The 288,358-nt window shown below is 37.5% G+C and overlaps 12 protein-coding genes and 1 pseudogene across 31 annotated transcripts in view; 10 read left to right on the top strand and 3 right to left on the bottom strand.

Annotated features, from left to right (window-relative positions):
• Positions 1-234, top strand: part of LOC129242329 (pupal cuticle protein Edg-78E-like) — a 612-nt gene extending 378 nt beyond the window's left edge. The window contains exon 2 of the mRNA XM_054878911.1: positions 1-234. This exon is cut by the window's left edge and continues 232 nt beyond it. Within this exon, the coding sequence (XP_054734886.1) occupies positions 1-203 (203 nt within the window). The 3' untranslated portion in view covers positions 204-234.
• An 8,625-nt stretch (positions 235-8,859) lies between these two features.
• Positions 8,860-9,419, top strand: LOC129241895 (pupal cuticle protein Edg-78E-like). The gene is made up of 2 exons (XM_054878443.1): positions 8,860-8,871; positions 8,955-9,419. The coding sequence occupies exons 1-2, from the start codon at positions 8,860-8,862 to the stop codon at positions 9,417-9,419; spliced, it is 477 nt and encodes a 158-aa protein (XP_054734418.1).
• Positions 9,420-21,558: 12,139 nt separating this feature from the next.
• Positions 21,559-22,231, top strand: LOC129241257 (pupal cuticle protein Edg-78E-like). The gene is made up of 2 exons (XM_054877501.1): positions 21,559-21,649; positions 21,731-22,231. The coding sequence occupies exons 1-2, from the start codon at positions 21,638-21,640 to the stop codon at positions 22,097-22,099; spliced, it is 381 nt and encodes a 126-aa protein (XP_054733476.1). The 5' UTR covers positions 21,559-21,637; the 3' UTR covers positions 22,100-22,231.
• A 9,940-nt stretch (positions 22,232-32,171) lies between these two features.
• On the top strand, positions 32,172-77,093 carry LOC129240965 (probable protein phosphatase 2C T23F11.1). Of its 3 annotated transcripts, none has more exons than XM_054877047.1 (4): positions 32,172-32,746; positions 63,931-64,369; positions 64,460-64,793; positions 75,854-77,093. In XM_054877047.1, exons 2-4 carry the CDS (start codon positions 64,088-64,090, stop codon positions 76,210-76,212), a joined length of 975 nt encoding a protein of 324 aa, XP_054733022.1. In that variant the 5' UTR covers positions 32,172-32,746; positions 63,931-64,087; the 3' UTR covers positions 76,213-77,093. The 3 variants fall into 3 exon arrangements, with proteins under 3 accessions (XP_054733022.1, XP_054733023.1, XP_054733024.1); XM_054877048.1 differs by lacking the exon at positions 32,172-32,746 and adding an exon at positions 63,683-63,790; XM_054877049.1 differs by lacking the exon at positions 32,172-32,746 and adding an exon at positions 63,698-63,862.
• Positions 77,094-124,551: 47,458 nt separating this feature from the next.
• LOC129241645 (la-related protein Larp4B) lies at positions 124,552-167,446 on the bottom strand. Of its 7 annotated transcripts, none has more exons than XM_054878088.1 (12): positions 166,268-167,446; positions 146,503-147,385; positions 146,135-146,384; positions 145,909-146,049; positions 144,455-144,694; positions 143,751-144,369; positions 143,020-143,687; positions 141,606-142,227; positions 140,538-141,416; positions 135,453-136,463; positions 134,329-135,325; positions 124,552-130,009 (listed from the first exon to the last, which is right to left on the bottom strand). In XM_054878088.1, the coding sequence occupies exons 2-11, from the start codon at positions 147,366-147,368 to the stop codon at positions 135,111-135,113; spliced, it is 5,511 nt and encodes a 1,836-aa protein (XP_054734063.1). In that variant the 5' UTR covers positions 147,369-147,385; positions 166,268-167,446; the 3' UTR covers positions 124,552-130,009; positions 134,329-135,110. The 7 variants fall into 7 exon arrangements, with proteins under 7 accessions (XP_054734063.1, XP_054734064.1, XP_054734060.1 ...); XM_054878089.1 differs by having other exon boundaries at positions 146,503-147,382; XM_054878085.1 differs by lacking the exon at positions 166,268-167,446 and adding an exon at positions 162,775-162,928.
• A 3,212-nt stretch (positions 167,447-170,658) lies between these two features.
• LOC129241894 (uncharacterized) lies at positions 170,659-171,102 on the top strand (annotated as a pseudogene).
• Positions 171,103-171,901: 799 nt separating this feature from the next.
• LOC129242853 (chitooligosaccharidolytic beta-N-acetylglucosaminidase-like) lies at positions 171,902-175,252 on the top strand. The gene is made up of 3 exons (XM_054879735.1): positions 171,902-172,054; positions 172,228-172,862; positions 173,971-175,252. Exons 1-3 carry the CDS (start codon positions 171,972-171,974, stop codon positions 175,065-175,067), a joined length of 1,815 nt encoding a protein of 604 aa, XP_054735710.1. The 5' UTR covers positions 171,902-171,971; the 3' UTR covers positions 175,068-175,252.
• Positions 175,253-178,209: 2,957 nt separating this feature from the next.
• On the top strand, positions 178,210-212,909 carry LOC129242851 (tyrosine-protein phosphatase non-receptor type 4). Of its 6 annotated transcripts, none has more exons than XM_054879729.1 (14): positions 178,210-178,471; positions 178,748-179,024; positions 190,097-190,547; positions 202,061-202,168; positions 202,249-202,341; positions 202,409-202,550; positions 205,172-205,380; positions 206,767-206,919; positions 207,021-207,172; positions 207,222-207,596; positions 207,668-208,365; positions 208,438-209,062; positions 211,915-212,092; positions 212,177-212,909. In XM_054879729.1, exons 3-14 carry the CDS (start codon positions 190,404-190,406, stop codon positions 212,270-212,272), a joined length of 2,973 nt encoding a protein of 990 aa, XP_054735704.1. In that variant the 5' UTR covers positions 178,210-178,471; positions 178,748-179,024; positions 190,097-190,403; the 3' UTR covers positions 212,273-212,909. The 6 variants fall into 6 exon arrangements, with proteins under 6 accessions (XP_054735704.1, XP_054735705.1, XP_054735706.1 ...); XM_054879730.1 differs by having other exon boundaries at positions 178,210-178,475; XM_054879731.1 differs by having other exon boundaries at positions 178,210-178,501.
• Positions 212,910-213,986: 1,077 nt separating this feature from the next.
• LOC129242850 (cell division cycle 5-like protein) lies at positions 213,987-219,978 on the bottom strand. The gene is made up of 6 exons (XM_054879728.1): positions 219,786-219,978; positions 219,453-219,718; positions 219,261-219,391; positions 218,420-219,197; positions 217,296-218,352; positions 213,987-214,267 (listed from the first exon to the last, which is right to left on the bottom strand). Exons 1-6 carry the CDS (start codon positions 219,828-219,830, stop codon positions 214,121-214,123), a joined length of 2,424 nt encoding a protein of 807 aa, XP_054735703.1. The 5' UTR covers positions 219,831-219,978; the 3' UTR covers positions 213,987-214,120.
• Positions 219,979-220,690: 712 nt separating this feature from the next.
• On the top strand, positions 220,691-232,362 carry LOC129240758 (uncharacterized). 2 transcript variants are annotated; one of them, XM_054876736.1, is made up of 5 exons: positions 220,691-220,805; positions 220,874-221,588; positions 221,806-224,419; positions 227,050-227,755; positions 231,470-232,362. In XM_054876736.1, exons 1-5 carry the CDS (start codon positions 220,752-220,754, stop codon positions 231,794-231,796), a joined length of 4,416 nt encoding a protein of 1,471 aa, XP_054732711.1. In that variant the 5' UTR covers positions 220,691-220,751; the 3' UTR covers positions 231,797-232,362. The 2 variants fall into 2 exon arrangements, with proteins under 2 accessions (XP_054732711.1, XP_054732712.1); XM_054876737.1 differs by having other exon boundaries at positions 220,767-220,800.
• LOC129240759 (uncharacterized) lies at positions 231,858-238,167 on the bottom strand. The gene is made up of 3 exons (XM_054876738.1): positions 237,955-238,167; positions 237,597-237,863; positions 231,858-234,511 (listed from the first exon to the last, which is right to left on the bottom strand). Exons 2-3 carry the CDS (start codon positions 237,856-237,858, stop codon positions 232,455-232,457), a joined length of 2,319 nt encoding a protein of 772 aa, XP_054732713.1. The 5' UTR covers positions 237,859-237,863; positions 237,955-238,167; the 3' UTR covers positions 231,858-232,454.
• A 2,080-nt stretch (positions 238,168-240,247) lies between these two features.
• Positions 240,248-242,236, top strand: LOC129242715 (innexin inx5). Its single transcript, XM_054879512.1, has 3 exons — positions 240,248-240,988; positions 241,072-241,211; positions 241,289-242,236. Exons 1-3 carry the CDS (start codon positions 240,511-240,513, stop codon positions 241,802-241,804), a joined length of 1,134 nt encoding a protein of 377 aa, XP_054735487.1. The 5' UTR covers positions 240,248-240,510; the 3' UTR covers positions 241,805-242,236.
• A 7,763-nt stretch (positions 242,237-249,999) lies between these two features.
• Positions 250,000-285,719, top strand: LOC129240283 (serine protease nudel). Of its 6 annotated transcripts, none has more exons than XM_054875988.1 (19): positions 250,000-250,185; positions 250,473-250,583; positions 259,253-259,390; positions 262,897-264,597; positions 264,986-265,388; positions 265,464-266,103; positions 266,173-266,679; positions 268,949-269,282; positions 269,346-270,240; positions 274,028-274,197; positions 274,258-274,371; positions 274,442-275,204; positions 275,260-275,451; positions 275,515-276,005; positions 276,074-276,232; positions 279,419-279,551; positions 279,635-279,742; positions 284,911-285,057; positions 285,158-285,719. In XM_054875988.1, exons 2-19 carry the CDS (start codon positions 250,553-250,555, stop codon positions 285,582-285,584), a joined length of 7,353 nt encoding a protein of 2,450 aa, XP_054731963.1. In that variant the 5' UTR covers positions 250,000-250,185; positions 250,473-250,552; the 3' UTR covers positions 285,585-285,719. The 6 variants fall into 6 exon arrangements, with proteins under 6 accessions (XP_054731963.1, XP_054731962.1, XP_054731961.1 ...); XM_054875987.1 differs by having other exon boundaries at positions 265,461-266,103; XM_054875986.1 differs by having other exon boundaries at positions 259,250-259,390.
• The last annotated feature ends 2,639 nt before the right edge of the window (positions 285,720-288,358 follow it).

The following is a 288,358-nucleotide window of genomic DNA, read 5'->3' as shown; positions in this document are numbered from 1 at the left end:
CAGATGGTAAATTAATTCAATTGAGCTACACCGCCGATGAGCATGGCTTCCATCCGACTGGGGAACACTTACCAACACCACCACCTGTACCAGAAGCTATTCTAAAATCACTTGAACATAATCGCGCTCATCCCCACGAAGATGAATACAAAGGTGCCAGCGGACAAGCTCACTCTTCATATCACGGCAATAAAAAATTCTAAGCCAGTCGGTTGATAAGTTTTTACATATGTACATGCACGCATACATATGTATTATATATTGCATATGAGTTTTTTATATTCCTTGTATGTGCGTATAAGTTATTTTTTTATGGTTATGTTTTTTGTAAAATTTGTTCATTAAGAAGATTTGAGTGAAAAACTAGAAATATGTAAATAAGCTTTGCTAAAAAATTCCTCAGAAGAACGAAATAAAGCGTCAAATTCGTAAAAACTCTATTTCTTTCATCAGACGTAAAAAAAACTTCGCTATTTGAAGAAGCAGTTCACGCAAAAGCTCATAAAATTCACACTTTGATTAACGCCTCTAAAGCAACGTAATTGGGCGAGTTGGTCAGGTGTGTTAGATTAAGTAAAATTCAACCGGCTGTGATAAAAAATTCTTAGTAGAAGGTAAGAAACAGTTTGTTGCGATCTCAGAAGAAAAAGCTTTGCTTCAGCCCTACATGCACTGTTACCACTTTGGTAAGTGATTAACCAATTAATAACTTTTTTCGGAAATTTTTTTTTTTGTTTATTCCGGGAACTTTTTGATGAAGGATGTAAGTTAATTCCGTTCATACTATTTTTAAACATTTTCATGCAAACCTTTTAAGCTTAAACTCTTCTATTATCTAAAGCAATTAAAAAAAATTTTGAGAAACTAATCTTGTTTATAAAAAAACATGATTTTTGGAGGTATTTTGAAATCGTTCCAGCTCACGTAAAACTAATCATCTTAAATTACAACACATTTTATCTTCTACTTCCTCAGCAATACAGTCCTGAGTGGTTCACTGTTTCCGCAAGTTCATCTTCAAGCTCTGCCATTTTTCCAGGTTGTAACATTGCCCTTATATTCCATTTAGAAAGTATGTAATCATGGTCTTTAACTTTTGTGTTGGGTTCGATTATCAATCCGAGGTTGTTGGTGCGGTTTCGCAACAATTAGTTTCGAGTAGGAGATTGCTGGCCTCGAGACCCTATTCCATCTGTGGACGGTGTTCACCTTGCTTTATTTCTTCCCTTAATCTCCACTAGGATTTTCCATGCAATGATGGCCTACCCAATCTCAAGTAGAGGTTAACAACACCACCAACGTCAAGGAAAGGCAACGAAATTGATAGTGAGAGGGGAGAAGCATCATATCATAAGATCAGCTATCAAGCTGCCCATCACTACTCTTTCACATTTTATTATTGCGGCGGGAAACTCCGAATTTTTTTTTAATGTCGCATGAATTTTTGGTAATTTTCTTCTTTTTTATTAATTTTTTTTTTTTAACTTTTTTAAGCGAGTGGAAGCCATCCCTACATACTCTAAAAGCCACAAGTAAAACCAAGTTCTTATTAACTGTCTACTGCAGCAGATAACGCACCGATTACCTTTCTTACTGGGACATAAGATTCTATTCGGATGTTGTTATACTATTTTTCAAGCTTCTGAGAATCTTATAGGTTAAGTTAAGTTAAGATATGTAATACTAGGTTATTAAAGCTCAAAATGGTTGCATTAAAAAATAAAAGGGTTGGTTTAATAAACTCAGTTATGATTCCCATACCGTACTCAGAGAAAAGCTTTATAACTTAATCCACCGAAAATTTGAAGCCAAACTTAATCCTTAACCACTTGGCCTTTTCTCTGTAGAAGATGACAAATATGTTTAGAACTAGAAAATATGGTTGATGTAATGCTTGAACAATAAACTTATAGATTAAGTAACTATCAGAAGAAAGAATCTTTCCTTCATATCCCCATCCAACAGAAACCCTACGTCACTTAACATTTCATTGAGAGAAGATAGCGCATCGAGCAGTATACAAAAAACGTGAGCATTCCTTTACGGATTTCTCTGATCCGTTTCCTCTGAGTAACGCCCATTCGTATGAATCAAGATTTGTTCTAGCATGGAGGTAACTTAGCTAAGATCCTCAGCAACATGTTTTGGAAAATTTGTATCAAAACAATTATTGACAAGACAGCGCTTCTAATCTATTTTAGATATTTTTTCCACATTCTCAACTTAGTAAGTTTAGCGGAAGCTACACCAAAATGGAAAAATGGAAAATCCTTTGGGTAAAAAGCTGTCCAGTACGAAGTGATAGGTTGTGGCGGCCATTTTGTGAGCATGCGTAAATGATAAAACTTTACTCTTAAAATGAATTTAATTTCGTTTCGTTCATTGCGCCCATTTTACACAACTCGCCTTTTCAATGTTTACTGGACAACTTCGAGACGACTGGATAATGTCTGACAAGCAGATAATGTGAAAAAAATTTAGAAGGTGTGGCCAATATCAGACCGCTAACCGGATCTCAGCGAATTCGACTGCTGATAGTCTAACGTAGCCGAGGTTATGAATCAGTTGAATAAGAATGTGTTAGTGATATACAAAAAAAAATAAACACGATGTCACTTCGTTGCCGTCTGAACAATGACTGATTCGACGAGTATGTGAATACGTGTAAAATGAGTGGGCAGAACTCTGCTGCCGAATACACGATGTCGTGGCAGCTGAAGTTGCTCACTCAATTTCGTTTTTCACCATAGATAATGGCTAAACCTGGTAAACCTATCATCCTTGCAGTCAAAGCCAGTTCAACTGAGAACATCGCCACTGTTCGTGAAAATGTGCAGGAGAACCTAAACTAGTCTATTCATCGTCGTGCACAAGAAATCGATATTTCGTAAACTTTCATTGGAATTTATTCCTGCACCCGTACAAGATCCAACTGACAGAAGAATTTCAAGTTGATGAATACAGACAACGTCGTTTGTTCGCTAATTAAGCCTCAGGCCGAAAAATAATCTTTAGCGTTAAGGTGCATTTCTGGCTAAACAGTTGGCAAACCTATCCATGTCAAGGGTGAGCGATACAGATCGAAAGTGAACGTGGGCAACAAGTGCTGCCTATAGAACGGAATTGTTAGCCACACAACAAACGAACGAATGATAAATGAACGTTTAACGATACGGATTTTCCTTGTAGGGTTTTTTGTAGTTGCAGGTCTATGCCAATAACCTGGAATCGATCGATGCCCTTAAAGTCAGCAAAACCCATAACATAACCATAACTTAAATTAAGACGAATCTATGGAGCAGAGTCCTTGAAAGTTAGATCTGTGGGAATCGTGCCAGCGTTCGAGACCGCGGTGGACATTTTAATGATGTCGCATTACATACAAAATGGCACACTTGGACCTTTTAAATAAAAATTATACAAATTTCAAACACAGCTTGCTTTACTCCGTTCCAATATCAAATCTACTCCATAATTTTGTACTATTTCATGGAGTGTATTTTGCTCCGAAAGCACTAGTACGCACAGTTATATAAGTATGTACGTATGTATATGTTGTTCATCTTCAATTTTCATGAACAGGTTCAATCCTCAGGATAGCCTCTATCTATGCAAATAAATGTCATTGCGAGTGCACTGTGCTTTGGGTCTAATGGAAGAAAATTGGGAGAAACCATAAATTTAAATAAATGAATGCGAATGTTCACAAATTATTTCGTAATTTATGAAGTCGAATTATTTGACATTTGTGTATGAATAATTTAAAATGCGAAAATAGCGGTAACAAAGAAACGCAACCACACCTTCAGCAACGCTGCTCCACAAAGCGTTAATGCTGCATGATGTTTTCGCACTGTTTCTGCATCTATTACTTAAACGTACGTACATGTGGATGTTCATATGTTTATATGCATGATTATAGTTATGATGATTATTTTCATACATATAATTAAGCGTAGGATTTTATTCACACCCATACACAACGATATGTGCACACATACATATACATGTGTATGGCTCGATTTGTATGTGAGGTGCATATGAAGGTAGGTCATTTTACTTTTTATTTTAATTTGAAATTATAAATCGATTTTTAAGCATCTAATCATGTTAGCACTTGTCTATGTAGCACTTTTGAATTATCTACACTATGCTACAGAAGTAAGGGCGGAAACCGGTTTAGATCGATTAAAAAATCGTTTTTCTTTATTGCATAAATCGTTAGTATAACTACTCCAGAATATGTGGTAGAAACTTTAAAGTTAAATTAGTATTATTCCCGATGCTATGAGCACTTAAGTGAGCGCCCGTCGGTTCGGCCCCGTAGCGCTTACGATACGATGCTTTATTTCAAACGCGTTTTTCTCGAAACGAGTTTTTTTCAACTGGTGGGCATTCTAGCGTAAAAAGTTTTCGACCCATCGTTCTAAAATTTTTCGGGATTTTTCTTTATTCAATTCTAATTTATATGAACCTAATTCTGGGATTATATTATTATTTAAAATATGGTTATTTAAGCAAAATAGATGAAAAATATGGTATAAAAAAACTACTTTGTATTCAAGCGGCTCAAAAGCATGCAATTTTTAATATTTTTTACCACAATTAGGTTCATATTCTAAGGAAATATGTTGTTAATAAAAAAAAAATTCTGTTGATTTCAGAGAAAAATTGCAACTTCAGGAATTCCCACTAGCAAGACACTCGGATGGCGATCGTCCATGGACAGCACGCTCTAACGCCACTATTACCGGCGAAAATGGCTTGAAAGAATTTTAAAGTTTAAGTACACACAATATGTGTAAAATACCCTCCAAGTTTAAACAATTTCTGATTATTCCTTCTTTGTTCAAAAATTCTCGAAAAACACCAACATTTTGGCCTCCTAAACGGGTTTCCCCCTTAACATTAATAATGGCGACGCGTGTTTCGAAGACTTTTTACTGGCAAGTAATAATTAGAAATTTTCCACATATAGATAGCATTTTAAATAAAAGATAGTTAATACATTTAATAGCAAAAACAACAATAATTTTCTAGGAATATTTAGTATATTCCGAGAGCGTTTCATTCAAAAAGAAACATTTTTTATAAAATCTATCAGCGTCCAGGGGCGACCACTGTTTGAAAAGAAACTTGATGTTTGATATTCACAGTGGAGGCAGATCCAAAGATCTACCAGCAAAAGGCAAACACAAATGAGGAGACATCCATTTGATAAGCTTATCCAATGGTATAAGATTTTCGAATTGCCTCCCGACCATTGCCATCTGTTACATCATTCGGCAAACCTGCCCAAAAATATTTTATATAAATGTGCGTATTACAACTTTCATTAGAACTTGGTTAAGGAAATTTTATGAAATTCAACCCTACGTGGCTAAAAGCAAAACCATTTGCGTTATTTTGATTTAAAGATTTTTATAAACAAAAATATCAGGACCCCAATGTTACAACAAATATTTCCCATTTTCTATAATTTTGCAGTATTCCTGTTAAAATCTACAGAATTTGTTAAAAATATGGGGTAACACTGCCAAATATATACACAAGTATTTACAAGAGTGAATTCCTACAAAAGCCACTAATTTCCATTAAATATCCTACCTTTCATTATTAGAGAAACTCAAAAATCCGATCATTTATTACGCTCGAGTGTTTTTTAAGCTGAGATCTATGGCATTGGCGACTTGCAGAACATGGTAAAAAGAATCCATAAGGTGTGGGCGATATAAGACCGTTAACCGGCTCACAGCAAATTTGACAGAATCAGCTGAGCGACTGACGTAACTGGGGTCACGAAGCGGTTTGTTTACGAAAAACCTAAGAATGTGTTAGTGGTATACGAAAAATTTTAACACGATGTCACTTCGTTGCCCTCTGAACATCAGCCATTGTTGGACGAGTGTGTGAATTTGTGTGAAATTATTGTACAGATTTCAGCTGGCCAATCACCGCTGTGACGTGGCAACCGAAACTCCCCTCACAATTTTGTTTTTCACCATAATTATTGGCCAAACGTCGTAAACCTACCATCTTCAGTTGCAGAGCTGTGGTAATCATTATTGTACTCGCACTATCAGTACTACACGTTTTTTGTAAAGAAACAGGCAGCGACAAGGCTGTCTAGCTCGAACTCTATTTAACTCTATTTATATGTTGAAAATTCTTACGACATCTTCCGTACGGAGTCCCAATAGAAGGTTTCGAAATATAATGAAAGGAATGATTGTGAAACGAGAGCGATTTGTCAAGTCTAAGTTTCGAGGCTTGGTAAGTTTTTTTTATTTTCAAAAATTGTAGCGAAAACTAAGTGGGGGAATAAGTTCGTAGCGTTTTAACCGAAGACTTTTATTTAAACAAAAAACAATAATTATATCATTAAGTTAATCCATTATACCTATATTCGCCGTTGCTGTTCACAACCTCCTCCCACCTCTCGACCAATTGGACGATACTCTTCCGCCAAAAATTGCCTGGCCAAGGAACTTGTTGATCCAGTTTTTAAGAACCTCTTTGTTATCGACAGTAAGGCCCTTCATATGGTTTGACAGAGAGCGGAAAAGATGGTAAATGGTCGGAGCAAGGTCCGGAGTATACGGCGGATGCTGAAGAACCTCCCATTTGAGCTATTAGAGTGCGGCTTTGACGACTTGTGCGACATGGGGCTTGGCGTTGTCGTGAAGGAGTAGAATTGACCATGTCGACCAGGTCTTTTCAGTCGAATAGCCTCATTCACGCGATGTAGCTGGACAATGTAGAGCTCCTTGTTGACCGCGGCATTCTTTTCGAGTATTTCCCAGTGCACCATGCCCTCTCAGTCACACCAAACACATATCATAACCTTCTTTGGATGAAGATCCGGTTTGACGCTCGGCTTTGGCGCATCTCCTGAAGCCACTCACTCCTGTCTTTATTTCATACTGATGTATAGACACCATTTCTCATCTCCCGTGATGATGCGGTACAAAAAACGCTGTTTACGACCGCGTGTTGCTCGATGGCGGGCGAGATGCTGAGAGCAAATTGAAGGCGACATTCTTTGTTTGTTTTGTTTTTTAGTTGTGCTCGTGAGGCACCCACGCTCCCAAATTTTCGGTAAATCCTTCATTGAATGAAGGCGATTAAGAATCGTGTTTTGATCGCAGTTCATTATTTCGGCAATTCATGACTGTTTTGGCGACCATTCTCCTTTAAAAGTGATTTGAGACGTTCCTCATCGAATTCAGAAGGTCTTCCGCTGCGGGACGTGTCCTCGACATCAAAGGCGCCATTTTTGAACTTCGCAAACCATTACCGTGCTGTAGACTCCCCTATGACACCTTCTGCATACACGTCGCAAATTTCTCGGCTGGCTTCGGTAGCTGTTTGGCCTCGATGAAAAATAAAAAAAATGCGGATGTCTTAAACATTGATTTTTGCCTCCCGGCGATTTCATTTCTAAACTTCAAAAAATTAAGTAATCAAAAAATTAAGTAATTAAAAAATGTAGAGCAGAAAGAGATCTATCATCCATTGCTTACCCTTTGCCAAACAACAACCAAATCGTTGTAAAATAATAGAAAATATAAAAACGCTATGAACTTATTCCCCAACCTGGTGAAAGAATTTGAACACCTGCAGCGTATAAAGTTCATTTTGGCCAACACTCGTTGAACGAAGTACGGCAAACTTCCTGCGGCGTCCAAAAACGAATATGCAGCTTCTCAATGAAATACCAGTGGTGCACTCGATTATTGGCTATATGACCGCCAGATTCAAAGCCACTCATTCCTGTAGGAGTTGAAAGAGGAAGAACTCGTTTAACGCTTTTTATGCGAATGCTCGGTTTTTTCAAGAGTTTTAGATTTCGAAAGAACCACTTTACAGTATCAACAAGTTGATATTCAATCGAATATCCAATGCGACAATTTTTGCTTAATAGAATTCTTGTTGCACAGTGCCAAGTTGCCAAGCACATTTCATTCAAAAAATTCAAAATGCTTAACAAGACAAGACCGCCTCTCTTCTGTTATTTTAATTAGTTTCATATTTCTTACATTTGCTGATTTTTTTTGCTATCAATGAACTCGCTTAAAAACATTTATATGTATATGTAGGAATTTGCATTTGGATTGTACGCGTATTCATGATGTTGTCCAAACTTGTTAATCATTTGACCGCATTTGTTTTCATGCCATACGTTGATGCACTAACCTTATACAGGGGCTTACAAGTTCCAGTTTCTCTTTTAGGTTTAAATGAAATATATTTTCATACATACATATACATGTACATGCATACATATGTAATAGAGCGTCAATGCCCAAGTACGATAATTTTGTTCGCTCAAATGGAAATGAACTGCGTCTAAGCAGATGGTTTTTTCAGCAAAAACATAGTGGATTTGGATTATTTTCATACGATTGTCGCGCAAGTTCGAGCACATTTTAATCAATTTTAGATTTTCTACTTAGCACCAATCAAATGAGACGCCTTCGAACTTTGACAGCTGGAAAAACGAGATACTATTAAAAAAGAAACACAAACTTGAAAGGCCCTGTAGTAGACGTGCTCCGCACCTATCTAAGTATTCAACCAAAATGTAGATGCGTTCACTAGGTCAATCGAATAAGCCCAATTTTGGGGTACCATACCTCAAAGCCAAATTTGTTGATTGTTGATTAACGTCTTAATGACTGATATACATAACAAAAGCCAAACTTGGCTGCATTTTGGATTGTATTATTGGTTGACAAGTGATTTTTCGTATAAAACTTGTGCAATTTCTGCTAATCAGCATCAAATCAATCCCGCATTTTCGACAGCTAACAACTCCAGTGGAGAATTAAAGCAAACAAGACAAAAAAAACCGTGAAAATGAACAAATTCGTAAGTGATAATTAATTTTACTGAACTTCGTTGCTTTAAAAATTACTTTAATTACTTAATTCATATTATTTAATTTTTTGTAGATCCTTGTCGCTATCGCTTCGTTGGCCTGCGTCGCTCATGCCGCCCATCCTCAAAGCGCCCCTGCAGAAACTCTCAAACACGACAGCCAATTAAACGCAGATGGCAGCTATAAACTTGACTTTGCCACATCGAATGGCATCAGCGCTCAAGAGGAAGGCCATGGTGGTCATCATGCCAGCGGTGGTTACTCATACTACTCTCCAGAAGGTGAACTAATCCAACTGTCGTATTTGGCCGATGAAAACGGATTCCAACCGCAGGGTAATCACTTGCCAACTCCACCACCAATTCCACCACAAATCCTCAAGTCATTAGAGTACATTCGTGCTCATCCATACGATGAGAATGCCGCCCGTCAACAACAGCCACAACGCCTACAACAAAAACCAGCATTCCATCATGTAGCAGCGCCCAGCCATCAAGTGAATAGCTTCCGTCGTCCTGCGCAACGTAGACACTTTTAAGTACCACGCATCGAAATATTATAGTAAATAAGTTCCTTCAGCAAATCTTAACAATATACGAGTATTATGTTTATCAAACATTTTCACACATACAAGTAAATCAGTTTAAATGGTTACTCATTCTGTGCGGCAGGCAGGTAAAAAGGGTATTCGCAAAGCCATTCCTTTCAGTGGAAGATCCGATGAAAAAAACTTAAAAGCATTAAATTTTTCCAGTCCTACAGATTAGCGACGCCAGGACTGGGCATTCGCATAGGAAAACGTATTCTGTTTCCTCGCTAACGACAAGGCAATAACTGCTGCAGATTCTTTTGCAGGGTAGTCCTATTCCAAGGTGAAACGATTTTTTAGAGATGGTATATGTAGCAGACCGTTATTCGGCTCTGAGCGAATTTGACAGACTTGGCTGATAGGCTGACGTCACTTGGGATGTGTTTAACAAAATGTAACTTGTATTAGTGATATACGAATGCCATGCATGAGCATTGGCTGTGTTGATTTTTTCGTATATCACTAACACATGCTAAATTTTGTTCAACATACCCCAAGGGTGCCAAAGTTCCCCTCATTTTTTTTTTACCATAGCTAACAAGCAAACCATGAAATCTATTATCTTTAATCCTATTCACATTTGCTGCAATTTTAAACAATTCTGTTCTTGGTCAAGGTGTTGAAGGAAATGTGATTGGATGCCTCTTTGGATTTGTCAGGGTGTTCGTTTCATTGCTCTTGCTGCTGGTTTCTCCTTATTTAATACGATTGCGCTCTCGTTTCCGCTGATATTTCTATGATCGGAGAGTTTTCCATTAACGGAGGTACTGAATCTAATTCCAATTCGAGCTGCTCGACTAGTTTGCATCTAATAATTCGTGATGCGAACATAAATTACGTCACCTGCCATAGCAACTGAGCTAAGCGAAGTTTTCCGAAATAGGGTTGCTATACTGCTCCACGCCATCACCAACGCTCTCTTTAGGTCATGAATGCATTGAATGGTTGCTTTGGATGGCTGGAATAGAGCTTTGTGTATTTGGAAAGTGTTATCACAGTCAAATGCGGCGCTGACGAAGACGTATATACAAAGATTAAAAAACCAAATTCAGTGTTTGCCATGCTAAGAAACATATGGAATTCGTGCCAGACCTCAAGAGAAATAAAGCTGTGTACCTTTGAGTCCAATGTTAAATCAATACTAATTTATGCGAAGCATGGAAAGGTTCCTCCCGCATCAAATCGAAACTTGTATTAACAAATGTTGGCGAAGAATACTTATGTCTAGAAAAAAAGAAGCAAATTATGGCACCCCACCCAACAAAAAACTGTACCGATAGAGTTTGGTAGGCATAAGTGGGGCTTAATAGATCACACACTCCGCAAACCCGTGAACAATATTATAAGGCAGGAGGAATACAATGGAATTTCCAGAGTTCTAAACGATCTGGAGGGAACATTTGGTGGAGAACCATCGACAGGAACTCGATGCCGCAAACTACGACAGGAATGACATTTGCAGTGTAACACCTAATAGAGTGCGATTTAGATCCATTGTATAAGCCGGCGGCCGCCATAGCCGAATGGGTTGGTGAGTGATTACCATTCGGAATTCACAGAGAGGTCGTTGGTTCGAATCTCAGTGAACTCAAAATTAATAAAAACATTTTTCTAATAGCGGTCGCCCCTCGCCAGGCAATGGCAAACCTCCGAGTGTATTTCTGCCATGAAAAAGCTCCTCATAAAAATATCTGCCGTTCGGAGTCGGCTTGAAACTGTAGGTCCCTCCATTTGTGGAACAACATCAACACGCACACCACAAATAGAAGGAGGAGCTCGGCCAAGCACCTAACAGAAGTGTACGCGCCAATTATTTTTTTTTTTTATAAGCCCAATGCTCCACGAGGAAATCGGCATAGCAGTAAATAAGTAAAGTCAATGGAAGTCAGGTTCAGGATAAGGCTGAATGCTGCAGATGGGCATGATCCCAGCTCATCTTTTATACCCAATGTGCGGATAGATTGACGAGGAGTTTGCCTAATAATGCCGGGTACATCCACATCACTGTTTTGGCTTCCAATCCCAAAGTCCTTCTGAATATCCTCTTTCAAGTATAACAGATTATACATTCTGTCAAAAAAGTTATGGGAATTGTTCAATAAAACGCGAAACAATTGTTTAACAATCAATATTTATTTTGTCGCCTTCAACATAGGCTTCATTCGAAGCAATACCCATATGCCAACGATTAGTCCAGTCATCAAAGCACCTTTCAAACTCGTTTGAAGAGATCTTCTTCAGCTCCTTTAGCGAATTCTCCTTAATGGCCTCTATCGACGTGGCGATCAAAGCGGCGCCCGTGGTTGCCATTCCATTAAGTTTTGGGAAAAGGAAAATGTCACAGGGGAATAAATCCGATGAATACGGTGGTTATGCATTGATATTTGTCGAGTTTTGGTCAAAAATAGTCTTCACAATATGAGCCTTGTGACACGGTGCGTTATTGTGGTGGAAGGTTCATGAGCTTTCTTTTCACAAATTAGGCCGTTTCCTACGCACATTCACTCTCAAACGTCGCATAACTTCCAAATAATATTCTTTATTTACAGTAGAACCATTTGGAACGAATTCCGAGTACACAACACTATGAAAATCAAAGAAAACGAGTAGCATTACTTTCACTTTTGACCTACTTTGACGTGGTTTTTTGGGTTTCGGCTCATGTGGATAGCGCCATTCAGCCGCCTGTTGACTGGTTTGCATGCCGAACTCATATACCCACCGGCATGTCAAACTCATCACCTGTTGTGATGCGCTGGATGAACGTTGGGTCCGAATTTACTTGGTCAAGCATGTCTTCAGCCACCTTCTTCCGATGGATTTTTTGAAAGAAATTCAACTCTCTTGGAACAAGTCGAGCATGCATGCGTCTCATGCCCAATTGATGGTGTAAAATATTGCGAATTGATTCATCAGTCACGAGCTGCCTCCCTCAAACTTAAATGATGGTTTGATTGTTTTTCAGCACCATTTCCTTGACTTTGTCAACTGTTTCATCCGTTGAAGACGGTGATGGGCGACCAGATCGGGGCAAATCTTCAACGACTTCTCGGTCCTCTGCAAAAGCCTTATAACACTCGGCCTCCTGCAACATTTTCAACGATTCGGCACTCGAAATTCCGTTCAAAACATAAAATTTAAGACAAATTCTTTGTTCGATATTTTTATCGATAGTGAAAACCGCAGATAACAACTGCGGTTGACTGATATAGTCAAATACCAAAAACTAGCCACTTTGCGATGCTATAGAGGAAAGTTGTACCAATATTCCAGCAACAAAAATTTAGATTTTGGTGTTTAGCACGACTCCCAAATACTTGGCATTAGAAGAGACAAAAGCCTCATTTGCCAGTTTTGTTAAGTGCCTGAATGATACCGAAGGTCCCTTCTATGCCTAAGAATACCGTTAATGTGTTCTACCGTGGAAAGTAACGTGTGAGCTGCAGCCGAGTGTGGACATATTAGCGGTATGAGCGGACTACTCATCACGGCGATCGGGCTTCTGACATAAATAACTATTTCGGCACTTACCAGAACAGTTTCCACTGGTACACTTGCGCCAAAAGACTCCTTTGAGGCAAAATATAGTATCAGTCTGCCTTCTGGAGAGCTATGAACAGTTCCAAAATATCCATAATATATTTTCGAATAATAAATTTTTTTTTGGAAGGTATTTTGAGGAAAACTTCGGATTCTTTTACACACTGTGGTTAAAACTAATTGTCGGGACAAGTTTAGTTCAGAAACCGTTTGCTGAATTCCTAACCTCGTGTACAAAAGAAACAAGAATCATCAACATCTGCGAAGCAATTCTTAAAAAACTTAGACTGAAAATTAGTGAAATACCTTATCACATTGAAAAGGAAGGAGCTTGGAAGTGCTGCTCTCTTTGATCACATGGAAGTGAAAAGAGGAATTAACGATGTCCCCCTCCCCCGTTTTTCCATTCCCTATTGAGAATTGGTCAGCTGCTTTATCGACAGACTTTAAAGATCCAGAGAAGTTTGATGAGGACATAACATTGTAATAACATCCCTCTTTTCTCTTATACCACATATAGAATATGGCAGTGCTTTGCCAGTGAACAACAATAAAGAATGTAGCATCTCGTAACTTGCCTTCCTCTCACTTTTCTGCACTGCAAGCTATTCGCGTTACATATGGACATTAGCATCTTCACAATCTAATACACAAATTAATAGCAGAATAGTTTTAAGGAAGAATAGTAGAGTAATGCTAACGAGGAGCTTAATATTGCAGTTCAGAAGAAGTGGATTCACGCATCGCCGTTTATGCACTCGGTATCTACTGAAAATATAATGACATATCTGCTAGCATACTAATATCAATAAGTGTCCTTTAGCATGCTGCAGACTTGTCAAGAGAGGCTCCCTAACAGAAGCTATAAAACGCACTCACTTTAAATTGGGACTATCTGCAAATTTAGTCGGAAAGCTGATGAATGCTTAGAAATGAGATGCTAACGTTTTTTTTTCAACGGAAAGAAAAATCATCAAAGAAAACATCGTGAACCAAATTCTTCCACTCTTAATTTGGCAGTATCCATTTGGAATCAAGCATGCGCAAAGAAAATGTAAGATCTACTTCTAAAACATCCCTGAGAAAGTGAAGAGAATTGTTATGGAGAATCGTCCAATCACAATCAGAGAAGTTGCTGAGGATGTCGGCATATCGGTTGGCTCATGTCATGGCAATCTTTTCGGAGATTTTGGGCATGAAGCGTGTGGCCGCGAAGTTCGTTCCAAATTTGCTGAATTTTTACTAAAAATAACATCGCTTAGGAATTGTTGAATGACGTCAACGATAATAAAGATTTGCTTAAAAGGTTCGTAACTGATGACGAATCATGGATATATGGGTATGACATCGAAACCAAAGCCCAATCGTCCCAATAGAAAAGTCCAGGACAGCCAAGACCAAAAAAGCACGCCAAGTTCCATCAAATGTCAAGATTTTGCTCACTGTTTTCTGCGATTACCACGGCGTAGTGCATCAGTAATTCTTACCATAAGGTCTTACAGTAAATAAAGAGTAATGCCTTGAAGTTATGCGTCGTTTGTGTGACGCAATACGAAAAAACGCCCGGAATTGTGGAAAAAATGCATGGCTTTTGCATCATGATAATGCACCTGCTCACTCTCTTTTGCTTGGGAGAGTTTATTTGGCCAAAAACAACACCGTTATCATGCCTCAGCCCCCGTATTCACCAGTTCCCAAGATTGAAGGGACCCGTATTTCCTATCCCCAAGATTTAAGAGACGGCTGGCGGCCGCCGTAGCCGAATGAGTTGGTACGTGATTACCATTCGGAATTCACAGAGAGATCGTTGGTTCGAATCTCGGTGAAAGCAAAATTAACAAAAACATTTTTCTAGTAGCGGTCGCCCCTCGCCAGGCAATGGCAAACCTCCGAGTGTATTTCTGCCATGAAAAAGCTCCTCATAAAAATATCTGCCGTTCGGAGTCGGCTTGAAACTGTAGGTCCCTCCATTTTGTGGAACAACATCAACACGCACACCACAAATAGAAGGTGGAGCTCGGCCAAGCACCTAACAGTCTACGCGCCAATTATTTATTTATTTTTAAGATTTAAGAGACCCATGAAAGGAGTCGAATCGCTGGGAGAACTCAAGGATCTACCAAAAAGTACATTGCAACCTTATAAGCATTACGGATGAAATTTTTCTTCGCATTTCTAATGTTGGCAATACTAATAAAAATCATCTGTAAATACTTTTATATGCAAGCAAACTACAAGGGCAACGAGTGAAATGAATGGCAAATCTAGTGAAATGTTTCTGAACCTTCTCAATTCTTATAGATTAAGCCATATAGAATGGATCCCAGATAATCCTACAATATTCGAGTTTTAATCTAACAAGAGAAAATGCAAATCCTTCAGCGTAGAAAGATTCTGAAATTCCTTTGAATTCGTTACTACAAAGCCGAGCATAAGCCTGGACATTATGGCAATCGTAAGGTCGTATGTTTAGAAAAAGACATTTTCATTGTAGATATGACCGCCAAGTCTTTCTTATACATATATGTATATGTACACATGAATAGAAGAAGTCCGTCCATCCATCCGTCTATGTATGTTTTTACTCGCACAAAAGTTGGTCATCTTTATTGGCATTCATGCCATTTGTCTGCTATTTTGCTACTAGCATTGTTTCTTTCAAGGGTTCAGCGACATTTCCAATAAACTTGTGCACTATTGTTGATTAAAAAATCATAAACAGTATGCAAATACAACAAAAACAATGCATAATTATTGCATAAGATGCACATCTTTAAAATATTTTATGCGTAACACTTCTGTAGACTCATACGTGTTTATATATGCAGATGTATGTATGGACGTATGGAAGTATACCCCACTTATGTAGTAGCATGTGTGAGTATTAGATCTTAAACATAACGGACAATATTTGAATTTTAATAATCAATTCTTTTGTGATTGTTAGTTGAAGTTTGTTGTTGAAAAGCTGTTTGAGACAATGGAATCCTGTGTAATTAAGTCCGATTAATAAATTTGAAAAAATCTGACGTTTATATGTTTATTTGTGTGTCGGTAATTAAATTTGATTTTCATTTCAAATATTTCGCTTCTGCTAAATTTTTTTGTACTTGCAAATATTGACATTAGGGCGAGTAAATCTGTTCTCAAAAATATAAATGGCCTTGTTTCGAAAGCCGAGGTGTTTTACAGACCATTCTGACAAACAGGTCCATGATCCAAGCATAGTTCTAAAATAGATTTCGAGTCTTCTTATTTATAATTTTGTTTATTAATCCGACAAATCGACAATCTGTGAAAAGTGTTCAACGCGCGCTCAGGCTCACTTATGGCTATCAGCGATGAGGCGAATTTTTTACTTAATGGCTACGTCAATGAGCAAAATTGCCATATTTGGGCTGAAGAGCAGCTCGAAGCCATTTATGAACAGCCATTACATCCAGTGAAAACAACCATTTAATGCGGCCTATGGGCTGAAGGAATCATCGGTCCTTATCTCTTATGACGAGACTGGAGCCAATGTAAAAACTTTTTGTTACCGGAAAGTGAAGCCCGTGACCTTCACAACATTTGGTGCCAACAAGACGGCGCTATTTGTCATACAGGCCGTGAAACAATGAATTTACTGCGTTGTCGTTTCAGTGAGCAATTTATCTTTCATCTCGGACCAGTCGATTAGCCACCAAAACCGTGTGATATCACACCTTTGGACTTTTATTTTTGGGGGTATGTAAGTCTAAATGCTTTGTGGATAAACCAGCTTTGATTGAGGCATCGGAAGCCAACATTGCTAAAGTTATTCACGAGATACCGACCGAAGTTCTCCAGCGGGTCATTCAAAATTTGTGTTTAGGGATGACCGAATACAGGCGCAGTTACGGTCAACATTTGAAAGGGATTATCATTAAGAAATAAATGTCATGAATGGTTTCACAAAAAAATAATCTGAATTGATCCCCCTTTACATATCTGCGCACAAAAATAAACCTCAGCAATTAACTGCAGAGAATATCGACGATCGAAGAGCAAAGTTCATCTCCTCATTTTTCTTCTTGAACGGCCAACGGCATACTATCTTCAAGATCGTCATTGTTTCCCGTAAAATGTAAATTGTTATTCCAGCACCCAGCTCCAATTCGGCCATGTTAGTTTTTGTTTAAACGGGCTTACTAAAGGAGACTGCGCAGAACTGAAGAAGTCAAACGTCGCACCTTTTTATAAACCTTGAAGCCATCCGTTATTAGTATGGAAATCAACATCGCACACTGCTGAAAAAGGGCATTTGATATCTATTGTGAATGCAAAATAATAAAACTTTTAAGAGGAAAACAAGAAGGACTGGATGCAATAATAGGCCTCTTCTATTCGCCACTTCCTTGCTCGCTATCTTTATGCTCGATTAAGGGGTAACACCACTGTAGAAATTTCAAAAAATTGATTTTTTTTTATAACCTTAAAAAATTCTTTGAACCTTTTAAAATACAGAACAAAAAGTTTTATACGTTACCGAAGTTTATTTCATAAATATTTTAAGCTTTTAAACAAGCGTTAGTGACTGCTACCTAACGACTTCTCCAAATTTCCAAACTTTAAACGCGTTTTTCTCAAAACATGTTCTCTGAAATTGGCACGCAGCATAACTCAAACAATTTTAAATATTTTTAATCAGGTTTTTCACTACGTCTGTATAATAACCTTCTTAAGAGAAGAGCGTAGGGGATTTTCGATAGATTAATTTAAACGATTGTTATAATTATTTAAGTGCCGTTTTTTTAGTCCAAAATAGAGTTTTTTCCTTCAAATGCTTGCTAATTCCACAAAAATAAATATTTTTTAAATCCCGTACGTGTTTCTCTAGCTATTCTTATCTAGATTAAGAAAAAAAATGTTTCTTTCTTCCAGATTAAAATGTGCACCCTCTGTGCTGCGTGCCGCGGAGCTCCTTCAAGAGAAACCACATTACAAAAATATCTCCAATGCCGCCATTTTGTAAAATTTTTCGATCAAACTTTGTAGTTTTGTATTTTAGTATATAAGTAATAACTTCCCAAATCAGAGTGATTGTTTTCCCTTTCCTTCTATACAAAAAAATTCTTTAAAAATCGTGTTTATTTTACGCGTGTACATTGGTGTTACCCCTTAACATAACGAAAAATTGGCATACGAAAGCTCGAGTAAGATTCCCCGCTAGTGAGTATAACTATAGCTCATTAGGCCGCACTGCCTTACCAGTACATGTAATTTGAAGCAGATCTCTATCCGCATTGCTGACATATGTTCATTTGCTTCATCTATTCGCCACTTGCTAAGTCTTGGCGAAAAAGAGGCCTAATAGTTTGCACTAATACGTTCGAAATTCCATTAATTGTTTTGATATTTCGGAGTAGTTTGAGAAATTGCAATTTAAGATTTTTTTGTAATAAATATTTATTTCTTAATATCTAGGCAGCTAATGCCCGTATTTGTTGGGTTTTCAGGTGTTCACTTATCCGCATAACAACTGCCTGTCACACTATAATTTTAATCAGAATTAACTGCGCCGGTAATCTCGATTAACGATGCCGTCTGTATAGGGTATTAGATGATTCTAAATCATAAAAATTGTACTTGTTTACTACCATACATCCTCCAGTTTTTCAGGAACATTTTAAGAATCCTACAGGGTCCGGCACTCGAAGTGTAACCTACTTCAGACCGCTCGAGCAGCTGATGCACGGAAATCAGTTGTCTGTTAGTTGGCTAAATGGCAGTCCAGTCCAGTGTGATTGCATTATATTTGGCTGGAAAATCACAACCAGCGATTGTTCGTGAGCTTGAGCACCTTAAAGTAAATAAAGTTTTTGTTTATCGCACTATTACTCGTTACAATGATACTGGTAGCATCGCAAAACGTCATGGAGGTGGTCATCAAAAAACTGCAACGTCACGTGAAATGGTTCAAAAAGTAAAAAAGCGACTTGAGCGAAATCCCCGACGAAGTGCCAATCAAATGGCGAAAGAACTGAAAATATCTGACCGTAACATCCACCGCATACTGAAAAATGATCTCAAAGTTAAGCGTTACAAGATCCACAAGGTTTATTTGACCGACCCTTCATCCGAGAATTTGATTCATCGATTGGCCACCAGGAGGCAGCACCCGCCACAGGTAATGGTTTGGGCAGCTGTAACCGCAGATAGGTGCTCTTCAATCGTTTTCATGGCGCCAAGGTAAATGCGAAATATTAGCGGGAAAGTATTCTGGAGGTGCCTTTAAAGCCGTGAACGTTTCAACAGGACTCGGCATCATCTCACAATGCTCGAGTGAACCAAGAATGAATAAAAAACAACGTTTCGAACTTCATAACGTCCCCACAATGGCTCTCCACCAGACGTGAATCCGATGGATTATTCTCTTTGGACCATTTTGGAGAGCAAGGTCCGAACTAAAAGATTCACCAGCCTCGAGGCGCGGAAAAAAAGTCATTGTCCGCGAGTGGGCCAAAATACCTCAAAGTCTCATTCGGGCAGCTTGCGATTCGTTTCTGGACCGTCTCAAGGCCATAGTCAAGGCAAAAGGTGGTCGTATCGAGCAAAAGTAAATTGATTCTTAATTTTGTATTATTTTCACACATTTTTTACTTTGAATTGAATAAAAGTAATTTTTCAAATTAAATTTATGGCCTTTTTAATTGATTACACTTCGAGTACCGGACCCTGTATTCATAATGAATTTCCATTGGACGGCACAAAGGACGCAGAAGAAAATTGTAGAAGCCCGAGCGTTCAATAATAGAGCAAGAGGAAGACCGAGAAAAGGATGGGCCGACGAACTAGAGGAGGAACCTATGATAATGAATTGGAAAAAAGTAGCTAGCGATCGAGATGTATGGGTTTCCCATGTGCAGCAGGCCAAAACTCACAAAGAGCTGTAGTGCCAAAAGATGATGATGAATAAATTACGGTTAATCAAGACTAGTAAAATTCTAAATAAAAGGTTCGCTAATGTAAAACTATTTTTTAATTTATTCAAATGCAATTCATTAAATATCTCGAAACAGGAAATATATGGCTTAGACCACTTTCATAATTATGGGCACATACATACATTTTCTGCAAAAAAACAAAATTAGCAAAATAAGACAAACTTTTATTCGGGACTTAAGGGGTTAGGGGAGGTCAGTATTTTCAAAAAAATGGATTTTTGTTTTTGCTTTTTCTTAAAGTATAATATCTTAAAAATACTGTGTGAAAATGTGACGGCAATCCCACAAATACTGTTCGAGTTATTCAACAATTAACAAAAGGCGCTCGAAACTAATCGGGAGGAATGTCCGGCATTTCTTCCCACCGAATCTGAATACTTTGAAGTTAGAATGATGTGAGCTGTCACCAGATGCTTTGCGGAAAACTGTTGGGCTCTTAAGCTAGCTTGGTACGGGCCTTGTGAGGAGGTTTCCCCATGGGATGATAAGGATTTCCTTGATTTAAATGCGTTTTTCTCAAAACTGTGTTTTTTGAACTGGTGATCACTGTAACTTAAAAACAGTTTTGTAGATTTCAATAAAATGTATACTGCTTTTGAAAAACATAAAAACTCGTGCCTGATTGAAGGATTTTTTTTTTAAATTTCGTTTGTTTTTAAACAATTAATTGTCGGTTTTTTTTCGAAAATCTGAAAGTTATTTCCTGAGGCCACCTTATTGTTATCTATTAATCTATTAATAAAACTACTCGTAATTGTCTGTTGTCCGATAGATTTTAGATTACTTAGATGGACTTCTGGAGAAACGGGCTCCACACAAACAGCGATAACTTTTACAATTATTAACTCTTTTTTTAAATTATGCCAAAGTCAAGTCGAAAGATGATGTATTAATGCTATGTCTTTATTGTTGTAAAATATAGCAATTGACTAGTAAAAAAAAATCATTGAAAATCATCATTTTTTCGGGCCTCTGACTACCTCTAACGCTTTAAGTAAGGAGACTTGAAATCCTATTTAGAAGTTTTCTTCCAATTTTAGTTTAGAATTGCCAGCAGAACACTTCAGTCGTCGAAACATAGTAGATGAAAATTGAACCCGCCCTAATGTACCCACATCCATTTTTTTTTTTTTTTGGTTTTGACTACCGTCCGTGAACCAAAAGCGTCAGCAAAATATTTCTATAAATCTATACAATTATAATCTACCAAAAAATCATAAATCTCGATCAAATTGGCAAGCTGATAAGCGCTTTAAGCGAAACTAAAATATACAAAAATTTACTCTAAAAAATTATACTAATCGGCTTAAGTTGTGTACTAAATATTTGCTTATGATTGTCTATATCTCATTTTTTCGACTGATTGGCTGTAACGCCTCGGCGATGCAAAAATATGTACATATATATATATATACGTGTGCGTGTGTGTGCATTTAAACTATTCGCACTATGACACACACATAGAAAGGTGCAGCTGTCGAAACAATCAAAGTTGTGCTTGAAAAGCACACCAGCGGGCTACACTTGCGAAACATATAAAAATGTTTTGAAGCTCTCAACAAATCAGTACCAAAGCCACTTCCATCCAGAACACAAGCAGCCAAAGCTGATAATCAAAGAAAAATATATATAGCGTTAGTTAATTTAATTTCAACAAGGACAATGTTCAAAGCAGTAAGTTTAGTATAAATTTTGTTAATTATATTTATTTACTTATAACTACATTCGAAAACTCTGTATATCTCTTACGCGCAGCTTCTCATTGTCACAACTCTGTTCGCACTCGCCTACGCTGGCGGCGATCCTGCTGACGTGCATGCCACAATACTCAGATATGACAATGAAGTGCGACCCGATGGCAGCTACAACTATGCCTATGAAACTTCGAATAGGATTCAGGCTGAGGAGAGCGGTGTTGGCGCTGCCTATGCAACAGGCTCCTATTCATACATTTCGCCTGAGGGGCAACCGATACAAGTATCATACACAGCCGATGAGAATGGATATCAACCTAAGGGCGCTCACCTGCCGACACCACCACCAATTCCGGATTATATCCTCAGATCATTGGCTTATATTGAAGCCCATCCCTTCGAAAAAGTCCAATTGAAAAATGGAAAGTAACGGATCAATAGCAGCTCAGTTAGAAAATTTATTAGTTTTAAGAAATTTAGAAAATTTTCAACAGTTTCATAAGTTATATAATATAATAGGTATGTAAATCACAGACACCCTCATGTGCATATGTATATATGTAAGTACATAAATAAATTTTATTCTGCACGACTATTAACAAAATTGTAGAGAATTGAAGAAGAACTAGAGCAGCCAACAAACATGCGAAGGCGACTGGTAACAGACTCGACCTACGCCACAGTTAGAGTCATGTTTCTGGCTATGAGTGTAGCAGATAGTAATCGAGCAAAGTATTTTAGGAACTTAGAGTAAAATCCATGTGACTGGCCTTACTTGTTTCCGTATCTTTTAAAATGCTAAGCGGACCGAATGGCGAGAACACCAAAAGCAGCCATCAGCAAACAGATTTTCCTCCGTTTATCAGCTCTTGACGACTAGCTGCTGACTAGCTCTTGAAGAAAAATTCCAAAATCAGGACCATCCAAAACATTTAATGAACGGGACATGAGAAGAATATCATCGCACCTTACGACGAATAATACAACTAAAGGGTTTTCCAATAAGAGGTGTTATTCCCGTAAAAGATCAATGGTTTCGTTACTTGTGTGGCTCTTCTTGTCTTGATGAAAATAAACATTGTCCAGTTCAATACCATACAATTCCGGCCATAAAAAATTGGTAATCATCTCTCGATAGCGCAATCCATTCCAATCCATAACCATAAACCACACCAAACAGCCACACGTTGAGGATAGAGAGGCTTTTCCACAATAACTCTTGGATTTTCTGAGCCCCAGATCCGACAATTTTGCTTGTTGACGAAGCCACCAAGGTGTAAATGGGCCTCATCACTCAAGATGATTTTTCGATGGAATTCCGGATCATTTTTATGCATTTCAATGACCCAATCAGCAAAGACCCGACGTTGTTGATGATGGCCCGGCTTGAGTTCTTGTGTTAACTGGACTTTACACGCCTTAAAAGCTAAATCTTTATGCAAAATATGGTGTAATGACGTTTGTGGAATGCCTAATTCCAAAGAACGACGAGGAATGGGCAAACTTGGGTTTTCTTCAACACTTTCGGCTACAACAGCATTATTTTCGATTTTCGGCTGTTCTTGAGCGACGTGCACTGGTTTTATTCTTCACATCACTAACTTGTCCCAACAGCTCGAATTTTTTCACCAATTTCAGTATTACGGTCCGGCAAGGTGCTTCACGATGGCCCAAAAATGTTCGAGTTTTACCAACCGTCTCTGCCAAATTTTCACCATTTTCATAGTGAATTTTTAAAATTTCAGTGCATTGTTTAAGCGAGTATCGTTCCATTTTTATTAATGGCGTAGTTTCTACTTGGCAAATATCAAAAAAAGCTTTAAAAGTGACATCTACCGAAATAGCGGGCTATTCAAAATAACACCTGTTATTGGAAAACCCTTTATCATGTAAAGTACAGCAAATTCTATATCAAACTCGAGTTGAGATAAAAAGTCGCCATCAAGTTATTTTATTCAACAGTGATGGACCAGCGTATCGCCATAATCCACATGAGAGCGAGATAATTCAACATGCGAGCTTTACCCCTGTCGCGATATACAAATCATACTTGGCTACTACAACACTAAGGATGGCAAAAAAGAAATAGTTCATCCTCTACTACGAAGCCTTTTTAAAGGACTGAGACTGAAGATAGCGCCCCAAAACATGAGTCATTAGATTGATTCTGAGAGATCAAAAATGTGTACCTTTTTTATTTCACGTCAGTTTAAATTTGCAATTTTTAGTTTTTAAAGAAGATATTTTACTAATATTTGTATTAAAAATTTTTTTCATAAAGTATCATATAGCGACAGTTTTCGTGAGTTATCTCTTATACATATAAAAACAGCATTTAAAAAAAGTGAGCTGAAGTATTACGATAGCGGTTCAATAAGTACCTGTGTTTGCTGACAGAGGGCGTTACTGAGGGAAGGTGGTGTTAGCATCGTGTGCTGCAATGTATCAAACGACTGCAAAACAAATTTCAAACTGATTGATAGGTTAGTTTGGATTTGGCAGCTATTCGAGTAAGACGTGTTTCGTGATTTTCGCTAAGAAGGAAAAGAAGAGTATCGTTCGGTAATTCGCTTTTTGTTTTCGGACGGAAAAAAATGCAACGAGTAAAAGCAAAGTTGGATGCTGTTTATGGGGATGCTTCGCCAACTATGACCACAGTTAGATCTTGGTTCAACGAATTTAAACGCGGGCGAACATCCATTTTTGATGAGGAGCAACCAGGACGCCCGTCAGACGTGGTTACCGACGAAATCATTCAAAAAATCCATGACATGATTCTCGCTGATTGACGAACGAAAATGCGAAAAGTAACAGAGGTCATAGGTGTTTCGAGTGGAACGGCAATTAATATCTTACATGATAAGTTGGCGATGAAAAAATTGTTGGCTCAATTGGTGCCGTGATTGCTCACGGGGGACAACAAACGGATGTGGCTGTTAACTTCGAAGCAGTGTTTGGCGCAATTTAAGTGAGAAGCGATAGAATTTTTGCGTCGAGTTGTCACCGTTAATTAAACCTGGATTCAACATTACACACCAGAAACTCAGTAATAATCAAAACAATGGATTTCTTCCGGTCAATCTGCTCCAAAGAAGAAGAAGACAGTCCCATCAACCGGAAAGGTCATGGCAACGATTTTTTGGATGCGTCATGGAAGTCATGCTCATGGACTTTTTAGAAAAAGGAAGAACGATCACTGGACAATACTACAGTGAGTTATTGGAACGATTTCACAAAAAATTGAAGGAGATACAACTGCACTTGGCGAAAATGAAAGATACTGTTTCACCACGATAACGCACCAGCACATTCATCCGGAGTTGTCGCCGCCAAACTGCATAAATCGCGTTATGAATTGCTGCCGTATCCCCCGTATTCACCCGGTCTAGCTCGTTGCGACTTTTTCTTGTCCCCTAACATGAAGAAATGGCTCGAGGGATAGAAATGTAGTTGAAACGAGAAAGTCATCGCGGTGACAGAGGCTTATTTTGGAGAGTTCAACAAATCCTATTTTTTGCAGGGGTTACAAAAATGGCGGGAGCGATGGGAGAAGTGTATCTTTCTAAAAGGTGATTATGTTGAAAAAAAAAATTGTTTGAAAAAATGGTGTCTTCGTTTCTAATGCGGGTATCTCAGTTCTGCCTTTATACTGTATAAGTAGTTCTTACCACAGGAAGCACCTTGTTGCACGTAAAGATCCACAACGTGTGGACTTCGGCCAATCCTTCTGGGCATTTGGTGATTGGAAAGCCCCTTTGAAGTCAAGATATCGATTTGTCCTTTTTCGCGATCTGTCAAACCTTTCTGCTTTTCCATTTTATTAGAAGTTTTCTTTTTATAAGAAGTTTTCGATCAAACGCAATGAACGCTTAAACCTACTATTCCTTTTCACAGCTTTAATGCGCAAATAAGGCCGGCAAGCTGAGGCCTCTATTCAAGTGAACCAATAAATCAAGCAACTTAAAACTACTGCGAAATACCGTTAAATGGAATAAAAATTGCATGCATATTTATTTTCGAGCAAATTACAGTCTTCATTTGGCTTATCATGAACCCTTGTGGTACTAGAACAAATGCGGTTGCTTTGATAATAACCATTTTCTTCCATAAAAATTATTGCCTCTAATCAAGTGAAAAAGCTTCGTTTCTTTGAGGTTTCAATCGCTTCAGAAACTGGAGTCAATTCACTTACTTTCAACAGTTCCAGAACTTCTTCGCAACTTCTTTTATTGACTGATGTTGCCTAAATTTTTTTTGCCAATTCAGGTAGCCTGTTTCATGCTAAATACGGCCGTCAACTAGGGTTTCGAATTACTTTTCGACTTTACTTTGATTTTGGTTTCTGTAATCAGTTTCCTTCGAAAACATGGTGGATTAGCACAGGTTTTCTAGTTCATTAGTAAAGTTGCTACCCTTAATTGCACGCTGCAACTGCCAGGCATATTGGAACTCGCCAAACATAAAACCGAGGTCATCCTTATGACACGAGGTCACATTCCACTCAAGGTCAGCATGCAAATAGGCGACACGTCCTTAGTGACTCAAAAAGTAGTAAAATACTTAGATATTCAACTTGACTGCAGGCTTACTTTCTGGGCCCAGATACAGCATGCAGCTACCAAAGCAGCAAAGGTCACGGGTATGCTAAGTAGATTAATGGCAGGCATCGGTGGGCCAACACAGAGCAAAAGAAAGCTAATTATGGCGGCCACAAGCTCAATTCTCCTGTACAGCAGCGAAGTATATATGAGGAATTGTGCTAAACTGCAAAGCCAAGCGCAAAGCACTGAAAGCTGTGCAACGAACAGCGGCACTTAGAGTTGCCTAAGCCTACCACACTGTCTCAGGTGCAGCAATTTTCGTGTACAGTGGGCAGATACCCATCGACTTCATGGTCCGGGAACGAATGGATGCATGGGACTCCAAGAAGAAGCACGTCATCACTAGCTTCTCAGAACAGAGATGCCAAACCATGCTGCGGTGGCAAAGCCGATAGGACACTGAACCGAGTGGCAGATGGACTGCCAAACTTATTACATCAATTGACAAATGGGTACAAAGGAACTTCGGAGAAGTGGACTACTTCTTAACTCAGTTCCTCTCGGGGCACGGAGGGCAAGGTAACCGATTCCAAGTGCATATACTGCGAAGCGCTGAGCGATGATGCAGAACACACGGTTTTTAGTTGTAACAGATGGCTCGCGGAAAGAAATGCTCTGAGGGAGCAGATTGGCGACATCGCACCGAGCAACATAATCAGCAAAATGCTCGAACGCGAGGACAACTGGACAACTGGAACGCGGCAAAGAAATACATCGAGAACATACTACGGAAAAAAATATTGACCTCGACACTGTGCAACAAAGCGAAGCCGCACAGATAGATGCACAAGAAGACAAGCCTATAGCATGAAAGCTGGCTACAAATATGGTGGACCCAGACGTGGGTGAATAGAATGGGTCCTTTATGGATGCCATTCTGGGCCCTTCCGAAGTAATATAGAAAGCAGTTCCGGGAAGGGTGTCTCCCCAGAAGGAGAGGAGGGATCGTTTTAGTGGTCACACCACACGACGCAGTAGACGACGGTCGCTATAAGTGTGAAAGCATTTTTAACCCTACCTCACCCACCAAAAAAAAAAAACAAAAAAAAAATTGCCAGGCATATGGACGTACCCTAGTAATACGTTTATATTCCGAGCCTCACGACGGACGAATGCAAGACGGACACCTGCTGTAACCTGTTGTCAGATGCAACTATGTGGATTGTTTTCAAGACCAATAGTTTAGGAAGCCCTACCAGTAGTTACGCTACCGCCGGCTTCGCTCTGAGGAATATTGTATTTACTAAGCCTCCTCATCGCGGCAAAACAATAATCCCTCAGGGAGGATTTTTTTTCCTACGGTCCACTCGAAGTTAAAAGATAATAAATACATATACTCGTATGTGTGTATGTGTACCAGTTCTTCATCAGGCCACTTATTTCGACAGTACAAGTGGCATTGGAAAAAAAGTCTTCTTGCTGGTTTTGCCATCGTTAGAGTTACCGCTTACTTGCCTTTATTTATCTATAATTAGTCCTTACTCTTGAACCCCTTTTTTTAATTTTTTTATTTTATTTCTGAAGTGAAACTTCTTAGGCGTCGATGGACGAGCGAGAATGGAGAGTAAAATTTCAAGGTTATGCAACGTTTCAGACATTTTCGTTCCGCGAGAGAGAAAAAAGATATAACATAGAGGAAAAGGAGAGAGAGCTATACCTTATATATATCTTAGATACACTTTAGGCTATTCACGTCTCCCTTTTGTGCGGTCCCTCGCCTTTTCTCCTACTCCTACGCTAAGGCTCTAGCCTAAGTCGTATGACGTTACTCGTATTGTAGGAGCAAGAGAGAACCACGTATACATTATATACAAGGCGTCAGAATATAACTAATAGCACTAACGCCATATTACTATAGTAGAGCGAAAGAGAGCAACATATTATTAGAGCAGGATAGATAGTATTGTGCATGCGCGTGGCTTGTCTATGCACGTTATAGTGTTAGACGCTATATGTGCGTACGGCTCGGAGCGAGAGAGAGTATATGTGCGCACGGCTCCAACGCCACGCTAATACATCGGAGCGAGAGAGAGCAACGTATAGGTAGAATACGACAGATCGTATTGAGCGTGCTGTGGCAGTATGCGTTGGCGACAGACGCTATTTTTGTAAATTTTGTCTATTTGTATTCTCTGCAAACGTTGTGAATTTATTTAGATACATATTCTTTTCTCCCTCTCTCACTCTCATTCTCTCTCGGGTTTCTCCCTCTCTCTCTCTCATTCTCTCTCGGGTCTCCCCCTCTTTCTTTGTCTGCCTTGAAAGTTTCACTATTGTTATGTGTACTGTACTACACGCACTTTTTTTTCGTCTGCCATTTTGTGATCTACATTTGTAACAGGCTATTTTTAAAAAGAAAGGTAAGCCAAATTGGGCTTTGCTTGGAATCTATATATATAAAATTCAAATTATGTATGTATCTATAGATCGACTTGCGTCCTAAACGCATAAACCGATCGTAACCAAATTTGAAACACGAACTGGATACCTTACCGGGATGGTCATAGGCTAAAAAATATTTTGATATATATAGGGGGCGTGGCACCTCCCATACAAATGGAGTTTTTAACAGTCCGTATTTCTGAAAGTATTTACGTTAGACCACTGAAATTTGGTAAGGGGTTATATGACATTAATCCTTACCACATCCACAAAAACTGCGTATAACGAAAAAGGGGGTGTGGCACCTCCCATACAACTCAAATTTTTAACAGTCCGTATTTCTGGAAGTATTTACGTTAGACTACTGGAATTTGGTAAGGGGTTATATGACATTAATCCTTACCACATACACAAAAACTGTGTATAACTAAAGAGGGGGCGTGGCACCTCCCATGCAAATGGATTTTTTAACAGTCCGTATTTCTGGAAGGGGTTATATGACATTAATCCTTACCACATACACAAAAACTGCGTATAACTAAAAAGGGGGAGTGGCACCTCCCATACAAATGGAATTTTTACCAGTCCGTATTTCCGTAAATACTACGTTAGACAACTGAAATTTGGTAAGAGATTATATAAGGTTAATACCTGCAGGTGCAGATGAAAACTGATGATAGCTAGAAATGGGGCGTGACACCTCCTATACAAATGGGATTTTTCATACTGCATATTACTGGACGCATTTATGGTAGAATACCAAAAATTGGTAAAAAGTTTAATGAAGTTAGTGTTTAGTACTCCTAGAAAAAATATAAGCTTAGAGAAAACTGGGGGTTAGATCATTTGATATAGAAACGAATTTATATTATCAACGATAGAGGTTACGGATCAAAAAGTCGCGTACGAAACTATTCAAGGAATGATTATTGAAAATAAGGGAGGATTAATTTTTTTGATGCGCCTGGAGGAACCGGCAAAACATTTCTGCTTAATTTGATATTGGCTGGTGTAAGAGAAAAGAAAGAAATCGCTGTGGCAGTTGCTTCTTCAGGAATAGCGGCTACCCTTTTGTGTGGCGGACGAACAGTTCACTCAGCTTTTAAGTTACCACTGTCTATGCACCGATGTGCAATATAAGCAAAAACTCAGGTCAAGGTAGGGTTCTAAAGACATGTAAGCTAATCATGTGGGATGAGTGCACAATGGCCCATAAAAAGTCGCTGGAAGCTTTAAATTATGCTGCGTAATTTGGATCCTCCACGTTTATGCAATGGCACAAGGCGAAACTTTTACCGAATGTTATGGAAGCTATGGTTTTATCAGGAAATTTTGAAAACCACAAAGTTTTCATACCAAGAATTCCAATGATACCGACGGATAACCTTTCAATTTTAAACGCCTCCAATTTCCTATTAGACTGGCTTTCGCAATGTCCATAAATAAAGCTCAGGGACAATCATTAGCTGTAGTAGGAGTCAAACCAACCAACTCATGTTTTACCCATGGCCAATTATATGTAGCCTGCTCCCGAGTTGGCGCACCGAAAAACCTTTTTATTTATACTCAAAATAATATAACAAAAAATGTCGAATATACGATCGTTTTAAATAATACCTAAACTGACTTAAAAAAGCTAAAGTTGTTTTATTTACATTGCATACTTTTTGATAGAAATGTGGGGTGAAACCCACGGGTATAAGCTAGTAAATTTATAAATTTAGGTATAGAACTTCGTTCGCTTGGAAGTCAACATTAATACTATTTATAATGTTAGTCTGGCTAAAAAATGCTACTTTAGACTAATTGGGCGATCTAGACATAAATTTCTGTATAGACAAACCAGAACCAAACTTTTAAGTCCCTTATCGTGCCCCATATTGCGGCGTAGAAGGCAATACTCGGCTCATATAGGGCGCATGTATTAGACTCGAAAATGAAAACTGATATACATATATGTACATACATAAGTACATACTTGAGCAAAAAGTTACGGAATATTCAAAATACAAGTTTATTCTGATATTATCGCTTTCGAAGTACTCTCCATCAACTACAACGCATTTATGCCAGCGTTTGATCCAGCTCCGACACATTTATCCAACTCTATTTCCAAGAGAGTCGTCTTCTATTTTTCCTTTACTTCCTTTTTGCTGCTGAAACGTGTTTCCCAAAGTGATTTTGTGACTTTATCAATACTGTCCATAATAATCTGGAGCATCGCTTTCTTGTTTCGCTGAAAACAATGCCGGATGTCTGGATTGCGTGTCGTACTCATAAACCCACTTCTCGTCTCGTCTCCAGTAATCATGTGTTTGATGAATGTTGGGATAGATTTAGCCTTGGAGATCTTCAACGCCGTGCCTTTCTTGCATGAAATTCATTACCTTTGGGGCCAATTTTGCAGCAGCACAACGCAGCTCAAGTCATTAACTACAATTCCGTATTCCGGATTCATAAGCAATGCTCAAGTCCTCTGTCAGCTCTCTGACGGTTAATTTGCCTTTATTGATGACCTTTTCTTTTACTTTGTTAATGTTTTCATCAGTTTTTCATGTCGACGGCCTGCCACTACGTTCGTCATCCGAACAATCGAGGAACTCACCATCTTTTCTGAAGTGTGCATGCCACTCATAAACGGCTGTCGGCTGTTTTCTTTAGAGTATCCTTAACGAAACATTTTCTCAACATTTTCAAGTTTTTCGCTCCGTTTAATCCATTTTTAACCCAAAATTTATTACTAACTCCGATGGAACAGTGAGCTGTTTGAGCTTTACGGCGACATAAACATTGCGCAGCGAAAAAAGATCCAGCACCTCCGCTGGCTAGGTCAAGTCATCTGAATGAACGGTCCGGCTCTGAAAGAACTCTATGTGGCACATGCTAGTGGTAGTAGAGGAAGAGGAAGACCTGCTCTGATGGTTAACGATCTGAATTTTTTTTCACCATGGGTTCTCTGCTAGCGAATCTTCATTTGAGAATTCAAAGAAATTGTATTTAACATTTGCGTTAGCTCATCTCATTAACATTCTCTGCCAGCCGATCTTCAATTTAAATATGTTATTTAACATTTCCGCCTTCACATTTCATGAACATTTCTGAAAACCCAATGCGGAAACTGAAATTGTGCACCCTACGTTAGCTTCATTTCACAACAGGGTGCATATACTGTTCTTCACAGATTTCTTGCGACACTCTGTTTTGTTTACTTAACCACGGTGCCTGTAAATAAACGTCATTTAAATTATGCCGTCCAGTAACAGTGTTGCAGTACTTAATCTATCCACTGGGTAAAACAATTAAAACAGCAATTAATTATCTTCCCATCTGATAGTCGCTGCGGGATTAAATTTTTATTGCATGATTTTTAAATTTAAATTGCTTCTGTTATCGGAATAGTAATTCCACTTAAGTCAAGTTCTTACTATAAAATTTAATTTCCCTCTTTTCTATGATTCAGTAAATTTGCGTGAAGTTTTATCACAAAGCTAAGGCAACACTTGGCAGTTCTGAGCATTTTTATTTTCATGTGGAGAATCAATGCGGAACGAACTGAAACAGTTTTTGTTGTGCTTTTTGTGTTGGAAGAAATTATTACAGGAAAAACAAATAAATTAAAAATTAACGTGAAAGGGATAAATATAAAGATAAAGTGCGGAAGTAAAAAAATAAAGAGCATTGGCGACATCAAGAACTGTAGATTTTTCCGGTCAAGGGGTGCTCTAGACAAGTGCTCGCCAAAACGACAAAATCGCAAGCGATAGCGGCTAGCACACATTGAAATCGGAATCAGTTTGCTTGGATATCGTGTATTTCTCGTACGACTAAATATTGGTCATTTACAATAGTGAATCACGCAGTAACAATAACAGTGAGCAAAAAACCAACCGCCATAAATAACAACAACAACCGTACTGTTTTATTGGCAATTCGGCATAGCGGCTGTCGATTCAGGACTGTCATCCTCGGGTGAAGTACCACAAGGAAGTAGATTTAAGTGTAAATAGCGCATTTAGCGCCAACAAAATCTCCAGCTACTGGTGTGCCATAGGGCTCTAAGTCCAATAATCGCGATCACATAGCAAGACAGACAGGTGAGTAAGCGTTTTAGTTTTATTGCGCTTAGCCAGATAGCTGCCTAATTTAAGGTGTTAATGTGAGCTAATGGGTGCTCTGCATTTTGAAGTATTGCTACAAAATGCAATTTAAATATACACATATTTCCAGTTTTGTTAATAAATAATATTGTTTTATTTTTCTTTCTTAAATTTACCAATTGATGCGAGGAAGCACGTGCATACCAATAGGTGTCTTTCATCCCCAAATTACGAATAGAAGAAATAGGGATAAACAGACAAATGGTACCATCTTAGCTTGGGCTCAATTGGCGCACTTTTTCTTCAATATTCGATAATCAGATACCAGCAAAATGTGTGCGAATACCTATGCGTATATACATAGATCCTATTATGTTGTTTATTAATGAAGTTGTTATACTAAAAATCGCTACTAACAGGAAAAATACTCTTCAAATGCTGTCTGTCTGTCTCAATGCGCTTTTTTTTAAATGTTTGTTTTAATGTTCCATTATATATAATACATATACACATATATAATATATATACATATATATGTATAATTGGCGCTTACACCCTTTGGCCGAGCTCCTCCTCCTATTTGTGCTGTGCGTCTTGATATTTTTCCACAAACGAAGGAATACACTGTGTTATTTCGTCTCCGAACGATGGATGGTTTTTTTTGAGGAGCTTTTTCACGATAGCAATACTCTCGGAGGTTCGCCATGGCCTTCAGAGGGGAGACCGCTATCAAAAAAAACTTTCTATCATTTGGTGTTTTGTGCTCGGGTTTTGCATTAGCAGGCTAGATATTCTTCACATGCCGCTGGAGTTAAAAGGCAAAGGCATATTTCAAAATATAATTATTAAAACCTTACTGCTATAAAAAAAAGAGGTAATCTGTAAAGTCGGTTTACTGACGATAGTTTAACGTGACAACGTCATAAGAAAATATTCATGGAATGGTTGCAATTTTCAAAACAAAATTTTAATTTTATTTGTTTGATAGATATTTTGTATGGATTTAGAGGAGGAGGTAAATGGAATCGCAATGGAATAGGTCAAGTTACATTTACACAAACGTGAAAAATGACGAAACATTTATCAAATTCATGAAAGATTTCTTCAATTTCGATTGTGCATCAGACGTTAATAAGTCAACAACACTAAGAGGCACCATCATCGATTTGCCTTTTTCAAGACACTTTACACTCGAAACACTCCCTTTCATTTCCTACTTTTTCTATCATCGTCCTATTCTCAACAGAGAAATGGTTCATTACCATGCACACAGGAAGAAGGCATATGCAAATATATACAAGTATGTGAATTTATATACAAATGCGTATATACATACATATACATACATATACATACATATATATGCTCACTCAAGTAGGACAGAGCCAGATGTCGAACGTTGCCGAACGCGGGGGCCGATTGTGCTCTTTGTCGTTCGTTCCGCGCTCTCTCTTGCAGTTCAAGCACATTAGCTTACATTTGCTTGCGTACGGAATAGATTCGTATATTTGATATGTCCATATGACTTGTATGCATCTTTACATATAGATTTGTTCTTTTTGAAAATTGCGCGAAATTGTATATGTATATGCATGTTTATATACATATATTAGTATACAACTTATCTTATAAGGTATATGATAAATATTACCATACATTTTTTCCTTCATATATAATAAAAAAATTAATAATAATAACATTAAAACAACAGGTATTATTAACAAACTTGGTTTTATTTTAAATTCTTCAAGTAAATCAAATATGCAAATACAAATACGTGAATTTATATATGTACATATGCGCATATACATACATATGTATATACGCTAACTTAAGTAGGAGAGAGCACGGTATCGAACGTTGCCGTTCGTTTGCTTTGTTCGTTCCGCGCTTTCGCTTGCAGTTCATTCAAGGTAACGGCAATGAGCAAGGTAACGACAAATGAGCAAGGTAACGAGACATTTTTTCGTGCGTGCAGCCAGCTGAATCGAATTATAAGACGTTATCACGTCAATAAGCTCTGGGGTTATATAATACCAGATAACATGAAACACCTGTCACTAAGTAAAAAGGTCAGAAAATAATCTAATTGAAATAAAGCCGTAAATCCTACAATCGGTGCATGCATAGAAATACTGAATTAATATTCATATATGTACATATGTGTGTACACATGTGTTCACAATAATAGCAGCGTAACATAAGAGTGTAAAGTTAGAACATTCCTACGATAGTTCTACGTTACCGAAACGACCGGATTTATATCTGCCACTGCCACTCCAGCAGCATTTCACAAAAATTTATGGGATAATTTTCTGATATTACAACGACGTCATTCCAAGAAGTTTCATCAAAATCGGTTCCGTCCATAGGGAAGAGCCAAACATACTTCTTCTTTTACACTGTGTTAAGTTTTTTAATTTTTTTTGTCATTGACTTTGTTTAAATTTTAGGATTTTGAAGGTTTATATTTATTCCCCTATTGAAATTTTCATCTATGCAATAAAAATTAACATTTCTTTAATTCAATTATTTACTTCCGATTTTAATTATGAGTTAAGAGTAGGGACTTAAATAGCAAAATTTTTAGATTTCCATGCGATTTGAAGCTTGAGTTATTTTTTCGCTTCATTATTCTAGATAAATCTAAAGTTAAAGTGATTGAAATTAAAGCTGGCTTCCTAAACGTCGCTTTGCAATTTAGCACTGAGATGCGAGAACCAATGCGATGCAATTTTTTCATACCACTGCGGTGCTTTGCATCATACAATTCTGTGATGAGTAATTTGCGTTTGTGGTGCGTATCAATGACTGGATTTATACATTTAGGAGCTTTAAATCATTCTCTTTTTGTTCAGAAACATCTGACTTTGTACTTATGCAGCGCAACTGATCTTAGGAGGCCAGCCTAACTTTTTTGTATTCAAAAGTCAAGTGTGCTATTTATGTGTCCATGACTGTAGTTCTATACACCTACCATATTTCTCAATAGCAGCAGCGCGACGCATTGTAAATTTTTGGTTATTTATATAATTTTTTTTATTTATTTATATATATTTTTTATATTTTATATATAAATTTGTATTTTTAATTTAATTTATTTTTTCATAAAAATATATAAATTACGAAATATAATTAAACCTCCAAAAACCATATAAATAAAAGCTTCAAGTTTTGGGCAAGATTAAAAAAATGTTCACCAAACTTCAAAGTTTTGCAGAGTCAGTCAGAATTTTTCCAATTTAATTTTGGTATAAATTGTGCTAGTTTAAAATGGCTCAAAACTCGGCTTAATTATTTTATATTTTATTTGTTTTTGAATTTTTTTTATATGGAAAAAATGCATTGCCTGCAAACTAAGTTTCAAAAATTAACGCATTTTTTCAGCGCGACAGTATAAAGTTCAACGACGTTCACGTAGCCACGTAGGTTTGTGCGTGACTAACACTCGGAAGCGCACAGATTCGAAACATCAATTGAAAAAGGGCCCATTAGGGGTCCTCGGCAGACAATGGCAAACCTACGGGTGTATTTTTGCCATGAAAAAGTTTCTCATAAGGTTCCCGTAAGTCCTCGATTTGTGGAAAAACGTAAAGACACACCCCACAAATAGGAGGAGGAGATCGGCCAAGCACCCGAAAGGCTGTAGCGCCAACTATTATTTTTATATATATGTATCTAAATATGTATATATATATAAAGTTCAGTCCGCACCGAATCTAGCACTTCTCTAATGATTTTTTACTTTATTTATTGAGGTGTATACGCCTGCCGGGTATTAACAACTTTAACATATACATACATATGTATGTATATGTATTCTTTAAATAAGTCACCCTGTATAAGCTTTATTTCTTATCAGTTGTAATATAATTTATAGTAAAATGAAATGTTAGCACCGAATATAAACAAAAGTAGGTATTTTAATCTTCTCATTAGTCGCATCTATTTTAAAAATTTTATTATTATATTTAATATTTATTTTAAAATAGCTTTCAAGTACTAAATATAAACATATTTCTAATCATATTTTCTTACGAATATTGTGGTAAAAATTACGCGCAATATAAAAGCAAACATTCTGCAAAATCTCAGGGTAATAAAGCTCAATTGCAATTAATTTGCATTTATCCCCCACTCACTTTACACAAAATGTAGCATTTCTTTGATTCATACACTTATCGCACACATTTTAATGCGCAGCATTTTTACGCTCGTTCCCTCTCCCCTCTCCCCTCTACACCCTCTTTGCTTGTTTATTATCTAAAAAATATTTAACAATTATTTGTTTTGCTTTTGAGGCTTCATACAATTATTTTTCTCTTCTTCTTCATTTACTTGCGGTGTTGTTGTTTATTTCTTATGCTCGTCATTTATCGCACTCACATTCAGTACACATGACAGTCATTCAAGAACGTGTATATATGTATGTATATGTATGCATGCAAGGTATCCTTCACTCGATGAGGAATAGTGGTGTGATTGGTGGTAGTAATTCGGTGTTAATTTCTTTAGTTTCTCACTGATTTGAAACTCTTCACAATTCATGATTTCTTGTAAAGTAAGAAGTGCAAAAATGGAGATCATCTACATATATTTATATTCTCTCACTGCATATGTACATATGTAAATACATATGTAGCCTTCCATAATACGGTCGGCTTAAAGCCATCTGACATATTTCTTTTCGTTATGTTTGTTGCTATGACTTTTTATTCACAGTGGTTTATCTTCTTACATATGTATGTATAGTATATTTTTAAACTGATATCGCTATCTGGAAAGTGATAAATTCACTAGGCCTAAGTTGTTATCGCTTTTGTTTCATTCAATTTGTCTCTAAAAGTTACATAAAAAATTAAATTTTAAGATATTAACTTTTAGCAAATTTAATTGTCACACATATTCATATATACATAGGACTGGGGTTAGATTAAATTTGCTGGAATGGCACATTTTTTTTGGCACGTACTTATATTCAGGCAAGAACAATAACAACCTCTGACTACCACTTACATTAATCAATGCCAAAAACCTTGTCGGGACGACTTCTGACGAAACAAATTATCTGTTTTGATATCTTAAAACAACAGATTTTTAAGCTATAGCTGTGAACAGTTTGAATCATAAATAGTTTAAATAAAATTCAAATCCAGCAAGCAGAAAGTGCCGGTGGTGGTTGGTCTCTGAATTTGGCATTCCCAGGAGAAAATTTTGTGAATTCGTCAGTAGTTTCTCGCTTAATGTCAGATGGTTCGCCGTGCTCAGGAGTTTGGCTGCGATTTAAGGGAGGAGCCTGCTTTAAAGGCTTCAAAAAAATCGATTTTTCGTGGTTTTTTGGGAAGGAAAGAAATATTCGATTGAAACAAAACTTTCAGGTTTTATTGTTACATATTTCAACAGTCTTCTCAAATTTTTTCATTAAAATATATGTCATATTATGCCTGGTACAAGCATTTTGCCGAGGCTCCTCGAGTGTGCATGTGTCGTGCAGCGGGAAAGAAGCAGGTCGTAATTTTCATCTGAAACCAAAAACCCAAATTTTATTTTAGTATAGTGTAGCTTCTAGTTAAACCAAGAAAATTAAACAAAAACGAGAAATTCAACAATTTTTCGCTAATTAAAAAAAATTCATTTTTTTGGAAAAACAAATTCACTTTAGATTGTTTAAAAAGTGGGTTAATCATAACTTTTTTAAGGTTTTTTAGGTTCAACTAGAAGAGAATTTAATTCCGAATACAATCAATGTAATCTCGTTTCGATAGGACGTTTAACTTTTTCCCTATCTTTTCCGCCAATTAGGAAAAATCGTAAAAATAAAAAACCGAGAAATCGCACTTCGAGCGATCCGGCCGCTCGTATGCCTGCTCGACGCTTGCTCACAATTTCTTCTGTAACTCCGAAAATATTTTTAATTTGCTTCTGAAATTTTGAGGACACATTCTTGGATATGAGTAATTTGGGAAGACATTTATGCCAAAAAAAAGTTGATTTTTTGAAGCCTCTAACGCAGGCTCCCCCCTTAATAATTACGTTTTTGAGCTTACAGAGTATTCTAATTTTTCTTGGGGGTTGGGCTTGGTGGCCAGAGTGGTACCTGCGTTAGCACACTTTGTTGGATCCCTGGCCACTCTGGACTGGAGGGAAGGGAAAAAGCGGATGAGTGTGCTAGGAAAGACTGAGCTTAACCTTCGGCGTGTGGTAGAGAACACAAACATGAACGTCATTGCCGAAACCAATAGAAGGTGGTCTCTGTCTAATAACTGCAGGGTCTGTAAAGCGCTCTGGCCAAAAAAGAAATCTTAAAAGGTTAAAATATCTGCTTGGATTCAACGGATCAATTATTAGCGCCCTCACAGGTGTTACAACGGGTCACTGCCATATTGGCACCCTAGTCAGTGGAATGGGTGTAACTCGCAATGAATTCTGCAAGAGTTGTGGAGATGAAGAAGAAATTGAATGCTCTGCACTTCAAAGAAGCCATGCTAAATATAATATCTTGGCGATTATTTCTTTGAAGACCTGACAAATTTGAAAGAAAATGTCTCACTGGAGGAACTAGTTACCTTCTTAAAAATATGCAAATAGTTTAAGCAGGGGTTTAGTCAGGGGATGGAAACCAAATACTGGTGTAACAATGGGCCTTAGGGCCACCGAGTGTCTTGTCTTAGACAAGCAACCTGGCTCTAACTTAAGCTTCCTAACTTGAAACAGATGGTATGCTCGAACGATGTTTTATTGAACTGTGACACCTAAATTAAGTATGCAAAAAATTTTAACTTGCTTTTAAATAAATTCAATTTAAAGAAGAAGAATTTAAAAATCGATAAAAGTATACATTTGTTTGATCGGTATGCGGGCGGCTTCCTAAGTAGCACCTCCGGCACGAAATGAAGCAGGCCATTCCTCAGTAAAGCCTGTCGCCGAGTGCGGAAATTCGTCATTAAGTTTTTGAGATATCGCCAAATAACTCATTTGGATTTAAGAAAAAAGGTAGATGATATAAATTTCTAATATCTAAAAAATCAGTTAGCCGCACATTCGGGGTAGATACGAGCTATCCATGTTTGAATATATTTGATAAAGAAATATGATACAAAATACATCAATATTAATACATCAATCCATATTCAATTAAATTATTAGCGATTTGAATCGTTTCTGAAATTAGCGCTAACTGTTTAAATATTATTGTTTGAATATAACATTCTGTACTAAAAATACTGAGAACGGTTTTTAGTGTTTTTAATATAGAATTTCGCAAAGCAGAATATCGCAGTACAGGCTTTTGAGTACCGATTATTGTGCCATAAACATTTCCTACCCAACCCATCTCGCCACCTACGTAACTTCGAAAAAATCAAAAACAAGTGCACCTTTTTTTTAGAATTCATTAGATTTTATAAAATACATACGAGTATAAGAGCAATGAAGTCCTGGAAAGTCCAGCATAAAAAAAATGCAATGTTAAATTATCAATAAAATAACGGTTCTATTTCAAAAATCAGAAAAAGGAACCGCGATTATTCATGAAGTATAAAAGAAATATATTTTAAAAAAATGTTACATGAAAGTATGCACAAAACTACGAGTCGCAATTACTCAATAAGCCGTGTAGTCTTCATCGTTGTCGAGAATAGCCTGGTATCTTCTCGGCATGCTTGAACCAGCTTTTCTGCGTAGTTCGTCGACAAATAAGCCTAGATTTTGAGAACTTGACGCACGAGTTCCTTTAAATCATAGACTAGTCTTCCGGCAAGATGCGTTTTCATAGTTCCCCACACATTTACAATGGAGTTGGCGTCTGGGGACTGGGAAAGCCATTCCAAATACTGCGACGCCATTTTCTTGTTGTGGTTTTGATGATGTAGGACGGTAGGATATCTTCGCCTCCTTCAGTCGTAGTTCGATGGTGTTGATACTCACATTTATTCCCTTTTTAGGAAGAACTGATCGTGCTTGGCGTAGTCACAAAGAAGGGTCGCGCTTAAAAAGTTGGGCGATCACTTTATTCTGCTTTTTTGTCGTCACTCGCTTCAAGCCGCGCTCGGAAAAGTCATCAACATTTTTGTACACCTAATACCACTGATTCTACATGACAACAAATTTTTTTGACTAATTTCGGTCCTTTCGATTGCGTGCGTAAAGATACCACCTCAAAACGCTTCGCGTACTTCTCACTCATTTCTGTTTGGTTGCGTTTACGGGAAAGTCTCGAACGACACTAACCTGAGTTAGCACTGGCGTCGTAGCCCTTGAGTGGGACTATTATGCAGCAAAAAGCAGAACGAAATATATCTAGAAGTTACAAGAAAAAAATCGGTTATTTTCTTCTGACTCAGACTGTAAGTTGCATTAACCTTTCCGCAGTTAACATATTTGAATCCAAAGTAAACAAAAATTAAAATTTCAATTTAAGAACAACAAATTAAAAATTAATTAGTTCCACATAAAAAAAGGATAAAAATAGAATAGAAGATTTTTTTAAACATAAAATGCCTTGAAGGCTTTATAAAACGAAAAAAGCAGCAATATTTCTTTGAATACCCTCTGTTTTTCAGCACTTCATCACATCTTCGTGGCATAAAGTCTATGGGATCCTCGTTTTAATGGGACTCCTTTCCAAGCATCTTTTACTGCCTCACTCACAAATCTCGAGAATTGGTTGGTTGAAAGACTGAGCAGGCAAATACAGTAGGTTCTGTTTTTATGCGGTTTTGAAATAGTGCGGTCTTTTTTTAATTAAAAAATGCATGTCGACCTATCGGGAATTGTACATATAAACAAGATTCTAAACCACCTAAGCAAAAACTCATCACAGATTACATCAGAAATGCTAACTCTACAAGTATGGAACCGCCTGCATAACCATCTAGATCAGACGTGTACATTTCCTCAAGTGACGAAAGTGATTTTATGCCAAATCCTAAACGAATGCGCAACATGTGGGTATTGTCTGATTCTATTTCTGACGTAAATTTATTTTTCGATTCTGACGTTTCTTAAATAACATTATAAAATTTTCAAAAATACAATATTTTGTTGATTTCAGATTCATGCGGTCTATGGAACGTATCTATAGTTATAATATGGGACTAGTGCCCTTTTTTTATGCGATTTTATTACATTATTTCGGATTTATGCGGTTCTTAGCACTTTTGAAACGTATCTATAGTTTTACTATAGAACTGCTAGCTTTTTTTATGCTGTTTCTTGCGGAACGTATCTACCGCATAAAAACAGAATCTACTGTACATAAACTCATCCGCTTTCTTTTGCGGCCCTACTTGCATGTTTGGGGTCGTTATACTGCTGGTGCACTCATTACAGTGGCATGTAGTAACATTACATCGTCTAATATTTTCACATATCCCATTTAAAATCCATGATGCCTTCAATCAAATAAATTGGGCCTACTCCGCTATATGAAAAGCTACTACCCCATACCATAACTTGAGTACCGCCATGGTTGACCGTTTTTGTGGTGAGATCGGGACTGCATCCCGTGTTGGGTGATCGCAAAACATACTTCATGAAGCCTGCCTGTACAATTCGATTTTGCTCACATCTGACCAAAATGTATTTCGCCATTTACTCACGGGCCGGGGCCCACGCTCTTCTGCCAACTCTATATAGGCTTTCAAGTGTTTTTTTGTCGGTAGCGGTACTTTTTGTGCATCACTTGCGAATGATTTGTGTTGCATCAAACGTCTACGCACAGTTTCGGAATTAACTGGCAAACTAAGGTTGGATGATCCTGGGTGATGCAAATGGATTAATTTTCCAGTGGCGTCTTATATTGCGATCGTCGAATAAGAAATATTGGGTTGAAATATTCCACTAAAATATGGGCCAGTCCTTTTTTTTAATTTTGTAAAACTATATCGAGCCATAACCGCCGAAAAAATGTATCCCACAAACTCGAAATTTTACAGGGGAAGGTTTTTTTTAAATTAAATCAGTTTAAATAAAGCCATTATTTTAAAATTTATAATGTAAATATTTTTTTGTGTAATACATTTAATTTTAATAATTTTAAATAGATATTTGCATCATAAGGGTTGTTTTTGTGGGATACATTTTTTTTGCTTTCCTTCTGGCAACCTATTATTAAAAAAGTGTGTGGGTTACACAAAAATTTATTTTAAGGATGTGACTTCCCGTTTGTTTTTATTTAATTTTTTTTACTTAGTCCTTCAAATTAAATTACATTTGATTTAAAAAAATAAATGTATACATTTCTTAGTATATTCGATAAAACAAAAATAAAGTAATGTACTTCATATATTTAAAGTTTCCTGTTAAGAAAGTAATGTTATTCATATTAAAATCTTGTAAACTTGAATAACGATAGATAAAAATATATAAAAAACGCTAAATACTATCTTCCTGGTCGGTTTCAGGTAGCAAATCTTTAACAGATCCATCCCATTTTAAATTCAAATACTCGTGTTGGAATTTTACGGGTAAAGTTTTTCTATCGCAAAGCGTTTTCAAATCCTTATATTTAGCAGAAGAAATGTTTAATATATCATCATATAATTGAGTAGGTCCCTCACAAACTATTTCCTAGTTTCGTCTGGATCGTGGAATTGAATCTAGATCACAATTTATGGTTTGAGATTCATCAAAGTAGCCATATTTAAGAGTAATATTTGGAATATTTTTTTCCAATGTAACAGAGCGTAATTTTGTAAATTGAATTTTCACTGAATTTGGAAGTAACGCCTGTGAAAATGTCTTCCAGTCTTTAAAACCACTGTTAGTTAATTCAATACAATTATATTTTCTTGGGTTAGTTCTTGCATTTGATATTATGGTGTACCACTCACTTGGAGCCCAAATAGTCCTATTCCGAATAAACGATTCAATTGTACTATGTATCGAATCAACAGGCATGATGGTGTGTCCAGGCAACAAGTATGTGATTTTTATATTAGTCAAAAAATTAGAATTTTCAACAAAATAGGTTAATGTCGCAAGCATAGCTCTGTTTTTGTTCTGTCCTGTCACAATAAAGATGGACTATCGATATGCTTGCTTCCTCAGATTTGTTGTGTGCAGTTGGCTTTTTTATATTTTCAAGGCAAGTTTTATACGAACTTCTATTTTTTATTACGGATATTAAAATCGTTTGTGAAATGTTCAACGTTTTCAATAAAAATTGTTGACAAACTTTAAAACTGCTATTATTGATATTGATAAAATAATTAAAGCTGCACTTTTTACTGTCACTTTCTCCATATGGCCTTTTAATATCGACTTGTTTAACACAAGAAGACAGCCAATCTTTCTGTCTAATTTTGTTGCCGATTCCCCAAAAATGTTCATTTATTCTTACTCTTTCATCTTCAGAAATTTTATCATGACACGAATTTGGAAATTTTTTCTTTAGGCACGGGTTGGGCAAAACACTCGTATATTTTTTCTTAACTTTTTGCAGCCTTTTAGGTATTCTCTTTTGCTTTCTGTAGCCCCTTTTCCCAACACACGTTTCCTCCTCGACTTCTTTTAAACTTTCCAAACCATTTAAATCAACGAAAGATTCATCTGAATCGCTATACGGTACCAGGGAGAGCTGTAAAAATATCCAATAATTGAAAACAAAAACATATTTTGCAAAAAAAACAAATTCATACCTTCCTATATACCTTTAATTAAAGTCTCAAAAAATTGGGTTTTTTTTATTTTTTTCCCTTGTGTTTCATTTATTTTAAAAGAGAATTTAATTGTATCCCACACAAGCGTTCAAAGAAAATGTAAACAAGTCACCATATGCATTTACATTAAAATTGTTTTTGTTATAAAATCATAACGGTTTAATCTACAGCCATGAAATTTTGACAGATGATGCAAATGATGTTGAACTATCGGTTTCGACAACAAAACAAAAATCGATTATGGTGTGGGATACATTATTTTGGCGGTAATGGCTCGATATTAATAACAAATTAACAAAAAAATTTTTTTTCAAATAAAATCAACTTGAGGCCAAATTAGAAAAACTTCAAAAACAGTGTGACTTTTTGAGATAAAACGGCAGGTGGTTCATTATTCTAAAACTCTGTCTCTTTTGTAATTATTATATCGCATTCTTCTCTTGTGTTTTTTGTTCGATTTTGTCGCACAGTGTTATTTGTAAACCAGTGTTATCGTTGTTTTTTAAGCGTGCCATAAACACGCAACAAATCATAACAATCGCTAGAAAAGCGTTTCAAACGTGCTTGACGATATTCATTGCACTTTATTCGTCGTGGAGTATAAAATGATTGCCACGCTTAGTGTTTATTATGAATGTTGCCATTTCTCCGGTCGAGTCTTCACTTCGAAATCTCAAAAGAAATAAAAATCGCCAACTTCGCCACATACACGCAACCAATTGCAAAAAACGCAAACGTTTTTGTCAACTTTCAATCTGAGGCAAACCTCGCCACTCACATGCCGCCTTTTGAAATTTGAACCGTTTGTTATGCAAAGCAATTTTTATTGAATGCAAAACACCTGTACATGCATGCATATGGCTATTAACTTTCCTCCACTAAAACTAAAGTGAAGTTTAATAAGTTTCTGGTTTTCCTAATAATGATTTTTCTATAATTTATAGGTTTTCTGCTCGAGCATTTAGGGTTGAACCCACAATAATCGGGCTAACAGCTCACGTACCACGTACAAGTAGTTTAAACTGGGACTGCCAGCATGAAGGCCATGCGACGATTAAATCTAAGTCCGCTATTTCACCTGCAATATCTACACTTGCGTTCTGTCAAAAAAGTACCGGGAATGGTTTAATAAAACGCGAAATGATTGTTTATTCATCAAAATTTATTTTATCGCCTCAAAATAGGCTCCATTCGAGCAATACCCATATGCCAACGCTTAGTCCAATCATCAAAACACCTTTTAAACTCGTTTGAAGAGATCTTCTTCAGCTGCTTCAGCGAATTCTCCTTAATAGCCTCTATCGACGCGGCGATCAAAACGGCATCCGCGGAGTGGCAATTTAAATTTTGGGTAAAGGAAACAGTCACAGGGGACTAAATCCGGTGAATACTGTGGTTTTGCGTTGATATTTGTCGAGTTTTTGGTCAAAAAAGTTTTCACAATATGAGCCTTGTGAGACGGTGCGTTGTCATGGTGCAAGATCCATGAGTTTTCTTTCCACAAATTGGGCCGTTTCCTACGCAGATTCTCTCTCAAACGTCGCATAGTTTCCAAATAATATTCTTCATTTACCGTAGAACCATTTGGAACAAATTCCGAGTGCACAACATCATGATAATCAAAGAAAACGAAAGGCATTACTTTCACTTTTGACCTACTGGTGGTTTTTTGGGTTTCGGCTCATGTGGATAGCACCATTCAGCCGCCTGTTGACTGGTTTGCATGTCAAACTCATACTCATGTATACCCACGTCTCATCACCTGTTATGATGTGTTCGGGCCCAACGGAATTTACTTGCTTAAGGGGGGAGCCTGGTTTATGCATCTCTTAGCGATTTTTTTTTTTAAGGAAAAAATTAATTTAGCACTGCAAAGTTTTTTCTATCTTTTAATGAACATTTAAAAAGTATAAAAAATTTTTGTACTGGTTAAAATAAGTTGAAAAAAATGTTTAACATAGAAATTAGTAGAGCGCTGCAACGCTGGAGTTTTCAACTGGCGTACAAGATACAGCTCGTAATTATTATCTAAAGCAAAAAATTCAAATGGATTTCTAATTATCATGAATTTTATTCTAGATGAACTAAGAAAACTGAGAGAAATTCCAAATTTTTCAACTTTTTGGAGGTTTTAAAGAAAAAAATGCCTTTCTAATTATAAAAAAAAAATTCACTTCAACTTGGTATAAAAATCTTGAAAATTTTTTTTATATCTATTTTGTTAGTTCAAATAGAAGAAAATTTAATACTGAAGGGAGCAAGCTATGATTAATTTCAAAAGGTTCATTAGTTTTTTTTTCATTCATGTACGCCAATTCAAAGAAATCATAAAAATGAAAAGTCGAGAAAAGAAGATAAAGTTTGTACTATAGCTGTCCGGTCACAGCGTAACTACCTAACGCTCGCCTACCTTTGGCTTTGTATTTACGGAAATATTGAGAATTAGGCTCTGGGCTTAGGCTCTATTAGGAATCGCTTAAAACGAAAAAAAAAATTTGACTTTTTGACCTTATAAACCAGGCTCTCCCCTTAAGCATGTCTTCAGCCACCTTCCTCCGAAATTTTTTGAAAAAAATTCAACTCTCTTGCAACGAGTCGAGCAGGATGTCATGCCCAATTGATAGTGAGGCACGCTAAGGTCACGAGCTACCTCCCTCAAACTTAAATGTTGGTTTTTCAGCACCATTTTCTTTGACTTCGTCGACGTTTTCATCCGTTGAAGACGTTGACGGGCGACCAGATCGAGGCAAATCTTCCACGACTTCTCGGTCCTCTGCAAAAGCCTTATACCACTCGTAGACCCGTGTTTTCGATAAAGCACACTCGCCATAGGCTTTCTGCAACATTTTCAACTATTCGGCACACGAAATTCTGTTCAAAACTTAACGTTCAAAAATTTAAGACAAATTCTTTGTTCGATATTTTTATCCATAGTGAAAACCGCGAGCACGCCTGCGGTTGACTGATATAATTAAATGCCAAAAAACAGGCTAATTGACAAACAGGCTAATTGACAATAACCTGGTCCCATTTTGTTTTTTAAATTTTTTTTGGTTGATTTTTTGTTTTTTTATATTTTTTTTTTGGTTTTTTTTTGATTTTTTTAAATGTTATTATTAAATAAAAACTTGAGCGATAACGATACTCCTTGGAATCAAAATTTTGATTATGCATTAAGTGATGAAAATTCTACAACTGCTGTAAAAAGCTTCTCTAAGTATAACTCATCTTCGATTGTATTTATTTTATATCTCTCCCAAGTTTGCGAGAATTCACGGTGGAGTGACTCTCCACTTTGCTCGGACCAATATCCTAGACCATCATTGTGTTTTATGAATTGAAGACATTCCATAATGTGGGTTTTTAAGACATGAATTTTTAAGGTTACTGAGATGTCTTCAATTTCATGTAAAGCAATCAAAGCTTTGTTTAACTTATTCAAATGAACGTTTAGTTCTGGTCCTACTTTTCCAGATGTAAAACTACAATCGACAACTTTATTCATTATTACAAAAGCATTGGTAAAAGGTATGATTTTTAAATATCCCACAGTTTCATAAATCTCAGGATCATTTAGTTTGTGAGCTTCTTTTAAAAGTTTCCTACATGCATTGCCTTCGAAACAATCTCCGAGGTAGTTTTTGGAAATAAGTTTTAATTTTTTTGGCCATATCAAAGCTTTATCTTTTCCCAAAAGGGGTACTAAACCTTTCCAAAACAGATGGTTTACGAAGCCCATTAGCACGTGTAATTCAGGAATTACGCATTTTTCTAACACAGTGATGTCATCACTTTCGGTAAATAGAGGGAGGTTAATAGTGCTATGAAACTCTTTGCTGTTTTTCTTATTTCCACCAGCAAGATTGAACTGTTCATAATCGTTTCTTAAATCTCCGTATGATTTCAGTTTGATAACATTGCTTTCAAAATTATCTGCATTGGAACTACATTGATTGTAAAGCACATCTTCCTGTCCAGATGTCTTGTTTTCTTTCAAGTCGTTAAGTGAAACAAAACAATAAGGACAAGGAAACATTGCAGATGCCATCTGTTGGCCATTTATGATAAGCATCAATTTAAAATCCGAAACGAACTTGAAGGGAATGTTATTTATTTTAGTGATGTCAAACAAAAGTTTTACGTACAATGCATAGTAGTATAACTCGTTTCACGCTCATCAATTTTGCTTTCTTACTTGCGCTACCTCCCTCAGAATAAAGACTTCTCTGATTTTTATCATGAATTGTTAAATCATCATAATTAATATAAAATCATCACCATCAGAATTTTCTTGAAATATTGATAAAGAAATTTTAAAAAATCCGCGGCCCCCGTCAGCCATTGCTTTAACACAAACATTCCCTTCAAGTTTTCTTTCCATAATTACTGCATCAAAAAGTTCTTCCGCATTTGCGTAAACTACTGGTCTTTCTTCTTTTTTTGCATCATCACAATCAAAAAAGTATTTATCTTTTTTATATATATCTTGTAAAAGTTTCGATTTTTCTGACATGTGCTTCTTATAGTCAACGGGTACTGACTTTCTTCCAACATTTGATCTTAAAAAGTTAGCAATGCTTTTCATTTTATTACTGGATAAGCCAAGGTTTACTCGCAAATTATCCAAACGCTCTTCACTGAACGTAATGTCCTTTTTTTCATTAGGATTAACAACAACTCTCATTTTAGAACCCTTCGTACTCAACTCAATTTTCTTATTCTTAATGTGTCGATTTATATCGTCTTCAGAATCAATTTTGGTTCTAATAATAGTTGACGCAACGATTTCTTGCTTGACATCAGGAAGTTTTTCTATTATTTTTAAAGCATTGCCTTGAATATTATTACATGAATGTTTTTTGCCTTTACCAATTTCTTGTAAGCATTTTTTACATATTTGTATATTAGTTTTTTCCTTTTTTTGGCTGTCTTTCTTTGCAAGTTTGTCAATATTTGAGGATCCATAAAGACCATTAGTTGTATCAATCTTAGTTTCGAAATTTCGTTTACAACCCTTACCCTTTACTACTTTCTCATGACCTTTATATCTGCCTGTTAAACATACATAACAATTACAACTGTCCATAGATGTGCGAGTACTTTTAGGTAAAGCCAAACTATTGTAATCTGGCATGTCTGGAAAAGGTCTTGTAAAAATGTTGTTACTTGCATCAAAAAGTGTGAGGTAGCAAGTTCGTTATTTAAATCATAATCTTTGTTTATAAATTTCTTTATCAATGTTTCATACTTTTCGTTTATAAGAAATTTATTCGGCTTTTTTTTGCCAAAAGAAATTTTTGTACCGCAAGGTCCGCAGACTTTACGTCTATTTTCATCGTGAGAACAAGCTTTCGTATTGTCCATTGCACCATTCTAAACAAGTCAAACACTACTTGAAAATATCTGCAAAGCCTTTTTTATTCGTAATTTAACAAAAATTATTTCAGTTTTTTAGTGTTGAATAGGACCAAAATGTTTGCGTCAAAGGTGATTTATATTAGGATTGTGAGTTTATTTTAAATTACAGGTATTTGTGTTGTTGAGATGATGGCTGCTAGACTACAAGTGACTTTTTAGATATTGTGAAATGTACAAATAAACGTCTAGCCTGGCAAGGCCTACTAGATCTTTATCTGGCGTAGACATGAACCTATGCACATTTAAACTGAAAATAAGTAATGTAAATCTTTCAACTAGATTTACCACAGGTAAACTTACTCTATCTTTAAAATAGGATCAGGTACGATTTCGGGGTTTGAAAATTTGAAATCTAGAGGTCATATACGAATACTCTACGTTGGAAAATCTTGGATCCATTTTCAAAAACCCTGCCCTTGCTTTAGGAGCACTGTGTTAACTTTCCCATATTTTTATAACAGAATGTAGATATGTATGTTGAGCAGAATCAAAAATCAGTGGGCGTGGGATTAATAATGTCGAATACTGCGCGTTTTCTAAACTTAATTTATTCATTTTATACCTATTGACCTTAACGGGAAACTAAATTTGGTCAATTGCTTTCTTGTTACATATAAATAACTATCTTTGGCAAGGGCCGTCAAGCTCGAGTGTGTTCTTCGAATTCTCTTTTATGACTTCAATTGTCTCAAAATGTTTTCCACGGAGCGGCAACTTGGGCTTGGGAAACAAGAAAAAGTCACATGGAGCCATATCAGGCGAATACGGTGCTTGCGGAACGATATTAACATTATTTCTGTTCAAATAATCGCGAGCAAGACGTGAGTGTGAGCTGGTGCATTATCGTGATGCAAGAACCACGACTTGTTGCCCCACAATTCCTTCCTTTTAAGACGAATGTTCTCGCGCAAACGCTTTAAAACGTCTAAATAATATTCAGCGTTAACCGATCGGCCTTGCGGAAGGAACTCCGAGTGCACCACACCTTCGTAATCGAAAAAAACAGTCAGCATAACCTTAATTTTTGAGCGACTTTGGCGTGGTTTTTTGGGTTGATGTACGGCCCTCTTTGAACGATTTGTACGACTGGAAAGCACGTGCACGCGATAGAGCAGAGTCCCCATAGGTTGTCTGCAACATTTTTAAGGCGTCTGAAGCCGAAATTTTTTTGGAATAACAAAATTTCAAACAAATTCTTTGTTCAACTTGAATTTCCATCGTTAAATTCGAAGAACACACCCGAGCTTGACTTGTTTACAGTAGCACAGAAAACAAACTATGTGACATATCACGCTGAAATTTGCCATGTAAGCTTATAACAGTCCTACCAAAAAACAAAAAATTTATTTTTGCCATATGTCATCCGCGGACCGTTTTATTGATAACGTCTCGTTCATATTTAAGTAAAAGGTATAATATAATATCTCTCTTTAAGAACATTTGTCAAAACAAAACGTGGAATAGAAATATACAAATAAGAAAAGTTACACTTGTATGACTTTGCATTCGAATATCTCGATATGGGTTATGAATGCTACTCTCTCTCCTCAACTAACTTGACGTCAAATTTGCTTACGAAAGAAACAACAAAGTTATCGAGCATGGCCCGCCGCTAGCGAGTATAGTTATACCTCATTAAACTGGCAGAACTCACGCTTGGCGGAAAGTGGAGGCCTATTGAAATTGTTTACAGTAGACTCACTTGTTTTCCTATAATTTCCCAATATAATTTGTTTAACTTTTAATGTTCTGCTTGTGGTAGACCATCTGATGGAAATGTCCATATGTGCATGGCATATACATATATATGTATGTAGGTATGTAGAGTAGGTAAATAAAAGCTGATCAAATAAGTTTACTGGAATTTCAGCAGTCGTCTAAAATCAACAGTTATCAGTATAAAATATGAATTCTCGACACACCTAAAGAAATGTGTGTGGGCGCGAAGGTATGGACAGGTTAGTATGTACATATGTGTTTACCCGATGGCTGTGTGAATGCAGTGATAAGAATAAAAGCTAATCTGGAAATATAAATATTGAAGTATATATGTATTATTATTCTACTTTTGCGGTAATTCAAGCGTCGATCGATTTTAGTCGAGAACAGAGTTACACCGGCTACGCATTCCAAGCGTAGACAAGTCACTATAAATACCATCTTTTGTGAACCTGAGCACCAAAACGAACTTACAACTACTGAACCGGACAGTATGAAGACAGGCGCTACATGGCATTCATCGGGAGACACTTACATCCAACACTAGCAGTGTTCGGCAGTTTAAAGGAAATAGATAAATTGGCTGATTTAGAGAAAACCCCTGCTCCGACTCCCGATTCCATCTTGGAACCCTCAGTGAAGACAGAGGTGCAAGCTTCGGTGGCGATTTTCCCCTCGATCCAATCTTGCCTATTTGGAAAGATTGCCCTAGCAGGACCCTCAAACTCAAGTTTGCGGATAGAGAGATATGTTCGAAGAAATACGGTGTTACGATGCCCAAAAATGCTACCATGTCCCTTGAGAGATTGCCTCCAGAGGCCAACCTCCTTTAACCTGATTGCACTTTGAGCTGCGATGGAAATAACATAGAAGTCGGTGGGAAGTAAGTGCAAAACGACATTCAGGGCAGCACTGGAGCAAGTTTTACATGCTACGGTGATGCCAATGCATGCAGTTCCTTGCACCCTCTCCAGTTTAATGATATTGTAGCCTTTCCGAAGAGCTTCCCACCAAACCAGGCAACCATACGTTAAAATTGAAAAAACCACTGGGTTGTACATCCGCACGGTCTGTGGCTTGAGTCCCTATTTTTTACTGAACATAGATTTGCTGGAGTAGAAGGTTATACTGGCCTTCTTTACCCAATTTTCAATGTGTAGCTTCCAATGGAGCTTGGAGTCAATTATCGCTCCAAGATACCTGACTTCCGATGAGAGCGGGAGCGGGAGATCGTGGTTGTGTAATTTAGGAAGTCCAAAGTGTGGAGGTTTATATTTTCTGCTAAATAGCACCAGCTCCGGTTTGTTAGAGTTGACTCGGAGGTCGCAAGTGGTAGCCCAGCAACTGAGAGCAACCTTTCCAAAATCTCAGCCATGACTGAGGGATACCCTTAGGACCATATTCCCGATACCAGTAGGACCAAGTCATCGGCGTATGCTACTACCTTAACCTCACCCTTATTTAGCATTATCACAACTTTGTCAATAGCAACTAGCCAATCCTGATAGGAACACATAATTGAAATTTTTATAACAACTTAAAATTGCTCCAGCGTACTCAGATCTCATTCCTGTCAGCCAACAACGCTATTCTACTGGTACACAAAAAATTACTTTTAAATTCAATACAAATAAGCTTAATGCAGCGCCCTTAATATTATCTTATCGAAGGGCTTTCCTTATCGATATTTTAATTCAACACTTCCGACTGCACTTTTATTATTCAAGTTTTTATAAGATCTGGAAAATTTATCGCATGGGATATTTTCTTAACACTTCTTCATTTTGCGTTATATCCACATATCTATGTGAGTGTGAGTATCAGTACTTGTAACGTATTGGAGAATGGAGAAGGAGGGCCTTAATTATAACTGCAAATATGTATTTGCTCTCATCAAATTGATGATATGAAAGGTATTTAGCACATTGCTTATGGCAGACACATTCGAATTTATTTCGCTTTCTTTTTTCTGCAGTCATAAAAATAAATTTTCTTCCCTGCGTTTGTATTTTTAGATCTAAACTTGCGAAAAAGTGGAATTGCAAACATGCAAACATAAAATTAGACGCAACGGCCACAGCTTTACAATTTGGGTCTATTGCAATTTACTGTTTCCCTTCGTAATGCCCCTTCCAAGTAATTGTAGAATGAAATATCTTAAATTTTACGTCAGTCATTTAATTTGATTTTTTACATGGGTGAGAGGGCATTGTTCTTTTGTTTTTGTACTAATCTACTCTGGAATATTTTGCAACACTTTCAAGCTCATAAGTATGGTCGTGTGTAAGATCGTATTGAATTAGTTCAATATTTATTCAATTGGCTGCTCTCATCTTTATCTATGAAGTGTTTCATCAGGTTGTATATGAACCTCAACTTATTTAACGCCACTCATTGTTCATAAATAAATATATATATATATATTTTATATACAAACATACAGAATTTCATGTACTTTTCCTGCCTCTGCATAATTGTAGAAATTTTGGTTTTTTCTCCAAGAATAAACATTTCGAATACACTTACTTGAAATGTATTAATTGTTAAAATTAAACTATGGAAAATCTAGTGTTACATTTCATTTAGTTGTTGTTGTTGTAGCTGCTTACTAAACCCTGCCAGTGCGGTATAATCTCCGATCGTTATCGTTTAACTAATCTAACGGTAGGACCAGTAAAAGTAGGCCTCTGGATGCAACCTGCCGAGGTAAGTTGGTTTGAGGGCATGTGAATAGATGGTTAGTATCGCCTTCTCATGCTGGACATATGTAAGTATATTGAGTACGATTCTGGATAGATAGGAGTTTAACTTACTGAAATATCTAGAACGCAATTGCGTTGCGCGGGCCTCTCGAAGTAGCTGAAGCTCTTCATCTGCAATAGGTGGTGCTTGGCTTCCGATAACGGCATTCAGGAGTTTAGGAAGGTGATGAGAGTCTCCCGATATATGTCGTTTAGTACTTGTCTAAATAGTGTCCGGTCCAGTAGTTGTAGTTATGTTTTGTCTTGGATCTCATCAGTGTAGTTTGAGAAGATGCCTCCTGACACGCCTGGGAGAAGGTTCAGGCTGAAGCAAATGTCTGCAGGGATAATACCTTCAGTAACACCCAAGTAGAAAGAGCTTTCTGAGCATTTTTTGCTGTGCTCCTTAGCCGGGAGCATGGAAGGTGTTGCAGGGGGGGACATCAGGAGACATCCCATCACTGTTTTGATTGCAGTCTTCTGACAGGTTTGAAGAACCGGTGCACTCTGGAGAGCTTTGTCCACTGCGTATCACTGGTGCCAGGCGACCAGACAAGCGCAGCGTAATTCAAAACCGGCGGCCAATTGCATTTGCCCCAAGTGCTACCAGCTAGCAACTTGAAGACGTTGTTGTCGAATGTGACGCTCAAAATTTTGGAATTATTAACAGACGGTGTACCATTGACTTTTACCTTTAACTGTAGTTTTACATCCTCCATCCAGCTGGTAAAGAGAAATCAATTTAGTAGCCTGAGGCGCATTTACATAACATATCGGCTGTATAGCATGTTATATTGGCAGTAGCAGATAACCTGACAAAAAGTCAGTATTATATCTCCGCGGAAGGAAATAAATTGCTTTACGTTTGGACATATTGCACAATTATTTCCAAAGTCAAGGTTGTGTGGCCAGAAAAATAGTAAAGAGCGTTTATCATATTTTCATATTTGAAAATGCTCCTTTAACGCCATTTCGGTGAACTGTGAGCGTGGTAGAGGCATGATGCACAATTTTTATAGCCAGAAACTGAAGCCATATACTTGGGCAATCTTTGGTTTCAGCAGCATGGCTCATCATGACGCGCAACTCATATCACAATCGATTTTTTGCCCGCCAATTTCGATCATCAGCTTATAAGCCGTCTCGGCGTTGTCAATGGACCGCCTTGAAGCTGCTATTTGGCGTCATAAGACTTTTTTGGAGTGCCGCAAAGGACCGATGTTAAGCGTACAATTCATTAAGATTCAGGCCCTTAAGACGAGTATCGAACAAGCCATTCGTAAGAAAGAGCCACACACCATTACCATGAACTTGGGGAATACTGGGTTAACAGAAAGCGAATCCCACCAGGCAACCACATGAATAAAATCGGTTTCAATAATTTCTAATAATATACAACAACAATTTTTACTTTGAAAAAAAAAAAATCTGTTCGCGAAGTTCATAGAGCACGGGCCGCATCATCGAAAATGAAGTAAGGAATGAGCTGCCGTTACGGTGAATGGCGACGAACTATGCTTCCAACAAAACGGCCACATAGCGCGCTTAACAGTCGATTTATTGGAATATTCAAGCCACCATTGAGAATGGTGGCCAGATTCGTTGCATAAAGCAGTCAAAAATTTAACTGATTATAATAAACAAAATTCAATCCAACAATTTTTCTGCTTAGTATTATTATTTTAAGTTGCCAAGCTCTTAAAAAACATCCGTTATAAAGACTAAAAGTTTGATTTCAACTTCTCGTACTTGAAATATTTGGATCGTGCGGCTTTCAATAAATAATAGAAAGACTTCGAAAATATTTTCCCTTGAATATTTTTCATAAAACATGCGAAATATTAAGACGCCCAAAACAATTGAATAACATTCCTACCTTAGTCCACTTGCCAGAAACGGGCCAAATGTAGAAATTTCTATGTATCTATCAAAAAAAGTATTATATATTATTTACTCTACTGGCGGGCACCGTGGCCGAAGGGGTTGATGCGCGACTACCATTTAGTAGTTCCCAAGCTCGGAAACTTGCGCCATAGAACCTCAAATGGTTGAAAAAGTTATTTCTAATAGCGGTCACCTCTCGGCAGGCAATGACAAAATCACCGAATATATTGCTGCCATGAAAAAGCTACTCATAAAAAACCATCTGCCGTTCGGAAGTGGTAGGGATCTCCATTTGTGGAAAACATCTAGATCGGCCAAGCATTCAACAAGGGGGTGTAAGCGCCAGGAATACATACATATATCCATTTGATGTGATAGATTTCACCCAGCATTTGTCAAATGTATTAATCACCTGAAGACTTCGAGAAATGCGTCAGTTTTATTGATACCCTTCATGCGCCCCAAATCTCTTACCGCCATATCATATGAAATAGTCGCAGTGGGGCAAATCAGAAGAATTTGACTTTGATAATGCAGACTTATACGCCCCCATCGGCGCTAGTTGTGGTCGGATTTTGTTATGCGTCGGTGACCATTTTACACTTTTCAAGGTAGTCGACGTTATGGATGGGATGGATCCCAAAAATCTGTCACCACAACCAGGTTAGCCGACAGACACACCTTAGTTTTCTTCAGCTTCAATTCAACAATAGAAGCTCATTGCCTTGACACTCCGCTAGTGTCTGTTGTTTTGTAGGATAAGAGACGGCGCAAAAACTTCTTGAGCATCCCCAATTGACCTTTAGAACGGTCAAACGTGAGCGGCCAAAATCTTGATTGAAATGCATGCAGTTAGAATTAAAAAACAAGTAAAAAATTTTGACTCAAGGGCCAAAGCCAATAATCCGAATCGGTTCCGCTGGAATCATGAATTACAATGCTACGAGTGTTGGGTTCCGGTGTCGTGAGTCGTCGTTCTCTAAAAGGATATTTACAGATTTACCATAGAATATGGAAAGTTCTCACAGAACCAACCACCTCTGTCTCTGTCTCTATTCTTTCCTATCTCTTTCTCTGATACTTTCCTCCTTGACTTTCTACCCTCTTTCCAGAGCTCTACAGACAATGGGCTTTTTAGCCTGAGTGTTTTAGGAGCCCCAAAATCTCTTGGTATTGCTTGGCTCGACCAATTCAAAATTCATTTTTCACAAAAATCGAACGATGCCGCTAAAAAGAATTTTTTTTATTTAAAATTTAATAATGAATGAATCCAGAATCTATGTTTAATGCTACTTTGTACCTCTGCAGCAAACCCCGAACTTTTAGGTATAATTTCATAATTTTTTTTTTTTTTTTGATTAATTCATTTTCAGATTATTTCATGACCAAAACGCAGAATGAGCGCAATTACTTTTTATCATTGTGGTCATAGTAAAGAAAAACACAACAAAACATTTTGTGTCTCTTATTACTACTACATCAAATACTACAAGCAATACAGCGATGATAAGATTCGTTAGCGTTTGTTTGTTAACTTAACGTTCGTAAATATCACGTGTTGGGCCAAACAAGTTAGGGGTAGCCGAAAGTAGGCAACCAACTGCGTACATTTGTATGTCTCTGCTGTTACCGAGTGACAGCAAGAGGAGATATTAGCTATGAGCTAATAACTACTGAATGTATATTGTATGAATTATGTGTAAGTGTGTGGATATACTCGCCTACTTGCAGTGATTCCATTTCTTGAAATTAAGTTTTGATTCAGCGTCAATATTTAACGAAATACAGTTGCGGCCCCACAAAAAAGTTACAATTTTTATAATATAATATGACCTTTTTTTATATGCAAATCTTTTGTAATTTTTTGTATTATTAATTATTTATTGTGTGTTTTAACTTATCAAAAAAATAGGTTGTAAAGTCGGTTTACTGACGATAGTTTAACGTGACAACGTCATAAGAAAATACTGATGGAATGGTTGCATTTTTCAAAAGAAAATTTTAATTTTATTTGTTTGATAGATACTTTGTATGGATATAGATAATAGAATTGATCAAGTTACATTTACACAAACGTGAAAAATGACGAAACATCAAATTCATGAAAGATATGTTCAATTTCGATTGTGCATCAGACGTTAATAAGTCAACAACACTAAGAGGCATCATCATCGATTTGACTTTTTCAAGACACATTACTCTCGAAACACTCCCTTTCATTTCCTACTTTTTCTATCATCGTCCTATTCTCAACAGAGAAATGGTTCATTGCCATGCACACAGGAAGAAGGTATATGCAAATACAAGTATGTGAATTTATATACAAATGCGCATATACATACATATATATGCTCACTCAAGTAGGAGAGAGCCAAATGTCGAACGTTGCCGAACGGGGGGGGGCCGATTGTGCCTCTTTGTCGTTCGTTCCGCGCTCTCGCTTGCAGTTCAAGCAAGGTAACGACGCGTAAGCAAGATAACGACGCATTTTTTGGTGCGTGCAGCCGGCTACATCGAATTATAAGACGTTATCACGTCAAAAAGGACTGAAATAAATATTCTGTATATTTACTCTCTTTCCAAAGCGGCGCCTAGATGTTGTATTAAATTAAAGCACGTAAAAATTTAGATTCTTTCAGCTTTTACTATTTTTATTCAAAATACGGCTCTTAACAATTATATGTAAAAAATTATACAACTTAAAAGTCCTCCAGGAAAATATCCAGGTAAAATTCGCCAAATAGTCGAATTATGAATGCCTAATTGTTGAGAAGGTCGAGATATCGATGTTGATGAGGGTTGTGCAACAACACTTTGCGCTACAGAAGTCCAGTTTTTAATCTACCAGTCCTTTTTCTATTCTCGACAGAATCAGTTTCTTAAAAAATGTTCACCAACTTTTGAATTATCGACTCATTCTGGCAATTATTTCCAACAAAAAAATTCCAAAATTTGCGTTATGCTCTTAAATGATATGAAAAAAATAGATATTATGCACATCTAGGCGTCACTTTTGAACGATATTTTATTGAAGGTAACAGCACACACGATCCCTTAATAAAAGTAAAGTGGGTTCTAAAGTACTGGGTGTAAAATAAAGCTAAAGGCTGAAATTGGGACTATTGCCGTGTCCGATAATGTTCAAATAGGCACCTAATTCGCACTTAAGAACACATCACCATACAAAAATGCAAATTTTTATTTGCCAAATAATACTTATTTGGCAGTAGTTTTGTGTCCTATTCTCTGTGCAAACCTGTGAAGTGCACTCGGTAAAAAAAAGGGGCACTCGTTGTGATAATAAATTTTGATTTTAATTTCAACTAATTTTCAATAAAAATATAGCTCATTCTTTAACAAAAGCCATATGAATCAAAGTTCTTAAATTTGTAGGAAATTCAGAAAAAATTTCAATTTTTGTACGCTTTGATTATAATGCTTTAAAGTGATATAACCATTTTAGTATAATAAATCATAAAAAGATGATTTTTTTTGGTAGAAAATGCACAATACTATCAACAACAAAAATTGTTAAAAATCATCCCGCAAAAAAATTGTTAAAAATTCAATCTTCACTTTATCATAGTAAAATTTAATGAGTTATAAAACTGCGTACTCAAAATTTTTATAGAAACTCGAATAAAAAGTCAACAAATTTGGATCTGTGAAACTATGATTCCAACTTGTTAAAGACTGAATTGTTATTTAAAACTAATCAAAAATAAAACAAGAAAAAGAAGTTAAAAAGAATTAAAATAAATGGGAAGAGGAAAGCGTCTGTTCAATGAGAAAATGAAGTGATAGAGAAACACAAAACAACTATGGGAACCAAATTTATTCGGCCGCCTAGCCGAATGCGTTGGTGCGTGACTATCATTCGCGTAGATTCGAAACTCTGTGCATGGAAAATCAAAATGATGGAACAAGTTTCTTCGAATAGCGGTCGCCCCTCGGCAGGCAATGACAAACCTCCGATTGTATTGCTGCCATGAAAAAGCTCCTCATAAAAAACTATTTGCCATTCGAAGTCTTAAAACTTTAGGTCGTCTCTCCAATTGTGGAACAACATCAAGACGCACGCCACAAATAGGAGAAGTTCAGCTAAATACCTAACAGAAGTGTACGCGCCAATTATTTATTTTTATTTAAACGAATTCTATAATGAATTAAATGTTGATTGATTGTAATAAAATTCTTTGTTATTTCATTTACCAACTTCCACACCAATCTTTGAGTATCATTTTGTTTTAATGCTGCCTCCTTAACCTTTGAAAAATTAGCAGCTTCTTGAACAAAGCCACGTTTCGATCAAAACTCGATTGCATTGACTTTTTCCCCAGTCAATATTTCTTTTATAAATTATTAAAATTCATGGAAAAATTAAGTATTTCTCCATTTTCCTCACACCAAATTTTTCACAAACAAAACCAAAACATTTTCAGCTGTCAAATACTAATTCATTTAATTTCAAACTAACGCAAATTAAAGCTTATTCGCCTCAGCTAACTGGTATGTTTGAACATAGACTGAGTCTATAGAAAAAATCCCTATTGTGTATTGTTTACCTACCCCTTAGCAAGATGTCAAGGTGCTAATCGTCCCGAAAGATAAGGTCACTTGTATGCGAATATAAATATTCAGTGGATGGCATGAAATCTTACTCAGGTAACCGCTTCATCTCAGGATCTAATGTACTTGTATAACACCATATTAGACCTTGTCTAACAGGCTTAGGGCAAATAGTTGCAAAAGACACTTTTCTCCAATTAATTATAGTCCAATTTCGGTTTTATTTTTTTAACCCAATCGATTTTTGGTGGATCACCGCGAGCTTGAACCAGCGTTTTAGAATCTTAAAATTCTGTGCCGCAATCTTCAGTTAACGCTTTTTTTTTAGTTCTTCTGATGTGTCCTGAACTGGTTCTCCTCTTTGTGCAATTAGTCTTCTTCTTCTTCGTCGCACTGTAGATTTACAAATCTCGCTTTCACTTGCAGGTTTCCCACAGAGTATATGTACACATACGTCTTTTTGTTTCCGAAGTACCTCCTTTACTCTCAGTCGTTTTCTGAGAATACTTTAAACTACTTAAATATAATTGTAGCTTGCACTCCACCTCCTTATGAAAGGCCACATATTACAAGTATTTGTATTAAGTGAGTGAAAGCTCCGAGGCACGAAACACCGATTGGTAGAAGAAGTTGTTGCTAATGGCGGTCGCTCCTCAGCAGACAATGGCAAACATTGGAGTCTATTTCTGCCATGAAAAAGCTCTTCATAAAAAACCATTTGCCGTTCGGAGGCTGCGTAAAACCGCCTCCATTTGAGCACCTCCACCGCATCTAGGAGGAGGAGCTCGGCTCAATATCTAACAGAAGATTTTTTTGTTTTTTTTTTTGTCGGCACAACTAGCAAGTGCAGCACTCAGACATTAATTAAGACCATTGTACTACACTTGGATTCCCTTTTAATTTTCTTTAAATCTACCCGATCTCCGAAGAAATCTGAGTAGATCTTATGGTGCCAAAGAGCCAAGATGGTCGCTTCTTAACACATCAGTGCCAAAGACCTCAAAACTGATTCGAGCGAAGGCGGGGCAGACGCACAGGAAGTGGCCCGCCGTCTCATCCTCCTCTTCACAAGCTGGGCAGAGTACACTGTCTGAGATGCCCAACCTTTCCATGTGCTTCGCCCACAGAAAGTGGCTCATCATCAGTCCAACCAGCTGCCTGCACTCCCTTCTGCTTAAGGACAGGAGGGTTTGCGACAGTCGATCGGACATGACAGGTAACATCAGTTTAGTCCACCTGCAACCTCTCTCAGCCTGCCAAGCTCGCTTGTGGGTTTTATAACCCATTTGCTAACCGTGGTTTTGATGGCTGCAGAAGGGAGTGGCAAAACGGGCTCCGGGCCAAAGAAGTTGGCCTCAGAGCCCATCTTAGCTAAGGAGTCAGAGGTCTCGTTTCCCACGATACCCACGTGTCCCGGGACCCATGTTAACATCAGGCTGTTATGTGTACCGACATAGCTCAGCCTAGTTTACAGGACTCAACTACCCCTGATGTGGTTGGGGAGCTGTCTAAGGCCATGAGCGCAGCTTAGCTGTCACTGTAGACACATATAGATCTGCCTCTCCATCTGTTTTCCACAACAAAGTTCATCGCTTCTTGAACCGCATACACCTCCGCTTGAAACGCAGATGCATGCATTTCAAGAACAAAGATCAGTTCTGTCCTGCTGGATTCCACGTAAACCCCAGAGCCGGAGCCATGCTCGGTCCTGGAGCCAGCCGTGAAAATGCGAAAACAGTGTTTGCCGGGCCCACAACTGAGGCAGCACTACACTGTATCTCTTTTCAAGTACGACTCTTGATGGCATGGAGTCAAGGGGCATGGAGAGAATCGTTGAATCGAAGTCCATGCCTTCTCTGTTTTCCAGTGTCGGACAGGGGCCGTACCAATTCCCATTGTGTTTCAGCCTGCAGATGGCCTTCAAGGCCTCTCCTTGGATGAAAGCATAAAGTGGTGGCAAATCAATCAGAGCATCTAATGGCGGGCCTGAAGTAGTCGGAAAAGCTCCGGTGGAACAAATGGCCACAGTGCGTTGTAATCTCAATAAGGTCCTCCTGACTCCCTCGAGAGAGAGGGTGATAATGGGTCTTATCATAGCCGTGTAGATCCATAGGACCTTGCTAGGAGAGAGACCCCACGTTTTCCCAAAGACACCTTTGCACTGCCAGAACGCTGTCAGTGCTTTGGATGTCTTTGTTTCAACGTGTGATTTCCATAGGAGCTCACTATCGAGGATTACTCCAAGATATTTAATTTCCTTGGATAGCTGGATTGTGACTCCTTTTAGCCTAGACAGAACGAGTCCATCAAGTTTCCTCCTTCTGGTAAAGAGGACCAGTTTTGGTGGGGTTTGCCGATAGCCCATTCGCACAGCACCAAGTGTCAATCATATCCAGTGTTTTCTGTACTTAGAAGAACAGAAGCTTACGCGCCATTTTTTTTAATACATTTGAGTGGTCAATCGTGAGACCTACCTCCTAGACCGGTCAACTCTTAAATGCAAACTTACTATCTCACCATATTTTCATACCCGCAACTTTTTTGTACGCTTCAGAATATTCTTGTAATTTAAATGAAAACTTAATTTTTTACTATGATGTAATAGTGGAATTTGCGCGCGCGACTCATTGCTATGCTTAGTCATCACTGGTGCGAGTGGGCAGAGAAGGGAAACGGGAAATGGGCAACCAATTATAGCTTCACGCGTGAGAAACGTTCAAATGCATTGATACTATGATTCAAATGTATCTCCCTGATATCCGGTTGTGCTCTCTACATTTCTTTGCCTTTGTTTATTTTCTGACACGCTTCGTAGGTTCCATAAAAAAATTTCATATTTTCCAAATGACGATAGGCTGACAAAATCATTTGGGTGTGTGTCAATTTGACTGTTGCCATTTGTGTTTACTTTGGGACATTTTCCTATATTTTTTTATTACATTGAAATAATGACTGATAATCTGTTATTGTTTCATGATTCAATATTTTACATAAAACAAATAAATCTTATTTAGCAAAGCTTGTTAGCGTGAATTCCTGTGTTGGATACGGTGAGCTTGTGAATTCGCATATACAAATTCTGTAGGGCTGTGGCGAAGCGCCGAAATTTACATCACATTTTTGTATGCTTCATAAAACCAAAATCATGATAAAAAATCAAAATTTTCTTATTATTTGGCTATTTTTTCAGTTACTCACGCCTATTTCGGATTGCATATTTGTGCTAATAAAGCAAAACTCAGAGAGCAAATAATAAGCAAAAGAAGGGCTACTAGTCGTAATAAACTCCCAGGTCGTTGTACTTGCCGCACCCGCCGCACATTTTTCACAAACACTCCACCAATAAAATGGGTCAAACACTTTCCGAACCAGTCACAGCCAAAGAGTCTGCGTATTGCCAAAATGAATTGTACCGCGTCGGATCTAGCTGCATGCAAGGATGGCGCATCAACATGGAAGATTCGCACACACACATACTATCTCTGCCCGATGATCCGGGCACGTCGTTCTTTGCGGTCTATGATGGTCATGGTGGCGCCACAGTTGCTCAATATGCCGGCAAACATCTACACAAATTCATACTGAAGCGTCCCGAGTACAAAGAAAACATTGAAAAGGCGTTAAAACAGGTGAGTTAGTGCAATTGTATTTATGTAGATGTACATAATTGCGTAAACAAATCATATAAATACATACATTTTTCGGGTGGTTTTTTTTAGGCATTTCTAGATATCGACTATGAGATGCTGTACAATGAGTCATGGGGCGAACAAATGGCCGGCTCTACAGCCGTTGTTGTACTTATCAAGGATAACCATTTGTATTGTGCCAATGCTGGTGATTCTCGTGCGATTGCTTGCATCAATGGAGAGGTAGAGACTTTGTCTTTGGACCATAAGCCAAATAATGAGGCGGAGACAAAACGCATACATGAGGGTGGCGGCTATGTGGAGTTCAATCGTGTAAATGGCAATTTAGCGCTATCACGCGCACTGGGTGATTTCATATTCAAGCGAAATGCTAATAAGAAACCTGAGGAACAAATCGTAACTGGTGTGTATATATGTTTAGTTTAGTAGTGTTTTTTTTAATCTTTTTTATTTTTTTATATTTTATTTATTTGTTAATTATCTAAGAGCGCCAATACTTTTATTTTGCTCAGCAGGTGTAACAATTGTAACAGTTGGGAAGCAGTTAAATTGTGCAGTATTGAACAAAAACTTTGTATCCCAAAGAAATCCAAAGTTTTAATTTTTAGACCACTTGCAACTTGTTTAATCAGGGCTAAAAAGTGATTAGTAGATTAGTGAATAATAGTAAATAAAGGGTTTTCCAATCAGAGGTGTTATTTTGATATTGAAAAATGCTGTTTTTTAATATGAATGATCGGATGTTTATTTCATTATAAAGAGGAAGGTATGCCGTTAATAGTGAAAAAAAGACATCAGGCAAATGACCACCACGACCACGCTTACAGGACAATATCCTTTTCATAAAATTTTCCATAACCGAATTGCAAAGTGGCTGTCCTTTGTGCTCGATAGCCTCACGAATTCCATCTTTGAGGTCTTGAATCGACCCTGGGCTGTTGGCGTAGACCTTCTCTTTCACGTGGCCCCAAAGAAAAAAAGTCACAAGGTGTTAAATCACAAGATCTCGGTGGCCAATTGTGATTACCTCTTCGAGAGATAACACGGTCCGGAAACTTTTCCCGTAAAAGAGCAATGGTTTCGTTGCTCGTGTGGCACGTAGCGCCGTCTCGTTGAAAATAAACGTTGTCCAGATCAATATCGTCCAATTCCGGCCATAAAAAATCGTTAGTCATCTTTCGATAGCGCAAACTTATTCAAAATAACACCTGTTATTGGAAAAGCCTTTAGTTACACAACGTGAAGTTCAAAGCTTTTACAACATATTTCAGCCCATTCCAACAAAAAGGATGTGGAATGCACATTTACAGTTTAAGTATGTATACGTATTGGGCGGACGCTGTAGCCGAATGGGTTGGTGCGTGATTACCATTCAGGAGTGCGTAAGTTCGAATCTCCGTGGAAAATGATAGAAAAAGTTTTTTCTAATAGCGGTCGCCCCTCGGCAGGCAATGGCACACCTCCGAATGTATTTTTGCCTTGAAAAAGCTCCTCATAAAAGAATATCTGCTGTTCGGAGTTGGCTCAAAACTTTTGCTCCCTCCATTTGTGGAACAACATCAAGACGCACACCACAAATAGAAGGAGGCTCGCCCAAACACATTGGAGAAGTGTACGCGCAAATTATTTATTTTTTTTACATATTAGGATGCTTCTTATTCTTCAACTCTCGCAAAGTAGCCGCGTCAACTCGCCCTTCGCTCCTATAATCTAAATAAGTAACGCGTGATTTTTTTTAAGTTTTTTTGATTCAGTTTTTGGGGTCGCTACCACGGGACGTTAGTTTGAGAAAATAGTAATAAGATTTCCTACAAATTATCGTATCTGAGCACTTGAATTAGTTATATAAACCTGATAAATAATGTCATTGCAAACCTCACATGGTAGTAATTTTTTATTCCTTCTCTTGCAAACATTAGAACGCCCCGATGGGCTCAGTTCGGTCGCCCCTTGGCAAAGTCAAGTATGATAGATAACCAGGTTTGGCCTTTAGCTATGGTGAAAAACGAAATAGATGAGTCACATCGTCACACTCGTCGAATTAGTCGTTGTTCAGACGGCAACGAAGTAACATAAGTGAAGTAATTGTGTTGATTTTTTTTCGTATATAACTAACCCAAACCCAGTTTTTTTGTAAACACATCCCCAGTTACGTCAGCCAATCAGCTAATTCTGTCAAATTTATTGTTGTTGGCCACACCTTCTGAATTTTTTTCACCATAGGTCACACTCAAGGATTATAGATTACCAGGCTTGCTCGTTTGGTATGGTGAAAAAAATTTTTGTTTTTTTTTAGGGGATTTCACGTCACTTGGCCTGTGTTAAGCTAAATTTTGTGAAACACATCCCAAGTGACATCAGCATACCTGTCAAATACGCCCAGAGGCGAATAACGGTCTGCTACGTAAAACACCTTTAAAATTCTTTTCACCGTGGGTCGCACTTTCTAAATTTAAAGTAGTAATCTACACGTTCTGTTAAAGTGTGCACTTGAGTGTTGTTTTGTTGGGCTCTGCGTTTCACGACCCTGGCACAAAGAAATAACATGATTAGCATAGAGTACTTGTAATTTCTGAGAATAATACCCCTAAATATGACTTTAGTAATAATGCGAAAAAAATTCTTAAGGTTTTTTTTATGTCTTAGAATATAATAAAAGTGTTGTACATAGCATAAATTTAAAAAATACCAGTCTAACGGTTAGACGCGATAGAAGTGAAACCTTCCGTAAAACAAACTGAGAGAGAATAAGACGAAAGCAGCATTAGGAGCGGGATAATTATAGGTTCATTATAATATTGCTATAAAGTTCATATTTTATTTTCTTCATTTTATTATTATTCATCCTCAATGTTTTCAATTTCAACAAATGATACGAGTGGCTTATGATAGCTAAAATATGATACAAATGCTTTGGTTTCGATGTTGTCAACATATCTTTGAAATACCGCGTCAATGGTTGTTTTTGATCGTGTTGTCGATTCAGTGCGATTGTTACACATTTTTAAATTGAATGTTATATTGAGAACGTCAATTAAAGGAACCGCTGTGTCTAATGCAAAATTTACGTTAAAATCGCCACTTAAAATCATTGGAACTTTATTGTAATCTTTTCTAAGTATCCGCGATACTTCTGGTGTATACTTTATTAAATTTTCGTGAATGAATTCCGTGATGCTATTTATTGATTTTTTTTTCTGTCGATATTCACGACACTTTTCTGCATTATTTTTCGGCATAATTGCTGTAAATATTTAAAAATGAAAATATTTACGAATATAAAAATACACACGCGGTTGCTATTATGAGCGTCCCCAGCAAAACCTGCGTGACCGAAACTCTAACACAATTACATTTTTTTGAATGTTACAAACACATATGCACGCGGGTTTTGCTGGGGCGTGACCGAAACTCTAACACAATTACACATATGCACTCGTATTTGTTTGAAAATCGACTTTTTTTTTTGGTTCTCCGTCACCTTTGGAAAATGTGTAAACAGTAAGCAAACTTTATTCATATATTGTATTTTTCCTCATTTTTGCATCATCGGAAGCTCACATTGCTAGCCGCTCGGCTACCGCGCCATGCTTTCGGCGCTGGCCTAAAAGTTATTTAGTTCGTCGCTACGTTTATATCAACATATAATATAACGCTTCGTAGCCAAGAGTGTCGCTTTTTTCGTTTCACTTTTTCTCAAATCACTCCCAACGATTCTAAAGAAGTTTTCACTTCAATAAAATAACTGTATAAAAAAAATTTTTTTCTTGTGATTCGAACCAAGGATTTTGGATCGGAAGCTCACATTGCTAGCCGCTCGGCTATCGCGCCATGCTGTCGGCGCTGGCCTAAAAGTTATTTAGTTCGTCGCTACGTTTATATCAACATATAATATAACGCTTCGTAGCCAAGAGTGTCGCTGTTTTCGTTGCACTTTTTCTCAAATCACTCCCACCGATTCTAAAGAAGTTTTCACTTCAAAAAAAGAAAAGTTTAGGTCAAATACGAAGCATCCTAACCTATATAAAGTCTGTCTAATGGAAGCATGACCGGCAAACCTCGAACTTAGAGTTCCGTTATAAAAGAAAATTTAAAAGCTGCTAAATAGGCGTGTCATTCTCGCGTTGCGCAATTTGTTAGAAAGCCTACATTGTTTTTAGGAAATGGGTTACGCGCGGGAGAAGCGATTTGAAGCAATGTTCCTATCTACACACCCTATAGGCCCAAAAAAAGGTTACGCGTATCTGCAACAAAATATTTGAAGAAGTCGAAGACGTTAAAAACTTTGAAGACTTCGTCGGACTAGGTCTAAAAGCAAGATCAGAAAATTTGATTTGTTTTTGACAAAGCCAAGCTTATCGTCCGGGAAGCTAAAGCAGTTTTATGGAAAAGTTGTATTGTATGTAAAGACATGATTCGAAAATGTTTGCGTGCAAATTTCGGAGCACATTGAAAAGAAAACGCTACCCTCATTATTATACATTGAAAAAGAACTTGCATGGGCTAAGCAAATTCATAACAGAATTGAACAAACGCAACATTCACGGGTGAATCTTCCTTTTTACGCGAATAGTTACATACATACCTCCTGGTGTTCTGCTGATAATCGATAACTTCAGCGAACTCTTAAACATCCAGTTAAGGTTCCTATTTGGGGCTGCTTCTCCTAAAATGAATTTTGGCCGTTTATTTATTTATTTGTTTACCGTCAATTTGAATGCAATTTAGACGAATAAAATTTATTAAAAAGCATATTTTGAATAACTAGCTAACCTTAGATTTTACAAGAGGACAATCATGCCAAGCATCGAACCGAACGTGCATAGAGTGGAAGCAGCAAAATGGGATTGATATGTTGGATTGGCCTTCACAGTCGTCTGATGTCAGCTCTAACCAATATGGCCACCCAAACACTCTTTTTTTTCTTTAATTGGCGCGTACACCCTTTTTGGGGTGTACTTCCTATTTGTGGCGTGCGTCTTTATGTTGTTCCACAAATGAAGGGACCTACAGTTTCAAGCCGATTCCGAACGGCAGATATTTTTTTTATGAAAAGCTTCTTAATGGCAGAAACTTACTCGGAGGTTTGCCATTGCCTGTCGAGAAGCGAACGCTAGAAAAAACTTTTTCTTCATTTTGGTCTTTCACCGAGATGCGAACCTACGTTCTCTGCGAATTCCGAATGGTAGTCACGCACTAACTCATTCGGCCACGGCGGCCACCCAAACGCTCGTAAAAGAAAATTCGGTGATTTGGAGCCGATTACTTCCAAAACGTGGGTAGAAATTAACTCAAAGTATAACTCAAAGATGTGCAGCCATTATACGAGGAGTTAATGGTGGTGACTATACATTTTACAGAATATATTGCTGCGTATTATAAATATTATAGGCCCATACAATGCAGTTTGTTAGAATCGAATTGGTCAAATGGGGTCCAAGGTATGGCGGTCACGCGTCCATTAGACATTCTGCATACGAGTATATTGGCGTTTACATTCTTTGTTAAACCAGTGGCCTCGTTTTTTCTCCAATTAGTGGTGAGCGTCTTGAAATTACCATACAAATGGCGGGACCTGGAATTTTTTGTCGCCTCTGAAGGCCAAAATGAGAAACCTTTTCATATCAAAACTGCATTGCAATTGCCTGTAGTTGCGACTGTAATGATATACACCTTCTATTATTTGAAGTCTCATGCCCACAGTGAGATTCAAATCCCGAACCAACCGAATGATAGTCACGTACTTGACTTTAACAACTAGACTTTGACTTCCTTTGTATCGTACGAGAAGTAGCGACAGACTAACCATTACTGGTCATGGTACTGAGGCATAATTGAGGTTCTATGCCGTTAATGTAGATGTAAATGTAATAGAATTATCTCATCCTTTAGCACTTGAATTGTTGCTGGCTTATCGACGTACACCTTTTCTTTCAAATAACCCCAAAGAAAGAAGTCCAACGGTGTCAAATCACATGATCTTGGCGGCCAATTGACATCGCCGCGACGTGAGATTATTCGGCCATCAAATTTTTCACGCAAAAGAGCCATTGTTTCGTTAGCCGTGTGACAAGTGGCACCGTCCTGTTGAAACCACATATCGCCCACATTCATATCTTCCAATTCGAGCCATAAAAAGTTCGTTATCATCTCACGATAGCGAACACTGCCGCCGGCCCATAAACCGCACCAAACAGTCACTCTTTGTGGGTGCATTGGTTTTTCGGCAATCACTCTTGGATTAGCGGCAATTCTGCTTATTGACGAATCCACTGAGGTGAAAATGTGCCTCATCACTGAATATGGAGTGCACGATATGCATTTTGATTTGAACGCCTGATAAGCCTGAATAACTTTAACGCGTTGCTCGATTGTGTATCTTTCCATGGTTCAAATTGAGTTAGTCTGAAATTGAAGAATGAAGAATCAAATGAAATGCAGAAAAAACTTGACGTTTAGGTGTGGTTCACATTCAACATCGACCCACCCTTTATTTAATTGCAGTTCGCACTCGGATGTTAGAGTGCTAAGACGTTCTTCAATCGAAATAGTTCGGTGAAACCTTTATCACGTCGAAAAGGAAATTAAGTTTTGACTCCTCGATGCACTTTTAATACCGAACTTACATGTAAACTGCTTCTGTTTCTGTTTATCTGGATTATGTAATTTTGTCAGTGAAGTTTGGAAAGCTCCTTGTAAAAATTACACTTGATCTTAAAAACGGTATTCTGGTTCAAAATTGACAATGACGTAGATTGAAGTTATGCGCAGTACGTTGAAAATTTTTCTCTTCTCTCATAACTTTTCCAAAAGCCTTACAGCGAAAGCCTAATTGTACTAAGTTTTCCAATATGTATCCAATTCCAATATGTATCAAACTGATAACAATTTTTCGAAGTATGCCTCATACCTGGTATTTCACATTAATTTTAAGTAAATAAAATTTGCTTTCATTTGCATAGATTTTGCACTCACAGTTTTATTTCTGAGTACGCAATTTTTACTGTGCTTACATTACCTACCATACAAATGGCTTCGCACTTTGTACTAGTAAACACCAAGCCATCGTACCATACGAGTGCTCGTATGCTCATCATGCAGGAGCAAAGGCACTTAATTGCCTTTAAACAGAAAAACAATGTAAATTATACTGAATATATGTACAATACTTCCCCGGACTGTGTTTATTTGCGCATACCTGAATATCTGCTTTGTATTTCCAAATGTCCGTTTCATTGAATTCTGTGCGTTGTCTATCTGTCGGTCATCTGTAGCTGCACGCTACAATGGGTCATTTAACGCTTTAAAGTGGGCTCGCAAATAGCCAGCGAATTTTTTGTCTTAAACCGGTATGGTTTTTATATATTCATACATTCAAACATACAGTCATATATTAAACTTGTAGGACAATTATTTCTTGAATCAATAATGAGCATGGATGGTATAAAATCTCTATTCAAATACATACTCGTGTCTACACCTGCATTTTAAAAATGTGTTTTTATACAATAACTAATTGTCTTCACTATTTTCATCACCAAAGTCCAGTTTGTATTTCTAATATAATAAAACTATTGTTTGATTGCAACTTAACGTTCAGTCTAAAGCGTAAAGGTTTAAAACAAAGGAGAAATAAACTTCGTACCTTTCAGTAGACAGTAGACCATTGAATCGAAACCTACACTAAACGTGAGAGAGTAAAATAATAGAAGAGAGTTGTTCTTTAGCCCTTTTGCATCATTCCGCGAACAAAAACTCTCTTTTATCACAAATAACGAAGTAATTCGCAATAATTTATTGTTTTTGTTAAAGTTTGAGGAAAATAAATATTTTTGGTAATCCTGTAACATTCTTTTTCATTAGAACAAACATTGAAGGTCTTGCAGACGCAAGGTATTTTGAGTACATCGCGAATTTCGAGTGGCAGCAGCTCAACGACTGCCAATGGCAAACCTCCGGGTGCATTTATGCCACAAAAAACTACTCACAAAAACCGACGGCGGCCATTCGGAGTTGATCTAAAACTGTAGGACTCTTGCGGTTTCACAACAGCAAAATGCGACCATAAAATAAGGAAAAACTCACGCTAAGTAATTTCTAACATTTTGCGATAAAGACAAGCTTTGAAATCAACATTTTCTAAAACGTCTTTACGGGTGTGGACGAATTTATTTATTTATTTATTTTATTTTTAATAATCTACAGTACAAATTACCTGGCAAACTGGGCAAATCACCTGGCAAACTGAGCATCTGAATTCAATATTAAGTAACTGAATTTAATTTTTTTACCAAATTACACCTAGATAAAGCGAAATCAAGCAAGCTAGTATTATTAGTTAATGCGTTATAGTCTCTTAAGTGCGCGAGCAATGGGTGCTTTACTCGCAATTTTTGTCTTAAAGTTTCCACCATAAAAAAAAATTTTTGCGAAGACTTTTTGGTACAAAAAATATAAATAGAACTGGACAGTCGACGATGCCACTGAAAATAATGGAAAGTGGGAGGATTGTTTATTCTCTATTCTCGAGATTCCAGATTAATTAGCTTTAGCCGTGATTATAGAATGGAACAGGAGCCTCAAATCTTGTGAACTCAAAATTTGTCTACTTCAAGCTGCAATTAGTGGTGCCGTACCGTAGCCATAACCGTTACCATAGCAATCAGCTGTTCCGATTAAACATACAGGCATCATTGTAAACGATTATAGGTGCCGCAGCATAACGCCATAACCATAACCGTAGCCGTATGTATGTATCTATTAAATTTTAGGTTTTCCCCATAACTGTAAGCAGCTGTAAAATACTTTACATTTGTTTTGATATTTGCGCTAAAAATTTCAATATTAGAAATGAAGGGCCAAAAATTAATTGATTTAGTGGAATATTATCCGTGTTTTTATGGCAAAATGCAAATGTTGTTAGAATTAATGAGCTATCAATAGCAGCTGTTTATGGTTACGGCATGACTAATCGACAAATGCAATAATGCTGCGGCTGGGTTATAGTTACAGCTATGGCGTTGTGATTACGGCACCATTAATTGCAGCTTAAGAAATATTTTTTTGAACGCGTTCAATTCGATATATCGAAAGTCGGTCGTAAGGACACCACGAAAATATTAAATGAAAACAATTTTTAATATTCAAAGACAGACGCGTGGAAGATTGTTCTGGTCGAGTTGAAACTTCTGAGCATTCATTGAGTCCTTAACAAATGAGAAAATTTGTAAATCATCCGTGAAGAGCAAGAAATTCGAAAAATAAAAACATTTGCGCCAGTGTCATTGATAAAAAAGACAAAAATAAGTGCCCCCAAGATGCGCCCTTGGGGGCAACCTGAAGTAGCAACAAAGAGGCTCGTTAATACGCCCATCAACTCTTACCACGCACCGTCTGTCTGTCAAATATGACTTAAGCCCTTGAAGCCATTAAGGTGAAGTGAAAGCTCAAACAAATTCTTTACTAGAATCTCGTGTGACACTTTGTCAAATGCCTTAGAGAAGTCCGTGTAAATCCAATCAACTTGGAGTCCTTTGGAAAACATATGTCATAGAATTCACTAAACAGAGGTAATACTACCCTTTAAGGCTTTAAGAAACTGTAACAATTAAATTTTGCGCCACGTGCTTATGTATCTTTAAGAATTCACAATGCATAGTTTGACTGCCCACGCAAATTGAAAAATTGTATCAAGCCCTGTCAGATTAAGGTGCTGCTAAATTTTGCTAATTACATATATTTATGTGTAAATATTAGTTAGGGGAAAAAGAAGTCCATTATTGTTGCATAAAATTTTTGCGCAAATGGTTTAAATCCGTTTTATGGTCGATCTTTAGCTCTTGGGCGATGCTACGACTACTAACATGCCGGGAAACTTCGATTAATTCTGTGATTTTATCGACATTTTCGAAAGTTTTTTTAACATCAACAATGCTTGAACGGAAATGAAACCAAAATTACACTTAAGGGATCCCGTTGGTCTAGAACTCGAAAATTTAGGGTATTTTCAGGAATTTTTTTTTACAATAAAAAAATGAAAAATGATATTTAAATTTTTTAGGCTTTTTATTTCACTTCTTTTGCAAACAAAATTGAAAAAAAAATGTATTTTTAAATTATAAATAATTTTAAAAATGGTGCTGAAAAATTGAACCTGGCCGGTGTAGTCCATTTTGGCTCTTCTATTTATCTGAAACACCAAAAATCAAAAAAATTATTAATCAGTATGACTGCAGCAATGTCCCGTACTAGAATAAAAAAAATTGGTAAAATGGCGCAGTTTTGAATGTGACACTCTAAAAATCCTTTTTTTTCAGTTTTTCAATAAAAAATAAAATAAAACGAAATAATTAAAATAATAATGTGATTCCAGTACGGGTGATAGCCATTGATTTTGTGAACAACATATTAAAATTTCAGACGATTCGGTTGAATAGTTTTTTTTTTTTTTTGTTTTTTGACAACGCCAGACCGAAAAAAGTCGTTTCGAGATAAATGAGTTTGAAGTTTAGGAGCGCGCGGACTGCTCTCTACCTAGTTAATGGGCTGTAGAAGCTATAATATTTGGAATTTGCGTATGAAAATTTCACTGCCTCTTCTTACGATACTGTACTTTCAAAATATCGAAAAAACAAAAACTCGATTTTTTGAAATTTCTAGACCACCGGGGGTCCCCTTAATCAATTGTTACAGTATTGGCACCATTCACGATTTCAGCAGGCCTGACTTGCATTTTTTTCTTTATCAAAAAAAACTGTGAAATGTACCGATTTTTTCTTTGTTGATTTCCATTGCTAACACCCTGAACAAACAAAGAATAGCAAAAGATTTTTTAGTGTGTCACCTTGACAACGAGCATAAATTTTAAATTTTTAAATCGATACTTTACGAGATATCGATCACTACAACCATCTAGCGAGAAAATAATAAATTTATTTTCCCCATACTAATACTTCCCAAAAACAAATTTAAAAAAATTACCATTGAAATGATATTGCTATCCCACTGTATGATCTGACATTAGCGCCCACGCGAAACCATTTCAAGCCCACCAACCAAATGTGAACTGCGGTGAAAAAAATGTGATCATTTAATTTATAAAGTGAAGGCAATTGCTTTCATCATCGCAACGTGTTGATCTATATTTATAACTAAATACGTATCTACATACAAAAATACGCACTTTGGCCCCTTTTCGCTCCAACGGCTTTCGTTTGATTATTTTCCGATGTGTATTTGCATTCTATTGGACTACAAAGGCGGGCGCGTACACTTCATAAAAATGCTTCCTATATATAAATATGTATGTGTAATTTCTTTTGTTTATGTTTTATTGTTCATAAGATTTTCCTATTAATTTTAAATGAATTTTCTTATATTTATGTATTTTTCTGATTCTTCTTTCCATTCATCTTCATGCTTACCTCATTCTACTCAACCGCCGCTACTCATTCATTGCTTTAGCCTATCCCGATGTGGAGGCACGTGAAATAACATCCGATTGGGAATTCATTGTGTTGGCATGCGACGGCATTTGGGACGTAATGAGCAACAAAGAAGTCATCGACTTTTGTCGAAAACGTATCGGCATGGGCATGTATCCGGAAGAGATTTGCGAAGAATTGATGAATCACTGTCTCGCACCCGATTGCCAAATGGGCGGCCTGGGTGGCGACAATATGACTGTTGTGCTTGTCTGTTTACTACAGAATAAACCATATGAAGAACTGATAGCACGCTGCGCTAAAAATACCAACGTCAATAGCGGCAGTGGCAACATAACCACGTCATCATCCACGGATGAGGATCTCGATCTAAAATAACAAAACTTCATCTTCAAATTATTCAACGCTGGCAGAGCATCAGCAAAAACAGTAACGACAACAACACCAACAATGGGAAGCAATTTGATGTTAGTAGACAATGTAATGACTATTATTCGCAATAAGAAAACTAATGTTAATAACACGAGGAAAACTCCCAACCAACTGAGAATTGCGACAAGCATCATTGAGAGCACCAATTATATTTTTTGTAAAATCTACAGGTTGCGTTACTTAATAATTGTGTTCCTTGTGTTTATGACCTATGCATATCTATATTTTTGTATTTGAAAAATTTCCGCTTTTGCCAGTTGCAACACCACACACAGCACCGCCACATCGTCGGACAGTTAAATTTCAAAAATATGACCTCTATTAAATGAAAATATGATATCAAGTCCTGTAAAATGTTTAAACAGATTTAAGTATTTCACGAAAACTTGCACTGTAGACAAATACACATACACGTAGTCACACATACACACACACAGTAACACACGAAACATTTGAAATAGCTAATGCAACAAATAATGAATAACTTTTTTGTTTAGCCTACATTTAGAAAATTGAACGGAAAAATCTTGAAAAATTTTTGTTTTAATAATTAATTATATTGTAAAATTATACCTAAATTTAATGTTTGTGCGTAAGAGGTAGTCAACATTATTAACGATGTAATCCTGAACTAAAAGTATATATTTACAACTACGCTGGCGTTCTGGCAGTAGTTACCTAACTGTATGGTTCAAATAAGATATTATTTCGTTACAATTTTTATTTTGAAACACTTATAAATTAATTTATGTGTCAGGTCGAGATGGGACTGAGATGAAATAAAAATTTAGTTATATACTTTGAAAAAACAACAAAGAAAAAAACAATTTTTTATTTTAAATTTCTATATGGGCGCGCGATGCTCCAACTAGCATTTAAGCAAATAATTAAAGAAACGGGCTTACTGTGAGCTTAGTGCCATAAATTATAAAATGAATTAAGAAACTCCTCGTCACTTTGTTTTTGTTTTGCATTATAAGTGGACGTTCAAAATAAACAAGACTGAGCTAAAATAAAAACGACAGGAGCTTTGTTCTGATAACTTCGAGTTCATTTATTTTGAAAATTCCCTCTGGTCTCGATACACTGTTTTGCGCATTCTAAAAGCTTTTCGAAAGAGTGTTTCCGGTGATTGACCGGAATGTCCTTCAGAATGTCGGCACAAGCCCTTCAGATGACCTCTACGGACGCAAAACGTTTTCCTTTCATGGTCAAATGCAATTTTCCGAATAGGTAGAAGTCACAGGGAGCCATATCAGTGATTGATGCTTAAGGGGTTAGGGGTAGTCAGAGGCCCGAAAAAATGATGATTTTCACGAATTTTTTTTTGCTACTTAATTAATTTATTTAACAAAAATAAAAACATAGCATGAAAACATCATGTTTTAACTTGACTTCACCAAAATTTAAAAAAAAAAAATTAATAATTGCAAAAGTTATCGCTGTTTGTGTGAAGCCCGTTTCTCCAGAAGTCCCTTGCGGTGAACATCACAAGTCCTTGCAGATTCATATAAAACCAATCGGACAAGAAAAATTAGTTTTATTAATAGATAATCTTGTGCCTGATCGAAGCTTTTTTTTTTCAAAATGAACAAAATGGCGGCCTCAGAAAATTTTTTCCAGATTTTAGAAAAAAAAACCAACAGTTAATTGTTAAAAAAAAATCGAAAAGCTGTATAAATTTTATTGAAATCTACGTAGCGGTTTTTAAGTTACAGTGTTCACCAGTTTGAAAAACATAGTTTTGAGAAAAACGCATTTAAAGTTTTGCTATCGGCTCCGGAGCGGCCGAGCGCCCTTTGTTAATTGTTGAATAACTTGAAAAGTATTTGTCGGATTCACTTCAAATTTTTACACAATATTTTTAAAATATTATACTTTAAGAAAATGCAAAAAAAAAATCAATTTTTTGAAAATTCTGACTACCCCTAACCCCTTAAATGGCGGTCTAGTCAAAAAATCAGTCACAAGAGTGGATCGATGAGATGGTGCATTATAATGCGATACCTACTTCGCGGTATTCAGGGCGAATTTGATGAATGCAATGCAACAAACGTTTCAAAACGCCAAGAGAGAAAATTGTATTGACGGTTTGGCCCGTTGGCACGAACTCCTTGAGGACAATTCCCTTGGAATCGTAAAAACAAATGAGCATCAACTTGATTTTTGACTTCTCCAAACGCGATTTTTTGCGTGGAGGCTCGTCTGGGGCCTTGCATTCGCCACTTTGAGGCTTAGTTTCAGGTTCATCTTGGAAACACCACGTTCCATCACGAGTTACAATGTTGTAAAGGAAGTTTTCGTCTTTTCTCGCCTCTTTAATGAGGCCTTTCGAATGTTGAATTCTGAGTAATTTTTGGACCTCAATTAACTTGTCCGGATTAAACTCCGATTTCATGAATTTCAACGAAGATTTGATATTACCTCTTTGTTCGAAACTCATTTTTGTACCGATGACACAAACATACTGACACTTTAGACGCAATAACTTCGCTTCCGCTGAATCAAATGTCTCCGAGCTTTCACTGGAAGTCAGCTAGGAATGTAGCTTTTAACTCATTAAAAAGATGGCACCATCAAAAACATTTTTATGACGCCAGTCTTGTTTATTTTGAACTTCACCTTGTGTAGGAATCATTTATTCACATGAAATTCTTGATAGAGCTGAATTATTGATTAGGTCAGCAAGCAAAGTCTGAGAAGTTGTAAGTCTAATAGCCTAGACAGACCGGCGGCGTTAATCGAGATTACCGGCGCAGTTAGTTCTGATTAAAATTTTAATATGACAGGCGATTGTTACGCGGATTAGAGAACAGCTGAATCGCAAGCAACAAATACGTGTGTTAACTGTCTTGTATTAAGAAATAATTATTTCAAAAAAATCTTAAATTGCTCCGATATATCAAAATAATCTATGTAATTTTAAACGTGTTAGTGCAAATTAGCTTTGCATCCAGTCTTTCTTGTGCTTCTCTTTAAAAATTTCATTATTTTTCAATCGCCATAGATATTAACTGTAATTTTTCGGTAATGTTGTCATCAAAAATTTCGCAAATCCGATTAAATTGTGAATTGTACCTGATTCCTGAGATAAATCCGAATTAAGCCAGTCGCCGTGGTATAATGTGTTGGTGCGTAGTTTCGAACCTCCGTGAAATAACAAAATGAGGAAATAAAATTGAGTTTTTTTTAAGTTTCGCTCCTCGACAGGCAATGACACACTCTTCTGAGTGTATTTCTGCCATAAAAAATCTCCTCATAAAAAAAATATCTGCCGTTCCGAGCCAGCTTAAAATTGTAGGTCCCTCCATTTGTGGAAGGCATCACCATGCACGCCACAAATAGGACGAGGAGCTGGGCCAACCACCCAAAAAGGGTGTAAGCGCCAGTTATATATACAAATATAATTAACACCACCGTCTGTCTACGCCATAAGAAGTGAAAGAAGTTGAAGAAGAAGAACGCAAATTAATTCATTTATTTAACATTTCTTCTTCAATCGCATTCTTTCATTGTAATAACTTTTTTGTCACTAATTGTACAGAGAATTATCATCAATCTCACGATAGTCAAGTCTCGACTACCGGAACGGCTCAAATGAATATTCTGCCAAAGGCTCAATGTCGTCTCCCGCAGCATTCCAGAAAAGTGTGCAAGAAAATTTGGTTGGCTACAAGTTCTTAGTCTCATCTCATGATTTGCGAAGCGTATTTTAAATTTTGTTCACATAACGGTTATAGATAACAACACAAAGGAATCGAGATAGACATAAACGAGTGTATACCAAAATAATCAGAGTAATGAGAGGAGTCGATTTAGTCATGTCTTTCTGTGTGTCCGTCCGTGCACACGATAACTCGAACAAAACTTGATCAATGAAACTTGGTTCACATATTACTATTTGTCCAAGAAAATATCGTCAATTATTTCGCCCAACTCCCATATAACGGTAAATAAAAAAATATACAACAAAAACGTGAAATTTTCCTTACAAATGAAGCAAATTACTCAAATTTAGTAAAGGTGAAAAAGAAAGAAGTTGAAAGTAAAAGTTTGAAAAATGGATAGTGCCACTCCCATTTTAGGTAAATGCATGTTTCTCGATAACGACTTAATAGAACACACCCACGCACTACGCCCAACCTCATTTAAATCTTCCATACATAAATATTATTGAGATCGGTTAAAAACCACGCCCACTTTTTATGTATCAAGAATATTTGTCGATACTTATTTAAAAATTTGTTCACACCAAGGCACATTGAAAAGGTAGTAGCAATAGAGTAGCTGATTTATGGTTTTTTTTTAAGTCAAACACACCATAGGGTATTTTTACAATGATTAACCTTAAGAATACATAACATATTTCAATCCTAGATTACAAAATTTAGCAATAAAATTAAAATTAAAATATCACTAGTGATAAAAAAAGTAGTTGTGGTAAAAAAGTTGAAGTTGTAGAAGGTTAAAAAAAATAAAAAAAGTATACATACAAAGGCAAAGTATCGAAGCAATTATTTTCTGAAGCGTAAGTTCTCTTTTATACATTTAATTTTTTGCGTTAAACTATTCCAAAAACGGACAGAAAACTCAAAGTATTGACATTCAGTCATCAAACACCTGTGTTTCATCAAGACTAAGTTTAGTGAACGGCAAGATTTTGAAAATAAGCAAGTCGATCTTTGAGATATTTGGCCTGAAATTTCTTACCGGCGCGCATTTTTTTTAGGTCTGCGCACAGCCAGTCGTCGCTGGCAATCCAAGTGCCTTTTCCATTTTCTCAATTTTTGACGCCCGGGGGCGAGCTGCACGTTTTTCGGATGTCAATGATCCTGCAGCAACTGTTTTTCTTTTTTTTTCATTTTTCTTGCGAGTCCAGACAGTTGCTTCATTCAAATTAAGGCTTTTTCCAATGTGAGTTGCTTTTTCTCCTTTCAAAAGACGATCCAAGACTTGTCTCTTTACCTTTAAAGAAATAAATTTCCTCTTGAACGTTGTTTTTTTATCTTTCTCGGACATGGCGTGGGACTGACACTGGATGTTAAAAAGTTATTCCTTAACACTCCGTGGCTCGACGGAGACTGCCGACCAGCAGCGTGAGGCATATATGATTTCAAGCCTCGGAGATGAAAAGAAATAATTTCCCTAGCACTAACTGAAATAGAAATGTATAAGGTTGGCCAAAAAGTCTTGCGGTATTTCCGCAAGCTTGTCTTTGCAAGCGCGTAGTTCTAGTTGTATTCGTCGCATCGGTTCACGCTAGAGCTTTTTGGAAAGCTCTTTTCTCGTGCTAACACGTGTTTGATTAATTGTTGTTTGCTTTTAGTCGTTCCTGAGTTATAGCGTCGCAAACATGGAGCAAAATAAAGAGAAAATACGGCATATTTTACAGTACTACTACGATAAAGGCAAAAATGCATCTCATGCTGCCAATAAAATTTGTGCAGTTTATGGACCCGATACAGTTTCCATATCCACCGCACAACGATGGTTTCAACGTTTTCGTTCTGGTGCAGAGGTGATCGAAGATGCGCCACGGTCCGGAAGGCCTGTCGTCAAAAATCGCTGAATTGATCGAAAGAGACCGGCATAGTAACTTCCGTAGCATCGGCCAAGAGCTGGGCATGAGTCATCAAACCGTTATAAACCATTTAAAGAAGCTTGGATTCAAAAAGAAGCTCGATGTATGGGTGCCACACGACTTGACGCAAAAAACATTTTTGCCCGTATGGATGCATGCGAATCGCTTCCGAATTGCAACAAAATCGACCCGTTTTTGAAGCGGATGGTGACTGGCGATGAAAAGTGGGTCACTTACGACAACGTGAAGCGCAAACGGTCGTGGTCGAAAAGCGGTGAAGCTGCCCAGACGGTGGCCAAGCCTGGATTGACGGCCAGGAAGATTCTTCTGTGTGTTTGGTGGGATTGGCAGGGAATCATCCACTATGAGCTGTTCCCCTATGGCCAAACGCTCAATTCGGACCTGTACTGCCAACAACTGGATCGCTTGAATGCAGCACTCATGCAGAAGAGGCCATCTTTGATCAACAGAGGCCGAATTGTCTTCCATCAGGACAACGCGAGGCCACACACATCTTTGGTGATGCGCCAGAAGCTCCGGGAGCTCGGATGGGAGGTTCTTTTGCATCCACCGTATAGTCCGGATATCGCACCAAGTGATTACCACCTATTTCTGTCCATGGCGAACGAGCTTGGTAGTCGGAAGTTGTCCACAAGAGAGTCCTGTGAAAATTGGCTCTCCGAGTTTTTTTGACAATAGGGAAGCGAGCTTCTATAAGAGGGGCATTATGAAGTTGGCATCTCGTTGGGAACTCGTCATCGAACAAAACGGTGCATATTTGACTTAAATCGCATTATTATAACCAATTTTATGAACAATTGAAAATTCAATAAAAATACCGCAAGACTTTTTTGACAACCTTATATACATCTCAGTGGCACTATTGTATGTATCTTTAAGACGGCAAGCCTCGCCGCGTAGAACTACAGCCTCGCCGCGTATGCGGTGGATGTGGGAGCTATTCGAACTTCAATTCATGTAGTTTTGCCACTGCTCAGAATCATCAACACGTTCTTGTTTTTAATCAACAGTGAGCAAATGCGGCACCCACTTTGAACAAAGCTTTCCCATAGTCAAATGCTCATGTAATTTAAAGCCAAAAGATTCTTTTGATATCTTTACAATGTTAGCTAACTAACGCATCTCCATTTTTCGATCATTCAAAACGATTTTGTAGATATTTTTGATGTTTTCTGGTGTTACCGCCTCATTTGCACGTCCACTGCTTTGTACTTCATAGATGTCTCCACCACCAGATTTGAAATAAACAAACCATCGTTTATTGTTGTTTCTGATGGAGCGGAGTCCCCATATCATTTTCCAATCCATTGCTGCGCTTGAACGTTAATTTCCCCTATCAAAAAGCAGTGCAAAATTAAAACATGAAATTCTTTTTGATCCCTAGATTTGAAAATAACAAAAGTAGCGTCCCTCTTACCACAATAATTCACGAACTAATGAAAAGATTATCATGAAATTTAAACAGCTGTTTTTTTAAGGTTAGTACTAACTGGAAAAGAGGTGAATGCAATAAAGCTAGTGCCATTTACGTGTTAGGCCCGAGGCTTTTCAGTCCATGTGTTTTAACTGAACTTTATTGGCATATACCTGGACATCTCTATATATAATCAGACTAAACAAGTCATTAGTATACAAGACAAACAAAAGAGATCAAAAATAGACACTTGAGGTACACCTCTGCTTATAGGTAAGAAGTTTAATAAGGTCTTACCGACACATATTGCTTGTAATCGGTCACTAAGATATGTTCCTACACGAGTTAAAGCCGAAGTTGAAAAATTAATTAAGTATTCGGTTGTTCGGAAAGTCATTTCGGTTTTTTGTGATGAAAATGAAAGACTTTCTTCGTATAATGAATAAATATCTAATTAAGTTCATTGAATTCGATAAATGTAGCCTCTCAGCGATCTCACGTGTTGTTATTCGCCAGTTTGCATCAACTAATGCCTTTATCGCGTCTTTATCAGCTTCAACCGGCCTTCCAGAACGTGGTGCATCTTCGACATCAAAATTGCCGGAGCGAAATTTTGCAAATCAGTTCGGTGAATTTCTTTCTGGCTTGAACAATATTTTTACCTTTTCTGTAGTAAAAAAGTAAAATATGACGAAAATGCTGCTTATTGCTCTCCATATTTAAAAGGGCACCGATCAAAAACTACTGCGTAAAATCTATTGAACTTATTGACACACAAGCCTTGCTATATCAGCTGTCAAAACATATACGGACAATGCGACTTAAGTGCGAGGTTAGCTGTGAAAAAATACAAATAAATCCTCTGTCGGGAAAAAACGATATTACTTTCCGAACAACCCAATATTTAAGCTTCAAAGTTAAAAGTTGGTGGTCTGCAAAGTCAAATGCTTTGGAAATGTCGAGTAAAGTAGAAAAATACTACACGTTTTTTGTCAATGTTTAGCCTTATATTATCCGACACTTTTAAGAGGGCCCTGGTGCAGCTGCTACTGGCACTAAATCCCGATTACAATGTTTTCAATCAAAATGTGTTGTACAAAATTGTGAAATTTTATTTAAATTACTTTAAACTGTCAGTCTTTGTTTATAGATTTTGACATAATGGGGAGCAAAAGCAAAAACAAAATACATTGCTGTTGCTGTTTTTGTTCTACTGCTGCTACCTCTTCAATGTGCCTCAATTTATATGCTTTAAGTTCTTCAATTTGTTAACGAAACTTTGTCCACAAAAGTATAAATATTTGTATACCTACTTTTAAATGTATGTGTGTAGTATGTAAGTATGGTAGAGTAGCAAATTTAAGACCTTAGGACTCTGGAGCAACGCTCTTATCAATTTAAGGACTGTATATAGAAATGTATGTTGAGTATAATTTCGAAACCAATATGCGAAACTCGTTAAGCTTACGACTTTTGAATGCAGTAAAAAAGTTTTGCAAATTTATTTTTACTAAGTGTGGTTCTGCATAGTAGATTCTGCTTGCGTTCCTCAGTGTGTACATAATATGTATATCAAACAGGTTTTTTCTGAGTGTATTTCCACAATGAAAACGTTTGTCACAGAAAAAAACTATTTGCCTTCAGAGACACGATATAACTTCAGGACCTTACACTTGTAGGAAAATATTAAGACGCACAACGCAAATTGGAAAAAAGCTTAACCTTGAGCACACTTTCGAGATATATTGTTTGAGGAAAAAGAAATCCATTATTTCCTCGGTAGATGGTTGTAGTGATCGATATCTCATAAAGTATCGATTTAAAAATTTAAAATTTATGCTCGTTTTCAAGGTGACATTTCGACTAAAATAATTTTTTTGTTGTTTTTTGTTTGTTCCATTCAGTTGTGAGTTACAGGGTGTTAACAATGGAAGTCAGCAAAGAGAAGTTGCAATATTTCTTTGATAAAGGCGAAAATGCAAGCCAGGCCGCTGAAATTGCGAATGTTGCTTATGGTGCCGATTCTGTAAAAGCTAACATAATAACGTGCAATTTTCGTTTCGTCAATTCCGTTCAGGCATTTTTGATGTTAAAGAAAATGTCAATAATATCGATAAAATAACAGAAATAATCGAAGTTGACCGCCATTTTAGTAGTCGTCGCATCGCCCAGTAGCCAAACATCGACCATAAAACAGTTTTATACCATTTGCGGAAAGCTGGACTCAAAAAAGAGCTCGATGTTTGGGTGCCACACTAACTAGCACCAGAAAATATGATGTATAAAATTTTCATCTGCAAAACCTTAGCCAAACGGAATGAAATCGACGCATTTCTTAAAGGGATGGTGACTAGGGATGAGAAATGGGTCACATGCGACATTATTGTGCGAAAACGATCGTAGTCAAAGCGTAATGAAGCAGCTCAAACGGTGACCAAACCAGGACTAACGACCAGGAAGATTGCCGTTGAAAGGATTGATTTATTATGAGTTGCTTCCGTATGGCCAAGCACTAAATTCAAATCTCTACTGTCAACAACTGGAGCGTTTGAAGCTAGCGATTGACCAGAAACGGCCAGAATTGGCCAACAGAAGAGGTGTTGTATTCCATCAGTCTGTGGTGACTAGCTAAAAGCTCCGGAAGCTCGCACAGTGTGACTTTTTTCACTTTTAGGATGCCAAAATTAATAACAGCCAAACCAATGGAGCAATTCATTTCAAATTTTGCAGTGTGGTTGCAGATACCTAAATCTGATTTGAGAATAAAAATGTGCGTGATACGCCCACTTTTTCTCCTTGCCCACATATAAGGTAAAATTTCACCTAATCATATTTTCTACTTTAAAAGCATTTTCCAGTGCCAATTTAAATACAAATTGTATAGATTTCTTAACTTTAGCTTAGAGGCTTATGACTAATATTTAAAAGATTTCATTCAGCCCCTGGGTACCTTTTTATACTACATTATACTGCTCAATGAAGGAGATAATCACAAATTGTTTCAATGATAAATATGTCACTAATCTTTATTTTATTAATAGTAAGCCAATAAACAGTTTCTAAAGATTAAACATAACAAAACATAAACACTTATTCGAAAGCAATTATTCATAACACTTCTTCCTGGGCCAGCAATGCAATTAAATCTTGAGGCAAAGTCCCGCGCTTGGTTTTCGATGGCTTACGTAAGCTGCAAATGTAGGGATCGGATGATATTAGAAGCCTGTGCAATAAATCCTCATTGGTTTGAGTTCGTGAACTTTTCATTGTACACCATTCACGATAATTTCTGACATCTTTATTTCTCGATTCTTGCGCTTCTTCGGAAAGCTGACCAATAGGAACCATGCATGACGATATTATATGTCTTGAATGGAACAGTATTTTATGCAGACTGACTGGCATATTGTACCACTCATATTCCCTCATATAAAGATCGCGTGTGTCTCTCACGTATACCTCAAAGGCCTCAGCATTTATCTAAAATTCACACCCTAAGCAAGACAATATGGTGAAAAGCCTTTTTAAGAGACATAAGTTAATGCCTGTAATGTCTGCAGTAACTTCTGCATTACTAAAAAAACGTCGTGCTGTTTTTCCGTCATTTGTATTGCCAGATTTCTCTTTTGGCATATCAATTAATAGCCCAGTTTCGTTTCTAAATCTGCTTTGAACGCTTTCCTTCCTCTGTTGCAGTGCAACATACACTCCATGCACCGTATCCATGAGTGAAATGGTGAAATGCCGAATCTTAGCATCTTTGCGTCAACTTTCCGTTCCGACAAAGCGCTAAAATTATTCATATCCTTCGCTGAAGCACCACATATATAACACGCTTGAGATGAGGTATATGCTGAAAGTGCATTACATACTTTACCGTAAATCATACACAAAATTAGTGTACTAGTAACTTTAAAGTTTAAATTTTCCATCTTAATTATTGTAGGAAGAAGATTAGAAATTTGGTCTTCCACAATCTTTACTTCTCTCACAATAGCATCTCGCGTTTCTTTTTCAAACAAAAATTTAATGAGATGGCAATATCTGTTTGATGATGGAACAGGGTTCCTCCATATAACAACTCTACGTTCATTAACTAGAGTATACATTTGGAGAAGTACGAGTGAAACAAAAACATGCTGCTATCAGATTGATTTCCTTCGCTGACCTTTTGCTTATACCGTTTTTGCTCCGAGCCATCGCAACCCCAACACAGTACCTCTTGACGGTGAAGACAAACACAGCTCTTTAAATAATATTGCGGAATTTCTCTTACCGTTTAATCTAAGTCCCATTTCTGCCGCCATTAACACTTGTTCGCTATTTGATACTGCTAAAAGACTCTTTGCTTTTCTTTTCTTTGTGCGAAGAGAAGAATCGGAAAACGCCACATGTGGTCTACCTACATTGGATCTAATAGAGGATGAAGTTGATGGCCCAACATCAAGACGGTATTTTCCAAAGTCTTCACTCTTGGAAAACCAACTATAATTACGGGCTAGAACACGGGCCTTAACTCGGCAAGACCCCTCCCACTTTGAAGAAAGTTGGTAACACAGTTTTTTTTATACGCTCTCCTAGCTTTTTAGTATCCACGTCTCTTCCGATCACCGCAAAAATTTTCTCTAACACCGCATCACGACGCGTTTCTTTTGAGCTCGTCAGCCAAATTTCAAAAAGTTCTTTCCGAGGAATCGCCATGAAAACTTATTTTAAAGCTGTGGTAGCAAATTGTAGCAAAATTGTATTCCAGTATCTGAAACACAGAATCCTAAAGGTCGTTTCGCTGTTAAAGAATGGACGGAACTCGATGGACCAATATAAGTTTTTCTCAGTAAAATATCAAAAATAATATTAAGCTATGGCTGTTTTAGTGATATTTTACTGAGCGGATTTGTATCGATAGTAAAAACTTTATAGTCCTCTTACTTACCCCTGAAGTACAAAATTGTTGAAATTTAATCAGCAAATACTCAATTTTATGAAATTGATATTTATTCGTATTATATCTTTTAACAAACTTCACAGCGATGTTCGGATAATAAATAAAAATTATTCAATTGACGCACCGGCTTGTGTTTTTAAACGGTTATCTTTCTTAAAACTATTGTTTTGATAAATTTTGAGTACACTGTCGTAAAATTTGATCATTTTTACACAACATAGGTAGGTAGGTAGGTAAGATGGCAAGAGTACCCCAGGTACACTACAAGTAGCACTTACGTGCCGTTTTGATACCATAAAGTGGACCACTACCTGTGAAAGGATTAAGGTAGGAGATAAGCCCGTCTACAGCCATCCAGTGCTGTTGATGTAGCGGAGGAGAGAAAAGGGATCTAGGCTGGAGAATTTCATCAAGTCATCCCCAAAGGGGATGCTGAGGAATCTCAAACGCCTAGCCGCCAAGGCCGGACATCTGCAGAGAAAGTGCTCCACAGTCTCTTTCTCTGCAGGATCCCCACAGCTTCTGCAATGGGGGTTGTACGGAATTCCAAGCTTCTCCGCGTGAGTGCCGATCACCCAGTGGCCAGTGATCACCGCAATGAGTTTGGAAATTGAATGGCGGGGAGTTCCCATCACCTTAAGCGTTCTGTTTATGTCATATTGAGGCCATAGTGCTTTTGAAATGGCACACGATGAGACAGACCTCCATCTGTCTTGCGCCTTTCTTAGAAAGAAGTTGTGTAGTTTCCCTTTAACGACGGCCAAGGGGATGCCGATGTCTGAGAAGAGGGCAGCTGGATTTGGTTCTGCCGCCCCCTTCCTGGCAAGCTCATCGGCAATTTCATTTCCCTCTATATTCCTGTGCCCAGGAACATACCGAAAGAAAATCATTTTCGCAGAACTTTTTTTTTTTTAATTTTGGCATCCTAAAACGATAAAAAGTCACAGTGAGGCTCGATTGGGAAGTTTTAATGCATCCACCATATAGGCCTGGTACCAAGCGATTACCACGTTTTTCTCTCATAGCAAAACTTCCTGAGTGATAAGAAATTACTATGAAGAGAAGATTGTGAAAAACGATTGCTAGAGTTTTTCGGCAATAAGGGCCAAGAATTCTATGAAAGCGATATTATGAAGCTATTTTTAAAATGGCCACAAAATATACATCAAAACGGTGCATATTTAACCAAAATCGGACTATCCGAAACACCTTAAATAAAGTTTTGTAATTTTATGCTGGAATTCTTTTTCCCCAAACTAATATATCTCGGTCTATTATTTTATTATTATTCTAAGGTAAGGCAACTCGTCATGTTTGCTCTCTACTCAATCGTTAATGATAGAGCCCATGACATGCTGTCGAATCTTATTATCAGTGAACCATGATTACCTGGAATTCATTTGTTTTGCAACAGGTAATCAATCAGGCGTATTTGTACTATGATAACAATTTGCCGCTAAGCTTTAACGGTTACATGCGTTTGCTTTATACTGAACTTGCGTAACAAAAAACACCACTGTTACATAATAAATTTGCCTCGCAAAATGCTTTAAATTTTCAACCTTGTATAGAGTAGCTATTAGTTCCCTCTAGCCCTAAGTCCTTATAGTCTCTTTAAATAGGAAACATTTTATACCTGCTTAAGACACAAAAATGGCTAATTCTATTAGAGTTCGGAATAAACTTATAATATTAAACACCGTAAAATTAAAGTATTAGTTTGAATATAAATAATTTTTAATTTTTCTAACACATTCCCTTCGACAGGCTCTTCAAGGCTAGTAACACGTCAAGAAGAGAATAGCAAACTCAAAGGCAGGCCATGGAGAAGAGGGGAAATAAATTTTTACACGGATGGATCCAAGCTAGAAAATAAAGTTTTTTCAAACAAATTAGGATTATAATTATCTATCCCCGTACTACTGTAACGTCTACCAGGCAGAAGTCTTAGCCATAAAGGAGATAACTGTGTACCTTAACATACACGCCGTAAAAAAAACTACGATAAATATTTTTTCGGACAGCCAGACGCCCATCAAATCCATGAAGGCAGTTATACTAATGTCAAAGGTTGCTTATTCCGAGACATCGAGATATTGAAGTAAATTGCAAGGCCGATGAGCTAGCCAGAAAGGGTACTAATCTTCCACTGCTTTCAAACAGAGGCAATATTGGAATTCCTATAGCAATTTGCAAATTAAGGATAAAAAATAATATTCACCAAGACGCCAATAGGTCATGGAGAGAAGAAAATATTGATTTTACAACCAGGCTAATTTGGCCGCAAATAAGAAAAGATCAGGAGAATTGCTCAACCTCTCAAGAGAGAACATCTCGAAGGTCGTGGTTTAGGTCACTCTTCTAGACCAGAAGTATTTTCGCATGAACACTGCAGTAGTTGTAGAGACAAGGAAGAGGAAGAAACAGTAGAAAACTTTCTCCGTAATTGTCCAGCCATAGCTAGAAGTAGAGTAAAGTGGTTAGGGAAATACCAATTTGGATCTCTTACGGAACTATCTGGTGTTGAAATAAAACCTATCCTACGCTTCATAAGAGAGTCTAACTAGTTCCATGAAAAAAAATGAACAGTAAGGTTCCCGTGTTACACAATGAAACTACATGGTCTAAGTTGGCTACTGTAAGCCGACTGCACAAAAACCTAACCTAACCTTACAAATATATACAGATATAATTTTTATAGGAAAATTAGACTTGCCTAATTAGCTAATTTTTTTTTACTGAACACACGGTTGAGTTATAGTAAGTTCGGTTAGATTAGATTAGGTTGATCTGGTTGGCTAAAAATCATCACATAGACCTATTGGTCCTTAGTGATGTCAGATGGAGCTTAACCTTTACGTTTCTTTGTAGTACACTTCTTGTAATGAGCCTGCGTCCTTTGCGAATCTAAGTAAGCCCTGAAAATCAAACCCCGATAGACATTCCATATTGTAGAGCTCCTAGGCATTTCATTCGGATTCTAGCTAATGCGGCTCAAAAACAGAGGAGGTGTTCTAGAGTTTCCCTCTTTTTCAGTTCATTGCAAAATCTGCAGTTTTCGTTGTTTGCGATTCCTATCTTGCATGCAGGTGCCGCTAGCAAATTGTGGCCTGTCAGTATACCTACGGTATCTGTGAGTGTCCTGCCTTTGCTAGAGCAAGGCTACGAGTATTAGGTTCCGATGTCAAGAGAATGAGTAATATTCGTTCTCTAAAACTGGAGGATATTTACAGATTTGCCAAAGAATCTGGAAAATTCTCACAGGACTAACTATCTCTATCTCTGTCTCTATTCTTTCCTATCTCTTTCTCTGATACTTTTCTCCTTCCTTTCTTGACTATCTACCCCCTTTCCAGAGCTTTAAATACAATGGGCTCTTTAGCCTGAGTGTTTTAGAAGCCACCAAATCTCCTGGTGCTCCTTGGCTCGACCTTTTCAAATTCAATATCTACGGTAGTTCTGCTGTCCTTTCCAGACAGGGTAATACGAACCTGACGTATTTATCTGCATTCTGTACACACAAGATTTTCGCGGTTTTGCAAGTGGCTAGGTTGTTCCACCTCCTGTCTATCCGTATTTTCATGTTCAAAGGCTTAGTATGTCATTTTCTTGTTCAAATGATATATAAACAGCGCTCTTGGCAATCTCATCTACAATTTAGTGTCCTACAATGCATTTATGTCCAGTTAACCGTCTATCTGCGGCCAGTCTCTCTATCGTTTCCCTGCTTTTAAGAACTTTTTATGATGAAATTTCATATGAGTTTATTGCCTTTATCGCCGCTTGACCATCAACGTATATATTTATTGTGGAGTTGCTGGATGCCTTTGCGAATGCTATTTCTACAACCTTTCCTACAGTAAAGACTTCTGCTTGAAAGCTACCGTAGTGGTCGGGCAACTTGAACGGCTGCCTGATGTCTAGCTCTGCGTAATAAATCCCTGCACCTGCTCAGTAAATACATCGAGCGTATTGGAGCTAGGTTTCATGCCTCTTTTCCACCCTTCTTCTCCTATTGTTGTTGGGAATCTCTGCACCCAGATACATTTCGGAGTCATATAATCCGTATAGAACTCATGCCTCTTGAGCTATGTACGCGTTCAGTCTTCCGGTAGATTTAGATGATAGACATTCTGCCACAACGTCGATCTATTTCAAGTTGTAGCAATATTGCAATAACGCGTAAAGCAATCAGAACAAGAGCATAGATCTGTAAAGCTCACAAAACACTTGACATACATTTTGACAGGCTTCAAAAATGGACTGTCGAAAGCAAAGTATCGAAAGAAATAATACATACTAATGTAACTTTGTACGAGGGTAGCATTTTATATTATATATTGCGCCCAATAATGACTAAATGCGCAAAATAAAAATGGAAATAGCTTTGTTGTTTTCCCTCAGAAGTCAATTCGAGCTGTTTAAAGCTTCAACAGTTTGTCAAGACGTTGAAAAGCGTTGACCTCGCATTTTACTTTCGATGTTCGAAGTAAACGAAATCATTAGGTGACAAATCTGCGCTCTAATTCGGATGACCTATTAATTTGATTTTTTTAGTGCTCAAAACTATAGTATGTGAACCAATACGCGAGAGCTCGCATTGTCTTGATGAAGGATGATTTGTCTTCCGCGGTAGGTTTTCCTTAATCCTCCGAAAACTTCCCGTAAACAAATGGTTGTTTATCACTCAGAATTGACTGTTTTAAGTTTCTCTAGTAATACAATTGCGACATGACTAGATTTACCGAAAAACAGGTGACCATTTGCTTTGATGTGTTTCTTCCGTGAACAAATTTTGTTGGATTAAGCTCGTCTTAGAACACCCATCTTGTCGATTGCCGTTCTGTTTCCGGCTCGTATGTATGGATCCAAGTTTCGGCACTTGTCAGAATGTCTTAGACGTGCTTTAAACCACCGCGGCTGAATTTCTTCGACATTTCTTTACACAAATCGACACTAGTCCTGTTTTAGGCAATCATCAAATCGTGCGGTATTCAACGCGAACAAATCTTCTTGACGACTAATTGTTAATGAAATATTAAATTTATGCTGGACCCACTAATGCCCAAGAATGCCTCTATCTCACGATATATCGCATGACGATCTTGCCTTACCAGTTGACGCACAGCATCGATTGTTTCTGACACAGCAACCATTTTTGGACGGCATACACGAAATTTATCCTTCAACGATCGACGGACACGTTGGAACTCTTTGTATCAGCGTTTCACAGTAGCTAAGAGTGGCGATCAATAAGTTGATCAATGCACTTCTTCTTCTTGATTGTCGCGATTGGCCATGATCGTTTAGTGGTTAGGACCCTACGATGTGATCTATGCACTCCTGTCTGGTTAATCCATGTCAAAATCGTAACAAATCATCGCACGAAAATGTTCACAAACTACTTCCATCTTTTGGGTGAGTTGAAATTGTCAGCTCACTGAAAAAAAAAAAAAAATCGGAATAAGTGAAAACATTATATTTAAGCTTTTACTTAATATAATACAAAACCAAACATTTCGCTAAAAATATCGAATTACAGCTCCTCGCACGAAGTGTTGCAAAAGCGGAAAAATATAAAAGACTCCAACGAGCTCTCGGAATGAAGAAGAAGTGATTGAAATTAAATATGAAATAATTATTTCTTTTCTGACTCCATCTTCAACAACAATAAATTTGTGGCCTCGAAAATCTATTGATATTTAGAAATACTTAAAAATTTAGTATTAACCTGAATGAGCTTAGTCTGAACTTAAGTCTTCCCAAAGACACAATTTCAAAAATGTTGTGGTATTAATAAAGCTGTGGTATTTAGAGTAAAATTTGTCTTTTAAAATCAAGCATCAACTTTTTTCTATTATATTTTGAACGCATTTGCAACACTTTGCGTTGCCCAATCGGCAGCACAGACCGTTGATCGTCTACGATTATCTCTCTGCCTTACCTGAATAGATGAACTACTTATGTATGTCACTTATAAATCATTGCATTTTCTCGACGAGAATCCATTTTAAAAAATGCCTTACTTTCCCTAGTGATGTGTTTTGTTTTTCAATGCTTAGCTCGGAATTAACTAATTTTTTGATGTCTTCTTCCCGAAAAACTCTTTATCCGACAATATCTCAAAGATATTTGAATCGATTTAACTACAATTTAGTATTTATAACTATTAGGCCGTTAAGTAGTGCTTATTAAAACACAACCCCCACCCTTCTTCATCCATTCCACGAGCTTTGGCGCCGCGCTCGTATGTAATTAGAAACAATAAATATTTTATATATTTTCCTTTAGGAAAATCAAAAGTTTTTGCTATGTAAAAAAATCATTCCCTAGTATATAGTATATTGTATAAGCCAATAAATTTGTTAATGAAAACAGATTAAAAGCCCTACTAATATTACAATTTTTGTGTCGAAAATGTGTGAAGATACAAATTTTGCATATACCCAAGATTCACAAGCTGTCACTAGGATTTTTTTTTTCATTTATTTTCTTAGGTCAATCCAATCGGACCACTATAAAATTATGAGATCCAACGTGAAAAAATATTTTATATGTAGATATTTTAAGATAATCTCCGGCTAAAACTTCTCTCGATCTCACAACAAGTTACTGATTGAGGACAACCTTCAGGAAAATCGTCCGCGATTGAACTTGTATTCCAATGCTTCAAATGTGACAAAAGTGCAGTTAGTTTAATCAATGCTCGCTTGCTTTGATAAAACAGGTCTACACAATTCACTTATAAGGTGAAGTCCAAAATAAACAAGACTGAGCTAAAATAGAAACGACAGGAGCTTTGTTCTGATAACTTCGAGTTTATTTATTCAAAATAGAACCATCTAGCCTCGATACACTGTTTTTCGCGATCTAAAAGCTTTTCGAAAGAGTGTTTCAGGTCTTTTACCGAAATGTCTTTCAGGATGTCGGTATAAGCCTTTAGGATGTCGGTACGGACGCTAAACGTTTTAATTCCATGGACAAATGCAATTTTCCGAATAGGTAAAAGTCACAGGGAGCCATATCAGGCGAATACGGTGAGTGATTGATGGTTAAAATGCGATTTCTAGTCAAAAAATCAGTAACAAGAGTCGGTCGACGAGATAGTGCATCATCATGCAATAAGCGCAGCTTCCTCCCTCGTGGTATTCAGGGCGAATTCGATGAATGCAATGCAACAAACGTTTCAAAACGCGAAGATAGAAAATTGAAGATAGATAGAACTTCTCCAAACGCGACTTTTTGGGTGGTGGCTCGTCTGGGACCTTCCATTCGGCACTTTGGCGCTTAGTTTCAGGTTCATGTTGGAAACACCAAGTTCCATCACCAGTTACAATGTTGTAAAGGAAGTTTTCGTCTTTTCTCACCTCTTTAACGAGGTCTTTTGAATGTTGAATTCTGAGCAATTTTTGGTCCTCAGTTACCTTGTGCGGAATGAAACCTTTCGTAAGCCCCAATGATGGTAAAATGCAATAAATCGATGTTCTGGTTTCTCCGATTCCAAGAATTTCAACGATGATTTCGGTTCATTTTTGATAAATTTAAGAACAATTTCGATGAAGTATTCGGTGATTACTGATTTTGGGCGGCCGGTATGTTCATTGTCATTTATGTCCTCACAACCATCTCTGGATAGGCAATCGTCGCCATAAAATTTTTGACGTGATAACGTCTTATAATTCGATTTAGCCGGCTGCACGCACGAAAAAATGTGTCGTTACCTTGCTCATTTGTAGTTACCTTGCTCATTTGTCGTTACCTTGCTCATTGCCGTTACCTTGAATGAACTGCAAGCGAAAGCGCGGAACGAATAAAGCAAACGAACGGCAACGTTCGACATCTTGCTCTCTCCTACTTAAGTGAGCGTATATATGTATGTATATGCGCATATGTACATATATAAATTCACGTATTTGTACTTGCATATGCCTTCTTATTTCATCAATTCAAATGTTTCGATAAACGTTTTAACGCTTTTAAAACAAAATTTGATATTAGTTCTGTGTTTGAAACTCATTTTTGTACCGATGACACAAACATACTGACACTTTAGACGCAATAACTTTGCTTCCACTGAACCGAATGTCACCAAGTTTTCACTGCAAGTCAGCTAGGGATGTAACTTCCAATGCACTAACTCATTAAAAAGACGGCGCCATCAAAGACATTTTTATAGCGCCAGTCTTGTTTATTTTGGACTTCACCTTGTATTTTTTGCATGAAACTGGCATCGATTTAAGTTTGTGCGCTGAACACCATTCTAGGGTCCAAAAGGTGCTCTTAATATCACTATTGAAAAACGTGTTTTTACCTCCAACTATTCTCATAACCCCAACGTGCTAGAGACTTCAACTTCTACGTAAATTTTCTTTAAACCATAACTTGATGGGCGCTTTTAGAAGCCAGAATCTCGTTTGGCGCACAAACAAACATCGGAAGTCAGTCGCCTATACAAAAAACCAAAATGTAGATCCATGTAACCCACATCGAAGTTATCGGACGAAGATTTTTACAAACCAACTCCATTTGTGTTTTAGCGAAAAACTTTGAACAAACTGTGAATAAAACAATTCGCACATCCAAGGCAAAATGACGTTGCATTGAAATTTGTTAAATTTTCAGGAAAATTGTCCGCTAGTACCTAAGAACTTTTAGACTAGGGTTATCAAAGCACACAATATATATAGTTACCCTCGTATTGAGCCTTATCTTGGCCTTTAGTATTAATTTCACTTAATCATCACCTCACCATATAAGCACGAAATCTTTTTTTTCTAACCACCTCTATAACTTTGAAATATCATGGGTATTACACACATACAATACAACTCAGATTATAGTGAATATATACATACATACATACAATCATATATTTAAATTTAGCTCTATGAAATGATAAGGTGTTAATTTAATAAAAAAATACGTTACTGATAACTCAAATTGAAGCATTTCTTTTTTAATATGAGTATCAATGTATAGTAAGTATGCAGTTTTGTCAATAATTGATACCCGACTGGAGTGGTGGGATTACAATACTGACAGTACGAGGTTTAGTTTCACATTGACAAGGCACCAACTTTCGATACTGTCTCCTTATCAAAAACATACTAAATCAATTCTCAATAGGGTTGCGGAAGACTGACAGATATTACGAACGCTCAAAAACCATACAGGTTCTTCTACCTTCCTCTACCTAGCAAAGCGTAATCAGCTTGAAGGTACTTTTTTCGACAGATCACGCGTGACTGCTGTCAAGCTAAATACATAATTTTTTTCAGTTTTTCATTGACGTATCATCATGGAAAGACTGACGTCTCTACAATGTTTACTAATCGTACAATTGTATTAAGAAAATCGAGCTCCGTGAAAAGTGTTCAACGCGCGCTCAGGCAAATTCATGGTGTTATGATGGACCCAAAGCCGAGGCTGGCGCTAATGTAACAGTGAATAGCGAACGCTATCGCGCCATCATAAAAAACTGCTTGTTACCGGAAAGTGAAGCCCGTGATCTCCACAACATTTAATTCCAATAAAACGGCGATACTTGCCTGCAGGCCGTGAAACAGTGATTTTACTGCGTTGTAGTTTCAGCGAGCAATTTACCTCGGGTCTCGGGCCAGTGGATTGGCCACTAAGGTCGTGTGATATCACAACTTTGGACTTTTATTTGTAGGGGTATGTAAAGACTAAATGCTTTGTGGATAAACCAACTTCGATCGAGGCATTGGAGGCCAACATTACTAAGGTTTTCACGAGATCCCATGTGAAGTCCTTCAACGAGTCTTTCAAAATCGGTGTTTACGGATGTCTGAATTACGGCGCAGTTGCGGCCTACATTTGAAAGAAATTATCTTAAAAAAATAAATTGCGTTAAATAATAAAGATTACCCAAACAATTTGAATTTTCTTTGTTTTATTCCATTGCCTATTTCAGCCCCTGGCTTTTAGTATGGGCTTGACAACGATGCGTACAGGACGCGTACGGTATTTGAGGACAACTTGGGAGTAAAACTAATTAGCTTTTATTTTGAACCAAATTTAATGAAACTCCACGAACGTTTTACACAACATTAACTTATCATATATCTTCTTCTTAATTGGCGCGATATCCTCTCAGATATTGGCCGAGTTTAACAAAGCGCACCAGTCGTTTCTTTCTCGTGTTAACCGGCGCCAGTTGGACACACCAAGTGAAATAAATACACTGGGGCGTGTCTTCCATCTATCACAACATGATCGATCTGGTTTCGCGTTTTTCGATCAGGATACAGCCAGATAGCTTGGTGTATCTTCTTATGCTGCAATCTGGTGCTGCAGACTATCATGTTTCGGACCCCAGCGAGGTCGATCATCCTCTGTCCGTGACCGGATGTTGCGTTGTGCAGGCTGAATTTTCCGACTGTGGGACCAAAAATTCCCTCCTTGTCCACCCTGGTGTTGAAGTCGCCAAGTAGGATTTTATATCATAAATCTATCTATGTATAAGTATATATCTGTCTATAGCATATCTATAAGTATAAAATATACCGGTACTAATTGAAACCTTCAGAGCAGAAATGGTGTTATGAGGATAACTATTGGTTTCACGCTACACTACGCTCTAACGTAGTAATCCAGGTCATTAAGGTCATAAGTTCGGTGTGACGTGGTCATAGAAATTTTCAGCCATCCAATCTTGTGAAGCCATCGCTTTTTGTGAAGGAGCAGAGCCTTGCTGAAAGATCTAAAGGCTGTCACCGCGTGCAATATCAATCCACATTCGAAGATTTGCCACTGTCTGCCGGTTGGTGGAACAAAGCAGGAATAGCCTCACCATCTTGAGTGAAAACCATAAAGTTACCTTAATCTGGGTCCCGGGACATCGGAACATTGAAGGTAACAAAAAAGCAGATGAACTGGCGAGAGGGGGATCTGCCATGTATAACGTTCTTGCAGAATCGGTATTCACACCATTAGGTGCAGTCAAGAGTACAATTTCCCAAAAATACCTCCGAATCGCGGACTGTAGGTGGAAAGTCCAGACGAAATGCAAAATTAGCAGAACTTAATGGCCCACCTACAACCTCAAGCAATCGTCGGCATTAATAAGAATGAAACGACGGGACGCCTGGAGACTAACGGCAGTCATAACTGGCTTTTGGTTTATCGGAGAACAAGCAGCCAAAATGAGTATCCCTCACAATACATACTGTCACAGTTGCAAGCAACCGGAGAAAAAGGAGGCAATCTTCCATTTCCTCTGTGAATGCCCTGCCCTATGGAAGGACAAATTGTTAACCCTGGGCCAACCGCTGTTCGAGAATCTCGAACAACTGTCTGGCTTAGACGTCAACAACCTAATAAGGTTCCTTAACCGCACAGACTGGATATAGATATCCTGTAAATAACCGTTAAACAAGTTGGTAACGAGGATGTGGCAACAAAATGGTGTGGAAGCGCTAGTTAAACTCTGGAAGAATCACCACTTTAACCAACCAACCAACCGTCTGCCGGTATTAGAAAAAACAATTTTCTATCATTTGTGTTTCCATGTTCGGAGTTTCGAACCTACGCACTCCCCAACCAGTTCAGCTACAGCAGACCCCAATATTTTAATTCACAATCAGCTCCAACAGCTTTCATTATTAGTAGTTTGAGCGACCTTTTTGAGGCACGAGGTACAGCGGCCAAGCGTTTTGGAAGAGGGTAGGCACACCGTGCGATGCTAGCCACCTATTCACATATCCTCTCAAAACCACTCACTTAACACTCCTCTCACTCTGGACCCAACCTGTCGAAACAGCGCGTTTTCTGTGCCTCACGTTAGATGAGTTAGTGCCCATTTACACAGCGAAATTTTTGAAAGGGAAACATTTTGTTCGTGGGAGAAGGACGAACGCGGAAGAGAGAGGTTTTGTCTCCCGTACTGGCGACACGCTTTGCGGTCCTTATTCGTATTTCCAATCTTAAATCAATTTTCGACGGTTGCTTCATTCGTTTCCTTCTTTCGTAGGAGAAAGTTCTGAGTTCTGTGTTCGTTTTCAACCAAACGGAAGAAATTAACGATGACAAACATCCGAACGCTGCTTGCGAAATGCAGGATTATTTTTGCCTGTAAGTAGGTATAATTTAAAAAAGTTATGGGACATGTTTGTGTTGAATTCTAGTTTCTCCGCCCATTTTTAGATACTCAAGTTAATTTTAAGCTAATTATTTATGTAGATGTGAAGTATTTTTAATTTAATTTTTTTATTCATATACAAAAATGTATGTATATATAGTGTTTTTAATAAGAGGAGTTATTTTGATATTCAAAATGTTATTTTTTAATATAAATAATCGGATGTTTATTTCATTGTGTTGGTTCAATGAGGACAATGTAGAGTGAGGAGAGGGGACAGCCCCGATGGTGTCACAATGGGCCTACAGCAGGCCTAGGTGTGTCAAACGACAACCACTATACCTACCTACCTACCTACCTACCTACCTACCTACCTACCTACCTACCTACCTACCTACCTACCTACCTACCTACCTACCTACCTTATTTCATTATAAAGAGGAAGGTGTGCCGTTAATAGTGGAAAATAACATCAGGCAAATGACCACCACGACCACGCTTACAGGACAATATCATTTTCATGAAATTTTCCATAACCGAATTGCAAAGTGGCTGCCCTATGTCCTCGATAGCCTCACGAATTCCATCTTTGACGTCTTGAATCGACCCTGGGTTATTGGCGTAGACCTTCTCTTTCACGTGGCCCCAAAGAAAAAAGTTACAAGGTGTTAAATTACAAGATCTCGGAGGTCAATTGTGATCACCTAACACGGTCTGCAAACTTTTCCTGTAAAAGAGAAATGGTTTCGTTGCTTGTGTGGCACGTAGCGCCGTCTCGTTGAAAATAAACGTTGTCCAGATCAATACCATCCAATTCCGGTCATTTAAAAATGGTTAATCATCTCTCGGTAGTGCAATCCATTCACCTGTAACACCTGTTATTGGAAAACCCTTTATATATCAGGTCAGTCCATAAGTTCGTGCGTATTTTACCCATAATTTCACTTTTGTACCATTTTTGCATACAAAAAATTATTCGCGGAATATAACGGAACTATTTATATTTTCCTTGATATTATATATTGTGCATTCAACAAGTGATTTTAATCGCGGACAGAAGCACGTGTTGTTAAAAAATAAAATGGAATCTTCGAACGCGTATAAGAGGCATATTTTGTATTTTTTATATAAAAGTGGTAAAAATGCAACAACTACTGCTGCAGAAATAAAAACTGTTCACGGAGAGGATACCGTGAGTGTAAGGACTGCGCAAAAGTGGTTTTCAAAATTCCGAAGTGGTAACTGCGACGTGGAGGATGCCCCGCGCGCTGGTCGTCCTGAAGTCTTTAACTCCAACGCTTTGCTCGAACTCGTGGAAGCTAAGCCAAATTTGACAGTCGATATGATAGCTCAGAGGTTAAATTCATCACATGGAACAGTTCACAGGCACCTGGTTCAGTTGGGAAAGGTTTCAAAGCTTGGAAAATGGGTTCCGCATAGACTTTCCGTCGCCAACCTTCAGCAGAGAGTGAATGTGTGTTCGCAGCTGCTGGAACGGCTTGAAAAGTTTGAAAAGTATTTTTAACCGCATCGTTACTGGTGATGAAGAATGGGTCCTTTACAATAATCCTGTTCGCAAACGCCAATGGTTCGATAAAGGTGAAACACCAGAACCGACCCCTAGAGATGGCCTTCACCCTAAGAAGATTCTCCTGTCTATTTGGTGGGATATGGCCGGTATTGTTTATTATGAACTTCTGAAACCAAACCAGATGATAACTGTTGATTATTATTCCCATCAGCTATCAAACCTGAATGAGGCACTTAAAAAAAATCGACCGTCTTTAGTGAATAGACGCAAAGTTTTGTTTCACCACGACAACGCAAGACCTCATACCGCAAGGCAAACATTAGGCAAGCTGAACGAGCTCGGATGGGAACTAGTGCCGCATCCACCATACTCTCCGGATATTGCACCTTGTGATTATCACCTTTTCGTGGACTTCAATCCTATATAAGTAACAAGAACTACTCCTCAAAAGAAGCTATAAAAAGGGATATCGAAGCGTATTTTGGCTCCAAGGACAACAAATTTTTTTTAGCAGGGAATTAAAAATTTGCCTAAACGTTGGGAAGACATTGTAAATAATGAAGGAAAATATATTATTGGTAAATAAATACTTTAAACATCTTTTTTATTAATTTTAAAACCACCTTTAAAAAACGTACGAACTTATGGACTGACCTGATATATATTTATGTAAACCAAAAAAAAAAAAAATAAATAAATAAATAAAAGGAAATTTATTATTTAACCAGTTTGCAATCTTTATTGAAATATTTAAGAAACTGTTGACGAATATTCTCCACTTTACATGTTAGCGGGCTGTGGAATAGGTATATCCGAACCAAGAATGCTAAAGAAGTAAACGTCAAAAATTGCAAATCCGAAAACAATTTTGCCCGTGTGATCGCGAATGAAATATGAAAAGAGAATTTCCAGTGTCTCCCTTTCAGATATATCCGTGTGTTAATCGGCACTTAGACGATGACGATCGGTGACTACACCGTACTGGCAGGGCCTAGTAGAATGATAGAACAGCAACAGTGTTGCTGTCTGTACTCGTTGACGTTTCGCCGAATCGAACATTTTCAGAGCAACATTGCGAAAAGCTTTAAAGTTGGATCTTACCGCAAGGCCACCAACAGCGACATTGGGACACACTGTAGGTGAAAACACTGTAAATGAAATAAAAGATAGACATTTTTTCTTGTTTTGGTTTTTTCTGTTTTTATTTAAATTTATTTTATTAAAAACTAATCAATAATAGGTATATATCTATACATTTTCTGTTTTACACATTTTCACTTCAAATAAAAATTATAGAAAAATAAACATGACTTTATTATAGTAGTTTGTTTTTATTTCATGTATATTTTCAATATTACTTTTATATGTATTTGTGTTTACATTTCTTTTATTTGATATTTATGCTGCACAAATTATTTTTTCCAACAAAAACACAAAAAAAAAAAAAAAAAGTACGGAATTCATAATAAAACGCGCGTTAGCGTTTGTGTTGTCTAGTAGTGAAAATAGCTGTAATGTTAAAATTTAAAGCTGAACATACAGATGTTGGTTGTTTGGCAATGAAAAGCAAAAATATTTCAAAAATATATTAGGTTGCATATTCGCGATCACAAAGTAGACGTTGTTAATAGCATGCTCATATTTATGCAGATATGTACATATGTACATACATACACATGCACCTGTGCATTCATAAATATGTAATGCGAAGAATTAGATTTTGGTTTCATTTATCTGGCGTTTTTTTTTTGTGTTGTGTGAATTGATTTCAGTAATAACTATTAGTTTGTTTTTGTTGTTTTATTGGCTTGAATATATGCATGTATGCACGTGTTGTGTGTGTTTGTATGTTTTATTATTTGTCTCTTACATTTACCACTTTCAATCGTTTGTATGTTACTTTTAAAGTTTGCTCAATATATTGGTATTTGATTTGTTCGTCCATCCTTGTTGGGGCCCTACGAGTATTCAGATACTCTTAGCACAGCGTCTAATTTTCTTTAGATTTCAGTATTTTAGTTATTTACTAAATTTACTTTTCTATTACACTCTTCCTCTCCCATACATGCACACACACGCGCCTTTCATATGCCCATACATATTTATGATACATACATATTTAGATTTGTATTCTTTAATAGACATACATATGTATGTAGGTGTGATTACATATACACACTTCATTTGACGCTGCATTATTTGTAACAAAATTTGTTGCATAATTGTTTTAATTTTTTGTTTATTTCATACCTACTTAAACATTATCCATACACATACATATGTATGTATGTATGTGCGAAGGTGTGTATTATTTATTATTATCTTTTTTTTTGTTTTAACTTTCGATAGTGAATTTTTAATACCTATTATAATTTCCACAATGGTGTTTAGTTCGCCTGCAGCTCTACTCGTACGTACATATGTATGTATGTGTGCTCACACTGAATTTCTGTTTCAAAATTCTGTTTTCCTAAGCATTACTGTTACTGTACATTTTTGTTATTTTTATAAAGCATTATTAGAATTTTTTCAATACATAGTTTGATTTGAACGTACGATTGTGTATGTGTGTATGTATGTATGTAGGTATGTGTGTTTATGCATTACTCAAACTATAATATACCGTTGCAAATAATGACTACCCCTTCGCCGCGCCATTTTAATTTAATTAGAATATGTAACTAAGTGTGTGTGTGTGTGTGTGTATACATATATCTACTTTTTATATTTATAGCATCTTCTCTCATGCTACACATACATATGTATGTATATGTGTTTATATGTACATATGTATTTGATTGTGAATTGAATTTATTTATTTTACTTAATATTTGCATATTGTGAATTTTTTATTAGCGTTTATTTATATTATTTTATTATATTTTATAAATGTAATTTGTTTGTGTAAGTCAATATTTGAGTTACATCAAATTTTAATTTTGTATTCTAAATTTTATATTGTTTTTGTTTTCTAAGTAATTTGTTGATCTATTCTAAATATAACGCCCAGTGCACACGCTCAATCATACACTCAGTATAATTTTTTATAATTTTTTTTTGTATTTACAGCTACCACTCACACTCATTTGCTAATATCGAAATTAACAACATTTATATAAAGAAATAATGTACAACAATAAAAACAAATATTTGCATATGCTTACATAAATATGTACATATGTACATATTTTACAAATAACAAAATGTGTTCAATTGTTGATACGAATCCAATAAAATCATAATACGAACATAAATTTGAGACTCACGCGGCCCATGTATCAGGTCAGTCCATAAGTTCGTGCGTATTTTACCCATAATTTCACTTTTGTACGAGTTTTGCATACAAAAAATTATTCGCGGAATATAACGGAACTATTTATATTTTCTTTGATATATTGTTCATTCGACAAGTGATTTTAATCACCTAGTGATTATCACCTTTTCCGTGGACTTCAATCCCATATGAGTAACAAGAACTACTCCTCAAAAGAAGCTATAAAAAGGGATATCGAAGCGTATTTTGGCTCCAAGGACAAACAATTTTTTGAGCAGGGAATTAAAAATTTGCCTAAACGTTGGGAAGACATTGTAAATAATGAAGGAAAATATATTATTGGTTAATAAATACTTTAAACATCTTTTTTATTAATTTTAAAACCACCTGTAAAAAACGCACGAACTTATGGACTGGCCTGATAGTTTTTCGAATTTTTAAGATAAACTTTGGAAAGTATACTGCCGCCACATCTAAGCTCATCATTGTACTCATTGGAGACCTACGCTAATCAAACGGTGGCGCGAACTTGATTTTTCATCCCACAGTTAGAGCCTTGAATAATTTTATTTAGGTGGTCACGGCATGTCGTCTCCGCAGCTTAGATCATATAAAGGGTTATATGCAGTTAGAATTTTGAAAAAATAGATTTCTTTTCTTAATGAACATATATTTAAGTATACACACAGAAAATTTAATATCGTTCCGGTGAATATTTTCAAAGTTACACGCAAATTTGAAAAGGCGTTTCGGAGTGTTTGAAGGTACAAGGCCGGAGCGGCAGTGCTTTTTTCGCAAGATGGTGTTTTCAAAGTCGATGACCAACATTACTCAAAAGCAGCAAAACCGTTTAGTTTAAAATTTAACACAAACTTCGTAAATATATTTTTTAGTCTTTTTTGAGAGGAGCTCCCGGAGATCAGCTGTAGCTCCTTTCCAAATAAATATTTTCGCTAATACTAAGTCTTAAATACAGTTAAAAGATAACATAATATGTGTAAAAATTTTAGATCAATAAATTAAAAAAAGTTTTCTCAGAAAAAATTCTGGAAAATTCGCTTTTTTCGGCCTTCTAACTGTATATAACCCCTTAAGAGAAGCATTTGCACTAAAGTCGGCCGACGTAGTCGAATAGGTTTATGCATGACTACCATTCGGAATTCGGAGAACGGAGTTTCAAATCTCCGTGAAACACCAAAATGAAGAAAAAGTTTATTCTAATAGCGGTCGCCCTTCGGCAGGCAATGGCAAACCTCCGAGTGTATTTCTGCTATGAAAAAGCTCCTCATAAAAAGTATCTGCCGTTTGGAGTCAGCTTAAAACTGTAGGTCCCTTCATATGTGAAGCAACATGAAGCAACATGAAACAACATCAAGACGCACGCCACAAATAGGAGGGTAAACGCCAATAAATATGTATTTGAATTACAAAAGCAGCACTGTTTCTATTGCCAAATAGCCGTAATGTCACGCTCAAGAACAAACACACAACTCAATAACGTTGTTGCATATAACTTAAATAAAAATGGGAACGAAACGATGTACCAGGGAAGGCTTCGGGAGAGGAAAAGTAACGTCATCTAAAAACATGGAATTGCTGAGGCTGATATCACTAAAATCATCATATTCGAAAAGAAGTTCAAATTGAATTCGATGACAAATTAAACTGGAGTAAACCTGCATTTGAAAGGAAACACCAGGAATGTACCTGCACTGACACACAGATGACTCGAAGACACCAGAAAGCATAGGCGCTGGAATATAAACTAAGCGTTCTGTGACGATGGGTAGCTTGCAAAGCTTCTTCCAAGCGGAAGTGTATGCCATCTGCCTATGTGCAAACATAAACGTTGACAGAAATTTCAAGGCTCTATCATACTGTCAGATCAAATCCGCACTGGTCCTTAAGTGTATCGAGAAATTTAATCTACTAGGAAAGCACAATCGCATCCGGCTGATCTGGGTCACAGGACACAGGGGTGTAACTAGGAACGAAGTAGCGGACACGTTGGCGAGAAAGACTGCGATAGCGCCATTAATAGAAACCGAGCCCTTCCTTGCTATGAGACAACACATCATCAAGGAGTGAAGAGCTGGGACTAAGGGAGGTTTGCTGGCACCATACTATGGGCCTACGCCAGGCAAATTCCTTATTGGGAGAGTACAACCAAAAGAGGTTTAAAAGACTAATAACCCTACCCAAGGATAAGCTGAAAATGCCCATGAGCATTCTCACAGGCCACTGCAGACTGCGTAATCATCTGCACCTGCTCGGGAAATGGTCCACTAATTCTTGTCGTTTAGCGCATAGCACCTTAGACTTGAATGTAGCGCGAAGAAGGTTGAGACATCTCGGCCAAGTGCAAACAGAAGAAAGACACATACGCTCAACCCAATGCAGCTCCTTCCTAAGTTTAATAAGAGCACTGGGTGTGATTGAGGTGCTGTGATGATTAGATGGCACAAAAGGCCATGATGTTGAAGTGCAAGCCTCGTAGAAAATCTAATCTATTCTTATCTAAAGCAGGGCGAGTCCATCCATGTATACACAGATCGCTCAAAGCTCGTGTGTAGGGTGGACGGAGCTGTATTCAGCTCCGCGACTACTAAAATGTTTTTCTAACTGAACTGATGGCAATAATAAAAGCCTTGGCATAAGTACAGTGTGATGCGATATCTGGAGATAATATCTACATTTTCATTGATAGCCAGGTGGCGTTTCCTTACAAAGCAGTCGACTAACTCCAAGATAGCCATGAAATACCATACATCTCTTAACGAGATGGCTGAGTCATGTCATCTAAAGGTAACATGGATTCCTGGTCATTGCGAATTGGAGGAGAACATCTGGGCCAATGAACTACCAAGACTTGGCACCAAGTTAACTGATAAGTAGACAGACAATGAAATAGGCATACACTTACAGACTTGTAAGCTACTTATTTTTTTTTTAGAAAATTTAAGAAAATTGTAAGAGCAGCGAATGAAAGATGATGTAATGAACCCACTTGCAGTATCTCCCGACAATTGTAACCGACTCTCAATGTTAAATGCACAGAATCTCTGCTAAGCCAAAATAGCATAGTCTTAGTTCACTGATTTATCTTAAAACGAGGCACTGCCTAATAGGCAGACACGCTCATAGGTCGGTCGTGCAAACACGTGACTGCAGAAGCTGTTTAAATGAGAAAGAGGAAGATACCTATAATCTCGCACCTTCAGTGCCACTAACCTGCACCATCGATATGTATGTGGATTCACCACTTTAAGTAAACAACTGTTTAAAGAGTTGGAAGATCTCAGTACTGTGGAAATCAGGAATCTTCTAAACTGTTCGAAAAGCCCACACTGGGTTTAGGAGAGATAAAGACAACTTCTCCATGCAGCATCACTACGGGCTATGAGCCTGCTACCGCTACCACCTAACCTAATCTGAACTAGGTCAAGAAGGATATACAAGTATACGTGGAGCGACATACGAGATCTTCAAGCGAAAGGTATAGAGAACGCTTCTGCGATAAACTACTTGCATAATCGGCTGTAATTTTCATTTGGACGTTTTTTAAAACCCTTTATAAAATGCTTTCAAAATTGAAAACAAATGCTTGGAACAATCGCCATGAGAACCCCTTGGACCTTTTGTGAAATTATGTAGAATCCAATAAGCAAAGCATTAGAAAAAACCACCTTTGTGTAACCACCGCGAAAATCAGCCAAGGACCAGTCGGCTGATAGCCTATCTTGCTGCCTACGCTGCTCACAATAGACATAAAATGAGCTCCCTATATCGTACAAGCGTCTAACTACAATCTTAACCCTGCATAAACAATGCGACTTTTTATTTATTATAGTTATTAGTCGTGACTAATATTGGGCTGGCAGAGTTAACGTTAGACGATCATTAACGTAAGCATCGGTTATATTTAAAATAAGAGCGGTTATCATCCACATGAAAATGATCTATTAGGCGTTTGGCCGAACTTCTTCCCCATTTTGTGGTATGCATTTTGAAAGGATCTAAAATTGTTGACCCCCTCCGAGCGGTAGGTGGTTTTATGAGAAGCTTTTCAATAGCAGAAATGCACTAGGAATTTTTCCATTGCCGTGTCCGCAGAAGGCATCGAAACCAGAAGGAATGTTCGTTATAGATAAAAGCAAACGACTACGGCGGACGTTGAAGAAGGTCGACCACAAATTAAGACGCAAAATGTTAAAAAAAATGGGCTGTATCGTACCAGTGCAAGACGAAGTCGGAAGACGAGAAGTTATTCACTAGAGAATCAAACATAGAATGTAAAAAATCCTTCCGGCCCCGTTTGTACTGGGAGCGGACGTGGAGGCTTCTAAGGATCTATAATAAGCAATTCTGGACACTATCTCTTTTGAATCCATTCAGTAGTATTTCACATAACGTCTAGTCCCTTTTGCTGTGTGGCTGTGTGAAGGATATTAATGCGGAATTATCTACTCCTCAGGTGCACTGGTTTCAAAGTTCACGGCAGGACATTCACAGAGGAGGTGTTGTATCGACTCAATTTCTTTTTTATCTTCACAACTACTCCAGAAGTCTTTATGAGGTACACCCATTCTACAGGATAGGGTGCCAATAGTGCAGTGATCTGTTATAACACCTGTGAAGACGCTGATAGTTGATCTATTGAATTCAAGCAGACATTTTATTCTTTTAAGTTTCAGTTTTGGCCAGAGCGCTTTGTAGACCCTGCAGTTACTAGTCTCAGACGACCTTCTAGTGGTTATCCGCGACTACGCTCAGATCAAGCGCAGCGTATAACTCGTTTAAAAGAATGCTTATGTCCTCTACCACTCGCTGAAGTTCAAGCTCAAAGCCTATCCTTGCACACTCATCCACTCTTTCATTTCCTTCCACTCCAGAGTGGCCGGGAACCCAACAAAGTGTGTTGTGAGAGTGACCACCTGCATTCTTAACTGTCTCCTTTGACACTTTTCTCTTTTTTTTTTCTTCCCTCTTTCATGTTTCATGATACCATAATGTACGTTATCCATTGCAAGTAGAAGTGGGGCCCCTTTCAATGTGTACTCTCTACTTACAGCCTTAAACTTTTCCCGCAGGGCTTTTAACAACCGATAATGGAGCAAAGCTTCAGTGAAGTCGCAACTGAGTATAGCGCTCGACACTTCCTTGGTGAAATCAAAAAACTTTCTCGGGCCACTGGATGATAATCTGAAATTAGTGCCAATGAATATTTAAATTAATTGAATGGTTAAAATTATCACACTTAAAGGAACGTATGCTCCAAATAATCGGTTTGTATGAGAGATGATTTTTGTAATCATTCAATCGGTAGAAGTCTCCAGATTTTTGTATGAATGTATGTACTTTTATGTACAGCTCAAAATCATACCTCAATGGCCTTACCTTAACAGTAGTTTTTGAGAGTTCTTATATATGTAGACACGGTATGCGCTGATAATGGCTTAAGCAAGGCGGGACCCTCTGTGTTCACAAAAACCAAGTGCAAAAATAATGAAGCAAAAAATATGAAAGAAAATGAGAGATTCGAATGTCTTAGTCAGCCAAAATTGGTTAGACTGTTAAATCCCTCTTTGAGGGGAAGAAGCTGGGGATTACAATTTCTTTTTTCAACGGCCTTACAAACCACAAAAAATCAAAGTAATGAAGCAAAAAACAAAAAAAAAAAACAAGCCATGAGAGAAAATAATAATTTCAGTTATATTGTAAAAATCAATGTATTGTTTTGGTTTGTTTCTACATTCCAAATATCACCAAATATTTTTTTTTTTGGTTTAGTCCACACTCAATTCTGCACTCACTCGCTTCTCGGGCACTCGTATATTGCAGCATTAGTAATTATAAAAAATTAATTACATAGTAGGCACTTTAGCAATTACTTTTATATTTTGTCGGTATTCATATTCATATAAGTACTTAGATAAGTATTTAAAATAAATTTTCAAAATACATACATAAGTGGAAGATAAAGTTTTGTTTTTCAATATACTTATATATATTACAAAATCTAAATACATTATTTGTCCATAGCCAAAAAGAAATCTGGCTGTCAATTGACCCATCTTCTGACCGAAAGTGTTGATGCATTTTACCATAAAATTTCAAGGGTGATATGAAAAATCAAATATTTTATAAAGTATATACTATACAAATGTGGTTGCCTAGATGTGGTTTTGCCGGTTTACCACCCTCCACTCCAGTAAAGCCTAAAGTAGCGGTGCCATAACCGTAACGCCATAAATTTGCTGATCGAACCAACACATGGGCAACACTGTAACTATAATTCCGTAGTCATAACCATAAACATAGAGACCAATTGAATTTCGGTTTTTGCAGTATCCATAACCAGTTGCATTGTGTTGTAATATGTTGCAACAAGATTTGCTCCACTGTTGTTAGCTCTTCTTTAGTTTCTGCACTTCGAAATGCACAAATGTGTGATAGTATATGTAAATATCAGCTGCTTATGGCTATGACATCAATAATTGATGACATAAATATCGTTAAAGTTAATACTACGGTTAGGGTTATCGCGTTATGGTATGGCACGTCCACTTTGAGCTTAAATTCTGGTACGGGTTTGCAGCTATTGATTACTTCTGATCAGCTGTGTACTCGTACATATGTACGAAGCGGCAAATTTTTGCAAGTAGTTTGCGTGGATTAGTTATTCGTACGGATTGGAGATACGAAGATGCAGTCAGTTGGAAAACATTATTTTCTTGTAAAGTACACAAAGACGCCTTATGTTTTCGATTTTAGATGCATGTATGCGTATGTGTGTATGTATACTCGTATGTATATGTTTATGTTCATGAGTAGTACTTCTATTCAAAATCTAAGATTCACAATCAAGCGGATGTTCATATTAAAGTTAGTCGTGGATTTGATGCAAAATAAAGAAAGTAAACGCGTTTGAAAAGCTCCCTTTGACATACATACAAATGCAAGCGCTATAATTATTTACTAGTTTTTTTTTTCTTTCTTTATTTAATAATTAACGCTAAGCTCAGTATTCATTTTATATACACCTACTTATACATACAATTAAATTACAAGATTTCATCTTCTTTATCGCACTTGCGAATACATTTAGGATTTATGCTTTATACCACAAATGGCATATTGTTTTTGGTTTCAAGGGTAATAGATTCTATGTATGTATGCATATACTGTCACATAAGCTTTCTTATTGGCGACTTCACTAATATACAGGTATCATTTTAGGATTGGTGCATTATTTCAAGAAAACACAGTAATAACACATAAAATTAATCAAACTGCTTTAAAGGTCACTTTTTCAGTGGCAATTGAACTGTGATGAATTTTTAAACTGAGCGACGAAAACTGAACAACGAAATAGACGACTACATGAAAAAGCGAATGGAAGCTAGGTGGACTAATCTCATCACATGCAAAACAGCAACAGTTATGTGTAGAACTAACGACAAAAAACTGACTCAATTCGTACTTACGCTCTCACGAAAGTACTGCAGAACTATCATAGCTATGCTGATATGGATTCCCGGTCATAGGAACATACGGGGTAATGAGATAGCGGATGAGCTAGCAAGAAAAGGTTTGACACTAGACATAGCAGAGGCGGTGGCAGTCTCCACCCCACTGAACACAATAAAAGCATGCATTGTTTCACTCTATCATGCTTTAGCCGAAAGAAGGTGGAAGCAATGAACTACATGTATTACAACAAAAAGCACATGGCCGTCGTACAAAATCCAAAGGACGAATCACCTGCTAGCAGGCTCTCTACCAAACATTTCACGCGTAACTGCAACCCTTGCAGGCCATTGGCAAGTAGAGGATCTTGCAGCTAAACTCAACCTATCCTTGAATCCTATCTACAGAAGCTGTTAAACGGAAGGGGTGAAGGAAAGCCTTTTCCACTACTTATGTGAATGCCTTGGGCTAGCTAGAGCACGACTCCGCTCCTTCGGTAAGCCTTGCTGTCAGCAAATTAATGAGGTCTCAAACATCGAGACAAAAAATTTGCTGCTATACTTAGACCTCACTAAATGGATCTGACTTAGAACAAAAAACCTCATCACACGACGACAGTGGTAGTAAAACGGTGCTGGTCACTAATTAGGATTATTTCAGTAGAAATACTCAACCACTTCAACAACAACAACAATCATAGGTATGCTGACAGGTCATAATCTATTGGCTGCACATGCGTACAAGATAGGGATTGCCAGCACGGACAAATGCAGGAAATGCAGAGAGGATGTTGAGGAAACTTTAACACCTTCTGTGCGTTTTCCGGCATTATTAAAAACGCGTTTAAAATCCTGGGAGCCTCACTGTTTTAAGGTCTCGAGGACATCTCAAAAGCGGATCTCCCAGCTCTGCTTGGATTCGCCAAAAGCGTTCACATCCTGCATGATGTCTACTTTCAGTATTCATAGAGGTCGGACTGCATCTGGTATCGCTAGGGACCCAAAGGTCTATGCGTGGCTTTATGCGAACCAGGCTACTAGCCTAACCTTGCCCCTGCAAAATTGAACGTTTAAATTGAGTTTAGCGGGAAGCTTGCACTGAAAAGTTGCCCCTGAGTGTTGTAAATCTCTAAAAGCTTCTGAAACATTGCGTTTTGCCTAATTGATGTTTTGTTAAAAACCGTGTGTGGGTGCGACATATGGGCGTATGGGCATATGGATACTATGTTAGACCTGCTTCATTTTTTTAGGCGTCTTATGAAAAGTTATACGTGCACCAAAGCGTAAAATGCCAATGGCGAATGATATGCATCTAAAATTAACCCCTAAGGGCCGAGAGCTTTCTTTTTAATACTCGCTCAGAAAACAACGGAAAATTAGGTGAAATTCTAAAACGTTTATAAAGATGGAAACTAAAACTAAACAATTAAACTGATTTATTTAGATATAAATTCGGGCTTTTCGCCGGATAAGGGTTAAGTTTAATTGTGGTGGCGGCCGCCGTAGCCGAATGGGTTGGTGCGTGACTACCATTTGGGAGTGCATAGGTTTGAATCTCCGCGCATGAAACAGCAAAATGATAGGAAACGTTTTTTTCTAATAGAGGTCGCCCCGCGGCAGGCAATGGAAAACCTCCGAGTGTATTTCTTCTGCCACGAAAAAGTTCCTCACAAAAAATATCTGCCGATTGGAGTCGGCTTAAAACTGTAGGTCCCTCCATTTGTGGAACAACATCAAGACGCACACCACAAATTGATGTAGGAGCTCGGCCAACAGAAGTGTGCACGCCAATTATTTATGTATTTATTTATTTCTAATGAATTTTCAAACTAAATTGAGATTAACAAAATTTCTCCTAAGACCCAGTCGTTAATATTCAAACTAAGTGTAATTCTGCAAGATTGGGCGTTAAAATCAATGAGGCCCGAAACAGAATTGTAGCAGGACAACGGGTAATGGGTCAGCTAATCCCCTTCGGCCGGTTAAACACAACTGCGACGGAGACAGAAAACACTATTGCGATGGGACGATTTTCAGCTGGCATTTTGTAGTACAATAAAATTAATCTTGTAGTGAAATCTTTTTGTTTGCGATATATTTTGTGGAAGTTCATTGTTAAAAAAAATAACTTCTTTTCTTCTTTCTTCAAATTATTGATAATTTGCAGGACATCTTGTGCAAATCGAATATCTTTTGCTTGTTATTTGCCTGCTGTTGCTTGTAAACAAATAAATTGTCATCAAATGATTGGAAAAGGAACCCTGAGCCTTCAACCCGTCGGCGAAAATAGAAATAACTCTACATATTTTGCCTCCGTAAAAATAACCGACGGCAAGAAATCTATCCCGCCGGAGTTCTATGCAATTGCATGCTATTAAACGTATCGACCCGTTACCCGCTGTCCGCTGCGATTCTGATCAAGTAGACAGCTGAATAGCAGATTTAATCTGAAACTGAAAAAACCATGGTAAATAGATTTTTAGAGGCGTGGGTAGGATCAGACTATTAAACGGCTATCAGCGATTTTGAAAGAGTCGGCTGATTGGCTGACGTAATCGGGGTCATGCAAATGGTTTGTTTACGAAAAAACTGAGATTGTGTTGGTGGTTGACGAAATAAATTATCACAGTGTCCGCTCATCTTACTTCACGGACAAGTGTGTGAATACGTGTGAAATGAGCGGGCAAAAGTCTGCATCCGAAATTACTCTCACAACTTTGTTTTTCACCATAATGGTAATCTAACATCCTTGTGAAAAAACAGCTTTAAGAGTCAGAGGTGAATTTTTAAGCTAAACTTAACTCTGCAGAATATGACTTCTAAACTAAGTTTAGCTAGAAAGCAGGGTTATAACTACTTCATAATTTTAATTTAGGTGAATATTGTCTTAGTATCTTTCAAAAGTACCTTTTGATAAGGACATTATTGAAAAAGAAATAAGGAGCATTTCCAACTTGCATTGGGGCCAAACTGCGAACGTAAGACTGCAAAACGATGTGACGAATGATATTTAAATGGAAAGAGGAGGTCGCCACGGATGTGTTTTATCACCAATGCTCTTCAATTTATACCCGGAATATATATTTGAGGAAGCTATAGCATCAGTCAACTAAGGAATAAAAGTCAACGGCGAAATAATAAATAACATACGATTTGCTGATGACACCACAATATTGGCTGGCAAAATTAATGACCTACAATATCTCCTTAAAGAAGTCAGAGAAAAAGTCTGCAATACGGTCTAAGTATTATCACCCAAAAAACCAAGTTCATGGTTGTTTCAAAAAACGCTCAACAAATCACCAATTCCAACATTTATGTATATGACAATCCGATCCAAAGAATATCCCTATTTAAGTACCTAGGATGTTGGCTTAGTGAAACATGGCAGAGAAAATTGCTGTCGGATTGAAGCAGCTTTCTTCAATTATAGGAGAGTTCTTTCCAATAAAAGCTTGAGCATGAAATTACGTCTTCGGTACCTTAATGTTGCGTTTGGTCTATTTTGTTGTACGGTGTGAAGGCATGGACACGGAAGGTTACGATTATACAAGGTGAAGTCCAAAATAAACAAGAATGAGTTAAAATAGAAACGACAGGAGCTTTGTTCTGATAACTTCGAGTTTATTTATTCAAAATAGTCCTCTCTGGCCTCGATACACTGTTTTGCGCGTTCTAAAAGCTTTTCGAAAGAGTGTTTCAGATGATTGACCGGAATGTCCTTCAGGATGTCGGTACAAGCTTTTTGGATGGCCTCTACGGACGCAAAACGTTTTCATTTCATGGCCAAATGCAATTTTCCGAATAGGTAGAAATCACAAGGGGTCATATGGATCAGGCGAATACGGAGAGTGATTGATGGTTAAAATGCGATTTCTAGTCAAAAAACCAGTCACAAGAGTGGATCGATGAGATGGCGCATTATCATGCAGACAAGACTTCTTTGTTACTAACTTTGTGTGTTTATAAATAAATTAGAGGCGTTTGAGATGTGGTGCTATCGGCAGATGATGAAAATATCATCATCATCTGCCGATAGCACCACATCTCAAACGCCTCTAATTTATTTATAAACACACAAAGTTAGTAACAAAGAAGTCTTGTCTCTCGAAACTTAGAAAGAGTCGAGATCTGTTATTAACGATAAAGCGCCGCGAAACCTCATATTTTTTTCTCATATTGTGCGTGGTCCTAAAAATGAGTTATTGCAATTGATTGTGCAAGGTAAAATCGAAGACAAACGAGGAATTGGAAGGTAGCAAATGTATGGGCTACGTAACAAAGGCGAGTGGACACAGTTGGTTGAAGCAGCCCGAAGCAGAGACAATTACCATAATATTATTTCTAATATTTCACAACTTTGTTAAATGTAAAAAAGAAGAAAGCATTATTTATGACATTTGTATAAAAAATAATGAAGAATTTATTACTGTGATCGCTTAGATTCTGTATAAGAAATTTGCAAATAAAGAAGATCTGCCAAAAACTAGTGAGTCTGATATTTCTTCAAAAAATATATGGTATATATTTCACGCACAAAATCACTTTTCAGCAAAAAAAGAAATAAAATCGAAATTTTAATTAAAAATATTTGTTAACGAAATAATTAAAAATGCTTTGGCTATGCGCATTTGATTTTAAAAGACAAAGGCGAATATCCATCTATGACATTCTAGTCAAAAGTTTTTAAAAAGGCTTAAATGGGTGTAATTTGAAAATTTATTTAAAAACTATTCAAAACACGGAAATTAGAATTTGAAATTAGAGATAAATTTTTACTTAATTTTTATTTACAATACTTAAAAGCGAAAGTATTCGTGTTTTCAACCAATTTCGGTTCTCCAGTATACTGTTAGTGAATTAGATGCTTGAAATTTTCTTAGCCCTCCATTTGTGGGGGACCAAAAATGGTGATATTTTGAAATGATTGTATGTGGAACCCCTCAGGGGAGTTCCAGGGGGTGTGCCACTGCCATGGGTGGATCGGCCGTCCAAAGTTAGTCGGGGTCGATCATACATTTGGACTCGATTGGAGCACTCTAAATGGGTCAAAGTGGGATTTTTCGTTCGACCCAAATTGGGGGACATCAGAATTCGTTTTAGAGGTATGGTTCCTTCGGCAAAGTTTCTTATTTTGATCCCTAGAATACGATTTTCTCAGAGCAATGAGCGATTTTTAAATCGACCCGCCCTAATATATAAGGTTGTCAAAAAAGTCTTGCGGTATTTTTATTGAATTTTCAATTGTTCATAAAATTGGTTATAATAATGCGATTTAAGTCAAATATGCGCCGTTTTGTTCGATGACGAGTTCCCAACGAGGTGCCAACTTCATAATGCTCCTCTTATAGAAGCTCCCTTCCCTATTGTCAAAAAACTCGGAGAGCCAATTTTCACAGGGCTCTCTTGTGGATAACTTCCGACTACCAAGCTCGTTCGCCATGGACAGAAATGGGTGGTAATCACTTGGTGCGAGATCCGGACTATACGGTGGATGCAAAAGAACCTCCCATCCGAGCTCCCGGAGCTTCTGGCGCGTCACCAAAGATGTGTGTGGCCTGGCGTTGTCCTGATGGAAGACAATTCGGCCTCTGTTGATCAAAGATGGCCTCTTCTGCATGAGTGCTGCATTCAAGCGGTCCAGTTGTTGGCAGTACAGGTCCGAATTGAACGTTTGGCCATAGGGGAGCAGCTCATAGTGGATGATTCCCTGCCAATCCCACCAAACACACAGAAGAACCTTCCTGGCCGTCAATCCAGGCTTGGCCACCTTCTGGGCAGCTTCACCGCTTTTCGACCATGACCGTTTGCGCTTTGCTTTGTCGTAAGTGACCCACTTTTCATCGCCAGTCACCATCCGCTTCAAAAACGGGTCGATTTTGTTGCGATTCAGAAGCGATTCGCATGCATCCATACGGGCAAAAATGTGGTTTTGCGTCAAGTCGTGTGGCACCCATACATGGAGCTTCTTTTTGAATCCAAGCTTCTTCAAATGGTTTATAACGGTTTGATGACTCATGCCCAGCTCTTGGCCGATGCTACGGCTGCCACTATGCCGGTCTCTTTCGATCAATTCAGCGATTTTATCGCAATTTTCGACGACAGGCCTTCCGGACCGTGGCGCATCTTCGATCACCTCTGCCCCAGAACGAAAACGTTGAAACCATCGTTGTGCGGTGGAAATGGAAACTGTATCGGGTCCATAAACTGCACAAATGTTATTGGCAGCATGAGATGCATTTTTGCCTTTATCGTAGTAGTACTGTAAAATATGCCGTATTTTCTCTTTATTTTGCTCCATGTTTGCGATGCTATAACTCACGAATGTCTAAAAACAAACAACAATTAATCAAACACGTGTTAGCACGTGAAAAGAGCTTTCCAAAAAGCTCTAGCGTGAACCGATGCGACGAATACAACTAGAACTACGCGCTTGCAAAGACAAGCTTGCGGAAATACCGCAAGACTTTTTTGACAACCTTATATATATATTTATATTTACAAGTTGCTCAAGTTATACAAATTTTCTCAACTCCGTGCCGCTTATTGTACACTTTTTTTCTTGTTTTAATGAAAAAATATTTTTACTGGTCAGTAACATTAAAAAAAATTGGATAGCTCATTTCGTTTAAGATAAGGCTATGGGCTGAATCAATCATCGGCCAATATTTCTTCAAAGACGAGGCTGGCGCCAACGCAACAGTGAATGGCGAACGCTATTGCGCCATGATAACCGACTTTATGATACCGGAAATTGATCTCCCGTGATCTCCACAACATTTGGCTCCAACCAGACGGCGCTACTTGCTAAACAGCTCGTAAAACAACGAATTTACTGCTTCGTCGTTTGGGTGAGCAAATTATCTCTCGTCTCGGACCAGGTGATTGGTCATTAGGAACGTGTGAAATCACACCTTTGGACTTTGTGGATAAACCAGCTTCGATTGAGACATGGAAAGCCAACAATACTAAAGTTATTCACGAGATACCGACCGAAGTCCTTCAGCAGGTCATTCAAAATTAGTGTTTGCGGATGACGGAATTACAGCGCAGTTGCGGTCAACATTTGAAAGAGATTAACTTCAAAAAATAAATGTCATGAATGGTTCGACACACAAAATTTGAGTTTTCGTTGTTTTATTTCAATTTAAAATTCGAAACCTCTAAATTGATCACCCTTTATTTCCATTACACAAATCATCCTTGTCTCGAACCTTTTCAGCCTTTTCATATTTATGTTAACGATGTCCAATAATATCCGAATACTATCCGTTCATTCGGCGGGCCAATAAAAAACTTCTATTATTTTACACTGAAAACTGGCTCTACACACTGTAGATGTGTGTTTGTTTCGGGTCGTTGTTCTGTTAGCATCTTTAAGTTGCAGCTCTTCATCGGCTTATGACAACATCACATCTTTAGTTATATCAGTGGCCAATATTTTAGCCAGAAGAGCAATTCGCAGGATTATAAACCTACTGTACAGTTGTTTTGCATAACTTAGAATTTAATACATATCTCTTTTGCGGCTTATAAGCCTTCTTCCATCCGACGCATTCAAGTCGTCAGAGAACTACACGGTTTTCCGTTTTCGGATACACAGATTGGGTTGAGCTTTAGCGAATGCAAGTCCAGCTTTGTTAATATAAAACAGACTTTAGTTGGCCGTCCATTGTGTAAATTGTACGATCCAAACTCTTCCACTGATTAGGTCATGGGTAATTTTTAAATTTTTAATGGTTTCTTACTTGCTTAGAAGAGATTGTAAGTTCATTTCCGCTTGCTTTTTCTGGTACTTTCTCCTTCTCTGGAACTTAAAGATTTATATATATATGTATGTTTCACCAGATTTGTAGAAGAACTACGACCTGTTTTGAACAACTTTGAAATCAATCCAACAATAATTGATTAGTGGGTTGTATATTTCCATCAGTCGAAAATATCTGCACGCCTCTCAAGACTCGGTAAATATTGGGCGTGTTCGAGCTGTAATAAATGCGGCAGTGTTATTTTTTATGAGATAGCATCACGTTCTGTCACAAAATTTCTACAACAATGCCAACGTCACGCGGGCTGTCAGTTAAATGTTGACAATCTGACGCTCATCATTAGCTAATCAAGCGCAGTATAAAAGTTTTCTCTGCAGAATTGAAGTGGATGAGGAAAGCAAGTTTCTATTCAATACACAATAATTTGAAGTTTAATATCGTTTACTTATTGATTCTAGCGTAAAATTAAGTTCAAATAAAATGAAATTATTGATCTATATTTCCATATTTTCAAGCAACACTTTCGGCGCAAAACAGCGGCTATAGCAACTAATCTGGTGAGTATCAGCAACAGGCCATCAAAAAAGTAACAGGATCGTAATATTGCTGCAATAATCGAGTGGGGCGAACACAGCGATCTTCTGCCGAACTTGCAGATGTCTTGCCTGTCTGTAGAAATAAGGAAATCTCTTAGCACGCGAACGGGCGGAAGAAGGTACATAGGAGCAAATTTTAAAGGCCGCAAATACCGGAAGAAGCCGCGGCATTCAAAAAATAAAATAAGAAAATCTTTGAATAGACATTCTCTTTACAGCGGAAGTTTGCTAAAATATTCCGTGGTCCGATAAAACGAACTTCGAGATGAGCTCAATCGACATCTTTCTCAAATATCAAACAATCAACGCATCACTTCTGTGAAATGGAGCGCCACAAGAACAACAGAGGGTATATTCAACGCGCAACGTACTTTTGCAGTGTTGGCAATGCGTTCAGAAATGCAAATATGGCAGTACTGCAAATGCATCGCGTTCCAAAACGCCATTTTTGTATCAAACGTCACGCATTATTTGCAGGAAAAATTTTAATACTGCCGCTGATTACGCTAATATGATGCCTGATGAAAAGGGAGTATAAAACTAATTTTTTTAGCTTTTAATGCAAAGATATATTAAATATACGTTATTAAAACAATATTTTATTACATTTTTCTTGATTTTAGCGATTATCTAAGTACATCGGAAGTAAAGTTGCTTCTCTTTTTTTTTTTTTTTTTTTTTTTTGAAATTGGAAAAGTAATGAATTACAACCACAATAAATTGAAAAGCATTAGCGACTAGGAAAAAAAGATTTATTTTTGGGAATTTTTCGTTTTAATGAACATCTTACTATATGTGATCTTCTTTTTAGCTTTACACGTCTTTTTTTCTTAAATTTAGCAAAAAACTATCACTTTTTACTTCAAATATATCGTCAACAACTAAACTCAATAATACTTCCATTTTAGTGTAAAACGCGTTCATAAATGCAACAAATCTTTTTGCAAATCGTCAACAAATCTATCAATTGCATCACTTGTCACATTGGCAGTGCTGCCAGCGCTGCAATTACTGCGCATTTATAATGCGTTTCTGAATTTACCCAGAATATACAAAGCTTGCACGCAGCATGCCCCAGAGGATTGCTGCTGCTCTCAAACAAAAAAGTTTGGGCCGGGCTACCACAACAATACATGGGCTGAAAAGTTCCGGACCTAGCACATAGATGGCACTAGTTTTATTGCATTCACCTCTTTTTCAGTTAATACTAGCCTTAAAAAGGCGTCTGTTAAAATTTCATGATATTCTTCGTTAGTTCGTGAGTTATTGTGGTAAGAGTGACGCACCTTTTGCTATTTTCAAAATAATGGATCAAAAAAAATTTCGAGCTTTAATTTTATACTGCTTCTTGATGAAAAAAAATACAAATATCGTTCAAGTGAAGAAGCAATGGCTTCAAAACTGTTATGGGGACTCCATCAAACAACAATAAAGTTTGACTCCAAGCGCGGTCGTAGGGGTGGTAACACCAGAAAACCTTAAAAAAAATCCACAAAATCGTTTTGAATGATCGAAAGGTGAAGTTGCGTGAGTTTGCAGACAGCGTAAAGATATCAAATCACTTCATTCCAGAATCAAAACGATCGTCATCTGGGTGAACACCACTTTATGAACCTCGACCAAAGCGCCCGAAAGCACAAAAACTGCTGGAAAGGTTATGGACTCGGTCTTTGGGGTGTATGTCGTGTGATATTCATAGACTATTTTGAGAAGGGAAATACCATCAACAGTGGAAAATGGAAATAACATCAACAATGTTATTTGAGCGTTTGAATGCCGAAATTGCGCAGAACCGTCGGCATATGGCAAAGAAAAAATTTTGACAACGCACCGTCTCACAAGTCAATAAAAGCAATGGCAAAACTACATGAGCTGAACCTCGAATAGCTCCCACATCCACCGTATTCGCCAGATTTGGCTGCCAGACACTAATGGCTGTTTGAAAACTTAAAAACAATGCTCGCCGGCAAGAAATTTTGCTCGAATAAAGAGCTTAGCGCTGAAACTGTGGCCTATTTTTAGGCAAAACATGAACCGTTCTACAAAAGTGGTATTGAAATGTTAGAGCGGCGCTGGAATGATTTCGTTGTTCTTGCAGGAAATTACGTTGATGAATAAAGCTAATTTTGAACAAACAAAAACGTATTTTCTTTATTAGGCTCGGGCCTTTTTAGCCCATATATCATATTAATATTTTTCGTACTGTTTTATTTTAACCCTTAACGGCCAAGAGCTTTTTTTGTAATACTCGCCCATAAACGACGGAAAATTAGGTGAAATTCTAAAACATTTATAAGGATGAAAACCAAAAATTAAAAATTTAAACTGATTTATTTATTTAGATATGAATTCAATATATATAGGGTTATTCAATAGGTGCGCTTCAACTTTTACCGATAGGGAGGGCGAACGACGCAATATTTTTTATTTTTCGCTTATTTACTTGATTTATAATTTTTTATGAAGTTATATTAGTTATAAAGAAAACTACAGCGATGATAAATAAATGAAATGAAAACTGAATTCTTTTCATGTCCCCGTATTGGGGTCTTTCCGCCGTTAAGGGTTAAGTTATTAAAGAGTTTTCCAATAAGAGGTGTTTTTTTGAATAGCCCGCTATTTCGGTAGATGTCACTTTTGAAGCTGTTTTTTTTTGATATTTGACAAGTAGAAACTACGCCATTAATAAAAATGGAGCGATACACGCTTAAACAACGCACTGAAATTATTAAAATTCACTATAAAAATGGTGAAAATTTGGCAGAGACGGTTCGTAGAACTCGAACATTTTTGGGTCATCATGAAGCAAGCACCTTGTCGGACCGCAATACAGAGATTGGTGAAAAAATTCGAGCTGTTGGGACAAGTTAGTGATGTGAAGAATAAAACCCTTGCACGTCGCTCAAGAACAGCCGAAAATCGAAAATATTGCTGTTGTAGCCGAATGTGTTGAAGAAAACCCAGAGTTGTCCATTCCTCGTCGTTCATTGAAATTAGGCATTCCACAAACGTTATTACACCGTATTTTGCACTAAAGATTTTGGTCTTAAGGCTTATAAAGTCCAGTTAACACAATAACTCAAGCCGGCCGATCATCAACAACGTCGTGTTTTTGCATGAAAATGATCCGGAATTCCATCGAAAAATCATCTTGAGTGATAAGGCTCATTTCCACCTCGGTGGCTTCGTCAACAAGCAAAATTGTCGGATCTGGGGCTTAGAAAATCCAAGAGTTATTGTTGAAAGGCTTTTCAAAGGCTTTCTCTATACTCTATCCTCCCTGCGTGTGACTGTTGGGTGCGATTTACTTTTTCGAAAATGAAGCTGGAGCAACAGTTACGGTGAATGGATTGCGCTATCGAGAGATGATTAACGATTTTTTATGGCCGGAATTGTATGGTATTGAAGTGGACAACGTTTATTTTCAATAAGACGGCGCTACGTGCCACACAAGCAACGAAACCATTGATCTTTTATCAAAATAGCACATCTTATTGGAAAACCGTTTTATAAAGAGAAAAACATTTAAATTTTTTAAAACAAAAAAATCCACGCCGACCCACCCAATAATAAATAATTATAAACTTAAATTCATAGTTGAGTTGGCAATCAACTTATGCAAACGCTTTATTAACTTAAATAACAACTGCAGTAGTACGATACGAGTATCAGTGTTAAATTATTACAAACTTTTTCTTCTTCTTTTTTTGTTTTTAAACGCAAATTTTAGTCACTTATTTTTTCTTTTAAGCATGTAAGTGCGTATAACTCTATTAATCCGAAAACTAAAAGAAAGAAAATGAAATTAAAAAAAAATAATATTGTAATAACAAACATACATATGCGCATTGGTACATTACTTTTCGAAAAGAAAAAAATAATAATAGAAAAATCGGATTCACAAACAAAAATGTGTAGTGTTAAGGTATCCATTTATTTATATGTATTTTTTTTGCTGCAATAATATTGTGATATGTAATAAACGCATCAACCAAACAAATTAACCACATAACCAACCATATAAAATCTAATAGTTTTAGGTTTGCCTCTCGAGTCGTATCAACTACCCACCCACTCCTTTACAGCCCAATTTCTCGCCTACTTCCCTTTGTTCTTTGTATTTTTTTTTTTTGGCTGCTTAGCAGCACACTATATACAAATATTTTATTCATCAATTCATATGTATGTATAGAGACTATTTTTTTTGTTCAGTTGCTGTATATCGCGTTTAACTTACTTTATTAGTTGTAGACTTTACGTGAAGGTACGTTCAAAAAAGAAAACAAAGCGAAAAAAAACCTGACTAAAAAAATTGATTTCTAATAAACTCGCATGTACGACGGTCGTATGTGTGTGTGTATGTAAATGAGTGCTAAATTCATTTTCTCACGATGCCTATATTTTGTTTATATTGTATAAGAAGTGTGTGTATGTGTGTTTCTATGGGTAAGTGTGGCATTTTTTTGCGGTGTATTAGCGCTAGTAGTTTAAATAAACAAATTTCTTTTTTTTCTTTGTTGCTCTCTTTTATATACTACGCGTGAGGGTTCATTCATAAGCGCAGTATTACAATTGCACTGCAACATTCCCATTAACAACAAAAAGGAGTGTGTGAGAAGTCTTATTTGAAAACAAAAGAAGCAGAGTGACAGTACTGCAATTGATTTCTGCAGTCACAGTGCAGAAAATATGTACATAATATATATTGATGTGAGTGTAAGAGTCAGTCAGCCATGCAGTGCAACTATAATACTGCATTTACGCACAAGCCCTAGGTGTATACGTATGTATGTTGTGTAGTACAGCGCATATGCATGCGCAAGCATAAAATTCTCGCAGTATTTTGTTTCATGTTTGACGATTTTTACATTCTTTCATGTAGGTATGTATACATCAGATATATATTTCTAGTTGATACATATATTTACATATTATAGGTATATGCATTTATATATAAATATATATATATACATACATATTCTATTCATATATGTATGTACGTATGTGCTATGCTTATATAAATTAGTCAACTTATTGTATAGTACCACAAGTACAATTTAACTTATTCAACTACAAAATCATTTATATCGATATTTAATACAAATTTAATTTCAATATTCAGTTATAATTTAATTTATACATATGCGTGTTGTTGTATGTATGTGTTTAGCCTGTCTGTATGCCGTCTGTATGCTTGCAGCTTAGATACATAACATTTCGGCTTCTTTGCTTTCGTTGAAGAAGAAATTAAATCATCAAAACCAAATTTGTGATTTGACACAAATCACACACACACACACACACGAATGCGCACACAGATGATGTTTAGTGCATCTACATAGGTATATATACACATACATACATACATATATATATACACATATATATATATAATATATATATATAATTCATACATATACATATATATATGTGTGTATGTATGCATGCATGAATGTGTGTTTTCTTGTATATGTATGTCCCATGCACAGACACGCAAATATTTACATTTACATACCATATGCGCTGTCACATATGTAGGTATGTGCATCCTTTTCCATAACCAACAACTAAATATTTACAATTCCTAATATTGCTACATTTCACTCCATTTTTAAGTTCCAACTGGAAACGATAAATAATTTTACGTTTAAATAAGTCATTTAAATTTCGAAGCCTTAAATAAAATTTGCATAATTTCACATGTATGTAGGTATGTATGTATGTATGTATATATGTATAACTGGATACGCAACTCTATATGTACATAATTATTTGTTAAGTAATACATACACACGGAAACAGTACACATACACGTATGCGCATGAAATTGCGCGAGAAAATATATAAATGATATGACTACTAATGCATGCTTTTTTGTTCAATGCGAAGACTATATGTAAGTATGCAGATACTTTAAACCCTCCTCCCCCTCGCCGTCTACTGCCCATGAAAATATTCACTATATTGAAAATTGTTCGAATATCCTCTCTGCGTTACGCACACATACGCATACCTACAAATACACTAGCAATAAAAAGTTGTTTTCTATGCGGAAAGCTCATTTTAATATACCAATAAAAACTAGTGCCCCTACACGGACTGCTAACAAATCGATTATTTAAAAATAACGGTATAAAACAAATACTAAAATTCAATATTCTAGAATTAATATATTTATAACAACTTAACCGAATTATTTATAAGCTAATGAGAGTGCAAACAATAAATGAAATTCGTTCAATTGCTTCGTAAATGTGACAAACAAAAACAAAAAGCAGACGATTTAAAAAAAACTTAATAGGATGTGTGTATGTAATTGTAAATTTACTGAATAATAAACAAATGATGAATTTATGACGTATACAAATGCCTAATAATGAAATATTTCATTCAGTTAATCTAATATTTAATTGCGCCTGCTCGCTCACTTACTCGCGACAAAAGCGAAATCAATGAAAATAAAGTAGAGAAATATTATAGATATATGCAGTAGCGAAAAGGAATTCAAAGAAATTTACAGTTAGGCGCTAAATAATTTTAGTGTAAAAATTATATTTTCCTTAATTCTTTTTATTTTTTTTTTTAATTTCAATGGCTGTCAATGCAGTTAGTAAGAGCGACAGCTAAACAAAAACGTTGATGTAAGACTTAAAATTAGAAAAAAAAAACAAGTTAGTTGCCAGCCATTCACAATCCCTTCAAGGATTTCGAAATACACAACTTTGCAAGTGTATGTGTGAATGTGTCATTATAAGAAAAGCTCCTTTTGCATGTATGCTTTAAGCATTTAGTTTGCTTTTTAAAAACAAAAAATTCATTATTTCTTAGTTGCTATATTAAATTTGTTATAGAAGTAAAATATTTACAGAGAAAAATGTCAATCAAAAAGCAGTAACGATGTTTTTTTTTTGCTTTGTCTTTCACCCGCATATGTAGCAAAATGCTTTAGTATTTTAGCGCAGCTTAATTTAAACATATTTAAATCTCCTTGAAAATGGCGTACATTTTTGTTTGTCCTTTAAACAAAGAAATCTTTACGTTACGAGAGCAAAAGCGGCTAGTCGCATGAAAGCAAACAATTATTTTGCTTGCAGTTAGTATTGTTAATATGCAGTAACGGGCGATGCAGTTGCTGTATGTAGTTTCGCATTTTTAATTTATTATTATTTTTTTTTAATAAAAGAAACCGTAACAACTGCTGATAATTGTAAGTTGGCTACTGCAAATTCTTGCAAAAAACAAAAAAAACATTATGCCCAAGGCAACAGAGCTCTCGAAAGCCGCATACTTTTACGCTTGCACATATGTACCATAAGTATGCATGTATTAAGGGTAAAAAACTATTTTTGAAAAACTGGTTTTGATTGCGAAAAATCGTTTTTATGACTCAAAATAAAACAAACAAAAAAATATATAAAAAAAAATATTGTGTATGTATAGAAGTGAAACTGAAATTAGTCATCCATTTTTTGTTTACTATTTACCATTCTACTGCATTTCTTTCTTTTTTACTCGTTCATTCACACATTATTCTGTTATGGCACATTCGATTATGTATTTTACATGGTTAGTTCTTCGTTATATAAATTTGATATTTAATTGATTAAATATGCTGTCAATTCAGTTACCTACAAAGCCTACAACACATTTTATATATACATATATATGCATACATATATATACATATAATTTGACACTTCCACTCTCGCTTATGTACAGTACATTTGGAATTTTTAAGGCGTGAACAAGTTATACATACTATAAATCATGACGTTTTAAGCATAGATTACTTACAAATGTTTTATTTTTGAATTTAGTCCTACCTATCCAACCAACTACCTCGCCGCAATCTAATTCAATAACAGCGGACCTAATTCAGTGAAAAGATATCTAGCATTTAATTTTTTATTTTCTATAAAAATAAACAAAAACCATGATTGCTCTTTTGCAGAAAATTAATAAATATTTTCTTATAAACATTTCGTAAAAAACTCGATTTTGATTTTTGCTCATCCTTTTTAGGATGCTTATTGTGTATAGTAATAGTATTATCGAAAGTAAGTTGACTTAAAACAAAATTTCAGCCAAAATTTTCATGTCACTAACGCAAAATTCATTAAATAATTCTAATATATTCTTCTTTTTTTTGGTCTCGATTTTTTCCAACTTTTGAAATAAATTTTAAAAATAAACTTACATTGTTTAACAGGCTTAAGGATAGCGAATTTTCAATGAGTTTTCTTCGAAACTATTCTACAGACTTTCTATTTTATGGCCTTTAATATGATTTCCTACATTCGTTTGTGATTTTCGCACATTTACATTTTCTACTCACGCGTCTGGAAATAAACATAGAAATTAACTCATTCACTCGAAATTTCATATCAATCTGATTAATAACTTTCCCTCTCTAGTATTTTAATATTCACTGTAATATGCCTAGCTACCATTTTAATATATAATTAATATCGTATTTGTGGTTGTCGATCTCATTTAATATAACACATATGTATGTAGGTATGTATGTATGTACGTATGTATAAATAAGAATTTTATAAAATCTTTCATAGTCGCTCAAAGTGTGTGTGTGTGTGTGTATGTGCAATTGCGTCATTCGTGTGTATATATGTATGTGTATGTAATATATCTAACAACGCCTGTAGTTATTTATAATAATGTTTTAGTGTTCAATACGTATATTTTTAATACATATGTATGTACACCACACATAACAGTTATTTATGTGTATGTGAATAAAAATATTAATATTATAATAATATTGACAAATTAAGTTAATTTCTCTATTTACAACAATTACACATATCGCTTCGTGTTTGTCTCACGTTTTGTTTTGCCTTTAACATTTTGACATTTCGTTTATCAATTGCTTAAAAACTAAGAATAAGATATATTATGTCATATATATATATATATATATTTAATTTTTTATCAATAGTAGTAATAAGAATAATTTCTGAGTGGTCCTTTCGTTTATACAAACACCGCGAATTGTACGCGGTTCGCCTTCCCATAACCAAAACAGCTGGAAATAAGTAAAAAAACAAATATTATTAATTAGTACATCACTGTGAGAGTTCATATAAAAGTTGTAAGCTCTTATATATATATATATACTATATATATATACAGGGTTGGCCATATTAAACTGACCCATTGAGTAACCCTATAACTTTTTACTGTAATTTCAGATCAGCTAATGACATGCCGCGTTGGAAGCGTCAGTCGAAGGAGATTTATACCATGAAACAGTACACCCCAATAGAACGCGCTGAAATTGTTCAGCTGTACATTCAAAATTCCTTCTCGATTGTAAAAACGCAACGAGGGTGGAGAAAAAAAATAAAGTGAAAAGTGCGCCGTCAAAGAACGCAATCAAGCAAATGCACAAAAGATTTTTGTCTTCCGGCACTGTGGCTAATAGTATCGAGTCATCGCCGCGAACGTCAGGTAATCGTCGTTCTGCTCAGTTGGACATCCCTCGGACCACTCTACGACGTATCATTCGTTTGGATTTGGGGATATTCCCGTACAAAATACAACTAAATCAACAACTGTTGCCGGCCGATAAGCCTCGTCGCTTGGAATATGCCAATTTTGTCGTCCGAATGGCCCAAACTGATGAGGATTTTTGGCATCAAATCATTATGAGTGATGAGGCCCATTTCTCCTTGAACGGAACCGTAAATAAGCAAAATTGCCGTTTCTACGCCACTGAAAACCCTCAAATTATTGAAGAGGTTGCGCTGATATGGTCATTGGTCCGTTCTTCTTTGAAAATGGTCAACACCAACCATTGACCGTCAATCAAGAGCGTTATCGGGCCATGATAACCGATTTTGTGATGCCGATTGTTCGTGAAAATGGTATGGAGCACTTCTGGTTTCAGCAAGATGGCGCACCACCACACACAGCACGAGCCACCGTCAACTTATTGAAGACTTTGTTCCCTGGCCGTTTGATATCAAAAAGCGGCGATTTTGACTGGCCGCCACGATCACCGGATTTGACGCCACCGGACTTTTTTCTTTGGGGCTATTTGAAATCTAAGGTTTACGTCAACAAGCCAAAGACACTAGGCGCACTTAAGGCCAATATCCGACGGGAAATAGCCGCCATATCGGCCGAGACGCTGGCCAAAACTATGGAAAACGCCGAAAAACGGACACATTACGCTATACGAGCTAAGGGCGACCACTTGCGCGATATCATATTCAAAAAGTGATGTAAACGAATCTCCTTGATTTAGATGTTTTTCACAATGAAACACAAAAAAATGTTTCTTTTTCCATATTTTTTTAATAATCACATGGGTCAGTTTAATATGGCCAACCCTGTATATGTATATAATTGGCGCGTACACCCTTTTTGGGTATTTGACCGAGCTCCTCCTATTTGTGGCGGGCGTCTTGACGTTGTTCTACAAATGGAGGGACCTACAGTTTCAAGCCGACTCCTTTATTAGGAACTTTTTTATGGCAGAAATACACTCGGAGGTTTGCCATTGCCCACCGACATTCGGTCCTACGTTCTCTCTCTGAATTCCGAATGATAGTCACGCATCAACCCATTTGGCTACGGCGGCAGAGATCATCTTCAACTTTTAAAAGATGCCACGTTTCTAAAGGACACCGACCTACTCCGTCGTATCTGATCCAACATACATCACCAGCCAGCTGAAAGCGTTGCGTGTGCTTGAGTTTACTAATAATTTTATTATCATGTAAGATTTTAAAAAATAAAAAAATAAGATTAGATTAGATTGAATTCTTTACGAGATTTGCACTTCGACCTCGTGGTCTTTTGTGCCCTGTACTCATAGTACCTCATCCAGACCCAGTTCCCTTATTAAACTCAAGATGAAACTGGGTTAGATTGAGCGTATGGCTGCAGTTGGCTCAGATGTCTCATCACAGTACCACATCCAGACCCAGTTCCCTTATTAAACTCAAGATGAAACTGGGTTGGATTGAGCGTATGGCTACGGTTGGCCAAGATGTCTCAACCGTCTTCGCGCTACATTCAAGAAGAAGGTGCATCGGAGTCTGCTGAGATTGGTCGCAGGAACGACAAGAGCCCATAGACCAAATCCCGATCATGTGCAGGTGACTTCTCAGTGAACTGTGAGAATGCCCGTGAGCAAGTTTCCTCGACCCCCCGTTCCAACAGCAAGTTTCCCGGACCTACCCTTGGATGAGCTAGACGAAGACGACCGGTGAGTTACATCGCACTGACAGGGTTTAGTATTGCTGCTACAACAACAAGAACAGCAACAACAACAATGCCCGAGAGCATTCTCAGTTTACCTTGGCAAGGGTTATGAGTACTTTAAACTCCTTTTGATTGCACCTTCACTACACTGAAGGATTGGTTGAACTCGGCGTTTTCTTTATTTATTTCGCGAATTGAAGAGCAAAGAGTGTGAAATGAAATATGAAATTATTTTTCTGCCTGTTACTTCTTAGATATTGCACAAAGTTCAAAAGTTAAAAGCCACCATCGCTAGATAAACCCCGTTAATATGCACATTACGAGAAAAAAATCCCACCTTTAGTAATCTTTTACCTTCTCTTTGATATCATCTCTTAGACTTTCTAAAAGTATAGGGAGTCATTTGCCCGTAATTGTAATACTATTTTTCTTTTAATAGTAGCCACAAATTGTTTACCCGATAGTGACACTTCTAAGGTGTGCTTCACTTCCTTTGCTACCGCATTGAGTTTTGTTTGGACTTAGGTCCAGAGTAATGTACAAAATTTTCATCTGCAGCTACTCTGCGAATCATAAATTGACCTCCTTTTCACACTACCTATATTGAAAAAATAGCCCAAAAGCTAACTGGACTAACGAGCGCCTTCGAGTATCAATTATTCGACTTTTCAAGAATGTCTGAGAACGTAGCTTTAATCGCCAGGGCTGAACGCTGCTCGTATTCAATTGACTTTCTGGCCAGGAATCCCCTTAAATAATATGCGTTTGTTGTTATAGCAACCGTTCTAAAAGACATGTGACTATTGTTGTTGTAATAGCATAAATATTCTCCAGTGGGCAGGATGGTCGGGTCTTTAGGCTAACGTAGAACCGACTGTCGTATGACCTGTGTTTGTTGTCGCAATGAAGTCATCGGTCGTCATCGTCAACCTCACCTAACGGGTGGTCCAGGAAACATATTGTTTCAAAGGGATGAGCCCAGAGGGAGTGTTAGATACTAGATGAGTGTCAGTAAACTAACACTCTGTAGAACCTCTAGAATTTTTTCTGGCTTAGTGAGGCGCTTTATCAGGCCACGGAACGTGTTTATCGGACGATATATCGAAGGATAATACACCGATTCTATTGCAACTTAATATTTACATATTTATTGAGTCGCTAAGTAGTGCAAATTAGGAACTCACCCAGCGAGTATACCCGCTTCTCCTCTTCAACAGCGTCATTACATGAAAATTTTGTAGAGTTCTCGCAAAGCGATCTCTTTAAATAATAATCCATCTTACTTCATGGGGAAAAGTTTAAATGTTCACATATAAGTAGATTATCTTCTTTTTCGTGTTTAACTCCCAGGTAAGCGGGAGCTCTTCGTCTGCAATGGACGGTGGTTGGACTCCGATAGCGGCATTCGGAGGTTGGGAGCTTAAGAAGGTGGTAAGTGTCTCCCGTTGAATGTCGTTTATTGTCGGTCGGTACGCTGTCTGATCGATCCAGTAATTGTCGATCTGTTTTACCCTGCATCTTTTTTGAAGTAATTGAGAAGGTGCCTCCTGGCATGGCTGGGAGGCGGCTCAGGCTCAAGCAGGTGTCTGCATGGGTGGGACCTACTCTAACATAAACTGCTTGCTGAGCATCTGAACCTCGTCGTGTAGACATTGAAGTGCGGGCATTAATAGAGATCCCGACGCAGTCCGAATGGCAGTGTTTTGGCAAGTCTATAGCTTCGCTCACTGCGAATCACTAGTCGCTTTCGTTTGTTATCGCTTATTATAAAATTTTTTTCAACCGCAGTAGACCTCGTTTATAGATTTCCTCCTACTGTCTATTACTAGCAACAAATTGCGCAATTCAATTAGCTATTGCTTATATTTGCTTTCACTTCATGTCGTTAATAATAATTAAACAAACCAAAAACACTAAAACCACTTCACCAAACGAATTTAAATGAACAGCTTGGCAGCTGATTGTCAATTTTACAGCTAATCTGCTAAGGATGGTTTAAATTTTGTGAATTTATTGCTAATCACTGCATGTTCTTCGCGTACTTTAAGATGTGAATTGACTTGTTTTCTGGAAATCTTAAACTAAAATTCGAAGTTTACTATAATCATTGATTGTATGATATATTAGACTTACCATATTTCTGCATATTGTTGCTCCACAATATTTGATTCATTTTCTTATTACAATTATTTTTTGCGAAAATATAATATCATGCATTTAATTAGATGTATAGTACAGTAGTAGTAAATTAGTAGATTTGCTGCAGCAGTAAAACTTGCGGATTGTAGCATTTCGGTTTATGTTCGTAATTTTCGTATTTCTATATAGCCGTACTAACTACTTGTAACTATAACTATATACGTAGTTGTATAGTGGTATTATAGCAGCCCAGTAGTTGCTCGCTCGACACAAAGGTGTCTCCACTTAAAGCAGTAGTAATATGAAGAATTGGTAGTGTCACTATTTCATAAAGCCAGACACACTTAATGGTTCTGAACTATAGTTAAGCAGCTTCGACGACTTTCACCATTCAAATTAGCGTACTTTGGTGCATACTACAGCATATCTTATGGAAACGTTCGCTTCTCTCACAAGCATTGGCACTTGTCACATGTTACGCTTGTGTTCCACTAGTGGTTTGCAATTGGAGTTTTACTTATTTGTTGGATTCTTATACATAAATTCCTTTAGAACTCTGGCGTAGCCGTACAACGCTTGCATTCTCGTTGCAGTTTGATGCTGCGTGCATTGTTTGTGCTACAATTCCTTTTGCGTATATGTGTGTGGTTTTCAATTTGCTTAGCAAGTGTGTGTGTTCATATGCAATGCTGTGTGTCATGTATGTGTATGTGTATGTGATGCTGCTCCTAAGTGAAATATATATATGTTTCTTTCGAACGTATCTCAAATAACGACTAATTTCGTCCAGTCTTTCGCCCACTACTGCTGCTTTCGGCAGTGTCATGACGTTCTCGCACGTTCTTCTCTTTGCCGTCGTTGCCACGATTACGTGCACCCGCTGTTGGTGCGGAAGTAATTGTACCGCTGTTACTAGTTGCACCACTACTACTAAAACTACTGCTACCGCTATTGTTACTACCTGTGCTTTGACGATTTTCACGTAAAACATCTGCAATGAAAAAGTTAGAGGCAAACTTAGACAAGTATTAGGGATAAATATTTTCAAGAAAATTTTCCCACTTCAAAGCAAATGGAATTATTTTGTAATCTGCTATATTTTTACTTGTTTTACTTGCCTTTATCTTTGGAAATATCAGTGCGTAATGTAACCACATTACATCCACTATTGTTCACAGCACCGGAATTGTTGCCGCCACCACCGCTGCCGCCGCCATTGCTCCCAGCACCAGCAACGGTGGCTGCACTCAACATCGTTTGACTTAAAACATTCGTTATGCCCCGTTGTTGTTTATCTATCAGCATTGAGGAGCTTACTGCAGAAGAGCCCATTGGCTTATCGGTCTGCTTTTCTGTGACAGACGTCACTGACGCCGCCACAATAGCTGGAGCAATTAATCCAGACGCCGCCGCGCTATTGCTATTGGCAGTCTCAATTTTATTTATACTCAACGTTGCCGCTGAGTGTTCGTTTTTATTCGGCACAGCCACGGGTGAAGCATTGCCTGAAACAGAAGCTTCTTTGCTGCTGCTGCCGCCATCAACAGCGGCTCGTTCCTTGTGGTGTTGAGCGACTTGCGCATAGCTCAACCGTGAACTATTATTGTTCGTTACTACGGCAGCAGTACCCCCCGAAACAGTTGCATTCGCCATTGGCATGCCTGCCTGCGCTGCGACTATATTTTCTATGGAAGTTGAATTTGTAGATGTTGAAGCATTCTTATGCTTTGTAGCATCTTTTGGCGTCGCCTTCTTGGCGAGTAAATCTGCAACCGCTGGCGGTTTCTTATGATTGCTTAGGCTACATTCAGCGAAATTTGTGGTCATTGTAGCTACGTTGCATGTTATAGCTGGCGTACCGGTGCTGCCGCTGACACTATTGAGCGCTCCAGCTGCGCTCAATGTTGACGATAGCACTGGGTTTCCAGGTTTCATCATACCGGCTGATGATATTTGGCTGCTGCTGCTACCACTGTTGCTGTTGCTGCGGTGATTAAATTGATGATGTTGTTCGTTGATGCTATTATCGTTGGTAGCATGTTGTTGTTGTTGTTGTTTACACTCTGCTTCTTGTGTTGACGCACAGGCAAACATATCCTCAGTCTTGTTTGTTGGTTTCTCACCAGAGACTGCAAATTGAAATGATGTTAGTACATTTAACACTACCATTTTTCGTTGAGTGGTCGAAATTCAACCAGTTTTATCATTTATCTTTGCCTCCTTATCTTAATCTTAATCTCTATCCCTTTATCTATCTCTCGATCTCTATCTTCGCAACAAAAGCAGATTGAATTAGCTCTGGAATGAACTCCTCTTAATACCCGGACAAACATTTTCATTGATAGCCAAGCAGCTATTAAAGCAATTATGGGTCATTGGAGTAACTCGTCTCAAGAAGAAGAAGAGTAAATCGGAATATGTGCAACAAAGCAGATTCAAAATGGGTGAACTCTGCGGCAATGGGCAGATCACTATTTACTGGATACCAGCACATAAAAGTTAGAAGGAAGTGAGAGAGCCGATGAAGGTCGCTATGACAGGTATTCGCTTGCCGAGAGTGAGCACGTCAGAAATATAGCCATCAAAAACCTTTCTGAAAACGGAACTAAATGAGAAACTAACTCTGTAAAAGCAATCGATATGGGAACATTCAACTTCGTACAAAACTGTCAAAACTACAAATTGTTCAACTGTATTATGAAAATCAGCGTTCTGTGAAATGTTTTTCGTGCGCTTAGACCGCATTATGGTCAACATAATCGGCCTGCCTTAAACACTATTCGACATACCATCAACAAATTTGAATCCGAATATTCATTGGTGGATAATTCTCGACCGAATAGACCACGTCCAGCAAGAAGCATTGAGAATATAGCGGCAGTAGCAGAGAGTGTACGTGAAAACCGCGATGAATCGATTCGGCACCGTTCTCAGCAACTTGGACTGTCGTATGGAACAACTTGGTCAATTTTACGGAAGGATCTTCATTTAAAAGCATACAAAATACAGCTCGTACAAGAACTAAAGCCAAATGACCTTCCTGCACGTCACCGTTTTGCTGATTGGGCTCTTGAAAAGATTGAAGAAGATCCGCTGTTTTCGAGCAAAATTTTGTTCAGCGATGAGGCGCATTTCTGGCTCAATGGTTACGTCAATAAGCAAATTTGCCGTATTTGGGATGAAGAGCAACCAGAACAGGTTCAAGAGCTACCTTTACTCCCAGAGAAAACAACGGTCTGGTGTGGTTTATGGGCTGGTGGAATCATCGGTCCATATTTTTTCAAAAATGATGATGGCCGCAACGTAACTGTGAATGGTGCTCGCTACCGTACCATGATATCGGACTTTTTGCTACCTGAAATTGAATCTAATGATCTCTACGACATTTGGTTTCAACAAGACGGAGCCACTTGCCATACAGCTCGTGAAACAATGACTTTATTGAGAAGTCATTTCGGAGAGCAGCTGATTTCACGTTTAGGACCTGTGAGTTGGCCACCAAGATCTTGTGATATCACACCTTTGGACTTTTTTCTTTGGGGATTCGTGAAGTCCAAGGTCTATGCTGATAAACCAGCTACGATTGAAGCTCTGGAAGCCAACATTACGCGTGTTATTCACGACATACCAGTCGAAATGCTCGAACGAGTGATTGAAAATTGGCCCTTCAGAATGGACCACCTTAAGCGTAGTTGCGGCCAACATTTGAATGAAGTCATATTCAAAAAGTAAATGTCAAAGAATGTCCTTTCAAATGATAAATAAAGGTTTTGAACATAATTTACATTTTTGTTTTTTTTTTAACTATTGAAAAAAGCACCTCATGATTGATCACCCGTTATAATTGGCGCATACAACCATTTTGGGTGTTTGGCCGAGCTCCTCCTCCTATTTGTGGTGTGCGTCTTGATGGTGTTCCATAAATGGAGGGACCTACAGTTTCAAGCCGACTTCAAACGGCAGATATTTTTTATGAGGAGTTTTTTCATGGCAGAAATACACTCGAAGGTTTGCCATTGCCTGCCGATGGGCGACCGCTATTAGAGTTACGTAAAATAATAATTCAACTCCAAATACATAGCACTAGTAGCACAATGGACCCTAGAGATCTTAGTGAGATCTTTTTACAGATCAGCCAGCACTACCTAACCTAATCTAAGCAAATTTGAAATTTTATAAATTTTCTTCCCTTCAGCATCAAAATGCCTTTCGATTGATACATAAATCTTTATACCTTAGAAATATAGTTTAGCCGTAAAAGGGCTTTAAAGAAAACATATTTGCCTGTTTATATACTCGTATAAGATGTTAAACATTCAAATTCAAATAAATCTATCAGTAAAAAATATGCGATTAATCCGCTTAATAGGTTCAACTGCAACTTTTTCAAGCATCAGTCTTTGTAAATACATAATTTTTGTACATTTGCGTTCGTTTGCTGTGATGTTATGAAGGTTAGGCATTAATGCCTTGTATAAGAATACAAATTATTCCTTTAGAACTCCATGGAACTGCATTCGGAACTCTAAAAATTTATTTGTTATGGTACGATGAGAACATATTTTTAAGAAAATTTGTGATACGTGTTAAGATTTATAGTAGTAATTATTTCTAAGGACTATATGATTTTGTGTTTAATTAATTTTAACGCGGAGCAAGTAAATAAAATGTTTACCTTCATCATTTTAGATAGCAAACAAAGAAATTTCAATCTTTTCTGCGACTTAAAAAGCATATTTTCAGCACTGTAGATTTCACAAGAATTTAATTTGATAGAAATAATAAAAAGGTCACGAATGCGTTTTGTGGCGCTTGATGGAATTTTCAATATTTAAATAAACAGCAATACTTAAATTCTTTATCCGCATTAAGTCCCTATTCTTTCATAACACGCGAGACTAACTATCAAATTAACTACAGAATCGCATTGGGTTGGGGAATAAGTTCATACCGTTTTTATATTTTATTTTACAACGATTTGTTTGCTGTTTGGCAAAGGGTAAGTATTCATTCGATAGAACTCTTTTTGCTCTAAAAAACTATGTTAATCGTATTTTTCAGTTGTTTAATTTTTCATTAGTTTCGAGGCTAATAAATGGAAAAAAATAAACATTTTCGACACCTGCTCTTTTTTGCTTTTCATCGAGGTCAAAAAGCGGCCGAATCACCCGGAGACAATTGCGACGTGTATGTAGAAAGTGTCATAGGAGAGTCTACAGCACGGAAATGGTTTGCAAAGTTCAAAAATAGCGACTTTGATGTCAATAACACGTCCCGCAGTGGAAGACCTTCTGAATTCGATAAAGAGCATCTTAAACAAGTCGTGAATTGGCGGAAAAAATGAACTGCGATCATAAAACGATTCTCAATCACCTTCATTCAATGGGATTTACCGAAAAATTGGGAGTCTGGGAGCTTCACGAGCTCAACGAAAAAACAAAGAAAGTCGCAATAGCAGCATCTCGCCCATCATCGAGTAACACGCTGTCATAAACAGCGATTTTTGTACCCATCGTCACGGGAGTTAAAAAATGGTGCCTCTACATCAATATGAAACAAAGAAAGGAGTGGGTAGCTCCAGGCGATGCGCCGAAGCCGAGAGTCAAACCGGATCATCATCCAAAGAAGGTGTTTGGTGGGACTGGGAAATGCTCGAAAAAAAGCCACGGTCAACAAGGAGCTCTACATTGCCCAGCTACCCCGCGTGAATGAGGCTGTTCGACTGAAAAGACCTGATCGACATGGTCAAACATACTCCTTCACGACACCGCCAAGCCCCATGTCGCACAAGTCGTCAAAGCCGCACTCGAATAGCTCGAATGGGAGGTCCTTGAACTTCCGCCGTATTCTCCGGACCTTTCACCGACACATTACCATTTTTTACGCTCCCTGTCAAACCATGTGAAGGGCGTTACCTTCGATAACAAAGAGGTTCTTAAAAACTGGGTCAACAACTTCTTTGGCACCAGACCAGGCGACTTTTGGCGAAACGGCATCAATAAATTGGTCGAGAAGTGGAAAGAGGTAGTAAACAGCAACGATTAACTTAGTGATGTAAGTGTTTCGTTTTGTTTAAATAAAAGTCTTCGGTAAAAACGGTGCGAACTTATACCCCAACCCAATATTTGCATGCTGGGTATTTAAAATAATAGCATCAAGCAATAAATTTCAATTTCAATCGCATCACCGTTAGTATGTCTCACCAGTGTTACTGTCATATGACGTGTTGCCGCCAATCAGACTATAGGCGTTGTTGTTTTTGTTGTTATTGGATTGTGTTGGACACTTTATCACAGTGTTGTTGGATGAGGAGGCGGAGGTGGTGTAGTTGTTATTCGAATTCGAATTTTGTTTACTCAGCGTCGCAGACTTATTGTTCGAATTTGTTGCAGCTGCGGCATTTGATTCATCCGCAGTAAAAGCACCTTCTGTGGTTGTGGTGGTAGTTGTGGCTATATTGCTGTTAATGGACGCTGTCGAGGTGGGACTTAGACCAGCAACACCGGCGGCACTAGAACTGGTATGACGTTGTTGATAACTTTGTTGCTGTTTACTATTATGGGCGGAATCTTTGCGGGGTTTGCTCTTATTATTACCACCAGGACCCCCACCACCAGCGCGCACAACATCTGCCAAACGGTTCTCATTGGACCAACCACCGCTGGCGCTGCTGTTATTGTTGTGGTGGTTGCTACCACCACCGACATTGGCTGTTACACCACCTACAGGCGCCGAGGAACTATTTGTTTGCTGTAAGGCATTAGAATGGCTTGAGCACTGATTGTGTTCTTGTAGTTGTGGTTGCTGATGCAGGTAGCCGGAGCTTGTCTTTTGCAGCTGCACATCATTGTTTCCACTTGCACTACCATCACTGCCGCCACCACCACCGCTACCGCCAAATGATTGCTGTTGCTGTTGTTGCTGCTGCTGCTGCGATTGTTGGTGCTGTTGATGATGTGGAGTCAAATTGGCAGTTTGCTTATTGCTAGACGCCGAAACACTGTTGCTATTATTGCCACTACTATTTGACGATGCCGCACCAGAGGACGCTAACGAGGAGGATGCTGTTGACGAGGAGGTCGCTATTCATTTTGTGGATCATATGGAAATAAATTAGGAAACATTACATTTTTGATTAAAAAAGGTCAATGAACTTATTAAAGAACGGCCAAGTTTCACTGTCACGTGTTTCAGTATTTCATTTAAGATCTACACCAAGGAGTAAGAAATGGCTAATACTTTGTGAAATAGTTATGGGCGAAATAACAAACCTGGCAGTGGTGGAAATGCGGCCGCTTCTAGATCGAACTGTGGGGGTTGTGGCGGCGGCACATGCTGTTGTATCTGCTGCTGGCCATGATGTCCGCCACTACGATCATTGCTGCGGTCGCCCATGCCATGGCCACCATTCGAACCACCACCGCTTAACCCACCGGCACTACTCCCACCGCCACCGCCGACTTCGTGACGGTGATGGTGGTAATGATGCGTTGAGCCAGTGTGGTGCGATGACGAATGGTGATGATGGTGCTGCTGTGATGTACCGCCGCCGCTATGGTGGTGATGATGTGATGCACCCGAATGCTGCGAGTGATGTCCCATGCCACCACCACTATTGTAGTGTGGATTATAATTATTGCCTTTGTAACCGCCCCGATGCTCGTCACGATGCGAATTGTAGCCAGTGCTTCCACCATGATGACCACCCTCACCACGCTGACTATGATGTCCACCGGCACTGCCGCCACTCGCCTGTGTTGAGAGTGCATTGCTATTATTAGATGCTAACGCAAGCGAAGTGCCAGAGTTGGACGATTGTTGCTGTTGCTGTTGCTGCTGTAGCTGTTGCGATTGATGGTGCGATGATGAGCCACCACCAATGTACGATTGCTGCTGCGAAGTAGAGGATTGAATGAATATTTTTGCTTTTTGCGTATTCACATTGTTTGTTGTGCTTGTTATTATTGATGAAGTTGTTGTTGTAGCAAAATTATTATTATGATTATTGTTAGTAGCATTAGTAGAAGTAGAAGTTTTAGTGGTAGTATTAGTGGTAGTATTGGTGGTGGTAGTACAAGAGGCAGAATTATTATTGCTAAATTTATTAATATTATTGTGATATTGGTTGTGGTGGAAGCTGTTTTGGAAGCTGTTAGACATTATTTGGGCTTGATTTGATTGGCTATGCTGCTGACTTTGGTGCTGATTTTGGCCATAATGCTTATGTTGGTTTTGGTTAAGGCTTTGGCTTAGTTCAGTTTTCGCATACGAGTTACGATTTGGACTCGGATTCGGGCTCTGATTTGAATTCGTGCTCAGATTCTGATTGGGACTTGCAATTACATTTAAATTTGAATTGAGATTATGGTTTGAATTCGCCGCGCTATTGCTATTGATGGCAGTGATGACGGTAGTGGTGGTGGTGGTAGTGGTGGTGATGGTGGGGTTGCTAGTAAATGACTGCAAGCCGCCGCCATGCTGCCCTCCTCCTTCCCCACCGCCAACTCCTCCTGCTCCTCCTCCAGTTTCAATGCCGCTCGTATTATCTAAGCATCCAATGTTGCTACCATTGCCTACATCGAATTCTACACCCATGTCGCTTCCACCAACTCCAACTCCACCACCCACCCCAACAACATTGTGCACGAAAGTGCTATAAGGCGTATAAAATGTCGTTATACTGACCCCACCGCTTACTCCACCGCCACCGCCAAGTCGAGTGCTTGGCGAATATGTCATAACGCTACCGTCGTCGTCACGTCTCCGACGCCGATGCCGCGGCTGCGTCCAATGCGCTGGCGGCTCCTTTCCCACCATACTGACACCAACAGATGACGACGTCGCCAACGACGATGTGGAACTTGACAAGTTACTTCTGTTGTGCTGTTGCTGTTGTTGATGGGGATGCACAGACTGTTGCTGCTGCTGGGAATGCTGTAGCATCTCACCGCCAGCACCGATAACTATAACACCACCATCGTCTTGCAACTCGGCAACATGCTGGTTGTGCAAATGTTGCTGCTGCTGCTGCTGCTGTTGATGGTGCGTTTGATGGTGGTGCTGTTGCTGCACCGACACCGTCGGCGTAGCGTGTGAATAGGAAGAATGTTGTATTGTTCCCGTTGCTGCGGCGGCTACTGCTGCAGTTGAGGAAGGCATTTGGTAGTGAGCTTGTTGTAAATGAGTGGCACCAGCAACTGCATTCGATTGTTGCTGTTGCTGGGATTGCAGTTGCACTGACGACGTGTGATGGTGAGACGACGAGGTGCCTGATTGTGTTTGCGTGCTGTAGTGTATGTGAGTTGACATACCGCCGCCGTATGACTTTTCCATTGACGATTTTGATATACCACCTGGGTTGAAGAGAAATTATTAAAAATGCCTACTTCAACACAAGTCGAAAAATCGAGACTTACCTCCACTACTTTTCATACTGCTGTAATGTCTTGTGGAATTAGTATTTTGAGGTTGTTGCTGTGATTGCTGTGGCTGTTGTTGCTGCTGCTGCGGTTGCACTTGACTTGAAGCCGTCTGTTGCTGTGCCATTTGATGCTGAGGCTGTTGATTTTGCGACTGCTGCGACTGTTGCTGTTGTTGGTGTGGGTCAATTATAGTTGGTACCACACTTACTAAGCTACCAACGACATTGCCAAGCGTTGCAATCATACCCGGCAAGGGCTGGTTTTGTTGTTGTTGTTGTTGCATCTGTTGCTGTGCATTATTGCTCCGCATTTTGCTGCGACCACCACCACCAGCACTGCTTGTGTTACTACGATGGCTGTTGTAGCGACCACCCCCGCTTTGCCCCTTTGACGTCGTTGTCAAGGGAGCAGCGGCTTGCTGTGGCGCACTGGTCGCATAAGCAGCTGGCACAGTCGCTTGAGGTGCCAAACCGTTAGCGGCGAACACATTTCCTATCTCGTAAAAATTTTGACCGTGTGCTGTGGTAGCGGCGGCTGCTACAGCGGCAGCAGCCGCCGGTGGCCACGGTGTAGTGGCGACGAGACCCGGATAAAACGGCTGCTGCTGGAATGGCTGGAAGTATGATTCAAAAAGAAAATAGTAATATTGTGTTACGCAATCGAAGCAATTACAATGATGAAAGAGATCAAAAACTTACAAAAAGATGCACTGGCGCATTATAAGGTACAGACGCCTGCGTCATTGCTGCGCCATTGGTTGCGTATAGGAAGCGTTGCGGTGCGGCACTGTATGCAACTGTTGCTGCGGCATTCGGATCATACACTGCAGCTGGGGGAGAGGTCAAACGAAAGCCATTCTTTATGCCTGGTGGAACCGGAGCGATAGGAAGCCGCGTCATGAAAGGTTTCGCCTTCATTCTAGCCATAACGGGTTTGCCCTATGGGATTACAAAATTTAGATATAAAAAGGTAAAATTTAGATATAGAAGGTAAGAAAACTCTGAATGAGCGCAATATTTAAATCTACACAGGTCTAATGCCTTTTTTTGTATAAGATATGGTTTCCGCTGAACTGGATTTTGCAATCAAAAAGTGCTCAACACTACAATTGAAAAAATTGGAAGATAAAAACATAAAAAACATGTCGTTATGGGTTTTTACCATTCCTATTCTCAAAAATCTAGAAACTTCAAATTATACGCAAATTAAAGCTTGAGTCTTACTCTATAATAACCAGCAGAAAATAAGCAACTTTGAATAAAAGGAGTTATCGCTTTAAAACCCAGTAATTACGATAGAATTGCAAATTATTGAGCTAAGCTCATAAAAATTAGGTACTACTTGGGTGTTTTTGGGATCGCTGACATCGCGTTTTTATAAATTTTACATTTTACAACAGCCCAAAAATTAAAATGTTGAGCTTACAACTCAACTTCTCACTTTTGGACTACATGTTGTTGTAGTTGTTGTAGCAGCATAAACATTCCCTATATATGTACAGTAGGCCGGGTCGATTTGTGGGGAGGCAAAAAAATCGCCCACTGCTCTGTGAAAATCATATTCTAGGGATCAAAATAAGAAACTTTGCCGAAGGAACCATACCTCTAAAACGAATTCTGATGTCCCCCAACTTGGGTCGAACTTTTTAGTTTCTTTTCTCATGTAAAAGCCAAAAATTGTGATATTTTGAAATGATTGTATGGGGAACCCCCCCGGGGAGTTCCAGGGGGTGTGCCACTGCCATGGGTGGATCGGCCGTCCAAAGTTAGTGGGGGTCGGTCATACATTTGGACTCGATTGGAGCACTCTAAATGGGTCAAAGTGGGATTTTTCGTTCGACACAAATTGGGGGAGATCAGAATTCGTTTTAGAGGTATGGTCCCTTCGGCAAAGTTTCTTATTTTGATCCCTAGAATATGATTTTCACAGAGCAATGGGCGATTTATAAATCGACCCGCCCTTATGAACAGGAATGCTGCTGAAGTTACAGTCGTTGACGGAATATAAATCCGGGTCGTTCCGATCACGTAGAACCGACCGTCGTGGACTACTTAGCGTTGCTGGGCGCGCAAAAACATATCGGAAACCATTTCCATATAAAACAAAAACGACTTAATTTTGTGAACCTGTGTTACCCAATCCTCGTACTCACCTGGAACAGTACAACGTCTTCTCTCAAGTATCTAAAAGCCGCTTGGGCATCCTCGTCAGACTCAAATGTAATATACCAGGAATTATTGCCCGCAAATTCACAAGAAATTACACGTGGGCAACTTTCATTATCAAAAATTTTCTGAAACAAAATTCGTGTTAATATTTATAAGTTTCGGCAAAAATACATTTCATGCTCTCAATAAATGTTTTTTTATAATATTCACCTTGACTTCTTCCAATGGAGTTTTATCAGATATTTCTCTCAAGATGATTACGCAACGTTTATGATTTGGTCGCACACGCAACCCATCCTCGTCTACTTGCACATTTGGCGATTCCCGTAGCACTTCAGTAATCAACTTAATATCCTTTGTGAGCTTCTTAACGAGATTGAAATTGGCTACAGTGATAATGGGAACATATTGGTCGCTGTCCATTTGTGTCAACAGGTATGTATCGTTTGCTAAATTTTCTCTACATTTGGAGATAAGATATTTAAGGTATATATTTTTTTATATCACATGATTCTAGACGTCAAAAAGTTGTGCATTTACAACACGATTAATGGTCATTATTCCATCAAAATATTTACCTTGAAAAATAGTAATCTAATTGCGTTGAGAGCATCTGCTTGAGCTGGTCCAGCGGTATGCCAGAACTTTCCACTGTATTGGCCGTATGATTGTTGCTACTGGTAATAATAGTTTGTTGTTGCTGTTGTTGATGTTGTGAATGCGCTTGATGCTGCTGTTGTGCCACCACCTGTTGATGCTGATGCGGTCCATTAGCTACAACCACATGATGCTGCGCAAGGGATTGATGTGCGCCCGCCGATGTAGGCGTGCCCGCTATAGCATCCACAGCTATTAAATTCGTTCCTGCCGCCACACCAGTGGGCAGCTCCTCTTGTTGCCCATAGCAAACGGTCGTGCCGTCTTGCGCGATTGTGCCATTCATGACGGCGGCTGCGTACTCGGCACTATCAATCGTTGTGACAGTTGTACCGCCAGTAGCTACTTGAGCCATTGCCTGTGGCTGATGAGCGTATTGCAAATGTGCGGTTTGATGCGCGGCAGCTGGCACCGTTTGTAGTGTTGCAGCAGCAGTGGGAGGTTGCTGTGTGTGCGGAGCTACTGCGGCAGCGGCTGCAACAGCGGCGACAGCTGCACTATGTGTGTGTGTGTGCGCGTGTGGATGGGTGTGTGGTATAAGCTGTTGATGCTGGTGTTGGTGCTGATGTTGTGTGGGTGGTGCAGGGGCGGCTACTTGCAAGGCTTGTGGATGGGGCGGTTGCGGAGCTGTGGTCGCTATCAATGGGATGTGTGTTGCTGTTGGAGCTGCTAATTGTGTTGTCGGGCCGTACAAATTGGTCGTTGCTAGCATAGCCGTCTCAACGGGTACATGGGCATATAATGTGTTTGCAACAGGTGGTTGTAACTTCACTGCATCCCCATTCATATACACATAACCGCCTGCTGAAGGAAGAAAAAAAATTAATTAAACGAAAAAATTACTTAAAAGTCTTCAATAAATTATTTGTTTTGTGTTTGCATTTAGTATTAGCAGAAGCGAGCGTTTAAGTAGTTTGTTGTTGGTTTAAATTGCGAGTGAGAACATAAAATGAAATAATGAAGAAAAAAAGCAGTTTGTAAAAATCGAATTCCCAGGAGATCAGTAACTGAAAATGCAAAAGGAAAACGCAAATATCCTTATTGATCACTAGGAAATACGGACATCACAGCTTAATACATGGACGATTGCATTCCGTCCTCACATTGCTGTGACAGCACAAAACACTCCATTTCTGCATTCAGGGCAGCCTAGGGTACAACAATAGCAGTGGCATCCCAGCACAAAACTGCTAGAAGCCGACCAAAATTTCAAACATATCAGAAAAAACCGTTTTGAGCTCAATGACGAGATATGAACATCATTTGGACGGCATTAATCGAACCAGATTGCGTCTCATAAAGACACAAGGCAGTGTATTCTACGTACTGTAGTGGCTAGGGCTTCACTCAAACAATTGCACGCTGTTGTTTCAATGTGTCGAAAAAAGTTTGTAAACCTAAAGTAATTGGCTGATATCAGCCAATAAATGATAGAGTTATAGCAGTAAATAAGTCCTACTTTTCTAATTTGAAGCTGCTTAAGTCTAAATTATTATCTCGCGAGCAAAAGTTAAGGATATATAAAACCTTGATCCGCCCCATGCTTACCTATGGCTGCGAACTATGAACGCTAAAAACTACTGATATTAATCAGTTAATGGTATTCGAAAGAAAAACATTGCGAAAAATATATGGACCTATCAAATTAGATATGATCTTGAGACTATTAGCAAAAAATGAAACTGTGATAGGATTTTTTTAAATCTCAAAATATAAGTTGCATTCGGACACGTGATTAGAATTTCCAAAGAGAGAACAAACTCGAAAGGCAATTGAATTACGCCGTTTTGGGGGCCAAAGAAGAGGGCGCCCCAGAAAGATATATGACTCGAAGGCGTAAAAGTTGACCTTGAAAAGCTGCGGCTGCTTGGCGGTGGTGGAAGGAGGTAGCCTTAGATAGAGACAAAAGGCGCAAGGTTGTGAATGAAGCAATGGTTCACCATGGACTGTGATGCTAAGAAGAAGAAGAAACCTAAATTAATACTCTACCATTTGTTAACACTGTCGACTGGGTTATATAACCCAGTATAGTCTATTTTCCTATTTTTAATTCTCTAACACACAAATAAATCACTTTATGATGTTAAAATATTCGCAATGTCTTTCATATTATATTACATTTTTTTCGTTAACTTTTATAAAAATAACATAGTTAGACAACATCTAGTATTTATCGGTGTTCCTTTATGCCTCGTTTTTAATTTATCACACTGTTGTTGCATGCATAAGGAGTGCTGCTGTTCTAACAGTCCTAATATATAACGGGGTCGTTCCAGTAACGCAAACCAGACTGGTTTGCTTATTAATGGGTGGAAGATGGCCTCAATCACTCCAGTTTTCAAATCACAGGATATAAAAATGAAGTCTCTCATTACAGGCCCATTTCTAAACTGTATGTCGAAGCTTCTCGAAAAAGTCGTTAAAGAAAAATTGTTTATTGTAGATAGTTAAAAATATATAATTAATCGCACCAACAGGGATTCGCTGCTGCTCGATCTGCGCTTACTAATTGGGCATCTTTTTCTGAGTTCTACGTATCATCTTTTAAATAGGGTTTTTTACGCTGACATCAGAAATAATGATTTGCCGAAGGCCTTTGACCAAATTTCACATTTAAAATTGCTCCATAAACTAGAGTATACACTCGTTTTCAATTAGATTATTTAGATTATATTAGATTTTCCAATAGTTTAATACCTCTTGAAGTTGAAAATTGTAAGTCTAATTCTTTTATCGCAACATTAGGTGTATCCAAGGGTAGCATTCTGCGACCTTTAACGACTGTTTGCTTCATTTATAAATGGTATTGGTATTTATGACGGTAAATCCTTTCAGTAAATAAATCATGCAACTGATGTCTTACATTTACAGAATTATAATGAAATAATATTGTTCGTTGATGTGATAGTAATAAGTTATCGTTCAACATTAAAAAATGCTTTCATATGTCATTCACCCAATCTCCAAGCAGCTTTGTATAAAATTAATTTTTTTTTAACCAGCTACTTTTTGTTAAGGGCTTTGTAGACTTGGGTGAAGTTTTCGACTCAAGCTTCTCGTGTCACTTGTAAAGCTTTTTTTAGTTCATTAAACCGGTCAAAATTGAGGTACGAATTGAACGACTCTTCTTCTCTTCTTAGCCTCACAGTCCGTGGTGGACCATAGCTTCATCAACAATTTTTCTCCACTTTATTCTATCCATGGCTACATCTCTCCAGTTGTGTACGTTCATTTGCTTAAGATCTGATTCGACGTCATCTAACCATCGCTTTCGTGGGCGTCCTCTTTTTCTTCCTCCAATTGGTGTTAAAATAAAAGCTTTCCTAGCATTTCGCTCTTTCGGCATGCGCAGTACGTGCCCAATCCATCTAATTCGTTGGGCTTTGATAAAACGTATTATATTTTGTCCTTGAACGATTTCTTCGATTTCATTATTGTAGCGAATGCGGTAGCTGCCATCTATTGTTGCAACCGGACCATATATTTTCCTTATGATACGTCCATATTTCTGCACCATATGTAAGGACGGGTCGTATCAGTACTTTGTACATTCTTATTTTCTGTGCTCTGGACAAATCTTTTGATTTAAATAGTTTTATGTTAACGTAGTAGGCGTTATTTGCAGCTTGGATTCTGTCGTTAATAGCTATCGCCGAATCTTTATCTGCTGATAGTTTAAAACCCAAGTATTTAAATTCAGTGATATTTTCGAAAGCAAAGTTGTTAATACTTAGGTCATCGCGTGTCGTGTTGTTGACTGACCGAATCATGTATTTGGTTTTCTCGGTATTTACGTGTAGTCCCAGAGCTTTTGCATCTTTATCAATACATTTAAATACGCGTATAAGAGTGTTTCTATCTTTAGCCATAATAAGAATATCATCTGCGTAGGCACATATCTGAAAATCATTACTAAATAATGTTCCATTCGTGTTTATTTCTTTAACAGTCGTGTGTAGCATTACTCCGGATATGATTTCGAATGGGTCTGACAGGCTTCCTTGCACCAGTACTTTACTTGTTGTGTTCGACAATGTACAGAGAATCAAATTAATTAACTTCAGAGGTATTCCAATTTTCTGAAAGCAGTATTTTATCCGTTTTCTATTTATACTGTCAAATGCCTGTTTGAAGTCAACAAAGAGGCAAAATATATCAATTTTATATTCGTAAAACTTTTCGAATATCTGGTGGACAGTAAAACCTTGATCAATCGTTGAGCGGTTGTTTCTAAAACCACATTGGTAATCGTCTAGGATGTTCTCAGCATAAATATTCAGCCTTTCAAATAGAATGTTTGTAAATACTTTATAACCTGTATTAAGTAAAGATATGCCTCTGTAATTTTGGCATTCAGTTTTATGTCCTTTTTTGTGTATAGGTACTATTATGCTTGATGCCCATTCAGTGGGTATTTCATTTGAATGCCATATTTGGCTTACTAAGGTAAATATTTGTTTATGTAGTTCATGTCCCGAATTGAACGACTGCCAAATAATTTTTTGATCCGTTGTCCTCCTATTGTTCTCGTTGTAAACTTATAATTCTACAATCTCTACAATCTCTTGAAAATATAAAATCTATCCATTTACTTATGTCTGTTTTTGACCTTCTTGATGAGATATGTTTTAATATGCCTTTTAGAATCTTGCGTTCGTATTTGCATTTTTATGTGCCAGCATTTACCCCTCCTCTTGCTTCAGTTCGTCGAGCATTACTAGAATTTAATACCATTATCAAGGGATTATAAACATATATATATAATTGGTACCTTACACCCTTTGTTGGGTGTTTGGCCGAGCTCTTATTTGTGGTGTTCATCTTGACGTTTTCCACAAATAGAGGGGCGTACAGTTTAATGCCGCCTCCGAACCGTAGATGGTTTTTATCAAGGGATTTTTTATGCCAGAAATACACTCGGAGGTTTGTCATTGCCTACCAAGTCGCGACCGCTTAGAAAAAACTTGTTGTTGTTGTTTTAACACTAATAGAAGCCCCGTCAGTGTAGGGTATATCACCGGTCGTCTTCGTCTGACTCATCTAAAGGTAGGCCTAGGAAACATGCTGTTTCGACGGGTTGGGTCCAGAGGGAGAGGGGTGTTAAATGAGTAGGTTTGTGAAGAGGTGGTTAGTGTCGTGCGGAGTATCTTCACATGCCGGACATATATTTGGTATGTCGGGGCAATTCTGGATAAGTAGGAGTTTAACCTGCTACAGTATCCAGAACGTAGTTGCGCCAGTGTTACTCGTGTTTCACGGGGAAGCTGGAGCTCTTCATCTGCAATAGGTGGTGGTTGGTCTGCGAGCTTAAGAAGGTGGTGACGGCCTGACAGCCCATTCCGGCCGCCGTGGGGTTCGATATAGGATTTTCTTGACCCAATAATACTTTCAAATTGTCTCTTAAAGATTACTTCTCATAGCATTTTGTCTTCTATTTTCCATTGTTAGTCATGAAGTATGTATATTTCTTGTACGTTATCACCGCAAAATATTGTACTATAGCCTGTAAGATTTTAATATAATATGTTGAAGTAATTGAATTGCACTACTTTTCTCCCCTCTGTTACTTATTTCGATTTATCTACAAAATATGGTATAATAAATATATTCGCAATATAAATCAAGAGCGTAACAAATATCGAGTGCCTATCACAGAAATATCCAAAAAAGTTGTTACGGGTTAGGTTTGGTTGAAATGGTTGTCCATTAGGGCGGGTCGGTTCAAAAATCGCTCATTGCTCTGTGAAAATCATATTCTAGGGATCAAAATAAGAAACTTTGCCGAAGGAACCATACCTCTTAAACGAATTCTGATGTCGCCCAATTTGGGTCGAACGAAAAATACCACTTTGACCTATTTAGAATGCTTCAATCGAGTCCGAATGTATGACCGACCCCCACTAACTTTGGACGGCCGATCCCCATACAATCATTTCAAAATATCACCATTTTTGGCCTTTACATGAGAAAAGAAACTAAAAAGTTCAACCCAAATCTGTGCTGACAGCCACATGGACACGGCGAAAAAAACAACAAATTTGCGATACCACCTTTAACAGATTCGGCTTGGTTACTAAACAATTTTTCAGTTAATGAAATACTTAAATTTTTCGACATTTTAAGATGTTTGTAAATTTTCCATACCATTTTTTGATTATTTTATTTTACAAGCTACAAATCTGATTGTCTATGAGTTAGTGTGGTTCCAAAAAATAACAGGCAGTCAAAAATTGAGTGTTAATGCGCAAGTCTATATAAAGCACCGTTCGGAGCGAATCTAGCCTTCCTTACTTGTATTGCATTAACTCTATTATCTAACATAACAAATCGACAAGCAAATAATGAACAAAGGCCACGTATTCTAAACAAACGTTTTACGGCGCAATACAACCTTACGATTAAGACAAAGGTTGCAAAAAAAGGCGAAAAATATGTGCGGAACAACTCGGTGACACTGCAATAAAATGGAATACCGAAAACCAAATATTCAAAAGAATCATTATACTGCAGAGTACCAAGAGATCACTCTAGAAATAGGAGATGTAGTTCATACAAAATATATAATATTTTGAGGTTCAAAATATATAATATTTTGAGGTTCAAAATATATAATATTTTGAGGTTCAAAATATCTTGGGAAGTGATATTTATTTGATTTTTTTTTTGTAACAATCGAATATGATAAAAAAAATTAGTTATTTATTACGGCCTCAAAACCTAAATTATACAATTACATACATATATAAAATATAGTCGTTCAGCCATATTCCTAGATATTTCAAGTTACTGACTCTTTCTATTGTTTTATTTCTTTTGGTTTATCTAAGATTTCATTAGTTTCTATTAGTCGATAATAAATTTGATTTTATCAATATTAATATCTAGCCTAAAGTCTTTGCTGTAGAATAGAAATTGCTACGACGGCCTTCATCAAGACTAGTAAAATACTGAAACGCCTGGACGTACCAATTATATTAAAGACACGAATTTCTAAATGCTACGTATGGTCGACACTTTTATTTGGATGTGATGAAGCCTGGACATTAGACATAGCATACACTGACTAGAAGCCTTTGAAATGTGGTGCTATAGAAGAATTATGTGAATAATTTGAGCTGACATAGTGCTAAATATAATGCAAACTTCAAGGCGCATGCTTTCGGACAAAAAAAGGAAAGTCACTTATTTCGGGAATATACCAAGAGGTAACAAATACGACATTTTACAACTGCTGATACAAAGAAAAATTGAGGAAGACAGCTGAATTGGCAGGAAAAAAAATTACGTGGCTTAACAACATCAAAGAGTGGGCAGATCTCAAATGAATTGGCGGACTAACAGAGGCATAAAGAAACAAACACAAATTTGGAATACGCTGCTGTTATCTGGACATTTTTAACACTGTTCATATAAATCGATTGCAGAGAGTCTAGAAAATAATCCTACGTTTTGCTTTGCACTCCTTAAATTTTTCTGAACCGACTCCATCTTATAACTTTCGTTGTCAATGAAATGGATTATTATCATTAAATAACAGGCGATATCTTTTATCTTTTTCATTTCTTCGCGACATACTTTCGGACGAAATTGAGCCAATTAATAGAGCTTTCTCAATAGATTGAAGAACTATTTATTGTGTAATAATTTAGCAATTTGGAATTTACCCTTAAGCGCATTATACTACAAAAAATGTACATACAGTGGTGGTCACGATTTTAGCACACTATACACAACCTTGACACTGTCCCACTTTCCTCTTTGCTTTTCGACAATTCACTACGAATATTTTTCTCTGGGTGTTGTTTACAATTAAAATAACAAGAACCGTTATAATCCGTAGCATTTGTTTTGCAATTTTTTTCTTAAAATTCAGTTGAGTGCAAGAGCTGCTTGTTTGAGCTGGACACGAAGTTAGCACATATCAATAAATAATTCCTCCCACTAAATTTTTTCTAAGTATTTGAACTTTATGGTAAGTTTTTATATTTTAGCTATTATGTTGTTTGTAATTAATGTGAAAAAAAAATATGTTAGACATGGCGAAAGGTTCTTGGCGCTCCGAAGCGCAGCGGGAAGTAATTCAACGTATGAATTCTTCTGGGAGCTTTGTGTCTGAGATATCCCGACTTCTAAGGTGTTCACGCAAAATGATTTATAATGCTCTTGCTCATATTAAGCGCCATAAGACATTTAAGAAGGTAAAACAACGCCCACGACGACGATTTACGAATATGCAAAGCCTCGCGAACAGACCCTTTTAAGAGTTCTAATGCCATAAAATCGCAAGTTTTATCGGAATATGGAATAAATGTTTCTTCCAAAACCATTAGAAGGCGTGGGTGCATAGCTCAACACAAACCTTTGGTGTCAAAAAAAAATTTGGAGGCCAGGCTGAACTTTGCAAGGGAACATATCCATAAACTAATTTCTGGGAAAATATTTTATGGAGCGATGAATCGAAGTTCTGTCGTCTCGGATCTGACGGGAAACAATATGTTTGGAGACCGCAAAATAAGGAACATGATCCTCGCTACACATTAAAAACGGTGAAGCATGGTGGTCGAAGCGTCATGGTTTGGGCATCATTTTCCCGGCGAGGTGTTGGACCCATACACAAAATAGATTCGCGTATGGATCAATATGTTTACAAAAACATACTAACTGATGTCCTTATGCGAAGGAAAATATGCCCTTAATATGGCGTTTCATGCATGACAATGATCCTAAGCACACTTCACGATTGATGAAGAGTTGCTTGGGGAACACAAAATTAGTGTTTTGAAGTGGCCAGCTCAATCACCGGATCTCAATCGGATTGAGAATTTATGGAATGATGTCGAGAAGCATATTCGAGCCGTGAAACCGAGGAATTCGAACGATTTGTGGTCGGAGATTAAGACTGCTTGGTATGGAATACCCCAGACGAGATGTGCTACCCTAGTGGAAAGTCTACCACGCCGATGCGATGCTGTTCTCAAGAGTGGTGGATATCCAACTAAATATTAAGTTTTTCTTTCACTAATGTGTTGTTCTTTGAAAATAAATGAGAAATATCCATGTGTGCTAAATTCGTGTCCTCCATTATTATAGGGTGTTTGTATTTAAACCAGTTTTAATAAGTAAGGAGAAAAAAACAAGGTTATCTTTCTCCTTTCTACAAAGACCCGCCAGGGGTAAATATTGCCGCTAGATTATTTGAATATAAGCAATAAACGCAAAATGAATGTTACTGCATTATAGTGTGCTAAAATCGTGACCACCACTGTATATCTTGTAATTTACCTAAAATAAAATAAAAAATAAAAGGAAATAAAAAAATATTAAAAAACGTTAAAAAAAAATTTTTTTTAAATTAAAAAAAAAATTTTAATTAAAAAAAAATATTAAAATAATATACGAATATAATTTTTTTTTTAAATAATTATATAAAAAATAAAAAAATAAAAATAAAATAAAATAAATAAAAAAAAAATAAAAAAAATAAATAAAAAAAAAAATTAAATTTTTATTTTAAGTCAGAGCAAGAAATTTTTACGAAACAAAACTAACTACGGCTGTATAAAAGTGAATTGTCTTTATAGGTAACTATAAATATATGAATGCCTAGGTTCCCTTGTTTGGCAGGTAATACGAATTCTCAATAGCTTTCAGAGCATTGTCTTGCGTAACCCCAAAGTAATAAATGACTGCGCAAACAGGCGAGGTACAGGAAAAAAACATGGTTCCATGCGAAGTAACGATCCCAAATTAATGGCACTCTGCACCATTTAAAAACGTATGCCTCTTTCTATACTCTGAGGAACAACAGCAAACAAGGAACAACATAACAAATTAAAACAAAAACGACTCAATTAAATCTTAAACGTTTCAAAAATATCTTGACCTAAGACTCTTAAAGTTAAATAATTATTTTAAGCAGCGAAAAAAATATCAAAAATTGGATGATCGAAAATGCGTAAAAAAAATATTCATAGTGCGCCAACTGGAAAATTAAAAAAGTAATAGAAAAAATATTCCATTTCCCACATATGAAAAGCCTCAAGATGACCTTCAGTTGTATACACAGTGCTATCTCCGTAATGCAGACACGGCTACAATCCGGACATTGCTACAAACCGGACAATTTACATTTTTTCCTTTATACTTCGGAAACTAAATCGACTAATGCGCATTTTCGCTCTTTTTAGTGTATTTGCTAAATAACGGCATTTTTGTAAATAATTTTACATAGGTAATTTGTTCATGTTCATTAATATACGAATTTATTATTTTTCTAGTCACGGCGAATTCATAGAAGGTGGCTTCGCTAGACCAACATTTGTATGAATTTTATTTTCGCATTTTAGTAGTTTGATTGTCAAAATTTCAATGAGAATGTAAACAAACAAATAAGGCAACAACAAAGAAGCAATACAATTTGATATTCAAACCAGCAAAACGGAAGAAAACAACAAATCACTTTCTATAGCGAAGTCACCTTGCGTGGATTCGCCTTTTTGCTATTTGTCATAACAGGCGGACATGAAATTAGTGATGGCGTATAATTATGTGTACCAAAATATGAATAAAAAAAAGTGGTATGCAGTCACATTAAAAAAACTATAAATGGATTCAACTTGTCTTACATTATTTTATATTTATATTTTTTTATTTTATAAAAATTTATGAACGATACATTTCTTCCACAAAACTATGTTCATCTTCATACTGTTATTCATAAATACTGTCATCTATAATACGAACACTTCAGTAATCCGCACGGCGTCGGTATTCTGGCTGTCCGGATTACCAAGATAGCACTGTACCTTTGTTTAGAGATGAAAGAGTAACATGAAAATACTAAAAGGCAGTCTTTGGAAAAATCATTAATGCATGCTGTGCATAAATGTAAACAGCCAATACAAACCCCATAGGTATTCCATTTTGTGCGATGCTTGCTAACACTTTTACTTTATTGCTGTACCGTTGCTTCGGGGCTGACCGTGTATACGCACGCACTTACGCACTAAACGTACGTTTAAGTGCGCGCTTTATAAATTTTTAAATTCAATATATTCACTTATATATCTATTTATTTTTATTCCCATTCAAAACGTTTCGTTATTTTTTATTTATACTCGTTGCTTTTGAAATTTTTCTTCAATTCATCCTCATTGAGGCGGACGACGGACAGCCACCGCCTTCGTCGTGCTGTCGGCGTCCAACTTTTCTTTTTCTCTTTAGTCGTTATTTTAACCTTTTCCACTTGATCCGCAGAAATTTGGCGTCAACGTCGCAATGCAAACGCCGCTGTCGGGGCTATAGCAGTCAAAACGCTGCCACCGCAATCGCAAGCGTTTTGCTGCGTCGATTGAATGACTTAATTCTAGTTCTCTTTTGTGCAATCGCCTATCTCTCTTCTCGCCTGTACTTTAATTTTGTCGCCTTTACCAAACTTTTGTCCTCTTTTCTCTACGTGGTATCTTTCGTAGTCTCTTCTTTTACTCGTTACGGTAATGCTGATTTCGACGTAGTGTATTGTCTTCAATTTTTCTTCTATTCATGTTACTTTACCTAATTATTATTTTAATTTGTCTTCATTTTTTCACAACATGCACTTTAGCCAAAAGCATTCAATGCGAAAAATTTAGAGCAATCTTATATTGAGCTGTAGCCGAATATTTTCATTTTTCCTATATACAAAATTTCTTTTCTTCTCTACATGGCCTTTCTGTGGTGTAGCTACCACTTTTTTCACTTCACCAATTCAGATTTCAATCAAATGCCCATACGTTTTTTCGCATGAATTACAACACAATTCTTTTATCGTTTTATGACATTTATATGTGAATTCACTTCGCTAACAACTCCGCACGATTTTCACGTGAAATATTTTATTTATTTCTGCCACAAGTTAGCGAATAAAATTTTTTGACATATCATTAAATAAGTCAGTCGCCGTTTAACAACTTTCGCCTCGTTTCAATCATCACATATTCCCCGAAACATTTGGCACGGAACAGTCAAACAGCGAAAAACGAAAAGCAGCTTTACAAATCCTGCTGCGGCATATTGAAATTGAAATAAATTAGGGTTGCCAGTGTCGCATTTCCAAAACATGTGCACATAGTAAATAGGGTTGCATGGAAGTAGACCTACAGCATTCATAAATAGATTGGCATTTCGGGGAAAACCCCTACTTTATAGAACTTATAAACTAAAAGAGTTCACAAAATGCTGGTTGTTGTTAATGGGAGATCTGATTGCATTAAATACATAAGCAAACTTAATTATTCACCAATTAACTGAATCTTGAAAAAAAGTTGATACAGAACAAAATAAGATTGTAGACTAAAAAAAATGCTGTATTTTTAATAACTAACAGAAAATATAAGGCTCGATATATGATCATGTTGGCAAAAGTATAATTTTTTTTGTCTAGTTATAACATCATTTAAGCTTTTCACATTGGGTTAACGAGGTTTTTAGATACTACTCTTGTTGTTTTGAATGTCAAAGTGACCTGCTTTGCTTCCTTGTTGTTGATTTGTTCGATTGTTTAAATTATCAAGGAAATTTTACTAATCAAAACAAAATGCTTGTAAATGTTTTTATTCCTCTAGTGCCACTACCTTTAATAGATTCGCCTTGTTAAACAGGTAGCAATTGAAAATTGGAATTTTGATATTTTTATATTTATTTGGTATCGAAATTGTCATATTTAATTTAAATTACTCTAAACTGCCAATTTTTCTTTATAGATTTTGACATTCTAGTGAACAAAAGGAAAAAGAAAGTACATTGCTACTGTAGTTTTGCGCCTCTGTTCAATGCGCACTGGTTCCAACTTATTTCCATTGCAACTCCACTATCACACATATTGGGTAATTTAGTATTTTTAAGGGGTTATACGCAGTTATGACTTTCAAAAAAATCGATTTTTTTATTGCATTTTTGTAATGCACATATATTCAAAAGTATACGCCCGAAATTTGAAGTAGATCTAAGCAATACTTTCGGAGTTATACCTAAATATGTAAAGATGCCTCGGCACGTTTTAAGGTAGGTATTGAAACTTTAAACGTGTTTTTTTCAAAACGGCATTTTTCAAGTCGGTGTACACGATATCTCGAAAACGGCTTGTTTGATCGGTCTACCGTTTTAACTCAATCTTTAAAGATACATTTTCTAGTAATTAATCGTTCCTTTTGTAAATCTGATACTTATTTTCCATTTTATAATCAATTTACGGCCAAATTTTAACGTAAAAATCGAAATCATTTCTTTTAAAAGCTGCCATTTTGTGAAAATTCACCATTTTGATTAGCCGAACGATTGATTACTAGATAATCTAATATATTAACAAAGTTTGTTTGGTTTTTTGATTTCAGATAATCCAATCCTGAGTTACGATGTACACCTTTAATCGTCTTTTTTTAAAGGAGGTTCCAGAAATCGCCTGCAGCGCGCTCTATAATCAACATTTTCATAAATAAAAAATTTTGTTACGTTCTTGAAGGATGCTTTTATAACCGCCAAAAATTTTCAAATTAAAATATTCTGAAGTTTCTTCAGGATAAATCCTTGACAACCCGTCTTTTATTTGCTTCATAACTGAGTATAACCCCTTAATATTTCTTTACATTCGTCATTGCGTGCTCTAAAGCCAACTTTAAACATCTTCTATTCTTTTAAACTATTGTACTTTACTACATTAAGAATGTGAGTAAAAAATTTTAAAATAATAAATAGTTTTGAAGACCTCTGTAAGCTAAAATCAGTACATTGAAGTTGCACAAAAATAATTGCTCCACCCATGGTATAGGATACTAAGAGTACTTCTTAAATTTAGTGAAAAAATCAACAGTTACAAGAGTAGATGTGTATGCTTCATGAAGGCATAAAACTACAATTAGTGGTGCTACAGCCATAATGCCATAGCCCTAACCATAACCATAGACGCAACATTATATATACGTTCCCACGACAGTCGGTTCTACATAACCGGAACGACTCGAATTTATATCCGGCCAAGGACGGTCACTTCAGCAGCATTCCTCGTATATGCACGGGGAATGTTTATGCTGCTATAACAACAACAACAACGCAACACTATTGCATTTGTCGATTTGTCATACCGTAACCATAAACAGGATTCGCATTTTACAACACTTGCATTTCGCCATAAAAACACGGAAAATTTTCCACCAAGTCAATTTTTGGTCATTCATTTCCAATATTAAAATTTTTATCGCAATTATCAAATCCAATGTAAAGCATTTCACAGCTGTTTACGGTTACGGAAAAACCCCAAAATCGAATAGATACATACGGCTATGGTTACCTATAATCGTTTATAGCGATGTCTATATGTTTGATCAGAGCAGCTGATTGCTATGGTTACGGTTAGGGTTACGGCTAAGGTACAGCACCACTAATTGCAGCTTAAGGCAGACATATTTTAAGTTCACAAGATTTGGAAAAGTAGCTAGAATACAATGTTAAGGTATGAGAAGGGTATTATTAAAGATCTTGTACACTCTACTCGCATAGCAACGTGCGCACAAGAGCGAAGATAGAAGAGGTAGTTTCAGTACCTAAAAATTACTTAAAATTAATAGGACACATATTTGTCATCATTTCCTTTTGTTTGTTAAATCCAGCATTGGGATACGCCGTTCAGGTATGTAACAAGGCGATTCTAAATATTCGCCTTAGATATGTACAAGGTTTGTATTTAGTACAAATACATAATACATATAGATTTAAGAAAATTTTAGGAATGAGCACGAAGGCGTAGTAAATAAGGCATGATTGACAACTCAGGGGGGCTCTTCTGTAAGGGACTATAATCTTCTATATATATAAAAAGAAGTTACATTTCCTTGGTAATCTTATAACTCAAGAACCGCCGAACCGATTGACACAAACATTTTAGAGTTCTTTTCCATCTTTGAGGAGGTGGTTTGTGTGAAGTTTGATTGAAATCGGTGCAGCCGTTCCTGAGTTATGACATTTTATGTGAGTAATGGTTTCCTCTCATACGAAATGCCTGTATGGGAAAAACAACAACAAGTACACAACCGCTTATGAGCGGTTCTATTGTAATGGTGTGGTTGTAAGTGTATTATGTTAATATTAATTTTGGACGAAAATATAATAAAAACTGGAGCATTCAAGGAACTGGAAAAACATTAGCAAAATTTATTTAGCGTAAAAAATTGAAATGGAAATTAAAAAATCAAAGTTTAATTACAAGTTTTACCAGATAAGGCTCTTTCACCTTACCTGTATATGTAGGTGGCCACCACAATCAAATTTTAAAAAAGTACAGAAAAGGCTATTGTGACATCTTTAGAATGTATGTTGAATGAAAAACATCAACTAATTCAACTGTTTAAACATTTTACGAGTTCTATAAAGAAAACTTAATATGAAAAATTTCTTGCGATATAAAACAAACATTTTATGTATGGTGGTGCGAAGCCCACTGGGAAATGCTAGTCTACAATAAATACGAATTCAAATTTGAAAGAAAATATTTTCAAATGAATTAACAACTTTTGGCTCCATTGACATTATATTTTCAATTATATATACATAAGTATTTACAGGATTTTAAGGTACAGTATGACCTCGGTAATCGCAACTACCCGAAATCAAGGCAATTTCGTATAATATGGTAATTACAAAAGGATACATTAGATAATTTAAAAAACAAATATGAACACATGACTTTAGCATCTTTTTCGCGGTAAAGCTATTTATAACATCAGCCTTATTCAGAGTTAGAACGCAGCTGGTTGCTATGGTTTGTTATGCTGCGATAATCATTAAATTAATTGTATGATATTAAGGATTGCAGTCACCGCGATAGTACGAAATGTGTATTTATTTATTTAATATTTATATAATATACAATATTTATTTCTAATCTAATCAGTTGATCACCTTCCGAAGTAAAGAGTTGCGGAGGTAAGTATGTAAATAAAGTTTTTTTAAGTGTAATTAGGTTTAAAAAGGATATGCACAAAGTAAGCTTGTATGAATTATATTTACAGCGGTTATATTTGAAATAAAATAGCTAAAAATTTGTGGTTAAATTTTGGTTGTGTGAGTAAGCAAATGTGACTAAATGTAAGCAAAGCACTTATTTGCAAATATAGGATAAGGAATTGATGTGACATGACCATTTAGGGGAAATGCACACTTACCACCAATATCCATTCCACATACAACGTTTTCCGACACGAACGAGTAAATGATGAAGCCTTTTTGTGAAAAGGCAAGCTTTTCACTATTTATCTCTGGATAAAAAAACAACCACCAGTAACACGCGTTGATCGATGGATAAACACGAATTGTTTCCTAAACAATTTTCATTTAAATAAATTAATTTTAAACGTTATTTTGCTCATTGCATCTGGTAATCCGTTTTAAGTAGAAAAGTTGATTTAAACTTTTTCGCCGAATGTATTACGAAGAGAAAAAGAGAAAATAAATAAGTAATGAATGGTCCTAGTGATTCGATTCTTTAAATATTTATGAATGTATGAAAGAGTTGATGGTAATATTAAGTCTCTAGGCTAAGTTCTATTTTGACTTTAGGTCACAATAAATTAATAATTATAGAAGTACTATAGATCTTAAAGGTGGTTGGACACTTTATTTCCCTCAACCATTTAGCCGACCAAGTCTCACACGTATTCGACTGAATGAAAACAGATCTACATTTGTGAAACGATTGGGGTACAGTTTCGTTATCGTGCATATCGAACACGTTGGGAAAAAAAATACACAAACAAATAACTAAATAGCGAACGTACAGATTCTAGGCGCGCGTACTTTTCGTCCGTTGCAAAAAGCTAGATGACGGTCAGCTGAGCAGGTAGTGTGTGAATTTGTATAGAGATTACAATTTTGGCAATGCATTTTTGGAACTATTTACTTTGTCGCATGGTAATATTTGCAACGAATACAAATCAGCTGTTGCAAAGTATGCTCGAACGCATGGAAACGGATAGGTTGTTGCAGGCCTAACGGCGGTCTAGGCTTGTCGCAATGAAAGGTGTTTGGAAATAAGAAAAATGGCTGTCAAACTACAAAAGACAGCTGAAAGTAAGCGAGAGAAAGCATTTATGTATGTATGTGTATAGCACGCACAACCTTTGCTAGTGTTTCGCCGAATTTTTCCACTAATTCGTGGTAAGCGACTTGGTGTTATACTACAAACGGCGGTAACTAAAATTTTATGCCGCCTCCGAACAGGCCGAAATTTGAATTTCTTGCCTTGACAGATCGCCTATTAGATACAGGATTTTACAGGTATGCCAATATATATGCAAATATACCTTTTGGGATAAAGCAGGTAGCTTTAGTACACATATTTTTGTATGCATGTGCATACAATGGGTGGAAAATTTTGTAAAAAGATTTAACATTCCGGGACTGAAATTTGAAGTTTCAAAGAACTCATTTTTTTTATTTATAAATAGTATGTATAATAGATATGTATATTTTACTTGTCATGTGGTTAGTAAAAGGATGTAGTTTTAAGGGCCGTTTTACTATATACAATTTTCACGTGGCGCTGTGGCTCGGTTCACAGCTGATATCATACATGCGAGACAGAAAGTTGGGAGCTCTCTACTTTTCTTTGCACTGACTATCAGCTGATTTATTAAATATTTATATTTATTATTAAACGATATGTGAGTAGTAATTTATTAGAAACAATGAATATTGTAAAGTATGCTTTTTTCGTACAATTTATATTATGTATTGTATTAAGCCATTTAACAAGGCTAACTTCCTAAACGTCAGTTGCGCTGCGTAACTAATATACAAAAAACAAAAAAAATCTATAATGCGTAATCTGTAATTATCTACTTCGTGTAGCACGTGGAAAAATGTATAAAAAAACGAGAAGTCAATCGATGCATATTGAGCCCAGTATTAAGAAGCTTTCACAGTTTTAAAATTTATTAATTAAATACAATTTTATAAAATAAAATTTGTCATAAATTGTATTTACAAAAAAAAAATATATATATATAGTGTTAAATCAAATGTAAACAATATTGGAGTGCCGAGCGAAAAATTAGTATTGCCTCTTTTTTATAATATACCGATAATTGAATTTTTTTATAAGATGCTAGAATGCCAAATTGCAGGATTTAAATATTTACTAATATATTGGCAGCCAAATTTATTTTGTATGGGGTTGGCTTTTGAATGGACAAATGTTCTTTCCTTGAATTAATATTTATAAAAAATTTAATAATTAATTAATTGATTACATATATGCAGGCACAATAGGAAAAAAGCGGCACAGGCTAAAATTTGGAATTTTTTATTTCAAAATATTTGATCAGAGCTATACAGGTAAATCAAAATACTGAGACAACTCGATATTGGTGTGCGGCAATGGCATCGATCGCTTGCGTTCAAAAATGGGCGACTACCTCCACATTTTATTAAGTTTTAAGCTAATTTCCATTGAAATAATGGTAATTATACAGAAGAGCGGCCCTTCAGAAAATCAATATTTTTGTAAAATTTTTTCAATGATATCAATAAAATGTATTGTAAAAGAGTGTTTAAGATCGGGGGAACTATACTTTTATGTAGGATTTACTGTTAATATGAATATCAAATCCGGCGGCCCTTCAGAAAATCAATATTTTTGTAAAATTTTTTCAATGATATCAATAAAATGTATTGTAAAAGAGTGTTTAAGGAGTTCTACGCAAAAATATTGTGGATTGCGTAGCCGGAGTTGGACTGATGAGGGTTATTTTTTTGAAGCGCGGCCGAAGGCCGCCCACGCGAAAAGGAGTTCTACGCAAAAATACTGTGGATTGCGTAGCCGGAGTTGGACTGATGAGGGTTATTTTTTTGAAGCGCGGCCGAAGGCCGCCCACGCGAAAAGGAGTTCTACGCAAAAATACTGTGGATTGCGTAGCCGGAGTTGGACTGATGAGGGTTATTTTTTTGAAGCGCGGCCGAAGGCCGCCCACGCGAAAAGGAGTTCTACGCAAAAATACTGTGGATTGCGTAGCCGGAGTTGGACTGATGAGGGTTATTTTTTTGAAGCGCGGCCGAAGGCCGCCCACGCGAAAAGGAGTTTTACGCAAAAATACTGTGGATTGCGTAGCCGGAGTTGGACAACATTTCAAAACACTTATATAATGTTCAAGCGGTAATTCTTGTTGTGTCGCCCGCCGGATTTGATATTCATATTAACAGTAAATCCTACATAAAAGTATAGTTCCCCCGATCTTAAACACTCTTTTACAATACATTTTATTGATATCATTGAAAAAATTTTACAAAAATATTGATTTTCTGAAGGGCCGCTCTTCTGTATAATTACCGAAATAATTTTTATATAAATATAAAAACAAGTGAAAACACTTCAATATGCCAAATTATAGTGAAATTGCTGAATTGCATTTTAAAGGCAAATAATTTGTCCATGTGCCTCACACAATGGATAATTACTCATAATAATTAAACGTTGTTAAATGCATGCATCAAGTTATTGAAACGCTCCACAAACACAAGTTGCTCATCACAGAATTCGCAATGCAGCGCAAAATTGCAAAGCGACGTTTAAGAAGTCAAACACTCGCGTTGCTCTCACAAAAGCTAACGCAACATGAAAGTTGTATGTAGATGGCCCTTTAGAAGTTTTAATTTACTCACGCGATATTGTAAAAATATAAATAATTTTTCCGATTCAGGGTTTTGATAGAGCTCAGCACTATTCGCAGATATTTTATAGGATTAAATGAACTAAAACTGGAAAATATCGTTTGTTGGTATAAAAATGTCGGCTTTTGACTAAAGATAAGATATTTTCATTTTACAATCACATTAATTTTCTTCTCAATGTTTTTTTTTTATTTTAATTTTATAGTTGCAAATATTACTTTTGTTTTTAAACAGTTTTTTTTAACATTAATATATAATTCCGGTTGTTAAATTGGCAGCCACTTTACTTTGCACAGTACCAGGATGAAAATAACTTGAAACCACTTGTTCTTTATTGCTACTTTTTTTTTACACGACACGCAAGTCAAGAAACCAGCGAAGCACAAACATACGCACAAATAACCAATTATTGAATTTCTTTAGTCTTTCTGAACTATTTCACTTTAAAATATTTTTTTCCGAGCAACGAACTAAACGTTGTCAATGCTAAAACTGCAATGTTTATTATTTCCTTTACTTCAAGAGGAAATTCAATTTGTACAAACGCCGCTTATTTCATTTCCTCGTTGACGCATTCGTAAAATTTTCCTAACTTTTCATTTAGCCAAATTCTCTTTCGCCTTTGTTCGCTTCTGTGAAACAATACAGTTTCAAATATTCCCTTTAGTTTTGAACTGTACCAAAGCAATGGGATGAAATGCAATAGAATTTCTTAACACGGCAATGCACACGTCTGAACAGGTACGCGCTAGTATCGTGAGGTTCAACTGTCATATATTCAACCCGGTTGCAATAAAGAACAGCGGTGCAAGCAGGACTGAAATATACCGGATTATTTTAGTCGCACAAACACAGCAGCGGAACAATGCAAAATCAAGCCTCGTTTCCCATTTTCATCAATGACTGAGCTACGAAATCGCCCAAAACTGCCTGCTCTTCTGCTTCCCTTTTTCCTTTATCTTGTTTTCCCGTATGCTGAGATGCTTTTCAAGTATGGATAATTCCTTCTTTCAGCATTCAAAATATCGTAAATATATCTCAACTCATTGCATAACGAATTCACGCATCTTTTTCACGATTTTATTTGACTTATATTTGCACAGCTCACGAATTTAAGTTGAATATTTCGGAAAAATTGCAACTACAGTCTAGATACGAGCGACCGTAATAAAGCTGTATGTGGAAGAGAAGGCAAAATACTACCAAGAAGAATGTTGATTGAAACAGAGTTGTTATATTAAAAGCGTTTGAGATATAAATTGTTGTGCTGTGTTGTGTCTTTAATATTACGATTTAATAATCTAACAAAATTTGTTTCCTAATTTTTTCTACAAATAATTTTTTCTAATAAATTTTTAGTTTTAGCTTAGCAAATAATTTTTAGTTTAGCGAATCCCACAGACAAAAGTTTACTGCCGTCCAGCTGTCATTTAATCTAACAAAAGAAGCGTTTTTTTATTACCCCACAACTGGACCTTTTATAGATAATATCAAGGAAGCTCTCTTAACTAGACAATCAGATGTTCGTTTTATAACAACAATCAAATTTGATTGAATGCGATGCCACTATTTTAAGTATGGGCATTATCATGTTGCTTGTACAAAATTACTTTACATAGATCTCTACAATGGTCATGATATGTTACAGTTATTTTGAAAATGATGTCAAGTAAGCAGAACTAAGAGTTCCCGCTTTTGATTGTATGAAAGCATTGTTTGATTTATGCGATGAATAGTAATGGATGACGCCCAGATTCTGGGTGAATCCTTTTTGCAAAGTCTATAAAACTAAAATTATCAAAAATGCTGTCAATGCGATGGACTTGTTTCATCAGCTGATTGGTGCCTGATTGTCAAAGTGAGGGTAAATAAATTTTTCCCCTCTTCTTTTTTCAGGGAAGAATAGCAGACAAATTTTAAACTTTCCACCCATTTAATGTATTTTTAGAGTCAATATCATCAGGTATAGATTCGCCTTGATTATAGCCTTTTGCCTATAAAGATGTGGATTAAGATACTGAACGAAGTGTAGACGTTATTTCATTGCATGGGTTATCTGTGATCTACGAAAATTGTATTTTACTGCCATAGGCGATTTCTTGATTGCTTGCATGAAGCGATTTTTAGTTAAGCATGAGTTTGTACGAAGAAAAGTATAATTTTTCAAACGATTTGTTGAATGACCCTTTACACCATTCAATTGTGACATCAAATAAAGGTGAAATGAAATTTCGTCTAATAATACGTTCACATATGTATAAGTAGACTATCTACTTTTTCGTGCTTAACTCCCAATCCGCAATTAAAAAGCGAGATTACCCATACAAAATCTGAGATTAACCATCTCCCGAAATCTGAGATTATAAAATAATCCTAGATTATTACCACACTTTTTTAAATATAACCCTGTGTTATCGATAATTAATGGTACGAATGTAAAGAGAAACGTTAAAGTAAAAACTAAAATATGGGCGCCGGCAAAGAAGACAGGTTTGTAGCTTTAATTCTAATAAAATTTTTGTTAAATATTATTAATTATGCATTCAAGTTGCAGAAAAAAGGTGTTTACATTAACTCTTTGTCCTCTTATTACTGATATAAAATGTAACATCGAATTTCGCATGGGTGCTGCTGCCATAATTTTTTGAAAACCCCCCCACGGATTTCCTTCAACTGTTTATTACTAGCAGCCAGTTGCGCGCTTAAATTAGCTATTCCTTCTCCGGCAGCGCCATCTGTGATGTCCGTGCACAAGCCTAGCGCAATGAGCAGTAATTTAATTTAAAGCGACAACACAGATTCGTCTCTTATTAACTGCCGTACGCCATGCCAGAAAGCACAGAACCTGGCAACTCTTTATTTCTGCCGTGCGGAAAGCCCGGCGCAAATGACGATTGTTTAAAAAAGAACAATTTAGCATTGCGGAAATTGTTATCAGTTGTCAATTGTTAAATGATAGAAAATGTTATTTCTAATAGCGACTGCTCCTTGACAGGCTATGGCCTACCTCTTTGTATATTTCTGTCATGAAAAAGGTTCTCATAAAAGCGATTTGCTGTGCGGAGGTGGCATAAAACTGTAGGTCCCACAATTTTTCGGAATAATATCAAGACGCGCACAATAAATAGAAGGAGGAGGAGTTCGGCAAACACCCAGCAATTATTATTATTATTAATGTGGCAGCATTGACATTAGTAGTCACTGGTTATCGCACGATTAATCGAGTTTTGCCAATTCATGTCATCGCTGGTTTTTACTCCGATACGTACGTTTTTGATTGACAGCGAAATTCAAATTTGAATTTTTAACTTATACTTCAAGGCAAAAGAAGTTGGGTAGAAGGTTAACCATTCTCCTGCGGGCTAGGGGTTAGAATATACTCGCAGTAAAGCATACTTGTTGTAAAAGACGATTAAAATCCAACCATTCACTCGCTTTACTCCAGAAGACCAAGGGCCTGGTTTTGGAATTCTGCTTCAGCCTCTGCCAATCCCTTTGCGTGGAAGTCAGTGAAGGCAATACGTATCATATTAATGCCCAACGGTGAATACGCTGGCGTTTTGTGGATGTAAAATCCCGCTTTATTAGCTTTAATTGTTACAAAATAAAGAAACCAGCTTGTTTTAAAAACTAAAAAAAGTATAATGCTATCAGAAGAGTTGAGTGCTACGTACGTATGTATAGTATAATCTACTAAAAATTGTTTTTAATCGAATGCATATTACTATTTATTTTCATTTAGGTACATCAACTATACAAAACACAGGTCAAGTTTTACATTCTGATCTCTAATTAGTAACATGAACTTACATATTTATATACATATAATGCATAATATTTTTTTAAAGACTTACATATCTATATATATAAAAAGAAGTTACATTTCCTTGGTAATCTTATAACTCAAGAACCGCCGAACCGATTGACACAAACATTTTAGAGTTCTTTTCCATCTTTGAGGAGGTGGTTTGTGTGAAGTTTGATTGAAATCGGCGCAGCCGTTCCTGAGTTATGACATTTTATGTGAGTAATGGTTTCCTCTCATACGAAATGCCTGTATGGGGAAAACAACACCAAATACACAGCCGCTTATGAGCGTTTCTGTTGTACTGTTGTGGTTGTAAGTGTATTATGTTATTATTAATTTGCTGTCGTTGGAATTCAGTTGACAGTTCTCTTATGTGCTTTGAGTTCTTTTATATCGTGCTCTCATTGCGAACAGACATACTTTTGGTGAGTGTTAACCATGTGTTTGCTTTAACCACGTACAGACATTGAACTTTGAATTAAATTTATTTTTATATATTTTCGTCCAAAATGACTTGAAATAATTTTCAATGTTTTGCTTTTACATTCAATTAGTAATATACTGTACTAAAAGAATGCCACGTGCAAGACGAGCAAACATTGGCAGACGTTCACGTCAATCAAATGCTACAGCGTTAAATCGAAGATCACAAAGTGAAGAAGATCGTGTTCGACGAAATGAAGTGGAAATACAACGACACAGACGGAGAAATCAGTCGGTTAATAGTGAAGCACCAAGAAACCATCGTGGGCGTACGTCCGTTTATGATATACATACGTCAAATGGAACGCGCGGCTTTCAATTACGATGCCACCATTGATTACATGCATGCCTACATTGGCCAAATGAATATAGAATGTATACATTGCAAAGCAATTAAATTCAGAAACGAAATGCCTGGTATGTGCTGTGCTGGTGGGAAAGTCAAATTGCCGGTGCTAGAACTTCCGCCAGAACCTTTGCATTCATTGGTTTTTGGCAATTCACCAACGTCGAAGCATTTCCTCTTAAACATTAAAAAATACAATTCATGATTTCAAATGACATCTTTTGGAGCTACAAATATTATAAGAGATGGATTTATGCCGACGTTTACGGTTATTACTTCGTTTGGAATAAACAATATCATATTTGATTTATGTGCCGTCCCTGAGCTCGAAGTTTTTAAAAATTCAGATCCATTATCTACATATATTTCTCGAACTTTACAGATTCAAGGTCAAATATACCATAGAGCTGGGTCTTTGCTACCATTCCCAGATGGTGACCATATATTTTATTGGTGATGAGAATCGTGAATTAGATCAGAGCTGTGCAATTTCGATGAATACGAGAAGATCAATCGTGAATGAATTGCAAAAAATGTTCCATCAACAATGAATTGGTGAAATTGTTCAAAGTGGCACTCGATCTGATGCCCACCGATGGCCACAAAATCATAATAAAAGCCGATAAAATACCAATTGGGGAGCACGCCAGACGATTCAATATAAAAAAACATTTTATGTAGGGTGGTGCGAAGCCCACTAGGTAATGCTAGTGTATTATATGTATATACATCACATGTGTTTTATGTTTTTGTTTTATTAAATCATAAGAAAAGTGAATTATTTTATATGCATCCACATTTTGATTTACGTTTACTCCAAAATAAAAAACGTTAAGCGCTGTTAACTAACATACTATAATTATTTTATTTTGGATACTTTTTTTTGAAAATTTTTGTAAGGAAATTATTTTTGAGTGGCATTGTTGGCTCTACGTATGCAAGTGTGTACGCACATATTTCCATCGCAAATAAATCTAATATCAAGTAATCAAGTCAGTCATTAGACAAACATCAGTGAGTTCGGTTGTATTAAAATCGGGCGAAGGAATGCTCCAGAAATGGAACGTTATATTGTTATAATCTTTGCTGTTGTGATTGCTTTTCTCAATTTCGGATTGTTGGCGGTTGGCGGAGAGTACAAGTAAGCATATAATTAAGTTCAAAAATACTCGTTTAGTTAAATATCAACAATAACTTTGTTGATAAAACATGTTTTGAATACTTGAATTCGTACATACAAAAATGCATTCAACTGTACACATATGTACATATGTATGTATATGTAAATGTTTTTGTATTATTATTTAATTGTAGTGTTGCATATGGTTACGAATGCCAGCAGAGTAGGTGCTTAAAAGTCGAACTTACGAATAAGACTATAGAGAGGGCCATCAGTCTGCCAGTGTGTCGGTTACTTTGCGGCGACGGTGTGGGAACTGTCTGGCCAAAACCAACGGGAATAATTCGCACTGATAATATCATATTGCATGTAGATATAAACACAATCACATTCGTATTTCCCAAACTCACCAAACAACAACAACTGTGGGAAGCAAGTAAAGAACGATTTTTGCTGCAGTTAAAAAGCCAAGCACAAGAGATTGGCATATTCAACGCCGGGGGCTCCAACTTGAGTCTGGTAGTGGAGGTAATTTCAGAAATCGATGAGCTTCCCCGCCTGTCGCTGGACACTGATGAAAGCTACAATTTGTCGATCTCTTCAACAAAAGAGCACGGCGCAATCGCTAAAATTTCAGCAAATACCTATTTCGGTGCTCGTCATGGTTTGGAAACATTATCGCAGTTGATTGTTTTTGATGATATCCGCCGAGAATACCAACTCTTGGCTAAGGTCGAAATAGAGGACAAACCTACTTATAAATGGCGAGGCATATTATTGGACACATCAAGACACTTCTATTCTGTGAAGTCCATTAAACGAACTTTAGGTAAGTGCAGTATGGAGCATAGATTTTTTAACTAAACACCTAATTCTATATGAAGACCGTTATTTTGCTTTTATAACCTTTCTTGGGTATTAGGCATAACTCCTGTTTTTGTTTGTGCGCCTTGGTGTTTTATTCACCGCGACCGCTTTATATCATTTAGTGCTTCATACCCATGCAGAAACGAATGGTAGTTTTGAACGCACCAATTCGAAAATGGCAGATACCGTAAAAAATATGAAGGTGAATTCACACGCTGTAAAGAATATAGAAGGTGGCGCCTTCCGAAAATCGCTACTTTATTTGTCGTGATTTTGAAAATTGAGTGATGCAAGCACAGAAAATAAACAAACCTTTGTGCATGGGTTGTGAATATTCAGTGAATGTCGTGGTGAATACTGCCTTTGTTAAATTGAGATATTAATTAAGATGAAGTACTGCGTGCTAAATTATGAAATTACTAAGGCGCATTTATCAAAGGTGGTTGCACTAGACCAACAACAATATTTAGTACGTTTGATTGTCACGGCGAAGTATTGGAAAAGTAGAAAACAAAAAATTAATTCGCCTTATTTTATTCTGTGCAGACAGCCACATGGAACAGCGAAAAAAAAAACAAATCTGCTGATTTACCAACACCACCTTTAATAGATCTTTGGAAAGTACGAATGAAATCAAAACTTTCAAAGGTAGATTTTTTTTGAAGTGAAACTTCTTAGGCGTCGATGGAGGAGCGATAATGGAGAGTAAAATTTCAAGGCCATGCAACGTTTTGGGCATTTTCGTTGCGCGAGAGAGAAAAGAGATGTAAGGCTATCCATATGGATAGCGATATTTCCAGTGTTAGCTCACAAGGCGTAAATCTTCCTAAGGTGTTTATTATATCAAAAGTATATAAACTTTTGCTATTAAGGCTATAATATTTGCCAGACAATTTATCGTCAACTACCCTAGATCTTATCTTAATCTAAACTTAATCTAACCTAACCCTAGATCTTTATACAGGGTATATAAGTACATTTAACTTGACCAATCTTTTAAACGAAATCTCGTACATCATTTTCGCCACTATGAACTCGCAAGCCATAAAGACTTTAATTTAATTTTTTAGATGCCTTAGCGATGGTTAAACTCAACGTATTTCATTGGCACATCACTGATTCGCAAAGTTTCCCACTTGAAATCAAATCTCATCCAGAACTTCATAGGCTCGGTGCATATTCGCCTAGTAAGGTTTATACGCATAATCAAATTTCTGAAGTTGTACAGTATGGGCTAGTTCGTGGCATCCGGGTGATGCCAGAATTTGATGCTCCCGCCCACGTCAGTGAAGGCTGGCAACATAAGGGAATGGTTGCCTGTGAAAATTATCAACCTTGGAGAAGTTATTGTGGAGAACCACCATGCGGACAACTCGACCCCACTGTAGATGAATTGTATTCCGTACTAGAAGATATTTATCGCGAAATATTTCAACTATTCTCTCCAGACGTTTTTCACATGGGTGGTGATGAAGTACTATCTAAATGTTGGAATGCTAGTGATAGTATTCGTGATTGGATGCAGCTAAGAGGATGGGATTGGAATGAGGACGATTTCCACCGACTCTGGGGTTACTTTCAAACAAAAGCACTCGAAAGAGTAGATAAAGTATCGAATAACAGTAAACCACTAGTTACACTGTGGACTAGTAGTCTTACACAAGATCCATATCTTGATAAATATTTGGACAAATCCAGATATATCATACACATTTGGACACGCGGCTCAAGCCCCGACATTAAATCAATCCTACAACGAGGTTATCGAGTTATCATCTCGAACAATGATGCCCTGTACTTTGATTGTGGTGGCCCTAGTTGGGTAGGCGATGGTAACAACTGGTGTTCACCGTACATTGGCTGGCAGAAAGTATACGCTAATAATCTAGATAAAATTGCTGGGGATTACAAGTCCCAGGTTTTAGGAGGCGAAGCAGCAATTTGGTCTGAACAAATTGATGAGTTCACACTGGATTATCGACTATGGCCCCGTGCAAGTGCATTAGCAGAGCGTCTGTGGTCGAATCCAGTTGATAGTTGGCGCGAAGCTGAATCGCGTATATTATATCACCGCGAACGATTGGTTGCTAATGGGATCCACGCGGAAGCTCTTCAACCGGAATGGTGTTTGCAGAATGAAAATGCATGCCCGGTCAATAAGAATTGATAAATGTGAGATCAGATAAGGGTATGTGGGAAACTCAGAGCTGGTAAGAATTTCGACCGAATTTGGCCTTAATTTTGGTGTTATTTAGTCATTTATGTTAATAAGTTCTTTGGTATGGTAAGAGATAATGTATATACTGTCAGAGACTAAAGTTTAAATACAAATTTGGAGTTTAAAGAAAAGTACATATTTTACCATAATTGTAAGTATGCAGTTTGATTTCATTTCATGAATGATAGAAAACAAAAAACAGTTTTTTCCCCGTAGCCGTAGATTTTGCAAAAACAAAATGGTTCGCCGAATCAAATATAATAAAGCTTAACACTCTAAGAACGCTCAAACACGGCTTACGGTCACGTTAAAATCCTGGCTGGCATTTTGGAGCTTCCTGTACTGGTGGACTATTCACTCCCGCCTACGCTTGCCAGTACAACGTTCACGATCCTCCTACCCTCAAGGGAAGAGAATAAAAGATGGCGTAATGAAACCACTTGCAGAATCGTCCGATAATTGTGGCCGACTCTCAAAGCTAAACACACAGAAGCTCTGCTAAGCCAAAATAAGCACAGTCGTAGCACACTGATTTCAGTCATAACGGGGTAGACCCAAAGAAAGGGTGCGCAAATACATAACTTTTGCAGAAGTTGTCTAGATGAGAAGGAGGAAGACACAATCTCCCACCTTCTAAGCCATTGGAATGATCTATCATTATACTCAATATGCCTGCTTTGGCAACGTACGCTAATGGAAAGAATACCATCACCGATTATTTCAATTTACATACATATATATATTTAGGAAAGAAAATGTAAAATAGTTGGTGGATTTGTTTTTAGAGAAAATGACGAAACAGAGGTGCATCATTGTCTCAAATAAAAATGAAGGTTACGCTCACTTCTCACTTTTATATCGTCCATCATGTTTCGTAGTTTTTGAAGTGAAAACTTCTTTAGAATCGTTGGGAGTGATTTGAGACTCGATGAAACGAAAAACCGACACTCTTGGCTACGAATATTAGAAAAATAGTTTTTCTTAATTTTGGTGTTTTCACCGCGATTCGAACTGACGTTCTCTCTGTGAATTCTGAATAGTAGTCACGCACCAACCCATTCGGCTACGGCGTTTGTTTAATTTTACTGATGCAAAAATGAGGAAAAATATATGAATAAAGTTTGCTTACTGTTTACACATTTTCCAAAGGTGACGGAGAACCAAAAAAAAAAGTCGATTTTCAAACAAATACGAGTGCATATGTGTAATTGTGTTAGAGTTTCGGTCACGCCCCAGCAAAACCTGCGTGCATATGTGTTTGTAACATTCAAAAAAATGTAATTGTGTTAGAGTTTCGGTCACGCAGATTTTGCTGGGGACGCTCATAATAGCAACCGCGTGTGTATTTTTATATTCGTAAATATTTTCATTTTTAAATATTTACCGCAATTATGCCGAAAAATAATGCAGAAAAGTGTCGTGAATATCGACAGAAAAAAAAAATCAATAAATAGCATCACGGAATTCATTCACGAAAATTTAATAAAGTATACACCAGAAGTATCGCGGATACTTAGAAAAGATTACAATAAAGTTCCAATGATTTTAAGTGGCGATTTTAACGTAAATTTTGCATTGGACACAGCGGTTCCTTTAATTGACGTTCTCAATACAACATTCAATTTAAAAATGTGTAACAATCGTACTGAATCGACAACACGATCAAAAACAACCATTGACGCGGTATTTCAAAGATATGTTGACAACATCGAAACCAAAGCATTTGTATCATATTTTAGCTATCATAAGCCACTCGTATCATTTGTTGAAATTGAAAACATTGAGGATGAATAATAATAAAATGAAGAAAATAAAATATGAACTTTATAGCAACATTATAATGAACCTATAATTATCCCGCTCCTAATGCTGCTTTCGTCTTATTCTCTCTCAGTTTGTTTTACGGAAGGTTTCACTTCTATCGCGTCTAACCGTTAGGCTGGATTTTTTTTCTTCAAATATTCTTCACATTGCAGCATTCTCTGCTGATCTTATTAAAGGTGAGATTATTTAAATACAACTTCCGAAAACCCATTACTTTAAAAAATAAAAAATAAATAATTGGCGCGTACACTTCTGTTAGGTGTTTGGCCGAGCTCCTCCTCCTATTTGTGGTGTGCGTCTTGGTGTTGTTCCACAAATGGAGGGACCTACAGTTTCAAACCGACTCCGAACGGCAGATATTTTTATGAGGAGCTTTTTCATGGCAGAAATACACTCGGAGGTTTGCCATTGCCTGCCGAGGGGCGACCGCTATTAGAAAAATGTTTTTCTTAATTTTGGAGTTTCACCGAGATTCGAACCAACGACCTCTCAGTGAATTCCGAATGGTGATCACGCACCAACCCATTCGGCTATGGCGGCCGCCATTACTTTACTTGTCGCGATTTTGACAACCGAAGACGTCGGTACAGCAAACAAATTGTTTATGGTGTTCACGCTCACCGACGCAAACGTATGCCCGTATCAGCTGACACGATGAAACTAATGAGAGCCCCAGTAAATGAATTCTCACCACCGTTCCGTTCCTTTGTATCGTAGATCGTTATTTCATCGAGTCAGCTGATACGCGCACACGTTTACGCTGGTGAGTGTGAGCACCATTAGCAGTTACTTGTTTGCCAATATTCAGTTAATGGCCTAGTGAATATTGCGATTTTAAGAGTTGCGATTTTTAAATTAAGCAAACTAATAAAAATGTAGGGAATGAATTGTGAATATACAAGTTATAAAAATACCTCCAAACGCAGTTTTGTTTGCCCTTGTTGTCTTAAAATTGCCTATGATTTCATAGTTTGATAACTCGATTTTCATATTACTGCACGGTATGCATGTGCGAATACTGCGAACGGGTTTTCTAGCGACATTTTCGAAAATAAAATGTTCGGACAGCAAGTTGGCGACATGTGAAAATAGGACGAAATAAAAAGAGGCAAAAAAATAATTTTTGTGGTCCATTAATGTCGCACTTTTTAGTCAATATTTACGCACATGTCAAAATTACAAGTTGACGCTTCCGTGCAACTCTGATTTGTAGCCGCCATCATAATTGCTTTGTTTGCTTTGTGGTGGACTCCGTCTGAATTTTAGCTTTCAGTTCGATTTCCGTGTTAAAGCGAAATGTCAGATTAAATATTGTTTTAGTTGGTAGACGGTATTTTGTTCGTCTAATCAGCTTTAGTTTTTATTTGATTTATTACAAAACTAGAAATGTACGTTAGTGTTTTTTACTTGAGAAATTTATTAAGTGAAGTGCTTTTGCCAATGTTTTCGTATATATCCTCTCATCGAGTCGAAGAAATCTTGTAACTTCTTGGAATCACTTCGTCTACAATTTTAATTTTGTGATATATGTATGTATGTACATATGTGTATGTGAATAAGTATGATTGATATTTCCGATATGCATATTCGTACGAAAAGCAATGATTTTCGTTGGGTTTGTGTAAATTTTAACAAGTGGAAAAAGCAAATTTATTGAATTGCAGAAAATATAAAAATTCCCTAATATCTGTTTGTTTATATATATTGCGGGCACAGTTCAATAATAAATATTATGCATACAAATTCAATAAAGAAGATGTTAAATATGTGTATGTATATAATATAATATTTGTTGGTTGTTTTAGTTTTCGTTGCAAATAGTGAGTACTTAAAAATCCGCAGAGTGCTTCATATTCTTCTTTTTGCTATTAATGCCCTTCGCTCTTGCGCTCTCACTGACTTAAAATAAATTTGGTAGCTGTCTTCATGTATGTGTGTACATAGTACAAAATTGTGCACGTTACGAGGGGAGCATAAAAAATATTACAATTGTCTCTGCTCACACTGCCTTTTAGAAGGAAATAGCTTTTAAAGGAATATAAAAATCAACACTTTGCTCAAATTTGAAATATTTCGACAAAGGTAAGTGCGTAAATTTGTTTGAATACATACATACATATGTAAAAATCATAATAAATCTTGAGTCTTATGGCAAGAATACTCGTATAATAAAAATTTTAATTCTTATCTTTTTGAGCCTTGAATGTATTGTAAATACTCACATAAAAATGGGTCTGATCATTGTCTGATAAGAATTAAGTTCGGTGAAAATATGAGAGAGAATGTTGTTAGTTGTAAAATAAGTTCATACATATATTGCTCTGCAAACCGAATTCGAATTGTCGCTATTGTCATTAGAGAAATTAATTAATTTGTATGTATAAAATGAAATAACTTAAATGTGGTGCGTAGCCAAATACATACACATGTACGTTTTATTTTTGAAGACGGTTGCTCAAACTACGGATATAAATCCGGGTTCTTCCGGTAACGTAGAACCGACTGTTGTGGTTATGTATAATTATGTACTCAGAAATGTAGGAGAGTTATGTCCTAGGAAAGTCAATTACATGATAAAAAAATGCGAACAAAATTTTCAACGCGTATTTTTAACCTCGAAATTGAGAGAGCAAATTTGATTCGTTTGGTGTTTTTGAATATTTAAAGGTGTCCGATTTTCCATTAGTAGGCAGCTACAAATCAGATCATTTAAATTACATTATCTTTTTTTAAGGATCCATGCATGTGTACAAACGTTTACATTTTCTTAACACGTTCGCGCACGTGAATGCTATAGCATTCATTTTTATAGTGATACAAAATGACGTGGATGCTACAGCATTCAAATTTTAAAGTCTAGTTTTGTTAATTTAATTTCATGTAACTTTAAGTTTTTGTAATTAATGTACATTTCAAAGTAATGACCACTTGATTCATTAAGTACTTTCATATAATAGTTAAAATACGATGTTCTGACTACTCTTATTATATACGTATTATCAAATTTTGGATATTAAAACTAGTTTCAAAAATAATTGCCTGTTTATTTTTGCAGCTCCCTGAATTTTTTAGTGTCCGCGAACGTGTTAAATAAATGAATATAAATAAAATAATAAATAAATATAAATGCAATAATAAATAAATACAATTAAAATATAAATGAAATATTAAATAAATAAAATATTACTTTGCTCATCAGACCAAATTTTCCGAATTCTAATTTCACTACTGGCATTAAAGAAATAATTTTCATCTCATGTCCTTGCTTAAGTTTTAATATTGTAAAATACACAAAAGTGTATAATTCAATACACACACATGTGTGCATATGTAAATATATTTGCATCCGAACGTTAACGTAGACCACAAAAATTTTTTTTTTGTGCTAACAGAGGTAAAGCCCCATAAATGCTATAAAAACTAGGCGAAGCCGTAATTAATGCAACATTGCAAATTCTAAATGACAATGGGCAGCAAGACGAATCGTTCGAATTGGTAACTGCAGACAACCGTGTGCAATATCTTATAATGTTTTCCAACAAACCCTTTAGTGGTTTGAAACTCGAAAACGTAGAACTTAAGCCTTTCATGTTACGCTAAATGTGCATAATATTCGAATTGTACAAATCATACTGAAATGTTTGTGCAATAATCAGTTTGCATTCATGCTTATAATTATTAAGACATACTACATATCAGCTTTTAAAATATGTTTAAATATTTGAGTATGCATATGCAGTACGTACATGCACATGTGTGTATAAAGATTTGTATACTTCTACTAGTTATTTCAGACGTTCACCCTAATCATTATTTGTGGCTTTAACTTTACAAGCTCGAAGTGATAGATACCCTCTACAAGGGCACATGGCTATGCACAAGACATACGGCAGCATACTTGTATGTGTGTGTACATACGCCGTAAACATATATCAGCGGCTAAATTTAGAGTTCTGAGTGTCACCATCTAGGGCATATGCCAAATGAATCGGCATCCTACCTACACTTTTGCATTGTTGGTATGCCATTACATTATAAACCAAAGAGGAGACTTGTGAACTGGGTTGAGATGTTCTCAAATACGATCGCCGTTATTGATGTCATGAATGTAGCACTGATTGTGTTAAAAGAGATATGGATGTATACATGAATAAATGTAAGGATGTGTGTACAGTACGTATGTATATGTGATAATAAAAAAATTATTAACCGAAATACTTGGCATGGTTTGTATCAAATTGAGAAACAAGTAACGAAGTGCAAATTCGGTTCGGGTCTTTGGGTCTCGTACGATATGTCGAAATGTAATAAGTTGAAACTAAAAATAAGGGAAAAATGTCGAGAAAAATAGTTAGAAAACCAAGAATATCGAAAAAAATCTATATATTGTAAGGAATGATATGTAAATTAAGCATCGCGTTTCATTGAAACTAAATCAAGTGTTTCCACGTGACCTTTTCTAAACGTTCCAATATCATTGACACCATATCACATCTCCATTTCGCCCCTAATGCGTGTAAATGAAATTAAGGATTTGGGCGAAATCTTTAATTAAAAATTCACTTTCGTTTATCATATTGATTTAATTATAACTACGAGTTGTTGTAACTGTATAAACATTACCAAAATATTACTCAATAGACCCATAATAAACCCAACGGTCGTTGCAACTGAGTTGACAACTCCATATTCATTCAATCCAGCGGGACAGTAAAGAAAGTATTAAGAAATATTATTTAACATTTTTACACGAAATATTAATTTACAAAAAGTGAAGAAGCGACTTGAGCGAAATCCCCGACGAAGTGCCAATCAAATGGCGAAAGAACTTAAAATATCTGACCGTGGCATCCGCCGCAAACTGAAAAATTATCTCAAAGTCAAGTCTTACGAGATGCAAAAGGCGCAGGATCTCACACCAAAGCAGCAAGAAGTCAGACTTGAGAGAGCAAAGGAGTTCCTCGCCTGGCCGAAAGCGGTAAATTGCCGAACATTATGTTTTCTGACGTAAACTCCCAAACCGATCGGGTTTATTTTACCGACCGTTCATACGAGAATTTGAGTCATCGATCGGCCTGTAACCGCAGATGGGCGCTCTCCAGTCGTTTTCATCGAGCCTGGCGTCAAGATAAATGCCAATTATTACCGGGAAAGTATTCTGGAGGTTGCTTTGAAGCCATGGGCAGACAAACATTTCGGTGGCAGACCATGAACGTTTCAACAGGACTCGGCACCATCTCACAAAGCTCGAATGAACCAAGAATGGTTAAATAACAACGTTTCGAACTTTATAACGTCCACACAATGGCTCTCAAATTCACCATTTGGGCCATTTTGGAGAGAAAGGTTTGATTAACCAGTCTCGAGGCGCTGAAAAAGCTATTGTCCGTGAGTGGGCCAAAATACCTGCAATTCACAATAGGGCAGCTTGCGATTCGTTTTTGGGCTGTCTCAAGGCAAAAGGTGGCCGTATCGAGCAAAAGTAAAATGATTCTTAATTTTGTATTATTTTCACACATTTTTTACTTTGAATTGAATAAAAGTAATTTTCCAAACTAAATTTATGGCCTTTTTAATCGGTATGTAACCGGACGTGTGCCGGACGCTGTAGCATCTTCTTCGGTGAATAAAAAACGAGTCCATATTTTTGATGGGCATTGAATTAACAAAAAAAGTAGTCGGAAGTTCATAAGTTTCATATACTGCTCGGAAGAATGCAGCAAATAAATTCTATTAAGGGGACAGATACCTATAAACGGCCATATTTTCCCTGATTTTCATTAAAATTATTTAAATGAAGAAGTCAATATGTTTTTTTTTTTCAAAATTGTCAGACAGTTTATTTATACATTAAAATAATATAAACATTTTTGTTTTTATTTTAATCATTTAAAATGGCGGATGTACACTCATTCTTCCAGGAAGGTCGCAGCGGGGCTTCTCAATCGGCGGGCATTGTAGCATCGGCGTCAGTGATCTGAATACAAAAAAACAAAATTTTTTTTGTTTATTAATGTCATAATTTCTATATGAATTAAAAAAATGGAAAAGAATTCACGGAATAAAATGCTTAAAACAAAAAAAAAAAAGAATTTTTGGGTGAATTTTCCTACTATTTTTGCTTAAAAAAAATTATTTTTTCGAAAAATGTTTTGTAAATTCACATGGAAAGTAATATCATAAAAAAATGTGTGAAAAATTTCAGGGAGATCGGTTAATAACTTTTCGAGTTATCGTGTACGCCAATTCGAAAAATATATTATAGTTTTGAGATAAGCGCGTCTAAAGTTGGCAACGTAACTATAGATCTCCTAGCGCTCGAACGCAAAGAATAGAGTCGTCACGGTTGATGATCTATAATATAAGAAATACTTAAATTTACGCTCTAAAAATTTTTTGACCTATTCTTAAAGGATTATATAATATTAACATTTTATGAAAAAAAATTTCGAAATTTTACACCCTTAACTGATGATCAGCACGTAAATAAAATTCCCATGACAGCCGGTTCTACGTTACCGGAATGAGTTTTTCCCGACTAAGGGCTGCCGCTCCAGTAAACTAGCTCTGTCTAGTGAACCGTTTATATCACGTCAATAAAAACAAAGAATTGGTGCTCAATAATCGGCGCTGCACCATTAGAGACTTGACCGATACTGCGAACATTTAATATAAATTTTATAACTAAAAAAAATTAAATCTTGTTTGGTGCTTAAACAACTAGGCCATTCCTCTTTTGTTCTGCGCAAGCATTTCCCTAAAACTTTAAACAGATATCGTTCCACAACTGCTGGTATTCACTGACTTAGCGCCGAGTGAGTTCTGCTACTTCCCAATCTCCAGTGGTAGCTTCGAAGGCACCGTTTCGCCGCAGTTGAAGAGATAAAACCCGAATTGTTTGAGGATTGAACGCATGCCTATTGTAGCCTGGGAAGCACTTTGAAAGTGATAAAGTGATTTAGAAAAACAAATATAATACAAATTTTAAAATTCGCAAAAAATTTCACTTTACTTTTGGATTACAGTCGTCTCATCGGAATCAACATTTGGTGGATTAAATTCGCATTACACTTGCGAAAGCTGTATCAACAACTTGCCAAAGCGTGTAAACAACCATACAGATTTATATAAAAAACACAAATTATAGTATACATTAAGTGTTTTTGTTGCTGTCAGCGAATAATTTGCAGTTCGTTAACCGCAGTTTGTCTATTTCGCGTTTTAACTTAGTCGCCGTTAGAAACGGTGTTGTCGCTTGACATGAACTGAATTTCCGGTAGAATTGCGGCTTGTGACAAAACTTCGTTGATGCTGCTATTAGGGGTCAAACGATGTTCTAATTTGCATGCATTTTATAATGAATGCGAATGTCAAACTTTCACCAACGAAAAATAAATAAAATTTCAATGTTTAAAATTTTAAATTTTATGTCTGCTCGAAATTCGGCAAAGCTAAATTTTAATTTGTGCTCTGATTTCTAGTAGCTTTCTGAACTTTTTCATTTTCCCCTGTTTAATATGTAAGAGAGTGGAAGTATATAGAAGTAGGAAAGCTCCACTTAGAAATCATCTGCCATTCGTACGGCTTGCCGAGAGAATAAAAAGATGCACGCGAATTGGAGAAGAAGGCGTCAAGATTAAAAGCCTCATATTATCATGATAATTAATTTATTATATACAAATTGTAGAATTTCGTAAGCATTTAATCGTCGAAATGTATTAATTTTGTCAGAATATGTTTATTATTTTGCTTAAATGTCTTTCGTCATTCTCATTTGCCACCGCTGCGAAATATTGTACAAAGTTGACGTTCTTGTTTTCACAGCTGTTTTTGTTGTTGGTTTATCGCTTACGTTTATACAATATTAAAATAAAATATCATTTAGGTCATCTCGGCTAGATGCCAACAGGAAATTATATTTACATAAGTACGTACTTTGTTTTTAACATACAATTCGGAATGCCTACACGCTCAACGTCACACGCCGATCTACAGATTGTCATACCAACATAAACCCCGTGGAGGTACTGACTAGTTCCGAACTAGTACTCTACCTAGTGGCTTTAGAAGCATGTCTAGTTTGCCTTTTTTTAACTGAAGCGTGACATTAAGGGGACCGTCCAGATCATGCGCTAAAAAAAAGCAATTTTTGGGAATTAACGTTTTTAAACGCGTTTAAAGTTTTTTTTAATATAAAATTGAAAAAAAAAAATCTTGTCTGGACTCAATCAGCAATGCCTGCACCGTAGGGAACACCTTCCGCACTCTCCATTTCATCATTCTTCTTCGAAAAATGTAAAAAAAAAAATTGATTTTTTGAAAGTTCTAAACTAGACGGTCCCCTTAAAAACATATTAGGGGTGTTCGTCTAAAATTTTAAGTTTATGAACCGTGTTGCAAACGCACCTGAGAAATATTTATGAAAATTTTGTTTTAAAAATTTACTTGGCAAAGTTACATTCTGTTTTCGCGTTTTCACGGATGACTCCAAGACCGAGCACGGCTCCGGCTCTGCGGTCTACGTGGAATCCAGCAGGACAAAACTGCACTTTGGTCTTGGAATCCATACATCTGTTTTTCAAGCGGAGGTGTATGCTGTTCAAGAAGCGATGAACTTTGTTGTGGAAATCGGATGGAGAGGGAGATCTATATGTGTCTGCAGCGACAGCCAAGCTGCGTTCATGGCCTTAGACAGCCCCCCAACCACATCAAGGGTAGTCGAGTTCTGTAAATCCAGGCTGAACTATGTCGGTAGACATAATAGCCTGATGCTAACATGGGTCCCGGGTCATGTGGGTAACGAGACCTCTGACTTCTTAGCTAGGATGGGCTCTGAGGCCAACTTCTTTTGGCCCAGAGCCCGTTTTGCCACTCCCTTCTGCAGCCATGAAAGCGACGGTTAGCAAATGGGTTCCTACAACCCACAAGCGAGCTTGGCAGGCTGAGGGGCTGCAGATGGACTAAACTGATGTTACCTGTTATGTCCGATCGACTGTCGCAAATCCTTCTGTCATTAAGAAGAAGGGAGTACAGACAGCTGGTTGGACTGATGACGGGCCACTTTCTGTGGGCGAAGGACATGGAAAGGGTGGGCATCTCAGACAGTGCACTTTGCCCAGCTTGTGAAGAGGAGGACGAGACGGCGGACCACTCCTTGTGCTTCTGCCCCGCCTTCGCTCGAATCAGGTTTGAGGTCTTTGGCACTGATGTGTTAAGAAGCGACCACCTTGGCTCTTTGGCAACACAAGATCTACTCAGATTTCTTCGGAGATTGGGTAGATTTAAAGAAAATTAAAAGAGAATCCAAGTGTAGTACAATGGACTTCATTAATGTTTGAGTGCTGCACTTGCTAGTTGTCCTGACAAAAAAACAAAAAAAAAGCATTCTTTTACTCATAATATTACCAGATCATTTACGAGCCAAAATCCACGCGTAAACTTACGTAGACTATGTAAAGCCAGGTCTTGCGATAGCAATTTGCATTTTGTATGCGAAACTTAAGGCAATGGCCATTTGGCTGGAACAACGATGAGTTCAGATAGACAACATTTGCAACATTCTGCCTCGACATTGTTGTGTCAGTGCGAATATTTCCCTGAGCTCCCGCTCCCGTTGGTAAATCAGCTGATTTTTTTTTTTCTTTCGGCGTGTCCATGTGGCTGTCAGCACAAAATAAAACAAGGCGAATTCATTTTTTGTTCTCTACTTCGCCAATACCTTGCTGTGACAATCAAACGTACAAAACATTGTTGTTGGTTTCGTGCCATCACCTTTAATAAATGCGCCTTTGGATGCATAGATAGATATTCTAAGAGGTTTGCACTTCGGCCTCACGGTCTTTTGTGCCCATTATATTAGAAAATAAAACAGTTATTCCTGTTTAACATTAGTTGGCCTTATTTGGCCAACCTTGTGATGTCTTTACGGCATCTCTTTTATTTAATAGCTTTAATTGAAGCGGCCGCCGTAGCCGAATAGGTTGGTGCATGACTATCATCATTCGGAATTCAGAAGGAACGTAGGTTCGAGTCTCGGTGAAACAACAAAATGGGAAAAAAAGTTTTTCTAAAAACGGTCGCCCATCGGCAGGCAGTGGCAAACTTCCGAATGTACTTCTGCCTTGAAAAAGCTCATCATAAAAAAAATATCTGCCGTTCGGAATTGGTTTAAAACTATTGGACCCTCCATTTGTGGAACAATATCAAAACACACACCAAAAATAGGAGGAGGAGCTCGGCCCCCAAAACAGGGGGTACGCGTCATTTATGCAAGGTGAAGTCCAAAATAAACAAGACTAGCGTCATAAAATCGTTTTTATGCCGCCATCTTTTTAATGTGTTAGTGCGTTGGAAGTGACATCCCTAACTGACTTCTAGTGCAAGCTTGGTGACATTCGATTCAGTGGAAGCGAAGTTATTGCGCCTAAAGTGTCATGATTGTCTATCTTGTGCCAGAGTTCATGAGTGGTTTACACGTTTCAGCAACCATCTCTGAGGACATAAATGACAATGAACATACGAGCCGCCCAAAATCAGTAATCACTAAAAACTACATCGAAATTGTTTGTAAATTTATCAAAAATGAACCGAAATCATCGTTGAAGTTCATGGAACAACGTTGTAACTGGTGATGAAACGTGGTGTTTCCAACATGAACCTGAAACTAAGAGTCAAAGTGCCGAATGGAAGGCCCCAGACGAGCCACCACCTAAAAAATCGCGTTTGGAAAAATCAAAAATTAAGTCAATGCCCATTTGTTTTACGATTCCAAGGGAATTGTCCATAAGGAGTTCGTGCCAACGGGTCAAACCGTGAATGTAATTTTCCAACTTGGCGTTTTGAAGCGCTTATTGCATCGCATTCGTCGAATTCGCCCTGAATACCGCGAAGAGGAAACCTGGCGCTTATTGCATGATAATGCACCATCTCATCGATCCGCTCTTGTGACTGATTTTTTGACTAGAAAACGCATTTTAACCATCACTCACTCACCGTATTCGCCTGATATGGCTCCCTGTGACTTCTCCCTATTCGGATAATTGCATTTGGCCATGAAATGAAAACGTTTTGTGTCCTGAAGGACATTCCGGTCAATGACCTGAAACACTCTTTCGAAAAGCTTTTAGATCGCGCAGAACAGTGTATCGAGACCAGAGAGTTCAGAAAGTGGTTCAGAAAGTGAAGAAGCGACTTGAGCGAAATCCCCGACGAAGTGCCAATCAAATGGCGAAAGAACTGAAAGTATCTGACCGTAGCATCCGCCGCATACTGAAAAATGATCTCAAAGTCAAGCCTAATAAGATCCAAAAGGCCCATGATCTCACACCAAAGCAGCAACAAGTCAGACTTGATAGAGCGAAGGAGTTGCTTCGCTTGGCCGAAAGCGGTCAATTTCCGAACATTGTGTTTTCTGAGGAGAAAATTTTTCAAATTGAGCAATTCGTAAATTTCCTGAACGATAGGGTTTATTTGACCGACCGTTCATACTAGAATTTGAGTCATCGATTGGCCACCAGGAGGCAGTACCCGCCACAGGTAATGGTTTGGGCCAATCGTTTTCATCAAGCCCGACGTCAAGGTAAATGCTAAATATTATCGAGAAAGTATTCTGGAGTTTGCTTTGAAGCCGTGGGTAGACAAATACTTTGGTCGCAGACCATGGACGTCTCAACAGGACTCGGCACCGTCTCACAAAGCTCAAGTGAACTATGGCTAAAAAACAACGTTCCGAGCTTCATAACGTCCACATAATGGCTCTCCAAACGCGAATCTGATGGATTATTCTATTTGGGCCATTTTGGAGCGGAAAGTCCGAACTAAAAGATTCTCCAGTTTCGAGGCGTTGAAAAAGCCATTGTCCACGAGTGGGCCAAATACCTGCTAGTCACATTCGGGCAGCTTGTGATTCGTTTCTGGACCGTCTCAAGGCCATAGACAAGGCAAATGCAGGACATAACGAACAAAAGTAAATTAATTCTTAATTGTGTATTATTTTCACACATTTTTTTCTTTGAATTGAATAAAAGTAAATGTCCAAACAAAATTGATGGTCCTCTTAATTGGTTACACCTCGAGTGCCGCACCCTGTAATAAGAAAGATTTATGGCAAAAAGTCTAAGAACTATGATATTCTACTCACACAGAAACTTGGCGTAGGATTATAAATTCTATGCTAAATCGAATACAAAAAGTAATAAAAATAAAATAATCACTAAGTTTTTTTGTATCTGGTCTATGTCTATTTCGTACCTATTTTACTGTCCACAAGAATATTTTCTTTTTTTTCCTATTGTTACTAGTTTAAGTCTTAAAAGATCTCTGAATTAATATTTATATTTTTTGTATTAATCTATGAAATAAAAGTCACATATAATTGATTATCTGTTATTAATAATTAAAAAAAACTTGCATTTTCGTGGGGGTACTTATTTTAATGACCATAAGTGTATACAGAACGTGGATGCCCGCATAATTCATATTGGCAAAGTTTAACTTTGTTCATCACTGCCAGCCGGAAGTGATGAAATGTTTTTTTTATTTTCGACGCATACTGACCGAGACGATTGCCAGCTAGCGGCTACATGCATACATAGATACATACATATGTACATATATACTAGTACAAGCGTATCAACAAATATAGGGGAACACAATGACGACATGGAATATTAATTAATATTCACTTACCCGTAATATAACTACATATGTAGATCCACGCACCTTTGGCAAAACCACTTATTTGTATTTTACAAGTTTTGGCTTCTAGATGATTACATTTCTTCTTTATAAAAGAGAAAAAATGTGTATCTATTATATTTTTATTCAATTTTTATTAAAATAGCTTTTTAAACCCTAACTGTGGATGACTGCGTTCGAACGCGACAATTTAGTAGATATACACGCAAAAAGTGCCAAGTCCACTTAAGTTGTTTTGGTAAAAGTTCGAAGATACGTTCTGGCGCAGACACTAGACAAGAGCAAAACTCAAGGGCTTTTGTAAAGCAAACGTGATGTAAAATGCACGGGGAAAAATTTATTGAATATAAAATATAAAAAATGCCTAGAAAGTATAAATAAATGTTATGAAAAAGTTTAAACTTTTTAATTGAAAATGTTAAGCAAAACCTTTTAATTATGAAAATCTTTCATTACAGAAAACACAATCCATCACATGAATCCATCCATTCAGCGATCAACAACAACGTCCATCATAATTAACGTTGATCAACGCAAAGGAGGTACATTAAAAATCGCAAAAGAGAGATACAAACAAATCGAATATACCTCCTGTCAATGAAATTATAAGCCAGCCTAGTAAATAGCGACTGACCACTTGTTTTGCAGACAACACTTGCATACATACATACATAATTGTAGGAAATACTTAAGACGTAGTCATAGATTTAATTTTTTAGAGAAAAGCAAAAGAAAATTAACTTTACATTGCCATGGACAATTGCAATGCTTGAACGTTTTCGTTTGAGTAATTTGAGTGCAAATTGTCGTTTACGAAGTGAAGAACTGGCGCGCGATAAGAAACAACAACGTCAACAATGTGTCACTGTCCTGCTCTTAGATGACACAACCCACACCTTTCGGATAGAGGTAAGCGTGTAAATATAAGTAAAAAAAAAATTATATATACAAAATTATGTTATGCTTTATATCCAATAACAGTTAGTTGAGAATTCATACCTAATGCTTCAAACTGTATTTGAACCATCGGTAGCCGGCACAGTTGGTCGACAATCAGCTAACCAACCAACCATAACATCCATTTCATTTAAAGAGTCCACTAACATAAAAAAATCCATATTTCAACAGTGCAATTGTATTTTCGCTCCAGCCTACCACTTATCTGCTGTCAATGATTAAATAGAAAGTACTTACGCATGTAGATATCCATCACGTTGTAGCAGACAGACAGCGTTGCTCATTTATGTTTTAATGTTTTTATATGTTTAAATGCTTTACGTTTTGTCTGTTTATTGTTTCGTTGACTGGTGAGCGCACTCGTCCGAGCATTCGCGCGGCCCACAGAAAAAATGCAAAGAAAAGCGAGTAAGGAAATTCTAAATTCGGTCCGTACCAAACTTTTTATACCCACGCATGTTTCATTAAAACTTAATTTGAGCTGGCTGTTAATTTTTGGCATCAAATAAGCGCATAGGCAAAGTGAATTATGGGGTTAGGGTTAGTCAGAGGCCCGAAAAAATGATGATTTTCAATAATTTTTTTACTAGTCAACTGCTTTATTTTACAAAAATAAAAGCGTAGTATTAATACATCATGTTTCGACTTGACTTTAGCAAAATTTCAAAAAAAAAAAAATCAATAAATGTAAAAGTTATCGCTGTTTGTGTGAAGCCCGTTTCTCCGGAAGTCCTTGCGGTGATCATCACAAGTCCTTGGAGATTCATCTAAAATCAATCGGTCAAGAGAAATTAGTTTTATTAATAGACAATCTTGTGCCTAATCGAAGCTTTTTTTTCAAAATTAACAATTTTCGCGAAAAAATCGACAATTAATTGTTAAAAAAAAATCGAAATTTTTGAAAAAAAGTCCTTCGATCAGACACGAGCTTTTTATGTTTTTCAAAAGCAGTCTAAATTTTAAGTTTTAGTGATCACCAGTTCAAAAAACATAACTTCTGCTCAAATATGAACGAGACTGTAAAAAAACTGTCCGCGGATGACATATGGCAAAAATAAATTTTTTGTTTTTTGGTAGGACTGTTATAAGCTTACATGGCAAATTTCAGCGTGATATGTCACATAGTTTGTTTTCTGTGCTACTGTAAACAAGTCAAGCTCGAGTGTGTTCTTCGAATTCCCTTTTATGACTTCAATTGTCTCAAAATGTTTTCCACGGAGCGGCAACTTGAGCTTGGGAAACAGGAAAAAGTCACATGGAGCCATATCAGGCGAATACGGTGCTTGCGGAACGATATTAACATTATTTTTGTTCAAATAATCGCGAACAAAACGTGATGTGTGAGCTGGTGCATTATCGTGACGCAAGAACCATGACTTGTTGTCCCACAATTCCTTCCTTTTAAGACGAATGTTCTCGCGCAAACGCTTTAAAACGTCTAAATAATATTCAGCGTTAACCGATTTTGCGATTTGTGCGATTTTCAAGCACAATTTCCTTTACTTTTCCGATGTTTTCGTGGTTTACTGATGTTGCTGGACGACGTTCATGAGGCAAATTTTCAACCGATGTACGGCCCTCTTTGAACGATTTGTACCACTGGAAAACACGTGCACGCGATAGAGCAGAGTCCCCATAGGTTGTCTGCAACATTTTTAAGGCATCTGAAGCCGAAATTTTGTTGGAATAACAAAATAACAAAATTTCACACAAATTCTTTGAATTTCCATCGTTAAATTCGAAGAAGACACTCGAGCTTGACTTGTTTACAGTAGCACAGAAAACAAACTATGTGACATATCACGCTGAAATTTGCCATATAAGCTTATAACAGTCCTACCAAAAAACAAAAAAATTATTTTTGCCACATGTCATCCGCGGACCGTTTTATTGATACCGTCTCGTTCATATTTGAGCAGAAGGTAGTTTTGAGAAAAGCGCATTTAAAGTTTTGCTATCGATTTATACCCCTTTAGCGCCCTTTGTTAACACTAAACCTACCGATACTTTATGTATTCTTATTCCTACCAAAGTGGGCCAAATGACCCGTCTTTTAAATGTTATATATTATATCGTCCCCTTAGTATTAAAATAGCCTATAAATTTTTTGATGTTTTGAGAAAATGAATTTCAAACTTTTTGTCGAAAGTAGCTCTCACTCAAATCTCGTTATGTCTGTAAATATTTATTATTTTTTGACTGACGTTTTGACCCACTTTGTGAAACTAGAATTTGACAAAATTTTGACCACATATAAAATCGACGATGGAGAATCCAAAAATTCAATAAAAAAATAATAGCCTATGAGCACATAGGCTATTGTTATACTAAGGGGACGATATATAACTAAGATCACATATATTTCTCGGTAAAACAATTAGCAAGAGGGGAGTAAAGCTTGAAAAATACATTCGATGTATTTTTTAATAAAAGTTTAAAATGGGTCATTTGACCCATCATGGTAGGTTTAGTGTTAATTGTTGAATAACTCGAAAAATATTTGTCGGGTTCCCTTCACATTTTCACACAATATTTTTAAGATGTTATATAATACTTTAAGAAAATGCAAAAAAAGAAAATCCAATTTTTTGAAAATTCTGACTGCTCCTATTCCCTTGTAGCAGGCAGAGGGGCGGAAATTTAGTCTTAACGTTTAAAAAATGGACGCGGTTTTTATCCGATCTCAACAACATTTTTGTTAAAAGTTACTCAACTAGTACGCTGGGGCATAAAACATGCACTCAATAAAGATTATATTGACTCGAACTTATCTACTATTGTAAAGGGTGATCCATTTAGAGGTAATTTTAAATTGGTATAAAGCAACGAGTACTCAAATTGATTGGGCAATCTTTATTACTTTTGTGCAGGACCATTCATGACTTTAAGTTCTTAAAGATAATCTCTTTCAAATGTTGGCCGCAAAGGTGCCGTAATTCGGCCATCCGTAAACATCAATTTTGAATGACTCGCTGGAGTACTTCGGGCGGTAGCTCGTGAATAACTGTAGTAATTAGTAATGCAGCGTCCAATATCGCAATGGAAACTGGTTTATCTATCCACAAAGCATTTATACTTTACATACCCCCACGAAAAAAAGTCCAAAGGTGTGATATCACTTGATCTTAGTGTCCAATTCACTATTCCGAGACGCGAGATAAACTGTTCACCGAAACGACAACGCACTAAATCTATTTTTTACCTGGCTGTATTGGAAGTAGCGCCCTCTGGTGGGAGCCAAATGTTGTGGAGATCACGGGCTTCGATTTCCGGCATCAAAAAGTCGTTTATCAAGACGCGACAGCGTGCGCCATTCTCTGTTATATTGGCGCCAGCCTCGCATTAAGCCAAAAATGGGCCTCAGCGCGTAATGAATCCTTTCACAGAGCGTCGATTTTTGTAATACAATTGCACGATTTGTAAACGCAGTTCAGGCCTAAGTCCATGATGAAATGTCACTGAATAATTAAAATAATGATATATTTAGTTTGACAGTAGTCACGCGTGATCTGTCGAAAAACCCTATTGGAAAAAGTATCTCCAATCTGATCATCCTTTATGTACAAATATCAGTTAATTTTCTAAGAGACCAATTCGTATAGAGGACCCTATAAGTGCGTTATTTCTCTGGCCATTGCTGTACTATATGTATATGTAAGTACACTCGTATATCCATTGCTCATCTCACGCAGTACCATCGACGACTTTCCATTTCAAGCTCTTTGCTTTCTTTCGCTAATTATTTGTCTATTTTTTTCATATTTCTTTCTGTTTTAATTGCTTTATAATTTACAAAATACATACTAAAGTATAAGTGCACTGAATGAAACCGATCAATGTTGGCCAACAAATGCACTTAAAACAAAGTGCAAGTAACTAATGAACACTAAAAATATGTTGCATTCCAATACATAAGTACCAACATATCTATGTACATATATGTATACATACATGGGTATGGATATGGTTTTCTAATAAAGTGGGGATTGAAATGAAACAAAATAAGTTCTGCATGAGATAGTAACATTTTTTGTATCTACTGATTGCGGTCTGTGATTTCGGAAGGTATGCGTTAGATCATTGGCGTGTTGAAATTGCCTTTTTACTGGAAGCTTTACGTTTTGGAGTATCTCAATATACTTGGGTAACACCGTTCTTTCGAAAAGTGGCTCCTTCCAAACTATTATTAAATCATCTCCGATAATGCTGGTCGACGCACGTATGTACGTCCCACCATATGATCACGCTCCATTTATCTCTGTAAAATATATTGGCACTCTAGGTAGGTAGGTTAGATGGCAAGAGTACCCCAGGTACACTACAAGTAGCACTTACGTGACGTTTTGATACCATAATGTGGACCACTATCTGCAAAAAAAAAAGTATGGAAGAGAAAATCATCTGTTGTAGTAGAGGAGAGAAAAGGGATCTAGGCTGTAGAATTTCTTTAAGCCATTACCAAAGGGCACGCTAAGGAATCTCAAGCGCCTAGCAGCCAGAGCCGGGCATTTGCAGAGAAAGTGTTCAACAGTCCCTTTCTTTGCAGGATCCCCACATCTTCTTCAGTGACCAGTGAATATCGCAATGAGTTTGGAAATTGAATGGCGGGGATTCCCATAACTTTAAGCGTTCTGTTTACATCGTATTGAGGCCATAGTGTTTTCGAAATAGCACACGATGAAACAGAAATAAATTGTATAGTTTCCTTCTAACAACTGTTACGGGTCTTTATTGCAGTCTTCTTTTTCAGTGTCCAATAGTTGCTAAAAGCTTATATAAATGTTTAACAAATAATACAAGGTGGCACAAAATTAATCATCCAATATTGTTTTTAACTCTTTCCGTCACGCTCTTTACTGCGACATAAAAAATTTATTTTTTGTTGTTAATTGGTGAATATGGAATACAAGTAATACACGAATGCAAAAAAAAAATATTTACCGTTAGGTTTTTGAGAAACAAGGTGGTCACCACCAGTAACCACCATGACTGAAGGGTACAAAAATTTATTAAAACTAATGCACTCAATTACTTCACTTTTTTATTTATTTTTAGAAAAAAGACAATACAAAATTTGGAAATAAATTTACAAATAATTATTTCTTGTGAAAATCTGAAAAACATGTCTTTCCTTTTCGGAGGCAAAGTGGGACGTGGCATGTTCTGCATTGCCATACTGTGCGGACAGGGACGCTTTTGGTACTGCAAAAGGCGCATCTTCTTGGTGTGCCTCTAAGCGGTTGGTGTCGATTACTCTCATGGCGGATTTCAGCAGGCACGCTAGGCTTATACCATTTTATAGCAACTGGTACAGGAGATCTTGGGCTTGAACCATTGCTGATCGCGGAACTTCCTCGAGCTCGCTTGTTTACGTAGCAAGGTGCTAACAGCCCCTGATAAATTGAGCGGCGAAAGTCCTTCAATGTCATCTCATCCAAATGAGGTCTGTTAATCTGCAGCTCTTTATTAGCTATATAGCTATTGATAACGCAGCAATCCAAGAAATGAAAAAAAAATTCGGTGCCACCACTTTTGGGATTTTCCGTCGATGGAGTAACACGCTTTTAATTGATCGAATATATCAACGAAGTTCATATTGCTGTTGTATTTCTTTACAGCCAGAGGACAATCGATCCTAACTGCACTTCCATCACGTTCCCTGCGAGTAACTTGTTCCACATCTTTGAATTTTATCATGCTTTCATCGATCGCGACACATTCGGATAGCTTATAATTATTTCTGAAGTTGCGGCGAAGAATTTCAAGCATAGGACGGACTTTATATAACTCATCATAGTCTGAATGCGTTCTAGCAGGCATGAGATTATTGTCATTCATATGCAAGCAGTCAAGAAGCCAGCGATTTAGGGGCATACAAGAGGAAATGTAGGAGTCACGTAAATCAGGATCAGAAGACCAGTAATCTTTGTAACTCGGTAGCTTTTTTATACCCATCACCATATTTATGGCCAAGAAAGTTTGTATTTCAGAAGGACTGGTAGGAGAAAAAGGTTTACCTTCTTGTGTTGCATATAGGTTAGTTTGAAAGCTTATGACCTCAACCAAGTCCTCTGTCCAAAACATGTGAAACAATCGGAGTGGTGTTAAATCTTCCAAGCTGATTATATGATCAGCTAAGCCCATACTCTCAACAAACTCGCCAGGTATATCCATAGAGAAGGTCCTTTTCCATTTGGGAGGCTGCAAGGTCGTAGAGCTAACAATATTATTCTGACTTACATAGTTTGATAATGGTATATCATCCTCGTCGTCGAATAGCTCTTCATGGATATTCTGTACATCTGCCCCACACATATCCAATATCGATTTTGACACTGGCCACTCAGGCGTATCTAGATTTTCATCCTCATCGGAACTGGCTTCACTTTCAGGTCCTGAAGGTAAATCTTCATACAAACATTCTTCAATTTCCCTTTGCGTCAATGATCGTTGCATTATTGAAATAATTGCCTAAAGTATTGTAAATACCAAAGAAAGTCCCACTCATAGTGACCCTATAAAAAAGCAAATTCTAGGAATACTTGCGTCACGGTGGTTATTGTTGCTAACCACCACTGATTATAAAAAATATTCGTAAAATAATAGAAATTTAAGCGAGAAAGCAACCACTGTGTATCAAACACACCACAAGAACTAAATTTGCACAAAAATCAAACCATAAATTGCGTTATTGAATTTATTATGAATTTTTACTTCTAGCTTTCACAAATACACGCGGCCACGGATTTTTACTTTAAATTTTCTCAACACGTGGTGGGTGTATTTCTAGCTATTAGCGCCCTCTTCACTTAAAAGGAAGCAATAATCAATATTCGTGCAAAATTAAAAACATAAATGTCGCCAACCGTCGTAAAAAAAAATAAAAAAAGCGTTGCTAACCACCGAGACGGAAAGAGTTAAATAGCTTTTTTACTCAAAAAAACAAATGGAAATCTTTATTCTGCCCTTGAGGCGCTCCATTGCGTGTCTGTTTTTATACTGCAGCTCTCTACTTCACAAGTGCTAAATATGATTGAAGTGTAGGGTTTTCCAAACAGAGGTGTTATTTTTATATTCAAAGAAAAAATGCTGTTATTTTATTATAAATGATCGGATGTTCATTTCATTATAAAGAGGAAGGTGTGCCGTTAATAGTGGAAAATAACATCAGGCAAATGACCACCACGACCACGCTTACAGGACAATATCCTTTTCATGAAATTTTCCATAACCGAATTGCAAAGTGGCTGCCCTATGTCCTCGATAGCCTCACGAATTCCATTTTTGAGGTTTTGAATCGACCCTGGGCTATTGGCGTAGACTTTCTCTTTCACGTGGCCCCAAAGAAAAAAGTCACAAGGTGTTAAATCACAAGATCTCGGGGGCCAATTGTGATCACCTCTTCGAGAGATAACACGATCCGGAAACTTTTCCCTTAAAAATCGTTGCTTGTGTGGCACGTAGCGCCGTCTGGTTGAAAATAAACGTTGTCCAGATCAATACCATCCAATTCCGGTCATAAAAAATCGTTTATCATCTCTCGATAGAGCAATCTATTCATTCATAACACCTGTTAGTGGAAACCCCTTTACAACGCTATTTGCAAAAATAATAAATTTTCCAAAAGCGTGATTAATTTGTGCCACCTTGTGTTATCTTAAAATTGTTGTGCAAGGTTATAGAAATCTTGCGCGAGTAATAAATATTATCGCAAGGGTTCCATTTTGATTTTTCTACTGATTGCTGCAGTAGTATTTTGCTATAGATTTTCAACGATTTTTCTTTGATAACAATATTCTCAAGTCATTCGGTCTATTGGGAAGTGACGCACTTCAATCCACAACACATTATCAATGCAAATTCAACTTGCGTCGCACTCGAGTTATGAAGCGATTAGCTCGTAGCAACTCCGCTGTGCATTCATAGCGCAAATGGAGTGTAGCGCATACATATAAGTATGTATTAAAATACATATTTCTGCGTGCGTCTACACATTCATACTAAATGTATTTTAGAACACCGACCATCAATGTGTACTTTTTCTGAATCACTTGGTCGAAAATGATAGTCAGCCATGCTCAAAATTCTTCACGAAAGACATGTGTAAATAAAGCTTATCAATAATTTTATATATTGCAAAAAGTATAGATATTAGCAAATACGAGTGAACCGGAAATATGATAAATATTTTTTATCAGTCAGCTTAAGCTCTTCTGCGCAGAAAAGTGAAGCAAAAACTTCGTAAAATCGAATACAACTTCATGCTAAGAAAAATTATTTTGTTACATTCTCAGCTCTCAAGAAGCAAAAAATATTGTTCGGCTATTGATACAACAAACAAATGCTGATTAAAAGCAAGTTACGGAAAGAGTTGCTTGCAAGGTGTAGGTTAGTTTAGAATATCCAACTCACTTGGACGATGTAGGTTCGTTGTGGTACTACTGTGTAACACGCGAAGCTCAGTATTTATTCATCATGGAACCATTTAGACGGTCTTATGAAGCGTAGGATAGGTTTCATCACCACGCCGGATAGTTCCGTAAGAGAGTCAAAAGTGTATTTTCCTAACAACCTTCTAGCTAAGGCTGGACAATTACAGAGGAAGTGTTCTACCGTTTCTTCTTCTTCCGCGTTTCTAGACCTTCTGCAGTATTCATGAGAAAAAACTCCTGGCCTAGAAGAGTGCTTACCTAACAGCCAATGATCGGTGACACAAGCCACGACTCATTGTGGTTAAAAATTATATGAGGAAGTTTTTCATACAGTGGAGTCGGACTTTTATAAAGATTTGAAGTTACGATGAACATTATTTTATTAAATTATTTTAAGTGACATTAATAACCTTGACAGACAGCAGTGTTAATTGGTACTGCCGGGGGTTAGGGGTAATCAGAGTTTAAAAAAATTGGATTTTTTTGCTTTTTCTTAAAGTATAATAAAGGGTGATTTTTTAAGAGCTATAGGAAAGTTTTTCTAAAAAACGCACGTAAAATTCAGAAAAATGCATGAAATTTTTATTTAAATCGATAGTACAGTCCATATAATTTAATGTTTGAAGATTATTTCATGCAAATGTTGACCGCGACAGCGCTTCAAATGGTCCATCCGCTTAGTCCAATTTTGGCATACTCTTTCCAATGTTTCGGCCGGTATCTCACATATAAACGCTTTAATGTAGTCTTCCAATGCGTTAATTGAAGCAGGCTTGTCTGAATAGAGCTCATGTCATAACATGCGTTATATCGCACGATCTGGGTGGCCAATTGACAGATTGACAGGTCCCGAACGTGAAATAAAATGTTCACCGAACTCGCCTCTCAACAAGTCCATTGTTACGCGTGCTGTGTGGCATGTGGCACCGTCTTGCTGAAAGCACATGTCATACAAGTCAAGCTCTTGCATTTTGGGCAAAAAGAAGTTGGATATCATTTCATGGTAGCGCTCATCATTCACAGTTACGTTACGATTCGCAGCATCTTTGAAGAAGTACGGTCCAATGATACCTCCAGCCCATATGCCGCACCAAACTGTGACCTTTTCTGGATACATTGGTAGCTCTTGCAATTCTTCTGGCTGATCTTCACTCCAAAATCGACAATTCTGCTTATTTACGTACCCATTGATCCAAAAATGAGCTTCGTCTGAACATAATTTTTCGATAAAAAGTGGATCTTAAACTTTCTTAACAGAACACGCATTTTTATAATAAAATTCAATGATTTGCAAGCGTTGTTCATTTGTAAGACGATTCATTGTTAAATTATAGGCCAAACTGAAGATGTTTGACAATGAAACAAAACACTAAACGTGCGTCAGCTGTTTAAACCAACTGTTTAAAAAGATAGCTAAAAAATCACCCGTTATCTTAAAAATATTGTGTGAAAATTTTAAGTGAATCCGACAAATACTTTTCGAGTCATTCAACAATTTAAAAAGGGGACATAAATCGATAGCAAAACTTTAAATGCGTTTTTCTCAAAACTATGTTTTTGAACTGATGATCACTGTAACTTAAAAACCGCTAAGTAGATTTCAAAAAAATGTATACTGCTTTTGAAAAGCATAAAAAACTCGTGCCTGAACGAAAGATTTTTTTCAAAAGTTCAATTTTTTTAAACAATTAATTGCCTGTTTTTTTCTCAAAAATCTGAAAAATATTTCCTGAGGCCGCCATATTGTTAATTTTGAAAAAAAAAAGCTTCGATCAGGCACAAGATTATCCTTTAATAAAACTAATTTCTCTTGTCCGATCGATTTTAGATGAATCTCCTAGGACAAGGTGATCATCACCGCAAAGGACTTCTGGCCTCCACACAAACAGCGATAACTTTTAAAATTATAAATTTTTTTTCTCTTTAAATTTTGCTAAAGTCAAGCCGAAACATGGTGTATTAATGATATGCTTTTATTTTTGTAAAATAAAGCAATTGACTAACAACACAAAATTCTTGAAAATCATCATTATTTCGGGCCTCTGACTACCCCTAACGCCTTAATTCTGATTGAAATTGTAGTGTGACAGATGGTTGTTACGCGGATTAGTGAACAGCTGATTTCTTTATTGGATAGTTATTTCAGTAAAATATGGATCGGAGGCGGCAAATACGGGTTAGTGGCCCTGATACTAAAAAATAGATATTTATTAAAAAAAAATCTTAAAATGCTATTTCTCAATCTGATCCGTAATATCAAAACAATTAATGTAATTTCGAATGTGCTAGTACAAACTAGCCTTGCATCCAGTCTTTCTTGTTCTTCTTTTTGTAAGTTTCACTATTTTTCATTCACAATAGATATTAACTGTCATTTTTCGGCAATGTTGGCATCGGGAATTCCCCTAATCCGCTTAAATTATGAGAATTAAGTCTAGTTGTCAATCCGCATTAGTTACACTTTACACCATTGTCTGACTAGCCTAACGTTGGATGAAATTTGATGCTCGTATTGGCTGTTTTCACAAAATAAAAACTCGAAACGAGAAGAAGAATGTTTCCAAAAGAATAATGTTGAGGTCTCCTATAGAGAACTTGTGGGGAGAGTTAAAAGTCGATCTAAGAAATAAAAGTACATTTATTTGCAAAGGCGGCAAGTGAGAATATTTTCAAAAAGATTTCAAAAACTATTTGATTCTGTGGTTGGCTGTTTTCAAAAGTGTCGAACATTCCACTAAGTATTGAGGTACCGACAATGGCGGTTGAGGCAATTATTTTGGGTCGCTCACGCTAAATTTGTTTTTAGAGCACAAAACTCTATTGACTATTTGATTCCATTTTATTTCATAGTTAAACAAGACGGTCTGACGAAATTTTTAGTAAATTTGTTTATTTTCCAAAAATATTTGAGATTAGTACTCTATAAAACAAAAACTGAAATCCATAATAACATAAAATTATCGTAAAATGTTTGTGTGTCGACACATATTCATAGACCTTTTTTCAGTATTAATTTTTAAATTTTCTTTGCAGAAACGTGCTAAAGGATCTGAATTACTAGATCATGTTTTTCAATTCTTGGAGCTATCCGAAAGGGACTATTTTGGTTTGCTGTTTCCCCAAAAGCCCGGCGATGTTGTTGTAAGCACTTTTTACAAAGCCCTTTTTACTAATTAAAATATAATAATATTATTTACATAATTTTTTTTGTTCTCTTCCAGCGATGGGTGGATGCGCATAAGCAATTTAAAAAGCAATGCAGTAACCTCGCTCTAGAAAATGACGCTACTCAAACGTTGGAATTTAGAGTTAAGGTAAAAATATTGAAGTAAATATAAATATTTACTTGGGCTTAACATTTTGTTGTTGTTGATTTTACAGTTTTATGTAAGTGATCCCAGTCGTTTGCAAGAGGAATATACTCGATATCAGTTTTACCTGCAAATAAAACGAAATATTATACTGGGAAGATTGCCATGCTCCATCAACACGCAATGTTTACTTGCCAGCTATACTGTGCAATGTAAGTACCGAGTAGTATTGACTACAAGACTATGTCCAAACAGGCATCTAAGTGACAATTAACAACATTTCAGCAATTTTGTCTTTAATTATAACCCAATTCACCATACCCAAATTTAAATTATTAATTGCCAGTTAATTCATTATTAATTAATAATTAATTGTCAATGAATGCTTCCTATGCAACCCCGTGAAGTATGTTTAATGAGAAGAGCAAAGCGTATGTTCAGTGAGAAAACGAAATGGCGTTAAAATCAAATAGAGAAAAAATAAAATAACTAATTTTCAATGAAAATATGTTTTACTAATCAATTCCGTGCATGAAACACCAAATTATATAAAAAGTTCTTTCTAATAGCGGTCGTCCCTTGGTAGGCAATGCTGAACCCTTAAGTGTATTTTTGCCATGAAAGAGCTCTTCATGAAAAACCAGCTGCCGACTCCGACGGCTTAAACCTGTAGGTCCGTCCAATTAAATGGTGCAAGCGCCAATTATATGTTATATATCGTCCCCTTAGTATTAAAATAGCCTATAAATTTTTTGATGTTTTGAGAAAATGAATTTCAAACTTTTTGTCGAAAGTAGCTCTCACTCAAATCTCGTTATGTCTGTAAATATTTATTATTTTTTGACTGACGTTTTGACCCACTTTGTGGAACTAGAATTTGACAAAATTTTGACCACATATAAAATCGACGATGGAGAATCCAAAAATTCAATAAAAAAATAATAGCCTATGAGAACAATAGCCTATGTTATACTAAGGGGACGAAATAATCAATTTCTTTTGAAAATGATACTTATAAAACCAGAGGGAAGACACTGGCATGGAGTGAGTGGTATGCAGTTGCTGTCCTCGACTTACGGGAAGATTGAATGGAATAGCTCCGTGGGCTGCGAGTGAAGGCAGTTGCAATTGATTTTCGATTCTACAGGGTGAACGATATGAAGTGTTACCTATTCAAAACACCATAACTTTTTTGTGTGAAATTAGTTTTTATTGATTTCAAAGACAAAATTGTTCAAAAATGATTACAATTTTAACATACATATATTCACTTTAGCTCGATATGACCACCGTTTGCCTTGACTATAGCTTTCAAACAGTCAAAAAATGAGTTGCATGCTGCACGAATGTGATCTTGAGGTATTTTGGCCCATTCTCGTATACACGCTTTTTTCAGCACATCCATACTGGCATATTTTTGAGTCCTCAGCTTGCTCTCCAAAATGGACCACATGGAATAGTCCATCGGATTTGCGTCTGCGGAATTCGAAAGCCATTGTGTGGACGAAATGAAGTGTGGAACATGATTTTTTAACCATTCTTGGATCACACGAGCTTTATGAGACGGTGCCGAGTCCTGTTGAAACGTCCATGGTCTACGACCGAAATGTTTGCGTGTCCACGGCTCTAAAGCAGATTCTAAAACATTTTCCCGATAATAAGTCGCATTCACTTTGACACCAGGCTCGATAAAAACGATTGAAGAGCGTCCATCAGCGGGCACTCCGGCCCAAACCATTACTTGCGATGGGAAATTGCTTCGAGTGGCCATACGTAGGCTCAAATTCTCATATGAGCGTTCGGTCAAGTAAACACGATCGTTTTGACTGTTTATGAACTGCTCAATTGGGAAATATTTTTTATCAGAAAACACAATGTTAGGAAATTCGCCACGTTCGTGCAAGCGCAACAACTACTTTGCTCTTTCGCACCGAACTTTTTTTTGCTAGGGTGAGAGATCGTGTGCTTTTTGGAACTTGTAAGCCTTGACTTTGAGCTCATTTTTCAATATGCGTCGAATGCTGTCTTGCGATATTTTCAGTTCTTTGGCCATTTTTCTTCCACTTCGACGAGGAAGTCGAGCCTTCACTTTCCGAACCATTTCTCTCGTTGTTGCGGTTTTTTTGGTCCACCTCCATAGCGTTTTGTAATGCTACCAGTATCATTGTAACGTTTTATAGTGCGATACACAAACATTTTATTCACTTTAAGGTGACTGAGCTCACGAACAATGGCTGGCTGTGATTTTCCAGCCAAATATAACGCAGTCACACTATTACGTTTGAATTCCATTACAGAAAACAAAATTCAACAAAACTAAGACGTAAATGCTTTTGATGGCTTATAAACAATATATTGAACTGTCATTAGAACAATTTTGACTTTGATGCCATGAGCTGTTTTACAGATACAAGCAGTGTGAAGTTGGTAACACTTCATATCGTTCACCCTGTATAGTAAAAGCTTCCACAACGATCTTTGAATTGCATGTTGTTTTAATGCTACCTGCTTAAACATTGATGAATTTGCAACTTAACCCGATTGTATTGACTGAGAGTTCAATATATTTATTATAAACTATTAAAATTCGTTCTAAAGTTAAGTTATTATCTCTCCTCGCACTCAATTTTTCACAAATAAAATCAAAACATCTTCAGCTGTCAAATAGTATTTGTGTAAGCTGAATTGTATTTGTGTGAACACAAAACTCAGTGACTCAATTTAAAACTTAATTGCCTCAGCTAATTGGTCTGTTTGAACATAGAGTCTTAGATTGCAATGAATAGCACTAAAAATAAAATTTTTTGACTTATATATTTGACTTTATTTTTAGCCGAGTTGGGCGATTTCAACCCATCAGAACATCAGCCAGGATATTTGAATGGGATGCAACTGTTGCTGGAACAAACACCAGATGCCGAGCGAAAAATATCCGAGTTGCATAAATTGCATCGCGGTCAGTTGCCGGCAGATGCAGAGTATAATTATTTGGAACATGCGAAACGACTTGATTTATATGGCATTGATTTACACAAAGCTACGGTACGTAACAAACTCATTATTTGAGCGGATATAATCTGCAAAGTGTCGAAGCATGTAGAAGGTTCGCATAAATACTTACTTATATTCATATGGATCGATCGGGACCCCTGGTCCACTAGAGCTCGAAAATTTAGGGTATTTTCAGGATTTTTTTTATAATAAAAAAAATTAAAATAATATTTTAAAATAATATTTTAATTTTTTAGGCTTTAACTTCTTTTACATACAAAAATGAAATTTTTTTTTAATTTCAATAATTTAAAAAATGGCGCTGAAGTTGACCCTCCCGAAAAATTGGACTGGACGGTGTTGTCCATTTTGGCTCTTCTATTTATATGAAACACAAAAACCAAAAAAATTATTATTCAGTATGACTGTAGCTATGTCCCGTACTAGAATAAAAAAAGAAAAAAAAATCACAAAATGGCTCAATTTTGAATTTAACGCTCTAAAAATGGGGTTAAAAATGATTCTAGTACGAGCGATAGCCATTGATGTTGTGAACAACATATTGAAAGTTCAGACGATTCGGTTGAATATTTTCTTTTTTTTTTGACAACACCAGGCCGAAAAAGTCGTTTCGAGATAATTGAGTTTAAAGTTTTGAGAGTAGATATTTACCACTGATGTCGCCGCGTGACGAATCTGACTCTACCTGCTAAAACGGCTGTAGAATCGAAAATACTGGGAATATCATTCCAAAAAATTGACAGTATATTCTTAAAAGCCTATACTTTCGAAATATCAAAAAAAGGAATCGATTTTTTTTTAATTCTAGACCACCGGGATTCCTTAAAATAAATATTCGATTAATAAAAAATAGTTTAAAAAAACTAAAAAACACGCTTTTATTGCTAATCGAACTAAAAAGTAGAAAATAAATTTTAATGACCTATAATAAAGTAATAGCAAATCGAACGATCAGTCATAGTCAACTTCCTCAGAACAGAGTTATAACAAAAATTAAGGTAGAAATAGAGTAATTCAAATTAGAGTTAAAAGCGTGGGATGCATTTTGCTTCACTTTCATCGGTCCTTGATAGGTGTGCAAAATTTCAAGTCGATCCGATTTTTAGAAGCCAGTGAAAATTAAGCTCAAAGATTCCGTTACATACATACATACATACATACATACAACCCAAGCTAATAAAAGTGTGTTAAAAAGAGTCTGCAGTACCCGATTTTGAAAAGTTGCTATACTGAGTGCCAAGGCAAATGCATAAAAGGTGACTCCCATGGAGCTACAACAGCATTTACATGTATTGTTTTTTTTTTTTTTTGTACTCAGTATGCATTCAAAGCATTAAGTATCAATGCTCGAACAGGCATTAGTTGGCGTACAGTGCTTAAAAGAAATCAGGATTGAAGCTAATCCATTTTTTACAGGACTCTAATGGTAAAGAACTTCAGCTGGGAGTATCAGCGATTGGCTTATTAGTTTTCCAAAACGGGTTACGTATAAATACTTTTTCCTGGTCGAAAATGGTGAAAGTTTCATTCAAACGCAAAGACTTCTTCATCCAGCTACGCAGAGAACCGGTAAGCTAAAGTCAAATATATTTGCGATTCCTCAAGACTAATGAAAAAACTTAAATCAAATAATGTATATACATACGATTTTTTTGTTTTTTAATAATCAGTCAGAAAGTTATGATACCTTGCTTGGCTTCAGCATGAGTTCGCATAAGCACGCGAAAGCTTTATGGAAATCCTGTGTGGAACACCATTCCTTCTTCCGTCTAAAACGACCACATCGGCTTCCACGTTTTTTAAACATCAGCCTGGGTTCGAAGTGAGTACCCGCACAACTTCTTATTTATGATTTTTCAATGTATAATCAGTACTTTTATATTTCACCAAAAAAGATTCTATTATTCCGGGCGCACAGAGTTGCAGGCTGTGCAGGAGTCAAAGCAACGCGGTACGGTGCACAAGGCATTTGTCCGTTCGCCGAGCAAACGACTCATAACCGCTGGCTCCACAGTTGCCACATCTCCGCTAACGCTGGCACTGGTCAACGGTACCAGCGGTTCGGATAGCAACGGCAGCTTCTCACATAATGGTAAAGTCACGTCTTCCGCTTTGGTAACTCATACGTCCATTTTGACCATTACTAAAACGAGCCGTCCACACGACAATAAAGTGACTTCGAAGCAGACTGAGACAATGCCGCGTAAGGCCTGGGAACAGCAGAGCGACGAATACGATATACAGCTGTAAGTGTTACGTCTTATGTGCCTCGTCCTTTGAGTCGACTTTGAAAATGTGCCTACATATTTCTTTTCAGTGGCACTGGAATTCTAGCTAGACGTTTCGATTCCCCAATACCGCCAGCCTATAGCTCGGACGCTCACAGTCCGATGATAACCTCAAATAATGCTGCCACACGTCTCGGCCCAGCTATCACAACTCTTATAAATGGCAACACGTCAACAGCATTGGAAAGTGGCAGTGATTTGGTGACTATACGTCTGCAATCCGATGAACAGGGCCGTTTCGGTTTCAATGTTAAGGGTGGCGTAGATCTCGGACTACCTGTTCAGGTATCCAAGGTGGTACCAAACACGCCGGCAGATCGTTGCACGCCACGCGTGTGTGAAGGCGACGAAGTGGTTATGATCAATGGTTGCGATGTTGTGGGATTACAACATGACCACGTTGTGACGATGATACGAGACAGTCGCAGCCAACAGAATGGTGAGCTTTTGCTCACTGTACGCCCAAAGGCGACGCGTACTATAATGTCGGAGGAGGAGCCACTATATCAGTACGTACCGGAAAATGATGAAATTGGATCTCACTCAAATCTACTGGATGGTGATGCATTATTTACGCAAAGTTTATTGTTGTTGAGCGATGGTTTGGCATCTGGTGCGCTTTTGGCACAGTACGAGTTGATGTATCGCAAAAATGCAGAACTAGCGATTACAGAGGCGCGTAAACCAGAGAATATCACCAAGAATCGGTATCGTGACATATCACCATGTAAGTTGAAGTTTTGCACAACGCAACAATAAAAATCAAATATTTAAGAACGATTTCTTACCACTCTTTTAGATGACTGCACACGCGTTTCGCTAGTGAATTCCATTACCGGCGATTATATCAATGCAAACTACGTAAATATGGAAATACCTGGGGGAGTGGTAAACCGTTACATCGCCACGCAAGGACCCCTGGCAAACACCACAACAGATTTTTGGCGCATGGTGCAGCAAGAGAGTAGCCATTTGATTGTAATGCTGACCACAGTTATGGAGGCTGGACGACAAAAGTGTCACCAATATTGGCCAGTTACGGGCGATGAATTGCACTTAGGAGATGGTTTCTCAGTGAAATGCCTTAGTGAGCAACCGGATGAGACGGGTAGCTTCGTGTTTCGTGAATTTGTTTTGTGTGACAAACGTACTGGCGAACAACGACACATTCAGCATATGCAGTACCTTGCTTGGCCCGATCACTGTGTGCCATCTGATCCGAATCTCTTCATCGAATTCACGGAGCGTGTGCGAGTTGCACGTAATAAAACTTTGCTGCAAGAAATCGAAGAAAGTCTAAAGCAAGTGCGAATGTTGGACGCCGATGCCGATGAAAATGGTGGGTTGATGAGTGAACGCAAATGTGCTGCCAGCAATGGAGTTACGCCGGAGGATGAGAATCCAGTTGCGACAAGTGTGCATCAGTGAGTATGAAAGAAAAATGGGGATGTCTTTTGTCTATTTTCGTAGTGGTCTTAGCTCTAGTCCAGGTTATATAGGAATTTACAGTATATCACATAGATAAGTTTCCACCGTCCCACAATATTTATATTAGCCTACAATATTTAAAATATGCAAAACATAGAGTGCTAACGCTATTCCATGTTTGCCTGGAAACGGTTATCTGTAATCATATTGTTATTTATTCACACATTTCGCCATAAAGCACCTTCACCACAAACTGTTCGTGGAAGGTTGTATGTAAAAGGCAAACATGGGTGGGTCGCAATGAAGATTCCGCCCATGTGGGGAAAAAGACTGGAGTTTTACCAAAATCATGGCTCTGAAACGACAAGAATTCTGGAACAAAATACTTTGGACAAATGAATATATGATCCAGTGGAAATATTCCTTTGGCAGAGTCTATGTGTGGAGGAAGAAAGGAGAACCACTGTCTTATAAATGCGCTCATATTTATGGCGGTTGAAAATGGTATAATAGTTTGTGGATGCATTTGCGACCGGGGAAATCAGCAATGCAAGAAGGAAAATTGAGTGCAGATATTTACTTAAATATCTTTAAAGAGGTTTTGCAATACCTTTCCTTCAGATATAGCTTTTTTATACTGCTACATGGTATGGCTCGGATCTACACCGACATAGACTTTTTGAAATGGCCACTGGAAAATTCAGATCTGTCTTTTATTGAAAACGCTTTAGTATAGGATCCCTGAACATCAATATTGTGCCAACCGGATTCCATCCCTGAAGTGAGAATTTGGAAGGGTTGCAAAATACGCTGCTGTTATGATGCCATCATTTGATGCAAAACGCTTTGCACGCATGCATTTTTTAGGTCAGCAAACAGATGAAGTCGCTAAGTCGAACTTTAAATCATGGATTTTAGCCATTGTCAAAATGCTTGTTGTTGTTGTAGCAGCATAAACATTCCCCATACATGGACGGGGAATGCTGCTGGTGTGACAGTCCTTGGCCGGATACAAATCCGGGTCGTTCCGGTAACGTAGATCCGACTGTCATGGGAACGTTTGTCAAATTGCTCTTGTGACTCGGTGCATTGTCCTGATGATAAAAGAATTTATTCTTTTTGCAACTTGGAATTTTCGGACCACGAATTTTTTCCTTCAGCTGGTCTAAAAAGTTACAATAATGTTCAGAATTTATTATTTTACCAGTTTGTAAGTAATCCACACAAAGAAAATTCCTTTTACATACCAAAAACTGATGCTAACACCACTTGACCGATTTCTGAATACGAACTCGTTTCGGAGCCGAAGAACCAGGTTCACACCACTCTTTAGCCTCATGTTTCGATTTAGAATCGTGGTAATGGACCCAAGTCTCGTCCGTAGTGATGATTGACGCACAAACTCCACGTTATCCTTTGGAAAATGCTCTAAATGTTGATGTTGATGCTGACAAAGTCGCATTCAAACGTGTTTTTGTTCCATTATTAGCGAATGCGGTGCCCTTTGAGCGCACAGCTTCCTGAAATCCACAATCAGTCAAAATATTGCTTACACCGCCCAATGAGATGACGCGGCTTCTACTAAATCTCTTTAAGTCACTCGATGATTTTCAATACGATTTCCTGTATCTTTTCTACGATTTTTGGTGTTGTACGTCTTTGACGTGGATCGTCTTCAAGGTTTGTACGACCACGTTTAAATTCAGCAACCCATCTTTCTACTGTACTAATTGATGGCGAAAATTTGTACACTCTCAACATTCCTTCATAAATTTACTTTGCTTTTAAACCTTCCGAAACCCAAAAATAAAAATTCAGTCATGGCACGATACTTGATTTTTTCATAGTAGAAAATACTGTGACACGTCGATACTAAATGGCTTGTAAACAAATAATGAATTGATAGATCGTAATGAAACTTCACATATGTACGTTCATATGAGAGTGGGTCAATATAAGAAAAAAAAAAAAAGTTAAACTTTCAAAGCAGACAAAGAAAGAGGAAGAGACCCGAGAGAGAATGAGAGAGAGAGAGAGAGAAAGAATATATATCTAAATAAATTCACAACATTTGCAGAGAATACAAATAGTCAAAATTTACAAAAAACGGAGAAGGGTCGACCGGACACAAACCGTGGCAGCAACGCGCACTAAACGCAGCGATTCCAAGGCAATACCAATAAATCCGAGGCCGGAATGGATAGCACTTTATAGTACGCACAAGCACTAGCTATGAAACGGAAATAAGCGCCAAAAAGTAGGCACCAAAAAAAAACCCCAAAAAATTGGGACCAAAAAACGCCCCAAACAGTAGGCACCAAGGAAATATAACGCCAAAAAGTAGGCACTAAAATATATTTCCTACAATTTTGCACCAACAAACAAGCGCCAAAAAGTAGGCAGTGTTATTTCTCACTAGAAATTAGCAATCATAAGGAAAATCTCAGGAAAAATAGCCTAAAGGTGTATCTAAGATATATATAAGGTATTGCTCTCTCTCTCCTTTTCCTCTACGTTATATCTCTTTTCTCTCTCGCGGAACGAAAATGCCCAAAACGTTGCATGGCCTTGAAATTTTACTCTCCATTCTAGCTCGTCCATCGACGCCTAAGGAGTTTCACTTTAAAAAAAAAAAAAAAAAAAAAAAAAAAAAAAAAAAAAAAAAAAAAAAAAAAAAAAAAATGAGGCATAGCAAACGCCCTCTTATCGAATCGCAAAACTTATTGAAAAACCTAGTACGTGATTGCGACCCATACAATTTCAAAATGTTTTGTTGTTTCCTTTTTACTGTTACTCTATTATAATCAGTATTCATATTTACATTGAACTTCACTATTAACAATTACAGATGCATCAGTGCGGCAAATCCACCCGTCATAGTGCATTGTTCAGCCGGTATTGGACGTACAGGTGTTCTGATATTAATGGACACGGCTTTGGCGCTAATGGAAATCAGAGAGCCCGTTTATCCCCTAGACATTGTGCGCACAATGCGCGATCAGCGTGCCTGCATGGTGCAGAATGTGGTAAGCATAATATTTCAAAAACAAAAAAAAGGACACTCTTTAAAGCCCGAATTGAATTTTTATTAATTTTTATTCCATTTTCAGAGCCAATATCGTTTTGTGTGTGAATGCATTTGTGCTGCGTACATGAAACTCTCACGCTCAAGTGCCGCCCTCGATGATGTTGATGACGACGATTAACAATAATTATTGAAATAGCATCCATACATACATACGATACATTACCTACACACATTTATACATACATATACATATGTATTGTTAGAACATTTTTCTCTATTTACATGTGCTGCTTACAAGCAAACAAACAAAAACAAAAAAAAACATATTATATATACATATGTAAATATACTTTACATAAATATACACGCATACATATGTACATATATGTTGTCCAGCCATTAAATATTATATGTAATTTAGATTTTTTTTTGTCAATTTGAGTCTGCTATCCATGTGCACTCTATTGTATAAATATTTTTCTTTATTTAGAGCGAGCTTTAGAGCATCAATTATATTAAATATATTAGTTCGACATTTCCTATTTCGCATCATATACACACACATATATATTCAGAAAGAAATATAAAGGGTTTTCCAATAAAAGGTGTTATGAATGAATGGATTGCGCTAACGAGAGATGATTAACGATTTTTTATGGCCGGAATTGGACGTTATCGATCTGTACAACGTTTATTTTCAACAAGACGGCGCTACGTGCCACACAAGCAACGAAGCCATTTATCTTTTAGGGGAAAAGTTTCCGGACCGTATTATCTCTCGAAGAGGTGATCTCAATTGGCCACCGAGATCTTTTGATTTAACACCTTGTGACTTTTTTCTTTGGGGCCACGTGAAAGAGAAGATCTACGCCAACATCCCAGGCTCGATTCAAGACCTCAAAGATGGAATTCGTGAGGCTATCGAGGACATAGGGCAGCCACTTTGCAATTCGGTTATGGAAAATTTCATGAAAACGATATTGTCCTGTAAGCGTGGTCGTGGTTGTCATTTGCCTGATGTTATTTTCTACTATTAACGGCATACCTTCCTCTTTATAATGAAATAAACATCCGATTATTTATATTAAAAAATAGCATTTTTTCTTGAACATCAAAAAATAACACCTCTGTTTGGAAAACCCTATACTTGAAATTTACTTATAAAATTTGCGACTTTGTTGTATGTAGTATGTACATATGTGTAATTGCATTCAAGTGGAGTACTTTTGATCGCACCTACCTATACATGTTGTTTAGTTCATTGAGTTCGTGCATTTTTTCCATTAAAATATTAAGAATTCGTTACCAATTTATGATAAATAATTATATTATAGAAGTTTTGTCTAATCTTTTGCTTTGCTTCGGCCGTTTTCGTATACGTTTAAGACAGCTCATTTAGGTATTATTGCGTTATTGGCCAAAATATCACGAAGACAATTGAGAGAAAAAATGAATTTACACGTAAGTGCTGCAACGTAATTCTAAATTTTTATTGTACGATGCGCATGCAATTGATCAGATACATGCAATTATGGGTATACGCAATATCGATAGTGTATAAAAATATGTAAGTCTTATGTATTTTAAGAGTAAAACTTCATACGAAATTTAAGTAAGTTACGCATACCACGAAAGTGAAATGTTGTTGTTGCGATATTTTAAAATTTAATCATTTAGAGATTTGAATATCCACGAAGTGTGTGGTTGTCGATTGCAAAATAATAGGCATAATTTAGTTATAATAAGAAATTTATCAACTTACTAGTATTGTAGCACCAAATAAAATATTTATTGTACCCTCGTATTCACAACTATTACACAGCTATTACGCATTCATGTAAACACCTGAATGATCTTATTTTAATATAAAAGAAAATAATAAAAAAATCCGCTTAGATTGAAAGTAATCTGAAGTATTTCAATTTTATTTAAATTTGGAAATTATTATTTTTACTTTGGCATGCAAGTTCGCAATTCACTTTTAGTATTCACACTGGAGCTTCCAGCTTTGGTTCTTGTACAGAATTCATGTTGAAATTCCATTACTTTCTTCACTGATTTTGTATGCGTCTAATTCCTGATGCATCTGTTCAAGTTCTTCAAGCAGTTTAGCATATTTCTGTTGTAATTCCTTTTCTCGCTCCATTTGCCGCCGCACATCCTCTTGTAATGACTAGAAGAGAAAAACAAAAATTTAATTAAAACACGTAAGAAGTGCTAAATTGGCTGTTGTTCTGTCCGAGCGGAGTAGGTTGAGACATCTCAGCCAACTGCAACCTGAAGAGAGGCACCTACGCTCAATCCAACCCAGTTTCATCTTGAGTTTAATAAGGGAACTGGGTCTGGATGAGGTAATGTGATGAAAAGAGGGCACAAAGGACGACGAGATCGACGTGAAAACCGCGTAGCAAATCTAAATCTTTGTGGTCTGTAGGCGTATACAAACATGCAGACATGGCTAGATTGACTTTCCTCATCATTCTGTACAAAATTGTTATAGACTTGTCCTTACCACTATTAATTCGTACAGCTATTATTTCTTCTAATATACACCTCGTTGCAAAATTATAAACACGCCACTATTTTTTTTTTATAAAAATATAGTTACAATATAGTACTACAATAAATACCATATCGCACAAAGTTACAACTTTTTTTCATATCTCCCAAAATTTCATCAAAACTTTCAACTTTTTATCCAGAAGTTTTAGAATTTTACTGGGCATGCAGTTTTGCAGCTCATTAGATTTTAGTGTAGGTTATGGTGGTAGTCGGTTTGTACGAGATATCACTGTGTGCCACGGAAAGCTAATTTATTTTTCTTCATGGAACCATTTTGTGGTTCCCATGAAGCGCACGATTGATTCAATGCCCATGCCGGACAGTGCCGTAAGAGAATTGAATAAGTATCTACCTAGAAAACCTGTTCGGATTTTAACTAAGGCTGGTTAACCGGAGAGGAAGTGCTCAACTGTTTCTCCTATTCCTCATCTCTGCAAATTCTACAATATTCATGGGGCAATACTCCTAGTCTTAAACCAAATAGCCAATGACCGGTTATACAAGCCGCGACCTTCGAGATATCCTCTCTTGAACTGATAAGCAGTTCCTTTGTGTTCTTATTGGGTATGGAAATAAGTTTCCATCCTCGTGAAAGCTGAGTCGCTGCTGATACTAACTTTGTGTTCGCTCTAGTAATATACTGGTGATTTGAAGGTGTACATCTGAGGTCTCGATCGCAGTAGTTGACATTCGTTCGAAGTGTAAAGAGTCTTTTTTTATCTGGAGTCAAAAATGTCTACGTTCTTTCCGAAAAAACAGCATTAGCGGGAAGTCATGCTTCATTATTACCTTTTAAAGAAAAGTGCAGCTAAAACGTGTCGTATATTGATCAATATTTACGATAATCACGTTCCATCAAATACAACTTGTAAAGGGTGGTTTCGATGCTTTCAAAGTAGCAATTTCGACGTGAGTGATAAAATCGCGAAAGGACAACGAAAATATTCGAAGATATGTACTTGAACCCTTGATGATATGTTTAAAGAGTTGGATGTTAACAAAACAACCGTCGGTAAACGTTTGCACGTGATGGGAATGGTCCAGAAAGCAGATAACTGGGTGCCACATCAATTGAAGTAAAGGGATATCGAGAAACGTTTGGTGACGTGTGAGATGCTTCTTGAACGACGAAACAGAAATGCTTTTCTGCATCGCATCGTCACTGACGATGAAAAACGGATATATTATGATAACTCTAAGCGTCGAAAATGTTGGAATCTGCCAGGTGAACCAGGTCCATCGACAACGAAAAAAAATATTCATGCTTCAAAGGTTATGCTGTGCATCTGGTGGAATCAGAGGATGTCATCTATTATGAACTCCTTAAACCATCTGAAACCACCACTGCAGCTAATGCGTTTGAATCGAGTTCTCAAGGAAAAGCGCCGGAATGGGACGATAGACATGTCAAACTGATTTTGCTGCATGACAACGCCGGGCCACACGTTGCTAAATCGGTCCAGAAAAATTTAGAGGGACTGAATTGGGAAATCTTGTCCCACCCGTTGTCTTACCCCGACATTGCACCTTCGGATTACCATCTGCTTCGATCAATACAGTCAGCTCTTATTGGAGAGCGGTGCACTTCTTACGAGAGCATCGCAAAAACTGGCTCAAAGAATGGATCAAGTCAAAGAACTCAAATTTTTCGTCAGAGGAATCCGTATGCTGCCTGAAAGATGGAGTAAAGTTGTAGCTTCCAATGGCACATACTTCACATTATCTCATCTAATATTGAATTATTTAAATAATTCGTAACTTTGGCTAACAAAGGACAGAAACTTATTCCCATATGTAAATTTTTATTTGCGGTCATAGTAGCCTAGCTGTTCCGCATGTGCTTCTGCATCTTTTCATGGCCCATTGGCCACTTGAATAATGTTGTTTTTGATTATTAGTTGGCTCGTGGCCATAGGTATTCCAATGGTACTTCTATCACTAAGTAGTTGAAGAGTTGTACCTTTCCTGGCTAGCTAATCGACTTTGCAATTTCCTTCAATATCTGCGTGTCCCGGAACCCAAATGAGGCTGACTTTGAATACGACACTAATATCATTAAGGGCTGCCCGGCTATCCTGTGCAACCTTTGATCTAGTATAGCCGCATTCATAGATTTAATGGCCGTCCGGCTATCCGAGAATATATTTATTGTCGTTTTTGTTATGGCTTCTGCCTGTAGTCTGATAAACGCTACAGTAGTCGAATGGCTAGTTCAATTGCTAATCCCTTCGAAAATATTCCATAGCCAACCCTGTCGTCTAGCTTGGAACCATCTGTATACAAATTTAATTCCTCTCTTCTTTATAACCTAGGTGTTTGCCACTCTCTTCTTGACAGTATACTCGTGATTAGTGTAACGAAGTGCAAGTTTCAAGTGATTTTTGTTGACGCTTCTAGCCTTTTTTCTTTCATATAAAAGAATTCCAGCATGCACTTTCAATGGGTTTTAACTGTATACTGTGCACGAATTAATATTAGTTAGGGCAAGAGTATACCAAGTATTTGCCTATATCTACTATATATCGATTCCTTTACGCTGTTACACACAATCGATATGAGAACAAAAGTAGAATACCCTTGTGCACTAGCGTGCGGATATAATAATGGTTACGAAAGTATTATATACCAAATTTTTGTACCTCTAAACGTCTCGGTATGGCGACTGCTTCTTGTTCAGCCAGAAATTTAAATGTTGACAGAGCCAATGAATTTTGTTCGATTTGATCGTACGTGTCTTGCAATTGTTTGATCATTGCTTGCGCCCTTGCTTGATAGCCGCCAGTTAGAATTTTCAGTTTCTTCTCGATTTTGGCGCAACGTTTCGCTTCCTTAGCCATATGGCGTCGATTTTGCTCCAATTGTTTCTCGGCCGATTCCAAACGATCTTTTTTGCTCGCCAAATTGGCGCGTGTATAGCGGTTTTGTGATGGTAAGTAGAGCACTTGACCCAAACATTCTTGCCACACTTGAGAATATACATCCATCGGCAAATCTCCGTGTCCCATACCCTCTTTAACAACTTCCATTTCATCCTTGATTAGGTTTGCTGACTTCTCTAAATCGGGTTTCTTGAATTCTTCATATGGATTTGCTTTGAAGTAATTTTGTAGCTGTTCAATTTTATTTTGCGATTGTCCCGGCACTGGATCTTTTACTGAGTCATATAAAAGCATTGTGATCATTTCATGTTTGATCAGCTCTTCGGACTTTTGCATATCGGTAAGATTTTGTTTCTCAGATTGAGGTCGTAAAATCTTTGTGTTAACTTCAGTTGGGCGCGGCAGTTGGCGCTGAATTGCCTGTGAACGTTTTTCCAATTCACGCTGGCGCCTGGCATTCTCTTCGGCGATTTCACGTGCGTCGACATCAGCTTGATCCTCGACTACGTTTACTGAAGTCGTTTCAGCGGGTTCCTGATCGTCATGCTCTGGTACAACAATTTCGTAATCATTGCGTGGTGTAGGCAGTGTTGCCAAACCTTCGCGTAGTGTGCTTTTCAATTGCTTTTGATAGTTCTTATAAATTGCTGGTGTATCGCCGACATTTAAATTTTCCTCCGGGTTGATGCTTAATTTATCACGCACTAATGTGGGTGTTTGTCCTACGCCAACATGTGGCGTTTTGCCCAGAGGCACAAGTGCACTAGATGCTGGTGTTGCAAATCCAGGTGTTCCGGCTTCGCCTCCTCGTTGTGTTCTAAGTAAAGGAAAACAACATTAAACTTTATAATAGACCCTAGCGTATTCTTGTTTCATGTACTGACCTAAATGGTGTTGCAATTACTGTATTGGGTGTTGCAATTGTTGCAGACTTTGGTAGAACTCCCGAGAAATCAGATTCGTGCAGAGGAGTATTAACTCCGCCTTTTAATGGGGTATCCACGTGCGTGAGTGCCATCATGTTTTGTGCCTCCTGCATAATGCGGTCAGTAAAAGGTGCGGGAGTGCGTGGTGTCGATGTAACTTGCGGTGTTATGGAGTAATCGGCTAAGAGCGCATCTGTCGTCTCGACACCACTTTCACCTGCCACCTCTTTAGCTATTTCACTAGCACGTCCTAGTTTGACAACCTGTTGCAATTCCTGATCCGAAATTTGTGGCTGAGGTAGAACCAATTTCGAGCGTTTCCTTTCGGGTTCTAAGTTTTGCAGCATGGCCAATGGCATATCGCTATCTTTTCGCTCCTTCAACTTTTGCTTATCTTTTTTTCGTTCGCGTTCTTCTTTTTCCGAACGCAATTCACCATCAAGATCTTGTTGACGCATCTTATTAAAGTCCGGTCCAAGTTTCTCCACATTCTCGTCCGCTGTATCATAGAAACCAATAGCTGGACGCTTTTCGAATGGAATCTCCGCATTGTAATCTATGCCTTTGATACGTTTCCGGTTGCCGCTGCCAATACCCGCAGCACGCAGTTCTCTACGCTTCTGCAAAGCTGCTAAACGTCGAGCCTCCTCTAATTGTTTTTCTCGTGCTTTACGCTTAGCCTTTTTACCTTGAGTATTGGCAAGACGTGCACGCGCTTCGGACAGCATTTCCAATTCTATATAAAAGATCACGCATATGTAGTATTTTTAATAAAAAACAAAATATATTCTGAACAAACCATCTTCATCCATGTCTTTCGGATCCGGACGCGCTGGTTTTGTTTCTGGATTCGGATCTATTTCGCCTGGTTTTAATTTACGTGGATCGTCACCGCCATCCTCTCCATCTTCCTTGCGTTGAGCTTGGTCACTGTAGGATACAATAAAAGTAATTGCAGTAAATTTCTTTAGATTTTTTTTTCATGACTTACAGCAGATATTCGTAGCGCTCCAAGCACTGGGCCGCAGTTCGACCAATAATTGGCGCAATTGTACGCCATTGAGTTGGCATTAATTTGGCCAAGTGTAATAACTTTTCATCTTCTTCCCGTGACCATTCCGTCTTTTTAATGCTGGGATCTAGCCACTCGTACCAACGGGCTTTACATTGCTTGGCGGATTTACGATGCAAAAGTGACGCAATACGTGACCACTGATTTTTGCCATATTTCATTACCGCCGCTTTAAGAATTTCATCCTGAAAATCAGGATATGTTACAACCGTCAATAATAATATATAAAAAAAAGCTATAAGTAAAACTTACCTCGGTGTTTCTCCATACACCTCCTTTTATCATTATTCGCGGCATTTTGTTGTATTATAGTCGCGAGCAACACTACTTAATTGAAATAATTGCCACAATATAAAGAGTTTGGGCAAAATGTTTAATAAATTTTTATTTGCAAATCGAATAATAATTTACCTAAACGTAAATTAGACGCGATTTTACATCACGTCGAGTCAAGGCGAATTGAGTACCAAGGGTGGCGCCTTCCCTAGACAACTACTTTATTTTTGGCGATTTTGACAAGTCAAACATCAGGTCCCTTACCAATACCAAATAAGGGAACAAAACAGACAAAAGGAAGAGAACTTACATGCTTATGGAAATTCAGTGAATAACTTGGTAATATTGTGGTTTATGACATTTAAACTAAACAAACTAATGAAAACGAAATACCGCATATTAAATTGTGAAACACGAAAGTAAATATATGTGTGTGCGTATAATTTCTTTTATTTGGGTGTTTCTATTGTTTTCACCTACTTCTACTCTTTCTCTTCACAAAAAAGTAATTCTCTTTCTATTTGATTTGTTTATTCATGGTCTCTGACGACACATGTGATTCGGAAGACGAACCTTGTTATTCTAAATGCAAGTAGTGCTGGATACCTCCATTAGAATATTAGTTTAGATACTAAAATTTTGCAGAATTCGCACAAAGGTGGGAATTTAAGTTTAACTTAAATTTCGTGCGTAATACCGACCCCTAAAAATTTAGTTCCAGAAAAAATAAAATTATGAACACCCTTCAACTGAAAAAAAACAGGGTTGATTACCGGGTACCTGTCACCTTTTTTATTATGTTTTGGTAGAGTTTCGATGCTCAGCTGTTTATTGTGTTTGTATTACGTTTTTCTTACTTGCTATCGCAAGTTATTGTATATTGTTTCCTTTATTTTTCATACAAAAAATTTTGTCCAGGCGAGAAATAAAATAGTGGTAACTATGAACGAAGGAGTAATCTCCGGTTACGAGAACTTTTTTAGTGGTTCTGGTTTGGTGAGCCGCTCTAAAGATTATTTAAACAGCAATACAATATTATTGTTATCCCTTTGACCATATTGTAGCCATCGGACTTGGCAGTGGAAATGGCGTCGTCAACCTCGATACATCCAGTTGTTGAGTCAGATTATCATAAAGACACTGCACCTCTGACACAATTACAACATCAACATGTACGCCGTTTCCATCATCAATCGGTGTATAACAGTTCATTTGCGTCCACAAATGATATGACACAAACGGTGGCCTCTGTACCCGGGAATGGAAATAGTGGCAATGTCAGTGCTTTTACACAAATTCCTTTTGTACAAATTCATACAACGGATGTCCAGCCACAGAGTGCATTTAACAGTACTCGATTTAGACGTAGTGCCACCAGCAGTCATGAAGAAATAAAGGCAGAGCCAATTAAGTCTGAAAATGCCGAAGGTGCCAAAGAGCGGATAAACGCGACACCAACGCCACCAGGCTCAGCGCAACAGACCAGCGAGAATAACACCACTAAAAGTTTGATTCAAAATGAGAAGGACATTTGTGCGAAAAAAAAGAAGGCAAATTTAGACGCCAGGAGTAAAAACGCAAATGTGTCAAATATTGAAGACTCAACAATATGCTCTTCGGAAGACACTTCGCATGCACTTCCCGCCATTCATAAATGTCACCATTGTGCTTTTATAAGTTTATGTGAAAGTGGGTTACAGCTTCATGTCGATGCCATGCACCAAGTTAACTTTCAAATGTGTGCAAATTCTGTAAAACGTCCATCAATTCAATGCCCAGGTAAGCAACTACTTACTTGTTATCGTGCGTTAAAAGTCTGTCGATAAATGTTTAAATGTTTTTAGACTCCAACAGCTTAATTTAGAAATCATAAGGTTTCTTCGCCGAGAATAAAGTTATTTAATAGAAAAAAAAAAAAAACAAATAACCAACAGCATTTTTTCGCACATTGGCTCTTGAAATAAAATATATTTTAATTTACTTTTTCCGAATCTAGGTTGTGAGAACGTGTTCTACGCTTTCACAGTTATGGAAATTCATTTGCGAGAAGATCATTTAATGGCAGAGCAGGATATAATAGTACTGCTACGAGCTCTTAAAAATAAAAGCCAGGTTACAGAACATACAACCTCAACCAATAACTTAAAAACCACGGATGAAGCATCTCCAACAGAAATTTCCATGAACGGTATGAACGGAACACAACGACGCAGTAGAATTTATTTGAAGAATGTGGAATGCTTGCGAGAACCGCATCGAGATCCTATCGAGCAGCAGGATAATCTCATTACTGATAGTCTCTTTCATTTTGAAAACGACGATTGCAATACGTTAGTAAACATTGGTAGTATAAGCATGGAGGAGCAAGATCTTATAGGTATGCTCACAAACTCCGAACCGACATATCATAACAAAAGCGGCAATAGTGACACTGAAAGGATGAGCCCTGCCGTAGATGAAAATAAGTCAAGGAATCCACCGAAACAAAAGATTTCCATTAAGAGTGTTGATGTACTCCGGGAACCTGCACTAGTGCGACGTGATTATGAGATGCAATCCTTTGATGATTTTATTAACGTCTGCAGCGATTTGAATCTGCATGTTGCTAACAACAGCGAAACGAACAACGTCGAAGTAAATGATGCAAGAGATAATCACGACAATGTACAATTTAATAATTATCCAGTAGTGTCGAATAGAGAGCCTCTGTTGGGTACCACCAGCGATACTGTCATCGCTGATTTTGCAAATGATTACGACAAACCTAGGAGGCCTAAAATATATATAAAAAACGTAGATATATTGAAAGAGCCGATGACATTTTCGAACAATATAAATGCTCCTAACCTAACGGAGTCGACGAGCAATGTAATGAATTTCAATTTTATGCAACCGACATTGCCACAAATCGCCACCTCCTATCTGGAAACGGTGGACAACCTGAATGCAACAGTACCGACATTTAATGGTGGAATGTCCCAAATACCACTTGGCACCATATCAGACCAATATCTCTTTGAGAGTGCGGGTAGTAACTTCTTGGTCAATACGACATCATCTGCCTCCGCCGACAACTACGCTTACGGCAATGAACCAAATTCAGAAAGTTTTCTAATGGAATCGAGTCGTTTCACGATAACACCGAACACGATAACACCGATAATAACTGAACCTACACCGCCTCCCCCTCCAATGGGCACATCTATGGTCAACACATCGAACTGTACGGGCGAAACACCACCAGCACATCACTCTACCGCGCTGATAAATGTACAAAAACAGAAAATTTTTATCAAAAACGTTGATATATTAAAAGAACCGCAGTTTCAGGAACCTCGAGGCTTGTTGCACCTGCGTACAGTCGATGAATTGAACCTAATGAACCGAAGAGAGGTTGAGAACTTAATAGCGCCTAATTTGGAGGGTAATCAGACTAATATGGCTGAAGAAGAAATCAACGATAGTTTTACAAAATTAAAAAAAGCAAATGGTGAATCGCAGTCGACAGTTGAAAATTGCAATGATAGCAATGCAATTGAAGCAATATCGTACGGATGCGAAGGTTTTAAGCTGAACGAATTTTCCACTCCAAATAGTTGGCATGATGACTACGATCTTGGTGAGGATATCAGGGAAATCATAACTAGCACAATGGCACCAAATTTACCAACATCACAGAAGATAATACATGACTTGGATACACCACAGGTGTCACTTATTTCCATACCGGATATGGAGGAGCTCACAGTGGCAAATGTTGGGGTAAATGGCGGTACAGTGTTAGCAGAAGGTGAAGAAACTGCATTGGCAACGGGTGTTGTACAGCAACAAAACAATACAAATTTCACCTTCGAGTGTGAAGCTTCTACTGTGGATATAATTCAAGAACCAGTTTGCAGCGCTGATAATCCGTCTGCTGATCCCGTTACGGTTTGTAATGATACCTTACCTGAGATGCAAAAAGAACACGAGCCAATGGGCGTATGCCAGTTGACAAGCACTCCGGAAGTCTTAAAACAGGAACGCCTAAATCCAGCCCCGCCTGTAGAAAAATCTGATAAAGTGCCTTCTCAAAAAAATTACTTAATCAATTTCGGCGACATTCCGCCACTCACACCAATGAGTACGGCAACATGCACAATAAATACTTCGGCAAATACGGCAACATCCATTGTTGCTACAAGTGGTTTACCGGTACCGCCACTTGTGCCAATGTTATCAACGATTCAAATGTCAAAAACTGTAACGGCTACCAATACAGGTAGCACTACATCAACGCCTGCGGAACGAGGTCGAATTTATGTGGCGAATAATCTAATGCAAGCACCAAGTGCCACCTTATTGTTGCAGACTTCAACAGCCTCGTCGATAGCTACAACAAATCAACAAGGAAAACAGCAAACAAAAACTCCAATTGCCGTGTCGGTAATGGGAGGAACTTCGGTGCGTGGTCGACCGTTCGGTTCGAATCGTACAGGCATAACAAAGCTTCGCAAGCAACCGCTAAACGGAGATGGAGCTGGCGTCTACCTCAAGTGCACAGTTGCGGGATGTGTTTTTCGATTTAAGAAGTCGAGCACACTGGAGTATCACATGAGGTGCCATAGCAAGTATGTATTATATATAAATATATAAATCGAATGAACTTCCTAGTGCAACTAGTTCACAACGGTTCACATAACAGTTATTTCTTAGAGCATTAGGTCACTGCCTAATAGGTAACCCTGCTAGAAGGCTGGGAGTTCCATACTACGATTATTTGTAGAAGCTGCTATAATACAGAAGAGGAGGAAACTATAAGACATCTCCTTGTCAGTGTGAGGTATTAGCTAGAACAATACTTTACACTCTTAGTAGTGCATTTTTAACAGATGTAGCGGATATGGCGCATCATAAACTAACGAAGTCAAGCTCGTTCATAAAAATCTCAACATGGTTTAAAAGAGATCCAATAATGTAAGGAAGAAGTTCCAGTGGCATCACAACGGGCCTACGATAGGCTTTTTTTCTCCTTGTTCACTCTTCTCGGGAGCATAGGACCTCGACAAGTCTTGTCTTTCGTTGGTTTCGTTAATCTATTTGATTTCTGACAGGGTAGGTGATTAGCCTGCCGCTACGATAGGTCTCAGTGTGTCATATTGGCAGCCACCAGACATACCTACCTACCTAGAGCATTAGACAATCTGGTTAAATATAATCATATATAACACATGGGCTGAAAAGTCCCAAGACAAATAAAACACGTTTTTTTTTCATCACCGTAATTTCCATCGAAAACAACGAAATCATTCCAGCGTCGCTCTAATACTTCAATACCACTTTTGTAGAACGATTCATCTTTTGCCTCAAAATAGGCCACGTTTTCAGTGCTAAGCTCTTCATTCGAGCGAAATTTCTCACCGGCGAGCAGTTTTTAGGTCTGCGAACAGCCAGTAGTCGCTGGGAGGCAAATCTAGCGAATACGGCGGTAATGTGGGAGCAATTCGAACTTCAATTTATCATCAATTTTGCCATTGATTTTTTGATTGACTTGTGGTACGATACGTTGTCTTGATGAAACAAAACAGGGAGTAAGCGAGGTACCCACTTTTAACAGAACTTTTTCATAGTCAAATTGTCATGCAATATAAGTCCAGGACGTTCTTTTGATATCTTGACGATGCCAGCTTACTCACGCAACTTCACTTTTCGATCATTCAAAACAATTTTGTGGATTTTTTTTATGTTTTCTGGTGTTACTACCTTATTTTACCATCCTTTTATTGTTGTTTCTGATAGAGCGAAGTCCCCATAACACTATTCGAGCCATTGCTTCGCTTGAACGTCATTTTCCCCTATCAAAAAGCAGTGTAAAATTAAAACACAAAACTTGTTTTGATCCGTTGTTTTAAAAATAACAAAAGTTGCATCACTCTTAGCACAAATAACTCACGAGCTAACGAATAGAATATGTGTTAGGCCCGGGTCTTTTCAGCTCATGTGTTATTAACACCCAAAATGATAAGAAGAATCGATTTAGCCATGTCTGTCTCAGTGCTTGCCCTTGTTTGAAACTGTCCGGCCTTGTTGTAACAGCAGATATCCCCAAAATTATTTAGGGATGCTGCAGTAGTGACAGTTCTTGGCCGGATACAAATCCAGTGCATTCAGGCAACATAAGGTAGTCCGGTGTAACGACCGAAATTTCGACGTTTTTTCATGAATCTTTTTTAAAAAGAAAATAAAATGCGATCGTTTTAAAGTTTTTACATGTTTTTATTGGTGTTTTGAAGTATATAAAAATTTTTTTAAGTTAATTTTATATTAATTTGTTTAAAACTTTTGACGTCAAAGTTTAGTTCTTAAAAACAGATGAGTTGGTTCGGGGAAACACACAGCCTTCCAAAGCCATCTGAAATAAAAAATTCAAAGAGTTTATTATTCTGTGGACTTTATTTTAGGTCCCGAATCTAAAATATAAAATATGAAATAATTTAAAGACGGTCAGAGCAGCTGCTGCTGGCGTGTCACACGCTTTCATACACACTAGGGCGCGCTCTCTTATTTTAGCTATAACTTTAAAAATAATGAAAATTTCTGTCTGAAATTTTTATAGTATATTTTTAAGATGTTTTTCTTCCGAAAAATGAAAGAAAAAAATTCGATTCTTTGAACCCGTCACACCGGGCTACTACCATAAAACCTATTGTTGTACAGTAGAAATTTTCCCCCATTAATTTAAAGGGAATGATGCTGATGTGACAGTTCTTGGTCGGATATAATCTAGTGAGAACATAGACCCCACTTAGGGCTGCCAGACGTACGGATTTTAGCAACACATTTGCTGCTCTTTAATGACCAACATTTAAATGTACAAATTTATCGTAAATTTGTAATAAGTTCTGAATTTTTTGTGTTAGTGTCTAAAAATTAATAAAATAGGACGTACTCAATAGGATCAACTCAATGAATGTACGCTTTAAATAACAAATATATACTAAATAATAAATAAATACTAAAATTTTAATGAGCTAAAGTTAGGAATATGTGCTTTACATGATTCTGCCCCAACATTTTGCTAAAAGCCTGTATCGGGTTAACAAATTTCTTCATTGAAATGTTTTAATATCGCATAAATTCGTTTCAAAATTTGAAAGCTGGTGTTGGTTTATTTGAGTTCATCTAAACCTTTCAAATCTAATTTTTCATGTTTCTGGAATTGTCATTTACTTTAAAGAAATCTATGTATATTCTATTGCAGCGATTCGTCGCCGCCGTCAAAGGCATGTCCCGAGTGCAAAGGTTCATTCACGAACTGGAATTCGTTGCATACACATCTCTGGCGTACGCATAAAATCGACATGGAATTATATAGCTGTGAATTGTGCAGCTTCAAAACTCCCATATATTCACGCCTATTGAATACACATTCCAAAATCCATTACGATGAACGCAACTATAAATGTGATCAGTGCGAGAAAGCTTTTAAGAATACCAAACAGTTAAAAAACCATCGCCGTTGGCATCGGAATCATAACAAAGCAACATCAACATCAGCAACAACAAAACGTGAACAGCCTAGAAAGGATGATGCAATTACTTCGGAAAGCCAAGATCCAGCGTCGGCAGCAGCTGCAACTACATCGGTGCCTACTCGAAATTTTCATCGTTGTAAGGACTGCGATGCAGTTTTTTCACATCAGAAATCGTTGCGCGAACACTTATGCAAAAACGCCGCCGCAGCTGTGCAGTGCGAAGTGTGCGACCGTGTACTTACTTCGCGCTCCTCCTTAAAGTTGCACATGCAGTCACACGAGCCAGCACGACGTTTCAAATGCAATGTCTGTGACTATTCGACTAGTGATCATAACGCATTTCGGCGCCACAAAATGACTCACAACACAAATGCAAAGATGTACGCCTGCGTCCACTGTGACTACAAGTCAATACAAAGTGTAGCCTATCAGGTGAGCATGCAAGTTTCATTTATTTCAATACGCAGATTATTTCATAGCTGGAAAAATATGTTTTCTTACGTAAGTATTGATTTTCGCAAAGGAAAAATTAAAAAAAGCCTTTAAAAATACTCCAGGGGAGTAGATATACGAGGTGTGTTCAAAAAGTATCGCGAATTTTGAATTTTCGCAGGTTACGTATATTCGAATTTCGATGTCATGTCTTTCACTCATGCCGACGAGTTCGGCCTTCTGAATGTTCAGTTAATTGTTGACAACTGCTTTGCTTGCACATGTTTCGGCTCGTCTTCGATTTTTACCTATTCGAAATGATAGGGCAAAGAACCTGTATCAAATAAAACGAAATTAAGTGCGCGGATGCATTCCGAATGTTGACTGTGTCATACGGAGAAGCTACTTTGGACCAAAGTAATGTTTATCGGTGGTGCAATATGTTCTCAGGCGGCCGCGAAGATGTGAATGCCGAAAAGCGTGCCGGACGCCCGAGCACTTCAACAACAACGAAAAAATTGATTGAAGTGAAGAAAATGGTATTGGCCATTCGTCGAATCACCGTTAGAGACGTTGCTGAGGACCTAGACATATCGATTGGCTCATGCCATTCGAATTTTTTCAATGATTTGGGCATGAGACGGGTCGCCGCAAAATTCGTACCAAAACTGCTCAATTTCGACCAAAAGCAGCATCGCATGAACATTGCTTATGAGATGTTGGACTCTGTCCGCGACGAGCCAAATTTGCTCCAGAGGGTCATAACTGGTGACGAATCGTGGGTTTATGGTTATGACGTGGAAACCAAAGCTCAATCATCTCAATGGAAGCTGTCGCACGAACTAAGATCGAAAAAGCGCGCCAAGTTCGGTCGAATGTAAAAGTTTTGCTTACCGTTTTCTTCGATTGCAGGGGCGTTGTGCATCATGAGTTCTTGCCACAGTGTAAAACGGCCAATAAGGACCGCGAAGCAATCCACCAGAAACGCCCGGAGTTGTGGAAGAACAAAAATTGGCTCTTGCATCACGATAACGCCCCTGCTCAATCATCGTTGCTTGTGCGCGACTTTTTGGCCAAAAATGCACTAATGATGGCACAACCACCGTATTCCCTAGATCTTGCCCGCTGTGATTTTTTCTTTTTTCCGAAACTGAACAGGCCAATGAAAGGATGACGGACGAGCGGATACGCTACGATTGACGAGATAAATACGGCATCGAAGGAAGAGCTGAACAAGATAAAAAAAATTATTTTTGAAGTGCTCCGAAGATTGGAAAAAACGTTGGCACAAGTGCATAATATCTCATGGGGATTACTTATCTCGCGATACTTTTTGAACACACCTCGTATGTTACATATATATAGATAAAGAAAAAATATTTCTCATCCAATACCTCTTACGAAGTATTTTTTTCTTAAATTCCAGAATCCGTGCAACCTTTCCAATTCGTAAATTCGAGATAACTTTTATTTTTGGTCAGGTTTAAAAACATTGTGCCAAACTTCCATCAATTTTTATATATTTGCTTATTTTTTCACTTCCTCTACAACTCTTCTACATAACACACCCTTTTTCTCCCATCCAGCAGTGAACTCTTCCAGCATATTGAGTCCTACTCTGATGAGAACCTTCACCCTTATTTTCGAACCTTCATTCATAGATAGGATTTTTTTCCATGCGCATTCATTAAAGGTGGTGACACTAGACCAACAACAATGTTTTGTACGTTAAATTGTCAAAGCAAAGTATTGGCAAAGTAGAAAACAAAAAATGAATTCGGCTTGTTTATTCTGGGCTGGCAGCTTCATGGACAGGGCGAAGGAAAAAAAAACAAATCAGCTGATTTACCGATACCATCTTTAATAGATTCTAAAAAAATTAAAATGTAAACTTAAATTGTTTTACAATTCTGTCACTAAAAATTTTTTTTTTTTAATATTATCTACACAACCTTCACAAGCGTAGCGTCAATAGTTGGGTTCGATAATAAAATTAGTCATCACCAGCCAAGGATGTTAGATTACCTGGTTTGGCCATGCGAAGCAAAATTGTGGGAGTAACTTCGGCTGCCACCTCACCGGGATTCGGCAACAGAATTCTGCCCGCTCATCATCATCACACGTATTCACTCACTTGTCCAATCATTCGTTGCTCAGACGGCAACGAGGCAACGTGAGTGTAGACTGTGCTGATTTTTTTGTATATCACCAACATAATCTCAATTTTTTCGTAAGCAAACCTTGTACTGCAAAAGCAGTTTGCGCATCTTGATGGATTTCTAAAGATACCTTAGTTTAAATCACGGCAAATATTGCCTTGATTGTGTTTTGTAGGTATTACATTCTGTCAAAAAAGTACTGGGAATAGTTCAATAAAACGCAAAATAATTGTTCAATCATCAAAATTTATTTAGTCGCCTTCAAAATAGCCTCCATTCGAAGCAATACAAATATGCCAACGATTAGTTTAGTCATCAAAGTACCTTTTAAACGCGTTTGAAGATATATTCCACAGCTCTTTCAGCGAATTCTCATTTATGGCCTCTATCGACTCAAAGCGGCGTCCGCGGAGTGGCAATTTAAGTTTTGAGAAAAGGAAAAAGTTAAAGGGGTTAAATCCGGTGAATACGGTGGTTGTTCGATGATATTTGGCAAGTTTTTGGTCAAAAAAGTGTTAGCAATATGAGCCTTGTGAGCCGGTGCGTTACCATGGGCAAGATCCATGAGTTTTTTTTCCACATTCTCTCAAACGTCGCATAACTTCCAAATAATAATCTTTTGTTTATCGTAGCACCATTTGGAAGGAATTCCGAGTGCACAACACCATGATAATCAAAGAAAACGAGTAGCATGACTTTCACTTTTGACCGACTTTGACGTGGTTTTTTGGGTTTCGCCTCATGGATAGCGACGCCTGTTGACTGGTTTGCATGTCAAACTCATATACCCACGTCCCATCTCCTGTTATGATGTGCTGGATGAACGTTGGGTCCGAATTCACTTGCTCAAGCATGTCTTCAGCCACATTCTTCCAGTTTTGAAAGAAAGTCAACTCTCTTGGAACGAGTCGAGCAGCCACGCGTCTCCTGCCCAATTGATGGTGTAAAATGTTGCGAATTGATTCGTGAGACACGCTAAGGTCACGAATTACCTCCCTTAAACATAAATAATGGTTTTCCAGCAGCATTTCGGCAGATCGGGGCAAATCTTCCACGATTTCTCGGCCCTCTGCAAAAGCCTTATACCACTCGATGACCCGTGTTTTTGTTAAAGTACATTAGCCATAGGCTTTCTGCAACATTTTCAACGATTCGGCACACGAAATTCCGGTCAAAACACAAAATTTAAGACAAATTCTTTGTTCGATATTTTTATCTATAGTGAAAATCGCAGAGCACATCTACGGTCGACTGATATAATTATATGCCATAAACAAGCTAATGGACAGATCACGCTAAAACTCTGCGACTCTATGGAGAACAGTTGTACTAACATTCTAGCACAGAAAATTAGACATATGTGTAACGGGCGCTTTTTAACTGAATAATACCCGATATTTTTTTAATAGAATGTATGCATAGTCGTGGCTTGGCGGTATATGGATTATCTCTGGTCGGAATTGTGAATGTCATAATACAACCATTCATCATACAACCATAAGAACAAAGTGGTATAGATCCATCGATTAACAATCAGTACTTCTTTTTCTTACAGAAACACATTCAACAAAAGCATCCACAAGTAGCCGATTCGTATGTATATAAGTGCAAAATCTGTCCATACTCTACCATAAATAAAGCTCTGTTCGACATACATCAAGTGAAACATGAGAATAAGAATGACAAAAATGAAGCGGCAGTGGAAAACATTGCGATTGAAACGCAAAAGTCGTGTGGCAAGAAAAACACCCAAACTACCGATAATGAGCCTGCGACAAAAACAAAAATTAAAGTTAAGAGCCATTTATTACTAACGACTCCAGCCGATTCGTCGATGGAATTAAATGACATATGTTTTGATGCTGTAACTGTACCGGCGTAGTAATTACAGAAAGTGGTAGCTTAAAGCGCGGATTTGTAATGCCATAAATGAAACAAATGAATTTTTAACTTTGAAGTTACATTTATTTGAAAAATTCGATTAATTAGGTTTAATTAACTATTAATGTAGTTCTGTAATTATGTAAATACAATAGTTTAGATTAATTTTTTTACGCTCGACGACAATGCTAAACTTAGTCACCATTATTTGAATTTATTGCGAGCTTTTTCTTCCAACGAATAGCGTTATGAGCTAACAAATCATAGCACTTTCGTACGATACCACGGCTAAAACAAATTAAAGAAAATATTTACACATATCAATGCTTTTATTAATAAAAATTATTTGCCTTTGCTCGACTTGTCATTAGCATTGTCGTTGAATGGTGCTGAAATCAGCCTTGGGGCTCATTTGCAAATATGTATATACTCGTATGTGAATTTTTTAAGTATATAGCTACATACATATATAGCATCTTGTAGATTTCCAATGTGTACATAATGTAATCTATAGATTTTTAAATTGATATACTTATACAATATATGAGAACAATTTGATATACTACATATGTATGTATGTATGAGTATTTTTAACATTTGGCTACAAAATGTCGCTTCCTCATTTATCATCATCATCATCGATGCGCTTCTATTCTATTTTAATCGATTTGCTTCTCTCCATATATACCAGGTAACTCCGCTTGCAGTCGCAACAATCGCACATAGGTTACCAACCTCCAATCTTCCGGATCATCGCCGTGCTGTGTGAAAGTTGATGAATATGATACCAATTCTTGTGAACCATCCATATCAAAATCGGCAATTAGCATCGAGTTCTCCTGATTGTTCAGATCCGGTTGGCATATAACCTCGTTATGATCATTACGACAGAATTGCACGATGTTGCTCTGCGAGGTATTTTCAATGCGATACTCGGCGCCAACGAAAATCACCAGCATTACAGTTTCTGTAATCATTTGCATTTTGTAATTGTTGAGCAGTAAATTACTGCTACTGCTGCGCCGCAGGCGGGTAACATTCTGCTCCGCTAGCGGTAAAGTATACGTGCGTCTTTTCTGTATTAGATGATCGAATGCGCTGAACGGTTTGGTGGGAAAGTCGTGCACCAACTCTTCACTGCGTGATTGCTCATTCACACTTTGTCGCTTGGTTTTATTTGATGTAATATGGTTTTGCTTTGTTGTTTTTGTTGTATTTTCTTTGGCAATGTGGGACTTGGCCTTTTTATTTGCGAATGTCGCTGAGTTGCGCGCATTGTTCGCATTATTAGCTGAGGCCATGGTTTTATTCTCTTTGATTGTCTCATTAAGTGCTTCTTTGGGGTTATTCCATTTCCAAAATTTGATTATAAAGCCCGATTTTTCTTTTTCTCTGTTTTTGAAATGCCATTGTGCCGGTACCATGCCATACATTGCCGATTCGGTGAAATTTCGCAATATAAAAGTTTTGTTATTGCGCGTTTCGCGTAGCACGAATGTAACGTTGCAATCGTCGGGGCATTTACCACGATTTTCCACCACTAGTTCGCGTCCACTAAGTGAGTAAATATTGCGTTGCGCGTCAATTTCCTTGCGTTGGCCATAATGACGATGCTGTGCAATTTTGGATGCCGGCAACAGCTTTTGTCCTGTTGCTATTGATTTGTTAGTTATGAGTGCAAATAAGTCTGCTAAGTTTTTCGATCGTTGAGCCTCGGTATTGTTCAGCCAACAGTTAAATGTTATTTTTTGCGAATTTTCCAATTGTAGCTTATGAACTATATCGCAGTCTTGCACCTTAAAGCCATCGCCCATTGGCTTGCCGTTGCGGCCAGAGAGTATACGCAAAAAATTCCTTTCCTCAACTCGATGGTTACCCGCTCGTAGTTCACCCTTGTACACAAGATTGCGTGTGCGCATTTCGAAGGGCATACTGGTTACCATCAATATCTCTAGCACACCATCACCATCTAAGTCCGGCAGTATGACTGGAAAGTCTAATGCATCTACTCTATGCGGCGAACGTTCTTTGTAATGCCAGTGCCATTGACCTGAAATTGGATCGATTGAACGCAATTCACCAAATTCATCGAGCACCAAACAATCCGAACGCCCATTGTGATCTACGTCAATGAGTGTACAATCAATGGCTACAGGCTCATCAACCATTTCATCGTACCATGCCACTGCGCCGGAATTTCCTATTAATGAGATAATACCATTACGTTTTGCATTATTGCTATTCGGGAAGAAAGCATCGCCACGATACAAGAATATTAAATTATTCTCCCAATTTCGCAATCCGCTGACAATGTGAACGCCTCCCTTGAGCTCGATTTTCGTATAGTTGTTGAGCCAATTGTGTGTTCGTACTTGATCCACAAAGGCGGGGCATGTATTATTGCAGGGCACCACCCAAACGAAACCAAAAACAGCAAGTACGCACAAGAACAATGAAGATATAAAGCAACAGCGTCGTGCAGGTGACATGGGCTCATGACTACTGAGATCTTTTGAACTGCCACGCCCTAAAATAGCTACGTTATCTGCGTCATTATGATGACGTTCGTCGTAGTCGCTGTTAAAACTGGAAAAACTGCTGGCACGGTCATTCAGGCCTATGTCGGACATCATGACGGATCGGAATGAGTTTTGCATATTCGTGGTGTAGCTACTGGGCCGTGACTCTGGTCTTTGCTTATTAATCGAGTGGTTGACTGCAAAAGAAAAATGTGCAAATTTATATACATAATCTTTCAAAGTCAGAAATTGTGTTAAATTAGTGATATCAAGAAGGATCATCATAATAATAACGCCAAAATTATATATGTATGTACAAATAATGCTTTTACTATTATAGGTTAGGTTAGGTTAGGATAAATGGCTGCCGAAGCGAGGGCCCATTTGGACAAAGAATCAAATTCGTTCATTCCGATGCCATACAAAGGAAAAACAGAAGAGTGGTAACAAAAACCGAACAGGGGGAAAGGGAAAGAAGAGCCTATGGATTGGAGAATGAAGACCAAACGGCGGCTAATTACATTACGTTAACCGCTTCAAGGTGCTCATAAAATTCATCAGGAATGTAATATGAAAACCTGCTACCACGTGTAGCGAAAAAGTGAGAGCCCAGGTGTCTGAATCTTAGCCCGTCGAGAGCTGGGTAGCTGAGAAAAAGGTGCTGAGACGATAACCATTTCATCCTCCAGACAGCTTCTGCAGAAAGGGCTCGAGGCAATCCCAAGTCTCAACGCCTGGATACCTAACGGAAAATACCCGGTAAGAACACACACCAAATTCGAGAGTTGTGGCTTTATTAGCCTTAGAAGCTCCCTTGAGCGCCCCCGATTTACCCGTGACCAGAAGGATTTCGCGACTTTGCACGTTTGCACACTAACCCGGCGCTCGCTGAGTTGACGCTGATTACATAAATAGAAATAATTTACGCATATATCCTTTGTTAGGCTTTTGGCCGAGGTTCGTGTCTAAGGAGTCTGTTTGAAGAAGGGAGGATAAACTCTTCAGCTAGTCAAAATCTAGATGATTCGTTAACGTTGCCCATATTATAGCCCTCAGCATGCTTAGATGAAGGGGAAATCCACTGAAACAGCTCTTCATAGCTCTTCACTGCACTATAAAGAATATGTGATGGGAGTCTTCCTTAATATATCAAGAGTCTTTAACAATATATATGTCTACGGAAACTTTTATGGAAGGCTTAGAGTCAACTGGTATAGAACCTACTATTCGACAACGGATTAGCAGCCTATTAGTGGTCGGATAGTGACGGCCGCGAGACTCCACAGGAGGAGTGCTCTCCCCTCTTCTGCGGTATCTAGTGAAGAATCAGATTCTCATCAAACTGTGAGGATAGCGGGCCAAAACTGACGGCATATGCGGCCGTTTTGGCTGTTATCATCTCAGGTAGGTGTGCTCGAAATTGGTCGGTCTGGAAGTAAATCCACATAAAATGGACTTAGTACTACAAGAAAGCACAAGATTCCCAATAGGTCATCATCGATACTTGGAGAAATTGAATGTGTAACAGGCGTTTATTACTCCAGCAGCGGCAATAAAAAGATTTGTCAACTGGCATCCAACCAAATTAGTAGTAAAACTCTGCCAAAAGACACTGGCCAAAACTGGGCAATTCTCGCAAAGATATTTTTGTCACAGTAATATATAGGACATACACCGAAGATCAGACTACGTTATTTTACCAGTAAACTCTGAAAAGAGGCATAGTTTTGTAATAGAACATAATGGCTGGCGGAAGGTTTTAGAATCCGATTACCACGCATACAATTTCTTTACAGATGGATCCAAAATGACGGAAGGAGTAGGAGCGGCTGTCTTCTGTCCGTAGTTTGATCTCCAAAAGTGTTTCGGGCTTCCTCATTAGTGTAGCATATCTCAAGTTGATATCTATGCTGCAACCAAAGCTTTGAAATTTCGTTTATTTCAAGTCTAAAACATAATTACTGTTTTTACAGACCACTTAGCTTAAATTACTACAGATAATTATTAAATAAATTAGAAAAAGAGTTTAGAAATTTATAATTTGAAACCGAAAAGTTAAGTGGAATAGAACTTGAGGTCTCATTGAATTCCCCTAGAGCGCAGGCAATTGCAGCAGTACGCGCATAATTCGTGTTAAGAAATTTAAGATGGAATGGGTAAGTATTGCGTAGAGATCTAGTAGGAATATGAAGGTGAATGCTACGTAATAGGAATGAACAATTAAATTCTTTTTTAATTACACTAAAAAAAAAAATATAGTGAGTGTGTAGACCTTCTACTCTCTAGAAACTTTAGGTTAATTAAAATCAGACGGGAATTGTAGGAAGAGATAGGATTTGAGAATTTTAACGACCATATCATTTGAGAAATTTAACCGACAAATATTTTCATCTATAGTCAAGCTGCTATTAAAGCAATGATGGTTGCAATGACTAGCTCGGAATGCGTGCAACGCTGTTGATCCAAAATCGGCGAGGTTTGCGAGAATAGACAGATCACAATTTTCTGGGCACACCAGTAAATGACATTTTGCTAAATAGTTTAGTAAAAGATTTTCGTTGCTCAACTTTAACGCCAACTCGAAGCGGAAAGCCGGGTCTAAGACGACTATGACTAAGATATAGTATACAAAATAAGTTGGCGCATACTATGACTATGAACCATTAAGTTTAGGAACTATTGCATCACGTAAATGGGGCCAAACTAAGGGTTCATTTATGAATTCCACTGAATTAAAAAAAATTTAAATGTTTTTGCTTTCACATTCACTTTTTTATAAATGTTAGCTCAAGTCCGATTTTTATTTTTTCGCTTTTAGTTAACAGATATGCAATAAAATTTGAGCTAAAAGTGGCTGCCTGATTCAGTTTTGAATTTACGATTTCTATGATGTTTCCTAGTCCCCATCATTAAAAAATTTGTTTGCGGGGAAACTATTTTGCAAAATATTTTACATATTTTAAAAACTAGTATGGCTTTTTAGCTATCTAAAAAGGTGAATTTTTGTTAGAGTAATGTACGAAAAAAAAAAGCAGCTAGGAAGATCCTAGGAACGCTGTCGAGAATAATCTTTCCATACAAATTAATCCACTGTAATGTGCGTTCATAGTAAAATATAAAACATTTTCGTGCTTATAAAAAATTTGTTTACTCCAACATAACATAATATGTATGTGTAGATGTATATTTCTGTACACTGGTATTATAAGAAATTTGCCGCGGATTATCAATAATCCGATAGCAAAGTTTTCCCATACAAACTATGCCGGTTTGTCCACTTACCTACAATTGTTGCTGGAAGCGAATGGTTACTCGTGATATGTGCCGTATTTAAGTTGCTTTGCAGCTGTTGTAGGGCGAGACTTTTTGGGGGCTCTTTTTTACAAGCACTTCCGTTCTGATTCACTTGATTCTGGTGGTATATTTGATGCTTTGGATGCTTTGTGCTGTTATGAATCTCTTCCTCAGAGTCCTCGTCGGAATCAGTAATCACCTGATTTAACGGTGCATAGATAGCTTGGTGTGGATATTCCATATGAAGCATTGTAGCTACATTGTTGCAGAAACGAAATGAAGAGCCAACGGGGCGCATGAGAAAAATCAATAAGTAAGTAATGAATTATGTTTCACTTTTGCTTACCTGAGTTGGTTTTTTTACTTTTTCATTTGTCAACCACATAGTTTAACGATTTAATGCATTTGATTTTAACAATTTTTTATAATCAAATTTAAGAGTGATTACAACTAATTTTCACCATTCGATGAGATCTAAATGCACTTTAACGGTAATGTATGCTAATGCAATGAGGGGTCGGCCACTTCCGTGTGTAGTGTTGCTTTGCCGCATCACAACAGCTGTGTGAAGCAGGGTGTATAAAATGCAAAATAGTATGTAAAATAGTACCTGCTTAAAGGAAATGGGAGCGTTCACAACCATATCGTAAATGCATAAGGCGTCTGCAGACGAAGTGCGATAAAATTAAATAAAATACTAAACAAACCAACAAGAAAAACTGCAAACAATACAACTAACTGTCGTGTCGGTAACAGTGGGTGGTACAGTTCGAATTGTACAGGCATAATGAAGCTGCGAAATAAAGTTTTTTGAATATAAATAAAATAATGAGAAAGTGCACAATTTGTTTCAAATAAATAAATTACTTCTTTGTTTTCTGCTTTGATTTTACATTCTATTGTATCATACAAGATGTTGTTGTTAGCCTAGTGCCACCACTTTTAATGAGTTCGCCTTGGAATCAGTCGTCGGTAAAAAAATTAGAGGTATAGTTTTCGCCATTTCTCATTCATGTGATAGGTCTTGACCTTAACAAAATAGCCAAAAGTAAACATGCTAGTAAAAGTTTTCAAATTGCCGAAATAACATAAAAAACTTAATTAGATAGCAATTTAATAGACTTTACCTTGATTTCCCGTCCAAGCAATAGTCACAGCGTTCTGAGTGGTTTGTTTTAGAATTGCAGCATCATGCATTTAAAGGTTAAGAGATGCTAAAAATGTTCCAGTGTGAGAATAGTAATATAGAATTGAGTACGAAAAGTAACCATAGATGGTTTTTTAAAACTATGCCGGAGAATTAATGATAATACCATTGATAGTTTTGCATCTCTATTTCATATCATAAATGTGATATTTAAAACTTGGATAATGTGAATTAATCGAAAAATTTGGGGATACGTTTTTCCGCTTTTGTATATTCTTTAGTAGCCAACCTGCTGGTGGAAATTTAACTTTGGTTTCGTCTTATTGGACAAAATGTAGCGATGACCCGATCACAGTTAAATAAACCACATATATAATCGACCTTGACATTTTCACGGCCAACGTTTTAATAGATACCAAAAGGTACTGATAACCTTATGAAAGTTTACGGTTTTTATTGTTTTTAATGCGTTTATTTAAATTTTTAACTGTTGTAATTAATAAACTGAAGCTGTTACTGAAATTCTATCAGTAGTACGGAACAAAGCTGTAAGCATAAGTGTTATGTTAGTGGTGATGAGACCATTTTGTATATACATACATTTACCCCATTGACCTACAAATAATGTTAAAAACACTCTGTTAAACAGAAATATCACTGTTAAAGTAAATCTGTCGTAAAGAATTTCTTGCCACCACTGTATTAACATCAGCTGTCATTTCGTAGTTTAAAAAATAAATTTGCATTTATGAGCGAGTACGTCGATTCGATTTGCTTTACGGTATATTTTAGCCCTTAAACAATGCAGTACACTTCGGCACTATACCGCAGCAATCATGATTAACCGCATGTTATGAGTGACGTTTTCATTGTAGAGTTGTATATGTTTAGAAAATATATTGCTTAACAGGATCATTTGAGCATGTTTTTACTAAGATTTTGAAAAACATTCAAAAAAATTACTAATAATTATTAATATGATATGTTTAGCAACCAACAATTTGTGCTATGTAAGATAGTATATATGCTATAATCTTGTTTTCAGCTTTGCAGCATTTTTTGGACCATATCTTAACATCGGCTCTGGAAGATTCAAAGAATTAGAGCGGTCTCCTAACATACGTCAGGTATTTTTTTCATAACTTTTCCAGTTGTTTTATTACATAAAAATTATAAAATTTAATTAAATTTAAGTTAGCGTTGTCAGAATGAAATAGAAATGTTAAAGGGCAACAACCAGCGCTGCTAAAGGGAACATTGCGCTATTTGAAAATTTAAAGCGCTTTAAGCGAGTGATGCAACGCTACCATTTGGCTTGCTCGCCTGTACAAGGCGAAGTCTGTGGAATAACCATCACATTTACACGTAAATATGTGTTTCTCCAATTTGGGTTTAAGGTAAAAATCTTATTCAAAATGTCAACAAACAAATAAAGAAAAAAAAAAAAAACTGATTCAAAGAGACAAAAGAAAACAAATCGACTGATCTAAAAACAGCACCTTGCATGAATTCGCTTTGACTGGTATTGTAATAGATCATAATTTGTACACAAAAGAAAATGCATTTCTTGAAAGCGCAAAATATCCGTTATTTGAAGAAAACCAAGAAATTTTCATTTGAAGCGCGTGTTGAAGAGGTTTTTTGCGAAGAAGATCCAAGTTTCATCTTCGTATGTTTGTTGTACTTTGAAATCAGTACAAAATTTCCGATCTCGTGTCCGATATTTTGGAAATTTTCGTTCCACAAACGGTAACCATGTATGCCGCTGTGAAGCCGCTGTCTAAATATCTGCAATTTAAATCAGTTCGAATATACGATGTGGTATTTACATTGCACTCCAAATGTACGGTAGTCATCTTGTTGACTTGCTCATTCCTGCTATCGGCCAAACAGTATTTCGGGGAGCCTATACAATGTATGGGTGATGATAAATACAGCGAATTCGTAAATTCCTTCTGTTGGACAATGGGCACCTATGTGCTCAATGTGTACGATGTTCAAGATCAAATTCCACATGGAGATAAATTGTTAAGCACACATACTGGAGTCGAATCGCCTTATATAGCTGAGGGCATATCCACGGAGATACCAGGTGTTACTGAGAGAGTTTATTTGCGGTACTATCAATGGGTCATCATGTTACTCTTGCTGCAGTCAGTTATCTTCTACTTTCCATCTTTTCTTTGGAAGATGTGGGAAGGGCAACGCCTTAAGCAGTTGTGCTCTGAAGTCGGTGAGTATCAAAAATGTATATGATATAAATAACTGTACGTTTTGAAATTATAAATGAATTATTTTGTATGCACGATTGTGTAGGTGATGCTCTAGTACCGGAAAATACTTATTTGGAACGTCTTAAATTGCTAGTAAAGTACTTTACATCGGATTATAAGGGCATACACTTTTGTTACATGGTAAAATGCCTATCATGTGAGGTATTAAATTTTTTTATCAGTGTGAGTATTTAAGTTCAATTGTACATACACACAATACACATATTTAAGTAGCAGAAACAGTAACAATTGAATTTCAGATAATAAATATACTGTTGCTTAACGTATTCTTAAACGACTATTGGACGAAATACATCAAAGCTTTGGCTACCATACCCCGTTATGATTGGGACACCTGGAATCGGATGACTTCGCGAATTTTTCCGAAAATCGCCAAATGTGACTACTATGCATTTGGTCCAAGTGGATCTCAAAACAAACGCGATGTCTTATGCATTCTTCCGCTAAATATTTTAAATGAGAAAATTTTTGCTTTTCTGTGGTGTTGGTTCATCATAATGGCTATAATTGCTGGTTTAAATTTGCTCTATCGCTTATTTCTCATATCTAGTAGAACATTTCGAATGAAAATGATCAGTACGCAGTTGCGATCAATGCCTGCGTCACAGGTGCAGAGAGCTCTTGAGAATGTAAGCTTTGGCGATTGGTTTTTGCTTTTTAAAGTTAGCGTCAATATAAATCCAACGTTGTTTCGAGATCTCATACAAGAATTGTACAAGCAACGTAAGTTGCAGAATAATTTAACATCAGTTTAATTGTAAAACGGACTTCAGTAGTTAACTGGAGACTAACTATTATCTATAAGATTTTGCATCGAATGCCATTTTGAACGATTTGCACACTAAAAATTGAATTTGACTTCGCTGATGACAAACGAATGTTACAAAAATATTTGGTTACGTCTAAAGCCCACATAATACATAGAATATATGTATGTATTTGTGTTGTGCTAGGGGAAATCTTCAAATATTTTGGCAATTATTGAATTACTTATTTTTGTATTGAGCAAGCGAACAAAGTGAATATTACAATATGAATAATTATATTAGTAGAGTAAAATGTTTATGAATAAACATATAAGTTTTGTTTTCTGCCTCTGTTATAACTGTAACGTGTGAAATTTTAAAGACGATAAGTGAATTTCACAAAGAATAAAATAAATATAAGATTTGAATGAAGCCAATTAAGTTTTTGTTTCGATTGCGGTATACATTGTTAGTGAATTGTGCAATGCTTTTCCTAATAAAATTAAAAAAAATCAGGAACATAACAGTAATAGGTTTTATCGCAAAAACATTGGTTTCCATCATGGGTTTATCAGAGTAGCTATATATTGTACATGGTATATATACAGCTGTTGTCAGCTAATTAGAAACGCTTGATAAAGCATAATATTAAACTGTTTAAATTTACCGTTATTTTTTCTCTTAAAATCATTTGCATTGCTTTTGTTACTCTATTTACTACCCAATGCGCCTAGTTTTGTAGTTGTGAAATTGAAGTACCGTTAATATTATCCAACGCAGTGCATGGGTTCAAGGTAAATAAACTGAGACGAGTAATTAGAAACAGTTGTTCAATGGAAGCATATTCGGCAAGTTGTGTTATTTTAATAGTAATATAATCGACTTTTTGGTATGTATATCTTTTAAATTGGTTGTTTAAAAGCAACTAAAATATTCGTCTTCAAGATGTGTAATGGGAAAAAACAGCAGATGTACACCTGCCCTGCGGAGCTCCATTTTTAACCTTCGTAAAGCTGGAAAGTCGTACAGTGAAATTTCTAAGCAAGTCAAATGCTAAAAAAAAAGGTTTTTAACGCCTTAAAGCATATCCAACTTTTTAAGACTGTTGACAATGTTCCACGTAAGAAAAGGCCCCGGAAAACTTCAGCAGAAACTGACCGCAAGATAGCAATCATCTCCAAAAGAGACCCAAAAAAGACTTCCACTGACATCCAACGGGAAATTTAGGATCAATATAATTTCGAAATATCCAAGAGGACACTTGCTCGGCATCTGGTCGAATCTGGACTGCATGGCAGAGCAGCACGCAAGAAGCCCCTTCTAACCAAGATACAAAGGAGACGGCGAGTAGTCTTTGCGAGATCCCATTAGTCATGGACTCCAAATCAATGGAAATATATCGTTTGGAGCGATGAAACCAAGATAAATCGCATAGGCCCAGATGGTAAAAGGTATGTTCGACGGCCAATCAACCAAGAATTCAATCCTCGCTACTTTTCACGGGTAGTGAAGTATTGTGGAGGATCAATCATGGTGTGGGGATGTTTCTGGTGGAATGGTGTTGGCCCAATCCATAGGATTTATGGAATTTTAAATAAGGAGAAATACGTCGATATACTAAAAAATGTAATGTGGGCTGAGGAAAATTTGCCTGTTATATGGAAGTTTCAACAGGATAATGATCCAAAGCACAAGGCAAAGTTGACGAAACAGTTTTTCGACGAAAATTCCATCAATGTTTTGGAATGGCCATCATCCAGTCCGGACTTAAACCCAATAGAGCATCTCTGGGGTTACGTTAAAAAAGCCGTGAGTGCCAAAAATATTCCAAATATTTATGTCCTTTTTGCCGAAGTAAAAACGGCATGGCAAGCAATACCTGTGGCGCGCTGTCAGAATCTCATTACATCAATGCGCAATCGATGTGAGGCAGTGTTGAAGCAAAAGGGTTATGGAACCAAATACTAACATAATCTTTATGTTGATCTGATAATACATTACTGTTTCTAATTAGTTGCCCTATCCAAATCGTGCATTTCACATGCTTTAAAAAAATATATATATATTTAATAAAGAATTGCGATTAAATTGTTTTCCACTAGTTTTTAAGTTTATCATATGTTTAAATAAAATTGGCAAAAAGTTATGAAAATACGTGTTTAAAAGGAAAATGGAAATTTATTTTGAAATAAGTGTCGTTTCTAATTAGCTGTCAACAGCTGTAGGTTTTTAACTTCAAATTAAAGTTTTTTAATTTCATATTAAATTTTTTTTAATTCAAATTAAAGTTTTTTTATTTCAAAAATAAATTTTTTTTAATTCAAATTAAAGATTTTTAATTTCAAATTAAAGTTTATGAAATATGATATGATAATTAATTATTTTCCTAATATGTTTATTTTGCTGATAATAAGGTTAAACACTTTTGCAGTAATCATAAAATAAAACTTTTTTTTGCAATCGCAGTATACGCAGAATACATCTTTTCTTTGTGGAATTATTATTTATCTTAAAATAAATATTGGAAATTCAAAGTCATTATTGGCGTCATTATCGGCGAATAATGCAGGGCACAGAAGATTCTGATGATAGCAATTTAGAAAATGAGGAGAATTTACCAATTCCTCGTTGCAGAAACCGCAGGGGAAATTATGTTAAAACGAGTATTGACAAAAAGGAGATTTTGATAAAATACTATGAAGAAGGTAAAGCTATTATAGAGTCAGCAGAATACGCTGGAATTAATAAAAACAGAACCACTTCTATAATTAGAAGTTATAAGGATGGATGTGAGATTATTAGACGAAATCGTGGTGGAAAAAAGAAATGTTAAACTAAGTGATGAGATTTTAAACTATGTGGAGAAATTAATCGAAGAAAATCCATCGTTTATTTTAAAAAATATAAAAAAAATTGTTTGAAAATAAAAACGTCAACATGACCACAACAACGGTATTAATGCAATAAAAGCTTTAAACATAACATTGAAAACCGCCACAATCAACCTGGACCGTTTAAACTCCAAATCAACAATTGAACAACGCAAAAATTGTGCACTGAGTTTTTCACAAAATGCTCCACAAACACATGAGAAAATAATTTTTATATTTTCCGAGCCAAAGGCCTTAGTAGCCAGAGTTCTTGTTAAATTTTAGTGTATTGATTATTTATAACTATTACTCTTACATATAAATAAATAAAAATAATTTTTATGTTGTTGTTGTAGCAGCATAAACATTATCCACACATATATGAGGAATGCTGCTGAAGTGACAGTCCTTGGCCGGATATAAATCCGGGTCGTTCCGGTAACGTAGAACCGACTGTCATGGGAACGTATATAAGTTTTATTGATGAATCCGGTTTCAATTATCATCTTCGCAGAACTAAAGCCCATGCAATAGTTCCAACAATAAGAGGAAGAAATGTTTCATTAATTTTACCCATGAATTTAAATGGCATACATCTTCAAGTAATTTCTAACTCAACAGTAAATTCAAATGTTTTTATTACATTTGTTGATGGATTATTTAATAAACTTACTGAAAGTAGCATGGTTGATTCTGGACAATGCCAGAATCTATAAAACTCGGGAAGTACGCGAAAAGATTAGTGAGACTAATCATACTTTAATTTTTCTATCACCATATTCCCCCATGTTAAATCCTATAGGAAAGGTATTTTCAAAAAAAAAATTGTCTGCACGAAATTTGCTGGCCGATCCATAAAATAATCAAAATTTGGTACAGATTATTGAAGAATCAATGACCACTGTTACTTCTACTGATTGCAACAATTATTACGTTGACATGTCTCGGAAACTACCGCTGGCTGTAGCGGAGCAAACGTTGCATTAAATGCTTTGTCCAAATTGCTTTATTTAACTTTTTTAAATTCTATTCTTGTTAATATTCATTTTTTATTCTAAATATTCAATATTACATTAATAAACTTTAATTTGGAACTAAAAATCTTTAACCCATTAAATCCCAACCTTATATAAAACCATTTTTTTTTAAATGCATTTATAAAACGTTTATTGAAATAGTGTAATTAAGCTCCTTAAAAAAAAACACGAAAAAAAATCAAAGAAATGCATTTTTTGGGTTGTACCCAATCGAGTACAATGGGATAATATGTATATACATTGCCTGTATATGAAAATATGGAGTATTAAATAAAAATACTCTTTCAAAGACTTCCTTGGTTATTAGTTCGGTTAACAGTATGGAAGTTTTTGAAACATTCTCTCTCCACGCAAAGGGCTACATTGCATAACTCGCAAATCCATCGAATTCTTTGGTGACACTCCCTGCACCTCTGCTGATTCGATATCCTTTTGGGAAAATGGTTATATGAGGAACCAGCTATTGATGCCGTTGTCGATCGTTTTGAAGATATGTCCCGGATATTATAATTGCGTAAATAAAATCGCACAATTTCACGTTGGTATTGCAACAAGTCTCATTGACTCTTACTTGCCATTTTATAAAGCTTCCATGGGTTTACTACGCACTAGCTTATCATTGTGGTCAAAAGAGGCCACCACCATTTCTTTCCTCTAAACTTTATATTGTAAGTATTCAAAGCTTGGTCGTGGAGGTCAACTCCTCCCATTCCTGAGTTGTATTCCGCTATCAACTTTGGCTGATGGGCATTCACCTTGCGCCTCTCTTGTCTTAACCATCGTTTGACAGTATGTAAAGGTTCAATTCTATCTAAGTTTGTTCCCACTGTCACAACGCTATTGTCATTCCACTTCACAAAAAGTATTCCTGAGTCAGAACACCTACAAAATTTGATACAAAACAACTATTCAAATAAATCATTATGATAAACTTACATAAAATCAAACTCTTCTTGCTTCTTTTGTAGTTCTTTGTTCGTTTTCAGAGGACATTTTTTGGTCCGCCGTTCACGAACAGTCCCATTAGCCTTAAATCCTTGTTCTTTCAAAATTCTAAGAAGGTCATATGACGTAAAGAAGTTGTCGAAAAATACGATGTGATCAGTCGGATGTGGAATGTTTGCCAAAAGATCAAGGACGACCCTTGAACCTAATGGGAGACTTTCTTTCTGACGTTCAACCGTTTTCGCACCGCAATATGTGTCGAACTCAAATAAATAACCACAGCTACTCGTGATCATCCAATTTTTGAAACCAAAACGAACTGGCTTACCTCTTATGAATTGTTTTGCGGAATGGCTTCCAAAATACCTAACCATAGATTAGTCAACAGACAGCTTTTGGTGCATATAACCAAACTGACAAAAATTTTTACATAAAATTTGAGAGAGTGGTCTTATCTTTGGCATTTTATCGCTAAAATCTAAATTAGAGTTATGAGTAAGATGCAAAAACTGTTTAATTTCTTGAAAGCGATTTCGCGACATATTGTTGGTGTTATAAGGTGTTCTGGTATCTTCATCTAGTTGCCAGTACATGCGTTTTCTTGGCATTGAGTGATAGCCGCTATAGAGTAAAATTCCGATAAAAATTTTAAGATCCTCCTCATTGAAACAAAAATCATGCTTGTTATGCTGCAAAGCATGTATTTTCGTTTGATCGATTATTAATTTTACCACCTCATCGTCAAAAATAGTTTCAAAAATTTCAACTGGGTTCTTAGTTACCAATAAAGAACACGCTTCAAGTTGGGATTGTTCGAAGTGACTACGGTCGCTTGATTCAATATAGTCGGTGGCCGCAGAAAGGTTGTGAAACCTCTATCCGTAAAATTTTTTTACATCCATTACCAAATCTACAGGAAATATGCACACAAAATATATATTAATGTTCCCACTGTACCCATGCGAGTACACCAGAATTTAAACCTACCGAAATGCACTTTTCCACCACTTTTTTCGTATTTTTGTTATAAAGTATACAAATTATATGTATTATAAATATTTCAACACTGAACTTTTTCCGTGATAACTTAGATTTTGTCAAACAGAGAGCTTATTGCAAACTAAACCATGAAAAGAAGAAAAATAGCAAACGTGCACGCGAAGACAAGTGAATAACGGATAACGGGGACTGCTCTGTATTATAACGTGGCGAGTACATTTAAAAATTTGTAAGCGTTGGCTTTTGACGTCGTTTCGAAAAAGATGCTTTTTCTGTACTCAAGCGAGTACAGTGGGATCAAATGGGTTAATTTGAATTAAAAACAATTTAATTTCAAATAAAAAAATTTAAATTGCTTTTAAAAACTTTAATTTGAAGTTAAAAACATATATAGTAGTTATATCCCAAGCTTTATTATTCCTGTTACTTAATCTTCGGTAGATACCTATTTTTTTGACTTAAACGACACGGGTAAATTTCACCCCAATTCATAAACTTCCATCATCTGATCATCAAAAGACTGCAATGTGAAATGGTTCAAAAAGTGAAGAAGCGACTTGAGCGCAATCCTTGACGAAGTGCCAATCAAATGGCGAAAGAACTGAAAATATCTGACCATAGCATCCGCCATAAACTGAAAAATGATCTCAAAGTTAAGCCTTACAAGATCCAAAAGGCGCATGATCTCCTACCAAAGAAGCAACAAGACAGACTTGAGAGAGTGAAAGAGTTGCTTCGCTTGATCGAAAGCGGTCAATTTCCGAACATTGTGTTTTCTGGCGCGAAAATTTTTCAAAACGATAGGGTTTATTTGACCGATCGCAAATGGGCGCTCTTCAAGCGTTTTCATAGAGCCTGGCGTTAAGGTAAATGCGAAATATTATCAGGAAAGTATTCTGGAAGTTGCTTTGAAGCCATGAGCAGACAAACATTCCGGTGGACGTTTCAACATGACAAAGCTTGCGTGAAACAAGAATGGCTAAAAATGTTCCGAACTTCATAACGTCCACACAATGGCTCTCAAATTCACCAGACGCGAATCCAATGGATTATTCTCTTTGGGCCATTTTGGAAAACAAGTTCCGAACTAAAATATTCACCAGCCTCGAGACGCTGAAAATAGCTATTGTCCGCGAGTGAGCCAAAATACCTACAAGTCACATTCGGGCTGCTCACAATTCGTTTCTGGACTGTCTCAAGACCCATAGTCAAGGCATAAAGGTAGTCATATCGAACAAAAGTAAATTGATTCTTATTCACACATTTTTTACTTTGAATTGAATAAAAGTAATTTTCCAAACTAAATTTGTGGCCTTTTTAATTGGTTACACTTCGAGTGCCCTGACCCTGTATGTACGTCTGAGATTACATTGCAAGCCAAGCTCTACATGCTTTCATGGTGCTCTATCTTAGTGTGGCGCCTGAAAAAATAGGGGCTCTCATATGCGATTTGTGATGAAGATTTGAAGAGGAAGGGCAAATTGGAAGTATCGCGCACAATTTTTGTCGTACCCACGACACGGATTTATATCTAGCTACGGACTGTAGCTTCCACCAAGATTTATGATGAATTTATATGCATTACCACAACAACTACTATAAAATGAGTGGCGAGTAGTTTTTTGATTTGCTGATTGACTAATGCCATATATTAAAAAATGACAATCTTGAAAAATTATTTATGTATTTTAATATAATTCAGTTCTTTAATACTAAATCTGAAAGTTGTTTTTTTTGTTTTTGCTCATGTAAAAAATTGTAATTCACGTTAAATATGAACATTTAAATTAACTTTTTGAGAGCTTCGACCATTTCGGTTCGATTATTTTTTATCAATTTGCACTCCTTTGTACTATTTTGTGTCGTTTCGTCGTTGCAAGAATTACTAACTTGCAGAATTTTTTAAGTGTTGACTACGCAGTGGAGCAATGCCCCAAAGTAACCCCGACTTTATGCTGCGGTGCGTGCACGAACTACCTACCCACTAACGCAAAATATGCCCGTTGCTGGCGAAAATAGTATTTTCCATAATGAAATAGCAAAAAATACTTTCTGATTTATTTTCTTCGATATTGTTGACGTTTTTCTTTTGAAAGCATGATGTAAAATAACACACCCGCGAAAAAAGCGACAATATAATAATATCCAGTATTTTTTTGCTAACCTAAACAAAATATGCGTTCCAAAGTAAAAAAAAAAAAAAATTGAATTTCATTAATTACCAGCGAAATTCAGTGGTTATGGCAAAATTTACTTTACAATTTTGGGTCGATTCTTGGTGGTTTGTAGCGATGCTCTACTTTTTGAAATGATTAAAAAGCAGAGTCGAAAGCCGTTACCGGGCACAGTCGCGCCGTGTCGTTCAAACGGAAGTGATCGGTCGGTCGTTCGTTGAATTTGGTTGGCCGGAGTATTCGCGGGAGTCGAATTATAATTGCTTGCACCCACTTGCTTCACATATCTGCAAGGCAGCTCACTGAGTTTCGGATTACATTGATTTGGATTACATACACATTAGGATGAGTGCATACATACATATGTATGGGTATATTGGATTAATGAAAGTGTGTTGTGCATTGAATGAAACTGTTTATAACGAAAGTGCAATTTGATCCTTGTGACGGCATAGAAACATGTGTTTTCACATGTAGTGAACACTCATAAATATACATACATATCTACATTTTTTATGCATAAATATATTGGTGGATATTGAGGTGGCAAAAATTTCAATTGTGGACAAACTCTGTGTACATACAACAAATGAATTTATGCTAGAGAAAGAGAGCGAAACGCTTAATTCTTGAATGTGTTTTATAATTTCAGTTAATTTTTACGGAAAAGTGAACGCAAGAGATTTCGAATTTAGCTGATCAATATTTGAAATAAATGAGTGTACAGATAAAATGATGGCAAAAATAAAGCGACTATCCGAGGGTAGGTTTGCAATAATCTAGTTTTTGTGAAGTGTTGAAAACTTTGGTGCACTTACTATATACATATATACATTATATACTTACAAGTATGCGTACATATGTAGTTATATACAGTGAACAAAAAAAAAAAAACAAAACGTGTACACCAAATAGTTTTGTCTTTGGCATGCATTATTTCTAACACCATTTAAACTTTAAAGTTGCAATCACAGTAACAAAAAGACTATTTAAGTTTCTTTCTTAAGTAAATATAAAAATTAAACAACCACATTCTACGGCCTTCAACGAAAGTTAGGTATCTTGGAGTGATACTTGACTCCAAACTCCATTGGAAGCTACACATTGAAAATCGGGTAACGAAGGCCTGTATAGCCTTCTACTCCTGCAAATCTATGTTCGCCAAAAAATAGGGACTCAAGCCACAGGTCGTGCTGTGGTTGTACAACGTAAGGGTCCTGCCAATTTTAACGTATGGATGCCTGGTTTGGTGGGAAAGACTATAATATCACCAAACTGGGCAGGATGCAAAGGACTGCATGTATTTTTTTTTTTTTGGTGGGTGAGGTAGTGTTCAAAATGCACTTCGCACTTACAGCGACCGTCGTGTGGTGTGGCTACTAAAACGATCCCTCCGCTCCTTCTCGGGAGGTACCCTTCCCAGAACTGCTTTCTATATTACTTCGGGAGGACCCAGAACAGCATCTATAAAGGTCCAAAGGACCCACCATATTTGTAGGCAACTTTCATGCTGCATGTATTGGCGTCACCGTAGCATGTAGAACTTGTCCCAGTGCTGTCTTGAATGTCGTTTTGCACTTACCACTGACTTTTAAGTTATTTCCATCGCTGCTTAAAGTGCAAACAGGCTAAAGGAGGTTGGGCTCTGGAGGCAATCTCTCAAGGGACTTGGCAGCATTTTTGTGCAGTTAACACCATATGTCTTTGAACTTTGGACAAATCTTTCGATCAAAAAACTTCAGTTTGAGGGTCGTGCTAGGGCAATCTTTCCAAATAGGCAATAGGGGAACGAGGGGAAAATCTGCACCGAAAGTGGCACCTCTGGCTTCACTGATGGTTCCAAGAAGGAATGGGAAGTCTGAGCAAAGGGATCTATCTAAATCAGTCAATTTATCTACCTCCGTAAAATTGCCGAATACTGCTAGTGTTTTTCAAGCAGAAGTCTTTGCGATCCTGCAGGCATACAAAATGCTTAGTAGGAGCAAGTGAGATATTAAAATTCTCTGATTGTTTAGCCGCGATCAAGGCTGTGTCGATAGCATGGTGCAGATTCAAACTAGTCAACTCCTGTAAGGAGGAGAAGAAATCTCTTGAGTGCGCAGGCAACATTTCTCTGATCTAGGTTCCAGGACATACAGAGGTACATAGAGGGGAAATGACTGAATTGGTCTCAGATACCTCCTACTCAGTCATCGGCATCCTCCTAAGAGCACAGAAAAGGTGGAGTTCCATTTCTTCATGTGCTATTTCGAAAACCCTGTGGGTGCAGTATAATAGAAGGAGGACTCAGAAAGTCTTGGGGAATCTACGCCATTCAATTTCCAAACTCGTAGCTGCCTTTACCGGTTATTGGGCGATCAGCACACACGCGGAAAAGCTATGTTTAACATTCAACCCCCATTGCACAAGTTGTGGGGACCTTTCAGAGAGGGAGACTGTTGAGCCCTTTATTTGTAAATGTCCGGGTTTGGCAGCTAGCCGATTAAGGTCACTGGGTGCTTCTTTCTTTTACAGTCTGAGGCAACCTAAATCCCATCAATCTTTTCCATTGCATCAACAGCTCTGGCTGGCTGTAGATATCTGCCTGTTGGAGGTCCTGGAAACAATTTATTTTGTAAAACTCATTTTATTACCCAAAACTTAAAAAAAAAACAAAAATAGCTCCTTCCAGCAAAAAAAACTTGTACATTTATTTTGATTCGCCATTATTTGCGTGATGTGATTGTGCGATTTTTGTTACCAAGTACAAGAAAAACGTCGGAGTAGGAAGCCCATGTGGGAGGGAAGGTCCGAAAAAATTTGGACCCCCCGGGAAGAAAGAAAAATTGCTCGTTGTACTCTAAACTTCCATTATAGTTATCGCTAAAGTTTTGAAAGAAGTCTATCCTCAAATTTTGCGATATTTTTTGAATTCTCTTGATTTTAGGGCAACAAGCCATATTTATCAACAAAAAATATTGCTTAACGTTTACAATATGCCAGAGAGTGCATCTACCGCGATAATGACTTAGGATATTGTAAAATTTACGGATGAGCCCAAGTTTAATTTGGTTTAATTTTAAGTCTGGGCGCCGGTTTAAGTGGCGCAAGGAGCGCCAAGCGCTGAAGGACAAAGGAAGCAGTGTCAAGGTGTAGGGCGCACTTGGCACAAAAGGTGTACGCAATCTAGTCTTCATTGACAGAATAATGAACAAATTGGACTACTTAGCAATGAGATTAAGCTCACTCTTCAGGATATATGGGAAAATACACCGCCCGATGTTACACAAAATGACACTTCTATGACAAAAATAAATAATATAAGTAAATGAAAAAGGGCTGCAAGCTGAGTTAGACGACAGACGTGGCCACACAAAGTAGTAATTATTCTATTATTTTTAATTAATTAAGTACTATTTTTTTATTAATAATAAATAAAGATGTACACGTTTTGTTTTTGGTCCTCGGAAAGGGTTAACTTTTGTCGTTGTTGTTTTTTGAAGTTTTCGGTAATAAATTGATTTTTCCAAAATAATATTTCCTTTCAGTTACTTTAAAGTTCAATTGGCTATATAATACATTTATAAAGCCTATCTTGTTATATGGAGTCATAGTCTGGTGGAACTCACTAGAGAAGACGACTTTGGTGAAGAAGCTGGAGAGAGTTCAGAGGTTGTCACTTATTGGAATCAGTGGGGCGCTTCGAACGACTACTACTCTGGCGCTCAACGTAATGTTAAATGTGGTACCCTTAGACATCGCAGGCAGAATTGACGTTACACGTACCGCAATCAAACTGAGGGGCTGGAGAAACTTCGAGTTCATCCCTCTGTCAACAGACCAGTGTACACCCTCGTTTAGTCAAACCGGAACATTCTCCACTCACATCCCGTCAAGGGAAGAGTGGACGGAGGGCTAAACTTGGGGTCAGGGCCTGGTGAACTTGTTCACGGATGGATCGAAGTTGGAAGGAAAGGTTGGCGGAGGAGTCTTTTGCGAGGGGCTCCTCATCAGACTCAAATTCAGGTTACTGGACCACTGTAGTGTGTTCCAGGCAGAGGTAGCCGCAATCAAGGAGGCAGCTGATTGGCTGCTCAAATTCGTACTAACAGTCAAGAAAGTAAATATTTACTTCGACAGCCAAGCGGCAATAAGGGCCCTCTGGTCTATGACGGTGCATTCGGAATTGCTCAAGGAATGCTTGACCTCACTTTCGACTGCGTCCGAATTCTCTGACATCAGTCTCATCTGGGTTCCCGGTCACAGCAAGATTGTGGGAAACTGTGAGGCGGATGAGCTGGTCAGACAAGGGACATGTGAGGTGATTTCCCCGCGAAGGGAGAGAATTGGGATCCTCCTGACTACCTGTGGTCCGCTCCTGGAAAGATGGGCATCGCACCAACTCAGCGAGCGCTGGGCAAATACACAAACGTGTAAGGTCGCGAAATCCTTCTGGCCACGTGTGGACCGGAGGCGTTCGGGCGAGCTTCTGAGGCTGACAAAATATTAGCTCTGCAATCTAGTGGGTTCTCTCACAGGACACAATGCGCGAGGAATGCATGCTGTGAGACTTGGAATCACCTCGAGTCCTTTTTGCGCTGGATGTATGGAGGATGAGGTGGAATCATCTCAGCACCTTCTTCTTAGCTGTCCTGCTCTGGCGGGGCTAAGATCCAGGCATCTTGGCTCTTACTTCTTTGCCACACCTGCTGATATAGCTGGCGCTGACATTAAAAAATCTGATGAATTTCATCAGCAGCACAAAGCGGTTGACGCAAACATAGTCATCGTTCGAAATCCGCACGGTCCTAACCATCCCATCACCACCTCTCCCGCCCTCTCCCTGCATCCCATCGATCTTCCCCTTTCACCTCACCTCCTTCACAATGGTATCACAAAGGACGAATCTTTCTTCGTCCAAGTGTGCTCATTCCCTGGGCAACCATACCAACCTAATCTAAAGTTCAATTGGTTTTTGGAAATATCGAACGTCAAAGACAAAACGCTTTGAGATACAATTTTTTTGGTTCACTGTATTTATATAATATATAAAGGTCGTAAGAGTATTCGTAACAGAAAATTTATTTGCTCGACGTTTTTATTTGAATTTTCTCAAAGGTTTCAAAATGTGAGAAATCAAGAAACAAATATCAATAGTTGATATTTCTCTATGATAACGATTTAAGTTAAATAATAATAATAATGATACCTTAAAGTATTAAATAATTACTATATTACAATATAAATATTTCTGCGTTTCATTACCGTTAATCTATGCATAAAGGAGGCATAGTGCTTCACTTGCCATTGGTTGGTTTGAGTGGTGATTACTCCAGAATCCAACTAGCGCTTCAGCACCATTTTGTTCCCACATCCTCGTTACCAACTTGTTTACCAGTTGTTTACGGCATTACTATATCCAGTCTGTGCGGTTTAAGAACCTTATAAGGTTGTTGACATCTAAGCCAGACAGTTGTTCGAGACCCTCGAACAGCGGTTTGCCCAGTTGTCATTAAAAAATAAATAAATAATTGGTGCGTATACTTCTGTTATGAGTTTGGCTGAGCTCCTTGTCCTCTTTGTGGTGTGCGCCTTGATGTTGTTCCACATTTCGAGGGACCTACAGTTTTAAGCCGACTCTACACGGCAGATATTTTTTATGATGAGCTTTTACATGGACAGAAGTAGAGTCGGAGGTTTGTCATTGCCTGCTGAGGACCGACCGCTATTAGCAAAAAAAATTTTGTATCATTTCCGTGCTATTTCATGCACGGAGAGGGGAACCTACGCACTCCTTTCCATCACAACTGCATAAAACATCCCCCTCATATTTAGGAATTGCAGAATGCTGCTGAATTGAGAGTCCGTAGTCCTTGGCTGGATTTAAGTCACGGTCGTTTTGGTAACATAGAACCGAGACTTAGCTAGCATGTAAAAGTAGCATTCCTCGTGGATCATGATGCCATAGTCCAAATAGACGAATCATCTCCACTCTTATGAATTTATTGATATCGCGCATTGTGGCTCTGACAGCTCTGTTAGCTGTTGAATTCTATACTTTCCAAGCGTACTATGCCCAAGGAATGTGAGGGCGGGCCAATTACATAGGGAATGCTATACTGTTTCCTCTCTTTCTTCAAGGCAACAACTGTGATTGGTTCTGTTGTAGAATAGCACAATTCTTCCAGTAAGCTTTCTGTGAACTAATGACCAGTGAGAGTTAATATAATTTTAAACACCTCATTTCTTGGATATAAGATAACTGCATGAATGTAGGGAAAGGTTTCGACATATTTGTTTGTTCTCTTATTTATTTACTCTATCAACTCTCAGAAAGCAATATTAATGAGTCAGAAAGCCGAGAATAAATAGTACCAAGAATGATAGATTATTAGGTTTGGCCAATAACTATGGTGAAAAACAAAATTGTGAGGAGAACGTCGACTACCATGTCACGGGAGTATTCGCAGCCGAAATTTGCACGATTATTTCACATGTATTCACATACTCGTCCAATAAGTCGTTGTTCAGACGACAACGAAGTGTCATTGGTTGATTTTTTTCGTATATCACTAACACATTCTTAGTTTCTTCGTAAACAAACCGATTTATAACTCCTGCTACGTTAGCCCAACCGCTGATTCTGTCAAATTCTCTGAGCTAGCAGTCTGATATTGGTCACCACCATGATGGAAAGAATAATGAGATGGCGCCCATCGTGGTATCGTTACTTTGCTCTCAGCGAATTTGACAATGAGTTACGTGATTTTATCTCCAGTATGGCCAGACTAAAATTTTCGTAACTTGATTAAGCATTTTTGTTTTTGCTATTTAGTCTTGAAGTTTTAGTTGTTTCTTCATGACATTTTTCTAGCCTGTTCTAATTAAAAGTAATGTTTAAAATTTTGCAAAATGTACATTTTTTAAAATTAGTTCAATAATTCAATCAGTTTTATTTAGCTTTACTTTTCTTTAACATTTGGTCTCATTGCCCGCGATTGCGGTTATTGTTGGTGTTCTTCTCCTTTCAGCAGTGAAATCTCTCTCTCGCTATTGCAGTGTTGCCTAGATTTGAATATAAAAACGCACTAAAATTTAAAGAAAAAAAATTATTAAATTTTTATTGAATTACTTAAAGAACTTTGCATGCATGAAAAATTGTCTTTAAAATGTGCGTTTTTTTTTAATAAATGTGTTATGGTTATGTACAATTTAATTTATTCGTTTTTTGTTAAGAGAACGACTTTTTTGGTTATGTAACAAGATAAGGGACTCCTTTGTAAAAATGTCGTTGTGGGTTCTTCAGTATTTTCAGGAATTTTGTTGCTTATATTTACTATGAACGCACCTTTTGATGCCCTATGTCCCATTAAGGATCCGGAAAAATAACTACACCTCTATGGTTTTAACTCGCATTCAGTAAATTTAAACACTTTTTAAATGTGTAAAAAGGTTTTCAATGTTAAGAAGAGTTCAGAGAAGAAGATTCAATATTCTAACATAACGCAAAAGGAGCAAAAAATTAAATTCTTACTTTCAAAATATCAAATTTTATACGACCCAACAAACTTTCATTAACACTAAAATCTTCTCAGAGTGACCTTTTTTAACATTCTTCTGTTTAATAATACAGTATTTTTTTTTAATTTACAGTTTTGGTAGCGTTAAATTAAAAAAAGAAACAAACACCAAACTTAAAAATTTTCGCATTTTGGGTATAAAAAATCACTACATTTATTGCGAAAAGCAAATGGTTGGCAACACTGCACAACTCAGCTTATGCGACGTCACGCACTCTCTGTTGGGCGCAATCTTGTTTCTATCATTCGTGGGTCACCACATTAAACATCTTTTCAATGTTTGTTTTTTATGAATGTTTTTTATTTCTTTCAACATTTTACCTTTGGAAAGACATCGCACTTTATTAAGAAGAAGGAGGTCGAAATACTGAGTCTCCATTTCGTTTAATAACTCTTTACAGTCAGCAAGTACAAGTATGTAGCTGAGAGATAAAATCGGTGCCTAGTCCTCGTTTTTTTTCATAAAATAAATAATATTTGCGTATATATAGTAACTAAAGATCCGCAGCTTCATAACCAAAGAGCCACATGTGGATCGCGAGTCGCAGGTTGCCGACCTCTGGTGTAGGGTAAAAATGATCTTAAGGTCAAAGTACGATCCTCCTTTTATTTTATATTTATTTCTAAGTATTTGGGTAAACAGAAAGAGTATTCGAATTTTTGCTAGTTCAATTATTCACGAAGTATAAAAGTTATATATTACATTTTTTTTACATGAAAGTATGTATGTACAAAACTACGAGTCGCAGTTACTCAATAAGCCGTGTAGTGTCCATCGTTGTCGAGTATAGCCTGGCATTTTCTCGGCAAGCTTTGAACTAACTTTTCTGTGTAGCTCGTCGACAAAGAATACCAGATTTTTCGAACTTGACGCACGAGTTGCTTTAAATTGTGGACTGGACTTCCGGCAAGATGCGTTTTCATAGTTCCCCACACATTTTCAATGGGATTGCCGTCTGGGGACTGGGAAGGCCAGTCCATTACTGTGACGCCATTTCCTTGTTTCCAGGCCGTAAAGAGTCGACTTTGGTGTTTTGGGTCATTCTTCTCTTGCAAGACCCAATCATTGTTTCTTTCTCTTTCACCGACTTCAAAAGTTCTCGATTGTAAATTTCGACCATTTTTTCGGCGTTCAAATTTTCGGTGAAGAGTTCCGATCATCCGTGCTCGAAGGAGCAATCCCAAACTTTCACTTTCACCGGATGTTTAACAGTGCGCTGTACAATTTTAGTATAACTCCTTGGCCAAGCTCGCTTAAGTGAAACCCAAGTCCAGAAAGTTGCTTCATCCGAGAAAACACCCTTACTCCAATCGCGTTCCATCTTTTCGTTAGCCCAAGCCTTGCGTTTCTCAATGTGTTTTTTTAGGAGCAGTGGTTTGGATGATGTCCGACGGTAAGATATGTTCGCCTCCTTCAGTCGTCGTTCGATGGTGTTGATACACACATCTATTCCCTTTTTACCCTTTAAAAAAAAAATTTAAAAAATGTAATATTAATGAAAGTGCAATTAGTCGGCTGGAATAAGGTATAACAACCTGCCGTGTCATACTTTATACTTTGAACCTGTTTTCATTTAGTCTTAAGTCAAGCTTTGTCAGATAGTTGAACAAAGTTTCAGGTTTAAATAGAAATATGGTTTTCGACGAGACCAAATATTAATTTTTTCATAGTAATTTCGGTCATTCTTGTTCCGAGAACATTAAACGGAATGAAGGCATCTGGAGTGTTGTATGCATACCTTCATATCATCATAATCTTTGTATATTCGCATTAATCGTTATCAATCGATTAGTCTGTCCGGCTGGTTCGTTGACATACTCATTTAAATGCTATTGTACAATCCAGATTTTTAAAATATTGGTATTCTAGTAGATAATGAGGTCTTCGGCACGCGAACTCAAAGGAAATCCCTCAGAACTGCGCTTACTCGAACGCTGGCCGTTTCAGGTGTAATGCTACTGCTACTAACGACCATCTTAATCTATCATTCCATAGCACCCAATAGAATTGGTGAGTATTTTGGAAACCCTATATAACTTATGACATTTATATATACGAGGCAGGTGTGGCTATTAGATAATGGGACTGACGGTGATAATGGAAAATTAGACGTGCGTCACACGCCAACAACCGCCAGTCGGGTGGTTTTCGAGTGCCTTAAAATAAAATATTATATGTAAACATTTAAATTCTTTCAGGATTGACTATTTTTATTCAAAACAATTATAATATAATATATATATTATGTGAGAAGTGGCATTAGGTCTGTTCACAAAGCAAATAATTTTTAAGAACTGTTCCAAATTATCAAGTTTTGGTGTTCATGCATCCAAAAAACTTCCAAAGCGGGGAAAGTGAGAGAACTGAATCGCATTTCATTTTGAGGGGAAGTAGTAAGTTTTTACTGGATACATTTTTACTTGTAAGAATTTGCAAGTGAGAAAAAGAGCTGAATGCAAAATAAAAATAATTACGACTTAAAATTTGCGAATTGAGTGAAAATTCAAATTTAAATAAAAATGCTGATTAAAAGAATGTAAGTAAATATATTTTAGACAAAATTTATCTGAAGTCATATATTAACCCTTAATAACCAAGAGCTGTTTTGTAATACTCGCCCATAAGGCGACGGAAAATTAGGTGAATATCAATGCGACAGATCTGTTGTGAATATTCCACAATATTTACGCCTTAAAAAGTTATATTACAGTAAATATTTCTTGTCAGTGTATGATCAAGAAACCAGGGATGTACAAAGTTGCAATATTTGTTAAAGAAAACTACAGCGATGATAAATAAATGAAATGAAAACTGAATTCTTTTCATGTCCCCATATTGGGGCCTTTCGTTTTCTATCGCACAAGTACTATGACCCCATAGCGGGGCCTTTCGCCGTTAAGGGCCAATGATATAGAGGTATGCACTTTTTAACCAGTCTCCAGTTAACGTTGCTGCATTTCCGAAACACAAAGCAGAAGCATTTAATGTTTTATTCTTAAACTTCTTGGTTATTATCTAATTTGGCAATGAATGTCTTTTTATACATACATACATATAGACGGAAGCAAGGAAGAAAGCTGAGATTGCCACAACAATACTAGAATATCCTTCATCTGACAGCGATGATGAAACGGAACAAATTGTTGTGGACAAAATGAAGCAATATGATGCTAAGCTCGTTATTTTGCATTTTATATGCTTATTTTTTTTTTTAATTAATGTGAAGTAGCTCAACTGAAAAAAGTTTTAATTTTTGTGATTTTCTCGCCAACAATTTAAGCAACTGCTCGTAAAACTTGCTAATTATTACTGGTTTTGCGTTCATGTACTTTTTTCATATCCTCTTTGTGAGTGAATTTTCGCAGCTTAAGGCGGTTTTCTATTTAAAAAATACATTACAAATTTAAAATCTCAAACGTACCACGATTGCAAGCGTTCTAATAATCTGAAACAAAAAAATAAAAAGGATTATTAAACTTCATGAATGCTGCTATCGTACTTACTACAAAAAAGTCGAAAAACTTTTTTTTTGGCCAAATTACGGCTGCCCGAAAAAATGATAAATTTATTTACTACTTTTTGTTACTTTTCGGAATTTTTTAAAAATAGTAAAAATTTTATTTTGTTTATAATAATAGTAAGTACGATGGATATATATATTGAGAAGGCTCACACCAAATTTCAAGTAAATCGGTTAAGTAGAACCTGAGAAATCAAGGTAAACATTTTGAAATATATCTTCTTCTTCTTAATTGGCGCTATAACCGCTTACGCGATTTCGGCCGAGTTTAACAAAGCGCGCCAGTCGTTTCTTTCTCGTGCTAACCGGCGCCAGTTGAAAACACCAAGTGAAGCCAAGTCCTTCTCCACCTGATCTTTCCAACGCAGAGGAGGCCTTCCTCTTCCTCTCAAAAGGACATCTCAAAGAGGAACTTAGTCAAAAATGAACCGATTTTAATAATTTTGGATTCAAAATGATCGTCATTACTTATACGAGCGATTTCATGTAGAAACAATTGCAAAAAAGTAGTTGAAAATTTTTTATTTTGCAAAAAACAAAAAGTGCGAAACAGGTTTTTTATTCAAAAATTCATTACTCAAAAACAACGCATTTTAGCTAATAGGCATTCAGCTCAGTTAAAGTTTGAGATGTCCTTTTGATTTGGAAAAAGTTATAAAAAAACAAAAATACACTTTTTGAAATATTGAATTTCGAAAAAATTTAAATTTTTTTTCTTTTTTGCTAAATAAAAAATTTTCAACTACTTTTTTGCAATTGTTTCTACATGAAGTCGCTCGTGTAAGTAATTACGATCATTTTGAAACCAGAATTATTAAAATCGGTTCATTTTTGACTTAGTTATGGGCATTTAAAAAAAAATTTTTCTTATATAATTAAAAAAAATCGAGTTTGAGCCGAAAAACAAAATTGCCGATAATTCTTGAAAAAAAATTTTTTCGGGCGAACAAAAAAATACGTGTCTCATTATTTTGACCAGAGAGCAACATATTTGAGTTACATCGAAATCGAAGAACATGACCCGAATAGCCCGGTTGAATTGAAATGGAAAGCATGCGCGGTAAAAATTTTGCGGTGTGTTGTTCTTAAAGATCGACGATTTTCATAATAAGTTTCAATAATTTTAACGCGTATTTCTATCGTGTAAAATTGTACGCCTGCATACTTGACAAATCTCAAAGATGACATAAAAAAGGTACTTTCTAGGAATTACACCTAATTTTCTCTTGCCACGAATTTTATTTAATTTGAGTTCAAAATTAAAAAAAAAATTTCATACAAATTGTTTTGTTTTAATACGATTTTCAATATTTTATGAAATTTTCTTTAAAGTTAGATTTTTCGACTAATAAATCTCAGGAAAAGTCTATGAGTTTCGGTGAATTTTGCTCTGACCGTTTAATAAATTAATATATTTAATGAATATAAATGCGTGAGCATGAAATAATTTTTAAGTGAATTCTAAAAATAATTGTTTAATATTTTTTCACCCAATTCCCTTTTTACATGAATTTTTTGGAAACGTATCTTTGTGTAAAAAAAGAATTAGGTGTATTCACTACTGACAGCTATACGTCACTTTTGGAAGACCCTTCATTAACATATTAGTACTCGCACAGTCATGACCTTGCATTAGAATAGGTTTTTTTCTCTTGTTTCCCTGGAAAAATGTTTAAAATAACATAAGGCTCATAAGCGGTTACTAGCCAAGTAAAGCATTCCAGTCTTAGATCATCTGCCACATTCGTCTTCGATGTTACGCAGTGCAACTTTTATCCTTTCTTGAGATGAAATTGAGTCGTAAAACTAGGGTTAGAAGAAGACTATTCGAACAATAGAAGATTCGTATGAAACGTTATGCGGATGTCGGACGGGTGTATATTGAAGGCGTTAATTAGTATTTGCCACAGTAACTCGCGTTATTTAATAGCCACACTTCGTACATATACTTAAACCACAAGTGCTGTAAATCGAATAAATATTCAATTGTATGTAGATAAACTTCATGAGGCTGAGGTGTTAAGTTTTCTAAAGGCAAAACAATATAGCTCTCACTCGGACCATATACCCCCAAATGAAGGGGTTGTAATCGCTATAGACCAAGTATCAGCTCACGACGACATACCTGTCAGTCAATATGACCAAAGTTTGGATGTACAACATTTGCGTTCGAAAATACTTCGCCATCGATACGCGAGAGCTTTGCCAGATATGTTGGATCCGGTATTTCTGCAACATGAACCAGATTTTAATAGTCTCTATACGAAGGTGCGTAATAAACGAACTCGTTTGGAGTTAGGAAAATTGGAGAAAGAGTATCTACGTTGCAAGAAGGAGTCCATAAACAGCAGTGGGTGCATGGTTGCATTCATGAGACTGTACAACTTAGCCAAAGATATCAGTGCCAAAATGGATAAAATGAAAGAAATATTCAATGATAATGAAGAAGTGCTGCAACGAAGCGCCAGCTCGGCTTCTGACGAATCGAAAAAGTTACCAGACAAAGAAATGCAAACGCATGGTGAGAGCAGCATTGAAAATAAAGAAATTAGTGAACATTTTGTGAGATCAACGACGGAGACTAGCTTCAGTGCGGCAGCAGAAGAGGAAAGTGGAAACAATTCAAGTTTTAGTACGAACGTTGATGATAAACATATTCATTATAGCTGGATAATCGATGGACATGATGATGGTATACAGGAGAAAGTCTCTCTACAGGAGAATACAGCTGCAACGACACCAAGCGTAAGACCAGTTACAAAAATTGTGTCAATGACAACGAGTTTGCCGTATACACCAGAGCTGAAGAAAATTCAGAATGATACAAAGTCAATACCCACAAAAAATGATTCGCACAAAATCAGTTGGATTTTAGATGGCTATGAAAATGATGGTGAAACAACAATGCCCAAGGATAGGCCTGAAACAACTGAAAGACCTGAGCATACATTCTCTAGCACGACTAAATCGAGCGCATCTATGGAAATTATGCCAATAGGTACAGAAAAAGTAAGCTGGATTTTAGATGAGTTTGAAAATGCAGAAACTCAGAAACCTGAAAAAATAAGTTGGATAATAGATGGTAACGATGACAATGATACAGTTGCTACTAGTACCAGTAGGATCACATCGACGTCAACTCGCGATGTATTCGAAGAATTGGAGAACATCACCGAAGGGGTTGAAAAAGAAGAAGACAAGCTACGTAAATTAAAGAATGACGCTATAAGTGATGAAGAAAAAGATGACTCCAAACATGGGTACGGACATGTTGTTTCTACTACCAGCGGCCCAATCACACAATCTGCAGCCGTTTTGGTAATGAACGAAACGGTTATTTTTACCAATACTTCAGATGTTATTATCACCTATGGTGGAGTCTGCGCTGCAACGCCAAGAACAATGTTAGATCGTGAGAAGGCGCATACAGACGCCAAGTATTCGTCCCATCCATTAGATTATCCAACGAGTGAAGAAAATATGGTTGAAGAGAGGGAACGGCAGTATAGCTATAAGGCTGCTAAGCGGCCAACTGTGAGTCCATATGATGCCAAAATGTGGGAAGAATTATTTCGTAAGGGTGCTATAGCGCAAGATCAGCAAGGAGAATTAATTGACAACTTCGATGCAGGGGACATGGAAACCTTTACGAGCTTTGGAGCGAAAGTTAACTCGGCAAATTTAAACCACTCTCCGGGTATGTTTTCGTGTTTTTTTAAATATGTCTAAAGCTAATTCCGGCTAAACAAAATGATTCTAAATACTCTTATGAGCTGTAAATTTTCGTATACCGGAGTTTTTTCTTCATAAATAAATTCTTTTTGGAACCCTAAATGTGCAATTTTTCGGTCTACGCGGGCATGTTGAAAATGTTCTTAAGTGCCTTAGATGGATGTTCAAAAAATGCTTCCATAATTGAGCATTGCGCTCAACACGCCAAAATCGCTCAGAAAAAGCTCAAAAATTGTACTTTTTCGGATACTTATTTCGGAACGTTCTCTGCTTTGTTAGCCGCGATCTTACTGTTGAACTTATGCATTTGTAAGTAATAAATTGTATAACATTTCATTTGCACATATTTTCAGATGCACAGTTTTTGACCTTGTGTGATCAAGTAGCAAAGAGGTTACGCAATAAAAACACGAACACCGAATCAGAAAGATTCACACCAGCCCCAGGTCAGCGGTTTACAAGCCGCGGTCCAGGTGGTTTTCCCGTAACGGGCGAGACGATGAAAGCAACAGCACAGTTCCTTTATAATCCTAATTTCGGTATGCCTACCATACCAATATGCTTTTACATAACACCTGCTAATTTCCGGATGGCCAACCAGAGCCCTATGTGGACACCCAATTACAGTAACATGGCCAGTAGCTTTGCTAGCGGTCCAATGGGTTTCAACGTACCAAACGGAATTTTCTTTGTACCACAAAATTTTGGACCAACGGGAAATTTCTTTAGGCAAAGTGGTGGTACAGGCGCTGGCGGGTAAGTGGTCCACATATAAGTATAATGGCATCTTTTCGGTTATGTTGCAATGATTAAGAAATTATTTTTCAGCAGCCAGAGTAATATACCGAAGGCTTTTACAAATACCGCTTCGCCACGGAAACAACAACAGCAATTCTTTTGCACTTATGTGCAAAATAATGCCGAGAATAATAACAGCGCTGTAAATAGTGATGGACCAGACAGTGGTTTAAATACTATGACATTTTCGAATAGTAATTTCAAGATGCGTTCAAGTGCGCAAAATCTTTCAACGGACATCATTTATGCCTCCTACACGAATTTTCCTGATCACTTGGGTCGCGTGGATAATTTCAAGTGCGAGTCGGCGTTCGATACTAGTTGTTATAGCGGCAAAGAATGCATCCGAGTAAATTCTTGGTGTGATGGTTATGTTGATTGCTCAGATGGCAGCGATGAGGCAGCTTGTCGTTGCATAGATCGGCTGACCAGCAATCGTATATGTGATGGATATGCCGACTGTCCGATGGGCGAAGATGAACTTGGCTGTTTTGGTTGCAATGACTCAGTTTTTTCCTGTTACGATAGTCCTGAAGAGTATATCGCTTTTAACCGATCGACAGTGTCGATGTGTTACAGCGCAACCGAAAAGTGTGACGGCGTCATGAACTGTCTGAATGGACGGGATGAACTTGAGTGCAATGTGATTGTTAAAGATGTAATGGATCACATGGTGAGTTAAAAGGGCATGCAAAAATGTGCGATTCTTATACTTATGGAACACTTTAAAATTGTCCTCTAGTCGCATACTGTTTCCAGTTCGAGTGGTTTCCTGTTTCACAATTATCGTGGAGAATGGTTTCCCGTGTGTAACAATGCTCAAAAGTGGGCCCAAGCAGCTTGTGCTAATGAAGCTGACCACAACGCCAAGGCAAATGTGACATTTCGTGAGATCGCACTACATCGCCCATTTATCGAACCAACCCTGATAGGACAGGTACATTTTCCCTCGTCATGTCAGCAGCAAGGTGCACACGATAAGCTGATAGACAAAGCTGCCTATGTTACTTGCTCGCAAACTAAATGTGGTTCGGTTAAGAAGAAAATTAAGACACCTTTCCGCCGGAAACGATCGAAGAGAATGTTATTGTCTGATAGGCGAAAAGTTAAGAACCCACAACCGTTGGAAGCTTCTAATGGGCGTATTGTAGGCGGAAGATTCAGCACACCAATGCAATGGCCTTTTGTGGTTGCAGTGTATAGAGATGGCAATTTTCACTGTGCTGGAACAATATATTCGGAAAGATGGGTAAGTGAGTGTATGTACTGATATATTACTTGGTGTGTATATTCTTTGCTCGGCTTTTTTAGCTGAATGTAAACAAATGTAGGGATCTATTACTTTATAATACTTTCGAACGGCAGATGGTTTTATCGGCAGTAGCTTTTTGATTTTGTCTGCCGCGAGACGGACCGATGTCAGAAATAACTTTTTCTATCATTTGATAATTTACCAAATCGCGTTGCGAAATCAAGAAAAAATACTTTTTTTTTAATTTCTAATTAATTCTAATTTTAATTCCTCTACTTAGTCTCTCCAACGCAGAGGTCGTTTGCTCTATGTTGCCACCATCAACATATAATGGTCGGTGCAATTATGTAGATCATGCTCTAGGAAGGCTTTCAAGGCACTGACACATATTATCCCGGTAGATCTCCATATCAAGAAGATGGTAACTATGAGTACAGTTAGGTTAAATGGCTGGAAGGAAAAAACGTATGACGTAAACGTATGTGATTTTCAATAAAATTTTGTCACTCGCTTTCCATCTTTCCATTTTACTAAACAACCTCGGCACTACAGCCTACACGAACGATTCAAAAATTGACTGTGGTGCCAGAGCTGGGATATATTTTCATAGACTTAGAATCTGTGAAATCTGTGCGTCTTCCTAATACTTGCAGTATCTTCTAGGTGGAAGTATTGGCAATACGGGAAGCTTGTATGCTACTAACCACAGGCCTATCTTTTAAGGGCAATATCGAAATTATTTCGGCTAGTTAAGCCGCAATCCAGGCATTGGATTCGGCTACATAAGGCTCTAAAGTGGGGGAACAAAGCAGAAATAGCCATACCATCTTGAGCGTAAACCATCCTTGATCTGGAGCTCGGGACATCGGAACAGTGAAGAATCGAAAAGGCGGGCGCACTAGCAAGAGAGGAATCTGCCATGAATAACATATTTGCAGAATCGGTATTCACATCACTAGGTGCAATCAAGAATGCAATCTCCACAAAATCTCTACGAATCCCGGTTTGTAGATGGAGAGACCAGACAACATGCAAAGTTTGCCTCATCTATAACCACAAACAATTGACAGCATTGACAAATATGAAATGAAGAGATGCCTGCAGACTTTGGCAGTGATAATTGGCTTGTGGCTATAGGCACCCAAAATGGGTATCCCTTACGATATATACTCCCATAGCTGTAATCAACCGCAGAAAAAGGAAAATATTTTCCACTTGGTATGTGAATGCCCTGGCCTAAGGAAGGCGGGGATGTCAATCCTTGTCAAACCGCTTTTTGAAAACATCGAACATTTGGCTGGCAGTGGCGTTAACAACCTTATGAGGTTTTTCAATCGCACTGACTGGATATATACGTGAAGAAATAGCCGTATAACTTGTTGGTAGCGAGGATGTGACAACAAAATGATGCGGAAGCGTTAACTGGTTTCCTGGCAAATCACCATTTCAACCAACATTAATATAAAAACGGTATGCTCAGAGGTTTCAACACCGTCAAGACAAAGTCACCAATCTGTCTGATAATCCTAAGCGATGCATAAGAAAACGTAGTCAATTGAGACGGGTAAGGATGCAATGAGGAAGGCAAAACCCTTTCTACTGAACGATTATTCAGAATGGCTCGTCTCTATCGCCCTTCAGTAATTATTCCGCTCTGAGTGCCAACCTCGCCTCTTAGGAAATCAATCCGCACTCAAGTTTATTTAAATTAGTTGACTTCGAGTATAATTTTTAATAGGGCAGCGTACCAATGCTTAAATTGGACATAGGTACATCTATATCATAAGTAAGATGCTAAGCGCATACGGCTCGCTTGGCATCAAAGCTTTAAAGCACAAATTGGTTTTTGACTTCCTCTTTAAATAACTTAAAACAGGCCCGAGTAGTACTAGGTGAAGTAAAAAGTTCTCGGCGTTTTTACCTAGATGTCTTTAGTGAGCAACACTTCAAACAAACAACACTGTTGGGTGTTACGGCGTTCTTAAATAGAGATCAAAAAACAGAAAACTCGATAAACTCTTCAGTTCCACTACGACCAAGTTAAAATGTCTGGGAAGGTTGTTAAAAAAATATGCTGCTGTTTATGGACAGAATACAGCATTGAATGCAACATCAAAGTGGTGGTTCCATCACTGTACAATGCTTAAAGTTCTGGAATTTTTTGTAGCACCTAATAATTTTCTCTATGCTATTCGTCATTCTATGTTAAAATTAGATCAGCCTTATCTTTGTTGTGTATCATTTTTTTAACGTTATACTTTACTAGATTATCAGCGCTGCCCACTGCGTCTTAAATTACCATAACTATTACTACGAAATTCACGCTGGCATGATACGTCGATTGAGCTTTTCGAGTACTACACAAATTCGTGCAGTGTCCCATGTGGTTGTACACCAAGCGTATGAGAGGCGTAGTATGCGCAACGATCTAGCGATGTTACGTATGAGGGAGCCGCTTATGTTTAATCGGTGGGTGAAACCGATATGTATGCCAGATATTGGACGAACGACGGCCGGAGAAGATTGGATTTGGGGGCCGGAAGAGAACACTTTATGCACGGTTGTGGGTTGGGGTGCGATGCGTGAGAAAGGACCTGGGAGTAAGTAAACATTACCGATGGTAATAAATTATTTGCCAATGGGAATAATTAATACCAATACAGGTGATCAATTACGCGAGGTGATGGTGCCAATACGAAAGCAGTGTACCGAGTTAGAGGATAAATACTCCGAGAATGTTTGTGCTGGTGATGTGGATGGTGGACGTGATGCTTGTCAGGGTGATTCTGGAGGCCCTCTATTCTGTCGTAGTGTCAACAATACCGAAGAATGGTACTTAGCTGGAGTTGTTAGTCATGGTAATGGTTGTGCGCGTCCCGGAGAGGTTGGTGCTTACTCTCGAGTAGCGCTTTACTTGGACTGGATCGCATTAGCGGTGAAATTCCCCTCGAAAATACAACCACGTACAATGTGCCCTGGCTACACTTGTGTCTGGGGTGGAAAACGTTGTATATCAAAGAAGCTACGTTGCAATCGTGTCGTTGATTGCTTAGGAGGTGAAGATGAAGTTGGTTGCACTTACAATTTTGCACCAGATATGGTTTCTGGTACGAACGTCCTATCGACAACAACAGAGAGTGATTATTATCCTGAGAATGTGATGACATCACCACCATGCAGAGCAGAGGATACAGCTCGAAATGTGCGTATTGAAAATGAGGATGAAGAAGAAAGAAACAAAACTAGTAAAAATAAGTTTACTACGACAGAAGCTGGTAAAGCCAGTACCGTGGTAAGTACAGAAATGAGTACCAAGCGAATGAGAACAACGGAAATAAGCTCGATGAGAACTACAACTGAAACCTCATCTTCAAACGAAATGACAACAGTATCACTGACACCTTTTGATGTAGAAAACTTGGTTACAACAACTCCAATTGATTCTATGCTTTCTTCCACAACGACACAAAATGCAAGCCCGGATCAGGAAACGTCAACTGATACAAAAACAAAAAATTTTACTAACTCAAGCATACCAGGAAAATTTGTATGTCAAAGGTGAGAAAAACTAATCGTTTTAATATAAACTTAATCGGTAGCAACCTCAAAAGTTCCTTCAAAGATCCAAAATAACTTTTCAGAACTTCCTTATGGAAAACAGAGTTCTGAGCATATTCTTTTGTAATTCTCTTTTTTCATTGGAATACAATCTCGGAAAGGTCATCAATATCCGAAATACGACTTCTTCAATTCCGACTGCGCAGGTCTGCTATGCTAAACTGTAAAAGTGTGAAGTTTTTTTGTACTTTTTAATTTTTACCTACATATATTTTTGTTTTCTTCGACACCACTTTTGACTTTTCGCTCTAAATTTGTCTGGCAAATATGTAATTATATATAAACATATACATATACCCAAGGCAGGGAGGAGGGGTCACGACTCGGCCAATGACTTTAGGCCTATAAGTCTTACCTCATTTATCCTAAAAGTGTTTGAAAGATTGATTGATTATCATATCCGAGAGCACATCGAATCCAAATTATCTCAACAGCGCAACATGCTTACCTGAACGGGAATTCCACAGAAGCGGCCTTACACGAAGTCGTAGGGACTGTGGAAAATCTTTGGAAGGCAAACAATTCACTCTGCGCCCTTCATAAATATGGAAGGTACTTTTAATAACATCAGGGCGGAGTCAATTGTCACTGCGTTAGATAGACTATAGATGAAAAGACCTATCGTCTCTGGATCTCGTCCCTGCTTGGCTGCAGGGTCGCAAGAGGGGTTAAAGTCACTAGATTCGTTCACGGGGGGACGCTGCACGGTGATGTCCTTTCGCCCCTACTTTAGCTAGTTGCTATTGATGAAGTTCTGATAATGCTAAACAAGGGTACAGTTAAGGTAGTATCATCCGCCGATGAATTGGTCCTGATGGTATCGGGACCATTTCCTTCAGTCATGATTGAGGTTTTGGAAAGGTCACTGGCTGTACTCAGTCGATGGGTGCCACTTGCGGCCTCCGAGTCAACTCTGACAAAACGGAGCTGGTGCTATTTACCAGACACCTCCTTTATAAACCTCCACCCTTTCGACTTCCCAAATTAAACGACCACGTTCACCCGCTCTTATTGGAAGTAGGTATCTTTGAGTGATACTTGACTTCAAACTCCATTGGAAGCTACACATTGAAAATCGGGTAAAGAAGATCAGTATAGCCTTCTAATCCTGCAAATCTATGTTCGGTAAATATTGGGGACTTAAGCCTCAGGTCGTGCTGTGGATGTACAACGCAGTGATTTTGCCAATTTTAACGTATGGATGCCTAGTCTGGTGGGAAGCTCTTCGGAAGGGCTATAATAATACTAAACTGGGAAGGGTGCACAGGAATGCATGCATTGGCATCACCGGAGCATGTAAAACTGGCCCCAGTGCTGCCCTGAATGTCCTTTTGCATCGACTTTTCCGACATTTCCATCGCAGCTCAAAGTGCAATCAGGTTAAAGGAGATTGGCCTCTGGAGGCAATCTTTCATGGGACATGGTAGCATTTTCGAGCAGTTAACACCGTATTTCTCCGAACTTCGAACAGATCTCTATCCGCAAACTAGAGTTTGAGGGTCGTGCTAGGGCAATCTTGCATAATAGGCAGGATTTGATCGGGGGGAAAATCTGCACCGAAGCTTGCACCTCTGTCTTCATTGACGGTAACAAGATGGAATCTGGAGTCGGAGCAGAGGTTTTCTCTAAATCAGTCAATTTATCTATCTCCTTTAAACGGCCGAATACTGCTAGTGTTTTTCACGCAGAAGTCTTTGCGATCCTGCAGGCATGCAAAATGCTTAGGGAACGTAGGACGAGGGAGACATTAACATTTTCTCCGATAGTCAAGCCGCGATTAAGACTCTGACGACGCCATGGTGCGGAACGAAATTAGTAAACTCCTGTAAGGAGGAGATCAAATCTCTTGGATGTGCAGGTAACATTTCTCTGATCTGGGTTCTAGGACATAGGAACATAGAGGGAAATGAAATTGCTGATGAGCTTGCCAGGAAGAGGACTGAATTGGCCTTAGAAACCTCCTACCCGGTCATCGGCATTCTCCTCACAGTTGTTAAAGGGAAACTGCACAAATTATTTCTCAGAAAGCGCAGAAAAGATGGAGCTCTATTTCTTTATGTGCTATTTCGAAAACCCTTTGGTCGCAGTATAATAGAAGGAGGACTCAGAAAGTCCTTGGACTCCTCGCCATTCAATTTCCAACTCGTAGCTGTGTTTACCGGTCACTGGACGATCGGCACATACGCGGAAAAGCTAAGGTTACCATTTAACCCCCATTGCAGAAGCTGTGGAGACCTTTCAGAGAAGGAGACTGTAGAGCACTTTCTCTATAAATGTCCGGGTTTGGCAATTAGACGACTAAGGTCACTGGGTGCTCCTTTCTTCGACAGCCTGGGGCAGTGCGCCAACCTAAAACTAATCAATTTCCTCCATTATATCAACAGCTCTAGCTGGCTGTAGATATCTGCCTGTTGGAGGTCTCATAACGGTATCAAAACGGCGCTTTGTGCTACTTGAGCAGGACTGGACTGGTACTACAACTCTTTCACCTTCCTACCTACTTATAAATATATATAACTGGCGCTTACGCCCTTTTTGGGTGGTCGGCCGAGCTTCTTCTTCTATTTGTGGCGTATGTCTTGATGTCCTCGCATAATACTTTGTTTAATGTTTGGCACAGCGGTCAATAAAACCTAGAAATTAGATCGAGTTTGTCGTGGTTTTTTAGGGTTTGATTCATCTACTGTTCGTGGTGGAATAAAGGAGGACCTCAGCTGCATTGAAAGGATTATGTGGCTGAGAAATTCAACTTAATGCGCTTCTAATTGGTGCGAGTTACACGAAGGAGAAGACACGAATGATGCGCCTAGTAGAGCTCTGTTGTATAGGCGGTTAGTGCGCTATTAAATGTGAAGCACCTATAGTTTTATGCCGCAATAGTTCTTTAAGAGCAGCATTTTTCGTGGCAGAAATACACTCTGAGCTTTGCCATTGCCTACCGAGGGGCGACCGCTGTTAAAAAAAAATGTTTCTATCATTTTGCTGTTTCATTCACGGGATTCGAACATACGCACTTCCGAATGGTAGTCACGCGCCAACCAATTCGCCTACGACCGCCGAATATTTAATTAATGTTTTTGTTTTCGTTAGCGATCGTCTACTTTTATCCTCATGTACTTTATGACTGATGATATCTACTTTGTCACTGAAGGTACCCAATGAAACGAAGTATTAGAGTAAATCGAAATTTTACTCTCAATAGTTTGACTCTCTTGCAGTTTGACCCTTTTGCACTCTTCTGCACCTCAAAATAAGCTTCGCCTTGAATCGCACAATACCTCATGGAAGTTGACGCCAATTAGAAACATCAAATAAAACCAATACCTTTTTCACTTGATCATTTCAACCCGGAAGAGGCCTTACTCTTTCTCAGGGCTGGAGCGTTTGTATCCATTTGAACGGCATGGCCTAGTATGCGGTGCCGCTAGATATTTATTTGCAGCACTACAGGTATACTCAAAACATTTTACAGCTCCATCTTGTGATATTCGCTAAGCACGTAAAGGGAAAAAATCTTCGAAAGAATCTTTCGGACAGTTCAAGGCTTGCTTCATGGGGTGTTGAGATCGGCCAAGATTCTCCGGGCTTGACGAAAGATTTATAAAGTGTGATTTTTATTCGGCGAGGTATTTCTTCTCAATCATTCATTTATTTATGCTTGGAATTCGTGTATATTGAGTGCGAGAAAAAAAATCTTACCTGCACATTTTCGCGGTTCATATTCCAGAATATCACAAATAGTCGAGCTGAAAAATCGTTGCGATCGTGTTATGGATTGCGAGGACGGTACGGACGAGGACGATTGCAGCTGTCGCGACTTTTTGAAAGGATCACTCAGTATATTAATTTGTGATGGCAAAACTGATTGTGAAGATTTAACCGATGAAGAGAACTGTGGTATGTATATATATCCTATATAATATATCTCATCATACATAAATATCATTTAACGTTTAGGTAACTGTACCGTTGATGAATTCCTCTGTCCACTTTCGAAAATGTGTGTACCAATGCAGAAACGTTGTGATGGAATTGTTGAGTGTGATTTTCATGAGGATGAAAAAGACTGCTGTAAGTATGGAATTATGTTGAATTAGTTATGGCGAATGCCGCTTAATCGGGTACCTTTATCTCCTCAAAGTCGCCTTAACCAATGGCAGGGAAATTGTTTTGGATGTCGATAGGCGACCTGTTTTGAATAGTGCAGGCATATTTTCACGAAATAGTAATGGTAAATGGAGTGTTGTGTGTTCTCGCGAGATGCCCTTATCCAAGCAAATTGCTGAAACGGCAATCAACGTATGCGCCCAGCTTGGCTTCAAAAGCTTAAAATTCTATAATACCACTCATCCCATAACACACAACATCATAGTGCCTATTCACCCAGATATTTACAAAAAGAAGCTGCATTCACAGCTTTCCGCATTATCCAGCGTCGAGCGTTATTTTCGCGTAGATGATCTCGCATTCAAAGCCCGGATACAATACATAGAACATATCAACGATGAATGTTTGGGTATTTTTGTAGAGTGTGAGGCTAAATCGAATAATGTAGAACCCATTAAGACTGTAAGTGCTGGCGAGTTAAGGCCACCAGAAGCGGTGCCGTCATCCGTATTGCAACCAGCTCTGGAGACACATGGAAAGCCGAATGTATTCGCAACACCGCCATCGACGACGGTTTTGTGGAAAAAGAAAGATGAGCTGCTGCATAAGTTGGATGGCATAATTGAGAACCGGAAAAATATGTCATTGCTGATAGATAACAAATTGCATGAAGCCATAGAAGATTTGCATTGGCCGTGGGTAGTTGATGTTTACGTTGATGGCAGGTTGTGGTGTGTCGGTGCATTGGTTGATAAGCATTGGGTGCTGGTACACGATACGTGCCACTATGGCGTTAGGTGAGCGTGAATTCGTTTTTAAAATTAATTGATGTAATATTCGACATCCACTTAGATTCAATACTCATTACATCGCTGTACTTCTGGGTGGAGGTAAGACGAAACACCTTCGCCATAAGAGCGTGCACGAACAGATACGACGTGTTGATAATTTTGAGCAAGTTCCTAAAAGCAACGTGCTACTGTACCACTTGGAGAAGCCTGTGCACTTTACATATCACGTGCTGCCTACATTTTTTCCAGACTTGTAAGCAGCCAATCATGACTCGAAAGCTAATTATAGGCAGTTATTCAAGTTTTTTCGTTACAGCTCTAACAACACAACTGCTGAGTATCCTCAATGCATTGCTATTCTACACGATGATCACAGTGGTCGCATCAAAGCGGTGTCTGCCATTGAGGAACAAAATGATGAACTCTGTAAAGCCTCCGATATGTCCTGTTATCGTCTAGTGGAGCGCAAGCCGCCTACGAAGCTTCTCAATGTGTTGGATGTTAGCGAAGAGGATTTTTCTAGTTTATCGGAGGAAATCATGTTAAAAGAAGCTTTCGAAGAAACTAGCGACACTTTGGGTTCGTCGATATCCCGTTTTACTACTTGCACACAGTTTGGCAAGAAAAACATCAGCCGCACGACATTCGAGCCTGTTGATCAGGGTATTTTAGCTTGCAAGCAAGCGGATACCGGTTGGTATCCAATAGCTTTATTCGACTATAATAATACGAATTGTTATAGCTTTAAGGATTCATTTGCATTGCGCACTCTCGAAAAGGTTTATGGAACGATACAGGCTTTGATAGGTAAATCGTTTATACATATAAAAGCGAGAAATAAAATTATCGTTATTTGTCTTTTATCTGGCTTTCAGATCAACCGAAGTATGAGTATTCTTATGCGCCACCAGCTTGCAGTACTCTTCGTTGTACGCTTGGGGAGTGCTTGGAGGAAGAACAAATTTGTAATGGATTGAGCGATTGTCATGACGGTGCTGATGAAGAGAAACAGATATGCATCGGGCGACAGAAAGGTGCGCAAAATTTATATTGGCCAAGTAAAAAGTCCGGAGGGTATTTTCGCTTTGGTTTGACGATGCTGTTTAAGGTACCTAGTTAAGGTTATAATGTGGCCGCTGTAGCCGAATGAGTTGGTGCATGACTAACATTCGGAATTCGGAGTACGTTGGTTCGCAACTCCGTAGAACACCAAAATTAAGAAAAAGTTTTTTCTAACAGCGGTCGCCCCTCGGCAGGCAATTGTAAACCTTCGATTGTATTTCTGCCAAGGAAAAGCATAAAACTGTAGGTCACTCCAAGTGTGGAACAACAACAAGGAGGAGCAGCTCGGCCAAACACCTAAGAAAAGTGTACGCGCCAATTATTTACTTATTTAGTTAAGGTTATTCGACCTTAGTTTTAGTATTGAAGCCAATTTTATTATTCCAAGTCTCTCTTTGTGCGAGAATCAACCTCGTATCCAAACTTTCACAATTTCTGTTATCTTTATGGAGCACAAAAATTGTCCTATTCGCGAATTCTGGTCACTGTCAACTGTTGACAGTTTATTTAGATCCGAATTGAGTATTTGGCTCGATGGGAGCAGGTCATAGTCGATCATTTCCCTTCAATGGGAATTATGCGGTGGGCTTCAACATAACAACGAGCTCCTTTTGCGGCAGCTATCTGGACGATAATGAGTTGGACTCACCTCATCACTAGCTTTGCTGCTAGGTTAGGTTTCAGACATCTTGGCTCCCACTTTAACTACGCCTGAGCAGCCAACAGACTTGGATATTAGCCGCTTGCCGAAATTTGCTTATCAGCACATAGAGGTTTTCCGTCCGCTATTCTTAATCGTCGTCGTTCATATATTTGCCCTCTTCCTCGGCTGGCTGGCATAGTAGGTTCGTTCAATCTTATAAGGTCTTGCTTACTTTTTCCTGCTCTATCCTACAAATGGCTCGCCTTAATGGTCTACATCATTTCTAGTTTATCCGCATTAGATCAATTCTAAAGGATTCTAGGCGATCAACTGACAATGCAAAGAGGAGTGTCTTACAATCCAAAATTCATATTGTTATATTTAGCGGCTGCACTTGTTACTTGACAAGAACGTTCAGGTTTTTTAATGCCCAGATGCAACAATTTTGTTTATTGATATAGCCGGCGAGGCGAAAATTAGTTTCGTTCGAAACGTCTTTTCAATAAAGCGATAATGTAGCAATAACTGTGGAAAGTTAGTAATTTTCAAAAGCCTTAATTCAAATATCCGAAAATTGCACAGGCAAAGGACAAGCCTTAGTTTTCTTTACCTAGGGTGATAAGAACTGCGATGTGAAAAAGAAGTACTACAGTGGCGTAGATTAGATTAGATTTGTGGCGGTTTGAACAAATCCAAGAGCTCATTTAGGAAGACCATTGTACTACACCCGGATAGATTGCAATATGGATGGTAAGAGGGAAGAATTTGTTTTAAGGTAACTCTTCTGCAATTTTTTTGGATTCATTGATGAATCTTAAGAGATCCGGAAGAGGGAGAGTATAAGCCTTATCTATGCTCAGTAAATCGCAACCCAACAGCCTAAGTCTGATTCTAGAAAACGCCAGCCAGCTACAGAGAAAATGTTCTGCAGTTTCCAAATTCACAAGACAGAATAGGCATATTGGGTAGCCATGGTAGACATATGCTGACCAAAGGCATTGTACCCTCTGATTGCACTCTTAGATCTTTGATACTGAGTTTCAAGAGAAAGATCGCTCACATTCTCTCACAAAGCTCTTGACTACTCTGCAAGAGTCCAACTCAGACCAAAGCCTTCTATGACTAGAACTCATAAGGACGTTAATCCATGGTGGAATTGACACCTAGAAAGGGTTCAAAGCCCAGTGATATGCTTACAGCGCCACCATTAGCCAGTTTGTCAGCCAACTGGTTCCTCGTAATACCACAATGCCCAGGCACCCAAATAAGACAAACTTTGTGGTCTTTTGCAAAACTGTTCAGTTGACAGACTGACATTCACCGACTAATTTTGAAGAGCAGCGTGGGTTATCAAGGGCTCTTAGTGCAGCTTGACTGTCACTAAAAATTCCAATCCTATTATCCTGCCCCTTTTTCTAAATTACCCAGTATGCTATTGTACATTCAAGATGGCATAGATTTCCGTTTAACTTGAGCCTGTACGCCGCCTTCCTTTCGAATTTGAGATCTAGAAGTTGCAAGTTCAGAATGGTTCATAGCACCTGTGATACCCAAGCACACACTTGTCAGTATCCTGATTAGGGGCTTTACTCTGGAATTAACCATAGCGGCGTTGTCAGCCTTAATCTTATTGCATCGATATATTCTACTTTATGATCGGACTGTAAATGCCGCAGATATAGAGAATATTTAAAAAGGCGGCTCCTTCGTTTAAACAAAAAGAAAGAAATAGAAATCGCCTTCGAATCGAAAAACTTTCTTAGCGAAACTTTAATGATTTTGGCGAGATTTAATTTATTATCGAAACTAAAATATCGATACATCATACTTTAAGATCCGACTGTAAATATGGGAAAGACGGAAAATAAGGAAACTTCTAAGAAGGCACAAAAAAATCTTTTTCGAAATTGTCTTGCAAAATTACTTTAGCCTCAGGGGTGTACGACGAACATTTTTTCAGTGTACATACATATATGTACTTATAGCACTGAATTTCGATTCCATAGGCATACACCTGGTAATTCCCATTTTTATAAGTTGAATATGTGTGAGTATCCAAGTAATGCCTACCAGTTGGATTTCCAAAGAAGAGAGTCCACTTATTAAGTTCATATTTTTAGTTATTAGTGAAAATACAGCTAAATTGGCATTCGAGCATTGCACATTTTTTCGTGGAGCAATGGAGCAAAATATTCGGAAGTTATCTTTCGTCATGAAAAAGGCTTATTTATCAAGTGGAAGCTCAACTTTGGTTAAGCTGGAAATAGAAGATGATATGAGTGGCACTAAAATGGCAAGGGAGAAAATAGAGCAGTAAGCTCGTACTACAATAACTATAATACTATAACATAACTTAACAGCAATATTAGAATTGAAAATACGAATTAAGTCCATAGTTGCGCCTTTTTTCATTTTTTAGGTGTTTTAATATAATAGTTTATCAGGAACGCAAATGTTTCTCGAGTTCAATTCATCTCTAAATGTGGTATTTTAATATATTTTTATTTGTATGCAGTTTGTCAGGCATCAGAGTTGAAATGCCGTTCTACCTATAAATGCGTGCCAAAGACGAAATTTTGCGATCATATAGCCGACTGCGATGACATGACCGACGAGCCTACACTCTGCTCTTGCTACACATATCTGCAGTAAGTAAGAAATAGAGATTTCAGTTTATTAATTTCGCAAATTGCTCTAGAAAGCAGAATAAAAATCAATTTTCAATTTGCAGAGCCACCGATCCAAAGAAATTATGCGACGGTGTACGAAACTGTTGGGACAAAAGCGATGAAAGCCCAGCGCTATGTAATTGCACTGATGAACATTTTCAATGTGGCACGTAAGTAAAGAAGACAGTATATCTACGCACATATGGAATTGATTGTGCGGGTATACATAACAACAAATGTAGAAATAAGTTGCTTAGGTATTTGTTTCATATTCAAACAAAGTAACTCATACGCCCTGTCGTTCTGCGCTTTGAAAAGCTCATTTACTTAGCTTATAGCCTAGACAGAAGGTGGCGTTAGTCGGGGTTACCGGACTTTCTTGAGCTTCTTTTTAAAAGTTTCATTATTTTTCATTCGCCATAGATATTAACTGTCATTTTTCGGCAATGTTGCCATCGAAAATTTCTTTAATACGCTTAAATTATGCGAATTAAGACTAGTTGTGAATCCGTATTAGTTGCACTTAACTTCTGATATAATTCCTAGGCTATTACTTTATAGACAAAAGACGCGCCTATATGTTATTTTAAAATAAAATAAGTACAAATTTAGATTCTATTAGGTTTCACTATTTTTATATTTGTTATTAAAAATGACATCGTTAAACACTTTGCGCTGCACCAAACATATATTCTCAACTGGACGTCCAGTTGTTGGTCTGCCAGTGCTTTTTCTATATATTCTATATTCGACAGATCCAAATTTTTTTTCAACTTTTGAATTGTCGACTCATTCGGACAATTATTTTCACCAAAAATATCACAAAATTATTGATATGTTGTTCCTAAAGATCTACCATTTTCATAATAAGTTTCAATAAATTTAACGCTTTGTTCTATTGTGCATTGTAATTGTACATCTGCCTACTTGACAAATGTCAAAGATGACATAAAAAAGTTACCGTCTAAGAATTATTCACTACTCTAAATCTCAGCAACGTCACTTCTGAAAGACCCTTTATTTCCACCATTTGTGCAAAGTATTTTTTAAACCCTCGGTTGGGCACGCGGGTCTGGCCAGACTCCTATGTATTTACATGCATTTTTTTGGGAATATGCAAATGCGCCACATTTATAATTAATTTGTAAGTATCGCAGCTATAAATGTGTAATTTCTTACCTTCTTCATTGGCTTTGACATGCATTGAGCAAGCTATAGAAGCAAAAATAATAGCTGAGAATATTTTGGTTTGTGAAAAACAGTATTTTTAGGTTTTGTTCTTTATTTTGACTCATTTCGAAGACGGCTGAAGAACAAAAGTTGATTGCACTGAAATTTATGGTAAAATATAAAATGATATTTATTTATGGATTCGGTGGAAGGCAAGCAAAAGATGTATTATAATTTTTTGAGTGCTCTTGACATACTGGATTCTTGCACACAATACAATAGAAGCGAGTTTTTCGTCGAAGCTTTTCGCTTTCTTGTAGACAAAGACGGCAATCTCTCTTCCAGCCAGACCCGTGGTGCCCAACCGAAGGTATAACTTTTTAAATATTTTTTTTCGTAACGTTCGAGGATCCTTTTTAAAAGGTTATATCTGGAAGCTATCTAGAAGCTCAAGTCGTTAGCTATAATAGAAATACGTTAAATCCACGCCCAGCGGAGGGTTAATGATTTATTGAAGAATTAAATAGAATTAGTACGTTTGAGTAAAATGAATGGTAGACAGGAAAACAATAAGGGTGAAAAATACCAATACTTTCCAGTAGTCCAATAAAAGTTGTTATACATATGCAGGGTGTCCCTTGGCAGAATTAGGTTTTCAATTTAAGAATATGAGCGGCGAGGGGACGAGTGAAACGTATTTCAAGGCAACTGGTAGGTAGGTAGGTAGGTAAGATGGCAAGAGAACCCCAGGTACGCTACAAGTAGCACTTACGTGCCGTTTTGATACCATAAAGTGGACCACTACCTGTGAAAGGATTAAGGGAGGAGATAGGACCGTCTACAGCCATCCAGTGCTGTTGATGTAGCGGAGGAGAGAAAAGGGATCTAGGCTGGAGAATTTCATCGAGTCATCCCCAAAGGGAACGCTGAGGAATCTCAAGCGCCTAGCCGCCAAATCCGGACATCTGCAGAGAAAGTGTTCCACAGTCTCTTTCTCTGTAGGATCCCCACAGCTTCTGCAATGCGGGTTGTACGGAATTCCAAGTTTCTCCGCGTGAGTGCCGATCACCCAGTGGCCAGTGATCACCGCAATGAGTTTGGAAATTGAATGGCGGGGGTTTCCATCACCTTAAGCGTTCTGTTTATATCGTATTGAGGCCATAGTGCTTTTGAAATGGCACACGATGAGACAGACCTCCATCTGTCTTGCGCTTTTCTTAGAAAGAAGTTGTGTAGTTTCCCTTTAACGACGGCCAAGGGGATACCGATGTCTGAGAAGAGGGCAACTGGACTCGGTTCTGCCACCCCCTTCCTGGCAAGCTCATCGGCAATTTCATTTCCCTCTATATTCCTGTGCCCAGCAACCCAGATGAGGTAGATGTTTCCTGCACATTCGAGGCGTTTAAGTTCCTCCTTACAGGAGTTCACGAGAAGAGAGCTGCAATACGGCGACGACAGTGCCTTGATTGCAGCTTGGCTATCGGAAAAAATATTTATGTCTCCCTTCCAACAGCGATCCCGAAGCATTTTGCATGCCTGCAGGATCGCGAAGACCTCTGCTTGAAAGACGCTGCTTGTCTCCGGCAGTTTATAAGAGACCGAAATGTTGGCTGATTTGGAGTAGACTCCCGCTCCCACTCCATACTCCATTTTGGATCCGTCAGTGAAAACAGAGGCATCTATATCCGCAACAACTCTCCCCTCTTTCCAATCTTGCCTGCTCGGAAAGATAGCCCTAGCACAACCCTCAAAGCACAGTTTGCGGATGGAGAGGTCGGTGCGAATATCAGAGAAGGAAGGGGAGATCTGCTTCAAGATGCTGCTATGCCCAACAGGGAGTTGTCTCCAAAGGCCAAACTCCTTCAGTCTAATAACACTCTGAGCAGCAATGGATTTAACCTGCAGATCCACAGGAATTAAGTGGAGTATAATGTTGAGCGCAGCGGTGGGACATGTTCTACAGGCACCAGTGATGCCCACACATGCAGTTCTCTGCACTCTCTCTAATTTAGTGAAGTTGTAGCCCTTCTGAAGAGCTAACCACCAAACTAGGCAACCGTATGTCAAAATTGGCAGAACCACTAAGTTGTACATCCAGAGTACGACACGTGGCTTGAGGCCCTATTTTTTGCCGAACATAGATTTACAGGCGTAGAAGACTATATTAGCCTTCTTAACTCGATTTTCTATGTGCAGCTTCCAGTGGAGCTTGGGGTCAAGTATTACACCAAGATACTTGACTTCCGATGAAAGTGTAAGACACTGGTTGTTAAGTCTAGGAAGCTTAAAAGGTGGAGGCTTGAAAATACAAGGCAACTGATTCGTGTGCAAAGGTCGTCGTAGATTTGGTGCGCCTTACAATATTCAACGTTTACGTGATGCCCCAAGTGAAGATTTGATTTGTACATGGATGCGACGGTTCCGGGTAACAAGTTCGGTGGCAAACAGTTTACGGCTGAGGCCCAGCCGGTCATCGAGAAATGAATGAAAATATTGAACTCGTCGCTACAGGTTTGTACGATAATCCGCGTCAGTCGATGGCAAAAAACCGATTGACCGGGAACTTCCAAAAACTATTGTGCATGAAATGCATGCATGAGGAGGGGTCTTATACTTGACCCTAAATAAAAAATTTAAATCGTGTAAGCAATGTTGGAGTGAGGTCGTGCGGTAAACACCATCTTTAGGAGCGATGAAGCACATTTTCATTTAAATGGAAGTGTAAAAAGGTAAAATTGGCGTTATTGGATACCTAAAGGACAGAGCCCACTATTAAAACATTAACGGCCATTTAACAGCTCCAAAGTGACGTATTGGTGTGTATTTTCAAGCAGTGGAATTATTCGACCATAATTTTTTGAAAATCGTTAAGGGCTGGCAATTTCTGTGCACGGTGTCTCTTATCGGCGCAAGTTAAACGATATTTTTCTGCCTGCAATGAGAGAGAACTCTTTCTTCCGGTAGTTTCATTAAAATGGCCCCGCACACAATGACGCACGTCGCCAGAGAGACCATGCTACGTGATGCTGAGAGATTTCTTTCTTAAAAAAACTGATAAGTTATTTCGGTGACATATCCTGGCCACGCAGGTCGCCCGATTTTACCCTTATGAACTTTTTTCTGTGGAGCTACCTTAAATGTAAAGTCTATGAAACGAACTCAGCGACCCTCTCAGTACTAAAAGAAATTATCGTTTGTGATGTTAAAGGTATCCCGACAATCACTTCTTTAGCGAGTGGCAGTAGTACGGAGGCCAGATTCCACGACGACCAACTTATAGAGAAAATATTTTAAAAACAATAAAATCCGCACTTGCCTTCTTTGTAATCAAAAATAAATAATTAGCGTGTACACTTTTGTTAGGTGTTTGGCCAAGCTCCTCGGCCTATTTTTGGTCTCCTCCTCTTGATGTTGTTCCACAAATGGAGGGACCTACAGTTTTAAGCCATCTTCGAATAGCAAACGGTTTTTTGAGGAGCTTTTTCTTGATAGAAATTTACCCCGAGCATTGCCACTGCCTGCCGAGGGCGACCACTATTAGAAACAACTTTTTCTATCATTTTGCTGATTTGTTTCTTTGTAATAGTTATTAAAATAAAAGTATACTAATGGTATTTATTTTTAAATTCAGCCTTAAATTCCTAATTCTACTACCGAATACCCTGTGCATAGTCAGAACTCAGGCCATTGCTTTGGATTCGTATTTATATGGAAATAAATACGGAAAAAATTCACTCCCAAAAAGATTTTTTAGCCTATTTAGATTAATTTTTACGCGTAGAACGAGTTCCAGGTTCATTTAATATTTTTTTAGTTAATAATGCGTCAATGTGCCATAAATTCGAAAATTTCATAAAAGCGGTTTTCCAGATGTAGTCAAAGAGACACACTAATTTTTGAGAGGTCAGAAGACGTAAGAATGCTGGAGAAACCCAATTGCTGGTACAGATTTAATTTTTTTAAGCCCACAAGCTTTCTTCTGGTAGCTGCCTTTACCTCGTGACTTATGTCATAATTTTGATGCCAATCAACACAACAAGAACTTCGTAATAGACTAAATATCACTCGTTCTTTAACTTTTTTTTTCAAGTGTTTTCAAGTGTTCTGAAAAGTCTTGCTTATGTTAATGACCCCTGGATTAAAATCTTCAACTACGTTTATTTTGCAGTTCATCGAAAGAGTGTGTGCCGCGCGATTTTGTTTGTGACAAAGAACCGGACTGTTCCAATGGCGAAGATGAGAAGTATTGTATTGGTCTTGAATTTCCACAGCAGATAGTGAACGAAAAAACAGGTTTTACAAAATCACCACAAATGTAAGTAGATTTATAGACTTTTCCATGTGGTGAAACTGATTCTTTTTCTCTCTCTTTCTCTCTAACTCTTTCACGCTCTCCTTCCAACACACATTCTCAGCAAATACAAACAATTGCCTCAGTATGGTCAGGTGATCGAACAGACCTATGGGGTGTGGCATACCAAATGTTTTCCGCGCAGCAATCCACCAGATGTGAAGGACGTGCGTGAAATATGCAAAAATCTTGGATTTAATCCGTATAAATTGCCGAGCTATCGGATAATTGATGATGCGGCTCAAAAGGTGGCCGCTACAAATGAATGGCCCGATCAGCGTGGACATAGTTTTGGCAATGACGATGAATCACCGCTAATGGAACGCTACCGCAGTGCCACAAAAGCAGTGGTTGTGAATAAATTTTCCCCGCTAACCCTCAATGATAAATTGACATTATTCCTGAAACCAAGTAGACCGATCGCAGAGGTGGAGCGCTGGAATGCAACGGATTCGGAAATGTGTTTTCGGCTCGAAATCAAATGCATGTAGCTGCATTTGTTTCGTAAAATTAGTACTTAGAATATTGAATGTGCCTACTCAAGTAGTTTTGAACCTAAGTAGTTGTAGAATTAAGAAATTTTTGTACTTTTGTAAAAAATAAAGACCAAACTGATTTATATAGTAGATATGCTTATATTAGGGCGAGGTGGACGTAAAAAAAAATCTGTTAAATTATATTGGCGGGCACTTCAAATCATAGTAATATTTGACATGTTTGTCGGGGCTGGCTATGTGGGATCCCTACAGTGACAATTTTCTTTCCCTTTAAAAATTACACAGAGGATTCAATCTTGATTAGTCAGTAAATAAACTGATTTTTACTTGGAAAAGTTTACAGAGTATTGTTACGATATCCGTTTTTATAATGTATAAATAAAGGGTTTTCCAATAAGAGGTGTTATCTGATATTCAAAGAAAAATGCTATTTTTTAATACAAATGATTGGATGTTTATTTTATTACAAAGAGGAAGGTATGCCGTTAATAGTGAAAAATAACATCAGGCAAAGACCACTACGACCACGATTACAGCACAATATCCTTTTCATGAAATTTTCCATAACCGAATTACAAAGTGGCTGCCCTATGTCCTCGATAGCCTCCCGAATTCCATCTATGAGGGATGGGGCTGTTGGCGTAGACCTTCTCTTTCACGTGGCCCTAAAGAAAAAAAGTCACAAGGTGTTAAATCAAAAGATCTCGGTGGCCAATTGTGAACACCTCTTCGAGAGATAAAACGGGCCTGAAACTTTTCCCGTGAAAGATCAATGGTTTCGATACTTGCGTGGCACGTAGCGACGTCTCGTTGAAAATAAATGTTGTCCAGATCAATACCATCCCATTCCGGCCATAAAAAATAGTTAATCATCTCTCCAGTTTAACATCTAACACCTGTTATTGGAAAACCCTTTATATTAGTTTGGAGAAAAACTTTATTTAAATAAACATTATTTTCTCGTTAGATGGCTGTAGTGATAGTGAAAGCTCATAAAGTCTCGATCAAATAATTTAAAGTTCGCGCTTGTTGTCAAGGTGGCATTTCACACTTAAACATTAATTTTTTTTTTTTTGTTTTTCGTTTGTTCCATTCAGTTAGGTGTTACAGGGTGTTAACACTGAAAGTCAACAAAGAGGAAATTCGGTACATTTTAAAATTTTTCTTCGAATAAGGTGAAAATGCAAGCCAGGCCGCTGAAATTGTAAATGGTGTTTATGATGCTGATACTGTAAAAGTGCAATTTTGGTTTCGTCATTCCTTCCAGCCATTTTGAGGTTAAAGAAAATGTCGATAGTGTCGATAAAATCACAGAAACCGAAAGAGTGTTAACATCGCTCAGGAGCTAAAGATCAACCATAAAACAGTTTTTAATCATTAGTTCAATGTTTTCCGCAAATGTAATGGATTTCTTTGTGAGTGTTTGGCCGAGGTCTACGTTAAATTGGTTGTGTACACCTTGATGTTCCAAAAGGGGAGTCGCCTATAACTTTATGTCGCCTCGTAACGGCAATAGTATTTTATGACCAAGTTAGTTTAGAAAAAAACATTTTCTATCATTTTTTTAGTGTTCTGTGCCCACAGTTGGTGTACTATCTTCTTTTTATTAATTGGCGCCATAACCGCTTACGCGATTTCGGCCGAGTTTAACAAAGCGCGCCAGTCGTTTCTTTCTCGTGCTAATCGGTGCCACTTTGAAGCACTAAGTGAAACCAAGTCTCTTCCACCTGATCTTTTCAACGTAGAGGAGGCCTGCTACCACCAGCTCGTAACGTATCAAATACTGTCAGAGGCGAAGCGTTTGTATCCTTTCGGATAACATGACCCAGCCAACGTAGCTGCAGGATCTTTATTCGCTGCACTATGCCAATGTCGCCGTAAAGCTCATGCAGCTCATTGTTCCATCGCCTGCGATTTTCGCCGTCACCAACGTGCAAAGGTCCACAAATCTTTTGCAGAATCTTTCTCTCAAACACTCCAAGCGTCGCTTCATCGGATGTTGTCATCGTCCACGCTTCTGCGCCATACGTTAGGACGGGCATGATGAGAGTCTTGTAGAGTGTTAGTTTTGTTCGTCGAGAGAGGACTTTACTACTCAGTTGCCTACTTAGTCCAAAGTAGCACTTGTTGGCAAGAGAGATTCTACGTCGATTTCAAGGCTGACATTGTTATCGGTATTAATGCTGGTTCCTAAATAAACGAAGTCTTTTACAACCTCGAAATTATAACTGTCAACAGTGACGTGGGTGCCGATACGCGAGTGCGCCGACTGTTTGTTTGAAGACAGGAGGTACTTCGTTTTGTCCTCGTTCACCACCAATCCCATTCGCTTTGCCTCTTTATCCAGTTTGGAGAAGGCAGAACTAACAGCGCGGTTGTTAAGGCCGATGATGTCAATATCATCGGCATACGCCAGCAATTGTACGCTCTTATAAAAAATTGTGCCTGAGCGATTAAGTTCTGCGGCTCGTACGGATACCAAATTCAGACATCGCGGCATACAAGTAACTCCTTTCCGTACTGTCGAATGCAGCTTTGAAATCGACGAAAATATGGTGTGTATCGATTCTCTTGGTGTACTATAGTTCGGTATATAAACAAATAACATAAAAATAAATCAGTTTTTTTGGCTCTATTAATTCTCGCTGGAGCCCATTTATCAAATCTCAGAGCTTTTGTTTTGTTTGTGACAATACATGTATTAGGAGATGGGAAGGGTTAAGGATATAGTATCAAGGTGCGGCTGCATAAGGGGATGTGATACCTTC

Source organism: Anastrepha obliqua, chromosome 3, assembly GCF_027943255.1.
Source record: "Anastrepha obliqua isolate idAnaObli1 chromosome 3, idAnaObli1_1.0, whole genome shotgun sequence".
Taxonomy (NCBI): Eukaryota; Metazoa; Arthropoda; class Insecta; order Diptera; family Tephritidae; genus Anastrepha; species Anastrepha obliqua.
The sequence above is the reverse complement of the archived record's forward strand: the minus strand, read 5'-3'. Positions and strand labels throughout refer to the sequence as shown.

What these genes read in the sequence shown, in the direction of transcription:
- LOC129240758 (XM_054876736.1), top strand. Translation starts at nt 220,752, where the DNA reads ATGAACGAAGGAGTAATCTCCGGTTACGAGAACTTTTTTAGTGGTTCT. An exon ending in TTTTTAGTGGTTCTGGTTTG is followed by an intron (nt 220,806 to 220,873) that starts GTGAGCCGCTCT and finishes ACCATATTGTAG; the next exon opens with CCATCGGACTTGGCAGTGGA. An exon ending in TACAAAGTGTAGCCTATCAG is followed by an intron (nt 227,756 to 231,469) that starts GTGAGCATGCAA and finishes TTTTTCTTACAG; the next exon opens with AAACACATTCAACAAAAGCA.
- LOC129240283 (XM_054875983.1), top strand. Translation starts at nt 250,553, where the DNA reads ATGATGGCAAAAATAAAGCGACTATCCGAGG. An exon ending in GCGTGAGAAAGGACCTGGGA is followed by an intron (nt 269,283 to 269,345) that starts GTAAGTAAACAT and finishes ATACCAATACAG; the next exon opens with GTGATCAATTACGCGAGGTG. An exon ending in ATGCATCGGGCGACAGAAAG is followed by an intron (nt 276,233 to 279,418) that starts GTGCGCAAAATT and finishes ATTTGTATGCAG; the next exon opens with TTTGTCAGGCATCAGAGTTG.
- LOC129241645 (XM_054878082.1), bottom strand. An exon ending in TTAGATTACTATTTTTCAAG is followed by an intron (nt 146,385 to 146,502) that starts GTAAATATTTTG and finishes CTCCAAATGTAG; the next exon opens with AGAAAATTTAGCAAACGATA. An exon ending in GTCATATGACAGTAACACTG is followed by an intron (nt 136,464 to 140,537) that starts GTGAGACATACT and finishes TTCAATTTGCAG; the next exon opens with TCTCTGGTGAGAAACCAACA.
- LOC129242715 (XM_054879512.1), top strand. Translation starts at nt 240,511, where the DNA reads ATGTATGCCGCTGTGAAGCCGCTGTCTAAATATCTGCAATTTAAATCA. An exon ending in GCAGTTGTGCTCTGAAGTCG is followed by an intron (nt 240,989 to 241,071) that starts GTGAGTATCAAA and finishes ACGATTGTGTAG; the next exon opens with GTGATGCTCTAGTACCGGAA. An exon ending in TATTAAATTTTTTTATCAGT is followed by an intron (nt 241,212 to 241,288) that starts GTGAGTATTTAA and finishes ATTGAATTTCAG; the next exon opens with ATAATAAATATACTGTTGCT.
- LOC129242853 (XM_054879735.1), top strand. Translation starts at nt 171,972, where the DNA reads ATGGAACGTTATATTGTTATAATCTTTGCTGTTGTGATTGCTTTTCTC. An exon ending in GCGGTTGGCGGAGAGTACAA is followed by an intron (nt 172,055 to 172,227) that starts GTAAGCATATAA and finishes ATTTAATTGTAG; the next exon opens with TGTTGCATATGGTTACGAAT. An exon ending in GTCCATTAAACGAACTTTAG is followed by an intron (nt 172,863 to 173,970) that starts GTAAGTGCAGTA and finishes TTAATTTTTTAG; the next exon opens with ATGCCTTAGCGATGGTTAAA.
- LOC129242851 (XM_054879733.1), top strand. Translation starts at nt 190,404, where the DNA reads ATGCTTGAACGTTTTCGTTTGAGTAATTTGAGTGCAAATTGTCGTTTA. An exon ending in AAAAGCCCGGCGATGTTGTT is followed by an intron (nt 202,169 to 202,248) that starts GTAAGCACTTTT and finishes GTTCTCTTCCAG; the next exon opens with CGATGGGTGGATGCGCATAA. An exon ending in TTGATTTACACAAAGCTACG is followed by an intron (nt 205,381 to 206,766) that starts GTACGTAACAAA and finishes CATTTTTTACAG; the next exon opens with GACTCTAATGGTAAAGAACT.
- LOC129242850 (XM_054879728.1), bottom strand. Translation starts at nt 219,830, where the DNA reads ATGCCGCGAATAATGATAAAAGGAGGTGTATGGAGAAACACCGAG. An exon ending in GAGCGCTACGAATATCTGCT is followed by an intron (nt 219,392 to 219,452) that starts GTAAGTCATGAA and finishes TGTATCCTACAG; the next exon opens with TGACCAAGCTCAACGCAAGG. An exon ending in GTAATTGCAACACCATTTAG is followed by an intron (nt 218,353 to 218,419) that starts GTCAGTACATGA and finishes TCCTTTACTTAG; the next exon opens with AACACAACGAGGAGGCGAAG.
- LOC129240759 (XM_054876738.1), bottom strand. Translation starts at nt 237,858, where the DNA reads ATGCTTCATATGGAATATCCACACCAAGCTATCTATGCACCGTTAAAT. An exon ending in GCTTCCAGCAACAATTGTAG is followed by an intron (nt 234,512 to 237,596) that starts GTAAGTGGACAA and finishes TTTCTTTTGCAG; the next exon opens with TCAACCACTCGATTAATAAG.
- LOC129240965 (XM_054877047.1), top strand. Translation starts at nt 64,088, where the DNA reads ATGGGTCAAACACTTTCCGAACCAGTCACAGCCAAAGAGTCTGCGTAT. An exon ending in TTGAAAAGGCGTTAAAACAG is followed by an intron (nt 64,370 to 64,459) that starts GTGAGTTAGTGC and finishes GGTTTTTTTTAG; the next exon opens with GCATTTCTAGATATCGACTA. An exon ending in TGAGGAACAAATCGTAACTG is followed by an intron (nt 64,794 to 75,853) that starts GTGTGTATATAT and finishes TCATTGCTTTAG; the next exon opens with CCTATCCCGATGTGGAGGCA.